This window comes from Tursiops truncatus, chromosome 2, assembly GCF_011762595.2.
Source record: "Tursiops truncatus isolate mTurTru1 chromosome 2, mTurTru1.mat.Y, whole genome shotgun sequence".
Taxonomy (NCBI): Eukaryota; Metazoa; Chordata; class Mammalia; order Artiodactyla; family Delphinidae; genus Tursiops; species Tursiops truncatus.
In genome coordinates, this window is record NC_047035.1 from 60,995,992 (window position 1) to 61,218,137 (window position 222,146).

Below are 222,146 nucleotides of genomic sequence, written 5' to 3' on the forward strand. Positions count from 1 at the left end.
AGGTGTCTCCTCATTAAATGATACATTAATATTCTCAGTGTGGGTCCCAGTGAGACCCAAAATGTCCCCAGGGCTCACCAACCTTTGGAAATAACTACATCAATAGCAATCATTCCGAGTTTCCTTGCCCATTGTCCCCACCTGGAGGGCCCTCCCCTCACCCCAGCCAGGTGCTCCTGAGATGCCCTGGACGTGTCTCACGTGCAGATGAGACGTCTGCACCTGCTCCCTCCACGTGAGCACAGGTGCTGCCCCACTACTGGCACGTTCTGAGGGGAAGCCATTCCCAAATGCCGTTCTTGTCCCAGGGCTATCCCCAGTCTCCCAGATCTGCAAGACACACCAGCTGCCGAAAGATGCACATCCCCTTCGGGCCTCTCAGAGCCACTCATGCCAGCTCCATGTCCCACTTCGTTTCTTGGGCCTTGAAACAGACTGACTTGTGCCCCACATGTCACAAAATCTTTCATGAAAACACCTTCATCACTTCTACCTTCTGCCTCTCTCTCCACCTGGCTCAGATATAGACCAAGGCCCTGGAAATGGAATAAATACCCCTCCTCCATCACCCAAAGGAGCACAGGTGTCCTCCTTCCAAGAAATATTAACATCCCCTATGCAAATTAACTCCTTCAGGGCCTTCCCTCCCATTTGACAAACGTGCCAAGATACACTTGAACCTTAACAGGAGAGTGTCTAATCCTGCCTGTCTCTCACACTCAGGCACCAGGTTCTATAAATGAATTTTTCCTTTGTAAAACTTCACACTGACCTTCCTTTCCTTCTCATCTGCCACCATCTTCATTCAAGCTTCTTATTTCTTTACCCCCGGCTGACCTCAGAAGTTCACTAATCGGAATCACTGCTAATTCATCCTAAAAGCCGCTTCCAAAACAAAAATCCTTAGACTCTGTCTTGAGAACATAAACTTCTTGCTGTAGTTTCTGACTTTCCATTGGCCGTATGAATCAGGTCTGTTACAGAAAGAGTGCTAGCCTTGGAATCAGTTACCATGGGTTCAAATCTTAGCTCTACGCTTGAATAACTTTTGTAACTTTAATTGCTTAAACCCTAAATGTCATCATCTATAAAATGTGATATTAATATCTGCTTCATAGGGTTATTGTAAGGAAAAATTAAATAATGAATGTAAAGTGTTTTTTTAATGTGAAAATACAAATGTGAAGAACAATGTTATGAAAATTCAAGCACTTCCCCTTGGAACTAAAGTCCTCCATAAGCTGGCCACCACCCACTTTTTCAATATTTTCTCCAATTAATCCCATTTCCAGCCCTCCTTCCAGGACTTATCAATTTGTTTCTTGCCCTTCAAACATGGGTTTCACTTCCAAATAATGCTACTTGTTATAACAGATAAACCAAATGTCAGTGGCTTAATACAAGAGAAGTTTATTGCTTGCTCACTTAAAATCCAAAACAGGTATTCCTACTTGGCAGGTGGTTCCCCTCCAAGTGATGATTCTGGGATTCAGGATCCTTCAATCTTGTGGCCCTACCATCCTTAACATGTGGTTTCCAGGGCCACTCCAAAAGGAGAGAGACCAGGGAGACTCACACAGGGAGCTTATTATGGGTCAGGCCCAGAGGAGGCACAAAGCAGAGCTGAGTCACATAACAGCATCTAATATAATCACATAGGGTGTCCAGAAAGAGAAGGACACAGGTTTGGTGAACAGCTGGCTACTCTGTGCTACCACCACAGACATATGTATTTCCCAGACTGTATTCCCCAGATACATCCTTCAAAAACCAGCTCAGGCCTCTCTTAATTCATGAAGTCCTTTTGGAGCAATCTGGCTGATGATCTTATCCTCTGAACTCAAACTCCCAGCATACATTGATTATACCAGCCTTTGACTCATTTGCCTCTTTTTTGTTAAATCACATAAACTTATATCAAGTCTCTTTCTTCTTAAACTTGGAGACATTTAAATCTGATAGCGCCCTCCTTGATGAAACATTTCCTACATCCATTGACATCCATCATTTCAGACCTTCTCCTACCTCCTGTGAGCTCTAGTCATGGTTCAGGGCTTTTTTCCACTGAATAATTGTGAGAGTCCCCCAAAGAATGATTCTTCTGGTGAAAGTGGCTGGGAGGCTGCAGTCAGGCCCCAAACCTCAACCTCAAATCCAGAAGGCATTGGCTGGGGAAAAAGCTGACTTCGGCTCAGAGATCTTCCAAAGTTTCTAAAGCCTCTTCAGCTGGTAAGTAGAGTTTTTCGATGTTAACAGTTCAGACAAAAAACATGACAGAGTAGAATTCATACTTGGTTTTAGCCAAGAATCCATGGTTAGAATTGGGTTGTACTGGCTATAGAGATGTAGTAAAAGTAGGAGTTAAGTATTTAAGTGACATTGGGAATAGTAGAAGATGAAAAAATGTCTCTCTTCACTTTTTATACTGTTCATTAGGCAGACATAGTCAGGCATGTAATCCATTTTCTCCCTCGAGACGGCAACATGTGTTCTGTTCACTCCTGTCTGTTCTTCATTGCTTTGGGGAACAAATAAGACTCTATGAGGTTAAAATATAGGTATAATTTGGAGATGGAAGAAAATTAAGATGCTGGATTCAACAGTAATTGCTTACAGACATTTAAAATATGAAAAACAATTTACCAGGATTCCAAAAACCCATTGCAATTATAAGATACTTTCAATTCCCTCTCCTCTCCTCCTCAGATGCCTGGCTCTCACAGGACAGTTTGGACATCACTAGATTCTGAAAGCTCTAGAGAAGTCCAAAAGGTAGAGAGCGATCACTGCTCTCCAACCGCTTCAGCAGCACAGTGTGAAGCCTGCATGCTCTGGGCAGAGAAGCTGGCTCAGTCCATCGTTTTGAACAGACAAACCTCGCTTCTCATTCCGCTGTTGACGGCAGGGAACGGTGTAAAGACTCCTTCACATTTATTCACGCAGCTCCTCTCCTGCTCCGTTGATGTTCTTAAGCAGATGTACAAGTGCCCGATGACAATTAACTGATGATTCATCCTTCAGGACGCCTGCTAAGGCAGGCTGCCTGGCTGTGAGTGAAAACATACGTTTGCAGTAGCTAATCTTTCCCTTTGGTCGAGGACCAAGTCAGCCAAGGCATGGCTTTGAAGTTATTTCTGTCTCAGTGGATTAGAGGTATCAAAAGAAGCAGCTCCACAAACCTTTAACAAATATTTACAGTTCTGCACTAAACAACCTCCACCGTACCTTAACCTTTACTGTCTTGTGAAATGCTTGCCAACTTCCCTGCCAAACACATACACTTGACAGAGTAGGAGAGAGGGCAGCAGCTCAAAGAAAATGAAGTGCAAAACGGTAAGGGATCCACTGTCTTTGCTGTGGAGGAGAACGAGGCCCTTTTGTGCTGACCTACCTGCAGAGAGGGACTCCCTTCCCCTGTCCCCTCCCCCATGAGGGGTACTCCTCCACCCCTGGTAGCTCACCTTCTCAACCAGGGTGTTGAAGAAGAGACACGTTCTGTATTCAGCTCACCGAAGTCGTGGGACTGCCCTGAACCCAAAGTTTCCAAATGTGCCAAAGGATGGCTGTAGCCAGTGCAGGAAGGACACAAAACAATAGGTTAAACCCCAAAGGAGGCTGGTTATGAGGCTGTTGGTGTTTTGGTCATTTAGAGGACTGCCACACTTCGCATAGTTTATAGTAAGCCTCCCTCCTCGGAGGATTTTCAATGAAACTGCTCATCATAGAATTCTCTAGTTGCTCCTAAAACGCTGTAGGGATTAGTTAAATAGATGACTGATGTGTTTTCTATTTTTAAGACTCCTTACTGTGAGCACAAAAATCTCATAACAAAAAGAGGTGGATAATTATTTTTAAAAAAGGATAAATGAAGGGAGCCGGCAGGCAGGATACCCTGTCGATGGGGTGGAGAAGAGCAGCAGGCCAGCCCCTGCCTCTTCTCTGTCCTGACTTCTCGGGGGGCCACTGCATCTTACCCCTGGAGTCAGGCCCATTATAAGATACATAAAGGAGACTCATAGCAGGGTCCAAATTGGTGAGGTCCCCCAAGGGGCTTCAATCAGCAACAGAGGCCCGTGGCAGAGAATCTACCAAAGGAAGCTTTAGCGGAACAGCAGCTGCCGACATAAGAGCTACTGAGGTTTGTTCATGAATCCCCCTGACATAGTACTCAGGGACCCCCCAGAACTTACTGTGAGACTCTGAGGGGACCTAAATGGAAGCCCACAGCAGTGATGGAGGCAAGGGTCAAAAGTATGTGCTATACGGTTAACAGGAGCACCAGCTGTTACCTCTGGCTAGATGCAGATGAACTCAGAGATATAGTGGCTAGGGTCGTGGTTAGGCATTTCATTCATTCGTTCACTCATTCGCTCATTCACTCATTCAACACATGTTTATATTTCAAGACACTGGGTTAAGTGCTTTGCAAAACAAAATTACACATTGGTTTTGCCATCTAAAAGCTTGCACTAATCGCTACTACAAGTACACAAATATCCGTAACACAGGTTAGGAGTGGGTCATTATATAGTCACAGATAAAGTCTGCACTGGCCAGGTGGAAGAAAGTGATGATTTCTGTGTTGGGAGAATTTGGAAAGATTTTGTATAAGAGCTAAGGGTTGAGGTAAAATTAGTGTGTGCAAAGGTGATGCAGAACGTATTCTCAAAGAGAAATAGTCTGAGTGATGGTATTGAGAAGGGCAAGGTTGCACATGCTTAAAAATAAAAGTAGGTCATTCCATTGTCTGGACAATAGTATACAGGAAAGGAAATAGTGGGAAACATGGTCAGAAAAGTGGGATAGTCAGGAAATGGAGGGCTGAGTGCACCAGGTCAAGGAGTCTGATTTTCTGTATTAAAGTGATGGGAAGTCATTCAAGATTCCTTGGCAGAGGAGAGACTTAATGAGTACTTCTGGAAAATTAATCTTTGTTTAACAGCCAAGAAAACTCTTGTATACAGGGACAGGTTTATGATCGAACTTTACAGTAACTCCTGTTACAATAAGACTCAGTATCATAAACAAGCAAGAAGATCGTTCATCAGTTTTCAATCCTAAACTTATGTTTTCCTACTGCCCAGAACACTGTTACAGGTTACCCACTTTCTGCATGCTCAGGGAGTGAAAACTCGTAAATAATAGCTTATGTCAATCATAATTAGGAAGGTCTGTCTGCTAGAGAGAGGGGCAGGGCAGACACAGTGAATAGCTAATTATTATATAAAAATGACTCTAACCCATGCTTACCAACAAGGGGCACATCCTCCAGGAAGTCTTTCTGGTTGCCCCACAATCTCTCCTCACCTCAGACAGATTTGGGGGGGGAGCTTCTTTCATAGTCCAGAATCCCCAGGCATGTATTCTTAATATCTCAAATAACTTACAAAGTCACTAATGCACAACTACATTCCTGAAAATTGGTGAAAACATCTTTTTTTCTACAGGGATATTTTCCTTGTTAATTATGTAAAAATAACAGGAATAGCCTGTTGAGAGTCTTATTTTGAGGCATTAAATATAGCATAAACTCAATATACTTTATTTCACACATTTTAAGAATACGAAATGGGAACAATGGTCATAACTCCATGAAATCTAGCCGACACCTGTTAGTTGGAATCAAAATAATCTCTATTTATAGAAAATGCTTTCATGACTCCTGCAGCAGTTCATGAATATTTGCTTTTAATTTCAGAATTGCTTTACAGTTTCAAAATTTAAAAGACTTAAACATTCAATGTAAAGTTTTCTCTCTTTTCAAAAAGGTAGAAAATACATCTTTATTAGCAAAATTAGAAAAATTATATAAGCAAATTAAAGAAAAATCTTTAGTCCCTTAATCTTACCATTCAAAGATAATGACTATTAGTACAATGTTGTACATATTCCTCTAGATAGCTATGTAAACAGGAGCACATTACCTTGTAGTTGTATATTGAACAATATATTGTGAGCATCTTTCTCTGGAAAAAAATTCAGCTATGATACACAGTAGTTTTTAATAGAGAAATAACATTTTATTGTATAAATAGACCATAATTCATTTAACCTATATGCTCTTGTAGATTTAGTGTTTTCAATTTTTTCATTTTAAAAGCAGAACTTTTATGAGCATGCTATCTAAATATTTGCTTACGTTTCTAATCACTTCTTATGACATGTTTATAGAAGTCTAATTTCTAGATCAAGGGATAGGTATATTTTAAAGGGTTTTGATGAGTATTGACAAATCATACAGAAAAGTTAGACCAATTTAATTTCCCTCCTGCAATGAATGAAAGTGGCCATTTTCTTGAACACTGGATATTATTATATTTTATTATTTGTGTATTTAAATATTTTATAATGCATATTACTCATGTGATTTCTTCCTTTTTGAGTTATGTTCTTTGTCCATTTTAAACTTCGTATGTTTGGGTTTTTTCTTTTTTCAGGGAAAGGGGGCTCATTCTTATGTTAAACAAGTATTTATATATGTTGCAAATATATTTCAATGTTTGTTTTATTATTTTTGTAGTATTTTTCATATAGAGTCATTTAAATTTGTACATGGTCATATCTATCCACCTTTCACTTTCATGATTTCTGGATTGTTGTCAGATATAGGAAATCTAGCACACTCAAGTTTATGTAAATATTTATCAAATTTTTATACTATTCTTATGAATTTATGTTTGATGTTTAAATATCTTTAATCCATTTGGAATTTATGTTGGAACGTGGTGGCAAAGCAGTGGTTTGTCGCTGTGTGTTTTGCAAGTAGCTAGCCAGTTGTCCGAACACTATTTGGTAAAAATTTCATTCCCCCGTTTAATTATATATCAAATTTTTATAGATGAATGGACCAGTTTGAGGACTTTCTATTTTTTCTTTTTCTTTTCAATTTTCTCTATTTTATTTTAGCTTTATAACACCTCGTAATATCTGGTATGGTATGGTGAAGGCCTCGTGATTGGTTTGTTTTTTTCAAATAGAAATTGTGCTAGTCTCACCTATTTATCCTTTAACAATTTTCAAGATGTTATGAAAATTTTAAACCATTTTAAAAGGCATATAGAATAATTAAATGAACACTCATGTACCTAACACACATCTTAAGGCTCTTTTGAGTTTACTTATATCCTTACTATGTATGTCAATACATATACTTCTTTAACATTGATAGTGTTCAATATTATGTTTGTGAAGTTTGTGCAACTGATATATGTAGCTCTAGTCTTTCATTTTCATTGTTTCCTAATATTCCATTGTACGAATGGGATGTATCATTTAAATTATTTATGCATTACCTTGTAAATAAAGTTTTATGTGGTTTCTTTTGCTATGAACAATTTTGTCCCTGTCTCCACATATATGTAGGTATTTCTTGACAATATATACTGATAAGTAGAATTGCTGAGTTGCGGCATGTATATTCTTCAATTTATACTCGGTGTTCTTCTGTTGCTGTCCAGAGTGGTTATACATTTACTTTGCTACTAGAAGTGTATAAGAGTTCCCATTGCTCCACAGCCTCACAGATTTTAGTGTTTTCAAGCTTTTAAACTTTCACCAACCTGATCAATTTATTTTTCCAGATGAACTTTAGAACTGTGTTGTTCTATGACAAAGGAGGCAAGAATATACAATGGAATGAGAACCTACTGGGTAGCTCAGGGAACTCTACTCAGTGCTCTGTGGTGACCTAAATGGGAGGGAAATCCAAAACAGAGGTGATATATGTATATGTATAGCTGATTCACTTTGCTGTACAGCAGAAACTAACACAACATTGTAAAGCAACTATAATCCAATAAAAATTAATTTTAAAAAAAGAAAAAAAAGGGCTTCCCTGGTGGCGCAGTGGTTAAGAGTCCGCCTGCCGATGCAGGGGACATGGGTTCGTGCCCCGGTCCGGGAAGATCCCACATGCCGCGGAGCAGCTGGGCCCGTGAGCCATGGCCGCTGAGCCTGCGCATCCGGAGCCTGTGCTCTGCAACGGGAGAGGCCACAACAGTGAGAGGCCCGCGTAACCCAAAAAAAAAAAGAATGTACAATGGAGAAAAGACAGTCTCTTTAATAAGTGGTGCTGGGAAAACTGGACAGCTACACGTAAAAGAATGAAATTACAACATTCTCTAGCACCATACACAAAAATAAACTGAAAATGGATTAAAGACCTAAATGTAAGACTGGATACTATAAAACTCTTAGAGGAAAACATAGGCAGAACACTCTCTGACATAAATCGCAGTAAGATTTTTTTGACCCACCTCCAAGAGTAATGAAAATAATAACAAAAATAAACAAATGGTACCTAATAAAACATAAGCTTTTGCACAGCAAAGAAACCATCAACAAAATGAAAAGAAAACCCACAGAATGGAAGAAAATATTTGCAAACAAAGTGACTGACAAGGGATTAATCTCCAAAATATACAAACAGCTCATGCAGCTCAATATCAAAAAAACAAACAACCCAATCCAAAAATGGGCAGAAAACCTAAATAGACATTTCTCCAAAGACGACATACAGATGGCCAACAGGCACATGAAAAGATGCTCAACATAGTGAGTTATTAGAGAAATGCAAGTCAAAGCTGCAATAAGTTATCACCTCACACCAGTCAGAAGGGCCATCATCAAAAAATCTACGAACAATATATGCTGGAGAGGATGTGGAGAAAAGGGAACCCACCTACACTGTTGGTGGGAATTTAAACTGGTACAGTCACTATGGAGGTTCCTTAAAAAACTAAAAATAGAGCTACCATATGATCCAGCAATCCCACTCCTGGGCATATATCAGGAGAAAATAATAATTCAAAAGGATACACGTGCCCCACTGTTCATTGCAGCACTATTTACAATAGCCAGAACATGGAAGCAACCTAAATGTCCATCGACAGAGAAATGGATAAAGAAGATGTGGTACATATATACAATGGAATATTACTCAACCATAAAAAAGAATGAAATAATGCCATTTGCAGCAACATGGATGGACCCAGAGATTGTCATACTGAGTGAAGTAAGTCAGACAAAGACAAATAGCATATGATATCGTTTTTATGTGGAATCTTAAAAAATGGTACAAATGAACCTATTTACAAAACAGAAATGGAGTCACAGATGTAGAAAACAAACTTATGGTTACCAAGGGGGAGGGGAGAAGGGATAAACTGGGAGACTGGGATTGACATATACACACCATTTTATATATATAAAATAGATAACTAACAAGCAGCTACTGTAAGAAACAGGGAACTCTATTCAGTACTCTGTAATGACCTATATGGGAATAGAATCTAAAAAAGAGTGGATATATGGATATGTATAAATGACTCACTTTGCTGTACAGCAGAAACTAACACAACATTGTAAATCTACACTTCAATAAAAAATTTAAAAATTAAGTTCTAATAGAATTTGTAACTTCATGTATTTGGAAAAATTAGCACACACACACATAATATATTATATGAACTCTGCTTACCTCAGAACATGATTTTTCTTTCCAATATTTTCTTTTGCCTCTGTAGTTTTACACTTTTTCATAGTCGTGAACATTGCTTAAGATAATTCATATGCATTGCATATTTTGTTGCTACTGTGAATGAACTTTTTTTCAAAAGTTGATTTTTTAAGCCCAAAATTTACTTTATTCTTTTATTGACTTTGAATATAAGTAGATTAGTGCCCCCCAAAAGATGGAAAATATGTTAAGAACAAATAACTGAGCATATCACAGCATTATCTAAAATGTCAAATAAAAGGTCAGCATTGAAATTAAATTTCAGTACCATTATAAACACTGCTGGTCCCCTCATTTGATCTGCACCACTCTCCAGACGCTTGATTTTTTTAAAAGTCACTTTCAATGACTCCTCCTCCTAACAGGCTGATACAATGAGGTGATCTAGAATTCATCACATGGAAGAGTGGGCAGAGGGTAGGCAATTCCTTTGGGATCCTCCTGCCCAGGACACTTTGCAACACCTTACTAAGTTTCACTAGCAGTTGTAAGGACAGTGCTTAACCATTAGCTTTAACCATATGCTCAAAACTCGATGACAGGGCTTCCCTGGTGGCGCAGTGGTTGAGAGTCCGCCTGCTGATGCAGGGGACACGGGTTCGTGCCTCGGTCCGGGAAGATCCCACATGCCGCGGAGCGCCTGGGCCCGTGAGCCATGGCCGCTGAGCCTGCGCGTCCGGAGCCTGTGCTCCGCAACGGGAGAGGCCACAACAGTGAGAGGCCCGCGTACCGCAAAAAAAAAACAAAAAAAAACTCAATGACATAAGAGAAGGTAGGCATAAGAATGGGGTCTCCTATCTCAATGCTCCTCCCTTGGTCTCTGAGCATCCATCTCTTCATCAGTAGAAGTTATCAAGTACCTACTATGGACCAAGGGGTGGGTCTGATGCTGTTAAGTTAGGGGGAGAGAATATGAAAAAGATCCCAAGACATGGTTTCTGGCCTCAAAGAGTATATCTAGATGAAAAGAGAACCAATGTGCATGCAGAATTCAGTTCAGTACCCCTAAAGAGTACTCTCATTTTTTTCTATAGTACTCTTAGCTGCATCCAAATATAGAGCTAGACAGACCATAGATAGATAGATAGATAGATAGATGAAGATAGACATATAAAATAGTTGGGGTATTTTAGTTTCTATGTCACCCTGTGAATTGGAACAATGGAAAATATTCTTTTAATATCACAACTGGAAAGATGACCTAATTTAATGCTGCTGCATCTCAACAGTCACAGCCAGGTACAAAGGATATCATTATTCCTCTTGGGGCTCTGAGTATGTCCCTCCTGCCATCACCACCCACTGGCCCCCAGCTGTGGGTTGTCCTGGACTACAGCATTTTTCTCCCCACCTGGGGGAGATATTATGCTGAGCGCCCAGCTCTGTTTAAGCAATCTCTGGTGTGAAACAGTAAACTCACCTACTTCTCAGAACTTTGAAAGGTGTGGAAAAAAAGTCCAGAACCCTGTGTACCTGGGATTAATTTTACCTGTCTTCAAAAAAAAATAGTTCCTCCCTCTAGTCTCTGCTTTAGAATGACTTGGCGTAACATCTAGTGGGAGAGAGATTATTCTGTTCATTTGTCTTGCATTAGGGTGCACATCATTAAAGACCTAAATACAAGATTAAAAGTAAATTGCAAGCTATTTTGATTCTTCAGAGGGAATTAATAGTATCACATTCCTTAATCTTTTGTAGAGGATTTACAAAGTAGTTTCATAAATATGATCTCTAATTCCCACAACAACCCAGTTGGGTAGGCTAAGCAGGTTAAATACTACCCCCATCAAATCCACAGAGCTTAAGGCTAGAAGAGACTTGAAGACCCTATCCTGAAAACAGGTTCAGAGAAGCTGAGTTGACACAACTAATAGAGATGGGACTAGAAAACCTAGTTCTGACAACCAGATGCATTGCCTTTTTACTACACCATGATGCCTCATCTATCTCAAGTAGAGAAGGATGAAAGTGGTCGCTTGGTCTGTAGATGACTGCAATGGAAGGAAGGAGGGCAAGGTGATCAAGAGTTTCAGTAGTAGAATGTCTCTATGACCACATCACCTGAGATCCCCACTTTCAAGATTATGGGAGTGTGAGGCATAGAACCCCTTAAACCTCCTGTGGTTTGTATTCCAATGTTACAACTGATGCAGAAGTGAAAAGCCCCACTTCAGCTTCTCCAACTCCAAGGGAACATTGCTTTCCAGTCAATTCATCCCACTCGGCTTTCTCAGGGATGTCTAGGTCTGGAATTTCAGAATCTCTGAGAAGGAAGGTAATTTCTAAGACTGACTATGATGCACAGGGCCCAAACTTGGTCCAAAATCTTGAAACCCCATTAGAACAAATTCCACCTAGAATGGAATCAAAGTTTACATTCCCCCCACCCCCCCAGAACCAAAGCCATGGAAGAATAACAAAGCCAGAGCAAGAATAACTTTCCAGCCCCTGCCTCCTTGAACTAACTCTTGTGTGAGCCCATAGATGTACTGACAAAACTAGACATGCTGGGAAGGAGGTGAGAGACCATTTATTTTATATGGGGACCCCTGTGTCTACCTTCATAGCAACCAGCTGACATGGGAGATGCAAAAGTGAGACAGGTTGCCCAAGGACTGTACGGCAACCTCCTTCCCCTAGTGAGGCGGGGTAGTATGTGGCCTCATAGCTAAGCTCTTTACTTGGCAAGCCACCAGGCATTTGGGACAGACAACTGGATCACCATGCCCCCATGACTGTTCAATACTGTTCAGACACTGGAGCGAGTAAGACAGGAATTTGATCCAAAGATTGGTTTTGGAGAACCATACTCAGACTAGAAGGCTGAGCCCCTGAAAAAGATCTGTCTCGCCAGCTGGCCAAAATAAATACGTGCAAAAATAAAAGAAAAGGGGAGAAAAGCAAATTATGAATAGTTTTTCCAGACATGCAATTCTAAACCTAAGTCCAGATATGCACTTTAGAAAAAAAAAGTGCCCTAGTCTTTTGAACTATTTCATCTCTGGGAACAAATTTATTTTACTTTAAATTTGCTTTGATTTAGAAAACAAACATAGAGTGAGATCAAGGAACTTCTATGCATTTATGCAGAAGTCTATTATTATGAATATTAAAGCATATTAATACAAGACTGAAATGCACATCACTTGATCACTACTGATATGAAACATATTAATACATGACTACCTCCTATATCCTGGCAGTAAACCCTGACTTTTTATTGTGAACACTGAAATCCATGTTCACATTTTAAATTCTATTTTTTGTTTTGAGAGGTCAAATTTCCCCCCAATATTAAGTTTACTTATTTCTACAAATATGCACCAAATGCCTTCTCCATGCTATGCAATTCACTACTGAATTCAGGACTTCTTGTCTTTAATATTGAGGAGAGGAAGGAGAGAAAGAAAGTGAAGTTTCCCACGGGAAAATATAACTTATTAGAGACTTGATAGTTTACATTGCTAATTTTCATGTAACTTAGAGAAGTACATATCAAATTTGGAGATGTTTTAATTCTCCCATAAGAAGAGATGGGTATCATTTTGTTCTGCTCATAATGACCTCGGTCATATTATATTTTGAAATGGTAGCACACATTTGTTGTTTTCAATCCCACAGTCTCAAGTAAAGACAACATCAGTGAAACAAAATTATTATGAATAATATATTAACTATTATGTGCTACAAGTTTAATGGCAGTAATATAACTAGTAAGTAGACCGTTTAAAAGTAAAGTCTTCAATGGTAAAGAAATAATTCATTCAAATACTATAATAGTACGTAAAATGGAAAAAGATATTTTTATAATTAACTGTTATATTCCCTTGTTCTAATATTCTCAGGCCTGGGAGAGCAGAATGTTTACAACTGGTATTACAATCCATATCCTAAATAGCTTTTTAATGACACTGCTCTTCTTTGGTTAAATTATGTCACATAAAACCTCCCAGAGAAATGAAAAAGAACACAATAATGAACAAGACATATAGAGTTCCCACACTTCTTCAACAGCCTTGCTGATCTGCTCATCCACTACTGAGCATGCTTTCAGAGCAGCCACTCTGACCCTACTAATAAACATCTTTTGAGAATCACAACTGTCATTAAAGGAAAGAGACCTTATTAACCAAGAAAGGTCATATCCCACGTAAGCCTCGCACATTAAATATTGCATAATCTGTTCACAAGGGAGCAGGAAAGATCAATATTTTAAGTACAATAATCTCAAATAAGCTTAAATGAATGTTTTTGTATTTGGATAATAGTGACATACTTTGAACCCTAAATTATGAGTAAACATTTTAATAAAAAGCACCTAAACACTTTCCATTACTTTTGACAATTTATTTAAAATTGTTTTTATGCCTTTGATGCCTGACCCATTTATACCTGAGTTATACTGTAAGGGAAAGTCAAAAAGAAGACACCTTTATTATTATGACAGGTTACTGCTTAATACCAAATTTCTGCATCTATATAGCTAAAAAACTCTTGTTCTGAAAACTCTCTAATCAAAGAAATGTGGATAATAGAAGATGAATAACAACAAAAACATTCAAAAGCAAATCCACTCATGTTGTATTGAGGTTGCATCTATATGCTTCATGTGCTTAATTACACCTTAATATATACTTACCCACATCAACGATGTGTAGTTTTGTGGTAAATCTCAGATTCATTACTTTTCTTTAATAGTGTCTAGCACAATACGAAGCCCATTTAATAAGAACCTTTGATGATGGTTACAAACCCACAGCAGAACTCCCAGTTACCACAAGGGTATCTTGTTAAAAAAAAAAACCCTTTTAAAACAAACTTATAATCACCAATAATGAAAATTCCAGCACTGACTTGTCACTATTTTTTAAGTACTCTTTTTTCAGTCAGAAGGAAATTATGTAATCCCGTGCTTCTCAAACTTGAATGCACAGACAAAACACCTATCTATTCTGATGCTTATTCTGATTCTGGGCTGAGGCCCAAGATTCTGTGTTTCTCACATCCTCCCAGGTGAGACCGATGTTGTTGGTCCAGGAACCACAGTTTGTGTAGCCAGAGTAGAGGATTATTTCTAGGAAACCAGTAAAAAGCTCAGCACCCTACTAGAGTTTTCCTTGGATTTTATTAAGTTTTACTATAAAGATGCTCATCCCCAACACGACCTACCTTCTCAGCTAAATGAAAGAATGATTGTCACTGCTGTGAAGACAGATACTTCAAATGGAAAATATAAACAGGCTAGCTCTGACTTAAAGGAATTAAATTTATCCCTCTCCCACTGAAACATTCATTCATTAATCAAACATCTGTTGCACATCAAGGAAGTACCCCCCTGTGAAGCAAATCAAAATAAGAAAGGTCACAAACCTCATATTTAAGGAGTTTACTGTATGGTAGGAAAGATGAAACATCTTCCCGCCAAACACAAATAAGCGTATCCCCAGGAGGAAACGAGTCAGTCAGTGTAGTGTCCTCGAACAGGTGAAAAGCAGGGGCTGGGGAGGGTCTGAAGAGAGAGATGATTCATAGTTGTGTGAATCAAGCCTTCCTGAAGGGAGTGGGAGTCACCCTCTGAAGCATGAGTTGGGTTGAACCTGCAGAGATGGAAAGTGAGCAACGGTCCCCACAGAAGTACAGAGAGAAATTTCAGGGCTTTTGCTAACATTTTAATTTCTACAACAAAATGCTTAATATTTAACATTTGAGAGCAAGTCATTAAGTTGGAAACCCACTGGACTAGACCTTCTTTGCTTCAGTATGGATAGGAATCTCTCAGGAGCTTACTGAAATGCAGAGTCCTTGGCTCCTTCCTAGAGAATCTGTTTTACTACAATTGAGATAAGGCCTGAAATATGCATTTTTAATAAGCATTCTAGCCTATTCTGACCCAGGTGGACCACAGACCCCACTTTGAGAAACCGTGAGTTCGAGTATGGTCTCAGGAGAGGAGATGAAAGAAAGAAGAAGGGATGTGAAGAGAGTCAACAAAAACAGTTAGGAAATGAAGAAAAAGAAAAGAAAACAGCTCTGTGTTTATCAGTATGAAAGCAGCCAGTAAGGAAAGGGTTTAATTCTGAATGCTCTGGAAAGAAAATGAGATCCAGAAAGCTGATACCTAAGTAACTCACACATTTCATAAAGTTTGATGGACAGTTCCACCAGGATTTTTCATTAGCCATAAACAATTCCTCTTTTATAACACAGGTCTCCGGGTATGACTCCTCTTGGCATTACAGGGGTAGAGAACTCACTTGAGTTCTCCCCTGCCTGATGCCCAAGAATTCGATAAGCCATTGCCATTTTTAAAAGACTGTCATTTATTGCTTGTGGGTCACTGGAGAGCTGAATGGCAGAAATTACTCTTAAAGCCCTGCCCTGTTTAGAGAGTTAGGTCACATTAGCCATTTCCTCTCAGAGGGTCCTTCCTTTATCCCGTAAACTTCCAGGGATAAATCTCAGAGAGTCTTAGTATCCAGAAAATAAAGTTCTGGCTCAGTAGAAACTACAACCCTATAGCATAGTGAGGAAAATTACTAGGTTTTAAGGTTAAATTTTATCCTTTAATCTTCCTCATTTTAAAACAAAATTGAATTGCTTACTTTGGGTCTAGGTTATTCCAAACAGAAGATAAAACGTGGAGTTCCTGAAGTCCTCAAGGAATCGCATAATTTCTGGGGTGCCAAGAGATTGAGTTTCCAGGGCATAGATCTCCCTGAAACCTGCAGGCGGCTGACAGGCAACTCCTTTGAAGATGACGGGGCCTCAGTACCTGTCCTCCCTCACACAGCTTAAAATCAGAGGAAAGAGCAAAAGCCCTGGAGTCAGATTGTTCAACCCCTTAATTGATGTGTGACTTTAAGCAAATTACCTAATCTCCCTCTGCTTCAGTTTTCTCATCTATACAATGGGCATGTTAATCATAATAACTGTATGGGGTGGTTGCAATAATTAAAGAGCTAATACATGTACAACATTTAGAAAAGATCTTGACACAGTAAGCACTTATGTGTTTTTATTATTCCACATATTTTACCTGGCACAGAATGGATCCAAGTAGATACGAAGATGGAACTTAAAATATTAAATAAAAACACATGCATCATTGAAAGTACTTTGAGAAATGGATTACTCTTCATCAGGTTAGTCAAACATGCATTAAACAAACAAACAAAACTCAAAAAAGAGGAGCTTCAGCCTTTTTTATCTGGCTTTCATAGGTATTTCCATTTCAAAGTATTCCACAAACACCGTTTCTCAAATTTCTCAGGTTGCCTGGGTTTGTATTATGGCTCCTCCCTGAACTGTGGGACCTCTGTAAGCCACCTAACCTTTCTGGACCCAAGTTTCCCCATCTATAAAATGGGCTCATGGGCAGCCACTGTGGAGGGAGCCTCAGGAGTAACGTTGCTGTGTTGCTGTGCTCTGGAGGCTGCTTCTGTGTCTCAGGTTCCAGCAACGGAGGAGGGTGAATGCTGACCCCTACTGGTCTGTGGCACATCCCAAAGCATCCAAAAGGAAGAAATGTCTCCAAAGTCTTATGTTTTACTGTTAAGATTCGTGTGAATTTTTAAAGTTCTATTCCATGACATTGCTGTATCTTTTCATGTCTAAATTGCTTTCCAGTTAAATTACTTAAATTTCTCCTTCCTCTCTCCCTCTGACACTCCTCCAGTAAAATTAATATGCATTGGCTACCCACTTATTTCCCTAGTGGTTAAGACATCCCAGGTTCAGAAACCCAAGAGGGAAGTTCTATTCAAAAACCACATTTCGAACTTCCAGGAGAGTGAACATAGGCAGATGCTGCAAGAGTGATGCCCTCAGAGCGAGATGGAAGCTTCCAGCCCTTTCCCTGCGTGCCTTGCCTTGTGCGTCTCTCCCATGTGGTTGTTCCCTGAGTTATATCCGTTGTAAGAAACAGCACACCGTGAATGGTGCTTTTGAGTGCCTTCTGTGATTACCTCTCACAACTTTTCCAGGGACACTTTCTTAAAAGATCCAGCAAGCATCCAGTTTACTGAGATATAATCCCAGATTCACGGAGTTGTTGCAGACCACATACCTCTTATATCACTAAGACTGGCCGTGTGGCTGACAGGGTCTCGCTGCTCTGGCCGGGTGTCAGGCCTGAGTCTCTGAGGTGGGAGAGCCGAGTTCAGTACATTGGTCCGCCAGAGACCTCCTGGTTCCATGTAATATCAAACTGCGAAAGCTCTCCCAGAGATCTCCATCTCAATGCTAAGACCCAGCTCCCCTCAACGACCAGCAAGCTACAGTGCTGGACACCATATGCCAAACAACTAGCAAGACAGGAACAGAACTGCACCCATTAGCAGAGAGGCTGCCTAAAACCATAATAAGGTCACAGACACCCCAGAACACACCACCGGACGCGGTCCTGCCCACAAGAAAGACAAGATCCAGCCTCATCACCAGAACACAGGCACTAGTCCCCTCCACCAGGAAGCCTACACAACCCACTGAACCAAATGAAGCAACTGACAATCTCCAAACTTTATAAGCAGCTCAATATCAAAAAAAAACAACCCAACAAAAATGGGCAGAAGACCTAAATAGACATTTCTCCAAAGAAGATATACAGATTGCTCAACATCATTAATCATTAGAGAAATGCAAATCAAAACTACAATGAGGTATCACCTCACACCAGTCAGAATGGCGATCATCAAAAAATCTACAAACAATAAATGCTGGAAAGGGTGTGGAGAAAAGGGAACCCTCTTGCACTGTTGGTGGTAATGTGAACTGATACAGCCACTATGGAGAACAGTATGGAGGTTCCTTGAAAAACTAAAAATAGAACTACCATACGACCCAGCAATCCCACTACTGGGCATATACCCTAAGAAAACCATAATTCAAAAAGAGTCATGTACAACAATGTTCATTGCAGCTCTATTTACAATAGCCAGGACATGGAAGCAACCTAAGTGTCCATCGACAGATGAATGGATAAAGAAGATGTGGCACATATATACAATGGAATATTACTCAGTCATAAAAAGAAACGAAATTGAGTTATTTGTAGTGAGGTGGATGGACCTAGAGTCTGTCATACAGAGTGAAGTAAGTCAGAAAGAGAAAAATAAATAACGTACACTAACACATATATATGGAATCTAAGAAAAAAAAAGTTCTATAGAACTTAGGGGCAGGACGGGAATAAAGACACAGATGTAGAGAATGGACTTGAGGACATGGGGAGGGGGAAGGGTAAGCTGGGACGAAGTGAGAGAGTGGCATGGACATATATACACTACCAAATGTAAACTAGATAGCTAGTGGGAAGCAGCCACATAGCACGGAGAGATCAGCTCATTGCTTTGTGACCAACTAGAGGGGTGGGATAGGGAAGGTGGGAGTGAGATGTAAGAGGGAGGAGATATGGGGATATATGTATATGTATAGCTGATTCACTTTGTTATAAAGCAGAGACTAACATACCATTGTAAAGCAATTATACTCCAATAAAGGTGTTAAAAAAAAAAAACATTTCCAAAACCAAACTATACTGAAAAGTTGAGCATATTAAGCTATTTTCTGGATTGCCAAGGACTTTCAAATATTTTTCCCCCATCTTGTCTACTCACCATCAAAGATCCAATATAGTAAACACACAGCATGGAAATTGAAAGCAGGAGATGCAATACTAGAGAAGCCAGCTTTTGGTGGAGATGAGAATACACTGCAGAGCTATTATACAGCTCATACATTATTCAGGGTAAATTACACCCTGAAAAAATTGTGTTGAGATGTCTCCCACATTTCAAAGGCATAGAGTGGTACCATAGAATTCGTAAATTTCCTGAATAGGGCTCCAAGACTTTAATAAACTCATTGCTCTATCATTTTTAGGAAAGAAGACCTCATCACTAGTTTTTGTGTAATAAATCACCTTAACTTAGACACTAAAATTCTTATCCTGGTCTTCAAATTCAAAAGAGAGATGCGTTCCTAGCTTATAAAGCAAACACACCTAAATGGCGGTCTCCCAGCCTGATAAATTCAGATTATTGCGATTTATAACAATTTTTTCAAAAACACTTACTACTGTGTAACAGTCATAATGCCGTAAAATATTAAGCTAAACTCCTAGTTACTTTTTCTTTTTTCAAATGTAAGTCAAGCTAAGTTGATTTATAGGTCTCCTATGGGAAGATTATAGAAAAAAAAGAAATGTTTCATGTAACATAACTAGGGATCTATTCCTTACGTCTTTGAACCACATAAGTAAAAATCATACTTTAAAGTGTCAAATAGGGGACTTCCCTGGTGGTGCAGTGGTTACGAATCCGCCTGCCAATGCAGGGGACACGGGTTCGAGCCCTGGTCCGGGAAGATCACACATGCCAAGGAGCAACTAAGTCCGTGAGCCACAACTACTGAGCCTGCGCTCTAGAGCCCGCGAGCCACAGCTACTGAGCCCGCGCACCACAACTACTGAAGCCTGCGCGCCTAGAGCCCACACCCCGCAACAAGTGAAGCCACTGCAATGAGAAGCCCGCGCACCGCAACGAAGAGTAGCCCCGCCGCAACTAGAGAAAGCCCGTGTGCAGCAATGAAGTCCCAAAGCAGCCAAAAATAAAGAAATAAATAAAATTTATATTAAAAAAGTGCCAAATAATTTTAAAAATATATGTAACAATAAATGGAATTGTCTAACCTATTAATCAATTGAAGTAAGATTAAGGAGCATTTTTATATTTGAAATGTAAATGATGCTTTTTCCACTTAGAGATTTATTTCTTTTAAGTTATAAAATTTATGGTTATAAAATTACAAGTATCATCAGAATAAACCACTGGTCTCTTAAGATTCCTTTCTCTATTAAAATTTGTGTCATGAAGTTGATACACATGTTGAAGCAAAGTTTTCAGTGGGTTTTTTTTCTTCTCATCAGAGGCTTTGGAGATGTTTCTACTTTCAGAGAAGAGATCTAAAGTAAAGCAAAATCACCACATGGGTACCTGCAAACTAATACCTTCTCCTTTTGCAAGTAAATTAAAGTTGCAGTGCTGAGAAGATAAACGACCTCAACTCACTCACACAGGTTTGGACAGCAAATTTTATATTTTCCTTGGAAATTTAAGTGACTATGACCTTACCATACATACTGTAGAAAAAGATTTTTTTTAAGACTAAGTTTTTCCAAAGAGATGGTGATGATGCAAACATGGACCTCAAATGCTTTGTGGGCAGGACCTGCCTGAACCAGCTGGACCTCTAAAGAGGGCCTGCAGGCCAGATCTAGTTTGAAGTTCGCTGTAGGCACCCAGGGAAGAAGGCAATGTGCATCTTTTACGGTCATAAATATTGCCTCAAATAAGCTATTTAAGAGGGTGAGGGAGATTATTTTATACTTTTCCTATTATAGAGCCAAGACACGTTCAATGATTTAAAAATGGAAAAATCAGAAAATGTAGAAGCGTCAAAACTAAAATATCAAACTGAGCTTCTCTTAAACCTCCCACACACCCTTTACCAACAAACCCTACACCAGCAATCACATTCTCCACAGGTACTAACTGTTAAAGTTTGGTGTATTAAAATCATTTAAGGCTTTTAAAAAAGATATAATGGGTATATTCTTTATATGTTTAATTTTACAATAAAGTGGAATTATACTATAAATATTGTTCTACATAATGAAAATCAAATTATCACTAAAGGTTTCCGGGCTAGCATAGAATCAGAAAGAAGAGAAGTAGCTGGATTACCTTAATGGTTTAGTGGATTAAAACTATGACAATGGTATGACCCATTTACTTTATGGGGATGAACTAACAAGAAGTCAAAAGATCAGAATGTTCCTATCCACTCTTTGGAACACCAGTTCAGCAGATAGAGCCCAGGAACATGCATATCAATGTTTGCACTCTGACCACTCCCTGCCCCAATTTTAGGTACAGTATACACCATGGCCCCTTGATTACTGCAAGATATCATTTTTTAAAGGGGAACAATTAAAAATTTGTTATAGTCTCTTATTCACTATACTTGATTGGGTTACAGCTTGATTATGTCATGGCATCATCCAATTATGAAAAATTACAATGATTAGCCTGAGATGTTAACACATCATGATTTCAGACATTTCACCCTCATCACCTTGACAGCTACCTACTTGTTATTTTTATAGCAGACTGACCTCATTCATTACATCTTGGTTTTTCCTAATTTCATTTTCTCAGGTATTCATCTTATAGTTCTAAGTGTGCCGTGTGTGTGTGTGTGTGTGTGTGTGTGTGTGTGTGTGTAAGTTAGACATTGTGAAAGCTATGTGGATGCTAAGAACCTCTCTACTCACAGGAGATATTAAGTAAGAATAGCACTGAGGATGAGTGCTGTCATTGCTTTGACCTTTGAAGAGTCTGTGCCTAGAATCTCACAGGATGCTCACTTTATCAGAGAAATGAATAGTAAAACACATATCTGTAGTGTGTTGGGTCATAATGTCCTGCATTATGAGTGTCCAGACCTGCATTTTGTTTAAGTAAATACATCAAATATTTATGAAGCACAAGCTATGTGCCAGGAACTATGACAAGCATTGGTGATACCATGGTGAACAGGATAGACCTAATCCTTGCCCTCGAAGTTTCTAGTCTAGTGCGGAAGACAGTCATTGAACAAGGATATACAGATTTGAAGGGTAATCCAAAAGCGTAGGTAGCAGTGCTGTGGAAGTATAGAGGGAAAAGACCTAAGCCACCCTCCTAGGGAGAGGAAGATATCTCTTCCTGAGAATAAATTAGCCAGGTAAAGATGGGTGAAGAGAAGACAAGTTGAACGTTGGGATCTCATAGTAGATGGTCAAAGTGCCTGTTATTTTTGGAAATCAGTGATTCTCAGGCATTGACAAACAAAACATTTTTATGCCACTGGAGAACCTCTAGGAGTGAGATCTTGTTACAACACGCTAAGAAGGTAGACCGAGACTCTCACAGCTCAAGGATATTGCTTCTAGCTCCGAGCTGCCTGTCCAGGCACAAATCAACTTCTCTTCTTTCTCACTGAGGAGGCATTATATGTTTTTCCCTCCCTCAATGTGATTTCTCTTCCAGCTACACCCATCTAGCAGTGACACTATACAGCACAATGTTTCCTAAAATGTGATATGAGGAACACTGGATAGTATAAAAAGGTTACTTTAGGTAGAACAAGGACAAACTTATTAATAGTTATGCATTTATTTTTACAAATTCCTTCTCTCTAAATAAATTCAATTAACACTAGCAAGTCAACTTAAAGAAATATATTGAATAAATAAAAATGAAACTACATTTGGATAACATCATTATACTCGAGGTGCTTTAAACCAATTATTTAACCTTTCTGTACCTGATATTTTTCTTCTGCGAAATGAGAATTATAAGACTGTCTCAAGTATAATGGTGAAATGAAAATGTCCTTAAGCCATAGGTGAGTTTCTGGTACTTAGTAGATTTTTAGCAAGTGAAATTTTCCTTTTCTTCCCTTTCTTGCTGCCAACATACTGACCTTTCTACTGTCATTCCTATCTGGTCTGTATTATTAAACATAAAATGTAAAATGCTGCCCATTGACTGTATTTCAAATTAAAAGCTCAAGATAATCTTACTACCATCACGCATTTATCTAAGGCTAGGCTAGATACATAGATACGTAGACATAGACATAAATAAATACACATATATGCCAGTACAAAAGAAGTGTTAAAGACTGGAAATCCCTTTTTTGCACTAATAATCATTAGGCAGACAGAGAGCTTTGATGCCATCACGATAAACGTTATTTAATAGACTATGAGTTCATCTTGTTTTATTTCTCTTTAGGTGAAAAGGAGCAGAGGCTTTTAAACTAGAATAGAGGTTGACTTTCAGTTCCACCATTTAAAAGCTGTGTGACACTGATCATATAACTGGACCCTTCTGAGCCTCAGTTTCCTCATCTAATGATACCTGCTACCTTACAAGACATGGGTAAAGAAGTAGAGACAATGAATGTGAGGCAGAGAACACTATACCTTGCCTGGTCTGGCTTAGCCTATGTGTGGACCAAGAGAAGGGCCTCAGGTGGAAAGTTGTAGATTCTTGCAAGAGGTTGGGGGTCAGTACAGACAGAAACTGTGGGTACCCAGGGGATGTGGACCCGGGGTCACCACGTAGCATTTTGGCATGTTAGATATGATTTGCTCCATTACGCTATCATGGCTCTTGGTTTGTATCATTCCTGCCTCTTGTTATAAGTAGTTGTATGTAATCAGGAAAAAAATATTAAATTACTAATTGTCTTAGCATGGGTTGTCCCAGAAAGCAGAGCCAGAGGAAAATGTTTCTGGGCAATGACTTTATCAAGAAGTGCAAACCCAAAAAAGCAGGAGCAGTAACAAAAGGAAGCAAAGCAGGGAAGCCAAAAGCCAAAAGCCAAAAGCCCCAGTACAAGATACATCTCGAAGCTGGCCGCTAGTACGTGTGAACTGATTGCTTAATTTCCAAGGACCATCCTCCGGGAGGCTGTATAAACCAAGTGTCTCAGGACACTCCACCAAGAGATGGATAAGAGCCTATCTACTAGTTCCTTTCTCTCATCATCAAAAGTTCATTTGACAGGGACTTGGGTCCCCTGCACATCTGCCAGGCATGTGGCTGGGCACTACCGCAGCAGGTGACACCTCAGCTTTAAAAGAGATGCCCAGCGCTGTAGGTGAGGGATGTGTGGCTGGAGCACAAGATGAGGGTCTGTCTGTGGGTGCATGAGGTTGGCCTGAATCTCATCTGTGGCCGGGCTGAGACTAAAGGTTCTGGAGACGAGTGAGAATGAGAGGATCTGAAGAGGCGTATTAAAGGTGTCTGAATCACCAACTGAAATAACTTACTAGGCACGACACAGTCCTCACATGGACCCACATATCATGCTAAGAAAACTATCCTGAAAGACTGTGACGAATCCCCACAGTGGCTTACGAATAAAAATCAGCTTTGTATTGTGAAAATCTGGTACATCAAACTGAAAACAAAGGAAACTGAGTAGATAGGGGTATTTTTTTCCACAATGCCTCATCTCAGTGAACACAGGTCTCTGAGGAGCTGGAGATGTACTGGAAGAATGAAACGAAGAAGGAAAATAAACTGAGTGAAGCAAATCTAAATGAGTTTACAAGTCAGGAAACCTTGTTATTATCAGTGAGATAAAGGGAAGGGGTTCTCTGGTTCACCAAAGAGATATCTTATTAAGAATTTTTACCATACGACCCAGCAATCCCACTACTGGGCATATACCCTGAGAAAACCATAGTTCAAAAAGAGTCAAGTACCACAATGTTCATTGCAGCTCTATTTACAATAGCCAGGGCATGGAAGCAACCTAAGTGTCCATCGACAGATGAATGGATAAAGAAGATGTGGCACATATATACAATGGAATATTACTCAGCCATAAAAAGAAAGGAAACTGAGTTATTTGTAGTGAGGTAGATGGACCTAGAGTCTGTCATACAGAGTGAAGTAAGTCAGAAAGAGAAAAACAAATACCGTATGCTAACACATATATATGGAATCTAAAAAAAAAAAAAGTGGTTCTGAAGAACCTAGGGGTAGGACAGGAATAAAGACTCAGACGTAGAAAATGGACTTGAGGACATGGGGAGGGGGAAGGGTAAGCTGGGACGAAGTGAGAGAGTGGCATGGACATATATACACTACCAAATGTAAAACAGATAGCTAGTGGGAAGCAGCGACATAGCACAGGGAGATCAGCTCAGTGCTTTGTGACCACCTAGAGGGGTGGGATAGGGAGGGTGGGAGGGAGACGCAAGAGGGAGGAGATATGGGGATATATGTATATGTATAGCTGATTCACTTTGTTATAAAGCAGAAACTAACACACCATTGTAAAGCAATTATACTCCAATAAAGATGTTAAAAAAAAAGAAATTTTAGCTGTTTTAATGTATTTCTACTTGTCAAGTTCTATGATGCACTAATTATAAGTGTATGCAGATTTTTTATATACTTTTATGACATATGCATTAAAGAGGCAGAGGCATGTCAAGGAAAGAGGACGCTCCAAATCTTTATAGGTGCTGTTCTGGAAGGGAGGCAACATGAAAAAGAGGAACGTTGGAAAAACATGAGTAGCGGGAAGAATGAAAAAGAGGAATGCTGGAAAAACATGAGTAGCGGGAAGAATACAGACCTGTGTAGATATTGTTCAAAGGAGGAGAGAGGATATGCGCTTGACTTCAATTTCTTTATAGTCATCAGCTCTCTTTTTTTTTTGATCTGGATACTGTTGATTACATTTAGGTATTGATGAAAATGTCAATGAGACATTTTCTAAAATCACACAGTATTATTTTAAAAGGAATTATTTTACTTTAAAGAAAATATTTTGTGTTAATATGTCCCTTGAGAAACATTCTCATTTAAATTCTACACCTTGTGAAGAAATTGAATTATTGAGTTGTTCCAAATCTGCAGAAAATGATCTGAAAGTTTTATAATTAATATATAACAAAAAGGCGTTGCTAAAATGCATTAAAGAATTATATAAAAGACTAAACATAAAGCACAAAACAATGAAGACAGTGCAAACTTTTTTTAAAGCAACAAATACTTTTCAATTTATGGAAGAACAGCTGTGTAGACTACTACAGAAGCCATGGTCTATGTAGTCATACCACTGAGGCATGTTCCTGAAGATAAAGTGCTTGGTTATAGTCAGCCACAGCTTCATCAATCAGACCTATTTTACCACGAACTTCTGCTCTAAGATTATATACTAGAGCATCATTAGGTTTCAAAGACAGAGCTGTAAAAGAAAAAAATTTCAAGATATGTTTTATGCTAGCATTCAAAAAGCTTCACTTTTTTAAATAAAAATTTTATAATATAAGAACTTTAGTATTATCTATTTGAAAACATTTTTCCTCATATGTACCTCATTATTTAGTTAAATTTAAAACACTGAATCTTTCTAAGAAAATTAACTTGGGAAAACACAGTACAATGTCTTTTTTGAAAGGCTGGCAATGTTTATGTATGGTTTCCCTAATAATTTTCTATGTCTTAGCTTACCAATGCTGTAAGTTATTACATAAAGGAATCCATACTGATTACATTAAAGATATGATATATAAAACCATTAATTCTAATGTTAGTTTATCTAGGCAAATCGACTTGATGATTTTCTTCTTTTGTCATCAAAAACCAACAAATCAACCATTATAATATTAATCAAAAAATTACAAAAAAATATACCTTTACTTAGGTCTTCTTCAGCTAGTTCATATTGCTTTAAACAACAGTAGAAGTATGCTCTGTTAAAATATACTGCAGCCCAAAATGGACAGCTTTCAACTACACGTGCAAAGTCTTCTTTTGCTTCTTCATATCTCTTTAATACTGTATTTGCAATAGCTCGATTCATGGTAGCACATTCATTTTCTGGATCAAACTTTAAAGCCTTTGAGAAGTAGTCAATAGCCTATAAAAGTGTGAAGATAATGATAATCTGAATATATTTTAATTGGCAGCTATACAGCAACTTGAAACACTTTTAATATAAAACTAAGGCCAGTGGCACACTGAGGAGATAGTGGAAGCATTTCATCCCAGATACAGATGATAAGGAGGTGCCAGCATCTGTAGAGAATGTAAAAGACAATAATAAAACCAACCAATAGTTGGTCTGCTTTTTGTTATCACCATGTGTCAGCAGTTTTAGATAGTGTCAGAGACAAAATACTCTCTGCTGAGGTGAAATGTTCCACTACCACCTCCACCTCCCCCACTACACACAAATCTCACATCCCTGTACAGCAGTAGAAAAAAGTAAAATATAAGTTAGAAAAGAAGGTCACACAGGAGGATAAATATAAGTTTGAAAATTAACATTTTTCATATAAAAGCAGAGTAAGGGCTAAAGAGAGAAGCAAATTTTGAAAATAAAGTTCTAAACCTTACCAAAAGAGATTAAAAACTCCGTTATACTATGAAAAGCTATAAAGGAAGAAAGACAGAAGATTAAAATCAGCTTGTCAAGAAGATCAAAAACTCTAGATGATTCACAAATCGTCATCAAGCCGGAAGAGACCCTCCAAATTGTGGTCCATCGACTGGTGTTGGGGTCTTGATCAACATTAAGTTAGAAAATTTTTAAAAACTGGTCCTTCATCACACATTGCTTGAGATGCCGATTAGACACCCTACTACTCAAGGTAGGAATCTCATCTCTAACTCTATGATGGATGGAAAATGTGCCTCCTACTTTAAAACTTCCCTAAAGGAAAAGTTGTTTTTAACAATATGGCTTGCTGTCTCCAATTCCTTACCACTCGACTTTTCCCCAGTACAGCACAGTCTGGGCTCTATCTACCTCCCCCTAGCCCATGAGGTCTGCTCTTGCTAAGGCTGAAGATGTCGTCAAGCCCAGTAAGCATTTTCTAGTCCTTTCTTTCCATGGCATTTCTGGGGCACAGATGCTCTTGGTCTCCCCTTCCCTCTTAAAACTCTCTCTGTCCTTGAGACAGGGTGTCTCCCTAGTTTTTCCCCTACCTCTCTGATCATTTTCTATCAGTCTTCTTCATGGAACTATTTTTCTCTATATTTCTCAGGGATGTGTCCTCAGTTCACTTCCATTGTGGGTGAAGTGAAACACTGAGAGCATGGTGGCCAGGAGCCCAGACCATGGGGCCAGATTTCTAGGTTCAAACCCTGGCTCTACCACTTATTAGCTCTTTGGTGAGTAACTAAAACACTCTGACTCGATTTTTCTCGTCTATAAAATGGAGGCAACAAATCGAACCCTACTTTCAGTGCTGCTATGAGGATTAAGTGAGCTGACAGGTAAAGTACTGAGAAAAATATGCAGAATATAGTAAGGACTCAGTCAATTATTATTGATACATCTGTTTTTTTTTTTTTTGCCAGTGTCTACAAATGGAGAGATGTCATAGCCCTCAGGTAATACTCCATGAATTTTACTGCCTGAGACTTTTGAGAAGCAATTAGATCAAGATTGTGTGACCCATCTCATCCCAGAATGGGAGCTATTCTATGCTGTAGTTAAGTGCAATTTAAGGATCCCTTAAGATGGCAGCAGAATTGACATCCCTCTGTGAAGAGCTTAAATTAAAGAGAATTCACTCCTGAACAGGAGGCTGGACTCACAGTCATTACAAATGAGGCAAGGGAATGACTCGAAGCAGAGCCAAGATTTCCTTCAAAAATTAATTTGTTTCATTTTAATTCACCAGTAAATGATCAATAAAGGCTACACAATTCTACATCACAAAAGCATGACTTGCAATCAGGTAGGAGCAAATGCCTACCTCAGCTAAAATAAATGAACTTAGTAAAACAAAATAGTATGGTTAACTCTGAACAATGTAACTTTCTGTTACAACTTTGAAAACATATTACTTAGAAAATGAAAGCCTATAAATTTAATGAGGTTACTTGAAGAACAGGAGCATTAACTATGAAGTAGTTAGAGGCCAAAGACGCCTACCACAATAGATGGCCTTGATTTAACAATTGGTCTAATGTCCTCATATCTGTAAGTAATTAGGAAGCAGATCCAGGTATTTTTTAAAAGTCACCTGTAATTCATGACACATGCATGTAGCTCATCCAATTGTGGTTTAAAACCATTAAGTCACTAACCAACCATAAAAGAAGCCAGAACACATACATGTTTTAATCCTTTAGAGATTATCTGGTCTGTTGAGGGACCCTTCCTCCTGGCCCTAAATCTTCTTTCCATACATCAGAAACAAAGCGGGAGGGGGAAGATGGACAGGAAATAGAAGAATTTGCTCCACAAAGAAGCATACAGCATACCAAAATAGCTGAACAGCTACTCTCAAAGTCTGCTTGTCTCTGAAGGGAGCACATACTGCAAAGCCCGAGTATCCAGTATATCAAGACAGAGAGCGGAATACATTTTAGATCAAATATTTGCCCAGCTGATGTGTCCCCAGCTTGGGGGAGCAAGAGCCATACTTAAAAAAAAAAAAAAAAATCAAAGATCAAACTACACTTTAGATCTAACCAAATAGTTTTATACATGATGTCCATAGAGTGATTAAGGACAAATAAGTTTAAATGTGAGGGTCTCCCTCTCATGTGGACCTTAAACACTGACAGAAACAGAAAATTGCCCTGGGCACCGTGTTTGTCTAATGCTCGTTAACTAACTCTACAATGCAGAGAAACATTGCCAAGACCCAGCCAGAGTGTGGTCTGAGCTTGAGGAAGTTTAAGGCAACTGACCCTGGCCTGTCAGCCTGGGAAAACATTAGCCTCCCAGCTGTCTGAGGTCTGAGCTATGACAATCTCATTCATGCCTTATATAATAATACCTTTGATAATTCTCTGTCCCAGCAGCTAGCTTCACCACTGAGGTCAACCAGCCTCATCACAGGGGTCAGCAAGCTAACTGATCTAACTTGGGAAACAGCTAAACTAAGGCAATGGCAGTAGAAACAGAATGGAAAGGGCATATCTGAGAAAAAAACTAAGAAGGAAATTTGACAGGATTAGATGACTGATTAGATGAAGAAGTTGAGGAAGAGAAAGTTGCAATTGATGCTAATATTTTTACTCAGGTGACTCCATGGAATGACATCTTGAACTGAGACAGGGTTATACAAAGAAGAGTTGGACGGGGCATAGAGGATAGAGAGATTAATTCAGTTTTGGCTCTCATGCACTTGTAAAACATCCAGTTTTAGCAACTGGCGATAAATATGGGTTAGGAGCTCAGAAGAAAGGTGGAGGCTGACATGTAGTATAAGCCATGGGTATAGATGGGCTTTCTGAGTAAGGAAATATGGAGAGAAGAGAAAGCAGTGTGATTCCTGGCATTAAAGAGCTTAACTGGAATGAGGAGATAAGAGACTAACACACAGAAACAATTGTGGGGTGACAGAAAGCTGTACTGAATCTGTATAGAAATAATTATATACAAAGCAGTATGGAGTCAAGATCTCACTTTAAATTTAACCACAACCTCAAATGAGAACTTGAAGTTGTCTGGTGGTTCTACTATACTTCCCTAGAACATGCACCCTACCGCTCTCTAAAATAATTATTTCACATTTTCTCTTTAAAACTCCTAGCCATACTCTCCCCCTTTATACCTGTCCATCCTCACTCTTAACTGGTAACTGGTACTCATAGTCCATGGAAAAAATGTAATCATTTCAGAGAAATACCTACTATCAAAATCTACCTAGCTACAGCCAGCTGTGCCCCAACTCTCTGCCTTCCCTCATAACATAATGGATAGTGTGTCCTGCTCCCTTCAAAGGCCACCCCTGGAACTTCCAAACTTTAGCCCCATCAAATCCTCAAAGATTTTGATCCTAATTATCCCTGCCACTCTCCCCTGCCCCAACAATTTCTCCCTTTCTACTAGATCCTTTCATTAACACAGGAGCATGAATCAGCATCCCTCATATTTTAAAAAATTAAAAATACGAACACCTTACTCCACTCTAGCCACCACCCCCATTTCACTACTTCTCTTCACAGAAGAATTTCTCCAACTCGTTGAACTGTCTCTAATTCTTCACCTCACATGTTCTCCACAACCCTTTCCGCTCAAGGCTCTGATGCCATTGCGACTCCAACAATGTTCTTGCCAAAGTCATCAATGATTTTCTCCATCCTGCCCTTCCTTGACTTCTCAGCAGCATTTGACACAGGACACATTTCCCTTCTTAAAGTACTTTATTCTTGAGGTGATATCATGCTCTCCTGCTTTCCTTCCCAACATCCTGACTGGATACTCCCCACTCGGTCTACACTCTGGAGTCTCCTCTCTACTTCACTTCCAAACACTGGTATTGCCCCAGGGCTTGCTCCTTAAACCCCTTCTCTCCATCTATACTATCCACCCAGGTAATCTCATATAGTCCCACACGTATGCTAGTACTGATATACTGATGCTTAAATAAGATGGTATTAAATGTTTATCACTACTAATATTGTTTATTTTCTATTTCTTCCTCCAATAAAATGTAAGGTACATCATAAAAGAAGTCTTCCTTATCTTGTTTAGCTCTGTATCCTCAGGATCTTAATTCCTAGCACATGGCAGGTACATTACAAATATAAGGAGATTGAAAGAATGAAGAACTAAGTGGAATCAGGAAATATCTGCTCAGCTTTTCCAGCAAAATACAGACAAGGACTTTAGCCTCTTGGTAGATAAAGGTGCCCCAAAGATCATTTTTAAGGGGTATGGTGACAGGATCAGGTGTTAGAGGAGAATACAGAGGTTACAGATCTCAGAAAATGCAAGCAATAAAAACAACTTTTTAAAATGAGAATGTTATCTTAGAAACAAGGCCTGTGGAAAGTTCTGAGAAACACAGAGCTTGTGGTAGAAGCCTTCCCAAACCAGGCTAGGCTAGAAAGGACATACTGTAAAGTCCTGTGCAATAGCATCAGTGGTAGCTCAACTCGGAAAGTTACCATGGCCTATCACCGTATCTCTCACAAGAAAATCTGCTATTAGTCCAGGAAAAAAAAAATTATCTCATTCAAATATAAGGAACAGAAAAGTAATTTGCATGCCTTCACTGTAAAAAACAAAGATAAAAAAGTAAGAGCTTAATTTTTGGAAAGATCATAAAAATTGCCCAGAAAAAAATGTATTCCTACAATGTAGATAAAAATTATAATGTAACATTATAAAATAAACTAGAAAAAAATTGTTAAGGAAGAAACTGCATTTAAGAAATAAATAAATAAATAATAAAGGATCTTAGAAAAAGGATCTTCCTGGCCAGGAAGATATGTCATGGAAATGGGACAGAACTAAAAAAAAAAGTTTTAAAGAAACCTGGATCATAAGGTCAACAACGGAATAATAGAAAACACAGTAAAAATTTAGGGGATGCAAAAGAAAATGAAACAGATGTTAAAAGATAAACATTTGAAAAAAATAATTGGCATATAGGAGTCAAAAGACGTCCTATTTATAATCATTGGTATTCATCCCCAATGAAGAAAATCAAAACAATGAAATAGAGAAAAATATTTACATTGAATTCAATAAAGATTTTCTGAAATCTACATATTGAAAATGCACACTCTGTACTTGATAACTTTGACCCCAAAAGCTTAACTCTAACACATACTTTTAAGTAAAAAAAATTTTCACTTATGGGCTTCCCTGGTGGTGCAGTGGTTGAGAGTCCGCCTGCCGATGCAGGGGACACGGGTTCGTGCCCCGGTCCGGGAGGATCCCACATGCCGCGGAGCGGCTAGGCCCATGAGCCATGGCCGCTGAGCCTGCGCGTCCGGAGCCTGTGCTCCACAACGGGAGAGGGCACAACAATGAGAGGCCCACGTACCGCAAAAAAAACCAAACCAAAACAAAAAACTTTTCACTTAAAAAAAATAAATAAAATAAAAACTTTGGTTATCCTGACAAAAAGAAGTCACCAATAACGAAAATCAGGTTTGCATCAGGCTTTTGACACCAACATATGCAACACCAAAAAAATAGTGAAACAGCACTTACAAAACACTCAAGGAAAGAAAAAATGAGTCAAGGACTCTAAACCCAGACATGCTGTCGTAAGATATAAAGGCTGCAGGCTAACAGCTGTGAACATGAAACAATTCAAGGAATATTGTTCTCATGAACCCTTTCTCAGGACTCTACTAGAAGACTAATTTCAGACCACCAAGAAATGATTGGTTAGGAGGTAAACTTTGGCAAAAAGCCTGGTGATGAGAATTAAATATATTTAACTGAAGAACTAAGACTAAACGTGAAATAAAGGTAACAAAATAGTATATGCAAATATTAAATCCTCTGGCAGTGTAGGAATGACGAAACACAACAAAACGGAAGAATACAGAGAGAGTGGAAAGCAAGCTGACATGACAAGCTAACAGAACAAGCTCAAGCAGATTTAAGGATATAAATATAAACATTTTTCAAAAGAGCATAATACTAACTAAAATTGACTAATAGATGAGAGGGAGAAATAAGGGAGGAAGAGATTAAAGGGTCATTTTATTGTTCTTCATAGAAGAGAACTAAAGAAATAAGGAAGCAAGGGTACAAGGGTATTTTTATAAAGGTCATCACTAAAGCAAACTGTAAACCTTCCTAAATATTAGAAAAACTCTGAAATTTTAAAATAAAACAGACCACAGAATAAAATATTTTAAATACATGTAAACAGAAAATATGATATAAAATAACAGAACTAAGACCAAACATATTGACCGTGCCAAAATGTCAATGGGATATAACCTACCTATTAAAAGATAAATATTTTCAAATTGTCATCTAAACCAAAATCCAGCTCTACGCTGTATAAAAGAGACACAGCTAAAACGAAAGATTCTAAACACTGAAAATAAAAGGAAGGGCAAAGGACTATCAGGCGAAAGCAAACCAAATGAAATCAGAGGTCAGGATCTTCACATCAGATAAAGGAGAATTTATTCCAGAGAGAAACAAAGAAGAGCATTTGTAATGCTGAAGACTACAATTCGCAATGCATATGTAATATGAACATCTATACATGAAATAGCATCAATTTTCATAAAGCAGAAATTACAAGAGATGTAAAGAAAACTATCTAGGGCCACACTAATTATAGGATACTTGAATAAACCTTTCTCTGTCCAAGATAAACCAAATTAAAAAAAAAAGGTATGGATATAGACTAATTATACTCCAATATTAGAAAATATAAAAGCCCTTCCTCTTGAACATTTTAAGTGCCCTATTAATTTATTCTTTAGTCAAAGGAGAAATAAAATTTCAAGTGCAATGTTTTGGGAAAACAAAAATAAAAGCATTAAAGAGCAAAATACAGGGGATACTGCTGAAAACAGTACTTGGGGAAAAAGCATAACCTTAACAATTTATCACAATATAAATGAAAGGGTGACAATAAATGGATTAAGCTTCTGACTCAAAAAGATAGACAAAGAACAAAATAAAATTGAAGATGAACAAAAGAGTGAATATAGATTTAAAAAAACAAAAAATAGCGTTTGAGTCATGCAATGCATTACAATTCAAATAAAATAAATTCAAAATATAAAACAGATCATCTAATAGCCCAACACTTTCATTTCAGCCGTTATGAATTAAGGTCCAAAAAGATTAAGTTGTCATGAAAACCAGAACTAACAGACATATCTCCTTACTCCAGTCAAGTGCTCATGTGACTGAAACTCAGCAAAGGTAGAAATTAAGACGAGTTAGATAATCACATCACGAAAGACAGTCTGGAAGGAAGTCTGACATTTGGCTAAGTGGGGGCAAAGAGCAGAGGATTCCAGGCTGGAAGCTGGTGACAATGGATAGCAAGGCGACGACTGCCGGCACTCAGAGAAGTCCAAAACAGTGTTTACTGGACAAGTGCTGAGTGGCTGATGATAATGAGGAGAAAAAATCCATAGAGGTGTAAACATTTAATAAGTAATTATAAACATTTTTATGAAAGAGAAAAAAATTTTTAAAGAGCTAATGAATAAATTAGCCTGACATATAAGGATTGCATTTTGAAACTATATGTAGCAGAGAAAGCGTTTATGGTCAAAAAGAAAATGTTAAGGAAAACTCATATTACCTGGGAAAACTGTCTGTGGTGAAAATAGATATTTCCTGCATTAAAGTAAGCCAGCGAGTACGTGGGGTTTAGAGAAATTGCTGCTTGATAGTCTCTCATTGCATTCTGTTGTTGACCCATAAACTCATGAATCACACCACGATTTGTTAAGAATTCTGCTCTAGTATTGATCTGCAATATAATAGTATGAGTATTTAGCATCTGGGAATAGTACTTATCTCCAATTTCATGTCTGCAAAAATGGACTTTATGAAATCTCTTTGTGGGAAACTAGTAATTTTACAGGGCAAGTGAAACCCCATTAGAGCAAATATTTTGAGAAACAACTCCGAATGAAGTTGGTTCAGTGTCAACACTTGGTTTATTTGGTTGCAATAAAACAAATAATCTTAGTGCTCTACTCAGTTCCTTTGCAAAGAATAGATGTAAGGGGGAAAAAGCTCATCTGTTTAGCTCTGTTAAAGATTACAACATCTACCTAAATTTACAAAAAAAGAATCCAAAATCTAGAAGAAAAAAGGCAGATTTTCTGTCACTGCATTTTTTATTTGCCATTTCACTACAGAAGAAGCTGCGGATTTACACTATTCTTTCTTTAGTTCCTTCAAACCCAGAACATTATTTTATTTTTTGCATTCATTTTTTATTACACAATAATATTGATGTATCATGAAACTATAAATTTGCATTTACTGAGAGGAATCAACATTTATTAGGGATTTGTTTTTAAATTTTTTAAATGCATTAGGTTATAAAACTGGTAAGCTATAATAACTCTTTAGGAATCTCCTAGGGAAAAAATACAAACATTATTTTCTCTACAAGTCACTTTTAGAGAACAACAGAGAACTTCTTATTTGATCTTACTCACTGATGATGTTAATTTAATGCTAATGATAATATAATCTGAGTGGATTTTTACCTTTATGGCAGCATTTATATCCTGAATTGCAGCAAAATTATCACCCATCTGAAGAGAGACCACAGCTCTTCCTTCATAGGCTAGGTAGCTCTTCGGATCAACTTCTATGGCAATGGTAAAGTGGTTCCAAGCTTTCTGGAATTTTCCTTGGGCCTAAAATAATTTTCCATTTACACCAAGTAGGAAATTGTCCATATCATGACAAATGTTTATGATTCTAACTTAATCAAATAAAGCCTTTAGTAAGGGTATATTTATATTGTGCTTAATCTAAGGTATTTTAAACAAGGAAGTAGGCTGTACTGTGAGTGCATTCAATTGACTGATTACCTCTGAGCATTTATGCTGAAATTTTAATTAACTGAAATAAATCTAATTGTCAGAGTCATCTCTTATACCAGTCCTGAACAACATAAAATCTTGACCACGACGGGAAACACCAATGCTTCTGACAATCACCACAAATTTTACACTGAGCTCTGCACACACAGGCAGGAATTGTCTATTTGTTTGGCATTGAATCTCCAGTTATACATACTATATACATAATAAAATAAATATGTGTTGAATAAGTAAATGAATAAACTGATGGTGTAAAACCTATTTGATAAGTTGTACCAGCATCACACATTCCATGAAAACTGCATGCAAATCTACCAAGCAGGTGTGTATACCAACCTTAGCGCCAACTGGAAAAAAAGAAAGAAGGTTAGGAGAGGACACTGGTAACAGAATGATGTCAGAGTATTTCCTAGATAAGGCCATTTGGCAACTAAATACCTCATCACAGGAAGGCAGTGAGCTGATAAATTCAGCACAGTCCAGGGACTGTCCTTTATTCCTGTGGGTTCAAAATCCCAACTTGCCAGAGCCTCAGAAGCAGACTCTCACATAAACCAAGCAAAGCCCAGTGACTCTTGCATAAAACTAACACGAAATATAACGAATAAGTTAACTAGACATTGTTCTCTAACCAGTAAAGCTTCTCCCTCACAGTAAATTATGGGGAAACCAACATCGAATTGAACAACGAATTGAACTTGTCTGTTCTGACAATTGTTTTGCTCACTTCCATAACTCTAGGGGTAGGCACATAGTAGGGGAATCTGTTTCATATTCGTCCAAGAAATGGTCACTCTTCCCCCGAACAGGATTTCATGGGCCTCTCTAACTCTCCTTTTTCAGTCCTTCCTTTCCTGATTCAAGTCTTCCTCACACTAATGTGTTTTTCAATCCTCCTTCAGGCTGATATATATCAGTGAGATCTTCACAAAACACAAATCTGATGTCACTGCTCTGGTGAGTGACATTCCCATTTTTCACTGACCTGGACCAGTTAAAAAGACCTTCACCTCCAGTCATTACTCAATTCAGTCTCATCCCATACCACTCTCCCCTTGTCCATAACATTCCATCCCCTTGAGCCCTCTGTCTCTTTCTCACAAGACTTTATAATGGGCTGTTCCCTCTCTCTGGAACACTGTGTTCTAAGCCCTAACTCCTAGTCCTAATTCTAGTCTTTCACACCTCAGTTTAAATGTTAATTTCTCAAAAAGCCTTCCCTCACCCCTAAAATGAAGCTAGGTTCCCTGGTTACAAGTTGTCCTAAAACCCATCCTTTTTCTTGGTTGCACTTATCCTGAATAGAATTAAATACTTATTAATAAGACTGCTTGGTGCTTCTCTCTCCAGTTGGTAGTAAACTCTACAAGAAGAACCAGTGTATTTGGGGCACTGCTGTATCACTAGGCCTAGATCAGTTCCTGTCCTATACTAGGTGCTCAGTAAATCCTTGTTGAATGCAATGAATGATGCTGTTAACACATTTCTTTTGATTACAGTAAGTTCTAGCTGTTTTAGGAGTCACCCTGTCTCTAAATTGACTTTGCGAATTTCTACTGTGATCAAATAATGGCTAATTTTATGTTTAACACTCAGAAGGCAATCTTACTTCCCTTATTAATCAGTTCTTGGGCATACCTCACTATAACCAAACCCACAACCACCTCCAATATTATTAATCTTAGGTCAGCCAAATTCACTTACTTCTAAATGAAAAAAATTCAACTTTAATGACAGATTATTAATAGGAATTTATGCAAATTACCATAATTTAAACATACTTTGGACAACTGTTTAAATTTCTTAATATTAAAAGGGATAAAAAGATTATTCCTTTCCTTTTCATGGAAAATATAACACATCTAGCACTTTATTCCACGAATACCACTACATCTTTTGTTAGTGCACATAGCTCGGTGAGTGCATGGGTCAGGTCAGAGTGTCCCAGAAATCACTCAGAGACCTGTGTGACAACACAACAGAGCAACACCCTTCCAACTTGCTGGCAGGACAAATGCCTGGTCTCTTGCCTTCCGGTATGTTCTAATTCACTGCCATTTGGAAGATGACCTGAATTCAGAAATGTCTATGCAGTGGTTGTCTGATCCATCGCATAGATCATACATTGTTTATTCCCTTTAGCTTTTCACTAATTTAATAGGCCAAAACCTATGGAGCCCAGGTATAAGTTAGTGAAACAAATTTTAGCCAGGTTGTTATATGTGAAACTCATCAGGCAAGTTTAAAAGTTGTCTATAAGTGTGGTAGGTATAAGGGGGTGAGGTAGAAAGGGGTGCAGGCGTTAAGGAAACTCAGGTTCAGAAGATCCTCATCTCACTATCACGCCAGGTCCCTGGGTATGCTCTCCAGGCAGGCTGCCTATAACTCATCAAACCCCTGCTTCTCACTGCTGCTCTGAATACGAATAAGAAAAGAAAGGTAAAATGTTCATAGCCAAAGAAATATCATGTATCCCCATCACCACTAACAGGCCAAATATATTCTTTTTCTTGCCCAAAAGGTGCTTCCGTGGTAAAATGTTGTTATACAGTATTACCTGCAAATTATAGCCTAAACAAATTCTGGCTTTTGTATAGACTGGATTAAAATGCAGTGCTTTCAGAAACTCCTTCTGTGCTTGTCTGATGGCCTCATCATGTCCATATTCCATGTAAGAATTTCCCCGTCCGATGTAAGCATCCAGGAAATAGGGATCAATTTTCACAGCCCAGGTAAAGAAATTGACAGCTTCTTCAAACTCTTTATTTCTGAAAACAAATTAAAATATTGACGCTTTCTGGTGAATAATCTAACTGCTTTCCTGTATATAACCTCTTCATAAAGAAATGCATTGACCCTTAAAAAACTTAATTTTTATTATTTTTTATTATCATAAGAACTAATTGTGTAAGTCCATATGACCTAAGGAAGCCTGATGGATTCTTTAAAGATATTGGTAAAAGGAAAGAGGGGAGGTAAGAGACATTTTTATAGCAGAATATGCTGGGATGACATGCTAGAGTTCTTTTTCAGAATTATAAAAATCTGAATGGCCTTCTTGAACCTGTTTTTAACAGTTATCAGTGGCCAGTATAGAAAGACATATGCTATTATTTATAAAATACACTATTTAAATCAGATTAAAATAAATCCATTGTTATTTATTTAATATGTCCTTTATAATGAAAGGAGCTAAATTTTTATCACATGGGAGTTCTTACTTCAGATCTTCTATAAAGGCAGCCCATTTCACCTTGGACACCAAGAGAGGAGGGGAGAAAAAGAAGTAAAATGCATTTTATTTATTAACTTGTGAATATATGTGACTAAATGATAACTCTGTCTCTCTATCTTCCTTAATTAGTCTCCTATGGTGAGGAGAGGGCTGTGGAAGGAACCGAATATTCCCATGTCCATGGGTATATAAAGTCACTTTTCCACTTCACGTGCATATCTAATAATTATTTTTAATCTCAATTAATATGGAGAGTCTAGAATTTTTTTTAATAGAATGAAGGCACTAACACTGAATAACTGCTTACTTACCAGGTACTGTGCTAAGTGCTTTACATATGTGATTTTACTTAATCCTTCCAACATTTCTGTAAGCTTGTTATAATTTTTTATATTTTATAGATTAAAAGAATATCATGGCTCAGAAAAGTTTGCACATAGTAAATAACATAGTAAATAGCATGCTAAGATTGCGCTGAGCAAACATCTGGGACTCAAACTCAGGTGAGCCAGACTCCAAAATCCATGCTTTCCCACAGTCATCTCTACCCACATTCTTCACCTTTAACATACTTGTAACTGGTGCACAAGAGCCAGTGAGCCGATATCTCAACAGTGTAGTCAGAATAAAGCCTTGCAGTTCAAACCTAAGCCCAAACATACAAATTAATAGTAATTTTTCAAAACTGTTAGAAGGATCAAATGACAGCATGTGAAAAACCCTTAGCACAGAGACCCTCACCCAATAAAGATTATTATCTTCCTTCCATTCTTTTCATTACTTCTCAAAAAGTTTTCAAATTTTTATGAGATGCATCATTACTTTGCTAACTTTTCCTTTGTAAAATACATGGAACACAGGGTAACCGTTCTAGAAACTACCGTCTCTTAGATATTACTCAGCATTATCTTTTAAAATACTGTTTCCCAAACCTCAGTCCCTCCTTTGTGACAGTTGCCCTATGTTCCACCTACACTATCGTTTACTTAGTATTTTTCTTTAAGTCAAGTTACTCTTTTACTTAAGTGAATCTATTTTTTAAAATAACTTAATTTCAATACCACAAATACAAAATCAGTATCTCATGCCATAAACAGAAGGCAACCATGAAAATAAATAAATATTGGTGTTGGATAGTGTAGTCTGCCGAAAACTAAACCTGAGAGCTGTACCGTCTATTACAAAGTGTGGGAAAGATGCTAAAGACTAACTCTTAGCTGACGCCTTCTCCTTGATGTATTCAGGAGGTTTGAGAAAGAATTCACTTTGAAACTGAAAAGCAATTCAGCTGCTCATAATGTGATTCAATGTTTTTTTAATGCTTGTGCACACCATGAAAAATAATGGAGTTACTCATGATATTTGCTCCATGTTTTGGCAAACACTACCCAAAAGCATTCACCAAGTATTGTGTCAGAAGATCACCCAAGAATCAACAGTGAAGCACCAGGAAAGCCTGGCCTCTGACGTTACAAACAGGGGAAGGTTAACATTCACATACGTAAGCCAACTGGTATCTTCTGAGTTCACTCTGTGGATTCTCACTAAGAAAACATGGGCTCCCTTCCCTCAAGTAGTTTACAATGAAACTATCCTCCTCCTTCCTCATAACTAGCACTATCTGAGAAGTAAAAGTTCACTGAATATAAGGTCACAATGCTTGTAGCCACTTTCTCACTGTAGTACAGAAAAAATTCTAGCATAAATAACAAATTTTTTATCAAGAATAATTACACAGTAGTATTTCTGTATAAAAATGCATTTAGTTGACAGGTTTTGTTATGCTCAGTATTTCTATCTATGGATAGTGAACTACTTACTTATGATGCATACCTATGGTGACCATGTAAACTGAAGTTTACAGGGCAACCCCAGCTCTCTCATATTTTTCCCACAAAACATTGAAATGCTTCTGGTATATTTACATCCAAATTGTATCATACACACTGCTCCCCTCTTACGCAGAGGGAGATTTAAAATCCTTGTGAGTACATATGCCGATATATGGTTTATAAAACATGATCTCACCCTTTGAATAGTCTAACCAATTTAAAAAGAAAAAGAACAAGCAATGAATTGAAGCTATTTTTCTATACATATCTAGTTATCAGCACTAATGTTTAACGAACATCTAGTCTGTTCTGACTAAGTAAATAATCATTAAACCTTAAACCTGGAAAGGGATCCCGAAAGCTACTTGGCAAGCTCTTCAAAGCTGATGATAACTAAATATCAAGTCCAGAGGAGGTGAGAGAGCCAAAGCCAGAGACTCCCAAACCCCTCCACCACTAGAAAAAAAAGAAAAACTCCATACACACAACAACTTCATTTTTCTGAAGATGTGTGTATCACACAGTGCCCTGCAGGTTGGAGCTCCTGTTAAATAATCACATGGTAGTTAGACAATGAAAAAATGTGGCAGTGTCTCTTATATCAGGATACAGGTTCACTGGCACATAAATTGCTAAACATCAATTACACAAATATAAAAGTATATTAAATTAGTTTTTCTAAAACAAAAAGTGTTTGTATAAATCTAAAATAGCGTGATCACCGACGGAAGGTGCGTGCCTCTCATTATGGTGTCTATTAACTAAGAATCGTGTGCTCAGCTTGAAGGCTGGGCCTCGGACACCAAGGCCCACCTCATTTTACAAATGAATCACAGAGGTGACCAGATGTTCCCTACTGAGTTGTACAAATAAATCATAAATACCTCCCAAAACTAAAGAATGTGGCTTGCAGAGTCGAAGATTCAGAAATATTTTATACAAATATAAGAATGGTAAAATAAATGTGCTGAAGTAAAAAATGGACAGAATATGTAACTCTGAGCCACCAGGCTCTCCCTCTGTGACTTTTTTTTTTTTAATCTTAAGGTAGCTTTCTCAAAGAGATCTAAAAATTAACTCTACCTTAACACCCTTAGTGATCAAATTGGGCAACAAGTAGGATATTCAGCCTAAGGAATGTTGTCTCCTAGCAACCACAAGAGTGAGAACCAGAGATATACAAAGGCACACTTCAAAAGTCTGCAACCCCACGAGTTCAAAGATCAAAGCCCTAAAATTTAAAGATTTATTACTTTTTAAAAATTTTCCAAATGGGAGAATTTTTACGTTCTCCACCATAAGACGCCAATAGTGAATCTCATTATTTACAATCCATGCTGCTGTGGTAATAGGTTATAGCTCACCTTGAAAAGCAAAAATATTTTTCCTGAAATAAATGTAACCAATCACTAAACACTCCGTATTGTTAAATTCAGTAAAACTGTTAAAACACATGGAATTGAGACTATGAGTTATCAGAGCTTTACTGTTGATTTAAATTCTACTTTTATTAAAGGACAATAGAGATTCTAGCGCGATGATGAAAGGTGGTTGTTTGGAATTGCAAAGCAGTTATCAGCTTAAGGAGGCTCCACCATATATACCCAGTGATTACATTTCATAAAAGAGATCAGGAACTGACACACAGAGAAATTTACTGACTCTAATAGTTGCAAAACATCGGAATGAGGTTGAGAAAAATTTTGGTGTCTATTTTTAGTTTTAAGAGAATTCAATGACCTCAGACATTTTTGGCCTGCACTCGCCTACCAAAACAAACACATCAGTCATCGTTATTCCATTTCTTTTTAAGAATGACAATTACTTAAAAAGATAAACTGTACAAAGGTTGCTGGATTAAAATAGACAATGGTGTGACTGTGTTTTGCTGTCTGTGTAAAATTAAAGGTCCGAGACCAGTTTAGGCCTTTTAACCAAAAACGCCTTCACAAGTTCCAGTTATTATACTACTATGTTCATAAAATTTTTAAAATCTAATTCTCATAGGGAAATGTACCTGTACTAGCTATGTAATAAAAGGGGAAAAAAAGAATTTCAATTTCCTAAATAATTCAAACTATGTTTTATTGTCTAAATTGTATATTTACACAGCCTAGTCTACTATCCTAATTTCCTCATCCAATTAACTGCTATTGTTTCTCTCATGAAAAATAATGCTGTAAACTATTACTTAACCAAATACACTTTATTTCACATTAAAATACTCATGTGCTGCATTTCTATGCTTTTAAAAGCAAAGTGTTAGAAATTAATTTTTAAATGTCAAATGTATGTGTAGAAATGTAAGTAGTATAATTAGCAAAATCAATCTACTATACTCTAATATTATCTCAGAGTAAATTTTAAACTGATCTTCTTCTGTATTATAGCCTCATATAACTGTTCTTTTCTCCCCTCTATAACTTACTTATTTTTACAATAATACCAGAAACAGGTAATAATGTTTTAAGTAATACATTTTTTGTAGATTTTATTATACCTTGTAGATACTTACTGGTATTATTTTAATCATTCTTAGATTTAGAAATGCTTTCTAAATGTAAAATTTTCTTGGAAATATAATACTTTTCTGAATCAACCTCTCTTCCAAGAAACAGGCTTTTTAAAAGTTAGTTCCATTTTATGAACAAAGTTAATAACTTTATTTTATTCTTAGACATTTCAAGTTACGCATGATTTCATTCTGTGTATTACCAAGGTCCTTTCCAATAAATGGGCTTGAATCAGATGGATACCCGCAATGCTCTGATGCAGGTATTTACTTGCTGACTTGGCTAAAATAGTTTATTAGTAGGTAGAAGAGTGCTGATACAGGGATTCTTTGTGCCTCTCTCCATTTTTGTACTCTGTCACTTCCACAATATTCTCCTCTGTTTCTTCTATTCTTCTATTATAATTATAAATCTGATGGTCTCACTTGCTCTCACCTCAACATAAATTGCACCCCATACCTGTGATAGCACATGGCAGTAGCCTGACAAAGGCTCACATTAGTCTTGCTTATCAGTGCAGCTTGTTTAAAATCCTGAAACAGTTTAACAAATTTTTGTTAATTTTACAGCATTATATTTTGTGCTTTCTTAAACTTCCTTCTAACATTGATTCTACCATGAATAAAATTTACACAAGCATTAAAATATACATCTTCTTAAAACCCTTATTTCTTCCTTTTAGTATCGCATATAGAGCGAGAACAGATGGAGCAGAGGAAACCCATAACCAAAAACTCACTCAGAATCTTGCGCTACTGTCCACTTTTCCTGTGATTTTGCCTGGTATTATAAGGAGGTATCAGGTTTACTTTCTTTTTATTGTTTTTTCCCAGTGGACACCACCAGAGACTTCCCTATCCAGACAGAGATAGAAACTTAACTGCAGAGAACCTGATGACTATAGGACAAACAGGCACTCAGGCCCAGGGAAAGGGCATAACTGAGCCTCTATGTGTATTAACTAAAGCAGCTGCTACCTTTGCAACCCACACTTCTAGGGGAAAATGTGTCATTTTATCCCGAGATCCTAGAGGCCTCCCAAGAGGAAGCAATGGAAACGCTAACCACAAGATTTGAAGTCAGGGCAGTCAGCTGGGGTGGACATGAATGGCACTGGGGAAGAGGTTAAGAGAACTAAAAGTGCTAAGTCTGCCAGAGACGCTGCCGCTGTGGCACCAGAGACACAGTGTGTGAAGCTCTTTAGCTTTTCAAAGCCCTACATAAACAACTGAAACCTGAAGCAAAATAAAAACATCACTAAACTGAAATAAATAAAATATCAAAAGATCATGTCAACTGCAATGAGATATATATGTATATTTGTGTGTGTACATATATACATAAATTATGTGAGACTGATTTCAATGTCTGCCATAAAATGGGAAGGAACCTTCCGAAAGTAAGAGTTCAAAGCCTAGGAAGGAATAAAGACGGCTCTGGTTTTCCCCAGAGGACTGCTTCAGCAAGAATCTTCTTGGGCAGTTTTGGTTGTGAGCTCACTTCACCAAGCTAGACTGTAGAGAGTACTCTATCGTCCCCTGGAGTGACTAAAAGAAACCCTTCCAGACTCCTTTCTCATTTCCAGGAGGCTGGGACGTGGGCATTCTACAATCTTAAAGGGCAAGTGTCAGAGTTCTGGTTTCTACCCAACAAGGGAGGACCCAACCATAATGACAGTCTCCCTCCTCCCTCCCCTCCTCCATCCCCTTCCCCTCCCCCTCATCCTTCCACAAACCTTCCTTGGCTGTACTAGAGAGAGGAAGATGGCTGTTTTATGGGGGTAGAATAAGTTTTCTGCTAATACTGGGGGTGGAAGACAGAGCAGCACAGAGCAGTACAGTCAAACTGAGCATTCCTGGATCCTACTGGAGGAGAAGTCACAGACCCATCTGAGAATATGGACTCCCCACTTAGATTCCCAGCATCTTTTGATACTAAATGGAATTATCTGTTAGAAAATAAGAAATGTATGGTCTAATCAAATATGCTACCAGATAACTCCCATAGGAGAATTTTTTTTTTTTCTGAAATGGGGGCAAACTTACAGTGTAACTGAGATTTATTACAAACATTCCCATTAATTTTGGGAGTTATGAGGAGTGACCACAAACTTAAAGGGCTGAGGATACCAAGTTTAGTTTTATAATCAGATAAAACTTACAAAAGTCAGCTTGACTCTATATATAAAATCATTGTGATGCTACATGGTAATTAGACATTATCAGCAACAGACACAAATGATGACTTAGGATTACTAAGAATAAAGCTAACTGCAGTTTTTATGATTTTCCTCTTCTGCACTAGTTTTATTTCTAATATGGATCATAAATAACAAACCACACAAAGTCACTCACATACAAAGCAAATTCCCTCCACTGCCTTCCTTCTGCTGATGAGTTTATTTGTAAGACTCTTCACCTGCACCGTCTTCCTGTGTGTCAGAGGATGCGCTCTTGACCTCATCCTTCCCATCTCTGGAAACTTGCTCCATCATCTTCTTCTGTCCTTTGTAACTTTAATCCTTTTCTCACCACCCTGACCTAGTATGCCTTCCCTCAAACCTGCCTGCCCGCAAGCTACACATGGCTTTGTCTTTCTAGTTCCTGTCACTACCAATCTCTGAAAGCAGAGTCAACACTCACCATCTCCATGTCCCCAAACGCCATCAACTTCTTGTTGTTTAGTAAGTCCAATTTCATTTCGTAATTTGAAAACTGCCTCTAAAGGCATTTTTAAATTTATTTTTATTTTTCTCAAAGTAACTCATGTATCCAGGGTAGGGTAGAGCGTCCAATGAAACTAGAAAACTCACAATGCTTACAGGGATGCCCTGCGCCACCTCTCCTTATCTCTGAGCCCCGCTCCCCAGAGTCAACCATTTTTACATCTTGCTGTTATTCCTTCTGCTATTGACCTCTAAATTTCTAAATAACATGAGTATTTTATCATGTTTAACTTCCAACACAGGATAGAACTTAGCTACCTTACACCATCACTCCACACACCTCCCCTTCTTCCACCATCTCCATATCCCTATGACAATGTGTTTATTTTACTGTTTATTTTACTTCCCTCAAGTGTAGAATCTTTGGCTACCCACTCATATTTAAGTTTTAAAATCGGGAATGGTAGTTTGGGGTGTCTGGGCACCTCTTCTCCACTATCTTTAACCTTGTGGGATTATGTCCTTTTTATTCCTTTACTGTCTTCCTGGTTTTCAAGAGGACAAAGAAATAAACAAATGTTCTCAATCCAACAAGCTTAACCATTAACTTCCTAAACAATTCCAGTTTAAATGCCGCATTCTACTTCCCGTGTTCTTATGAAGATCACACAACTATCAATTAACTAACATGTGTTCAGTGCTCATCCTACTTGACCTTTCTGTTAATCAATCATTCCCACTAAAAATGTTTCCCTGGTTAGGTTTTAAGACTCTGCTCTCTCTTGGTTCTGCATTTAGCCCTCTTATTATTCAGTCATATATTACTTCATTGGTCTACCTCAGCCAGCCTCTTTTTTTAAATTTTTCAAATTAATTTTTTAAATGTACAGAGGGGAGAAACATTTTTTTTGCTTTTAATTACAGGCATATCTTGTTTTATTGCACTTCGCAGATACTGCACTTTGTACAAATAGGAGATTTGTGGCAATCCTGCCTCAAGCAAGTCTATTGGCTCCATTTTCTCCAAAAGCATTTGCTCACTTCGTGTCTCTGTATCACATTCTGGTAATTCTCACAATATTTCAAACATTTTCATTATTATTGTATTTGTTATGGTAATCTGTGATCATCAGTAATCTTTGATGTCACTACTGCAAAAAAACTACAGCTCACTGAAGGCTCAGATGATGGTTAACATTTTTTATCAATAAAGTATTTTTTAATTAAGGCATGTACTATTTTTTAGATATAATGCTATTGCTTACTTAATAGACTACAGTATAAACATAACTTTTATATGCACTTTTATATGAAACAAAAATGTCACTTATTGCTATATTCACTTTATTGCTGTGGTCTGGAACCAAACCTGCCATAATTCCAAGGCAGGTCTGTAGTGTTTGCAGGGCATATTTTTTTTCCAGTTTTTTTACTTTTACATATCTATATCTTATATTTAAAGTGTGTTTCTTGCAGTCACAATATTGTTGGGACTTTTAAAACATTCTAATCTGTCATTTTCAATATTTCAATTGGTGTGTTTTGACAATTTCCATTTAATGTAACTACTGATAAGGTTGAATTTAGGTCTACCATTTTAGTATTTGTTTTCTGCTGGTCTCCTCTGTTTCTGTTCCTTTGTTTTCTCTTTTCAGACTTATTTGGGATTATTTTAATTTTTTAACATTCCGTTTTAATTAAAATACTCTTTTTGACTGAGGAGGTCACATTTGAGAAGAAACCTGAAATGAAAGGAGGGTGTGAACCAATAGGAGGAATATTCTACACATAGGGAACAGCTTGTGTGAGGACCCTGAGTCAGGAAGGGAGCCTGACATTTCCAAGGAATAGCAAAAGGCCAGAGTGGAGTAACCTGACTGGAGAAAAGAAGAACGCTGACAACAAAGTCAGATGAGTGAGCAGCAGTTAGGTCACTAGGGTCTTGGTTGGCCATAGTCAAGAGTTCAGATTTTATTCTAAGTGTGATGGGGAGTCACTGGAGGGTTCTGAGCAGATGAATAACTTGCTCTGCTTTATGTTTTGAAGAGGCCTCTTTGGCTGCTGTGTGGAGAACAGCATGTAGAGGGAAAAGAGCAGAAGCAGAGAGGCCAGTTGGAAAGCTACTGCAGTAATCCAGGGGAGAGAAGGTGGAGGCTGGAGGGAGGAGGAGAGCAGTGGCAAAAAATGAGAAATGACTGAATTTAAAATATGTTTTGATAGCAGAGCTGACCACACTTGCTCATGATTTAGATGTGGGATGTGAGGAAAGAGAGGGATCAAGAATGATTCCCACCAGACTATGAGTTCCTCAAGGACTGGAAATCTGTCTTACTGATATTCATCTCCGTATCTTCAATGCCAATGTCAGTACCATGTCTTGTCTGAAGGAACACAGGATTTGGAATCAAGTGAGACCTGAGTTCAAATCTTGCCCCAGTACTTCCTGGCTGACTAAGACTTGATTTAACCTCTTTTGAATATCAGCTTCCTCTTCCATAAGTTACAATGATAAATTGTGCAGCATTATTGAGAATCTGGCAGGTAGTAAGTGTGCGATAACTAGAGTTAATGTTGTTCTTAAGTACTAAGTAAATACTTGCTAGGTGGATAACACAGGCCCTGCATTTAATTCTCCAACAGCTGAGGTCTTTTGCTTCTAACTCCCATTTTCCTCACTTTCTCCACCCAACACTCTTGCCCAGAGTTCCGCAGATTTTTGCCTACACCAAACAAAGCTTCCCCTACCTGAGGGAATTCTGAATGGTATATCTCAAAACCAAAACCTAAGGGAGTTCAACTCTTGAAATTACATTTCACCATAGTGTAAATTGCCTAGAATACAGTTTCTCGGACACTTCCTTAATAATAAGTAATTTTGTGGGACAGAATCTCAAAAGATGACCCCAGAAGTTGAAAAATAATATCAATACAAGGAAAATTGTGAATGAGAAAGAGCACTAAGCAGCAAAGTAAATGATACATAAATCATTTTATTGTTTGTCTGTAGCTAAGACACTCCCTTAGGGGAGACGATAGTCTTGATATTTCATCAATTCGGAATTTTTTTTTTTTACATATTGGCTATTTATCTGTATTAAAAACAAAGTAAAAAAACACTTTTTTTGCAAAGATTCTATTACTCATTCAAAGTATTTCAACACAATTCTTGCTAAAGTTGAATTATTGCTCATTAATATTGCCATTTGTTATCAAGAAAAACTTTTTCACTGGTTTTCAGAAGTGAACATGCAAAATCAAGTGGGTTCATTTTTACAAGTAAACAGAAAGGTTTACCTCTAATGCAAAACTGAACTGCTCTAGTTCTGTGTAGATGAGTCCACGATTAATAAAGGCGTTTAACATCACAGTTTCTCCAGCATCAAGGAGAAGCACAATTCCATAATCTGTTAATGCCTAAAAATGAAATAATCACTTACAACCTAAAGTCAACTCTTTAGAGCATTACTGCATTGACCATGGACAAACTAGTACCTCATAATTAGTTCTTTAATGTGACAAAATTTATGGCCAAAAATAATCATTTGTTAGATTTAAAGGTTTCCCTTAATTAAATACTGTGGATGTTGCTCCCTCCTAATATAAGCGGCGTGCACTGCGCTTGCGCTTCACATGTTATCTGTGAATCATCTGTGAACTACTTTTATTGTGTATGGATTGAAGCGGGGATGCAACACCCTTCCCCATCTTAATAGTTTCACCAAATGACTGTTGACATTAAAGCAGAGCACTTGTTACCTTTTGAAATTTAATTTCTTTGTAGTGATTCATTGTTTTCTTCACTGAAACCTAAGTTTTATGGAGGCACAGATTATCCATTTTGTTCACCATTGTAAAGCCAGTAACTAGCATCATGCCTGCACATACTAGGCATGTGATAAATTTTTGTTGAATGAATAAATCATAAAGCAATGAAAACAGATCTTAATAAAACTAACAAATAAGGACTTGTTGGAATATTACTTCAATATTCTCGGTTTTTTTAAGATATTAGCCTAAGCTGAGAATCAACTCAGAGGACCTCTCTCCATTTTTTATCTTTTTTTTTTTTTTTCATTCAATGAACAGCCAAGTTTTTACTGGTCATCTACTCTGTACCAGGTACTAGGAACATCCCAAATTTGGGCTGGAGCTGAATCTCTTAATTCATTTTCCTTCTGAACATTTTGTCCAAAAGAGCCATATGGTTTCATCGGAAAAGGCCCAAATCATATCATATATGCCTGTAGCACATGCTAACTGAAAATGCAAATAAAATAGTATTTTACTATTTGCTTAGTGGTTCTCCTCTACTATTCCATGATTGAGCACTCAAGCATCTAAAAGAATTGTACAATTAAATATCCTATATGTATATTGTGGCATAACTATAAATAAACATTGACAAGGCTGTAAAAATCATTTGTAACACTTGTAAAACAAAACAGAACTAGAATGTTTGCCATTTTCCTTTCACAGAATCACAGAATTAAAACCTGTATATATATCAAGATGCCTTAGAAATCCACTAAGCAGCTGAATATGTGACACAAGAGGAAAAAAAATCTGGGAAATGAGATTTCGTGAAGGTCACAACGAGCACGCTTTGTGTTTTGCCTCTGCTATTATTACTAACCTTTCAGCCTTGGGAAAGTTACTTAACACTAAGCCTCAGTTTCCTCATCCACAAAAACAGGGTATTAATAACTCATCATATTGTTGTAGAAGTCCACTTTAAAATATGTAGATTATATGTTGGTAAAGCATTTAGCCCAGTGCCTGTCACATAATAAGCCCTAAATGAGTGGTAACTGTTACTGTTTTTATTAATATAAGGTGATAGGAACCAGAATTCACCTTTTCTAGTTTTTATGAAATCATATCTTGGGAGTGCATTTTCTGCACAAAGTACTTGGGTTTCCTCAGTCTTGTTATGGCAGGAATGCTGAGAAACGGGTGGAGGTAGACAAAAGGGAGGAGGTGACACTGTAAAATGACATCTGGTCCACATGCTGGAGGTCAGATGGTTTCACAAAGCCACCTAAAGACTGTTAACCAGAAGCAAACAAACCTGCAAACACCGATACAGGTCCCTCTTCCCTGTGTGACTTGGATGTGTTTCTAACCTCATCTGTAAAAGGAGCCCATTGGATGAAAAGCGTTGGGTACCTGGCAGCTCTAAAATAACCAATATGTTCTTATTCTAGTTAGGTTTCTATTTATGTACATAGTTTTTCGTTTTCTTTATTCATGGAGCACTAGCTCTGTTACACATAAGAGATAACAAAGATAGTAGTTCCCTGCCCCCACCCAGACCACTGTTTGCAGTTCAGGGTTACCCAGAAGAGGCAAGAGTCGGGGTGGGGAGGGAGCTGTCAAAGATACCTGCTGTGCAGGTTACTCTGATAAATGATCCTTTAATTAGCTCCTAGAATGGTTTACAACAGCCTGTGTTAAAAATTAGTTATTCATTTGTCAACATTTCTGGAGGAAACTTGATAATCCGGTTACCAGGAATTCTACATCCTCTTAGAAACAATGTTTCTCAACTTCTTCCTTCCATAGCAAATAAATTACTAAATTTCTAAATGTTTTAAACAGACTTAACTTTCCAAGTTTCCAGGAGATTGTGGGAGTGTGCCCACACACAGCAGCAGGTACATGATGCAATCTTTTAAAGAATGCTTCATTGACTATGGAAGTGGATAGAAACAAGGAGAGGGAAACAAGTGGACAGCAGAAAGGGAAGCAAGAGATTGGACAAAACACTAAGAAACTACTGACCTGCTCCCCAGTGAGGGATCTTGACTGAAAAAGAACCAAACCAACAAGGAGAGAGTGGAGAAGGGGTAAGATGAAAAAATATAAAAGAGGGCTTACACTGGTAGCATCTGCATCAGGACAAATAGAGAAAAAGGTTTGCTGCAGCCATCATTTAGGCCTTCAAAACGCACAGATAATCCTGGTCACTGGTCCCTGAGCTGGAAACCATCACTCAAAATTCCCTGCTGCATCTGTGGTCTGACCACTGTAAAAAAAATACCTCCACAAACTATTGTAGTTAATGTTGAGATTTTGAAGCAAGCGATATTGCTAGTGATCACTGCTTAAAAATTCTGCACACAAATTTATCAGTAGAAACATTTTCTCAAATGAAAATTATGTAATACATTTAAATTTACATGGCCTTTAAATGCTTATATAAAAGCATTGTAAAATTAATTTTTCATTTGACATTGCAGAAGTTGTATAAGAAAATTTGGTAAGCACTAAAAAAGAAAATAAATATTCTTTGAAATGGTTCTTTGGTTTCTCAAGTTTTATGTGTATTTCCACAGAATTATTTTTCTAAAATTGTAACAAAAATAATAAGAAAATACTTTACACATGCTTTAAATAAGTTTACAAATGCTTTAAAGTGTTGTTTACTAAGATGGTCATCTTACCATTTGAAGTTCATTTATCTTGGTGTAACATAATGCTCTGTTATAAAATGCTATATAACTGTTTTTATCCATGTTGATAGCTGTAGTTAAATCTGTAATCGCTAGTTTGTAAGTCTGTAAAGAAAAAATAATTAAGTGAGAAGGGTTAATCATAATGGACTGAAATTTAGTTGTTCAATAAATTCCTGATTCTATCAGAGTTTTGAGAATACTCATTTAACCATTCTGTGTATCATCCATGAAATTAAGACAATCAAGCTAATCTTTCACAGAATTAATTAAGTCCCTTGGTAGGAACTGCTATAGTTTCTCTCACCTGCAAATAAAATTCAATATATAAACAACTTAAATGATTATCTTATTTCCATTGTTGCTATATAGCAAGGAAAAAATTAAATTTCTTATGGATAAAAGAGAAGCAAGCCTTATTCATCCAGCAAACATTCACCAGAGCTTGCTTGCTTCTGTCACTCTCACCGTCATATCACATAATCGTCATGTTCTCTATCCATGTTCTCTTTTGCTTCTCTTTGATGCTTCTCTGATACCTTAGATCATCCATTTATATAGATAGTAATTTTCATGGAATTAACAGGTAATGCAAGGTCTTACCTTTGCTTTAAGGTATTATTTGCAAAATATTTCATATGAAATGGCTACAGAGAAAGTTCAAAAAAGAAACACAGGGAGAAAATAAGTATTCCTTGAAGCATCAGATATCGATAGTGTTGCTACACCCAGTAATTTCCATTTAGGAACCATAAACTCAAGTAATTATTTTGTTCTGTGTGTATAACTGTATTATTTAAAATAGTAAAATAATAAAAAATTTCAAACAATCCAAATGTCCAACAATAAAGTGGTTAAAAGTACACTATGGTGGAATATTATGCAGTCATTAAAAATGGTATCTTCAAAGATTAAATATAAGAAGCAGGGCACAAAACAGATTATGTAAGTAGCATAGTCACAATTTTGGAAAGTATATATTATATTTTATTAAGAAAAAAAGACAAAATTCAAATACATCAAAATGCTCTCAGGGGGCTTCCCTGGTGGCGCAGTGGTCAAGGGTCTGCCTGCTGATGCGCGGGACACGGGTTCGTGCCCCGGTCTGGGGGGAACCCACATGCCGCGGAGCGGCTGGGCCCGTGAGCCACGGCCGCTGGGCCTGCGCGTCCAGAGCCTGTGCTCCGCAACAGGAGAAGCCACAGCGGTGAGAGGCCCGTGTACCACAAAAAAAAAAAAAAAAAAAAAGCTCTCAGGAATTACCATTTGATGGTGGGAAAACAGGTGACTTTAATCTTCTCCTTTATTCCTCTCTGTATTTTCCAAATTCTCTACAATGAATATTACTTTCCTAATAAAAATACATAATCAGTGCTATTTAAAATGCAAATGTCAAAAATAAATATCACCATTTTATGAAAAATTATTAATTGAAATCCTTTTGATGTACTGTCAAAGTGTAACACCTTCTATGTAGTTCTGCCTTCATACCATGGCAATTCTCTCTCACAGACGATAAAAAGGAAGTGAGTTCCTCCTTGGCACCCGAACAGCCACCCACTCTAAAATACCACCAGAGAACAAGGTAGGAAACTGCCTTACCTTGTTGTAGTATTTCAGAACTCCTCTGTAGAGGTAGGCACGCACACTCTGAGGATAAATTTGGATGGCCTCATTACAACTCAAGATTGCTTTGGAGTATCTGCCTTTCAAACCATAGTAGGCTACTCGACTTAAATATGCCTTTTCAGAGAAAGAGAGGAGGAAAGCAGGAACAGATATTTTAGTAAAAGCATCAGTTCTACCAAAATACATGGTAGCTGGAACAAATTTATGCCACCCAAAGATGGTATAAAATATAGACTTTTTGTCACTCTCTTTTATTAGGAAAATTTCAAACATACAGAATAATTGAAAGAATACTACAGTAAACACCCATATGCCTACCACCTGGATTCAATAATTATTAACATTTTTCAATTTTGTTGTATCTATTTTTTTCTGAACTATTTGAAAATAAGTTGTAGACATCATAAAACTTCACCCCAAGTCTTCCAGTATGCATCTCCCATGAAGAAGACATTCTCCTACATAACCACACTACCACTGTATATCTAAGAAAATTAATAGTATTTCCCTAAAATCATCTAATATTTCATCCATATTCAAATTTCATATGCTTTTAAAATCAAGATCCAATAGAGTTTCACCTATTGGATTTTGTGTTGTCTCTAGTCTCTTAAGAGGTAGGAATCAATGTGACAGCAAAACAAGTAAAATTAATAACATAGTATATAAAATAATTATTAATAGGTACATTAAAATATTTATAATATTTGTATAACCACAATTCACGAAGCACTTTTACCTATATAATTTCCCTGTTGGAAATCATATTTTTAGTTCAAGGGGAAATACAGATATATGGATTATTAAAACTGCTGAAAAGTAAGTAAAACTAACTGTTGCTAACTAATAGCAATAACATTTAAAGATTTAATAGTTTTAGCAAATTTAACACACTTTCCAAACCACTGAAATTGTTCACTTAAATACCTGGTAATGTTTTGGATCAAGGGTAATTGCACGATTAAAATCCAGGATTGAACAGTCCTTGTGGAGTTTTACTTTACAAAGCCCACGTTGATAAAAGCCTTCTGCAAAATCAGGATCTGCTTTCACAGCTTTTGTAAAAGAATCAAAAGCCTAGAAGAGCAAATTGTGTAGTGAGTAGAATGTATTAATTTAAAATGTTAATACATTACAGTATATAACTATTGTTGAAAAGTTTTCATTTTAGTTTTTGGTCATTTTAAATATGTTTCTCCCAGCGAACCTTGTGGAGCAAAAAAAATTTATGAACAAGCTAGATTTATTATTATAATTTACAGGTTCCCTTACTCCCAGACTAATGTCTGCATAATCCATGTTGTTACAACACTTTCAGAGGTGTAACTTTAATCATTATTCTTCCTGTTGTGTTTCTTCAAAGAAATCACAATTAGTACATTTATTTTCCAGTGGGCCAGCAGATATATGGTTACAAAACTTCAAAGCAATGGAACTCCAAAATTTTTCCTAATATTGTAAAGCAAAGCTAGGTTTCCTCTGCTTGTCCAAAGCTAAAAACATGAAAAATATTTGTAATTAATCTTATATTTATTGTAATTTCTTACAATAAATGGAACAACTAATCAAGTGCAACTCTTTTTTAAAGTTATGAAGATGCAAGTTTCAGACACTGTCCACCCCTATGAATATAAGGACTGGAATGGGTGTGTGTGTGTGTGTGTGTGTGTGTGTGTGTGTAGTTGAGGAATATTCAAAAATAGCCAATGGAAAATACATATTTATCATATCATTGAAAATTTTGAAATGGAGAATTCTGTGAAATAGCCAAATACTGGATAAATACATAATAATTGAATCAACTGGTTTTCAATGAATCTGGTTTTATTCTGATTTGAATTGCTCAGCTGTCAATAACAGAAATCAAACAGTGTCCTAAACATTTTCCATTTATTCTACATTACACTGAAGCACTCAATATAAAGTACTTACAATTTAATAAGTAAATTTATACTAATGTGATGAAATTTTGATATAATAAATTCTTACAATTAAATTTGTTTAGTGGGAAACATGCATTAGTCTTCCGAATAGTGTTGACAAACAGGCATCAATAAAATGTTTGAATAAATAAAACAATGTAGTAGGTTTTGCAGGGTGCAGACTGCCTATAGTAAGCCAAGCTTTATAAGAAGCTTTGGTCTAGTCACTCACTGTGTAGGTAGCCTTCAGAAATGGAACTGAATGCAAGGAAACAATTTCTAAAACCATAAAATACCTATGCTCTTAAATACACAAAATACCAGTTGTAAGTTGCCTTCCTCCATGTAACAAAGACCCAAGTGAAACAGACAGTCTGATGAAGCTGCTACGGCATTTCGTCCTTTATCAGAATGAGAAAAGATATCCAACGCCTTTTTAAACATTCTCATGGCTTCCTATAATGATTTTTAAAAAAAAGAGAGGGAAGGGAATGTTTTTTTCTAATATTTATTTAACACAACAGCCTTAGATGTTAAAAGGAATCCTGAGCACACAGCCCTACTCTCATTTCACAAGAGGACACACAGACCTGGTAAAGACACAGATCTTGTCAGTGCACCAAGAGGGAGGACTTCTGACAGGCAGGAAATCTGACCCACCCAGGTGCCTATCCTACAGGCAGGTACGTAAGCAGGGTTACACAAGTGGACTTTTGGAACTATAATTTCTAAATTCTAAAGGGTATTTTCTCATAGTCTTAAATCAGACTAAAATTTATAGACCAATTTATGACCAATTTCCTAGTAATTCTCCTGAAGGGAATGCCAGGCAGCTATTAGGTAGTAAAAGTTCTCCACTGATAATATCTGAGGTTGTTGTAATCAACTTTTATTTTGTCCTGCTATGCTCTCAAGGGGGTTCCACTGACACCAGAAAATAAACTAACATCAAAAATTACCCATTTAAACTATTCTATCAAAATAGTTGAAATTCTTAATGAAAAAAATTCAACTTTCCAAATAGAAACGCGTTTTCATAACTAGCTACTCAATGTATTTACCTAATATATAGAAATACAGCTACTTGTGACTCTTTAGCCCACTTTCTTAATTATATTAAATTGCTAAAGAAACAATGAGGTTGGGCTTCCCTGGTGGCGCAGTGGTTGAGAGTCCGCCTGCCGATGAAGGGGACGCGGGTTCGTGGCCCGGTTGGGGAAGATCCCACATGCCGCGGTGCGGCTGGGCCCGTGAGCCATGGCCGCTGAGCCTGCACGTCCGGAGCCTGTGCTCCGCAACGGGAGAGGCCACAACAGTGAGAGGCTCGCGTATCACAAAAAAAAAAAAAAAAAAGAAACAATGAGGTTTAACTTGGATATGCTGTGTCCTTTGTGCCCACCCTTAGTTTACATCACATGTCTAAAGCTTACCTCAACATTCATCCTTCCAGCCTCACTCAGCACATGCCTTTGCAATAGAAAAAAATGCATCACCTTCTCAATTTCCCTCATTTTTACTATTCAAAGTCTCTACATCGTCTTCATTTCCATCTTTTTTTCTCCTGTCTTTGAATGGTTTCCTTTCCTCTTTTCAGAGCTAACTCCTCAAGCTGTGCCCTTGACCCCAACTCCTTCTGTCCCGCCTTCTGCTTTTGGATCTCTGCCCCTTCATTGCCTCCTGGAGTCCATAAAGTCTTCCATCACATTTAAATTAAAATGAACACATCTTCTCTTCCTCCTCTAGCTGATGTCCCACCTCTCTTTCCTTCACTACTCTAAAAAAGTAGTGGATGCTCTCATAGGGCAAATGTACATTCCGAACACAATACCATGGCAGCCGTGTGGAGAAAAGCTTGGAAGAGTTCAACACTATTATATAATTCAAACAAAATACAAATATGTTCTGGACTAGGATAATGACCAGAGAAATAGAGAAAGGAAGTGGATTTGAGAGACATTTAGAAAGTAGAACCAAGAGAGCATGACTATTGATTGGGTAGAAGAGGGACCCAATCAAAAGTGACTTCAGGTTTCAGGGAGGTTAAAGTAAATTTAAGATTATTCCAAAGAAGGAATTTGATATCATAAAGGTGTCAATTCTCCCTAAAATAATCTACAGATTCAATACAATTCAATCAAAATTCCAGCAGGGTTTTAAAATCTTGACCAGCTGGAAGAGTAAAGGCCCAAGAATAATCAGGAATTTCCTGGAGAAGAATATGGTGTGGCAACTTGCTCCACCAGATGTCAAGAATTACAATAAAGGAACAGTAGTTAAAACATTGTACTATTAGGCCAGGGATAGAAAAATTGACCAAAGGAATAGAATAGAGAGCCCAAAATCAGATCCACACATACATGAAAGGTTATAATAGGACAGATGTACCACTTCAGATCTTTGGTTTAGGAGAACATTTCAATAAATGATACTGGAACATTTGAGTATCCATATGGGGAAAACTGAAGTTTTATCACTATATCACATTCAAAAATATCAATTTAAGGTAGAGTGAGGTCTTAAATGCAAAAAGCAGAATTTTTAAACTTTTAGAAGAAAATATGGGAAAATATCTTTATGACCTTGGTGTAGGGAGGGAATTTTTAAACAAGAATTTTTTTTAAAGCTGTGACAATAAAACAAAAAAAGATATATTCAACTACATTAAAATTAAGACCCTCTGCTCATCAAAAGACATCATGAAGAAAATTTTAAAACCAGCCACAAATTGCAAGAGGATACATGACACACATGTAACCAACCAAGGACTAATACACAGGACTTATTTTTTTCAATGCCAAAAATCAATATGAACAGGACAAACAAAAATGTGTACAGCAAATTGATAGAACAGGAAGTATAAACATATAAAAAGATACCTCAACCTTTGCTCAAACTGAGAAATGTTAATTAAGACCATAATGAGACATTAGTTTTTATCCACCAAACTGATAAAAATAAAGTAGACAGCACCAGTTATTGTAGAGGATGGAGATCAACAGGAATACTCATACACTACAGGCAGGAGAATAAATTGGTACAACCCTATGGAACAATGTGCCATTTTCTTGAAAGTTAAACATTTACATTCTCTACATACCAACAATGTTAACAGAAGACATGAAAAAGAATATTACCCTTACTCTTAAGAGGAAAAAAAACAAAAGAAAACAACCCAAATATTAATTAACAGAAGAATCAATAAATAAATGGTATGGTTTAGTTTTGTAAAAAAAAAAAAAAAATATATATATATATATATGTAAGCAGTAATTCCAAGCACAATATAAAAATTACATTAATAGGTTTAGTAAACGTTACTCAAGACTTTTCACCTTGTTCCTCTTGGCCTTCATTTGAGCTTTTGCCAATAGAGCATACATGGTGGCCTCAGGCTTATTCAAAGTGATCCCATCTAAGACCTGAATGGCCTTGTCATGTTTCTCGCAAAATGAATAAATGAGTGCTTGCTGTATAGGACTCAACTCAATGAGACCTAAAGGGAAAGGAAAATTTATCAATAACTTTGCCAAGTATCTAGGACTTAGAATATAATTATTTTAAGACAGTCAAGCAATTCAATGATCTATTTTTACAATATGAATTAATAAATCAATATGATACTAAAATCTACTTACTGTCAACAAACAATAAGACATTCCAACTACAAATGAACAAACAAAAAATAACAGCATAAGCCTGGTATTTCCTATAATAATCTCTCTCACAAAATTCACTAGGCTATGAAGTATTTTACAAATTGGTTACATACATGTGAAACTGAAGTTTTAGTTTCAAAATCTAACTTTGACTTTCAAGTGAACCCTTCATGCTACCTATACAGAGCTACTGAAAATAGTATAAAAAATTTAAAGAAGTATTTCTTTTTAAATTAAGACAATATTAGGGAAGATGGCGGAAGAGTAAGACGCGGAGATCACCTTCCTCTCCACAGATACACCAGAAATACATCTACGCGTGGAACAACTCCTACGGAGCACCTACTGAACGCTGGCAGAAGACCTCAGACCTCCCAAAAGGCAAGAAACCCCCCACGTACCTGGTTAGGGCAAAAGAAAAAACTAAACAGAGACAAAAGGATAGGGACGGGTCCTGCACCAGCGGAAGAGAGCTGTGAAGGAGGAAAAGTGTCCACACACTAGGAAGCCCCTTCGCGGGTGGAGACTTCGGGAGGCGGAGTGGGGGAGCTTGGGAGCCGCGGGGGAGAACACAGCAACAGGGGTGCGGAGGGCAAAGCGGACAGATTCCAGCGCAGAGGATCGGGCCGACCGGCACTCACCAGCCGAGAGGCTTGTCTGCTCGCCCGCAGGGGCGGGCGGGACTGGGAGCTGAGGCTCCGGCTTTTGTCGGAGCGCCTGGAGAGGACTGGGGTTGGCGGCGTGAACACAGCCTGCAGGGCGTTGGTGCGCCGCGGCTGGCCGGGAGAGAGTCCGGGGAGGGGTCTGGACCTGCCGAAGAGGCAAGAGACTTTTACGTCCCTCTTTGTTTCCTGGTGCACGAGGAGAGGGGATTAAGAACGCTGCTTGAGAGAGCTCCAGGGACGGGCGCGAGCCGCGGCTAAGAGTGCGGAGCCCAGAGACGGACATGGGACGCTAAGGCCGCTGCTGCCGCTGCCAGGACGCCTGTGTGCGAACACAGGTCACTAGCCACACGCCCTTCCGGGGAGCCTGTGCAGCCCGCCACTGCCAGGGTCCCGGGATCCAGGGACGGCTCCCCCGGGAGAGCGCACGGCGCGCCTCAGGCTGCAGCGTCACGCCGGCCTCTGCCGCTGCAGGCCCGCCCCGCACTCCGTGACCCTCCCTACCCCCCGGCCTGGGTGAGCCAGAGCCTCCGAATCAGCGGCTCCTTTAACCCCGTCCTGTCTGAGCAAAGAACAGACGCCCTCCGGCGACCTACACGCACAGGCGGGGCCAAATCCAAAGCTGAGCCCCTGGGAACTGTGAGAACAAAGAAGAGAAAGGGAAATCTCTCCCAGCAGCCTCAGAAGCAGCGGATTAAAGCTCTACAATCAACTTGATATACCCTGCATCTGTGGAATACCTGAATAGACAACGAATCATCCCAAATTAAGGAGCCCTGTGGATGAAAGGCTCTTGGTGCTGCAGCCAGGACTCAGTGCTGTGCCTCTGAGGTGGGAGAGCCAACTTCAGGACACTGGCCCAAAAGAGGCCTCCCAGCTGCACATAATATCAAACAGCAAAAATCTCCGAGAGATCTCCATCTCAACGCCAGCACCCAGCTTCACTCAACGACCAGCAAGCTACAGTGCTGGACATCCTATGCCAAACAACTAGCAAGACAGGAACACAACCCCACCCATTAGCAGAGAGGCTGCCCAAAATCATAATAAGTCTACAGACACCCCAAAACACACCACCAGACGTGGACCTGCCCACCAGAAAGACAAGATCCAGCCTCATACACCAGAACACAGGCACTAGTACCCTCCACCAGGAAGCCTACACAACCCACTGAACCAACCTTAGCCACTGGGGACAGACACAAAAAACAACAGGAACTACGAACCTTCAGCCTGCAAAAAAAAAAAAAAGGAGACCCCAAACACAGTAAGATAAGCAAAATGAAAAGACAGAAAAACACACAGCAGATGAAGGAGCAAGATAAAAACCCACCAGACCTAACAAATGAAGAGGAAATAGGCAGTCTACCTGAAAAAGAATTCAGAATAATGGTAGTAAGGTTGATCCGAAATCTTGGAGATAGAATGGACAATAGAATGGACAAATTGCAAGAATCAGTTAACAAGGACCTAGAAGAACTAAAGATGAAACAAGCAACGATGAACAACACAATAAATGAAATTAAAAGTACTCTAGATGGGATCAATAGCAGAATAACTGAGGCAGAAGAATGGATAAGTGACCTGGAAGATAAAATAGTGGAAATAACTACTGCAGAGCAGAATAAAGAAAAAAGAATGAAAAGAACTGAGGACAGTCTCAGAGACCTCTGGGACAACATTAAACGCACCAACATTCGAATTATAGGGGTTCCAGAAGAAGAAGAGAAAAAGAAAGGGACTGAGAAAATATTTGAAGAGATTATAGTTGAAAACTTCCCTAATATGGGAAAGGAAATAGTTAATCAAGTCCAGGAAGCACAGAGAGTCCCATACAGGATAAATCCAAGGAGAAATACGCCAAGACACATATTAATCAAACTGTCAAAAATTAAATACAAAGAAAACATATTAAAAGCAGCAAGGGAAAAACAACAAATAACACACAAGGGAATCCCCATAAGGTTAACAGCTGATCTTTCAGCAGAAACTCTGCAAGCCAGAAGGGAGTGGCAGGACATATTGAAAGTGTTGAAGGAGAAAAACCTGCAACCAAGATTACTCTACCCAGCAAGGATCTCATTCAGATTTGATGGAGAAATTAAAACCTTTACAGACAAGCAAAAGCTGAGAGAGTTCAGCACCACCAAACCAGCTCTACAACAACTGCTAAAGGAACTTCTCTAGGCAAGAAACACAAAAGAAGGAAAGGACCTACAATAACGAACCCAAAACAATTAAGAAAATGGGAATAGGAACACACATATCGATAATTACCTTAAATGTAAATGGACTAAATGCTCCCACCAAAAGACACAGATTGGCTGAATGGATACAAAAACAAGACCCATATATTTGCTGTCTACAAGAGACCCACTTCAGACCTAGAGACACATACAGACTAAAAGTAAGGGGATGGAAAAAGGTATTTCATGCAAATGGAAACCAAAAGAAAGCTGGAGTAGCAATTCTCATATCAGACAAAATAGACTTTAAACCAAAGGCTATTAGAAGAGACAAAGAAGGACACTACATAATGATCAAGGGATCGATCCAAGAGGAAGATATAACAATTGTAAATATTTATTCACCCAACATAGGTGCACCTCAATACATAAGGCAAATACTGACAACCATAAAAGGGGACATCGACAGTAACACATTCATAGTAGGGGACTTTAACACCCCACTTTCACCAATGGACAGATCATCCAAAATGAAAATAAATAAGGAAACACAAGCTTTAAATGATACATTAAACGAGATGGAGTAAATTGATATTTATAGGACATTCCATCCAAAAACAACAGAATACACATTTTTCTCAAGTGCTCATGGAACATTCTCCAGGATAGATCATATCTTGGGTCACAAATCAAGCCTTGGTAAATTTAAGAAAATTGAAATTGTATCAAGTATCTTTTCTGACCACAACGCCATGAGACTAGATATCAATTACAGTAAAAGATCTGTAAAAAATACAAACACATGGAGGCTAAACAATACACTACTTAATAATGAAGTGATCACTGAAGAAATCAAAGAGGAAATCAAAAAATACCTAGAGACAAATGACAATGGAGACACAACGACCCAAAACCTGTGGGATGCAGCAAAAGCAGTTCTAAGGGGGAAGTTTATAGCAATACAAGCCCACCTTAAGAAGCAGGAAACATCTCGAATAAACAACCTAACCTTGCACCTCAAGCAATTAGAGAAAGAAGAACAAAAAAACCCCAAAGCTAGCAGAAGGAAAGAAATCATAAAAATCAGATCAGAAATAAATGAAAAAGAAATGAAGGAAACAATAGCAAAGATCAATAAAACTAAAAGCTGGTTCTTTGAGAAGATAAACAAAATAGATAAACCACTAGCGAGACTCATCAAGAAAAAAAGGGAGAAGACTCAAATCAACAGAATTAGAAATGAAAAAGGAGAGGTAACAACTGACACTGCAGAAATAAAAGAGATCATGAGAGATTACTACAAGCAACTCTATGCCAATAAAATGGACAATCTGGAAGAAATGGACAAATTCTTAGAAATGCACAACCTGCCAAGACTGAATCAGGAAGAAATAGAAAATATGAACAGACCAATCACAAGCACTGAAATTGAAACTGTGATTAAAAATCTTCCAACAAACAAAAGCCCAGGACCAGATGGCTTCACAGGCAAATTCTATCAAACATTTAGAGAAGAGCTAACACCTATCCTTCTCAAACTCTTCCAAAATATAGCAGAGGGAGGAACACTCCCAAACTCCTTCTACGAAGCTACCATCACCTTGATACCAAAAGCAGACAAGGATGTCACAAAGAAAGAAAACTACAGGCCAATATCACTGATGAACATAGATGAAAAAATCCTCAACAAAATACTAGCAAACAGAATCCAACAGCACATTAAAAGGATCATACACCATGATCAAGTGGGGTTTATTCCAGGAATGCAAGGATTCTTCAATATACGCAAATCTATCAATGTGATAAACCATATTAACAAACTGAAGGAGAAAAACCATATGATCATCTCAATAGATGGAGAGAAAGCTTTTGACAAAATTCAACACCCATTTATGATAAAAACCCTGCAGAAAGTAGGCATAGAGGGAACTTTCCTCAACATAATAAAGGCCATATATGACAAGCCCACAGCAAACATCATCCTCAATGGTGAAAAACTGAAAGCATTTCCACTAAGATCAGGAACAAGACAAGGTTGCCCACTCTCACCACTATTATTCAACATAGTTTTGGAAGTTTTAGCCACAGCAATCAGAGAAGAAAAGGAAATAAAAGGAATCCAAATCGGAAAAGAAGAAGTAAAGCTGTCACTGTTTGCAGATGACATGATCCTATACATAGAGAACCCTAAAGATGCTACCAGAAAACTACTAGAGCTAATCAATGAATTTGGTAAAGTGGCAGGATACAAAATTAATGCACAGAAATCTCTGGCATTCCTATATACTAATGATGAAAAATCTGAAAGTGAAATCAAGAAAACACTCCCATTTACCATTGCAACAAAAAGAATAAAATATCTAGGAATAAACCTACGTAAGGAGACAAAAGATCTGTATGCAGAAAATTATAAGACACTGATGAAAGAAATTAAAGATGATACAAATAGATGGAGAGATATACCATGTTCTTGGATTGGAAGAATCAACATTGTGAAAATGACTCTACTACCCAAAGCAATCTATAGATTCAATGCAATCCCTATCAAACTACCACTGGCATTTTTCACAGAACTAGAACAAAAAATTTTGCAATTTGTATGGAAACACAAAAGACCCCGAATAGCCAAAGCAATCTTGAGAACGAAAGAAGGAACTGGAGGAATCAGGCTCCCAGACTTCAGACTATACTACAAAGCTACAGTTATCAAGATGGTATGGTACTGGCACAAAAACAGAAAGATAGATCAATGGAACAGGATAGAAAGCCCAGAGATAAACCCACGCACATATGGTCACCTTATCTTTGACAAAGGAGGCAGAAATGTACAGTGGAGAAAGGACAGCCTATTCAATAAGTGGTGCTGGGAAAACTGGACAGCTACATGTAAAAGTATGAAATTAGATCACTCCCTAACACCATACACAAAAATAAGCTCAAAATGGATTAAAGACCTAAATGTAAGGCCAGAAACTATCAAACTCTTAGAGGAAAACATAGGCAGAACACTCTATGACATAAATCACAGCAAGGTCCTTTTTGACCCACCTCCTAGAGAAATGGAAATAAAAACAAGAGTAAACAAATGGGACCTAATGAAACTTAAAAGCTTTTGCGCAGCAAAGGAAACCATAAAGAAGACCAAAAGACAACCCTCAGAATGGGAGAAAATATTTGCAAATGAAGCAACTGACAAAGGATTGATCTCCAAAATTTATAAGCAGCTCATGCAGCTTAATAACAAAAAAACAAACAACCCAATCCAAAAATGGGCAGAAGACCTACATAGACATTTCTCCAAAGAAGATATACAGAGTGCCAACAAACACATGAAAGAATGCTCAACATCACTAATCATGAGAGAAATGCAAATCAAAACTACAATGAGATATCATCTCACACCAGTCAGAATGGCCATCATCAAAAAATCTAGAAACAATAAATGCTGGAGAGGGTGTGGAGAAAAGGGAACCCTCTTACACTGTTGGTGGGAATGTAAATTGATACAGCCACTGTGGAGAACAGTATGGAGGTTCCTTAAAAAGCTACAAATAGAACTATCATATGACCCAGCAATCCCACTACTGGGCATATACCCTGAGAAAACCATAATTCAAAAAGAGTCATGTACCAAAATGTTCATTGCAGCTCTATTTACAATAGCCCAGAGATGGAAACAACCTAAGTGTCCATCATCGGATGAATGGATAAAGAAGATGTGGCACATATATACAATGGAATATTACTCAGCCATAAAAAGAGACGAAATTGAGCTATTTGTAATGAGGTGGATAGACCTAGAGTCTGTCATACAGAGTGAAGTAAGTCAGAAAGAGAGAGACAAATACCGTATGCTAACACATATATATGGAATCTAAGAAAAAAAAATGTCATGAAAAACCTAGGGGTGAAACAGGAATAAAGACACAGACTTACTAGAGAATGGATTTGAGGCTATGGGGAGGGGGAAGGGTAAACGGTGACAAAGCGATAAAGAGGCATGGACATATATACATTACCAAACGTAAGGTAGATAGCTAGTGGGAAGCAGCCGCATAGCACAGGGAGATCAGCTCGGTGCTTTGTGACCGCCTGGAGGGGTGGGATAGGGAGGGTGGGAGGGAGGGAGACGCAAGCGGGAAGAGATATGGGAACATATGTATATATATAACTGATTCATTTTTTTGTGAAGCTGAAACTAACATACCATTGTAAAGCAATTATACTCCAATAAAGATGTTAAAAAAATAAAATAAAAATAAACTACATGAGTAAAAAAATAAATAAATAAAAATAAAAAAATAAATTAAGACAATATTATAATTTTACATTGATTATATTTACCTTTGGTCATTTCTGCTACTTGGTAAATAGTGAACTTTGCAAGACCATAGCACTTCATCCTAAGAAGATATTGTCCTCTGGAAGAAATAACAGCTTTTTAATTCTAAGCAGTTAAAAATAATTTTTCTAAAATAAAGTTTTTTATACTCAGTTACTTAAAATTTTAAATTATAATACATTTATTCATACTTATTATAATACATTTGAAATTATAAATATTTTATGTAAGTCTAAATAGGCCAATTAGCGTGGAGATGTGAGAAGAAAACAATTTAGTAAATGTGAAGCTGAAAGAAAAATAGTCAGATCTTTTTGTAATTATCAGCATTTGAAAAGTTATACTCTGTTGCTGAGAAATTTTAAAAGCTAAACACAGTTTAAGGGGCATACAAATGGAGAAGTATTTACATAAATTGTTAAAATGTGGTTCAAGAGTTAAAAGATGAAGCAAGACCTTATCAGAAAGCATTGTTCCAGTCCATTTTCCCATTTTCTGTAAATCCATTTCCCATGTTAGTAATTATAATATATTTTTGGTAGTGATAACTCATAATTTGCAATGGGTCCTTTTATAGCAAGCTCTACTGCATTTGAAATACAATTCAATGTATCTTTTTTTTCACTGAATTATCTGAGGTTTATACTTGGTACCTCTGGGTACACAATCAAAATATATTACCTTACTTTCATGAGATCTGTGATAACTATCTAACCAGTAATCTAGAGAGGCCTCAAAGAACTTAAACACAGACAGTTGTGTTTTGATGCAAGGACAGAACAAAGGGAAAGATCTGTTATCTTATATTATGAATTATCTTAAAGTTTAACAAAAACAACTATATCTGACTTGCTGATTTGGAGATGGCCATTTCTGGGAGATTAAATGTAAAACAAGGAGGCTGGAAGGATCAAGAAAGAACTAAGGATTCCAACAGCTAGCTCAGATACTAAGTTATCCCAAGAAGAATTCTATTTCTATACACATACCTTATTATATATAATTGGATTCCATCTGGCTGAAGGTGGATAGCACGAGATAACTCTCTTACTGCCTTTTTCAATTTGTGCAACTGTTGAGTGATAAATAGAAACTTAGCTCATAATAATACTGCTTCCTTTCTGATAGTTATTCCCTCCCACGCTTCAATACAGAAATTTTGCAGGAATCTCTCCTAATACATGTGTTTCTTAAGAATCATCAAAGCAAGTGGGATACAGAGAAGTTAAAAAAAAATTTATGAAGCAAAGTCTTTTTTTTAATTATCTTTAAATTTGAAGAATGATTACACAGATCCACAAATATATAGTTTTAAATAAATATGATTATATCATATATTCTAGTTTCTTTTTCTTTTTTGTTTAGCTTTTCAGTTTTCTCCCTCAACCATAACACCTTTTACACCAAACTTTACTCATGCTAATAAACTAGCTTGCAAAGGAATGTAAAATAAAAAGTAAAAGTCAATTCCACTTAAAATTAAGAGAGGAAAAACAAGCTTGCACTTAATGAGTAAAATGAATGAATAAAACAAAATACAACAATGATGAAAAAGATATCTGTTTAAAATCAATATACAATGAAAAGTAAACAACGATTCTTTCCTTAATACTGGTTACAGAGCATAATCTGAATTTATACAAATTTTTACAAACATTGGGGAAATTACAAAAGGGGGAACTAAACACATCCCAGCAAAATGAACCTGGGACAACCAACGACTCCTCTTACTATGCTGACATGGTGATCAAAACATTTGTGCATAGAAGTAGACAATACCTGTTAAAATGGTGCAAAGTGTTTGGAGGAAATAGTGGGTGGAGTCAAAAGAGGGAATTCAAAAGGAGGGAGTCTGAGATGTTTTTAAATAAATTTAAGAATTACTGTGGAACTTCAGGCCTGCTGCTTCTCAAGCTAACCCTGATCAGGTTGGTATAATTAATAAACCACCTTGTCATATGCCTGCATTGCTCCACCTGGTTCCAATCATACATAGCTATGCATTGAGGAAACCCTGACTGGGAATGATGGAGGCTCACTCTCTGGTCTTTGCAAGTTTTCCTGGGGCTGGACTTCTCCAGGTAGCATTAGATTGGATTTACCCTGGAGCCTAAACCCACACCGTAGGCATATGTATTCTTCTATATACATACACAGGGTTTGGTTTGTCATTGTTTTATCTACATGGGATCATACTGTATACACTTTAAAGTCTTCTAAATCTTGTTCTAGAATATCTCTTGGAAATCCCTCCAAATCACCTGGCATAATTCTAACTATTCTTTTTATTGACTATATAATACTCTATAGTGTGAATACAACATAATTTATTCAACCATTACTGTGAAGAGGTTTTTGTCTCCTCAGAACAATGAGTCTTTGAATATATGTCCTTACACCTTGATATTATGCTGGTGCTTTGGTTTCTAAATATGCTCGGAGGAAATTCCAACTTCCCCATAAGGCCTCAGCTCCATCAACAGGGAGTGAAGCAAAAGGGCCACACACACTCCCCACCCCTTCCCAACAGGGATCAAAAGCAAACCTGCCCTGGGGATAATACCAAAATGGCCCCAGGGTCTTCTGCTTCCATCATCAGGAAGGTAAGGACTTAGTCACACTGCATCCTGAGATGAAGACAATGAGAACAGAGCCCCTAGCAAACTCCCAATGGACATGCAGTGTGAGCAAGAAATGAACCTTTGTTACTTTAAGATGGTGATTTTGAACTTTTATTTGTTGTTGTTGTTTTCCACAGCATAACAGGCTATCCTGACTGAAACCAATGTGAGGAGAGGACTTGTAGGAGATGAGGGCAGAAAGGTAACAAGGAGCCAGTTCACATGAGCTCTTGTAGGCCTTTGGCTTTTGCAAGATTTGGCTTTTACTCTGAGCACAAAGGGAAGCTATTGAAGGGTTCCAGGCAAAGAAGTAAAATAATCTGATTTATGTTTTAACGGGATCACTATGCTGCTGTTTTGAAAACCCATCAAAAAGGAATAAAGAACAGAAGCAAAAACACCAGGAGGCTACTGCAATAACCCTGGCGAGAAATCAGTGTCTTGGACAGGACAGTTAATGATGGAGCAGTAGAAGGGAATATCTGTTTTGAAAGGTAGACGCAACAGCTAACAGTCTTTATCTCTGGGAAGTCCAAGTTGGTTGGAGTCAGAGAGAGCTCTTATTATTTACTATATTGTTTGAATTTTACACTAAGGATATATTATTTTTTTAATTTAAATAACTTGTAAATTTTAAAAAAAATTTAAAAGAAAGTGTGAATGATTTGGACCCCATTCTATGCACAGATCTCATTCTATGAACTCACCCATTCACTCACTCCTCATACACACACACACAAAACTGATGGACTCTAAAATGTTAACAGTAGTTATCTCTGGAGAATGAAATAATGGATGTTTTTTAATGTATTCTTATTTGCATACATATATTACATGTGGTAAATATACATTGCTTTTGTAATAAGAAAAAAAACAGGCATTATTTTAAAAAAAAAAGACAAAAATTCACACCTAATCAGGAGAGGATTTTTAAGTGGGTAATTATAGTTAACTATCAATATATCTACCTAATATGTATTGCTTATAAATGCGTTAGGCTCTGTAATTAGCTGAAAAAGAATACGTTGATATATTTGAAATTACATTGAACAAATATTCAAAAAATTGAAACATTTTTAAAAAATCAATGTTCTCAAACCTTAAATACCTTATGATAGGCTTCTGCTCGACAAATATAGCTTTGAATATACATAGGGTCAAGTCTAATAGCCTCAGAAAAATACCGAGTGGCTTCAATGTAGTTATCCAGGTGTAGTAGATATATGAGGCCAATATTTATATAAGGCAAAATAACGGTTCTAAAAAAAATGAGAAAGCAAAATATTCTTAGACATTTTAATTATTCCAGATATTCTCCAATTATAAATGAACCTAATGAAATACATACATCAATTTATACAAGGGTTCTTTCTCTTGGACAGGACAGTTTTCCTAAAGCAAAATAAATTAGTTAAATACTTTCTATTAAAAATTATAAACACCTTTATGAAATCCTTAGTTAGGAATAAACATTTGTAGAGCCTGTCCTAGGAACTGATTTCCTGAAGTCTCCTAGACTCTTAGCAATACTTCACTCTTCCCTGACTTATTCTTGACTTATCTTGGATAACAAGCTTAGTTTTCCTCAACTCAAAAGTTTTTGCCTCAAGCTATGTTATATTCGCCAAGAGAAAGGGTGAGGAACAGTGAGAAAGAGCAATATTCTCGAGGCTTAGGGTTAAAAATCCTCTCCACAGAGGTATTAACCCAGTTGCTTTTCTATATCAAATAAAAGTTGTTTTTCTCTCTTAGAATCAAACAATTTTCAATGTAGAAATAACCTTAGAAATTATTTGTTCCATGCCTCTATTTCAAAATGAGGAAACTACACATTCTGTATCCCAACTGCACAGAAGCCCTGACCCTTTTGCCAACTGCCCACTTTCTGGCTTTCTGCAACTGAAACTCATTTCTTTCTCTTCCTGACTCAAAAATATCCCAAAGAAAACCACTGTGGCCATTGTGGAGCCACAATGTTCCATGGGCCATGACTTTTCCCAAGTCAAGTTCAAAGTTGACCTTAAATAAGCTAAGTAAGCAGTCTGCCGGTTGGCACAGAACGGGCATGATTTGTTACTCTTTCTGACACCTTCCATTTTAAAGAATACTTCTTTGGAAAGAAGAGGAATTATTTAATTAACTTCTACTTTTTACAGCCTGGCTTTCTGACTAGTGTATGTAACTTTCAGTCTGTTCCTTCCTGAACCTGTGTTCTAATGGTATTTGCTTTTTTTATTTTGCTTTACTAAACAAAATGTAGTCAGAAGTCCTAAATAGAGGATTTCTTCCCACTGAGTCGTATATCGTGCCTAGCAACAATATAGCAAGCAAATATTTTGCCATTATTTTAAAACTTGATGACAATTTTCCATGAACTTAACTTCCAAAAGTTTTAACCTGGGCATGCCCAAACTGCTCTTAATTACTGGTTGATTTTGCTATCCTTGGATTTAAACTCCTCTCAAACCCATTCAATCTCTAAAGTTTGCAGAAGCATCTGAGGCAAACAGATATTGAGAACAGTTCTTATTTTAGAAGTAAGCTTATTTTCAGAGGTAGTATTCTAATTCTAGGATGGCTTCATAATTGTCTCATTTTTACAAGGTTATTAATGATGAGGGGAGAAAGCTTTTTCTTCCACCTATTTTATATAAAAGTGAAATCAATAAGAATCAAAGGGAAAACATACCTTTCTAGAGAAATAACAGCTTCAAAGTCACAAACTGCCAGCAACCAAAGTTTTAGATCCGTGTAGAGTGTGCCACGATGCAGGAAGCAGCTAAGATTCTCACAGCCGTCATTTATGAGAGCTTAAGAATAAAGGGATATATCGTATTCAGGTTCTGAACAAACATATCCGAGTTACATTTTAGCCTATGCCCCTTCCTACTGTTTATTCTTATTTTTTTTAACATTACATAAAATAAAACATATCTGTCATGAGTGTACTTATTTGGTGAGTAAAACACAGTACTCACATAAAAAAGTGTATTTGTTTATAAGGAACAATGTGACTGTTATGGTTCACAAACTCATTAGAGCTGGGAGAAATCCTGGTATTAATCTATGATAGTCCACTCACTTTACAGACGAAGAGATTAAGGTCCAAAGGGGCCAGGTACAGTGACCATGCAAATCAATGGCAAAGATGGGCCTAGAATCTAACCTCTGATCCCCTGCAGTGGATTGCAGTCAGAAAGGTGCCATTGCCCTTGATGGCTTGTTATTATTTGGAAGGTAGGAAGGCATCATTACTGGCCCAAGAACAGGTTCTGGTACAAACCCAGACTGGGGCAGACAGAAGAGGTCAGGCTTATACACATAAACCAGGAGGGACAGCTCAAAGAGGCTACTCCAATTGCAAGCAGACCTTGGAGTTAACGCAGGCAACTTGACTATGCGTATCCCAAAGAACAGAAGCATGGGGCAAAAATAACCTCCTCTCAGGACTCCAGGCATGTGGCTCTCATCAGTGACCAGTCTAGCAGTCTAGAGGTTATCTCGTGTCTCCTCACTTGCTGATTCCCCCTCAACTTTCAAAAACATGCAGTGAAGTAGATGAGATTTTTACATTTGATCCACATCGCCCAAGCTTCTCAAGCTAAAAAGGGAAAGTTCTGCAAAAAATGAACACACAGCCTGGGGCACAAATATGCACAATACTAGATTTGGGGAAGTATTCCTAGTGTAAGCAGTGATCATACAGATTAAGCAATCACTTGAAGGCCATTTGACTGCTCAGTTCACAGTATGACTGTCTAGCAAGGAGAAAAATAGCTGCAGTTGGTTAGTTGGTTGCTCTAGAAAAATAGAAACATTCTTCTTTTTTTTTTTTTGCGGTACACGGGCCTCTCACTGTTGTGGCCTCTCCCGTTGCGGAGCACAGGCTCCGGACGCGCAGGCTCAGCGGCTGTGGCTCACGGGCCCAGCCGCTCCGCGGCATGTGGGATCTTCCCGAACCGGGGCACGAACCCGTGTCCCCTGCATCGGCAGGCAGGCTCTCAACCACTGCGCCACCAGGGAAGCCCTCTTCTTTTTTTTTAATTTATCTTTTTTTAATTTTTGAATTTAATTTATTTTTTTATACAGCAGGTTCTTATTAGTCATCAGTTTTATACACATCAGTGTATACATGTCAATCCCAATCGCCCAATTCTTCACACCATCACCACCACCACCCCGCCGCTTTCCCCCCCTTGGTGTCCATATGAGAAACATTCTTCTTGAGGAAACAAAAATATTAGAATTACTTATCCTCTCTGTGCTTCGGTTTTCTCATCAGTAAAATGGGGATGATAATAGTACCTACCTCATAGCATTATTCTGAAGAGTAATTGAGACTCTCCATATATAGCATTCAGAATAGTGCTTGGCAAGTAGTGAAACGCCTAATGAATGTAAGATATTATTATTAGCTTAGAAAAATATATTGAGGGTCCTTTTTGATTGTGAAAGATAAAACTCCTTAGGCTATTCTATAGGAAAAGACTGAGGCTAAAATAAAGCTGGTCTGCTCTGAATAATTAAATAACAAGGATCTGTATTATTGTGATAGCCTAGAAAAGAGCAGGTGAAAAGCCCAAAACTTGGAGAAGAGGGAAATACGAGAAAGCAGCTCTTAGGAAGACCAGGAAGAAAGGGGTTTCGCCAGATGGCAGATGGACAGGGCTGACAGAGACCAATAAAAGATAAACTTACAGAAATAAGGGTGTTTAACCTTCAAATTTAAATTATCTGTGCTAACTTTATCCTCTGAACCCTAAAACATTTAGTAACAGATGGTAGCCGTGAGCAGTGAACGGGTGAACAAAAATGGAGACTCAATCAGACAGCAGAAATTAGGTACAAAGATTCCAAGAGAATTGAACAGGAATCCTCAGTTCTCTCTTCTAGGAATCCTTGGAAATAGAAGGGAGGGCACTAGACTCCTCTCAGCACATAGGATGGGCTTTGAGTTATTTTATTTGAATATTCATGGGAAGGGTGACCTCAGAAGGCAAATGGATTTAGAGAGATCAAGAAACAATCATCTTTTGGAGTTCCCTGGTGGTCTAGCGGTTAGGATTCGGCACTTTCACTGTTATGGCCCGGGTTCAATCCCTGGTCAGGGAACTGAAATCCCGCAAGATGCAAAGCACTGCCAAAGGAAAAAAAAGGAGAAACAATCATCTTAGATTGCCTCCCCTGAGGAGCTATGTATTCTCTTCCTAAGAGTCTAGTGGTCTCCTTAATCTCTAGATTCTGCCTCATCTAGGACGTTGGGATTCTAGCACTTTGCACCCAGGTGAACACAGCCATGTTTGGAGTGTTGGACTCTGGCTAGAATTTGCCAGTCAGGATGGGCTAATTTATTCAGCTGGACACTGTTTACTGAGCACTTATTCTATGCCCAAAATTGTGGACATATTCATATACCAAGAATGCACTGGTACAGGGTAAAGAGAAAATGGCCACTTTTTGCTGCTGCATCCTCTTACTGAGGATTCTCAAAGCCCATTTTTAGTCTAAGGGTTACAAAACTCTGAATTTGACTAATCCATGGGCTGGGTCTATGGAGTAGGACACAGCCCACTAGGAAAAATCACTACCATTTTATCAAGACGACTAAGAAATAGGCCTGGGGCTTCCCTGGTGGCGCAGTGGTTGGGGGTCCGCCTGCCGATGCAGGGGGCGCGGGTTCGTGCCCCGGTCCGGGAGGATCCCACGTGCCGCGGAGCAGCTGGGCCTGTGAGCCTGTGCTCCGCAACGGGAGAGGCCACAGCGGTGAGAGGCCCGCGCACCGCAAAAAAAAAAAAAAAAAAAAAGAAATGGCCCGGATTTCCATAAATAGCCTCAGAACTTCATATATAGAAAGAGATTTCTTTGATATGATGTTCTCTCTGTCACAGTTGTACACACGTAAACACACACACACTCATACACACTAAAAGGGAATATTAGAAACACTTTTAGCTAAATTATTGTAGCTTTAAGTATAAATAAATATATATGCTATATAAATATATAAGTATATATATATAAATGTATAACAATATACATATTACATTAGTCATCCCACATTAGTATTCTACTCCATGAAAGTGAGCTGCTGAACCTCAGATTAAATTCCCATGTATTTGCCATTAAAGGTGAAGTACCTGAAACACTGTAATCCTGCAGTGCTCTAAGAGGGTTACTCTTCCTAAATAAGCAGGCTCTGTAATACAATGCTAACCAGTTATTAGGATCTAAGTGAATTGCAGTAGAAAGATCTTGAGTTGCTTGCTTATAAAAGTGCTGTTTAAAATATACTCTCCCTCGGTATGTCCTAGAAAAAGTAAAAAATTCATTTTAACATGTACTGCAAAATATAAATTTTCTCTTTTGGGCAAACTTATACAACTACTTTTATATTTGAATAACAACTTGTGATTATTTCTCTTTGCTTCCCAGGAAAGTTTAGTCATAATGTTAATAGAAAAAGGATATGGACAATTTATAAATAAATATGTAAATATATAATAAAATACTTTATTATTATATGTATAAATAAATATATAAATATATAATAAAATACTTTATGCTTGTTGATAATATTATATATTAATTATATATATGCTTAATAATTATATTATATTTCTTACATTTATCAGAGAGGTGTGTCAATAAAATAAATGAGGCACCCAAGATACACTGAAGATACACCCCCAAAAATGGGAGGCAGCTCTATCTGCAAGGGTAAAAGCTATTGTATCAGTTTTATGAGTTGAATTCTATCTCCATTAACTTCTGACTTCAATTTCGAAATTTTCATTGACCTATATCAACTCTGAAAATCTCATCTTCGATCACTTAATAATGTAAAACAAGTCAGTCTTTACAGCTAAAATTAAAAAGACAATTAAGGAAAAACAGGAAGAAAGCTAGTAGGTTGCCTGCTCTGAAGAAGTTAAATCCAGGGGGAGGAAAATAGATGTTCAAGAAGGTTATAGTATGAAAACAATGGTAATTTGGAAAAAAGAGTACAGCAAGTAACAGAGGTCTTTCAAAAGCACTAAGCATCCTAAGACTTAGGATATTTTATCGTGGAACAAAATATTTTTTTACCCCACATATAAGAAATGTCGTATGTAGTTTCTAATGAATATAAGAATCTTACATTTATTTTTAATAATTTCTGATTGCTAAAGACTATTACTAATTATTTCTAAGTATATATATGATTCTGAACTTAAAATCTTACAGAATAAAGCATTACTAATATTTTTTGTAGGATTCCATTAAGTCATGTCAATTCCTCAAACACACTGACTTCTGCGTCCATTCCTTCTTTCATTTCTACCGCCTCAATACTGAAGACCCTCATCAGATCACATCTGGGCTACTACTTTATTCCATTCTTATCTCTAGCGTGATGAGATTTGATCATCAGCTAATAAAGATCACTTTTCTCAAAAACTTTCAACAGCCCCCTATTGACAATGGGATAAGGCTGAATTCTCTTAAAAAGGCATATAAGGCCTCCCATAAGATAACACCACATTATAACACCTTGAATTAACCTTCTGTTCTTCTCCAACTAATCTGATGCCTTCCTGCAAGTAATCCCCCTTTAAGTCAAGAAGTAGACAACCAGAATAGAACAATAACTAGGGATGAATTTTTAAAGAGCTTCAAAAAAGTTTGCCCTCTCTTCAAATGGCTGCAAGCTGAGATAATTCTAGAAGTAAGTTATTTCAAACTTTCAAAGAACAAAAATTATCCAATTCTAAAGACATGTTTCTAAGAAAAGAAAAAGATGAAAGACTTAATTCATTTTGAGAAAGTAGCCAAATCCTGAAATCAAAATCTGACTATGAAATTAGTGAACAATCTTACTATGAATATAGATGAAAAACTCTTGAAGAAAGTGAAGACAAAGCAAATTCAGTATTGTTTAATAATATTCTATCTAAAAATATATGACGGCCAAGAGGCATTTATCCTTCAAAATTAGAAAGCCTATTACCATGAAATTCTTATACATAGATCATAGGAAAAAAATTTAAACAGGAATAAAGAGATACTCCCTTGAAATAATTAAAGAATAAATGGCTCAAAAATTACAACTGTGATGTTTCTTGGTAAAAGTCAAAGGCATTTTCATTAAGTTCAAAAGATGAAGATTCTTATTATCACCAACATTATTGTTAAGTTAAAGTTGATGCAATGATAAAATGAGTTGGGAAATTAGAGTAGAGCAAAAGAGGTAGAACAGGGAACTCCGAAACTCCACCTTTCCACAAAAGCAATGAATAAGCGGGCAAACACTGTAAGAAGCAATTAAAGAATTAAGAATCTAATTAAAAACTTAGAATCACCAGGGTAATACTTAATAAAGGAGGAAAAGCTGCAGAATTTTGGTAAGAGAGCTCTGTGGTGTTCTAACTCACCCTATTTCCCTCCCCAACTTCCCAGACACATGGCGGCCTTGAAGAAAACAACCTGCATTCCTGATGCAGGTTACTAGTACCAGAGGGAACAATACAAATCTTATTCTCAAAGAACTGTAGCTGTGTAGTTTTGACCTGTCTGGTGGATCACTGAAAGACTGGCTCAAATGTTTCCCTTTGTTTTGACTGCCTTAGAGCTTTCCCAGGGCTGATGTGACTTCCTGGATGGTATTTATCAAAGTCATTTAAAGGCAAATGTATTAGCTGCTGCCACTTGGGGCAAGGGATAACAGCTGGGGCAGGCAATAATCAAACCAAAAACCCTTGTAAGAAAGAAGGTGGAGAAGGAGATACCAGGGGGATGAGGGCTTTAGAAAGTTTCCGCATATTTTAGGGAATCTAAAAGGCCACATGCAAACCCAAGGCTGAAAGCATGCACAGAAAAGACCTACGAAGACCCTTAGCTTTCACCTCTGGTTAATTAAGGCTCTGTGCAAGTAGGACATGAAAGCCAAGGCATTGAAGTTGTCTGGATAAGCATTCAGGGAGTGCCCCAAAAGAGAGTCAATCTGCAAAGACTGAGAGAGTTTTTTTGTTTGTTTCGTTGGTTGGTTTAGTTGGAATCTCAGTCAAATCACTAGCTAACCTCCAAGATAACAGAACACAGACTTCAGTGGCCACACATGACAAAGAATACAGACTTACAAAATCTGTTCAGAAAAGTCACTAAACAAACTACACGAACGACAAGAAGCAGCAACAAAAAACACTTAAAGAGGAGGAGGTGAATATGATATCCAAAGGTGCCACATAATAATATTCAAAGTGACTACTTTTCAACAAACAATTACAAGTAATGCAAAGGAAGAAGAAAATATGGCCCATTCACAGGATAAAAAGAAAAAAATAGAAACCATCCTTGAGGAAGCCCAGACATTGGACAAAGACTTAAAATCAACTGTCTTAAAATCAACTTAAAAACTTTAAATAAACTATCTTTGGGAAACCCATGGCGGTCCAGTGGTTAGGACTCGGCGCTTTCACTGCCAGGGCGCAGGTTTGATCCCTGGTCAGGGAACTAACATCCTGCAAGCCATTTGGCCCAGCCAAAAACAAAAAACAAAACAAAACAAAACAACCCACAAAACTATCTTAAATATGTTCATATAGCTAAAAGAAACCATAAAGAACTAAAGAAAACTAGGAGAATGATGTCTCAACACATAGAGAGTATCAATAAAGATACTGATAGATAGAACTAGATTGATAGATAGAGAAATTATTGAAAAAAAGGAACCAAATAGAAATTCTGGAGTTGAAAACTACAAAAACAAATGAAAATTCACTAGGTTTCAACAACAGATTTGAGAAGGCAAAAGAAAAATTCAGGAAACTTGAAGTAAGGTCAATTCAGATTATCCAGCCTGAGAAGCAGAAAGAAAAACAGAGTGAAAAAAAAAAACAAAAAAAGGCTAAGGGACCTCTGGAACACCATCAAGCATACCAACATATGCATACATTGCAAGTCACAAAAGGAAAGGAGATAGTAAAGGAGCAGAAATGACATTTGAAAAAGTAATGGTTGAAAGCTTCCCAAATTTGATGAAAGAAATGAGTCTATACAACCAAGAAGCTCAATGATTCCATAAATTCGAAGAAATGTAGAGGCACCTTATAATCAACCTGGTGAAAGCCACAGACAAAGAAAGAATCTTGAAAGCAGTATGAGAGAAGCAACTCATCATGTACTTGGAATACTTGGAATATTCATCAATAGATGAATAGCTGATTTCTCATTCAAAATCACGGCCAGAAAGATCATGACTCACTGAATAGTCTATGAATCATAAACACAATAAGTAAAAAGAAAACCACTCTTAGGCACAATATACCAAAACTGCTGAAATCCAAGGACAAGAAGGGCTTCCCTGGTGGCACAGTGGTTAAGAATCTGCCTGCCAATGCAGGGAACACAGGTTCGAGCCCTGGTCAGGGAAGATCCCACATGCCACAGCGCAACTAGGCCCGTGTGCCACGACTACTGAGCCTGCGCTCAGGAGCCTGTGAGCCACAACTACTGAGCCCGCATGCCACAACTACTGAAGCCCACACTCCTAGAGCCTGTGCTGCACAACAAGAGAAGCCACCGCAATGAGAAGCCCATGCACATCAACGAAGAGTAGCCCCCGATTGCCACAACTAGAGAAAAGCCCTCGCACTGCAATGAAGACCCAACACAGCCATAAATAAATAAATAAATAAATAAAAATTTTAAAAACAAAGACAATGAGAAAAGTTTAAAAGCAACCAAAGGAAAACGACACATTACTTTCAAAGGCATTGACTAACCACTGATTTTTTCACTTAAAAAAAAAAAAGGAATCTATATGACACTGCATTGCAATATGTTCAAAGTGCTAAAAGAAAATACATGACAAGAGAGGACCTTCAAGATGGCAGAGGAGTAAGACATAGAGATGACCTTCCTCCCCACAAATACATCAAAAATACATCTACATGTGGAACAACTCCTACAGAACACCTACTGGCAGAAGACCTCAGACTTCCCAAAAGGCAAGAAAATGCCTACGTACCTGCGTAGGGCAAAAGAAATAAGAAAAAACAGAGACAAAAGAATAGGGATGGGACCCACACCTCTCGGAGGGAGCTGTGAAGGAGGAGAAGGTTCCACACACTAGGAAGCCCCTTCACGGGCGGAGACAGGGTGTGCGCAGGGGGGAAGCTTTGGAGCCGCGGAGGAGAGCACAGCAACAGGGGTGCAGATGGCAAAGCAGAGAGATTCCCGCACAGAGGATTGGGGCTGACCAGCAGTCACCAGCCTGAAAGGCTTGTCTGCTCACCTGCTGGGATGGGTGAGGGCTGGGAGCTGAGGCTCGGGCGTCAGAGGGCAGATCCCAGGGAGAGGACTGGGGTTGGCTGCGTGAACACAGCCTGAAGGGGGCTAATGCACCACAGCTAGCTGGGAGAGAATCTGGGAGAAAGTCTGGAAATGCCTAAGAAGCAAGAGACAATTGTTTCAGGGTGCGCGAGGATTGGGGATTCAGAGCATCCCCTAAACGAGCTTCAGAGACAGGCGTGAGCCGCAGCTTTCAGCGCAGACACCAGAGACAGGCATGAAACGCTAAGGCTGCTGCTGCAGCCACCAAGAAGCCTGTGTGTAAGCACAGGTCACTATCCACACCTCTCCTCCCGGGAGCCTGTGCAGCCCATCACTGCCAGTGTCCCGGGACAATTTCCCTGGGAGAACACACACCACGCCTCAGGCTGTTGCAATGTCAGGCCAGCCTCTGTAGCTGCAGGCTCACCCTGCATTCTGTACCCCTCCCTCCCCACAGCCTGAGTGAGACAGAGCCTCCTAGTCAGCTGCTCCTTTAACCCCCTCCTGTCTGGGTGAAGAGAAGACGTCAGAGGGCAACCTACATGCAGGGGCAGGGCCAAATCCAAAGCTGAACCCCAGGAGCTGTGCAAACAAAGAAGAGAAAGGAAAATTTCTCCGTGCAGCCTCAGGAGCAGCGGATTAAATCTCCACAATCAACTTGATGTACCTGCACCTGTGAAATAACTGAATAGACAACAAATCCTCCCAACATTGAGGTGGTGGACTTTGGGAGCAACTGTGGACTTGAGGTTTGCTATATGTGACTGACTAGTTTCTGATATATAAGTTTATATCAGTTTAAATTTTAGATCTTTTTATCATTGTTGGATTTGTTTATTGGTTTGGTTGCTCTCTTCTTTTTTTATTACCTTTAAAATTTTTTATTCTAATATTTTAAATTTTTTAATTTTATTTATTTATTTATTTATTTTCTTCTCCCTTTTCTTCTGAGCTGTGTGGCTGACAGGGTCTTGGTGCTCTGGCCAGGTGTCAGGTCTGAGCTTCTGAGGTGGGAGAGCTGAGCTCAGAACATTGGACCACCAGAGCCCTCCTGGCTCCATGTAATATTGATCCGCAAGAGCTCTCCCAGAAATCTCCGTCACAACACTAAGACGCAGCTCCACTCAACAACCAGCAAGATACAGTGCTGGAGAACCCACAGCAAACAACTTGCAAGACAGGAAGACAAACCACCCATTTGCAGAGAGGCTGTGTAAAATCATACTAGGGGCACAGACACTCCAAAAGAGACCACAGGAGGCAGTCCTGCACACCAGAAAGACTAGATCCAGCCTCATCCACCAGAACACAGGCACCAGTCCCCTCCAAGAGGAAACCCACACAACCCACTGAACCAACCTTACCCACTGGGGGCAGACACCAAAAACAACGGGAATTACTAACATGCAGCCTGTGAAAAGGAGACCCCAAACACAGTAAGTCAAGCAAAATGAGAAGACAGAGAAATACACAGCAGATGAAGGAGCAAGGTAAAAACCCAACAAACCAAACAAATGAAGAGGAAATAGGCAGTCTACCTGAAAAACAATTCAGAGTAGTGATAGTAAAGATTATCCAAAATCCTGGAAATAGAATGGAGAAAATAAAAGAAACGTTTAACAAGGACCTAGAAGAACTAAAGAGCAAAGAAACAATGATGAACAACACAATAAATGAAATTAAAAATTCTCTAGAAGGAATCAGTAGCAGAATAACTGAGGCAGAAGAACACATAACTGACCTGGAAGATAAAATAGTGGAAATAACTACCACAGAGTAAAATAAAGAAAAAAGAATGAAAATAATTGAGGACAGTCTCACAGACTTCTGGGACAACATTAAACGCAACAACATTCAAATTATAGGGGTCCCAGAAAAGAAAGGAAAAGAAAGAGACTGAGGAAATATTTGAAGAAATTATACTTGAACACTTCCCTAATATGGGAAAGGAAATAGCCAATCAAGTCCAGAAAGGGCAGAGTCCCATACAGGATAAATCCAAGGAGAAACATGCCAAGACACATATTAATCAAACTATCAAAAATTAAATACAAAGAAAAAATATTAAAATCAGCAAGGGAAAAGCAACAAATACCATACAAGGGAATCTCCATAAGATTAACAGCTGATCTTTCTGCAGACACTCTGCAAGCCAGAAGGGAGTGGTGGGACATATTTAAAGTGGTGAAGGGGAAAAACCTACAACCAAGATTACTCTACCCAGCAAGGATCTCATTCAGATTTGATGGAGCAATTAAAACCTTTACAGACAAGCAAAAGCTAAGAGAATTCAGCACCACCAAACCAGCTTAACAACAAATGCTAAAGGAACTTCTCTAGGCAGGAAGCGCAAGAGAAGGAAAAGACCTACAATAACAAACCCAAAACAATTAAGAAAATGGTAATAGGGACATACATATCGATAATTAACTTAAATGTAAATGGATTAAATGCTCCAACTAAAAGACATAGACTGGCTGAATGGATACAAAAACAAGACCTTTATGTATGCTGTCTACAAGAGACCAACTTCAGACATAGGGACACATACAGACCGAAAGTGAGGGGATGGAAAAACATACTCCATGCAACTGGAAATCAAAAGAAAGCTGGAGAAGTAATTCTCATAGCAGACAAAATAGACTTTGAAATAAAGACTATTACAAGAGACAGAGAAGGACACTACATAATGATCAAGGGATCAATCGAAGAAGAAGATATAAAAATTGTAAATCTTTATGCACCCAACATAGGAGCACCTCAATACATAAGGCAAATGCTAACAGCCATAAAAGGGAAAATCGACAGTAACACAATCATAGTAGGGGACTTTAACACCACACATTCACCAATGGACAGATCAACCAAAATGAAAATGAATAAGGAAACACAAGCTTTAAATGACACATTAAACAAGATGGACTTAATTGATATTTATAGGACATTCCATCCAAAAAGAACAGAATACACTTTCTTCTCAAGTTCTCATGGAACATTCTCCAGGAGAGATCATATCTTGGGTCACAAATCAAGCCTTGGTAAATTTAATAAAACTAAAAACGTATCAAGTATCTTTTCTGACCGCAACGCTATGAGACTAGATATCAATTTCAGGAAAAAAAATCTGTAAAAAATACAAATACATGGAGGCTAAACAATACACTACTAAATAACCAAGAGATCACTGAAGAAATCAAAGAGAAAATCAAAAAATACCTAGAAACAAATGACAATGAAAATGCAATGGCCCAAAACCTATGGGATGCAGCAAAAGCAGTTCTAAGAGTGAAGTTTATAGCAATACAATCCTGCCTCAAGAAACAAGAAAAATCTCAAATAAACAACTATTCTTACACCTAAAGCAATTAGAGAAAGAAGAACAACAACAATAAAAAAAAAAACATAGTTAGCTGAAGGAAAGAAATCATAAAGTTCAGATCAGAAATAAATGAAAAAGATGAAGGAAATGATAGCAAAGATCAATAAACCTAAAAGCTGGTACTTTGAGAAGGTAAACAAAATTGATAAGCCATTAGCCGGACTCATCAAGAAACAAAGGGAGGGGCTTCCCTGGTGGCGCATTGGTTAAGAATCCGCCTGCCAATGCAGGGGACACGGGCTCGATCCTTAGTCCGGGAGGTTCCCACATGCCACAGAGCAGCTAAGCCTATGTGCCACAACTACTGAAGCCTGCACGCCTAGAGCCCATGCTCCACCACAAGAGAAGCCACCACAGTGAGAAGCCCATGTGCAGCAATGAAAACAAATGCAGCCAAAAATAAATAAATAAATATATTTTTTTAAAAAAAAGAAACAAAGGGAGAAAACTCAGATCAACAGAATGATAAATGCAAAAGGAGAACATCACATTGCAGAAATACAAACGATCATGAGAGATTACTATAAGTGACTATACGCCAATAAAATGGACAATGTGGAAGAAATGGACAAATTCTTAGAAAAGTACAACCTTCCAAGACTGAACCAGGAAGAAATAGAAAATATAAAGAGACCCATTACAGCACTGAAATTGAAGTTGTGATTAAATATCTTCCAACAAACAAAAGCCCAGGACCAGATGGCTTCACAGGCAAATTCTATCAAACATTTAGAGAAGAGCTAACACCTATCCTTCTCAAACCTTCCATAATATAGCAGAGGGAGAAACACTCCCAAACTCATTCTAAGAGGCCACCAACACCCTGATACCAAAACCAGACAAAGATGTCACAAAGAAAGAAAACTTCAGGCCAATATCACTGATGAACATAGATGAAAAAATCCTCAACAAAATACTAGCAGACAGAATCCAGCAGCAAATAAAAAGGATCATACATCAGGTTCAAGTGGGTTTATCCCAGGAATGCAAGGATTCTTCAATATATCCAAATCAATAAATGTGATGCACTATATTAATGAACTGCAGGATGAAAACCATATGATAATCTCAATAGATGCAGAAAAAGCTTTTGACAAAATTCAACACCCATTTATGATAAAAACTCTCCAGAAAGTAGGCATAGAGGGAACTTTCCTCAACATAATAAAGGCATATATGACAAACCCACAGCCAACATTGTTCTCAATGGTGAAAAACTGAAACCATTTCCACTAAGATCAGGAACAAGACAAGGTTGCCCACTCTCACCACTATTATTCAACATAGTTTTGGAAGTTTTAGCCACAGCAATCAGAGACAAAAAAGAAATAAAAGGAACCCAAATCAGAAAAGAAGAAATAAAACTGTCACTGTTTGCAGATGACATGATACTATACATAGAGAATCCTAAAGATGCTACCAGAAAACTACTAGAACTAATCAATGAATTTGGTAAAGTAGCAGGATACAAAATTAATGCACAGAAATCTCTTGCAGTCCTATACACTAATGATGAAAAATCTGAAAGAGAAATTATGGAAACACTCCCATTTACCATTGCAACAAAAAGAATAAAATACCTAGATATAAACCTACCTAAGGAGACAAAAGACCTGTATGCAGAAAATTATAAGACACTGATGAAAGAAATTAAAGATGATACAAACAGATGGAGAGATATACCATATTCTTGGATTGGAAGAATCAACATTGTGAAAATGACTCTACTACCCAAAGCATTCTACAGATTCAATACAATCCCTATCAGACTACCAATGAAATTTTTCACAGAACTAGAACAAAAAAATTCACAGTTTGTATGGAAACACAAAAGATCCTGAATACCCAAAGCAATCTTGAGAAAGAAAAACAGAGCTGGAGGAATCAGGCTCCTGGACTTCCGAGTACACTCCAAATCTACAATAATCAAGATAGTATGGTACTGGCACAAAAAGAGAAATACTGATTAATGGAACAGGATAGAAAGCCCAGAGATAAACCCAGGCATCTATGGTGAACTTATCTTTGATAAAGGAGGGAAAAATATACAATGGAGAAAAGACAGCCTCTTCAATAAGTGGTGCTGGGAAAGCTGGACAGCTACATGTTAAAGCATGAAATTAGAACACTCCCTAACACCATACACAAAAGTAAACTCAAAATGGATTAAAGACCTAAATGTAAGGCCAAACACTATAAAACTCTTGGAGGAAAACATAGGCAGAACACTCTATGACATAAATCACACCAAGATCCTTTTTGATCCACCTCCTAGAGAAATGGAAATTAAAACAAAAACAAACAAATGGGACTTAATTAAGCTTAAAAGCTTTTGCACAGCAAAGGAAATCATAAACAAGATGAAAAGACAACCCTCAGAATGGGAGAAAATATTTGCAAACACAGCAACTGACAAAGGATTAATCTCCAAAATATACAAGCAACTCATGCAGCTCAATATCAAAAAACAAACAACCCAATCCAAACATGGGCAGCAGACCTAAATAGACATTTCTCCAAAGAAGATATATAGATTGCCAACAAACACATGAAAGGATGCTCAACATCACTAATCAGTAGAGAAATGCAACTCAAAACTACAATGAAGTATCACATCACACCAGTCAGAATGGCCATCATCAAAAAATCTACAAACAATAAATGCTGGAGAGGGTGTGGAGAAAAGGGAACCCTCTTGCGCTGTTGGTGGGAATGTAAATTGATACAGCCACTATGTTGAATAGTATGGAGGTTCCTTAAAAAACTAAAAATAGAACTGTAATATGACCCAGCAATCCCACTACTGGGCATATACCCTGAGAGAACCATAATGCAAAAAGAGTCATGTACCAAAATGCTCATTGCAGCTCTATTTACAATAGCCAGGACATGGAAGCAACCTAAGTGTCCAACAGATGAATGGATAAAGAAGATGTGGCACATATACAATGGAATATTACTTAGCCATAAAAAGAAACGAAATTGATTTATTTGTAGTGAGGTGGATGGACCTAGAGTCTGTCATACAGAGTGAAGTAAGTCAGAAAGAGAAAAACAAATAACGTACGCTAACACATATATATGGAATCTAAAAAAAAAGAAAATGGTTATGAAGAACCTAGGGGCAGGATGGGAATAAAGACGCAGACCTACTAGAGAATGGACTTGAGGACACAGGGAAGGGGAAGGGTAAGCTGGGACAAAGTGAGAGAGTGGCATGGACATATATACACTACCAAACGTAAAATAGATAGCTAGTGGGAAGCAGCCACATAGCACAGGGAGATCAGCTCAGTGCTTTGTGACCACCTAGAGGGGTGGGATAGGGAGGGTAAGAGGGAGGGAGATGCAAGAGGGAGGAGACATGGGGATATATGTATATGTATAGCTGATTCACTTTGTTATAAAGCAGAAACTAACACACCATTGTAAAGCAATTATACTCGAATAAAGATGTTTTTAAAAATAATTAATTAATTAATTTTAAAAAAGAAAAAGATATGAAAAAGACTTCTTTACACAAACTATGAAACATTACTGACCTATTGGAATGAAGACCTAAAGAAACAGAATGTACCGTATGCATATATGAAAAGACTAAAAATTGTTAGGATGTCAATTTCCCCCTACCGCTCTATAAATTCATTGCAACCCCAATCAAAATACAAAGGAATTGCCACAGAAGTTGACCTGCTGATTCTGTTCGGTTAAACCGTATGAAATTTTGAAATTTTACTATTTTGATATATAAAGAAGTCAATTTTCATATAGTTTAACCCAACTCAATGTGTTTGGAAATGCAAAAAAGCCAAGGAATGCTCTGACAATTTTGACAGATCAAAAGAACTGTTCTACTGGATTTCAAGACTTATTATGAAACTATAGTATTTAAGGCAGCACAGTATTGGTGCAAAGATAGATTTTTTTTAAGACCCGCAAAATAGAAAAAGAGACTGAGAAATAGATCCACCCATACATGGATCTTCATTTCCTACAAAGCTAACACTGCAAAGCGATGGTAAAGGCACAGGGTTTTTATTAAATGTTGCTTGGAAAATTGAACATGCATGCAGAAAAAGTGGAATTTGTTTCCCTACTTCACATCATATACAAAAATTGATTCTAGGTGCACTGTAAATCTAACTTTAAAAGCAAAACAATAAACCTTCTAGAAGATCAGACAGGAGAATTCTACATGACACAAAAGTAGGAAAAACTTACTTATAGTACAAAAAAAGCACTAACCTTAAAGAAAAACGTTACTAAATCAGACTATGTTTCATTTTAAAACTTTGTTTACCAAAAGACAATTATTTAAGGAGTGCAGTGACAATCTGGAGGAGGAAAAAAATGTGCTGTAAATATAACCAACAAAGGGCCCATATCAAGAATATGTAATAGTTCATACAAATCAATAAGAAAAAAGACCAACAACCCAAAAGTCATCAATGACAAAAAAGAAAATCCAAATGGTTAAGAAAATTTTGAAAATGAATAATCATGTTGGTAATGAAGAAAATGAAAATTCAAACTAAATGAGATAATACTACACACCCACTAGGATGGCTACAACTTGAAAGTTATAATAGTACCCAGTACTGGTGTGGAGCCTGCATATACTGCTGGTAGTACAACCAGTTTGTAAAATTAGTTTGGCCCTACAGCTGAACAATTGCATACCCTATGTACCATATGTTCTACTCCTACTTGTGCATCCAACATAAATGAGTATATGTGTGTCATGTACAAGAAAGTTGAAGGAAACAGTATTTGTGATCATCAAAAATTAGAAACACTCAACTGTCCATCAACAGTAGGATGGATAAGTAAACTGCAATATATTCATGTAACTGAATACTATACAAAAATTAAAAGGAGAAAACTACAGCCACATGCAATAGTATATAATATTCAATGAAATAAGTTAGAATTGAAAGAAAACTACCTTATGATTCTCTTTATATAAAGTTCAAAAAAAACAGGCAAAACTAAACCAAGAATGTTTAGGGACACATACTTATGTGTTGAAACTATAAAGAAATACAAGTCAGGACAGTGGTTACCTTCTCAGGAAGGCAAAGGCACAAGAGGGTGCTAGTAAAGTTGTTTCTTGACCTGATAATGGTTACACGAGCATTTACATTGTGATAAGTCATTAAGCTGTATGTTTGTACTTTGTATACTTTTTTTGGATGCTTGCTGTATTTTTCTATAAAAATGTTAATGTTAAACAAAAACTGTGAGTGAAGAGATGAATAGGTATGGCTATGTACACATTTTAAGCCTCTTCAAAACAAAACTTAGATGAAAAGAAAAGCAACAAAATGGAAACTGTATTATGCACAATAAGGTTGGAAGAGCAAAGTTTAATATCCCAGTTACAATAAGATAGCACAGAAATCTATATGAACAGTTCTCTGTACTGAATGAATACAAAGTATATGAAAAGAAATCCAAAGAAACAAAATATAGGTCAATACTTCAAAAACTGATAATGTAACTAGTATTCAGGAAATGCAAATGAAACAATTCTAAATTATCATTTCATGCCATTTACGTTAAACTACCCACTACTCTTAGGGTATAGGTAAAGATTTTCCTTCACTAGTAGCACTAAAAATCGATTCACTACTTTTAAAGGGCTGTCTGATGTATTTCAAGAAATTTTCTTTCCTGAGAATGTATTTCAAAAAAAAAACATTCAAAAACCATATCTAAAATAATTCTCACCTTGCTTGAGAATTTTGGGGATCTATATTTAACAAGGTTGTAAAATCCTCTTCAGCTGCAATCCAGTTTTCATTTTCATAGTAGAACATCCCACGTTTAAATAATGCATCTGTTCTTCTGGGATCATAAAAGATACACTACACGGGGGTGTGGAGGGGAGGCACAAAAACATATCACATAATGAAAAAAAAAAACAAGAAAAGTATATAATCCTATAGCAAATTAAATGGACTAAAACCATGTTTTTAACTTCAGATTACATAAAAACAAACTACTTTAAGATGCCAGAACTTTCAGATTTGCATTTGAAGACCATGCCTTTAGGAAGTCCATTTGTCATCAAATTCTAGAAAGTGGAGGTTTTATTAAAAAAAAACAAAAACAAAACCCAGCACATACAAGAAGCCAAGGTTTCTGCCCACTAAAATTTTTATTAATAAAACCTCATAAGTAATTGTTCAGCTAGAGTAGGGTTATATTGGATCTATCATAGCATTTTATTCCAATTAAAGACAATATATGTTAGATCACATCAAGGCCGATTCAATGAAATTAAATATGGATTAATTTAGTCCCTAAAATGGTGAAAAGAAATGAATTGGTATTGGCATGGTTCATTCATTTCACATTGACATACAAGGCAACAGAGTAACGAGACTAAATCATTGTAAACTCAGTTGTGAAGTTCCTTGCCTATTGATAGTGGGGAGAAAAATGAAGCACAAAGATTATGAAGTATTTTTAAAACAGAGAAAAAAGAAACTCTAAAGATTCTGAAGTTTGTTTGACCTCAAGTTGCTGCATTAGTCAATCTTTAAACTATTGGTGCTACTATATAAAGGAAATGATCAGAAAAGATATTTTAATAATTTTAATATCTTCAAAAGAGATTTGTGGTAACTTCTAGACAAGAAGTTACCAAAACTTATAATATTCTCTTGAAGCAAAAGTCAAGTATGTGGCTAACCATCATAGATTAAGAAACAGGGCAGTTGGGAACATGAAAAGCTAAATTATTTCAATAACACCTAAGTTCTCAATTGTACTAAGAACTAATAATTTAAAGTCAGGAGTTCATGGTTACAATTCTGCCGCAATCAGTGGAATAGCTGCCTGATTCTAGCCTCAAAATACAGTTCAGCTAAAATTCACTTCCTCAAGGGAATTCTCTGATATCCCCCAACCAAACATAAATTGCCTCCCATAATCTTTATTTCCATCATAGCATTCATCGCAATTTGTAATTATATATTAGTGTATATATTTATTTCTTCAATATCTGTCCTTTAAATTATAGGCTCCATGTAAGCATGAAACATGTCTGTTTTATTCACCAAGATTTATCCACTACATTACACTACACAGTGCCTTAGCCAATAAATATTTGTGAGTAAATGAATGAATGAATGAATGAGCCAGTGAGCACAGCTTTCTTTTAAAGCAGATAGGTTTGCTGCAGAAGAGAATCAGCTACGTCTCAAGAGTTAAGAAGCAGAAAATGATTTTCTCCATTGTTTGAAAGAAAGAAGCAATCTTCAAAGGTTTCTTTATTCACTGCTTCATAGTCCAAGAGAAGAGAGCTGGAAAAGTCAAGTCCCCCTCAAAGTTGCCTCTTGCCTCAATGCTCCCACACCTGAATCAGATGTAAATCCATCCATTCAAAAAAATCATTGACATACTGTTAATATCAATCCCAGTAACGAATGTTCTAGGGCCTAATCTAAAATAAACTAATTTTGATTATATAACATATAAAAGAATTTCAACAATTTGCTGTAATATTAGGATGAGAATATCATGCTCTAAAATATATAAATGGCAGAATTATATGTGATACAGCTTACTTTAGTAAAGTCATCAATGGCCAGTACTTTGTTTTCTATTTCGTACATCTCACCCCTCCTGAAATATATATCAGCATCCATGGGCTTGCACTTAATTGCTTGAGTATAATTTACAATTGCCAAAGTACTGTCTTTTTTTCCTCTGAAAATTTCTGCCCTTGAAATATATGCCTCTAAAGAAAATTAAAAAGGTAAAATTTAGTGTTACAGTCCTAAATTTTTAAAGACGAATCCTTCACCCTCCAAAAATGTAGTCTTAGAATAATGTATCTCTATTATACTTTCTTTGCCATTTAACTTAAGATTTGTTTTTTATTTCAACAATGCAAAATTTGTTCTCAAAGCCTGGATAAATGTTTATGGGTAAAAGTGTTTTCAATTTCAATATGAAATAACAAAAATTAACTTTTCTTTTTTGTATATCTGAAATGTTTCATAATCCTTTAACGTTCATAGTAAAAAGTTATATTTTGATTGTACAAAATCTTATGGACTTTTAGCAGAGATCAGCATAGATTTAAAAAAAACACTTATTAAGCTCATGTTATATTCTAGGGGTATGTTGTGGGTGCTGGAGATACAAAGATGAATATGACATTTTCTCATTCCCCAAAAGTTCCATGTCTAGTCATTCAAGTTGGTTAGAGAATGGTACGTAAACACAAACGTAAATGTGAAGTCTTAAGAACGTTACAACTCTAATTCAGACTAAATTTGTAAATCACTTCTATAACTAAAAATTGTAAGTTCATATTCTTCTTACGGGATGAGCAGTAAGGAACCAATTTATTGTAATGTATACCAAGGACATTAACATTTCAAACCATGATAAGTATTTTTAAAACAATAGGATCACAAACAGTCCTAAATATATGCTATTGAGAGTAAATTTAACTTGGGAAGTCACAACCATTTGTGGAGATGTATATGTCTTGAATTATGTATCTTTATACCACTAAATGACCAAAGCTTAGGTAAAGATCTAAGTAATATAACTGCACAGACAACCCACCTGCATTATTTTTATTATATTTATTTATATAATTCAAGTCATCCAAAGCTTCATTAATTCTGCCTTGGAAAAGATAAATGAAATGTCGGTGCCAATAGGCATTGAGAAACAATGGCTCCAAGAGTATAGCCTAGAAAATAAATGTATAAATTCAATTTAAATTGATTTAGGGGAAGATATCCCATCAAGTAAATTTTCAAACATTATTGATCCCAATGGCTTTGTATGTGTATAGTATAAAATGATGCCTCCCAATCTGACAGACAAAATCAAGTGTTTTTAATGTTAATTATTTGAAAATGCCAATAATCATAATTTCACAATCCCACGTGTATAATACAAATATTCATTGTTCAAAATTCTAGTAAAAGTTAATATATAGTTATAAGCAAGGATAAATTGTTAATATTATTATTTTGATTAAATAAAAACTCACTTCCTGTAGATCATTCATGGCACTCTGGAGCTTTCCCAGTTTCCTATAAAGAGCTCCACGCCTACAATATAAAAATGCAGGATATTTCTTCTTACTATTTATTTCTTCAGTCAAGATCTCCACTTCGGATTCATAATGTCCAATGACCGCTGGAGGAAGACGAGACTCCAAAGAATCACTCAATTCTATTTCTGGTGTTTTTTCCACTCTTTCAGACGAGTCTTCATGAACAGATATTTTAACAACTTTCTCTCTTGGGGTTGTCTTCTTTTGTTTAGGCTTAGAGAACATGTCAAGAGCCCATGTTTGAGGACCACTATTTTCTGGGATTCTTCCTTTACTCTGGGCAAATTTGTCAAAATTTAAACACAAAGGTACACTGGGACACCGTAATAGACGTTCATATAGTGGAACTTTGAGCAAAAATTTCTTCTGTCCAGGAAGGATTCCGTGAGACTCTGATCTAGTATTCAAAAGAGTGATTTTTAAATTACAGAAATATAATTTTTATAATGAATAAATCAACTCCGCCACAGACAAAATTACTATTTCTCTGTCATCAAAATAAAATTACATGGTACTTTTATGCAAACCAAGTCCTCCTGTTCATTCATTGAGATCATATGAAGAATCTCTGTGAGTTTATAAAAGCAGAAGACTGTTATTAAAGATGCAGCCTTTGTAGAGAACTGAAATAAAGGGTCAGTGCTCCCTTCAGGCTTAATTTACACCCCTACCACCAACCGGAGGAAATACAATGGAGAATTGAGGAGTTAAAACTTGATGTGAGAAAAGAAATGACATCTAATGAACTTGAGGAAGAAGGAAAGATTTGCCTCCACAACAGGCTAACAAAAAAACATCCCAGACTTCATCCCAAACTTAGTAGGCTATCAAATTAGATGACATGTAATAAGCTTTCAAATGGTATGTTTCTTCTAGGATTATCCTCCTCAAACTCTCCATTTCCCACATAGTTTTCATTCAGTAGCATTTATGCATGCCGGTGCAGTACTAGGGAAGAAAAAAAAAATCACACCCCATCATTTCATTAATATTTACCGAGTGTGTACTATGAGAAAGACCCGTGCTAAAAGTAGGAGAATAAGAGTGAGAAAAATCAGTACCCTTTCCTTTCCTTACTCTGTGACACTCCCCACTCTTCTCTACACTCTAGTGCAAGCCACCATCATCTCTTCTGTCTAGAGTACAATAACTTCTTAGTTCCCTGCTTCTCCTCTTGGTCTCATCCATTCTCCACATGGCAGCTAGCATGTTTTTTTTTTTAAACAAATGTAAATCAGATCATGTCACTCCCTCCAAGAGTTTTCTCTAGTACCTAGAATACAAATCAAATTTTTCACCATAGTCTACAAGACTCTACATGATAAGACCCCAGCAAATGTCTCTAATAACACTACTTTCTCGCCTCCCACTGTTCCAGGCACAGAGCAAGCCTCAAGGGTATTGCATTTTCCAGTCCTTCTGAGTGGCTGACTCCTTCTCAATTACTATTTCTGGTCAAATGCCACCTTAGAAAGACCATCTGTGCCAAATAGGTTTTGTTTCTACCTGCACATTTATCTCTATCCTTCTCTACCTTGCTCTTTGCCCTGGAGTACTAGTCCGTACAGACTACAGACATAGGATCCCTTAATATCTTCTCATCAAATATGTCCAATTAGGAGCCCTGAAAAGGGAAAGAGTGAAGTCAAAGTATTTATTCCTCTGGTCCCCTCCTGAAGGGTTGCCTCACACTGGCCATGATCTTTGTCCAAAGTTCACTATTTATTTCAAGGAAATCCTTTCCTTACAATTTCTTTCTTCCAGGTTCCAGTAATCACTCCCTCTTTTTGTCCTCTCATACTTAGGGGTAGAGATTGGCTCTATTATTTCTAGTCCCAGGATACTACTCTATCATTTGTGGTTTCCCTATGCCCTGACATCTTTGTAAATTGCCCTTGTTATACCCCCCTAGAATTATTCTAAATTGAGAATGCTGTTTACTCCTGGGACCCTGACTGATAAATTAATTGGTACCAGAGATGGGCCCAGGAAATACACACACAAAAGGATCCTTCAATGACTGAATTAGAAAATTAAGGCCCAAACCATAATACATTTCTTAAACTATAACAATTGTTGATTAAACAGACCTTTTAAGAATTTTTGGAGGCTTGGATAACTCATCATACACAAGTGTAAGTTTACTGAGTCTTAATCCTTTCTTCAGTTTCATCTTCTTTTTCTTGGGATAAACAACGTTAGTAATGCCAGCTTGTCTAGATGCTTTAATGAGAGAGGGAGACAGGCCTCTCGAACTGTATCTGCCCTGCATGTTGTCTAAAATAGTATCTGTATTGTCTTTCACAGGGACGGGTTCCTCAGTTTCATTTTGCTCAGCCATCCAGTGCTCCAACTCCTTTGTTTTCTGAAACGTCACCTCTTTCATATTGCTTTGCATGTCATCCTTAATCTCTAATGGAGTTATGGTCTCCTTCTTCAAGTCAACTGCAGATTTTACTCTCTTATTTATAAGGAGACAAAGAAACAGAAAAAATCAATTTAGGTGCTGTACATTTAAAATTAATTCAGTTACAATTGCTATTAATGTAATTTGGTCACTATTGAAAAATTTAAAATCATCTGTTCTTGATGTTTTTCAAAAGTGAGCTTATAAGTTAACAGTGGGTTAGTTAAAGCAAAGTGCAATAATTTGGTCACATGACATTGCATTAGCTACATAAAAGTAACACTATAAAGTAGATATGAATTAATTGTGATTTTATATATTCTTAATTAAAAATGAATGCTCTTTACATATCCAAATAAAATGTGTGCTCTACTTTTAGTTTAATGCAAAAACAAGTGGTAGAATGGGCAAAAATTATTAAAATGCCTTACCTTATAAAATCAATTTGTGGGACTTCCCTGGTGGCACAATGGTTAAGAATCCGCCTGCCAATGCAGGGGACATGGCTTAGAGCCCTGGTCCGGGAAGATCCCACATGCTGCGGCGCAACTAAGCCCGTGCGCCACAACTACTGAGCCTGTGCTCTAGAGCCCACGAGCCACAACTACTGAGCCCATGTGCCACAACTACTGAAGCCTGTGTGCCTAGAGCCCGTGCTCCACAACAAGAGAAGCCACCGCAATAAGAAGCCCGTGCACCACAACGAAGAGTAGCCCCCGCTCACTGCAACTAGAGAAAGCCTGCACACAGCAATGAAGACCCAATGCAGCCAAAAATAAATAAATAAATAAAATCAATTTGTAAATCTATTTTCAAAAGCACCTTAACAATATTGAATTTCTATACATACTATTCAATTATTTTCAATTCAATACTTACAGGCTTAAATAACAGAATTTCAGCCTAATATTCATTTTATCTAATCATTAGAGAACCAACTTCATTTTTAATAATAATATTAATATAATACATTAATAAATAATTTACAAGAATTATGCATTAGTAACTTGAAACTCTAACAACACTCATTACTAATAAAAGAGATAGCAGTTCCAATCCTTTGATACAGCATTTCTTGCCTTTTGAGCTACTGTCACTAAATTAACTGCATTTAACTTTCCTAGTAAATAATAATTCGTTACAGAAATATTTTTCGTTATAGTGAATATAGGCCCAAATTCCAAATATAACAATTCCATACAAGCTGGTTATATACTTTAAGATGTACTAAAGTGCAATAGGGATATTGACCCTCTCTGTGACTTACTATATATACTTCCCCCATCTCAAGAAATTGTATTCAACTCAATATGTAATTAGAATAGAGAATAGAGACATACAGACTATAGAATATATGTATGTATATGTATATATCAAGAAAAATAAACACATATGTATGTACCAAGAAAAAGTAGAACAGCCTGAAAAAAAGTAGGATGTAAGATTTTCATATTCCCCACTTGCTGACTAGCTATGAATTATGCAGCTCTGTAGAACACTTAAGAAGGAATTACTGACAGAATCTATAACTATAAAGCAGAACTACCAGGTAGGTTTGGGTTTTTTGTTTGTTTTCCAGCTTCACTGAGATATTATTGACATATAACATATATAAACTCAAGGTATGCTGTGTAATGATATGATAAACATATATACTGTGAAATGATTACCACGATAAGGTTAGTTAACACCCCAATCCCCTCATATAATTACCATTGTTTTTGTGTGGTGATAACATTTAAGATCTACTCTTTTAACGACTTTCAAGTATATAATATAGTATTGTTAATTATAGTCACCATGCTGTACCTTAGAGCCCCAGAATTTATCTCATAAATGAAGGTTTACACCCATTGACAAACATCTCCCCATTCCTCTTCTCCTGCCCCAGCCCTTGCAACCACAAGTCTACTCTATGTTTCTATAAGTTATGCTTTTTAGATTCCACATATAAGAACAGTATTTATCATTATACTTTTTATTATGTAAGTTTCAGGTGTACAACACTCTCATTCAACATCTGTATATACTACAAAGTGACCACCCCCAAAGTCTACCATCCATCACCATTAAACTGACCCCCTTCACCCCTTTTCCTCACCCTGCAAGCCCCCTTCTCCTCTGGTAACAACAATCTGTTCTCTGTATCTATGAGTTTCTTTTGGTTTTGATTTGTTTATTTATTTATTTTGGTTTTGTTTCATTTTAAATTCCACACATTAGTGAAATCATATGACATTTGTCTTTTTCCTTCTGACTTATTTCACTTAGAATAATACCCTCAAAGTCCATCTATGTTGTCACAAGTGACAAGATTTCATTCTTTTTATGGATGAGTAGTAGTCCATTGTGTGTGTGCACGTATATGTATAAGACACACACACACACACAAACATACCACTATGTATGTGTGTGTGTGTGTGTGTGTGTGTGTGTGTATACATATATATATATATATATATATATATGCGCCACATCTTCTTTATTCATTCATCCATGGATGCACACTTAGGTTGTTTCCATATTTCAGCAATTATAAATAATGTTGCAATGAACATAGGAGTGCATATATCTTTTCCAATTATTGTTTTCATATTCTTTGGATAAACACCCAGAAGTGGAATACCCGGATCACATGATAATTCTATTCTTAATTTTTTGAGGAACCTCCATACTGTTTTCCATAGTGGCTGCACCAATTTACAATCTCACTAACAGTGTAAGAAGGTTCCCTTTTCTCCACATCCTCTCCAATACTTGTTATTTCTTGCCTTCTGGATAACAGCCATTCTAACAGGTGTGAGGTAATAGCTCACTGGTTTTGATTTGCATTTCCCTAATAATTAGTGATGTTGAACATCTTTTCATGTGCCTGTTGGGCTACCTGTATATCTTCTTTGGAAAAATGTCTATTAAGATCCTCTGCCCAGGGCTTCCCTGGTGGCGCAGTGGTTGAGAGTCTGCCTGATGATGCAGGGGACACGGGCTCGTGTCCCGGTCTAGGAAGATCTCACATGTCGTGGAGCAGCTAGGCCCGTGAGCCATGGCCGCTGAGCCTGCGCGTCTGGAGCCTGTGCTCCACAATGGGAGAGGCCAGAACAGTGAGAGGCCCGTGTACTGCCAAAAAACAAAAACAAAAACAAAAACAAAACAGACACAGAGACCAATGGAACAGAATCAGAATCTCAGAAATTATCCCATGCATATATAGTCAACTAATATTTGACAAGGGAGCCAACAATACTCAATGGTGAAAGTATAGGTTCTTCAATAAACTGTCCTGGGAAAATTGAATATTCACATGCTAAAGAATGAAATTGGACTCCTATCTTACACTACACACAAAAATTAACTCAAAATGAATTAAAAACTTAAATGTAAGACCTGAAACTGTAAAACTAGAAGAAACCACAGGGAAAAGTTCCTTGATCTTGGTCTTGGTGATGATTTTTTGGATATGACACCAAAAGCACAAGCAACAAAAGCAAAAATAAACAAGTGGGACTACATCAAACTTAAAAGCCTCTGCACAGCAAAATAAACAATCTGCAGAATGAAAAGGCAACCTACGAAATGGGAGAAAATATTTACAAACCATCTATCTCATAAGGAGTTAATTCCAAAATATGTAAGAAACTCTTCCAACTCGATAGCAAGAAAAACAAACAATCCAATTTAAAAATGGGCAAAGAAACTCAGTAGAGACTTTTCCCAAGAAGATATGCAAATGGCCAACTGGTTCATGAAAAGGTACTCAATGTCACTAATTATCAGGGAAATGCAAATAAAAATCACAGTGAGATATCACCTCGCACCTGTTAGAATAGCTATTATCAAAAAGACAAGAAAAAGACAAGAGACATCAAGTGTTGGTGAGGCTGTGTTGGAAGTGTGAGTTCAAGTGTTGGAACCCTTGTACACTATTGTGGGAAATGTAAATTGGTACAGCCACTATGGAAACAGCATAGAGACTCTTCAAAAAATTAAAAATAGAACTACCATATGATCCAGCAATCCCACTTCTGGGTATATAGCCAAAGGAAATGAAATCAGGATCTTGAAGAGATATCCACACTCCCACTTTCATAGCCACATCATTCATGATAGCCAAGATACGGAAACAATCTACCTATCAACAGATGAATGAATAAAGAAAATGTGATATAGATACAGATATAGGTATACACACACAATAGAATGTCATTCAGCCATAAAAAAGAAGGAAATCCTGCCACTGGCAATGACATGGATGGACCTTGAGGACATTCTGCTAAATGAAATAAGTCAGATAGAGAAAGAGAAATACTGTATGACCTCACTTATATGTAGAATCTAAAAACAAACAAACAACAGAAAAAAAACCCTCATAGATACAGAGAACAGATTCATGGTTGCCAGAGGCAGGGAGTAGGAGATGGGCAAACTGGGTGTGGTGGTCAAAAGGTACAAACTTTTAGTTATAAAATAAATAAGTCCTGGGGATGATTTAATGTACAGCATGGTGATTACAGTTAAAATACCGTATTGTATATTTGAAAGTTGCTAAGAAAGTAGCTCTTAGAAGTTCTCAGCACAAGAAAAATAGTGTAAATATGTGGGATGATGGATGTTAACTAGACTTACTGTGATGATCATTTCACAATAGACACAGGTACCAAATAATTATGTGGTACACCTGAAACTAATATAATGTTATATATTAATTATATGGCAATAGAAACGTCCTAAGGATGGTGTCAGTGTACAGGAATACAAGACAGAACAATCAAAAAGTTGGTAAGAAAGAAGAATGCCAGAAATGCAATAGGAAGCAGGCTAAAGTTAAGCAGGTTAAAAGCAAGTTAGAAGCAAGTAACATGGAGAATCAAGGAAGCTGAGTGTCAGATTTCAGAGAGAAAAACAAAAGCTGGGAGCTATTTGCCAATGCCACTAAACGTAAGATCAGCACTCAAAAACGCTTATGGATTCTTGTTGCAGAGGAAAGTCCATTGCGTTTGGTAAGAGAAGGTGTGGGTTTAAGTACTAGCTCTGCCACTTATCACTTTCTGACCTTTGCTTTTTCATGTATAAAACAAGGACAGTATCTATCTCATCTTCGCTCTTATCAGGATATTGTGTAGCTCAAGACCAAACTGGAATAGAGTCCATGAAAATGTATTAACACCATGAGCCCAATGCAAGTGTAGATCAATATTATAAGTGACTTGATTTATAATATACCAAGTAAAGTCAAAGTATGAATATGAGACACTTCCAAGAGATGTTGAAAATCTTCAATTGGCACTATGAACAACAATCTTACAGGTGCTACCAAATACACAGTTGAATCCAAAATTTCAGTCAACTCTGGATGAATCAGTGATCACACTATTTCAGGAAAGCCAACAAAAAGCATAGGTGGTGATTATTACTAGAAATGTAAACATTTCTTTTGAATGACAAAAACTGAAAAATTATCATACCTTTAATTGTGGAGATTGCATGCTGAAACATTTTTGGATATTTTCAAATGAGGCTGATTTTCTTAGGAAAAACATCTGTGAAATAATCAAATGATAAATATACACTGACTCTAGACACTATTTGGTAAACTAAAATATCATATGACAATCAGCTAATAATAACTGTTTAAGTAAATTAATGAAATGCAGAAACACTAATTAAAATACAGGTTCTTACTGATTTTGTAATCACTGACTTCACAGATGGGAACAGAGCTTAAAATCCATCAATTAATTTTGAAAAGTGTATAATAATGGAAGCTATCTTATTTTTTTAATTCAACATATATAACAAACACGCAAGTTTCCAGAAAGTAGCACAGGTGTGTGTAAATGTGCCATAGATATGCTGGGCCATTAATCCTCTTAGCCCTGGGGCTGCACTAGTGGGACCTGGAGTGGCTACTGTTCCTCCTACTTTTCAGTGGCTACTGAACAGTCTCCTTTAAATCATGAGCAACCTCAACCTTTTACCCCATAAGGCCACACAAATATTATTACTTGCTATGAGAACTATTATACTAAAAGAGTTGCGAAGTACTAACATACCAAATAGAGTAGAAAGTACAAAAAAAATGACATATTTCATGTATGATGGTGGAAACAGACATAAAGAAGTAACTATAATCCAAAGCAGCTGTAACAATGACTGTAAAGATAGCATGAATCAGGTGTAAAGAGAGCACAGGAGAGGTGGAGGTCAATTCAGAATGGAAAGGAACCTGGATTGACCAGCTTGAAGAGGTAGCATTAGGGCTGGCCTGTAAAAGGTAGTGACTTTTCCATAAACTGAGAAGGGGTTGAGAACATCCCAGGCCAACAGAATAGCCTAAACAAGCACAGAGAATTGTCAAGGTGCTGGGATTTTAGTCCCCAAGGACTCTGGTGCAGGCAGAGTACAGGGTACCTGGAGGTTACATGGAAGCAGGAGCATAATGGGAGGTAAGATAGAAAATATAGTCAAGGCCAGGTTACGAGGCTTAGTTAAGCACTCTGACTTTGATAGGTGGAGTTATTCAGTTTGTTGAGATTGAGTGTTGTAATTACACCTGTGTTTTAAGAACATTGCAGGGGACAATAGGGAGGATGGATTAGAAATAGCCGTTAAAAACAGTAATATCTGACAGGTAGGTGTAAGTAATGCTACTAGAGTAGTCTATGCATTCCAAACTAGAAAGTGTCATTTGTTGGTTCAATTAGGTTTTTAAGTGATGGTCACTGTTCTAGGTGCTGTGGATAAAACAACAATGATATGACCCCCATATCACTCAGACTAATGAAAAATAAAAAGATAAAACATATATGAGGGCAAACATTTAATAAGCAATAATGATATATGTTAAAAACAGCAAAAGTGATCTATATTAAATAGAAATATTACTCCAAAAATAAGTATTACCTGACTGTATGGGGAATACGGAAGGCGGCACAGACACATATTAAACCTAGTGTAACTGACCAGAATGGGGATTTGACTTGTCCTAGGTCAATAAGGCTCTCTACTATGTGACACTCATCATCCCAAGATATCACCAAGGGGAGTAAGGGCTGAAGGCCTTAAGGAAAGAAAAATAAAACCCTTTCTTGTTTGTCCCTCATAAAGTTCAAGATATTTATTAAACCACTAATATAAGTTTCATACCTTTCTTCTTCCCTCAATTGCTCTCTTTTCTCTCCAATTGTGTTTATTAATTAGTTTATTTAGATACACTGTAGGGATAATAATGTCATGGGCATGAGTCCAATCACCATTTAGAGAATTCAGTTTTACTCTGTTTCATAGCCATAAACAATTCCCTCCCTGCATTTGGTCAAAAGATTCATAAACATGTTCGTTTGATCATTTAAAACCTGGGCAAGCAGTGATAAATGAGTGCAAACCCAGACATTTTAGGAATTTTAGGAAAACTCACAGCAGATATCCTGCTATTGATTAGTAAATAACATCTTCTGAGTGTCATAAAGACCACAGATTTGAAAGAGGAAACATGTCCTCTGCAAAGACACTACTGAATATTCTGAGGCATTTCCCAGAATGAGGAAGCATCAAGAAATTATTTCTGAAATCGCTAGAAATAATATCTGAACTGTAGTCACATAAAGCCACCAACCCATAATTTAGAATAAAAATTATACTTACCCTAAAACTTCTATGTTGATTTAAAGTAATGACACGTTCCTTGCTTTCAGATGTAAATTTCTCAAATAAAATTCTGCTTGCTTGCACACTCTGTGATTAAAAAAAAAAAGACAACAGTTTTAAGCTATATAGTGGAATACTTTTAAAAGCCTATGATTACTGTTGCTTCATAGTACAACATTACCCAAAGAGCAATATACAGGAAAGGTAGAATTCTAGAAAACACCAGAGATGCATCAAAGTCTGGCTGCAGACTAGGTATTTGCAGTTAGGCTTTGGCATTGGACTTTAGCCAAATAGATACTTCTACATTATTTCTGACATCCCTGGTCTTAGGAGCAATCAATGATCCTGTGACCTCATAGGTTGGCATTGAATCTCTTTAGTACATCAACATCAGTATTATGAACAAAACATATCATTTGGAGTTACTGTCAATATGCAACTATTCACTGACAAATACAAGTAAGCATTCTAAATATTAATTGGAATGAAAATTTCCTTAAGTGCTTTATACTTTTAACTCAGTCAATTAAATTATACAAATATTTATTGTTGTAAGGGTTAACTGCTACAATAATTATGATTATTATTAAATGTGGTACTTCTCTATCTTGTAATCAGAGATTTGGATATATAGAAACAACTACAAGACCTAAGTTTCATAGCCTGGTGGATACATGATGAATAAAATCCTTCTATTGCTTTGTTTGCTGAAATTTTTAGGTCTCCACTAACATTTCAAAAATTCTAAATATTTATTCAATAGAAAATCGACTTTTAAAAGTATCATGTAGGGACTTCCTTTGCAGTCCAGGTGTTAAGACTCAGCGCTCCCAATGCAGGGGGCCTGGGTTCAGTCCCTGGTGGGAGAACTATGATCTCACATACCGCAACTAAGCCCGTGCGCTGCAACTAGAGAAGCCCGTGCACCACAGAGCCTGCGTGCCACAACAAAGACCCAGCGCAGCCAAAAAAATAAATGAATAAATAAATTTTTAAAAAGAGTATCATGCAGTTATCACTGAGAATGGAACAGATATGCAGAAGGCTATGAGTAATTTAGAAATCAACAGCATTGAATTTTTGCTCATCCTTTCTGTTGTATTTACGGAAAGTAGTTATAGCACAATATAAAAGAATTACTGGACATTGCAGAAAGATACCTGGTCACTTTCATCATTATTCTTCAAAGACAAACTATGTGACACACAAGAGATTTTGGAACTATTTTACCATATGCTTGCATAAAATATTCAAATATGTTGGAATAGCAGCTATTACATACTTAAAACAATGCTTTTAACAGTAACAAGGACAAAAATTTTAACACTGCACTTTATAGATATCAGAACAGCAGAACCTACTAACAATCAATGATTGCTTTTTAAAAAGAGAATGTGGAAGGAGACTTTCAAGATGGCGAAGGAGTAAGACGGGGAGATTATCTTCCTCCCCACAAATACATAAGAAATACATCAACATGTGGAACAACTACTACAGAACACCTACTGAATGCTGGCAGAAGACCTCAGACTTCCCAAAATCTGGGTGGCTGACAGGATCTTGGTTCTCCAGCCATGTGTCAGGCCAGTGCCTCTGAGGTGGGAGAGCTGAGATCAGGACATTGCTCCACCAGAGACCTTCCGGCTCCATGTAATATCAAATGGCAAAATCTCGCCCAGAGATCTCCATCTCAATACTAAGACCCAGCTCCCCTCAACTGTCTCCAGCACTGTAGCACCAGCAAGCTAAAGTGCTGGACCCCCTAGGCCAAACAACTGGCAAGACAGGAACACAATCCCACTCATTAGCATAAAGGTTGCCTAAAATCATAATAAGGTCACAGAAACCCTAAAACGCAGCACCGGATGCATTCCTGCCCATCAGAAAGACAAGATCCAGCCTCATCCACCAGAACACAGGCGCCAGTCCCCTCCACCAGGAAGCATACAAAACCCACTGACCAACATTAGCCACTGGAGGCAGACACCAAAAGCAACAGGAAGTACGAAACTGAAGCCTGCAAAAAGGAAACCCCAAACACAGTGGGTTAATCAAAATGAGAAGAGAGAGAAACACACACCAGATGGAGGAGCAAAATAAAAACCCATAAGACAAAACAAATGAAGAGGAAATAGGCAGTCTACCTGAAAAAGAATTCAGAGTAATGATAGTAAAGATATCCAAACTCTTCAAAACAAAATGCAGAAAATATAAGAAATGTTTAACAAGGACCCAGAAGAACTAAAGCACAAACAAACAATGATGAACAACACAACAAATGAAATTAAAAATTATCTAGAAGGACTCAACAGCAGAATAACTGAGGCAGAAGAATGGATAAGTGACCTAGAAGAAACAATACTGGAAATAACTACTGCAGGGCAGAATAAAGAAAAAAGAATGAAAAGAATAGAGGACAATCTCAGAAACCTCTGGGACAACATTAAATGCAACAACATTCAAATCATAGGGGTCTCAGAAGAAGAAGAGAAAAAAAAAGGGACTGAGAAAATATTTGAAGAGATTATAGTTCAAAACTACCTTAATAAGGGAAAGGAAATAGTCAATCAAGTTCAGGAAGTCCAGAGAGTCCCATAGAGGATAAATCCAAGGAGAAACATGCCAAGACACATATTAATCAAACTATCAAAAATTAAATGCAAAGAAAAAATATTAAAATCAGCAAAGGAAAAACAACAAATAACATACAAGAGAATCCCCATAAGGTTAACAGCTGATCTTTCAGCAGAAACTCTGCAAGCCAGAAAGGAGTGACAGGACATATTTAAAGAGATGAAAGGGAAAAACCTACAACCAAGATTACTCTACCCAGCAAGGATCACATTCAGATTCCATGGAGAAATTAAAACCTCTACAGACAAGCAAAAGCTAAGAGAATTCAGCACCACCAAACCAGCTTTACAACAAATGCTAAAGGAACTTCTCTAGGCAGGAAGCGCAAGAGAAGGAAAAGACCTACAATAACAAACCCAAAACAATTAAGAAAATGGTAACAGGAACATACATAGTGATAACTACCTTAAATGTAAATGGATTAAATGCTCCAACCAAAGGACATAGGCTGGCTGAATGGATACAAAAACAAGACCTGTATATATGCTGTCTACAAGAGACCCATTTCAGACCTAGGGACACATACAGAGTGAAAATGAGGGGATGGAAAAAGATATTCCATGCAAACGGAAATCAAAAGAAAGCTGGAGTAGCAATTCTCATTTCAGACAAAATAGACTTTAAAATAAAGACTATTACAAGTGACAAAGAAGGACACTACATAATGATCAAGGGATCAATCGAAGAAGAAGATATAAAAATTGTAAATATTTATGCACCCAACATAGGAGCACCTCAATACATAAGGCAAATGCTAACAGCCATAAAGGGGGAAATCGACAGTAACATAATCATAGTAGGGGACTTTAACACTCCACTTTCACCAATGCACAGATCATCCAAAATGAAAATATTTAAAGAAACACAAGCTTTAAATGATTCATTAAACAAGATGGACTTAATTGATATTTATAAGACATTCCATCCAAAAACAACAGAATACACTTTCTTCTCGAGTGCTCATGGAACATTCTCCAGGAGAGATCATATTTTGGGTCACAAATCAAGCCTTGGTAAATTTAACAAAATTAAAATCATGTCAAGTATCTTTTCCGACCACAACTCTATGAGACTAGATAACAATTACGGGAAAAAAATTTGTAAAAAATACAAACACATGGAGCTAAACAATACGCTACTAAATAACCAGGAGATCATTGAAGAAATCAAAGAGGAAATCAAAACATACCTAGAAACAAATGACAATGAAAACACGATGACCCAAAACCTATGGGATACAGCAAAAGCAGTCTAAGAGGGAAGTTTATAGCAATACAATCCTACCTTAAGAAACAAGAAACATCTCAAATAAACAACATAACCTTACACCTAAAGCAATTAGAGAAAGAAGAACAAAAAAACCCCAAAGTTAGCAGAAGGAAAGAAGTCATAAAAATAAGATCAGAAATAAAGGAAAAAGAAATGAAGGAAAAAATAGCAAAGATCAATAAAACTAAAAGCTGGTTCTTTGAGAAGATAAACAAAATTCACAAAGAATTAGCCAGATTCATCAAGAAGAAAAGGGAGAAGACTCAAATCAATAGAATTAGAAATGAAAAAGGAGAAGTAACAACTGACACTGGAGAAATACAAAGGATCATGAGAGATTACTACACACAACTATATGCCAATAAAATGGACAATGTGGAAGAAATGGACAAATTCTTAGAAAAGCACAAGCTTCTGAGACTGACCAGGAAGAAATAGAAAATATAAACAGACCAATCACAAGCACTGAAATGGAAACTGTGATTAAAAATCTTCCAACAAACAAATGTTCAGGACCAGATGGCTTCACAGGTGAATTCTATCAAACATTTAGAGAAGAGCTAACACCTATCATTCTCAAACTCTTCCAAAACATAACAGAGGAAGGAACACTCCAAAACTCATTCTATGAGGCCACTATCACCCTGATAACAAAACCAGACAAAGAGGTCACAAAAAAAGAAAACTACTGACCAATATCAATGATGAACGTAGATGCAAAAATCCTCAACAAAATACTAGCACACAGAATCCAGCAGCACATTAAAAGGATCATACACCACGATCAAGTGGGGTTTATCCCAGGAATGCAAGGATTCTTCAATATACACAAATCAATCAATGTGATACACTATATTAACAAACTGAAGGATAAAAACCACATGATAATCTCAATAGATACAGAAAAAGCTTTCAACGAAATTTAACACCCATTTATGATAAAAATCCGCCAGAAAGTAGGCATAGAGGGAACTTACCTCAACATAATAAAGGACATATATGACAAACCCACAGCCAACATCGTTCTCAATGATGAAAAACTGAAACCATTTCCTCTAACATCAGGAACAAGACAAGGGTGTCCACTCTCACCACTGTTATGCAACATAGTTTTGGAAGTTTTAGCCACAGCAATCAGAGAAGGAAAAGAAATAAAAGGAATCCAAATCGGAAAAGAAGCAGTAAAACTGTCACTGTTTGCAGATGACAAGTTACTCTTCATGGAGAATCCTAAAGATGCTACCAGAAAACTACTAGAGCTAATCAATGAATTTGGTAAAGTAGCAGGATACAAAATTAATGCACAGAAATCTCTTGCATTCCTATACACTAATGATGAAAAATCTGAAAGAGAAATTATGGAAACACTCCCATTTACCATTGCAACAAAAAGAATAAAATACCTAGGAACAAACCTACCTAAGGAGACAAAAGACCTGTATGCAGAAAACTATAAGACACTGATGAAAGAAATTAAAGATGATATAAATAGATGGAGAGATATACCATGTTCCTGGATTGGAAGAATCAGTATTGTGAAAATGACTATACTACCCAAAGCAATCTACAGATTCAATGCAATCCCTATCAGACTACCAATGGCATTTTTCACAGAACTAGTAAAAAAATTTCACAATTTGTATGGAAACACAAAAGACCCCAAATAGCCAAAGCAATCTTGAGAAAGAAAAAAGGAGCTGGAGGAATCAGGCTCCCTGACTTCAGACTATACTACAAACCTACAGTAATGAATACAGTATGGTACTGGCACAAAAACAGAAATATAGACCAATGGAACAGGATAGAAAGCCCAGAGAGAAACCCACATACATATGGTCACCTTATTTTTGATAACAGAAGCAAGAATATACAATGGAGAAAAAACAGCCTCCTCAATAAGTGGTGCTGGGAAAACTGGACAGCTACACGTAAAAGAATGAAATTAGAACACTCCCTAACACCATACACAAAAAGAAACTCAAAATGGATTAAAGACTTAAATGTAAGGCCAGACACTATAAAACTCTTAGAGGAAAACATAGGCGGAACACTCTATAACATAAATCACAGCAAGATCCTTTTTGACCCACCTCCTAGAGAAATAGGAATAAAAACAAAATAAACAAATGGGACCTAATGAAACTTAAAAGTTTTTGCACAGCAAAGGAAAACACAAACAAGACGAAGAGACAACCCTCAGAATGGGAGAAAATATTTGCAAACGAAGCAACTGACAAAGGATTAATCTCCAAAATTTACAAGCAGCTCATGCAGCTCAATATCAAAAAACAAACAACCAAACCCAAAACTGGGCAGAAGACCTAAATAGACATTTCTCCAAAGAAGGTATACAGATTGCCAACAAACACAGGAAAGGATACTCAACATCACTAATCATGAGAGAAATGCAACTCAAAACTACAATGAAGTATCACTTCACACCAGTCAGAATGGCCATCATAAAAAAATCAACAAATAATAAATGCTGGTGAGGGTGTGGAGAAAAGGGAACCCTCTTGCGCTGTTGGTGGGAATGTAAATTGATACAGCCACTATGGAGAACAGTATGGAATTTCTTTATAAAACTAAAAATGGAACTACCATATGACCCAGGAATCCCACTACTGGGCATATACCCTGAGAAAACCATAATTCAAAAAGAGTTGGGGCTTTCCTGGTGGCGCAGTGGTTGAGAGTCCGCCTGCCGATGCAGGGGACACGGGTTCATGCCCCGGTCTGGGAAGATCCCACATGCCGCGGAGCAGCTGGGCCCGTGAGTCATGGCCCCTGAGCCTGCGCATCCAGAGCCTGTGCTCCGCAACGGGAGAGGCCACAACAGTGAGAGGCCCGCGTACAGCCAAAAAAAGAAAAAAGAAAAAGAGTCATCTGCCACAATGTTCATTGCAGCACTATTCACAATAGCAGGACATGGAAGCAACCAAAGGGTCCATCGACAGATGAACTGATAAAGAAGATGTGGCACATATATACAATGGAATATTACTCAGCCATATAAAGAAACGAAATTGAGTTATTTGTAGTGAGGTGGATGGACCTAGAGTCTGTCATACAGACTGAAGTTAAGTCAGAAAGAGAAAAACAAATATCGTATGCTAACGCATATATACGGAATCTGAAAAAAAAAATGGTTCTGAAGAACCTTGGGGCAGGACAGGAATAATGATGGAGATGTAGAGAATGGACTTGAGGACACACGGGAGGGGGAAGGGTAAGCTGGGACGAGGTGAGAGAGTGGCATGTACTTATATATATTACCAAATGTAAAATAGATAGCTAGTGGGAAGCAGCCACATAGCACAGGGAGATCAGCTTGGTACTCTGTGAGCACTTAGAGGGGTGGGATATGGAGGGTGGGAGGGAGATGTAAAGGGGAGGAGATATGGGGATATATGTATATGTATAGCTGATTCACTTTGTTATAAAGCAGAAAGTAACACACCATTTTAAAGCAATTATACTCCAATAAAGATGTTAAGAAAAAAAAAGAGAGAGAGAGAATGTGGTCCATATCCTTGAACCTGTCAGGATATGGCCCAGCGCAATTACAGCATTGCTTACCTGATACATGATGTAAAAATTCTCCTCCTCTACTACAGGGATATTGCTAAAATTAGTATGCATGTAATAAAAGCTGGGATGCAGATGGAAAGGGAAACAGTTTTGCTGCCTTAAAAGTCAGTTATGACTTCTGCTTCCAATTATGACATGCTAGGTACTTCTACTGAGAACAACTGCTGAGAACAGCTAAGAAAGTATGTATTATGTCCAAGATAATCTTCAAAGCACCAAAAAGCTAACAAGATGATGAAGAAATACTGAGTAAAAATATAGGAAAAAGCAAAAACCTGAAAATGTAAACCCAGTTTTCAAAGATGATTTTGTTTGCAAGATATTTGCCAAAACCGTTGCAAAGCTGAGCTGCACATCTGCAACTTTTTAGGGCAAGAATGACAGAAATCCAAGCCCAGAATCTTCCTGAGGTTTGGAAACTGATTTTATATATATATAATATACAAGTATCCAAGGCTACAGGGATATTACAGGGCTATATCCTCAGATTAGGAGTGAATGGAAGTAAATCAACATTTGTGTATACTTTCAGCCTAGGTTCTGTCACAAGGTGTTCATAGAAACTCAAGCCTCAATCTTAAATTTAGGTTGAGTGGTACAGATCTCAGGTTCTGGAAAAAAATTTTTTTCTCTAGAGGAGGAACTGCCATTCCAGGTCTCAAATACTTACTAAAAATAATGTTTTAAATACAATGATAAATATTTAAAGACAGACAGGTACACAGAGAAACAAAACACCAGAACATAATAGGTTTGGAGGAAATATATAAATTCTAAAAAGAAAAATACAAAACCAAATTTAAAAATACAGAGAACAAGTTTAACAATATATTAGACATAACAGAAGAAAGAATTTATGAACCTGAACTAAAGACAGATTAGAAGAAATTGTCCAGGATCCAGTTTCAAGAGAAAAAAATGTAGCTAATACATGCGATTAAAGTCCCAGAAAATGAAAGAGAGAATGGACAGAGGCAAAATATGAAGAAATAGTGACTAAAAATTTGACATAGCTGATGAAAGATATCAAACCACAGATTCAAAAATCCCAATCTTTCCTAAATACAATAAATAAGAAGAAATGTACAACTAGACACATCATACTGAAACTGTATAGAAGAAAAGAGAATAACTAAAAAGTTAGGGGAGGATGCAGAGAATTGATTATCTTCAAAGGATTCATACTTAAGACTCAATTCTCAACAGCTATAGTGGACACCAGAAAATTGTGGAACATCATTAGTGTGCTAAAAGTAAATATTTGCAATAGTATTATCCCCAAGTAAAATATCCCACAAGCATGAATATAAAGACATTTGAAACAAAGAGAAAACAGGATTTTACCACTTCCCTTAAAGCAAGCTCTAAAAGATATACTTTAGCAGAGGGCAAAATGATTCCAGACAGGATGGTCTGAGATACTCAAAAAATAGAAAGGTTCATTTTTGTAGTATAATGTGATATAAGTAATTTAGTGTTGTAAGCAAAAGTGAATAGATGAAAATCTGTGTTAAAAAATAATTTTTGCCCACAAAAAAAAAAATAGAAAGGCAAAGACAGAGAGATAAATACATGGGTAAAACATAAGGAATATTGCATAAAATGATAAGAATAATGTCTCTGGAATTTTAAAAGATAAGGATCTAAAAATGTATCAGAGTTAGAGCATATTAAATCAAAAAGGAGTAAATGGAATAAAAGGTTTAAAGTCATTGTAGTTTCCTGGAAGAGGATAAAGGTATTGATTAATATTAGATATTGAGGGACTTCCCTGGTCTAGTGGTTAAGACTCCATGGTTCCACTGCAGGGAGCACAAGTTTAATCCCTGGTTGGGGAACTAAGATCCCATATGCTGCATGGTGCAGCCAAAAATTTAAAAAAACAACAACAACAAAAAAACATTAGCTACTGATAAGTTAAACATATATATTCTATGGAAACCATCATAGGAATAAGAAACAATATATATAACTTCCAAAGTAGGCATGATAAAACACAATTTACCCAAATAGTTAAAAAATGGAAATAAGGGCAGAAGACCTTAACAGACATTTCTCCAAAGACATACAGATGGCCAGTAGGCACGTGAAAAGATGCTCGGCATCACTAATTATTAGAGAAATGCAAATCAAAACTACAGTAAGGTACCATCTCACACCACTCAGAATGGCCATCATTAAAAAGTCTACAAATAACAAATGTTGGAGAGGGTGTGAAGAAAAGGGAACCCTCCTACACTGTTGGTGGGAATGTAAGTTGGTGCAGCCACTATGGAAAACATTATGGTATGGAGGTTCCTCAGAAAACTAAAAATAGAATTACCATATGATCCAGCAATCCCACTCCTGGGCATATACCCAGACAAAACTATAATTCAAAAAGATACATGCACCCCTGTGTTCATAGCAGCACTATTCACAATAGCCAAACATGGACACAACCTAAATGTCCATCGACAGATGAATGGTTAAAGAAGATGTGGTACATATACACAATGGAATACTACTCAGCCATAAAAAAGAATGAAATAATGCCATTTGAAGCAACATGGATGCAACTAGAGACTATCATACTAAGTGAAGTAAGTCAGAAAGAGAAAGACAAATACCATATGATATCACTTATATGTGGATTCTAAAATATGGCACAAATGAACCTATCTACAAAACAGACTCACAGGGCTTCCCTGGTGGCGCAATGGTTGAGAGTCCGCCTGCCGATGCAGAGGACACGGGTTCATGCCTTGGTCCGGGAAGATCCCACATGCTGCGGGGTGGCTAGGCCCGTGAGCCATGGCCACTGAGCCTGCACATCCGGAGCCTGTGCTCCACAATGGGAGAGGCCACAACAGTGAGAGGCCCGCGTACCGCAAAGAAAAAAAGAAAAAACAGACTCACAGACATAGAGAACAGACTCGTGGTTGCCAAGGGGGAGGGTGGTAGGGGAGCGAAGGACTGGGAGTGTGGGATGAGCAAATTTAAACTACATATATAGGATGGATAAACAACAAGGTCCTACTGTAGAGCACAGGGAAATATATTCAATATCCTGTGATAAACCATAATGGAAAAGAATTGTTTAAATGTCTGTATGTGTGTAACTGAGTCACTTTGCTGCACAGCAGAGATTGGCACAACATTGTAAATCAACTCTACTTCAATAAAAAATAAATAAATAAAAATTTTAAAAATTAAATCAGAATATATTATATGCAGACCACTGACATTTTTTAAAGGAATAATAAAAAAGATAAATTTAAGATAGGAAATAAAAGGAGAACATAAAACAAACAAAAGGCAGCATCTATGAAAACAAAAATCAAATGGCAGGATAAAACAAAAAATATCAGTAATCATAATATATATAAACAGGTAAAATTTGCTTTTAAAAGAAATGAGACACACAGATCTTTGTATCTAAATATCATTTCCCATTCAAAGAAACCAGGAGTCTCTGAACAAAGGTCTGATTACAGTTCTGGTGAATGGAAAGTGTTCTGGGCCCTCTTTTTGTACCAGAAAGTCCTGTTGGATCCTTTTCCTTCTGGTCATTGGGTGTGAACAACCACCAGTACCAATTTACTTCTGGACTACCTTTCTAATACATTAATCCATCATCACCAGTTCTAACCAACGCTTCTTATAATTGCTACAATTCCTACTTCTGTTCAGACAATTCTGCCTACTCTCAATTCCCTATATTCACACTTTTCTATATACAAAGACAGAAGAATACATGCTCATACTTTATAAACACACAGTTTAGACAACATTGTACTCATATTGCAGACCCCCCCTATTGTGTCAGTTCATTTAGAATCAGATGCTATCAGTGGAGGATAAAGAGAGAGGGAGCAACATGCAGGGGGAGCCTTCAGACCATGATGTAGATCTGACAACTGTGGAAGTGGAAAAGAGAGAAAGGACTGGGTAGGAAGAGCTTCAGATTATGGACCAGTTCTGAGAAAGAGTCAGCCAGGCAGATGGAAAGTCTCTGAGCCAAAGCACCTGATAAAACAGTCCCACACTGAACTGGAAAGGGTCAGCTTTAGAAAGCCCCTGTGCTTAGTCACTGTCTGGGAGCAGTCCAGAGGAAGAATGGCCCTGGAGTGAATGCCACGGTAGATCTACAGGACAGCAGCTGGAGGCTGGCCAAGTATGCTCTTCCATCAGATTCTCTTGAAGGAAATGTGAGCATCACATCTTTTTTTGTGAATGCCACACCTACTTACACAATTAATATTCACCCATCTTTTACATTAAAGAATCTTTTATATAATTTGTTATTAATCTTCTCTTTTTAGTTCATGGCATCGTTTCCCAAAAAAATATAATTATTATTTTCTTAAGTAAATGAAAAGTTTAGATTACACTTAAAAAAAGGAAGTGCAAATATACACAATAATCTTCCAATTTAAATTACACATACACTTTGGCCAGTAATTTCAAATAGAAAAAATACACATACGTATGCAAAGATACGTGCAAGTATGTTTTAAGAGAAAAAAAATCAAGATGCAGAACGATATAGATTACTTTATTCCACATATGTAAAAACATTAATCCGCACGAACCTGCATGACATAAATAAAAATGAAAATGTCCGAATAGATACATACAATGTATTTGACAATAGCTGATCTCAGGGAGAAGAGGACTGGGGAGGACAGCATTCAAGATGGGGCGTGCTCTTTATGCCATACACATCTTTGTATTTGAATTTTTTCTGCTACTTGTGCAAGTTCTTAAGTAATTTTAATAGGTCTTACCACTCTGAAAACAGCACAGACAACAATATTGCTAAAGAAAATAATGGTTTAACAAAAGACAAACTAGAAAGAAAATTTTGAAAAGAAACCACAAAATAGAATAATGTTAGTAACACCAAATTAACCACATGCCACTTATATGGCTCATATAAAACAAAACAAACAACAAAGAGATGATTAAAATGAAAATATTCCTGAACACAAACAGATAACAACACAGGGCTGGCCATATTAGAGTAGAATTGCAGCATTAAATAGGCCAAAGTAGGTCATTCAAAACTGATAAGAGACAGAATTCATAAGAAAGTAAAACACTGCCAAATTCATAATAAAGATAAACAGCTTCTACTCACATAAAGTAAAAGCTATTAGTAACATATGGAGAAATGGACAAAACACAGGTGCATTGAAAATCTCAAAAAGTATTTTTTAGATCAAGTGAAAGAACTATGCCACAGAAGAATGCAATAACAGAACAATATAACAGCCCTACCTATTATTAACTGAGCACTTACCATTCAACAGGCAACACACTATACAGTCTCTTATTAAATCCCCAGAACACCCAAATTACATACAAAACTCTGAGACTTCAAGAAGTTAAGACACTTATGAAAACAAAGTTAAGATACTTAAGAAAAACTTATGGTTACCAAAGAGGAAAGCGGAGAGAGATAAATTGGAAATTTGGAATTAACAGACACATACTACTATATATAAAATATTATAGATAAACAACAAGGACCTACTGTATAGCATAGGGAACTATATTCAATATCTTGTAATAACCTATAATGGAAAAGAATCTGGAAAAGCAAACACATATACATACATATGTGTGTGTGTGTGTGTGTGTGTGTGTGTGTGTGTGTGTGTGTGTGTGTGTATAACTGAATCACTTTGCTGTACACCTGAAACATGGTAAATCAACTATACTTCAATAAAAAAATAAAAATTTTTAAAAAGAAGTTAAGATACTAATACAAGGGTATCCAGAAAACAAGTGGGATTCAAATCCAAGATTGTCTGATTACAAAGCCTGCACACCACTTAGTGCGGCTACAATATAAGTCACTGCATATAATAGCACTGAATTAGTATTGTAGATACTATTGGGATATCTAGTAAACCACAAAGCAAATATCAATAAATTCCAAGAAACTGTTACTCTAAAGAACATATTTTCTTATGTTAATAAGGATAAACAATAAAAATTAAACAAAATAATTTCAACAAGTTAAAAAAACACTTTCCCCCATAAGTTGTGTATCAATAAGATAAAGAAAACTGCAATAGAAATTATTTAGAAAATAAATGAACACACCATAAATAAAAATGTATGAAATAAGGTCAAAATACTTATATTTGTTAAAAATATGAAAGGTAAAGAAATTAAATTTTCAACAAGAAATTAGGAAAATGCCCAAATAGAGATGTCAACCTTCTGTGGAAGCAGGAAACAAATAAACAAAACGTTTTGAAAAAAAGAAACAACAAAAACTCAGAGGGGCAAAAACTGAATTTATAACTAATCCAAAAGTTTTTTGGTCAAATATGGTAGGTTGGACTCATTTGTTTTTCTGGATGACTGGTCATGATATCTAATAGCTACGGAATCATACACCATAAACCTTGCTAAAAAAATTAAAGACATGGTTTTACACTAGTGTGGGTATAGTAATTTGACAAGTAGAGAATAAAGCACTTGTAATTGAAAATAAATGAGAAAAGACAAAAAAATATACTAATTTCTAGAAAATTCATTCTAGGGAAGAAAAAAATTCCCCAAATATCATTAGAAATGGGAAAGAAAACAATGCAACTTTAGAAATGGAGATTAAAACTAAAGAGAGAATATATACAAACTCTGCATATAAGCTTATAAATTTCAACTGAATACATGGCTTTCTGTAAGAATATGTTACCAATTGACTTCAGAAAAAATATTAAACATGAATAACCCAAGAATTAGAAAATAAAAAGTTTTAACTATCAAAAAATTACCTTCCCAAACAGTTCAAATGTTTCAAGACAGTGAATTCTTCCACATTTTCAAGGTTATTCCTAAGCTATTTTAATTCCAGAATATTAAAAAAGAAGAAATGCTACCCAATTAACTTTATAAAGCAAGAATGACTTTGATAACAGAGTCCAACAAAAAAAATACACTAAATACATATTTCACTCATGAGTATATATTTTAAAAATACAATAAAATATTGCCTAACAGAATTCAATACAATATTTAAAAATAATACATCATAATCAAGGAATATAAAGATGTTTCAATATCAACAATGATGTTGATGACCATTTCAAACAAGAGCACATATGGACAGAATTTCTTTGATTTAATCTTATCTCTGAATTTATTATGCTAATACCCTGGTATGCTTTCCCCATGATTAACTTTTTTGTCTTATTCTTTCCTGATATATGTGTTATCAGTAAGCTATCTAGGATCCTATGCAAATAACCTAATTCTAAATACCATTAAAAATGCATGCACCATGATGTCCATCACAGAATTATTTTAAGAGGAAAATATAAGTAGGAAGAAGAAAGGGGCAGGGGGAAGGAGAATAAAAGAAGAGGAGGAGGAAGAAAAAGAATTTTTAACAATGAAAGAAAATGGACGAGAAAGTGGGCAGTGATTGTCTTGAGGGAGAAAAATAACAGATGATTTTGGTTTTCTTCTCTTCATTTTTCTAATTTTTAAAATAAGCTGTATAACATAAAATGAGAACAAGCAAACACTTTAAGGGAAGAAGAAAATAGATTAATAATTGTATTGGGTAGTTTTAAACTTTCTTAAACATTAACTAAAAATGCACTTTTAAAAGCAAATGAAAATATCATAAAGATCTTCTAAACAACCCAAGAAGCTTTATATCTTGTCAGTCAAAAAAATGATTCATTCAGAAAGAAAAGAGAATACTCTTTTTGACTGGGTAAATTAACATGGATAAGTACAACATTTTTTTTTAGAAATATACATATAAGTGTATGTGCATAAGTGTACATATAGTTAGGAGTTATGTGTGTATATATGTATACACATATAACACATACATATAAAAATTATTTATTTTATATGTATAATTTTTATAGTGCCATCCAATCATTCAATTATGTCAATCTTTACCGACAATTTACATAACAACTATCCAGTAAAATTTAATGTCATAGTCAATTATACAGTCTAATTATTAAACAACAATAGAGAAAGGTCATTCAGTATTTTACCTCATATTTTGGATATACGGTTTCCTTTATGACAGATACTGGAACAGAGAATTTGGGTGAAGTCAGATTCCAAAACAACTTGGTAAATCCTGGATAAGCAGACACCTTTGAAAATAACATAAAAGGCTATTAGAAACTAACAAATGGTCCCTAGGGTAAATACCCAAGCTCCTATCAAAATTAGTTCTAGCTGCTGAGAAAATGAGGTGATTGGTTCCACAGTGTCTGCAAATCTGGGAAAGACAATTTATCATACCCATCAGATTAGCAAAAATATAGTCAGCAATTTCAAGTGATGCCAAGGATGTGGGAAATTAGTAGAACCACACTAGAGGCAAACTGGCCATTTCTAGTAAAATAGAAAATGTACATGCCGCATAATCCAATAATTTCACTTCCAGCTACATATTCTAAGGAAATTCTTCCACATATTCATGAAGAGATATGTACAAGGATGCTGATACAGCATACGAAATAGCAAAAAACAAAGCCCAATTTAAATGTCAATTAATAGAGAAACAGATGAATAAAATGTGGTGAATTCTAATAACTGAACACTGTAAAGCCATTCCAGCACAAAAATTACAAACCATAGATGGATCTTAGAAGCACAGTATTAACAGTAAAATAAGTAACTTTTAGAAAGATACATACAAAATCGTGTCATTTATATAAATGTACCTAGAACACACAGAACTATAGTATTTATTGTTTAGGGTCATAAGTACATCTAATAATGTATAAAATCATGGACTGGAAAAAAAGATAATTGTAACAATAACTGTCCTTGAGTAAAAAGGAAGAGAAATGGAATTACGAAGAAGTACAAGAGGACTTAATTTGTTTTTAAAATGTCTTTTAAAAAATCTGGAACAAGTATAACAAAATATTACTTACAAATTTTTGATAACATGTACCAATGTGTTTGTTAGTTTGGTTTCTGTATTTATTTGTTTCTTTAAACCTTTTCAAATAAAATTTAATCAGGCATAGAAGAATTTTTAGGGAGGTGAAACTATCCTGCATGATACTAGAATTGTGGCTAAATGACATTCAGTTCTCAAAACCACTGAACTTTACAGCACAAAGACTGACACAATGTATGCAAATTTTTAAAAAATCATTTAGGAGGTCAAGAGGAATCCCAGGATAGTAACCTTGGAAATGAGTAGGGTATATAAGACTAAAGGCAAAAGAAACTGTATGTAGCACTACACTTTAGTTGATAAAGTTGTTTCCCACAGGAATATGGGTTAATAATTCTGATACTTCTATACTGGAATTAAACAATTAAGTAAATGGATGGAGGATGGTGGGAGCCAGGTTTGTCACTCACTGTAGGGAGCTTAAAGATAAGTAAGGGAGGAGGTTAGAATGATACATGAGGTCATGAATTAGAGTTGTAGACATCAGTATGAACTCATGCTTAGCTTAAGTTAGACAAAGATGGTTACATATACGACAATCCAAAACCTGTGGGATGTGGCAAAAGCAGTTCTAAGAGAGAAGTTTATTGCTATACAAGCCTACCTCAAGAAACAAGAAAAATCTCAAATAAACAGTCTAACCTTACACCTAAAGGAACTAGAGAAAGAAGAAAAAACAAAACACAAAGTTAGCAGAAGGAAAGAAAGCATAAAGATCAGAGCAGAAATAAATGAAATAGAAACAAAGAAAACAATAGTAAAGATCAATAAAACTAAAAGCTGGTTCTTTGAGAAGATAATCAAAATTAATAAACCATTAGCCAGACTCATCAAGAAAAAGTGGGAGAGGACTCAAATCAATAAAATTAGAAATGACAAAGGAGAAGTTACAACAGACACCGCAGAAATACAAAGCACCCTAAGAGACTACTACAAGTAACTCTATACCAACAAAATAGACAACCTGGAAGAAATGGACAAATTCTTAGAAAGGTATAACCTTCCAAGACTGAACCAGGAAGAAATAGAAAATATGAACAGACCAATCACAAGTAATGAAAGTAAAACTGTGATTAAAAATCTTCCAACAAACAAAAGTCCAAGACCAGATGGCTTCACAGGTGAATTCTATCAAACATTTAGAGAAGAACTAACACCCATCCTTCTCAAACTCTTCCAAAAAATTGCAGAGGAAGGAACATTCCCAAACTCGTTCTATGAGGCCACCATCACCATGATACCAAAACCAGACAAAGACACTACAAAAAAAGAAAATTACAGACCAATATCACTGATGAAAATAGATGCAAAAATCCTCAACAAAATACTAGCAAACAGAATCCAACACCACATTAAAAGGATCTTACACCATGATCAAGTGGGATTTATCCCAGGGATGCAAGGATTCTTCAATATATGCAAATCAATCAATGTGATACACCATATTAACAAACTGAAGAATAAAAATCATATGATCATCTCAATAGATGCAGAAAAAGCTTTTGACAAAATTCAACACCCATTTATGATAAAAACTCTCCAGAAAGTGGGCATAGAGGGAACCTACCTCAACATAATAAAGGCCATATATGAAAAACCCACAGCAAACATCATTCTCGATGGTGAAAAATTGAAAGCATTTCCTCTAAGATCAGGAACAAGACAAGGATGTCCACTCTAACCACTATTATTCAACGTAGTTTTGGAAGTCCTAGCCACGGCAGTCAGAGAAGAAAAAGAAATAAAAGGAATACAAACTGGAAAAGAAGAAGTAAAACTGTCACTGTTTGCAGGTGATATGATACTATACACAGAGAATCCTAAAAATGCCACCAGAAAACTACTAGAGCTAATCAATGAATTTGGTGAAGTTGCAGGATACAAAATTAATGCACAGAAATCTCTTGAATTCCTATACACTAATGATGAAAAATCTGAAAGAGAAATGAAGGAAACACTCCCATTTACCATTGCAACAAAAAGAATAAAATACCTAGGAATAAACCTACCTAGGGAGACAAAAGACCTGCATGCAGAAAACTATAAGACACTGATGAAAGAAATTGAAGATGATACCAACAGATGGAGAGATATACCATGTTCTTGGATTGGAGGAATCAATATTGTGAAAATGACTATACTACCCAAAGCAATCTACAGATTCAATGCAATTCCTATCAAATTACCAATGGCATTTTTTATGGAACTAGAACAAAATAATCTTAAAATTTGTATGGAGACACAAAAGACCCCAAATAGCCAAAGTAGTCTTGAGGGAAAAAAACAGAGCTGGAGGAATCAGACTCCTGGGCTTCAGACTATACTACAAAGCTACAGTAATCAAGACAATATGGTACTGGCACAAAAACAGAAACATAGATCAATGGAACAAGATAGAAAGCCCAGAGATAAATCCATGCACCTATGGTCAACTAGTCTATGACAAAGGAGGCAAGGATATACAATGGAGAAAAGACAGTCTCTTCAATAAGTGGTGCTGGGAAAACTGGACAGCTACATGTAAAAGAATTAAATTAGAACACTCCCTAACACCATACATAAAAATAAACTAAAAATGGATTTGAGACCTAAATGTAAGACCAGAAAATATAAAACTCTTAGAGGAAAACATAGGAAGAACACTCTTTGACATAAATCACAGCAAGATCTTTTTTGATCCACCTCCTACAGTTATGGAAATAAAAACAAAAATAAATGGGACCTAATGAAACTTAAAAGTTTTTGCACAGCAAAGGAAACCATAAACAAGACGAAAAGACAATCCTCAGAATGGGAGAAAATATTTGCAAACGAATCAATGGACAAAGGATTAATCTCCAAAATATATAAACAGCTCATGCAGCTCAATGTTAAAGAAACAAACAACCCAATCCAAAAATGGGCAGAAAACCTAAATAGACATTTCTCCAAAGAGGACATACAGATGGCCAAGAAGCACATAAAAAGCTACTCAACATCACTAATTATTAGAGAAATGCAAATCAAAACTACAATGAGGTATCACCTCACACCAGTTAGAACGGGCTTCATCAGAAAATCTACAAACAACAAATGCTGGAGAGGGTATGGAGAAAAGGGAACCCTCTTGCACTGTTGGTGGGAATGTAAATTGATACAGCCACTATGGAGAACAGTATGGAGGTTCCTTAAAGAACTAAAAATAGAATTACCATATGATCCAGCAATCCCACTACTGGGCATATACCCTGAGAAAACCATAATTCAAAAAGACACATGCCCCCCAATGTTCACTGCATCACTATTTACAATAGCCAGGTCATGGAAGCAACCTAAATGCCCATCGACAGACAAATGGATAAAGAAGTTGTGGTACGTATATACAATGGAATATTACTCGGCCATAAAAAGGAACGAAATTGAGTCATTTGTTGAGACATGGATGGATCTAGAGACTGTCATACAGAGTGAAGTAAGTCAGAAAGAGAAAAACAAATATCATATATTATCACATGTATGTGGAACCTAGAAAAATGATACAGATGAACCGGTTTGCAGGGCAGAAGTTGATACACAGATGTAGAGAACAAATGTATGGGCACCAAGGGGGGAAAGTTGTGAGGGGGTGGGGATGGTGGTGTGCTGAACTGGGCGATTGGGATTGACATGTATACACTGATGTGTATAAAACTGATGACTAATAAGAACCTGTGGTATAAATAAATAAATAAAATTCAAAACTTAAAAAAAAGATGGTTACAGATAGAAATATTATGTATATTTATTATATTTATTATGTGTATTATAAATATGTGTATTTATAGGAAGGAGTTAGTATACAGACATATATTTGTGTGAGGTGAGAAGGCCTAGAAGCAACAAAGCCCCAGCAGCAACAAGCACATCCAATGCTCTGATCTTAGTTTCTAACTACATTCTCCAATAAAGGGAACTGAGGCTCCCTGTAGAAATGGCTGATTCTATGGACTGGGGCAGGAAATACGCAAGATAAACCTGGAGCATCTGTACTACCAGTAATTAAGTGTTAAAAAAAAAAATCCCACAGTGATGGGGTCTGTCAAAGGGACGTAGGAGACAACTGAAGGAGCTCTCAATGACCAAAGCTCAAACAATTTTAGCAAAATAATAACAATAATAATAAAGTAGTATTGTAATATAACTCAAAGTATAGCATAAACATCCATGGGTCATACTGATATAAGTAAATGACTGAATAAATAAATAAATGGGAAGAACAGACAAACATCCTGTCCAGATGAATTCAAATTAATCTTTGTAGATACTCTGCTCTGAAAGAGGTGGAGCATAGCTCCACATTCCTTAAGTGTGGGCTGCACATAGTGACTTCTTTCCAGAGTACAGAACGGAAAGGAGGCAAAAAGAGAAAATTGACAATAAAGAAAACCTGGCAGACACTACCTCAGCCAGGTGATTAAAGTTAACATCAACAATGATAAGTCATATTGATAATACGTACTCTAAATATGATATGATGAAAATGGCACCTTACCTCAGTGGTCTTCCTCCCAAAATCACATAACACAATCAAATCAAAAACACATCAGTCAATCCCGATTAGGGACAGTCTACAAAATACCTGACCAGTACTCTCCCAAACTGTCAAGGTCAACAAAAACAAGGAAAGTCTCAGAAACTGTCACAGCCAAGAGAAGCCTAAGGAAACATAACAACTAAATGTAATGTGGTATCCTGGAGGGAATCCTGGAACAGAAAATGGGCATTACATTAAAACTTAGGAAATCTGAATGAAGTATGGACCTTAGTTAATAATAACGTATAAATATCAGTTCACTGATTTTAACAAATGTACCATACTGCTCTAAGATGTATTGGTAGTTTCTTAGCGCTACTGTAGCAAATACAATTCGGTGGCTTAAAACAACAGAAATTTATTCTCTCAGAGTTCTGGAAACAAGAAGTCCATCAGGGTGTCAACAGGGCCATGCTCCCTCTGAATGCTATAGAGAATTCTCCTGTGCCTCTTCCTAGCTTCTAGTGGTTGCCAGCAACCCTTGGCATTCCTTGGCTTGCAGTGGCATCATTCCAATTTGCTTCCATCAGTTCGAGGCGTCTTCCCTGTGTGTCTGTGTGTTCACAGAGCATTCTCTTCTTATAAGGACACCAGTTATATTGGATTTAGGGCTTACCCTTGGGTTTAGGGCTAACCCTAAATCCAAGGTGATCTCATTCCAAGATTCTTAATTACATCTGTAAAGACCCTATTTCCAAATAAGGTCACATTCACAGGTACCATGGGTTAGGACTTGGATATATCTTCTGGGGGCCACTATTAACCCACCATTTTCATGTTAATAATAGGGGAAACAGTGTGGGAAATCTCCACACTGTCTTTGTAATTTTTCTGGAAGTCTAAGACTATTCTAAAAAATAAAGTTTACTATCAATAAAATGATAATAATAAAACAAACAGTAAAAGAAAAATAATTTTTAAAAATAGCTGGAAGTGAAAAACTTAATCAGGCATTCATGACAAGATTTGAAGAAAATGTGGCAAGATTTTTTAAAATAATAGCTATCTGAATCCACGGTATTATTGGTAATTGTGTTTTCCTTAACTTTCATTGACTTTGAATAATATTTAATTGGACCAAGCACTTTCCCCAACAAGATTTGTCTTTCACCAGAAAAAAATGAGCACAGATGATTTTAAAGCATCAACTTACAAGCATTACTCTAACATTAACTATGAAACCTTAAGAGTGACCATCTCCTGGAGCATGGTTGCTATACAGACTTCTGACAGTAATATCCAAAGACCCAAACACAGTAAATAAAGATTCACAATTATAAGCTGATACTGAGTCTTCAGCACTTTTATTTCTAGTCAACTATTCTTTGATCACATGTCCTCTCTACCAACAGAGTATTTATTTAGAGAAAGGTAGATTTTGCAGTTGCCACGTTAATTTGTCCACCACAGAAATTCAAAATTGTTTCCATCTCACTCATCCTCTATTTGGTGGGCACACTGCATCACTTTATGCTGTATAGACCTAGAGCCAGGAATTCCTTGACAAAAGATGAATAAACTCTTCCAAAATCAGCTGACAATTCTTTTTCCAAAGATCACCTAGAAATTAAGATTTCAGATATTCAAATGATATGTCACATACAATATGGTAACTCTTCCCTTGTAGTAGGTAGACTTTCAGCAGCTTAAGCATCCAGAATACAATTATTCCCCTAGAAGAAGGCAGAATACAAGCCTCTAAGTGGGAAGAGAGGAAAATCTATCACTAAACAGCACGATTTTGCTCTCAAGGAAAAACACAGATGCACTTTCAGGAGAGAATGTGTCAAATTAAACTAGCAAAGAAACACTCATCATGGTAAACTGGTTTCCCCAGCAATGCTCAGAACTTTCTAAGAGGAAATGAGGAAAATGGTTAAAAACAGCCAGGTTGGTGGCTGCTAGAACTTGACAGGAGGGTAAAGATTGCACTAACTATAAAGCAAGCTAGGTTAATTTAGTAAAACAGCACCTGCACAGCCCCTAAGGTTACTACATATGTTACAACCCAATACAATAACTCATGTTCATACTGAAGACTCAATGTCAGAATATTATATTCACTAAGGGAGAGAGACATGCAAATTAGCTTCAGGGGTAAGTTGAGCTTCATATAAATGAAATATAAGGATGAACAAGAGTTTCTAAAATGTGGTCTGAGCTCTGGAGAGCCTCAAGACCTTTCAGGGGTCTTTTCAAGACCTTTCCACACTAAAAATACAAAGAGGTCATTTGCCTTTTTCACTGTGTTGAAATTTGCACTTTGTGTTAAAAAAAAAAAAAAGAGAGTAAAATTGGTGGACCTTAGTGTGAATTAAGGCAGCAGGATCTTAAAAATACCCCCACAAAGCAGGAAAAAAATGTTCATTTTATTAAATCTCAACTTTTAAGTGAATATCTTTTTAATATTCAGTGTAACAAAATGATAAGTACACATGAAGTTCCTCTGTGGCCATAGTGCAGTAGGATGGTGGTTTTGAGGAAAAACATGTGTGCTATTGTTTGAGTTCTGAACTGAACTAGCTACCATTTTTACTTGAGAGGACAAATATCAAACAACCTTTATTCAGACTTCGGTTTGTGGTAAGCATTTTCTTGAAAATGAGAAAATCAGTCATTTCAAATAAAATAATTGAGAATATTTGTGTCAAGAGAAAAAATTTAAGCTTTTAGCAATAATTAGAATTTTGGAAAAATTGTGTCCCTCACCATGAGCTTGCCAGGTTCCCAGTGCTAAAAGACTTTTCTGATAATATTAAAATTGAGATATTTTGACATTATATATTAGTGAAATGTGTCAACATTTGAAGATCTACATAACTTGATGAATAGTACTTTCTAAATGACCAATGCAAAATGTTACAAAATCATGCATGGGTAAAAGAGCCATTCAAAGTACAAAATGAGGCAATAGATTTTCATGTAATAAGGTATAAAAAAGTCATTGACATGGTTTCAGATTTCAATTGCAACAAACTTTTTTACCTGTACAAATTATCATTTAATACATTTTCTTTTCAGCTAAGTTTAATTTTTTTTTTTTTGGTACTGGTCCAACAACCACAATTCTTATATTAAACTTTTAACTTTGAGATAATTATAGATTCACAGACAGTTTTAAGAAATAATACAGAGAGACCCTATCTATCCTTTACTCAGTTTACCTCAAAGGTAACATCTTGCAAAACTGTAGTACAGAATAACAAAATATTGACATTCATATAGTTAAGATGCAGAACATTTCCATCACTGTAAGTGATCCCTCATATTGTCCTGTATAGACACACTCCTCCCATTCCCACCCACCCTCATTCTGAAACCCTGAAAACCACTAATCTGTTCTCCATTTCTGTAATTTTGTCACTTCATGAATGTTATATAATAAAATCAGCCAGTGTGTAGTGTTTTGGAATTGGTTTTTACCAGCATAATTCTCTGAAGACTTATCCTTATAGAGTTTATGTATTCATTCTGCAACATGCTTAATAGTAGTTGCATGTTTATTTTGGTTTTTTAACTGCCAAACTATTTTTCAGGGTTCTGAGAAAGGAGTTTTGTTAATTAAGCATACACTTTCCTTAACATTATAGAGCTATTCAAAGTATTTATTTCATATTGAGTGAGTTGTGGTAGTTTGTGTTTTTTGAGGAACTGCTCTGTTTTGTCTAAGTTGTCAAATTTATGTGTGTAGAGTTGTTTATAGTATTCCCTTATTATTATTTTGATGTCTGGAGGGTCTGCAGTGATATCTCCTGTTTCACTTCTAATATTGGTAATTTGTGTATTTTCTGGTTTTTCCGTATCAGTCTTGCTAGAGGTCAATTTTTTCTAAGAACTACCTCTTTGTTTCATGGATTTTCTCTATTGTTTTCATGTTTTCAACCTTATTGATTTCTGCTCTTCATTATTCCTTCCCACTGCTTGCTTTGGGTTTATTTTGCTCTTCTTTTTCTAGGCTCTTGAGGTGGGACCTTAAATTATTGATTTGAGACTTTCTCTTTTTTACTATAAGCATTTAGTGCTATAATTTTCCCTCTCGGCACTGCATTATCTGTGTTCCACAAATTTTGATGTGTTGTATTTTCATTTTAATTCAGTTCAATTGATTTTCAATGTATTTTTTAAATCCCTTGAGACTCCCTGGATTAACACATGGATTACTTATACCTGTATTGTTTAGATTCCAACAGTTTGGAGATTTTTCTGTTACCTTTGTTATTAATCTCTAGTTTGATTTCATTATGGATTTGTTTTATCTTGGTATGTGTCCTGCAGGAACGTGAAAAGAATATGTATTCTGCTCTTGTTGGGTGTATTGTTCTGTACACTTCAATTAGATCCTGTTGGTTGATGGAGTTATTGATTTTTCTCCATCCTTGCTGATTTTCTAAGTGTTCTACCAACTATTTAGAGAGGGGTGTTGAAGTCTCCAAGTATAATTGTGGAATGGCCTATTTGTCCTTTTAGTTCTACCAGTTTTTGCTTCACATATTTTGCAGCTGTTTTGTGCACACACTCTTTAAGACTACTATGTCTTCCTGGCGGATTGACCTTTTTATCATAATATAATGCCTCTCTCTGTCTCTGATAACTTTCTTTGCTGGGAAGTCTACTTTATCTGATATTAATATAGCCACTCCTGCCTTTCTTTGATTAGTGTTTGCACGACTTATCTTTTTTTACCCTTTTACTTTCAACTTCTCTAAGTCATTATATTTGAAGTCAGTTTCTTGTGGACACTAAATAGTTGGTCATGTCTTTTAACCCACTCTGCAAGCTCTGTAACTTAACTGGTGTATTTAGATCATATATATATATTTTTTATATCTTTATTGGAGTATAATTGCTTTACAATGTTGTGTCAGTTTCTGCTGTATAACAAAGTGAATCAGTTATATGTATACATATATCCCCATATCCCCTCCCTCTTGAGCCTCCCTCCCACCTTCCCTATCCCACCCCTCTAGGTGGTCACAAAGCACTGAGTTGATCTCCCTGTGCTATCTCCCCATGCTATGATCTCCCTAGCTATCTATTTTATATTTGGTAGTGTATATACGTCAATGCTACTCTCTCACTTCGTCCCAGCTTCCCCTTCCCCACAACACGGTGTCCTCAAGTCCATTCTATACATCTGCATCTTTGTTCCTGTCCTACTGCTAGGTTCAGTAACATTTTTTTTTTTAGATTCCATATATATGTATTAGTGTATGGTATTTGTTTTTCTCTTTCTGACTTACTTCATTCTGTATGACAGACTCTAGGTCCATCCACCTCACTACAAATAACTCAATTTCATTTCTTTTTATGGCTGAGTAATATTCCATTGTATATATGTGCCACATCTTCTTTTTCCATTCATCTGTTGATGGACACTTAGGTTGCTTCCATGTCCTGGCTATTGTAAATAGTACTGCAATGAACATTGTGGTACATGTCTCTTTTTGAATTATGGTTTCCTCAGGGTATATGCCCAGTAGTGGAATTGCTGGGTCATATGGTATTTCTATTTTTAGTTTTTTAAGGAACCTCCATACTGTTCTCCATAGTGGCTGATGTATTTAAGTTAGGGATTTTGTCTGCCATTTCATTTTTGTTTTCTCCTTGTTTTCTCTGGTTTCTTTTGTTTCTCTGTTTTCTATTTCCTGCTTTCCTGTTACATGGACATATTTTAGAATTCCACTTTTATTTATCTATGGTATTTTTGAGTATATATTTCTTTGTATAGCTTTTTAGTTTTGCTCTAGGTATTACATTATATAAACATAATAAACATAACTTATCAAAGTCTACTGATGTCTCCAATTTACCAGTTCAGGTGGTGTGTAGAAACCTTACCTCCCTTTATGTCTCTTTATTCTTCTCCATTTATAATACAGTTGTCTTAAACATTTCCTCTATATACATTCAACAGTATAATTTTTTTTCAACTGACAGACATAATTTAGATAACTCAAAAGGAGAAGGAAACTCTATTGCATTTACCTGTGTTTTTGTTTTACACGTTTTTGTTCCTTTTAGATATTCCGAGATTTTTTCTTTCATCATTTTTTTTTTCCTGTTTAGAGAACATCTTCTAGTCTTTCTTGTAGTGTAAGTCTGCTGGGTGACAAATTCTCTTAGTTTCCTTTCATCTGAAAATGTCTTGATTCCCTTTCATCCCCGAAGGATATCTTCTCTGGATATAGGACTCAGGGCTTACAGTTCTTTCCTTTCAGCATTTGAAAAATGTTCCATCACTTACTTCTGGCCTCCATGGTTTCTGATGAGAAATCCACTGCCATTAAAATTGTTTTTCTCCTGTAGGTAACATATTACTTCTCTCTTGATGCTTTCAAGATTTTTTTCTTTGTTATTAGTTTTCATAAGTTTCACTAGTAAGTGACTTGGTACAGATTTCTTTGGATTTTTCTTACTTGGAGTTTGCTCAGCTTCCTGAATATGTAGGTTTAAGTCTTTTGCTAAACTGGGGAAGTTTCCAGTCATTATTTCTTCCTATGCGTTTTCAGTCACCCCTCTTCCTCTTCTCCTTCCAGGACTGTGATAACACAAATGTTAGATCTTTTGTTTTACTCCCACAAGTCCCTGAGGGTCTGTTAATTTTTTTTTTCAGTCTGTTTCTCTTTGTTGCTCAAACTGGATAAATTCTATTGTTTTATCTTCAAGTTCATTTCCTGTTTCATCCATGCTACTTTTGAGCCCACCTGCTGAGCATTTTATTTTAGTTACTATATTTTTTCAATTCTAAAATGTCTTCAATTTCTTTACTATGTATCTTCAATGTCTATACTAAGACTTTCTATTTCTTTTCTGAATCTTTCTATTTTTTAAAAATTTGTTTCAGGTGTGTTCATAATTATCACTGAAGCATTTTTAGGATGGTAGCTTTAAAATCATTGTCAGATAATTCTAACATCTCTGTTATCTAAGCAATAGCATCTATTGATTATCTTCTTACGTTCAGTTTGAGACTTTCCTGGTTCTTGGTATGATTAGTGATTTTCAGTTGAAATTTGGATATCTGGGGTATTTTGCTCTGAGGCTCTGGATCTTATTTAAACCTTCTGTTTTAACTGACACTCTGCTAGGCTTCCTCTGGTACCACCACAGTGGGGAGGGAGAGGAGTGGCTCATTACTACTAGGTGGGGATGCAAGTCCAGGATCCCCATGTGGTCTCAACTAACACAGTAAGAGGGGAAACCTCATTACCACTTTATTAAGCTGAAAGTTCCAGCCCCAAACAGCCTTCATTGATACCACCCTGGCAGGGCTATTATAGTGCCTTCTTATACTCTGGGCAAGAGCAAAAGTCTAGTTTTCCTTCTAGGCCTTTGCTGGCAGAGGTGAGGAAAGGACCAGGGCCACCATTTTTTCTGTGGTGTTTGGCTAGGGTAGAGTAGTTATTGTTGAAAAGTTTTGTCTTGCTAGGCTGTCCCTTTCCTGGTTCTTTGGCTAGAGGGAGTAGGCTTTTGTTTGGACTTTTTTTTTTTCTTCTGTCTTTACCTAGTTTTCTTTCTAGGTTACCAATTTTTCAACTCTAAGTCTAGAATATGTGAAGCAAAAAAGAAAACCCAAGGAACTAACTCGCCACTGTGCCATTTGTTGGGTCCCAAAGTTCCTAGTTAGTGCCTTAGTCTCTCCACCTTTTAGATCTGTCCTGTTTGTAACACGCAGGTTTTTACCTGTACTTAGCAGGAGGAATAGGAAAAAGTACTTCTACTGCATCATCCCCAGAAGTGGAAGTCTCACAACTAAGTTTCAAGAAACTACCACTTGTAAAGTTTTGGTATATTAATAAAGGAGAATATCCATAATTATGTTAAAAGTCTATTAAAATAATCTCTTCCTTTCCAACTATATATCTTCATGAAGCCAGAATTTTCCTCATATATTTCAACCAAAACAACCTACCACAAAATTGAATGCAGAAGCAAACGTAAGAACCCAGCTGTCATCTATTAAGCCAGACATTAAAGAAATTTGCAAAAAAAAATATAATCCTAGTTTTACACTACTTTTCTGTTTTAAAAAATATAACTATTTTTCATAAAAATACATTATGTTAACATATATGACTTTATTACTGTTATTTTTAATTTTAAAAAATAAACATTTAAGCATTTTCCCAGTTTTAATTTCCAACACTGTAAATGTCAATAGATATAACCCACATAAATAATTATTGAAGTCCTCAAAACTTTTTAAAAGTATAAAAAGGGTCCTGAAACCAAAAAGTCTGACAGCTTGAAAGATAGAGAAAACTAATATTAAAGGAACTTCTTACTTCCTCTCCCGAGAGTTGTAGGTGTGGTTTGTGAGCACTCCGTCCAGTTCCTGGTGCCAATTCAGGTGGTATCCCTGGTCTTGTTGGAAGGACGGCAACATATTCTTCATTGTCACCCATAACAGGAATTCCTTGCAGTATTCTACAGGGTTTTTAATAACAAAAAAAAATTGTTCTTTAAGCCATTGATAAGTCAAAGGGTGTTTTCTCTCATTTTATATCTCTACCGAAATAAACGTTTGATATTTGTACTAAATAGATATTGTGCAGAAGTCAGATAATCCAAAATGGGAAATAATTCAAGAATAATTGTTGGCTTCTGAATGCATTTTAGTAGTAATCTTTCGGTGGTTTTGTTTTATAATATTGGAATAATAAATTCACTCTATGAAAGCCTCATGATAAGAGAGGTAAAAAGTTCTCTGCCTTCTGATCCCTAACCTGCTCCTCACTCCAAGTCACAGGAAATGGTTTCATTTCTTAGACTGAGGCAAAGCATCAGCCTAAGCAGAACTGCCTTCTCACATTAAGGTTTTCCCTTCCTGATTAGTATCTTGCCAAGATGAACAGAAAACTGTTACGGCATTAGGTCTTTATTTCTAGGCTACAAACTACATATACATAACAATATACACAGGAGGTTTAAAACTTATCAACGGGGGGCTTCCCTGGTGGCGCAGTGGTTGAGAGTCTGCCTGCCAATGGAGGGGACACGGGTTCGTGTCCCGGTCCGGGAAGATCCCACATGCCGCGGGGCGGCTGGGCCCGTAAGCCATGGCCGCTGAGCCTGTGCGTCCGGAGCCTGTACTCCACAACGGGAGAGGCCACAACAGTGAGAGGCCCACGTACCACAAAAAACAAAACAAAACAAAACAAAAAAACTTATCAACAAAAACCTAAATTAAACCAAGAGATGAGGTAACTCAAAATCTGAAGGCAAAATGTGTCATTAATGGCTGACTTACAGACTCCTTGAAAAGACATTAGCTTTTGTATTGCAGCACTTAACTGTAAAAGAAATATAAAATGAGTATAAAGTAGACCTACACAGACTATAGCCATATTTCAATTTCGCTTGGAAGTAGAGCCACTGTTCCCTCTAACTTTTTGTTATACCATTATATGAATAGACAATCAGTTTATGAGCCACCAAATGTGAAGGCAAAGCACACACATATCAAACTGACTACTTAACGATATGCTGAAATCCCTAGATTCCATCAAACCACCTCTTAAAAATCAGGCCCACCCAAAGCTAGGCTGGAGAAGACAGGGCTTTGCCAAAGTAGGTTCACAGGGAAAAGCTTCCTATCTCATCCAGTCCAATATTTGAATTCAAAGAGAAGATAAAGCTCAACTCCCAGCACAGTGGACATAACAGATTGCCATTCGACATCCAGTCCATCCTCCCTCCAATACACTTTCTCCAACTGCTGAGGATGGGGAGGTGAAGACCCTCCTGCAGCCAGTGTCCTGGATGTGTTTTAGGATCTACTAACCACGTGCACTCACGTACAATTTGGAACGAAGAAGGTTCTGATGTTCCTGCTGGCAAGCAGTCATGGTGACGTTGAGTTCTTCTGTGGCAGGGTTCCAGTTACTTCTTTTGTGGGTAGACTTTTTTGCCAGTGAGCATTCAAACAGACACAGCAAGGCTCCAGAGTCAAAAGCTGTGACACTAGAGGCCACACGATCCCTGAATTTCAGGTGGTTTGTTGCCAGTGTTGGCCTCCAGATTTCCCACCTTCCTGACTGTGCCAGAAGGAGCAGCAGCTTTGGCAGCCAGTTAAACGTGCTGTATGAGTCAGCTCTGGAAAACCCTCCTGCCTAGAGCCCATTCTTCCAATCTTTCCATTGATTTTAAAAGCATCACATTCCCATTATTATAGACCCCTTTATGCTTAAAATAGCTAAAACTATTTCTGTTTTCTGCAACTGAATCCTGACTGATATATCCAGGAAAAACAAAAGAGCAGGGTATTCTGTTGTCTAGAATAATGAGCGAGAGAATACAGATATCAAGATCAAGGAGGAGAGGGGTGACTTAAGAAGCTATCTTGAGGCACTGCTATATTTTTATCTGTTCAGAAGCCAAAAACAAAGTAGTCAGAGTCATTCACATATTACTGTCTTTTCACATCCCAAATGTGCATCAAAGAAATAGAAATTCTATTTGGTTGGAAGGAAAGTGAAAGAAGTCACTGGCCACTTTAGAGTGCATAGCTCTGGTAGACATAAACTGGGGGCCTTAGTGGAAAGGCTACCCAAGGTTAGCAACTGTTCCTGTCTGACAAAGATGAATCACTTGCTTGAAATTTTTGTCCAGATTTTCCCTGCTTCCTTCTTTATTTCCAGAGAAAAGAACCAATCCTTTTTAGAGATCTCCCCTTTGGAGACCACCACCATCTCAGTGGTTCAGAATGAAAATCTCTTCATCTCCAACTTCTCCCTCACCCCCAACAGTAATCACTTGTCCTGATCCTTCTCCCTCCAGTGTTTCTCCATCCTGTTGCATTTCCTCTCAGCTAAGTCCTATGATAACATCTTTGCTGTCCCTCACCTCCAGACTTTCCCACCTCCAATCCATGTTACAGATCCCTGACAGAGTTCTCATCAGCTACCCCCTTCCAAATACTTTAGTGACTACACACACAGGGTAAAACCCAAGCTCCTAAGCCTGGCCATCAGGGTCCTCCACAGTCTGGGAACCATCTACCTTACCAATCCTACTTCCCTCCCCAACACCTGGCCCAACCTATATTCACTGCACAAAAGATGCTCTAGGTGCTGAGATTACTATAGGTGCAATAGGGGAGACAGGCAAACCGAACTACAAGGCAGTGTGGCTATGAAAGTGTTGAAAATAAGACTTTCAGACCTCAACTGTTCCACGAAGCCTTTACAAATGTCCCTCTGGCCAGCCAAAATTCATCTTTGCCTCCCTAGTTTCTCTGGTGCATTTGATCTGCATGTTCATTATAGAATATATTACATTTTATTCTGTATATTTTTCATAGTAGATTACAGGCTGGTTGCGGTGGGAGAGGCGTGATTCTTATTCATTTTCTGTCTCCCTTGAATGTGAATATAGTAGATACTGAATATGTATTGTTTAACACTGTGCTTGAAAAATCCCACAGCCAAAGTTAGCCCAGACCCTGTCCTGAGAAACTAGATTCATGGGTTAGCAGGATGTACTGCACTGCTTCTCAAAGTGGGTTTCCTAACCAGCATCATTAGTATCACATAGGAACTTGCTAGAAATAAAAATTCTTGAGCCCCATCACACTTAATGAATCAGAAGCTCTGGGGAGGAACCCAGCCTTCTGTGTTTTAACCAGCCTTACCGTTAATTCTGATGCACAATGAAGTTTGAGAACCACTGATGTGCTGCAATCTTTTCTAAAAGAGCCTGATCATAAGAATATCCTGGGATACTTATCAAATCTATAGCTTCCCAGATATCTCCTCTGGAGATTCTAGTTCAGTTGGTTTGGGATAAAGCCTAAGAACTGATACACTTAAACAATCCAGATGGCCCTTATACTCAGGGGAAGCCTATAAAGCACTGCTCTAGTGAGAAGAGCTAGCCTTTGGAATGAGGTTAAAAACCAGGATTTTACCCTTAGTTTGGCCACTTGATGTGCTGTGTTGGATACGTCACTTTTCCTTCTCAAGTCTCAGTTTCCTCATCTATGAATAGCAACAGCAATGGGAGTTTTCAGGGTCTAACGCTTAGAAATAATATATGTGAAGAGTTTGCACAAATTACAAAAAAAACCAGTAAGTGGTTGATATTACAGTCATTTTTGTTATTATGACTGAAGAGACTGAATGAAGTTAACAAGCCCATCTCTCTCAGAGTGAGTTAAACCGCCTTCCCAGTCAACACTGGTCTCCCATGGGGCCAGAGATATAAAATGTTCTTCTTATTATAGGTTGTGTCAAAGAAGATTGGAGAACATTTGCTCCAGGCTGTGAGCACTCTTAAAAATCTCCGCCCACATCTTTTATGAGTTACACAAATGTGACTGTGGGCTCCATCCTGTGAGGCGTAGGGAAGGGTTCTTCCTCCTGCAACCCTCTCCCCTCCCTGGTGTGACTCTAACAGAGAAGTTCCCCCACCACACCTTCCCTATCCCTTCCTTAGAAAATGTACTGTGCTCCTTGGGGTACTAAACCTGAGGGAGCCTTGGCAGGATAAAGCTCACAGTCACTTTTACGCAACTCAGAAAAGATGTGTTCAGGGATATTTTAAGAGTGTTCAGGGACTTCCCTGGTGGTCCAGTGGTTGAAAATCCGTCTTGCAATGCAGGGGACGCTGGTTTGATCCCTGGTCAGGAAACTAAGATCCCACATGCCGTGGGGCAACTAAGCCCCTGCGCACCACAACTAGAGAGCCCACAGGCCGCAACCAATAAGCCCGCATGCTCTGGAGCCCTCACGCCACAACTAGAGAGAAGCCCACACACCACAACAAAGAGCCGGCGCGCTGCAACGAAAGATCCCGCATGCTGCAGCTAAGACCCAATGCAGCCAATAAATAAATAAATAAATATAAAAAAAAATTTTAAAGTGTTCATGTAAAAAGCTTTGCCAAAGTAATACTTACATGCAATATTCTATCCCAGACATCATTTCTTTAAGGAACTCATAGCAAGCCATTACATTGAGTGCACAATCCACTTATTGGGTCACAATTGACAATTTAGAAAACAGTAACTTAAAAGCACGTTGTTTGAAAAGCAAACTCCTAGGCCTAGAAAAGACTTTAGGAGTTCATCTTCTTGAAGATGCTAATCTACAAATAATTTTTTTTAGTAAAGTCTTTAAAATCTACAGCAGAAGTAATGAATACTTTCAATACTTGAAAAAATTCAGGGAATATAGTCTTAATAAATAATAAATCTAAAGAAGAATAAGAATGCAATTATACAGAATTTTTTTTTTACAAAATATGAATAGAGAGGGGGTGATTTTATTTTTAATCATTGTAACTTCATTGCTACATGCAAACAGTGACATCTGGTGGAATGACATTGCTTTGCTTAAAAAAATATATTCCAACTTTCAGATATTGGCAGTTATGAAATCAAACAAATTTCCAAATAATTCCTTTTTTTTTGGTGTTTCCATATAAAACAAAAATATACTAATCTAATATCTTATCAAATACTGATAGTACATACTAATATAAATTTGTCATCCCAATTTGTATTTTTTAAAGTATGCTTAAGGCTTACTTAGGTATGGGGCTATTTGTTGAAAATGAATATAAAAATAATCTAATTGAGGTTACCGTTGATTCTAGTCCTAACTCTGCCAAAACTGACGTGAGGTGCATAGTTTTGCCTCTGTTTCTTCATAATATGAGATGGTTAGGCTAGGGGAAGGCTAAGATCTCTTACAGCTCTGATATATGTGCTCTGTCACACGTATCAGCAGCTAGACCTCAAACAGGGATTAAGTCCTATACTCATTGGTATCATTGTCAGGATCATGCAGCAAGGAACAAGGCCAAGTAAGGGGTGGGGGTGTGCTGGGGCTAGGATTAGACCTGACCATTAAGCAACGGCAGACAATGCAGGAAACAGGGACAGTGGGGGAAAGTCAGTCCCAGATACCCACAGTGGAAGGAAATGTGAAGCAGAAGACAGAACACACTATTCCAAAGACAGAGCTACAGAACATGGGTGGTGGTGCACTGCAAGCAGCATCAGAAAGGGCTAACATGGGATGATGGCACATTCTAGTGGGGAGCGACCAGTGACAGGGAATGCAAATAAAGGCAGTAGTCAGTGAGAGCTTTTAATAATTAAGTAATTGATGTCAGGACAGTCTCCCTCGGTTTGCAAGGCCCCAGCCCTGGCCCAGGACTCAGAAACAAGATTTCAGTTCCTAACAGGGAACAAACAATACAAGATAAAACCCTCACCCAAATAAGCAGAAACCTTGCTTCCAAAATTGGGTCACAATAGACAAAATACAAAACATCAACGGTGAGTAAAATATGATTCTTCCTAGTTTGTATCAGCATTGGTTCTGAAAACAAGATGAGAATGAGTATTTGGAATGAAACATAAAGAGAAAAAAATAGGAGGCACTTTCACAAGTTCACAAAACAGTGGGATATAATGGAAATCACATTTAGAAACAGAGAGACCTGGGTCTGAATTCCAGCTTTTACCAGCTATATAAATATGAACTAGTCAACCTCTGAACCACATTTTCTACATTTGGGAAATAGAATGATTTTATCTATTAGATAGAGTTGTTGTTAACACTAGATTATGCAATAAATACACAACAATATATTTTCTATTAGATAATTTTCTGCTTTCCTATTCAAATATTTCTATTTGGGATGGGAGCCAGATAAAATCTTTCTAATGGAAGCTCATTTTATATAGTTGATTTGTAAACTATAAATAGTAAAGATAATAAGTCAAAATAATTACCCGTATGTCTGGCCTTCACTTTTAACATAAAAATCCTCAAAGGATTATAACCTGTCAAAACAACATCTTTAATGTCATTTTTGTAAAATGTATGTATATGTAATATATGTACATGCACAGGAAAAAAACCTAGAATAATCTTTACCATAGTAATATAAACCTGCATCTCCTGGTTCTCCTACTTAAGATCTAAAAGTAATACTCTAATGCTTCCAAAATGAACAACCAAGAATTGCCAGGTAGGCAGGCCTCACCCCTCGTGGAAGATTTGCTTCTCTCCCTGCTCAGAGGCACACTGGAACAGTGCCTTGCCCCAGGGGCCATCTAAGAGGCCAAAGGCTTACATGCAGCGAAGTGGCCTTCTGGAGGTGAACCTGGGACCCCAATCTGACATCTGCCAAGGGAGTTTTCCTGGCTTGTTCAGCACTTCAGACAGGTCACTGCAAAAAGAATCCCTGAGAATTGCTGGACAACCTACTTGATCAAATAGCACTTCCGATACTTGCAGTTGCTCATGAGCCATGTGACTGACAGGGTCTTGGTGCTCCAGCCGGGTGTCAGGCCTGAGCCACTGAGGTGGGAGAGCCAACATTGAGGACATTGCTCCACCAGAGACCTCCTGGCTCCATGTAATGTCGAACGGTAAAAGCTCTCCCAGAGTTCTCCATCTCAATACTAAGACCCAGCTCCACTCAATGACCAGCAAGTGACAGTGCTGGACACCCCATGCCAAACAACTAGCAAGATAGGAACACAACCCCACCCACTAGCAGAGAGGCTGCCTAAAATCTTAACTTCACAGACACCCCAAAACACACCACTGGATGCAGTCCTGCCCACCAGAAAGACTAGATCCAGCCTCATCCACCAGAACATAGGCACCAGGCCCCTCCACCAAGAGGCCTACCGAACTAACCTTGCCAACTGGGGGCAGACACCAAAAACAACGGGAATTACAAACCTGAAGCCTGCGAACAGGAGACCCCAAACACAGTAAGTTAAGCAAAATAAGAAGACAGAGAAATACACAGCAGATGAAGGAGCAAGGTAAAAACCCACCAGACCAAACAAATGAAGAGGAAATAGGCAGTCTACCTGAAAAAGAATTCAGAGTAATGATAGTAAAGATGATCCAAAATCTTGGAAATAGAATAGAGAAAATACAAGAAACATTTAACAAGGACCTAGAAGAACTAAAGAGCAAACCAACAATGATGAACAACACAATAAATGAAATTAAAAATTCTCTAGAAGGAATCAATAGCAGAATAACTGAGGCAGAAGAACAGATAAGTGACCTGGAAGACAAAATAGTGTAAATAACTACCACAGAGCAGAATAAAGAAAAAAGAATGAAAAGAATTGAGGACAGTCTCAGAGACCTCTGGGACAACATTAAACGCACCAACACGTGAATTATAGGAGTCTCAGAAGAAGAAGAGAAAAAGAAAGGGACTGAGAAAATATTTGAAAAGATTATAGTTGAAAACTTCCCTAATATGGGGAAGGAAACAGTCAATCAAGTCCAGGAAGCACAGACAGTCCCATACAGGATAAATCCAAGGAGAAACACACCAAGACACAGATTAATCAAACTATCAAAAACTAAATACAAAGAAAAAATATTAAAAGCAGCAAGGGAAAAGGAACAAATAACATACAAGAGAAGCCACATTGGGTTAACAGCTGATCTTTCAGCAGAAACTCTGCAAGCCAGAAGGGAGTGGCAGGACATATTGAAAGTGATGAAGGGGAAAAACCTACTACCAAGATTACTCTACCCAGCAAAGATCTGATTTAGATTCAACAGAGAAATTAAAATCTTTACAGACAAGCAAAAGCTAAGAGAATTCAGCACCACCAAACCAGCTTTACAACAAATTCTAAAGGAACTTCTCTAGGCAGGAAAGCCAAGAGAAGGATAAGACCTAAAAAAACAAACCCAAAACAATTAAGAAAATGGTAATAAGAACATACATATCGATAACTACCTTAAACGTAAATGGATTAAATGCTCCAACCAAAAGACACAGACTGGCTGAATGGATACAAAAACAAGACCTGTATATATGCTGTCTACAAGAGATCCATTTCAGATCTAGGGACACATACAGACTGAAAGTGAGAGGATGGAAAAAGATATTCCATGTAAATGGAAATCAAAAGAAAGGTGGAGTAGCAATTCTCATATCAGATGAAATAGACTTTGAAAAAAAGACTATTACAAGAGACAAATAAGGACACTACATAATGATCAAGGGATCAATCCAAGAAGAAGATATAATGATTGTAAATATTTATGCACCCAACATAACAGCACCTCAATACATAAGGTAAATGCTAACAGCCATAAAAGGGTAAATCGACAGTAACACAATCATAGTAGGGGACTTTAACACCTCACTTTCACCAATAGACAGATCATCCAAAATGAAAATAAATAAGGAAACACAAGCTTTAAATGATACATTAAACAAGATGGACTTAATTGATATTTACAGAACTTTCCATCCAAACACAACAGAATACACTTTCTTCTCAAGTGCTCATGGAACATTCTCCAGGGTAAATCATATCTTGGGTCACAAATCAAGCCTTGGTAAATTTAAGAAAACTGAAATCGTATCAAGTATCTTTTCTGACCACAATGCTATGAGACTAGATATCAATTACAGGAAAAAACCTGTAAAAAATACAAACACATAGAGGCTAAACAATACACTACTAAACAACCAAAAGATCACTGAAGAAATCAAAGAGGAGGTCAAAAAATACCTAGAAAAAAATGACAATGTAAACACGACGACCCAAAACCTATGGGATGCAGCAAAAGCAGTTCCAAGAGGGTTTACAGCAATACAATCTTACCTTAAGAAACCATAAAAATCTCAAATAAACAACATAACCTTACACCTAAAGCAATAAGAGAAAGAAGAGCAAAAAATCCCAAAGTTAGCAAAAGGAAAGGAATCATGAAGATCAGATCAGAAATAAATGAAAAAGAAATGAAGGAAACGATAGCAAAGATCAATACAACTAAAAGCTGGTTCTTTGAGAATTGATAAACCATTATCCAGACTCATCACGAAAAGAAGTGAGAAGACTCAAATCAATAGAATTAGAAATGAAAAAGAACAACTGACAATGCAGAAATACAAAGGATCATGAGAGATTACTACAGGCAACTATACGCCAATAAAATGGACAACCTGGAAGAAATAAACAAATTCTTAGAAAAGCACAACATTCTGAGACTAAACCAGGAAGAAATAGAAAATATAAACAGACCAATCACGAGCACTGAAATTGAAACTGTGATTAAAACTCCTCCAGCAAACAAAAGCCCAGGACCTGATGGCTTCACAGGCGAATTCTATGAAACATTTAGACAAGAGCTAACACCTATCCCTCTAAACTCTTCCAAAACATAGCAGAGGGAGGAACAATCCCAAACTCATTCTACGAGGCCACCATCACCCTGATACCAAAACCAGACAAAGATGTCACAAAGAAAGATAACTACAGGCCAATATCACAGATGCAAAAATCCTCAACAAAACACTAGCAAACAGAATCCAGCAGCACATTAAAAGGATCATACACCATGATCAAGTGGGATTTATCCCAGGAATGCAAGGATTCTTCAGTATATGCAAATCAATCAATGTGATAAACCATATTAACAAATTGAAGGAGAAAAACCATATGATCGTCTCAATAAATGCAGAAAAAGCTTTCAACAAAATTCAACATCCATTTATGATAAAAGCTCTCCAGAAAGTAGGCATAGAGGGAACTTAACCTCAACAAAATAAAGGCCATATATGACAAAGCCACAGCCAACATTGTTCTCAATGGTGAAAACTGAAACCATTTCCACTAAGGATCAGGAACAAGACAAGGTTGCCCACTCTCACCACTAGTATTCAACATAGTTTTGGAAGTTTTAGCCACAGCAATCAAAGAAGAAAAAGGAATAAAAGGAATCCAAATCAGAAAAGAAGTAAAACTGTCACTGTTTGCAGATGACATGATACTATACATAGAGAATCTTAAAGATGCTACCAGAAAATGACTAGAGCTAATCAATGAATTTGGTAAAGTTGCAGGATACAAAATTAATGCACAGAACTCTTGCATTCCTATACACTAGTGATGGAAAATATGAAAGAGAAATTGAGGAAACACTCCCATATACGATTGCAACAAAAGAACAAAGTACCTGGGAATAAACCTACCTAAGGAGACAAAAGACCTGTATGCAGAAAACTATAAGACAATGATGAAAGAAATTAAAGATGATACAAATAGACGGAGAGATATACCATGTTCTTGGATTGGAAGAATCAACATTGTGAAATTGACTCTACCACCCAAAGCAATCTACAGATTCAGTGCAATCCCTATCAAACTACCACTGGCATTTTTCACAGAACTAGAACAAAAAAATTTCACAATTTGTATGGAAACACAAAAGACCACGAAGAGCCAAAACAATCTTGAGAAAGTAGAACGGAGCTGGAGGAATCAGGCTCCCTGACTTCAGACTATATAGAGAGCTACAGTCATCAACACAGTATGTTACTGGCACAAAAACAGAAATATATACCAATGGAACAGGATAGAAAGCCCAGAGATAAACCCACACACATATGGTCACCTTATTTTTTATAAAGGAGGCAAGAATATACAATGGAGAAAAGACAGCCTCTTCAATAAGCAGTGCTGAGAAAACAGCTACATGTAAAAGAATGAAATTAGAACACTCCCTAACACCATACACAAAAATAAACTCAAAACGGATTAAAGACCTAAAAGTAAGTCCAGACACTATAAAACTCTTAGAGGAAAACATAGGAAGAACACTCTGTGACATAAATCACAGCAAGATCCTTTTTGAGCAACCTCCTAGAGAAACGGAAATAAAAACAAAAATAAACAAATGAGACCTAATGAAACTTAAAAGCATTTGCACAGCAAAGGAAAACCTAAACAAGGTGAAAAGACAATCCTCAGAATGGGAGAAAATATTTGCAAATGAAGCAACTGACAAAGAATTAATCTCCAAAATATACAAGCAGCTCATGCAGCTCAATATCAAAAAAACAAACAAGCCAACCCAACCCAAAAATGGGCAGAAGACCTAAATAGACATTTCTCCAAAGAAGATATACAGATTGCCAACAAACACATGAAAGGATGCTCAATATCACTAATCATTAGAGAAATGCAAATCAAAACTACAATGAGGTATCACCTCACACCAGTCAGAATGGCCATCATCAAAAAATCTACGAACAATAAATGCTGGAGAGGGTGTGGAGAAAAGGGAACCCTCCTGCTCTGTTGGTGGGAATGTAAATTGATACAGCTACTATGGAGAACAGTATAGAGGTTCCTTAAGAAACTAAAAATAGAACTACCATATGACCCAGCAATCCCACTATTAGGCATATACCCTGAGAAAACCATAATTCAAAAAGAGAAATGTACCACAATGTTCACTGCAGTACTATTTACAATAGCCAGGACATGGAAGCAACCTAAGTGTCCATCAACAGATGAATGGATAAAGAAGATGTGGCACATAAATATTACTCAGCCATATAAAGAAACGAAATTGAGTTATTTGTAGTGAGGTGGATGGACCTAGAGTCTGTCATACAGAGTGAAGTAAGTCAGAAAGAGAAAAATAAATGACGTACGCTAACGCATATATACGGAATCTAAAAAAAAAAAAAAGGTCATGAAGATCCTAGGGGCAGGACAGGAATAAAGATGCAGATATAGAGAATGGACTTGAGGACACAGGGAGGGGGAAGGGGAAGCTGGGACGAAGTGAGAGATTGGCATGGACATATATACACTACCAAATGTAAAATAGATAGCTAGTGGGAAGCAGCCACATAGCACAGGGAGATCAGCTTGGTGCTTTGTGTCCACCTAGATGGGTGGGATAGGGAGGGTGGGAGGGAGACACAAGAGGGAGGAGATATGGGGATATATGTATATGTATAGCTGATTCACTTTGTTACACAGCAGAAACTAACACACAACTGTAAAGCAACTATACTCCAATACAGATGTCAAAAAATAATTAATTTAAAAAGAAAAGAATTGCCAGGTAAAGCTATCTGATATTAACTTTGGGCAGCCAGAAATGGCCTATCTTCATTCAAAGATGAGTACACTGGAAAATTCAATATCAGTTCTATGAAGAGAGTCTGCAAAGCATAGGAAAGAAATATAGTATTCAAAAAGTTATATGAAGAACATTCTTTTAGAAGAGTTTTATTATACAAATCAAAAAATATTTTGAAAGGGTCTGCTCTGTGCTGTGAAAATAAATTTTTTTAATGCTTTCATAAAACAGGTAAAAGTTCAGATAAAACAAAAGACTTGGATTTTTCTTAAGAGTCTGATAGAATTAAGAACAAATAAGAAAAATGCTATAGTGATAAAAAGTGGTAATTAGAACAAATTTTTAAAATTTACATCTCAGAAAATGAAACCATTGATATAGAACATAGGTTTGAGAGATGAATGTAGGCAAGGAGATGATAAATGTAGGTGACAGGTAGTGTAGATGCAACATATAGCTAATTGATACTCCTGAAGAAATGTACCAAATAAACAGAATGAAAACACTACTTGAAATAAAACAGGAAAATGCCCTAAACTGAAGAGCTGTATTTGCATATCAAAAGGGCTTTCCATGTACCAGGAAAAAGTAATTAGAAAACAATCCACTCCCAAACATATGCTAGTGAAATTATTTAATTTAAAGCAAAATTTAAACCCTATAAGCATCTAGGAGTGGAGAAGAAATAAATTATATGCTAAGATTAAGCTAAGATTTAAATTTCAGATTTCTGTCTCACAACATTAGATATAAGACAATGATACAAACAAAAAACACATAGACAAATGTTGACAAATATGTCAGACTATAGGAAAGAGCAAAGAAGCAAAAGAGAAAGAGAGAGACTACAAAATAAGATGACAAGAATAATACCAAATGCATCTGATATGACAATAAATGAATATGGGGTGATCCAACCTACTATAAGAGAATTCATTTCTGATTGGCTTAAAAAAATGTTCAATACTATGCAATCTACAAGGGACACAACTAAGAAAAATTAAAATAAAAGAAAGGGCAAACATATACCATATAAATAAAGCAAAAAATAAGTTGAGTTTCACTTTTCATCCATTTGGTGTACAATCTACAAGGAAAACAGAAGGATCACAGTTAACAGTTTCCCGAATTTTCTTCCATGTAAAAAATTTGTTGTACATAATCACATATCTGTTTATATACTTAGTTCTAACTCATTTCAGCACACTCTACCTTATTCTTTACTGCAATTCCAATACATCCCATCATTGGATGCACTATAAAATGTCTTCCATTGATGGACACTTAAGTTGTTTTCAGTTTTTAGTTATTATAAGGACAATTACAGTCCTTAATCATTTATCTTAGTTAATAACAGTTATCAGTATATAGATCATATTTAAAGCCATGGTCCTGAATAAGATCACCTTGAGAGTATAGTTAGAGGAGAAAATCCGAGGTCCAAGGATAAGCTTTGGGCACTCCAATATTTTGAAGTCAAGAGATGAGGAGATACCAGCAAGAGAGACTAAGAAGACATAGCAAAGGAGGCAGGAATAGAACCAAGAGAGAATGCAGTCCTGAGGCCAAGGGATAAAGGCGTTGTATGGAAAAGCAAGTGATTAACTGTGTTAAGTGTTACTGAGAAGTCACAATGAGGACTGTGATATCTTAAAGCAAATTTGATCATGTCATTCTTCCTCAAAAAATCCTATCAGCGGTGTCTCCATATACTGTGAATAAAAATCTCTCCCCCAAGTCCTCACAGACATGCTCTCACATACACAAAGAGAGCATCTATAAATCCTACATAATCTGACTCTTGTGACCTCTCCAGCATCAACTGCATCACTGCTCTTCCTATTCACTACTGCTTGACATCTTTCCAATTCTCAAATGGGTTCCAACTGTCCACAGCACGGACTCTCAAACTTCAATGTGCATACGAATCACCTGTATTTTTAACAAGCTTCCAGGTGATGGTGATGCTGCTGGTCTGTGAACTATACTTTTGAGCAGCAAGAAACTAAAAAACTTCTTTCCCCTCTTCCTAGCTATCTTCTATTTATTCCTCAGATTTCAATTTAAGTATCATTTCCTCAATCTCCCCCAGATAACTGGGAACTCTCCTTACATGCTTCCATACACTGCACATCTGCATATTAATTGTCACATTCACAATAATTAATTCACCACCTTTCTTCTCTGCTAATCTCCAAATTCCCTGAGGGCAGGGATTATGTTTCTCTTGTTTGCAGATGCTTACCTAGTGCCTAACTCAATGCCTGCCACACAGTAGGTACACAAAAAATATTTACTGATCAATTTAAATGATTATTCAGATCTGTACTTCGTGACATAGAAAGATAATTACAACATAATAAGTTTTAAAAATCAGGTTACAAAACATTTTTTACATAGCATTATCCAAGTTTTGTTCCATATGATTTATTTGCATACAGATAAGTCTGGAATCATATACTTAAGAATAGTATTATCTCTGGATGGCAGGATTTTGAGTAACTGTTTTCCTTTTTTGTATTTTCTTGCATATTTGTATTACTATTATTATTTTGTAGCAAAATAATAAATGAAATTAAGCTTTGAATTCTGACATTTAACTTTTGCTTTTCTAATTTTTGTTGTTGTAGTCACTGCTGTTTTAATGTATGAAACTAACAGTCTGTACATGTTTTTCTAAAATGTGACTAGGAATTTCCCTTGTAATTTGAAGTTGAGTTGAGGGCTAAATCTGGGATCTATGGTCTAAGCACTGCTTACCACCAGAAGCTGGCTATAAGGGTACCTGGCTTGAGAAGGTCAGCCATTTTTGCCAAGACAGCATTTTTGCCACCAGCTCGCTCTTTCTTGATGGTGGATCAACAAAATACACAAGCCATTTTACATAGAAAAATCAGTGAAATAGAACGTAAGTCCATAAATAGTCTTGATAACACATTCAAATTTAAGGTATGAAAAGTTGGCATTTCAAATTAGTGAGAAAAAGAGGGTTTATTGAATAAACGATATTGTGCAATTGGCTAGTCATTTGGGAAAGAAACATTAATGCTTATTCTTCTTATCAAACTAATTAAAGATGAATCAAAGATTTATTTTTTTAAAAGAAAGCCATAAAATTACTAGAAGAAAATATGACAGAATATATTTATTTAAATTTATTTGTTTTTATTTTTGGCTGTGTTGGGTCTTCGTTGCTGTGTGCTGGCTTTCTCTAGTTGCGGTGAGCAGGGGCTACTCTTCATTACAGTGCGCAGGCTTCTCATTGTCGTGGCTTCTTTTGTTGCGAAGCATGGGCTCTAGGCGCACAGGCTTTAGTAGTTGTGTCACGTGGGCTCAGTAGTTGTGGCTTGCGGGCTTAGTTGCTCCGCAGCATGTGGGATCTTCCCGGACCAGGTATCAAACCCGTGTACCTCACATTGGCAGGCAGATTCTTAACCACTGTGCCACCAGGGAAGCCCCAACAGAATATATTTAAATTGAAGTGTAGAAAAGCCTTTTCTAAGAATGACTAGAAGACTAGAGACACCAAGAATGACACCAAGACTAGAACACATAAAGGAAACTATTGCCAGTTTTCACTACTTCTGTATTAGCATACAACTTCCGGATAGCATAAAACAACATAACAAAACTGAAAAGCAAGCAAAACAATTTTTTAAAGTCTACATTATATATGATAAAAATCTTTAATATAAAAAGATCACTTATAAATCAATAAGAAAAAGATGAATGATAACAGAATATGAATTGGTAATTCTCAAAAGGAGAAAAACAAATAACCAAGAGACATCCAAAAATATGCTCAATCTTATTAGAAATGAATAAAACAATAAATAAAGAGATATTTTTCTTCATCAGATTAGGAAAAGATCCAGAAGACTGACAGTTAGTGGTTTGGCCAGGTTGAAAGGAAATGAACAATATCATAAATTGTTGGTAAGCATATAAACTGGTGTGATTTTTCTGGAGAGAAGTTCAGCAATGTGCATCAAAATTTTTAAACCAAAAATTTTAATAAATAATTCCACACCTAGGAATTTTCTTACACTGCAGCATGGTTAAGTTAGCAAATATTATGAAGTAATTTAAATGTTCACACATAACCTTGAGTGGAAAATATAAGTCTATAGAATGCCATCTATGGTTTAAACACATGTTTACACAGAGATGTTCAGAAGGCTACTCACCAAACTGTTAACACTAATCTAAGTGTTTAAACACTTTTAATAATTTCCCTTATTTTAAAACCCAAAATCTAAAATTCCATGGTAAGAGTTCTAATTCTTAGATGTCTATAAACTGCTCTTTACAATGCAGAAACTTTAAAAACAAAAATATGATCAATATGGAATATTTTATAGTTCTAATCAAAACTGCTATTTAGCAAAATAAACATGTTTGAACAGTACATTGCTATTTTAAATAAACTTATGTACCCACACTATCCCATTAAAATATCCTTGGTGTTTCCCACAAATAACAGTTTCTATGTGCAAAATTAGGAAAGCATTAAAACTATGTAACCACAAGTATTATGCTTTGTGGAACTGTTCATTGCACAGAAAAACCAAAAAGCCACCAAGTGAAAGGGTATTCATTTTTTATTCACAGTTACCTTTCTTGAGACAACTTATTAGTGCAGAAAAAATTATACATTTCTCTGAACTTGTAGGCTCAGCAGACAGATATATTTTTGAAAAGGTTAAGCTATGTTTAGCAAGGTAATCCTCAAGAGATGGATGCCAGAGAATTAAATATTCAGTACTTAAATTAACTTCTTATTTGGTACTTAGGAACAAATTGCCAAGAATTATCATCATCAAATAGAACATTTATTGACTCTCTTGGAAAAAGAAAGTGAGACCTACTTGAAAAAAAAATTTAGAATTGGAAAGAAATCAGTATTTTTAACACTTTGCCTGAATAATAGAAGCTGTAAGCCAAGGATGCTTGGCTTGCACAGTGCTAACAGAAATGACTCAATATAGTAGTTTCATAACTACTGGATTATGTTTATGTCTTTATGTCCACTCTCAGCTTTAGGCTTTTCAAAGACATTCCAAATAAGTCATATGGAACTTCTATAATCTACCAGAGATACTGGAGCAATTCTGAAATTTCTAAAATTCTTCACATATAATTTTATTCATAAAATTATGAATAACACATAAATCCCTTAAAAAAATCTTTTTGCCTAACAGAAAATAAACATGAGAATGAACTTCTTTTGGGGATTCATACTGAATGGCATTGTGATTACTAAACACAGGGAAACCATGACTTTAAGCCTTAAAAGAACGCAGTAAGGTGCTACAATTTTTACTAAAAGTAAAGTTGGAGGAAATGGGATCAGAATGTAGCATGAAAAGTGTGGGTCAGTTACTTACAATTTTTTGATAGTGTTAATTAAAAGTGATCTTTTAAAATATTATTCTTATATATCTAGAATAGTTCAAATATAACACTAAACATACATCTACTTAAATTTAACTTAACATTTAATATTGGAGTATTTTAAAAACCTGTTATAGATGATTTTTCAGGATTCCTACCAGGTCTTCTGAAAGACAAGAAACTTTAGAGTATGCATTCTCTATGTGCAGGTGATATCACCCCCAAGGGAGTGAAAATTAGTGGCTGGGGAGGGCAGGGGGTGAAAAAGCTTACTCTTTTTATGTATAAGTAAGGCACAGATATACATACAGTACCATAAACAGATATACAGTATATCTAGAGCACTACAATATAATGGAGAGGGGAAGTTGGGTGGGGGAGTCTAAAAAGCCTTCTTACTGGGGTGATAATGAAAAAAAAAGTTTGAGAAAAGTTAAGTTAGGGGCTTCCCTGGTGGCGCAGTGGTTGAGAGTCCGCCTGCCGATGCAGGGGACATGGGTTTGTGCCCCGGTCTGGGAAGATCCCACATGCCGCAGAGCGGCTGGGCCCGTGAGCCATGGCCGCTGAGCCTGCGCGTCCGGAGCCTGTGCTCTGCATCGGGAGAGGCCACAGCAGTGAGAGGCCCGCGTACCGCAAAAAAAAAAAAAAAAGTTAAGTTAAACAAATCTGGATTCTTCTTTTTTTTTTTTTTTTTGGCTGTGTCAGGTCTTAGTTGCGGCATGCGGGATCTTCGTTGAGACATGCAGGATCTTTCGTTGTAGCTCGCGGGCTTCTCTCTCGCGTGCAGGTTTTCTCTCTCTAGTTGCGGCGCACAGGCTCCAACACACATGCGCTCTGTAGTTTGCGGCACACGGGCTCTCCAGTTGAGGTGCATGAGCTCAGTAGTTGTGGCATGTGGGCTTAGTTGCCCCGCGGCATGTGGGATCTTAATTCCCGACCAGGGATCGAACCCGCATCCCCTGCATTGGAAGGCGGATTCTCTACCACTAGACCACCAGGGAAGTCCCACAAATCTGGATTCTAATCACTATCTAGAGATAAAACTTGGGCAGGTTACCCGATATTATAAAGCCTAAGTTTCTCCATGAATAAAATGGAAATTATGACTTCTCCCTTACGATTGAAGATTTAAACAGGAAAGATGCAAAGCACACAGCACAGTGCAAGGAATACAGTTCCTGTTAAATAAACGTTAGCCCCCTTCCCTTTTCTCCTCTCATTTGAGGATGCTATAAATTATATACTCTCCATAAAAGAATACTCACATTCTGAAGGGAAGTGAGACACAAGGAGAAATGGAAAAAGGTCCAGAGGAAATGACACTTATACATGATCCCTGGACCCAAGCATGCCCAATGATGCTGAAATCTAAAAACTGGCTTCAACTCCCAAATCTGTGATGTTCTTAGTTGTATAAGCCTGGCAAAGTTGCTTGGTTCTTATAAGATTCAATTTCCACATCTGTACTCCACAGAGTTGTTACAAAGAACAAATGAGATCATGTATGTGACACTCTTTGGGAACCATAAACCACTAAACTAAAGTTAACCTTATACGATAGGGCATGGTTCATGTCAATAATGGCAGGAAATGAAGACACTGACCTAGACCGTGTATGTACCCGGAAGGAATGGAAAGGACCAAAACTGCTCCTTTCAGAAGCAAGTCTTCAAAATCTAAGCCTCAAAGGCAGAAATTCTTTGGCAGTTTAAATCTAGTTTAAAACAAAATTATCAGTGGAACTCTTACCTATCTCTTTGCTCTTCGTCTGTATAGCGATCATCTAAGAAAGAGGTTCCACATACTCCAAGTACAGTATTGTGGCCTTTCTTGTCGGCTGTATGATACACTCGAGAAGCCAGGCGCAAGTCAACGGGCAGCTCTTGGGCTGGGATAGTGGCGCACAGATCGTGAAGGGTCCGAGTGGAGTAGTCTCGTGGAATTCTGCCACAGAGATAAGAAAGCGGGCCTCTTTTTATCATTTTGTGCTCTTTAGACGCACAATGCATTCACAATGACACTTTAGTTCAGGCTCTAAAAAAAGAGGTCTAAATGTTGGAGAGATCACATTTAAAACTAGTACAGTAGTTTCTAAAAAATCTAATATTACAATCTCAGGCCATTGACCAGATCTTCAGCCATATATACAATTGCCTGCTGAAGATCTCAACCTATGTATCCTACAGATATCTCAGAATCAACAGGTCTAAAAGCAAACTCATTATCATCCCACCCCACCCAAACCTCTTCTCTCCGGAACTCTGTAACTCAGTCAGTGACACCATAACCAGCAATCATTCATTACTTCTTTGCTACTCTGCACAAATGCTCGTGTCCCTGAAGAAGCACAACAATACAGTACATTATCCATTAACTAGCATCAGTGGAAACCTGGGTCTCTCTAAGTTAACGTAGCACCTTCCTGCCCACCATGCTAGAACTTGCCTCTTTCCTGCCTTTCCAAAATAGAGAAGAGGGCATGACGATCTGCTTTCTTAATCCCCACTGTCACACTTGTCATGCCATCCAATCAACAAATACTTTTTGAGCATATATTATGTACCAGACTTTGTGCTAGGCAATCCACACACATGGTCTCTAACTTCCACAAGGAAACTACCTGGGAGGTGTTATTATCCTTACTTTGGAGCAGGCTTATTTTACATAGGGCACAAAATTAGGGAGTGGCTACTAGGATCTACACACAATGCTGCTAACTCTAAGTCAAATGTCTTTCCTATTAATGTCTATTAATGACCCCTGAGGAGAAAGTGGCCCTTAGCCAGTACTACTCCATCCCCACCTCCCTACTAAAGCTATATTCTTACATTAACCAAATGACCTTTTCATCAAATCGAATCAAATGAACTTTAGATCTTTAGATCGTGGTCTCTGTGACCTCCAAGCCACAGCTGGCAATACTGTTGACCCTTCTTGAAATTGCTCTTCCTCCACGAGCTTTTGTCAGCCTGCACTATCCCAGCTCTCCATCTACCTTTCAAGGTCATCATAATTTGACTTAGTCACCGGTTTTTCTTTCACCATCTTCCCAACTGGTATGGGGCTTCCAAGGTTGAGCTACTCTTTCCACATTAGAAAAATCATCTTCAGTGTTTCAGCTCTTTCCTCTGTGCTGAGGGCTCCCAAATCCCACGTCTGGTATCACTATCTCACCTAGATGCCTCATCTTCCAGATACAAAACATTGGGGTCATCTTTGTCTCCTCTGTCCTTCGCCTGCTTATCCAATGAAAAGCTGAGCTTCTCCCTTGGACAGAGCTGTTCAGGTGTGCTCCTTCTCCCCGCTCACTTCTACCACACGCCAGTCAGAGTCCTCATCACCTCAGCTTGCAGAGCAAAGGTCTTCCAGTCGGATTGAGCACTGCACCCTGTCTCTTCCCCCTTCCATACATCCTGCAAAATTCTATCACACCGATCTTCAAATACTCCTCTCTCCAGCACAATGTTTTTTTGTTGCTTGCTGCATGCATCTAACTTCCTCTTTCTAAGCTTCAAGGCTCTTAGCATCTGGCCCTACTTCTAGCATAGAGTTTAAGAATGTAGACTCTGCAGTCAGACTTCCTCTGTTCAAATCCTGTTTAAAATTATCACTTGGCAATAAGCAAGTAATTAATTTCTTTATACCTCAGTAAGTTAAGAATAACAACGTTTGGTAAGCTGGGAATTACAACATTAGTGCATCCTGGGTAAAGTTGCTTTAAGAAAGAAAGGAATGAATGCATTTAAAACGGTGTCTCTGACATGGCAGGTGCTGTCTGCAGGACAATTCACAGGGCCAGAAAGACCTCTCAGTTCTTTAAGTTATGGATATGTTGCTTATCTTTTTGTCCATGTCCAAACACTCTCCGAACAATAACTCAAGGACAAACTTCTCTGCAAACTTTACTTTTTTTTCTTTCTTACAAATCTCTTTTCATACATTCCCCTATTCTTGTCCCACCCATTCTGACCCTTTATCTAATGGGTTAATGCAGATCCGTCCACTGACCACTCCACGTACCTGGATAGAAGCCTAGTATAAGTATGCTAGTATAAAGTAAAGTATAAATATAGACTTTGCATAGTATAAATATAGACTTTGGAGTTAGCTGGGCCTGGATCAGAATCCTAATTCTAACACTTGCAAACTCTATTACTGGTCTCTCTGAAGGTCTTCTGCAAAATGAGAACAAAAATTCTTAACCCTTGCCTTATAAAAATTGATAACAATAACAGTTCCTGGTCTCTGGAACTCTCAAGAAATGCCTGTTTATTTTTATTGCTGTTGTTATTTATTTGCACTGCATAACATCTAACCCATTGCTAGGCACAATATGTACATCATTGAATCACTAATAGAGAGTGGTTTATGTCATTTCCAAAACAGCATAGGGCCCCCAAAAAATACAGGACAGGAAATTTGAACATGTTTAAGTGGAGGAGGAGAAGAGAGGTAAATCTAAAGCGTTTGAAAATGTCTGAGACAAAGAGACATAACTCGGGGAGTGAAAATGGGTCTCCAGGAAGCCAAAGACCCCAGGCACTCAGGGTTCCTAAGAACGGACTGGGAAGAAAAAGAGGAGAGAAAAAGGTGAGTTCTGATGTCAAGCTCACCTACATCTTCATTCTATCTGGGACAGGTCCTGGCTAGTGGAATGTTCTTGAGATTACACTACAGATTTTCTTTTTTCCTTAAAAAAGCATCAGAACCAATCTGAATTCCTATGTTCCCATCATACTCTAATAATATAGATCTGCAAGTGAATCTCCCTTGGTTGAGCTAAATAACACTGTGTTTTCAAGGGATGGCTGAATTCCTAAGGAAACAATTTAATTTGGAAGCTAGTCACTGGTGAGAAAAGCTAGGTTAAAAATTGATTAAGAAAAAGGAGAAGTGAATAAAAGATTTTCCAAAATTCTCTTTTATCATATAAACTTTTTAAATATCAGATTTTTATTCCTCTGCACCTCATTCTTATTTCTTTATAATGGTGATTTCTGATTTCAGTTTTAATGAATTAACACAGTAAATGAATTAACACAGTACTATATATATCAAGAAGATCTACAAATATTTTTGGCATGCTTAAGAAAGGCTGTGTGTTTTTATAGCACACTCTCCTTAAACAGGACTATTTGTCATTCTTTGAAACACTAAGACATAAAAAAGAAAAGACTCTCTCTGTGTGTGGCCACACTACTTTGCCTAATGCACTAAATGCAAGGTTTTTTAGGGAAAAAAAATCAAGAAGTTTCTGCTTCATTGATAATCTGACAGTAACTATTTATTGAAGGTAAAATACTTGTTGTCTGCTGTCACTATTTGTTTTAATACATAATCTTGCTAACTAAATGAGCTTAAAGCAATGCAGATAAGCAATGGCATGTACAGGGTCACTTAAATGCCAATTTGACTCTTTCATAAACTTTGGCATTCTTTTCCCATGAGTCTACTCTCAGCTACTAAATTGTGAGTCATATCCATTTACAAAGTTTAGGCTGGCCATAAAAAGGTTGCCTTCCATGTCCTGCACACTTTTCAGTGCCCTAAGCAACAACAAAAGCTAATAATTAAAGCTTCTTTAAGCCCCCATAAAGAGTTAAATGAAGAAGAATCTAGAATAAACCAACCCATAAAAACCTAGTGGAAAAATAAGGAGAAAATAAGTTTCAGCAAGATGACTGGCAAAAGATAGACCATAAACCTAAACTGCATTTACACAGTATTATTCAAAATTATGTTTGCACCCCTGTGTAAAAAGAAACCCTACTGAAAATACGTGGGGGGATGGGAATGAAACATGAAATGATAGTAGAGAAAAATAAGGCCGTCTAAATTTCCAAATCGACTGGCCTATGGACATTTTGTGCTGGGTTGTCTTTTATTTTATCATAACAAAATTAACGAATATAATGAGCAGTTAATCCAAATCAGGCACTTCAGTGACCAAAAATATCAAATCTAACATGTTAATATTTTTATTCTAGCTATTGCTACGTCATTAAACTAAGTATATTGGTCAAAAAAAAAAAAAAAGAAAAGAGTAGAAAGAAGTGTGGAGGACTTCCCTGGGGGTCCAGTGGTTAAGACTCCACACTTCCAATGCAGGGGGCGCGGGTTCCATCCCCAGTCAGGAAACTAAGATCCCACGTGCCACGTGGCGTGGCCAGAAAAATAAAAAAGTGTGGAGTACAACATACATATCCCTAACTGTACTATCTGCCACCAACTCTTCCTGTGAGAAGGTTTAAGTTGGATCTCAGACACGAATTCCTGAAACATTTAGTTTTCCTTTAAAAACACTCTTTCAGGTACCAATGCTACTACTGAATAACTTCTCTTCAGACACTTAAATTTGTAAAGTTAAGGAAGTTACTTTTTTTTAGGTAGGTTTTGATCACACAGGGGCTTGGAAACCTTTCTTTGTCTCTGTTGTGTAATTCCTAATTTACTTTTCCGCCTTCGCTTAACTTCTTTTCCTTTGATTTGCAACAATTCTGATGATTTCACCTTGGAAAAAACATAAAATGCGCCATTAAGGAAAGCTGTAGCCAAGCGTTAGATCTTTCTCTCTATTTAATGGTGCACGGTATTTTTAAACTCCTAATTTCTATGTGTATTTTATAACAGAATATAAATCCTAAAGGTGGAGTTGATATGTTCTTCTAAATTTTTTCCTAAATTCTACCATATACACCTTCATAGCAATAAAAATATTAGTACCATATTTATTCATAATATTCTATTTACTGCCTTAAAACTATTAAAGAAAAATATAAGATTTTTTTCCCTCCATAAATCTACTATTCTTGATTGGTATTTCTAATAGAACTTACCTTTAGCTACTTAAAGTCTGGCATGACTGCTGGTTGCAAGCGCAAGCCAAAATGAACTTTAACGCTTTACAGAACTATTTTGAACAATGTTTACCAATTTATGCCTCTTACAGTTTTACTGTTTTCTATTTCCACTGCTTGGGAAAAACCAAATGCATTTTTGTCTCTTAAATAATTGCCTTTTAATCATTATAGGTATTAGGAGTATTGTTTTCCTAGATTCCTTAGGAAATTTGCAGAATTCATGGCAATAGTTCATCCAAAGATATTTTTCTCTGTGGGTTGCTCTGTCCTGTTTTGAGACTAGATTTAAGGAAGAAAGCAGGGAGGTGTTCCTTGGGGAAAGCAGAGAATGACTGAGTAAACAGAAGGAGGCCAGATAAAGGGAGGTTCTTCTAAATTAGGTAGAGGGTTTGGGCTCGATGCAGCTGTAAGCAGAGAGCTATTGCAATGTCTTCGGTAAGGAAGTGATGATGAATAAGGAAAGCTCAGAGTATGAGTATTCCGTCTCACCATCCAGTTCATGTCTGAATTTCCTCTATATTATCTCCACCAAAGGCCATCCATCCCGACTTGAACATGATCAGAAACAGAGGACCTGGATAAATCCAAAGGTAGCCACTTTCTCTTTGAAATCTTTCCAGTTGTTAGAATTTTTGTTTGTTTATTACTGAGCCTAACAACTTTCATCCACCAGTCTCAATTCAAACATCAGGATCATACAGGAATGATCTGGTTCTCTTCCATTTGACAGACAAATATTCGAATACAGTTGACTCCCCTGGGCGTTCTTTTCCCCCACATAAGCATCCCCAGTCCTTTCAACTCTACCTTACATGACATGGTTTTGAAATACTCTTGTCATCCTGAGCACTCTCTTCCAGTCTCCAATTTGTCAGTGTCTCTCCTGGGGTTGGACACCCATATCTGAACACAATATTTGAGGTGTGATGTGATCAGATCCACCAGGAGAAAGATGATCCTCTTTTATGGTAATCATCAATCAATGCAAATTATGATTGCACATATCTTCCTATCACAAACCTAAATTATAACTTAAAACCGTGAAGTCTTGTCCACATTTGCTCTAAGTCATGCCATCCCATATCTGTGCACTTAGTTTGTGGAACCAAAGAAAGAACCATACATACATATATCCCAATTAAATTTCATCTGAGGTCTGACCAAGCAAATCTTACCAGTCACATTTTGGACATTACCTGCAAATCCAATCAGTAAATCTTCCATATTCTCAACCAAATTATCAGAAAATAAGCTGAATTGGACACAGCCCTATAACAGTCCACTAGGGACTTTCATGACTAATTGTCCTTTGCATAACTAGTTATAAATCCACCTGGCAGTTCACCCGATTGTAATCTTGTCTACAAAACTGTCATCAGGAGGCTTTCATAAATGGATTGCTGAAATCCAAAAGATAATAACAATAACTAATATTTATTAAGTTTTCTGGTATGCCAGGTTCTTCCCCATGATACTCATGTGTTGACCCCCAGGTCTGACACTCTTCTTATGTTCCTTCTAGTAATTCTCAAAAAAGTAAATAAATAATAAGGTTGGTCTTCCATGGCTTGCCCTTAGGGAACCCATGCTGGCTCCAGGTGATTACTCCTTCCTTTTATAAGGGTTCAAACACAATTACTTTAATGATTCATTTAATCATTCCAGAGTTTTGTCCAAGGTCAGTGCACACATTACAGAAACCATAACTCTTACTCTTAAAAGAAAAAATAAAACTCAGATTTGCAGGGCTTCCCTGGTGGCGCAGTGGTTGAGAGTCCGCCTGCCGATGCAGGGGACGTGGGTTCGTGCCCCGGTCCGGGAAGATCCCACATGCCGCGGAGTGGCTGGGCCCGTGAGCCATGGCCGCTGGGCCTGCGCGTCCGGAGCCTGTGCTCCGCAACAGGAGAGGCCACAATGGTGAGAGGCCTGCGTACCGCAAAAAAAAAAAAAAAAAAAAAAACCAACTCAGATTTGCAGTTGCCAGTCTCCAGGCTCCTAGCACCTCTCCCATGGCAGCAGCTCCTCAAAGCCGCTGCTGACAGGGGCACAGCAGGCTTAAACCTATCTATCTGAGCCAACAGGATCAGATATCTAAGTTAACTCTTAAAATCTTTTACCAATCTCGGGCTTCAAGTTTCTTTTTTCACTTCTTTTCTCTTCTTTCTAAACTAAGGATCATCCTCCTTGTCAGATTTAAGAGAAGCAAAGTACCATTTTATCAGCTTCCCTTTCTCTTTGTCATAGTTCTGTTTATTTAAAACCTCAACCTTTCTCCAAAAATAAATTAAGACCATTCTGTCATCCGTTGTCATCACACTATTCATCCATAATGACAGGGTTATCCTTCCTTTTTTCTCTCTTTGCTCCAAAACTAACACCAAAAAATACTTTCTTATTCTGAGCATTATTCACAGGCCTCAACCCATTTTGGATCTTAGCTCTCCTGATATAATTGTTATAGCCACATGCCACTTTTATGTTTATCTATGGATATGTGTTTCTTCTTTCATCTTCTGTATACTTTTAAAACTCTGAATGCAATAGATCACTCAAAATTGTTTTATGAAAATTTGCGGGGTTGGGGGGGTTTGGGGTATCCCACATCTCTGAAACTTCCTTCTACTTAGAATCTCAGAACATGTGCTAGCTATATATATTTTTTTACAGACTTTTTCCCTCCTAAAATGCTCAACAATCCTCTCATCAGTTCTTCTGTCAGTCATTTCTTCACAGAGTCGCTATTATCTAATTTCTCCTTTTGTTGGTCATGACTTAGACCAGAGACCTAATAACCTTTATCATACTAATGAGCTTCTAAGGATAGAAATGGTCAATAAAGTAACAACTGATTAAATTCTCTACTCTTTTTGCTGAATGAGACTGTCTGGCATGTATCTGAGCAGTGAAAGTCCTGCATTTCTCCTTTATCACACCTCTGTGACACTTCTCTGAGTAATGTCAGAAGAAGTTTTCTTGTCCCCCCAGTCTGGCCTGGCTTGCTGGAGTATACTGTTCCTCATTCCTGTGCCAGAGATGCTAGAGACTAACGTTATGGCCTCAAATGTCCAAACAGGGTAAAACTCACGGATAATGACTGATTTTGAGATGTTACCACAAATAAAAGAAATCCAAGGTGAAGATTTGGTGGGATGAGTCAGAAAACTTCCAGCACTATTTTCTCTGGCATTTCTGATGTGTCCCACAATATCCCACAACTATAAACCATAAAGTCTTATCAGACATTCTCTTCTCCTCCTTTTGAAACGCTTCTGGTTTCAGTTTAGAATCCTCTTAATCTGTTCTCTAAGTCTCTCTCATCAAACCATTCCCCCTAGTTAAGTGAGGAACACTCCATCCATAGTCATTTTTGCCACTGTGAGTCTTGTACTTAACCAGATACCTGTTCATTGTTGTTATAAAAGGGCAGTGCTGCAAAGCGGCAAAGAGTGAAGGATCCAGAATTAGACCACCTCAGTTCAAGTCCTGACTCTACAACTTAGCCATACGGTTGTACCTGTGCAAATTAGTTATCTTCTTCATGACTCATATTTTTTAACTATAAAATGAAAGTAATAATAGGGCTGTTATCAGGGGGAAAAAAAAGATAACATATGTGAAATACTTAGCAAAGTGGCTGAAACGTGGTAAGCACTCAATAAATTCTAGTTGCCTTAGGAAATGACTGTTTTTAGCAAAAATAAATAATTTTGCATATTTCTTAATAATATTTAATATCAGCCACAGCAAGCCAAAAGAATGAACACTACGGGACTTTTTCAATGAGGGATTCAAATTCCTGACAGGCCATTGTGGTTAAATCACTGTCCAGAAAATCCATTTTCTTCTTTGACACATTTAGCAGCTAACCATTTGCCCCTCATTTTATTTCCAAAGTCCCAATGCTCAGGTAGGAGAACAGATAAAAAAACTACCTGTACCCACAAACCTAACACTCTTTCAAGATGCCATTGCTTTAAAAGATGCCTTCTAAGTTCTCCACACCTAGAAGGTATCAGCCTAACACACAGGCTGCACCTGCAGTAGTTAGCAATGAGTGGGGTTACTCAGCCTTGGCAAGCTTCACTTCACACCCCAAATGTGAGCTTTAGGAAGACAGCATGACTTCTGATGAAGTCATTCACCAATCACAGCATAAGTCCCTTCCCCCGACAGCAGTGGTGTCACCTGTTACTTGTGGATCTTCCTTATGATCTATTATTGCAGGAAGATCCGTATGCTAGTGTCATGCAGGATGAACCTAAGAAAGTAGGACTTGAGAAATGAATAAAAACCAGGAGGCAACTGTACTAATCCAGACATAAGGTCAACTGTAAAATGAAGAAAAAAATTATAAGCAATAATATTTAGGAGGAATCTAGGCCTTGGAGGCTGATTATTTTGTGAGAGGCAAGAAAACAATAAGGTCAGGGATAAATCTAAGGTTTCAGGGATAAATCTAAGGTTGGGATTTTGGGGCAAAAGTTGAAGAACTGTTAATGGCTAGTTCACTTGGGCGAAGCACAGTAGTAGGATCATGGTCGTTGGTGGGGAGAGGGAAACCCAGAAGGAGAGGGACTGACTAGAAAAGTTGTTTATGCAAGAAGGGGTATCCATCTAAATCTGTCAGAATAGGCTGCTGGAGATAATACCAAGATAGTAAGCTGTGGTTCAGGAAAAAGTGGCTTTTTAAAAAATCCTAATAATAATGTATCTATTTTTAAATAAACTCATTTATTCAAGTCAAAAAGTGACTCAAATTAAAGAAATGTACTAAGTAAATAATAGTAAGGCAATATACAAATATGGTAAAATTATGAAAATTATGCATAAATAAAGTGGAATAAAATTATAAATAAAATAAAATTCTCACAGTAGGAAAAAACTCAGGGAGTAGGATAAACCTAAATGGGGCAAAGGCTACAAAGTTCACCCAGTCCAGGTCCCTGCACTACAGGTTCCTGACTCTCTCAAGATGGTAACAGGAAGAGTCTTGGTCAATTTCTGAAAGCCCTGAGGTTCCCTCACTCCTTAAAAATCTTTATTCTCTCCCCGGAGTTGCAATTAGGTTTGAGACTAAAAGCTCTGAGAAAACAGAAGTCCCCTTTTCCCAAATGAGCAGCTTTCACATATAAGGCCCTTTTTTCAGGGTGAACCCTCCCACAGGCCTTGGCCCTTTCTGGACCATATCTTCACACCTACACATCCTCATCTCTCATAACTCTATTTCCAACATAAGTAGTGTTTTACCTTTAAAGACAGCCGCTTGGTTGTCTTTGAATCACCAGTGGGCTGTTCACCTTCCAAAGGTGTACTTGATTCATCTGCTGACTGAACTTCCAAAGTTTCCTGAGGCTTAAATAATATGCTTTCTGCATCTGAGACTCCCCGTTCCGATACGTCCTCTTGTTCAATCTGGAAAGTACTTGATACAGCTTCAGGAAGCTTCTCAAGCACATTCTGTTGGGAAATGTAAATGTACAAATACGCTCTTTTTATTGGTCCTTCCAAAGTTTTAAGTTATGCAATGTTTTCTCTCTGACAACAAATGACTATGAAAATGCGTGACTGGGGCTTCCCTGGTGGCGCAGTGGTTGAGAATCTGCCTGCTAATGCAGGGGACGCAGGTTCGAGCCCTGGTCTGGGAGGATCCCACATGCCGCGGAGCTGCTAAGCCCGTGAGCCACAACTACTGAGCCTGCGCGTCTGGAGCCTGTGCTCTGCAACAGAAGAGGCTGCGATAGTGAGAGGCCCACGCACCGCAATGAAGAGTGGCCCCTGCTCGCCACAACTAGAGAAAGCCCTCACACAGAAATGAAGACCCAACACAGCAAAAATAAATTAATTAATTAATAAACTCCTACCCCCAACATCTTAAAAAAAAACAATAAAAAAAAATTAAAAAAAAAATGCGTGACTGAAATTAAGCAGAGGTAGTAAGTGAAGATTTAGAAAAAGAAACTCAAATTGACTTAAGAAAAATATGAAGCATGGCAAATTATTTTCCTTGGCCCTTGTCTCAGAAAATACTGCTACCCCCCTGTATTATGCAACAACTCTAAGGAAATAACAAGACTCCAATCTTACCCTGATTCTCACCCACACTCACACAGAATCAAGGCCCACTGAAATATATGACCTCTGCCCAACCTGAGGTTCTTTGGTCCTAAGCAATGAGATGCCTGCTAGCCAAATGCTCTTCCAGAAGCATGACTTCAGTCCCTCAGAGAAGAGCTGACACAGAGGCCCCAAGAAGACCACCCAGACACCCCAGCTCTGTGCCAAGCCCTAATGAAAAATTCTCACAAAATATCACTCCTACACCTGTTTTGTGTTTCTTAAAAAGGTCTCACTGACGGGCTTCCCTGGTGGCACAGTGGTTGACAGTCCGCCTGCCGATGCAGGGGACACGGGTTCGTGCCCCGGTCCGGGAAGATCCCACATGCCGCGGAGCGGCTGGGCCCGTGAGCCATGGCCGCTGAGCCTGCGCATCCGGAGCCTGTGCTCAGCAATGGGAGAGGAGCATCTCACAAGAGTGAGAGGCCCACATACCGCAAAAAAAAAAAAAAAAAGGCCTCACTGACTTAATGTGCATCTCACCAAGCCTTTAAGAAAGTATCTTTATAGACATATTTTGGGTAGTACCCAATTTTAAACCAAGATTATTTGGGATTATGAGCACTGCCTCAAATTAAGAGATGAGAAAACCAGTCTGATTTACATAGAATCTGAATTTTATAGAATGACTTGAAAATGCAATTGTATCACTTTGCTCTCTGGCACACTCATTTGCTAATAAGTAAAATAAAGGGTAAAGATGGCATATAGTAGTTCCAAATACTATTTAAGTTTCTTTCTTATGTAGGAAAGCATGGCTAAACCAAGAAATATACTTTTGTAAAACATAACTTTAATCTAGAGCTCGTGTTTTTATAAAGCTACTCAATGGTGCTGGGGAAAGAGTAAGAGCTTTGTAACTAGACAGGACTTAATACAAATCCTGGATGCGTCTTATCAATAGATGTGTAATCTTGGTCAAGTTACTTTAAACCCTTTTTAGTCTCATTTTCCTCATTGGTAAAAAGGGGGTTAAAAAAAGTCCTTCCATAAAATGGCAGAATAGCTACACAAGGGTAACATGTGTTATGAGCCTATATTGTCTACCTATGACAAACTCATTCATTTTATGTTCCATAGCTTTTGGAACTGTTCATCACTCCCTTTCTTTTGACCCCGTCTGCTCCTGGCTTCCTCAACACACTCTACCAGGGTCTAGCCGGGGAGACTGAATAGATGAAGGTTCCACCCTTCAAAAACTTGAGAGGGAAAGGGTAATCCTCCAGCTTCAACTGACCCTCTCAGAACTCTGCCAGCCTTGCCTACCCAGAAAGCCATTAGTGATCTTATCACTACCCTGTGGCCTGCTCTATTTTAGCATATATCACACTATATTACATTCGTCTAAGTAATCATCACTGTAATTGTCAACATATATGAGCATTATCTCATTTAATTTTAATCTTCACCACTACTCCATGAAGTAGAGGAACTCTTTGTAATCCCATTTTATGGATGAAGAAACTGAGGCTTAGTTAAGTAACCTGCCCAAGGTCATACTGAGACTAAGTAGCAGGACAGTGTTTGAACCTAAACAACCTGAATCCAAATTGTACTCTCTTACCCTTTTTTTAGCCCACACAGTAGACTACTGGTTCTCAAAATGTGCTCCACAGACTCCTGACAGTTTAGGCCCTTTCAGGGAATCTACAATGTCAGAACTATTTTCATAACAATATTAATTCCTTTTTCACTGTGTTGACATTTACATTGATGATGAAAAAGTACTGAGGAGTAAAACAGTGAGTCAATACTTTTCAAGTAATTAACACATGAGGTACAAAATCACGCAGGGAGTTAAAGGTCTGTTCAAGGAGCAAGGTAGATCAATTAATTTTAAAGTAATGATACACAATAAGTTCATTTATCTGGTTTCAGATTCTCCACTGCAACTAATCTTTAAGAAACTATCACTTGTGGAGTTTTGGTGTATTAACAAAGACGACCATCCGTAACTATGTAAGAAAAAGGTTATTAAAATGAGTCCCTTCTAATCTGTATCAGACTAGACTTACTTAATATACTTCAACCAAAAGAACACATACAACAGATTGAATGCAAAAGCAGATATGAGAATCTAGCTCTCTATTAAACCAGATATTAAAGACATTTGCAAAAAGTGTGAGACAATCCTACTCTTCTCACTGAATTGTTTTGTTTTGCACATTATCTTTTCCTAAAAATATGTTTTATGTTAATGCGTAACAGGCTGGTTATTATTTTAAATGAATGAATAAATAATTTCTGTTTTTCTCAGTTTCAGTTTCTAGTATGGTAAATATTGGTTGATTGAATCCACACAAACAAAAACTCCTTTGGGTCCTTAAAATATTTTTTAAGGGTTTAAAGCCATCCTGAGACCAAAAATTTTGAGTACTTCAAAACCTTCAAGTTTGAGAATTTCTTAAGAAAGAAATTGTGTCTCACCTGTCTTTTATACCTCAAGCACTTAGAACATTGTAGAACTTGTGCAATTATTTGTGAATGAATGAAAGGAAATTATATACATTTTTTCTCTACTATGTAATTAGTCTCTATTTAGAATATTTATTAAACAGTATTGTACTTTGTTTCTTTATATACTGGTCTACTCTATACAATGAGTTCCTCAAGTGCAAGAGCTGTATTTTCTATCTTTGTATCAACCATGTCTAAAACAATGCTCACCACATCACAGGAAAAGGAATGAATGAATTCCTTGATTTTTTTGGTAAGTGTGAGAGGAAATCATTCTCCATGGTGATTCAAAAACAATTAGATTTAAAATGGTGGGTACTTGGAAAGATATTGCATTAAGAATGTTCTTTTTTAAAAGAAAATAAATGACATCAAAGAACTAAGAGCACTCTGGCCTGTGGCACTGAGATGCTCACAGCTGAGGCTGCCATGCTGTAACGGTAGGGTGCCTGGTACCACTTAGAAAGAGCAGGCCCTCTCCAGATGGGTGCTTGCTGGCCAGTGCTGCACAGACAAATCTCAGTCCAGGAAGCATCTAAGGGATAGGTACGATGAACAGGTAGAGTTCTGTTCTCTGGCACAGAGCAGGTACCCAAAACATGTGTTTGGAATTAAAGATACCACAGAGGAGCTTTTTTACCATGGCCAGGTATCAGCTTAAAAAGTATTATACATGTACAGAAGTGGGAAGCTTCCTCTTAAAAAGCCAGTGACCAGAAGAGGTCCAGTAATTGCTTGTAAATGTCAAAGCTGAGGGTATGGTTCCTACAGAATTACAAAGCAATTAATATTTTGGCTTAAATGTTTATTCTAAATAATCAAGATGATGTATAAGCTAGGTACCTGATAATTGGCCTTTTCATAGTTTCCTTCAAAATGGAATAATCTTTTCTTAATACTTCATATGAATATTCAGTGAATGGTATTAAGTCAAGTTTATCCTAGTAATGAAGATTTCTATTTTTCTGAACCTAACTGATCTTGTATTATCAGTTTACTATACCTATTAGAAACTTACAGTTCAGAGGCTTTGATATCTACTTGTAAATGGTGTCACCTAGAGGCAGCTACCCTAGATATCAGTTTTAAACCCATAGCATATGTGGTAAGGCTTCAAAATTGATTTATCCACATGTTGTACCATATATCCTGGGTCTTGAGACAGATGATGAGAATACAGAGGAGAAAAATACATGATCTCAACCCAGAAGCATCTCAAACTCTAGTAGTCAACCATTTGTAGCAACTCTAACATTACAGGATCCATGATTTTTGTGAAAAGAAAAGATTCAATACATTTTCTAAACATGATATATTATCCTAAAACTGAATTGTGATCTGAATTTTTATGTGTGTGGAATCATATTTTCAGGAAATAAAGGAGCTTGTTATTTAATGATACCATTTTACAAATCCTTTGTAAAAGACGGATCATCGTGCCATCATTTGTTTTATGTAAATGTGGATTTCTACGCACAGGGAGGCACTTCCCATTCACAAGGAATGTGTTCCAGATTGCTTTGAATCCCATAAGTATTTTGCCAATGATGGATGAAAAGGAAGTTCTATTTCTGAAACAAACTTCTGTCACCAAGTGTCCACATCTCTCTACAAAATATGCCCCTTGTCAATGCTTTTCACAATTCTTCTAGGTAAATAAAGAATAAGGTGATGCTTTCTTAGAAGCTAATAATTTTTAATTAATTCTCCAGCTACCTTCTAGATCTAAATGTCTTTAGACGAGAAGAATTGTTAAAATCTTTTCCTTCTGAAATGAGTTTGGGGCCCTAGCTCCGAAGGTCTATGATAGGCAGCACTGGTGAGCCATAATAGCCAAGACTCTCAATGTGGTATTAGGTTAGATGTGCTTACAGTTAAACACGCCTCTAAAATAAGTCAGAGGAGAATCTTTTTAACTCTCTAGATAAACATTCAAGCAACAGAAGCAGACTATTACTTCAATATAGGCAAGGAGGATTTTTTATTAAAGACTTTACCATTTGAGGTTCCTTAATACTTACCTGCAGTCCTTGCTCTGCTTGCACTTGCGGTGTTTTTGGCCAGCACACTTTTCCCATTAAAGAAATATCCTTGAAGGAGAAAAAGAAAACAATTAAAATAATGTCAATTTTAAAAATCACTGAGACATATTCTTCAATGCAGTAAAATGCTAGTCAATATGATGCAGTAAATGAGAAATATAGAACAAAAGATACAATAAAAATATTGTGCCTATTGTTCCAATTTTAAGGCTTTTTAAATTACTGGGCTCTATAGCTATATCATCAGATTTAATAAGACAATTAGGTAATATTAAATCAGATACCATAAAATACTGCTTTTAAATGGCTGCGCAAGAAAGATAAAATCTAAAGTAAAATTTAATCTAACCAAGAGCGAGAAGGAATATAAATATACTTTAAATGTTAATGGAGGGGACTTCCCTGGTGGTCCAGTGGTTAAGACTCCATGCTCCCAGTGCAGGGGGCCTGGGTTCGATCCCTGGTCAGGGAACTAGATCGCACATGCCACAACTAACAGCCTGCATGCCACAACTAAAGGAGCCCACGTGCCACAACTAAAGCTGCCACACGCCAAAAGGAAGATCCCGCACGCGGCAAGAAACTGCATGCCACAACTAGACCCGGCGCACCCAAATAAATAAATATTTTTAAAAAATGTTAATGGGTAGAACTGTTAGTGTCATTTTTATCATTACTAATGCTAATTGCTATGATATATCCTCAACTCAGTTGCAGTGGTAAAAAGATAGTGCACTACAGTGTCCAACAATGAATAGGAATAGAGAGACCCAGCTCCTGCCCAAATTGTAATGTCACAGACCAGACAGCAACAGGCAAGTTATCTTGCTTCCCTTTACCTCAGTTTTATCATCCTTAAAATGGATGCTCATGACTTTTCAAGGTCCCTTTCTCCTCTAGCCTTTTAGTAATGTCAGTAGCAAAATATAAGCATTCCTTGTACTTTAAAATACTGCTTTTCTAACTTTGCTTAATAAAAAGGTTCAACTGAGGTTACTAGCTTCTACTTCTGCTCACTTGTCAAAAATAACTATAAAACTAGACAAAATATAAGGAAAACTCTTTTAGGGTTGGACAACAGGCAGTGCAAGACTATAATGACTAAGAGAATGGAAACAAAAAAGGCTAAGAGCTAAATCACCCCAGATTTCTGCCTTACACAGTTTCCAGACCACAGCACAAGGAGAGAGAAATCACACAGAGCACAGGTATCTCACTGAGTTAAAGAGACAGAAATTAGAGTAAGGAAAAGACAAAGAGGGTAGAATTTGTAGGGCACATTATGGGGAGGAGGGAGCTGCATAGAGACAGAGCTCCAGAAATCTGCATAGAATCCTTGAGTCTTTGGCTGAACACCAATCTGCTTGTACAATGGTGAAACCCATGAGGTCAGACAAAGAAAAACTGCCGGGGGAAAAGAAGCAATTACCAAAGAGCTGAAGCCACGATTCCCAGAGCTCACACAGTGCTAGGAGTCATTAGATCTCCCACCAGACATTCTTAATACATGGTATTGGGTTGGCCAAAAAGTTTGTTTGAGTTTTTCCATAAGATCTTATGGAAAAAACCGAATGAACTTTTTGGCCAACCCAATACATTCATTACAAACCTCAGATGGATCATACATTAGTCCTAGAGTAATAGCTTCTCTGGACATTGACAATACTTTAAAATAATACTTAAAAAGATCAAGCTGATCTTCAAGTAGCTTAACTGCCTAACAGAACAAACTGACCCTTTGTAAAGGAAGACAACAAAATCCAGTACTCTACAATGTAAAATTCACAATGTTCAGCACCTAATCAAAGTTACCAGTCATATGAAGAGGCATGAGTATGTAACACATAACCAGAAGAAAAAAACAGAAAAGGACCCAGAAATAGCAGAGACATTGGAATTAAGAAATAAGGATCTTGAAACTTCTAACATAAATATTATAAATTTCAAAGATGTAAACATAATGAGGAGCAAATGTAAGATAAAAAACAGAATCAAATGGAATGTCCAGATAAAATGTCCACTATCTGAAATAAAAATTTCACTGAGTGGCATAAATATCAGAGAAAACACTGCAGAAGAAAAGATCATTTAAAGACATAGCAATAGAAACCATACAAAATAAATCACCTAGAGAAATAAAAATTGAAACAAAATTAACAGTCAAACTGACATATATTGAATTAGAGTCACAGAAAGGAGGGTGTGAAGAGAGCAGAAAATATTTGTACAAAAAATAGCCAACATTTTTCTAAATTTGATAACAACTATAAACCCCTGGTGCAAAAAGCTCCATGAACCACAAGCAAAAACACACAAAGAACACTGCATCAAGCACATTATAATCAAAATGAAAAGAAAAAACAACAGTAATACAGGAAAAAGTCTTAGTAGCATCCAGAGAAACAATAAGTACAAAGACATAAAGAATTACTGGCAACTAATTACCACAAATTAATACTGCAGGTTTCGTGTCAGAACAGTGCAAGACAGAAGACAATAAAGCAACATATTTAGAGTACCTGTACTGAAAGAAAACAACTGTCCACATAGAATACCATATCCAGAAAAAATATCTTTTAAAACTGAAGGTGAAATACTTTTGTAGCAAACACGAGGTGAAAAATTTATTGCCATCAAACTTGGCCTACAAAAAATGTTAAAGGAAATTCTTCAAGCAGAAGGAGTAAAACTTGAATGCACACAATGAAAATAAATGATAAAATGATTTTAAAAGTGGGTAAATAAAAAAGACTTTTTCCCTTTTTGAAGTTTTTGAAAATATAACAGACTGTTTAAATTAAAAATGATGTATTTTGAGATTTATAACTTGTATAGATATGAAGTATACACAAATGAGATCACAATAACAGAAGAAGGGAAAAAGAAGTATACGGCTATAAGTTTCTTATACTATATATGATTTACTGGGATAAGTTAAAATATGCATATTGTAAACCCCATAGCACTCACTAAAACAATAAAACAAAAAGGTAAATAAGCTAACAGTATGAAATAGTATGAAATGCTAAAAATTAATCAAAAGAAGGCAGGTAGAGAGGAAAAAGGGGGCAAAGAACAAATGTGACAAATAGAAAGCAAATAGCAAGATATAAATACAAACCCAACCATATCAATACTTGCATGTAAATGGTGCTAACCACTCCAATTAAAAGACAAAGATTGTCACACTGCAGAAAAAAACAAGATCCTACTATATGATTGCTATGGGAAACCTACTTTAAGTATAAAGACACAAATAGGTTAAAAGTAAAAGGATGAAGGAAAATATAACATGCAAACACTAGCATAAGAAAACTGGCATGGCTATATTAACATCAGACAAGGCAGACTCCAAAACATGAAGTATTAGAAGGAAAAATCGGCTCACTGCATAATAAAAAAAAAGAGTCAAGTGCCTCAGAAGACATATAGTATGCACTGATGACAAAGCTACAAAGGGCATAAAACAAAAACTAAAAGAACTGAAAACAGAAGCAGAAAAATTCACTAGTATAGTTAGATATTTCAAACAAAGACTATCTGGCTCCAGAGACTACACTTTTTACAAATATAAAAACTAAACAGCTAATTTTAAATGTGAAATCCTACAAAAAATTCTTCACCACCTTTTAGCTTTATAAATACATCATTAAAGTATAAAAACATGACAACAATGAACACCAAATTCAGGATATTGTTCACATCTGAGGTGGAAGAGAATTACTGGAAAGAGGTACAAAGGAAGGGGGCCTCTACTTTACTTGTAATTTTCTATTTATTTAAACAATCTGAAGTGAATATGGTAAAAAAAAGAAATAAATTTTGAAAAATCTGAGTGAAGAGTATGTGTTCTACAATTGAAATATATCATGATTAAAAAAAGATATTTCTCCACATATTAATGTAGGTAACATAAAAATGTCAAAAATGGATAAAAACATCTTAATAAAGAAACCTACAGCTTACATCACTTGTAAACATAAATGCAAAAATCCCCAATTAAAATATTTGCAAATCTAACTAATCAGCATATTTAGAAACAATGCATCTTGACAAAGGAAATTTTTCCCCAGAATGGATGGATAACTCATTGCCAATTTATGAGATTAACAGATTAACATGGAAATTCATATGATCCTTTCAATAATTGCTTACAAAAATCATCAATAAAATTCAACCTATTTCTGAGTTAAAAGTAACTAGAAATATATTAATTAGACCATATATTTGGTGGAAAAAAGAAAATCAATTGAAAAACTATCAGACCAGAGTAGAGGTAAAAGGCACATCTAACAAATTCAACAAATGAAATTTCATACCAGCAATAACCAGTTAAGATCCCTTTCTCAAAATAAAAGTTAGCTATTAATATAAGCAATGAAATGAATGAATCTCAAAATCATTGTGTTGAGCACAAAAGGCCAGGTTAAATGGGCATCAAAATGGCCAAAAATAGCCTCTCCAAACTACCCAATAAAATAAGTATGAAGACAAAAGTATATGAAAATTTAAAGTATTTGTCTAATAAGTCCAATGTCCTTCTTCAACGACAGTTTTTATTAATTTTTTTCTGTGTCTGGGCCATATTTTCTTGTTTATCTCTGTGCCTCATAATTTATTGTTGAAAGACTTATAGTAACCTAAGGAGCACTTGTTCATCAAAGACTAATGAATCTCAGTAAGAACAATTAGTTTTTTACTGTTGTAACTTTCTATTCCCATACTCTTCTGTCCAGCTCAGCTGTAGCCTTGAAAAAGAAAGATAACAATAAAATAAATGTTTGAGTGACTAGGCCATATAAATGTGTAGTTTGATTGTTCTGAGTCAGTCTCAGCCTATCAGTAGTGATGCTATCACCTAGAAATGCTTGTGAGCACTCAACTGGGCTCATACTATTTGTGTCAAGGCCCCACAGACATTCCTCTGACTGGAGGCACCATTATGATTGCAAGGTATACCTCAGCAAAACCATCTGGGAACTTTGAAAAGTCAGGCTTATTATTTATGAGTCCTGAAAGATACACAGCATACCTGGGGCCACACAGTGAGATCACAGGCAGATAGAGAGAAGGGGGTGGAGGGAGAATGGACCTGGGGTTCTGACTTTATTAGTATAAAGGGTGGGGTGCCCAGGGTTTTACAGGTTCACTCGCTATTGATGAATTTAAAACATAAGGGTGGGAATCGAAGTGTTCAGTCAAGCAGTCAGTTATCTAGATCAACCAGAGATTTCCAAAAGGGGGAACTTCATGGGTGAGGTGGTCTGGCTCTTAATCTAGTTGTGTAGCTGGCAATGTGTTTATTCAAGATGGATGTCTTTGAATTGGATGCCTCAGAAATCAAAAGTTTAATGTTAGACAATTACATTAAAACCAAAAAAGCTAATTGTCAGGCGCTTACACTGCACTGAAGTACATACCAAGGGCTGTGCACATGCTCAGAAAAGACCTAGAAGCCCTAAGTTTTCACATCTGACTGACCTTGAGGCTCTAGCTAAGCTGGAAGTGAGGGCTAGTGCAGAGTTCTAAACTGCCTACCTGGGCACTGAAGGTGTGTCCCAACACACAAAAGAGCCCCTTAGCAAAAACTGAAAGACATTGGTTCCAGGCATTCAAGGAAATCTATATTCAGTCATCACCTGATCACTAAGCTTAGCAAGCAGAGACTTCAGTGGCCATACATGACTAAAAATACAGACTTTACAAAATTAGTTCAAGAAAGCCACTAAAATTTTTTAAATGATAACAATAAGAACTACAACAGCAAAACAACAACAAACCCTGGTGGGGGAGAAGGAGGACCTTATTTCCACAATTATCACATTATATTATTTTAAATGACCGATTTATAACAAAAAATATGAGATATGCAAAGAACAAAGAAAGTATGGCTCAACACAGGAAACAAGACAATCAAAAGAACCATCCTTGGGGAAGCGCAGATGTTGGACAAAGACTTTAAATCACCATGTCTAAACAACTGAAGGCAAGTATGACAATAATGTCTCATCAAACAGACAATATCAATAAAGAAATAGAAGTTATAAAAATGAACCAAATAGAAATTCTGAAAAGCTCACTAACTGAAATGAAAAATTCAATAGAGGTGCTCAGTAGAAATTTGAGCAGACTGAGAAGAAAAATTGGTGAACATGAAAATAGGTCAGTTGAGGTTATTCAGTCTGAGGAAAAAAAAGAAAAAGAAAAAGTAATGAAGAAAACTGAACAGAGCCCTAGAGACCTGTGGGTCACCATCAAGCAAAATGGGAGTTCCAAAAGAAGAGGGGAAGGCAGAAAGGATATTGGAAGAAATAATGGCAGAAAATTTCCCTTGTGAAATCATCTACATATCAAAGAAGCTAAACACACCATAACCAAACTGTCAAACTATTCAAAAACAAAGAGAAAATCTTGAAAGCAGCAAGAGAAAAGCAACTCAACACCTATAAGGAATCCTCAGTAAGATCAACAACTGATTTCTCATCAGAAACCATGGTGGTTAAAAGGCAGTGGGATGACATATTCAGAGTGCTAAAAGAAAAAAAAAGTCAACCAAGAATTCTAAATCCAACAAAACTATCCTTCAAAAATGAAGGAGGAATGAAGATATTCCCAAATAAACAAAACTAAGAGAGTTTGTCAATAATATAATCGCCCTACAAGAAACACTAAAGTGAGTCTTCAGGCTGAAATGAAAAGACACTAGACAATAACTCAAATACACATGAAAAATAAAGAGCACTGGTAAAAGTAAATAGGTAAATCTATAAGACAACACAAATAAAATTTTTGTTTGTAACTTTTCTCTCCTCCTATCTGATTTAAAAGAAAAATGAATAAAACAATAATTATAAATATGTGTTGATGGACACATATTGCATTAAAAATATAATTTACATGACAACAGCATCACAAAGAGTGGGGAACAGAGCTATACAGGAGCAAATTTTTTATATTATTGAAATTAAGTTGTATAAACCTGAATCAGATTATTATGTTGGGATGTTAATTATAATTTCAAAGGTAACCATTAAGAAAATAAGTTAAAAATATAAAGTAGGGGCTTCCCTGGTGGCACAGTGGTTGAGAGTCCGCCTGCCAATGCAGGGGACACGGGTTCGTGCCCCGGTCCGGGAAGATCCCACATGCCGCGGAGCGGCTGGGCCCGTGAGCCATGGTTGCTGAGCCTGCATGTCCGGAGCCTGTGCTCTGCAATGGGAGAGGCCACAACAGTGAGAGGCCCGCGTACCACAAAAAAAAATAAATAAATAAATAAATATATATATATATATATATATATATATATATATATATATAAAGTAAAATAAATAGGGGATAAAAACAGTACAAAAAGAAACCTACAGCTTTTCACACTTTTCATTAGTTCAACATTTTAGAAAACCATACCATGGGTACTGAAGAAGATTACACTACAGTGAAATAGAGATTCCATAGTGAAAGCTTACTAGAACCAGGAAGTGAGACTCAGAGCTTGGCAAGTCAACCTACTCCATAGATAGGGCTCTGGAAAACAGTGCAGGGTAAAAGAAGCCCACAAATGCATTCAGTTCATAAACTTCTAGACTTTTTTTTTAAGGTCATATAATTTTAATGATTTTTTAAATTTTTTTATTTTATATTAGAATAAACTTCTAGATTTAAAGAACATATTCATTTCATGAATAAAGAGAAAAAGGCAACTTAAGGCCTATGGAAAACCATTGCAGGATAAGGGAAAAGAGACAACACTCTAAAATACCAAAGGAATAATTTTTTTTAAATTGTGTAATGTGCTCAAAAGATGCAAGAAGATATGAATTCTGCCAAAAAATATAGAAATTCATGCAGAGTAAAGATACTGAGTTGAAACCTGCAAGATAAAAATGAAACAAACTGAATCAACTAAGAAGGTTTGAAGAAAAATAAAATGCAATAATAGTATTAAAATATTTAAACACATCTTAAAAAGCAGATTTTAAAATATATTAATGAAAAAAATCAAATCAGATGGTAGAGGACAAATTATAAGGTCTTCCAAAATATAGAGGAAAATGACCAAAGGGCGATGGGGGGATGGAGGTGGAAGCAATGGGAAGATAGTAATAAAATCAGAGAAAATGAAGAGACAATGTGAGGATAAATGATGTTTTTTTAATGTAAAAGTAAATAAAAGCAAAAATGAGTAGCTGGATACAAAATGATTTAACTGATTTTTTAAAAAGGTATAGGTAAGTTAAAAGGGTTTGTGTTGTCATGTTCCAGGGAAAAAAAATCAGTGAAAATAAAAGCACACCTAAACATATGCTATAAAATATTTAATTAGAAATGTAGCAGATGTGTAAGTTTGTGCCCAGAAAAAGATATTCTGACAGATTCTGGAAGCAAATGCTGACCTGTCGGCAGAGTTCCTAATGGTCAATTTGGGCAGGAAATGCAGAGAGGGTTTAAGGCAGACAACAGTGGGAAGGTTGGATGATTAGGAAAACAGTGGAATCTGTCTCAGACACTGGTGCCTGGTCCTTAGAAGCTTCTACAGACAGAAGCTAAAGGAACACTTCACAGGTGATTCCATGAACCTAAGAGACACACAAAGAACTCCTTGACAATGAGCCTACACAAGAGAGAACAGAGACATCCTCTCCTTTTGGCTCAGAACTCTGCATGTCTCCTTTGCAGTGGGGATCACAGATATACTCAGCTCAGAAAACCCACCATACATGAAATAACCTTCTAGAAAAATTATTTGAAGATGCAATTAAGTGCTCCAAAATAAAAAGTTAAAGTATAAAAATAGATGAGTAAAAGTGGTATGCAATGAAACTTTAAACATAAATAATAGTCTAAAGTTTTAAATGGCTAACAAAACTGAGTGTAAATGTCAAGAATTACATTTTAAAATACAAGAAAACTACTAAAACCGACCTAAGAGAAAGCAGAAAATTTGATCAGACCTATAGCAAGAGATTGAATCAGTAATCAAAAACCTTCCAACAGGGCTTCCCTGGTGGCGCAGTGGTTGAGAGTCCACCTGCCGATGCAGGGGACACAGGTTCGTGCCCCGGTCCGGGAAGATCCCATGTGCCGCGGAGCAGCTAGGCCCGTGAGCCATGGCTGCTGAGCCTGCGTGTCTGGAGCCTGTGCTCCGCAACAGGAGAGGCCGCAACAGTGAGAGGCCCACGTACCGCAAAAAAATAAATAAATAAAATAAAAAAATAAAAACCTTCCAACAAATTAAAGTCCAGGACCAGATGGTTTCACTGGTGAATTCTACCAAACAACCTTTCTCAAACTTTTCAAAAAATAGAAGAAGAGGAAACACTTCCTGACTCATTCTGTGAGGCCAGCATAACTCTGATACCAAAGCCAGATAGAGACATTACAAGAAAACTATAGACAATTTTTCTTATGAATATAGATGCAAAAATCCTCAACAAATTACTGGCAAACTGAACCAGCAGCAAATTTTAATGATCATAAGACATGACCAAGTGGGGTATATCCCAAGTGTGCAAGAATGGGTCAACATAAAAAGCAATCAATGTAATACACCCCATTAATAGAATGAAGGGGAAAAAAAAAAAAAACATGATCACCTCAATTGTTACAGAAAAAGGATCTGACAAAGTCCAAAACCCTTTTGTGGTTAGGACAAAAACAAAAAACACTCAAAAAACTGGGAATAGAATGGAACTTCCTCAACTTGACAAAGGATATTTATGAAAAACCGAGAGCTAACATTATACTCAATGGTAAAAGACTGAAAGTTTTCCCCCTAATATCAGGAACAATGATGCTCAATTTCACCACTTCTATTCAACATAGTACTGGAAACTCTAGTTGAAGGAATTAGGCAAGAAAAAGAAATAAAAGGCATCCAAATTGCACAAGAAGAAGTAAAATTATCTTTATTCACAGATGATATGATCTTATATATAGAAAACCATAAATAGTACCAAAAAACTATTAGAGCTAATAAATAAATTCATTAAAGTTGCAGGTACAATATAAAAATATTTTAAAGTATTAAATTTCTATACACTAACAATGAACAATCTAAAAATGAAATTAAGAAAACTTTCCATTTACAATAGCGTCGATGAGAATAAAATACTTAGGAATAAATTTAACCAAGTAGACACAAGACTTCTATAAAACATTGCTGAAAGAAATTAAAGAAGACCTAAATAAAAGAAAAGACATCACAGGTTCATGGATGGGAAGACTTAATATTAAGATGGCAAGATTCCCCATAGCAATCTACAGATTCAATGCAATCTGTAACAAAATCCTAAAGGCCTGTTTTTGCAGAAATAGAAAAGCTGATCCAAAAATTCAAATTGAATTGAAAAGGACCCTGAATTGGCAAAACAATCTTGAAAAAGAAAAATAAAGTTGGTGCACTCACACTTCCCTATTTCAAAACTTACTATCAAGCTATGGTAATTAAAAACTGTGGTGCTAGCATAAGGACAGACATCTAAATCAATGGAATAGGACTGAAAGTCCTGAAATAATCTTATCCAACTGTTAATGTTTACAAGGGTCCCAAGATCATTCAAAGGGGTATAAATCATCTCTTCAGATAGTGCCAGGACAGCTGGATATCAACATGGCTCCCCATCTCACATGTTATACAAAAATTAACTCAAAATAGATCAAATACCTAAGTGTAAGAACTGTAAAATTATTAGAAGAAAACGTAAGGGTAAATCTTCATGACCTTGGATTTAGTAATAGATTTTCAGAAATGACACCAAAAGCATAAGAAAATAAATTTGGACTTCATCAAAATCAAAAATTTTCATGCATCAAAAAGTGAAAAGAGGGCTTCCCTGATGGCGCAGTGGTTGAGGGTCCTCCTGCTGATGCAGGGGACACGGGTTAGTGCCCCGGTCCAGGAAGATCCCACGTGCCACGGAGCAGCTGGGCCCATGAGCCATGGCCGCTGAGCCTGCCTGTCCAGAGCCTGTGCTCCGTGACAGGAGAGGCCACAAAAGTGAGAGGCCCTATAGAATGGGAGAAGAACCTATTTACAAATCATTTATCTGATAAGGGTATGTATCCAGAATATAAAAAGAACTCTTAGAACTCAACAAAAACAAAAAAAAATCCCAATTAAAAAATGGGCAAACAATCTCAGCTTTGAAGTTAATAATACTCTTTGGCAATAACACTAGTAATTTTAAAGTTGGGGAAAAGCAAAAGGAGGGAATCAAAGGAGCTGTCCTGATTATTTAGCTTAAGAATTTCCCTCCCTCCCTCTTCCTACCCGTTGTAACTCTCCTGACCACCCCACTCTCTCTGACCTTAATCCTAATACTAATCATTCTTTAGTGTCAACGACTTCAGCATTTCTCACACAAGTATGCTTTTCCTCTCAGAATCACTTGTTCATCATTAATATTATAATATTACCATGCAACAGAAAACCGTCTAGTGTTCTTTCCTTTGGCACAATCTTGACACTAATATGCAATAAAAATATTCCGGGAGTTGAAGCACTAACTCTCTGATTTACAAAACCCTGTGATTTATTTAGTGAAAGTGAGAAGGAAATCACAGGAGAGAAAATAGCCAATAAATTTTCATTTTTATACAGTCAAAAAAAAATGTGCAAAGGACTTGAATAGACATTCCTCCAAAGAAGATATACAAACAGCCAACAAGCATATGAAAAGATATTCATTAGGGAAACACAAATCAAAATCACAGTGAAATACAGGGACTTCCCTGGCAGGCCAGTGGTTAAGATTCTGCAAGGTGCGGGTTTGATCCCTGGTTGGGGGACTAAGATGCTGCATGCTACGCAGTGCAGCCAAAAAAAAAAAAAAAAAAATCACAATGAAACAGCACTTCACACCAGATAGGATGCTATAATAGGAAGAAAAAAACAGACAACAACAAAAGTTGGTGAGGATGTGGAGAAATTAGAACCCTTATACATTGCTGGTGGGAACTTAAAGGGTACAACCACAATAAAAAAGTTTGGTGGTTACTCAAAAACTTAAACATAGAATTACCATACGATCCAGCATTTCCACTTTTAGAAAAATGTCCAAAAGAATTGAAAGCAGGTATTCAAACAAACATTTGTACATCAGTGTTCTTAGTAACACTATTCACAATTGCCAAAGCGTGGAAATAACCTGAATACCCATCAACTGACAATGGAATATTATTCAGCAAAAAAAAAAAAGAAGTGAAGTACTAATACATGCTAAAACATAAATGAACCTCAAAATTATTATGTTAATTGAGACACCAGACACAAGAGGTCATATATTGCATGATTCCATTTATATGAAACATCCAGAAGAGGTAAATCCCTTGAGACAGAAAACCAACTTGTGGTTGCCAGGGGCTGGAGAGGGGCAGTAGATGGAGAGTGATGCATGTGGGATATCCTTTGGGGATGATGAAATCATTTTGGAACCAGATGGAGGTGATAGTTGCTCAACATCGTGAATGTACTAGATGCCACTAAATTGTGAACTTTAAGGTGGTTAATTTTATGTTATGTGAATTTCACCTCAATGTGAAAAAAAAAGTGATTGGGTTTGATGAGCACCTGAAAATATTCCCTGCTCCTTCAACACTTCCTTATATAGCAATAAAATTTATACTTGATAATTCTAAGACATTGTCCAATAACAAAAGAACTTATTTTGGTCTGTATTATAGTAAATTTATAGAAATAAAATTCACGTTTGACGTTTTTAAAAGACATGTAATGTAAAAAATAATGATTTATTGATAACAATTTAGTTACTGTTAGATCGAAATTTTAACATAAATTTAGTAACATACATGAATGTGGAGGTATCAGGTAAGAGTTACTACCATGGTAGTCTCAAGTGAGAATCACATGGGAAGGCACTGTGATAAGATGATTGAGTACACATGCTACTTGTAGTCAAACTGCTTCAATTCAAACCTTCACTCAGTCACTTTAGGGCAGACTTGAACAAGTTACTTAATCTCTCTGGGCCTTGGTTTCGTAAAATGGAGATAATAATAGTACGTATCTCTTATGCTTATTGTGAGGAATAAATAATACATGAAAACAAAAAATCTTACATGTAATAATAGCTATTACTGTTCACATTGGAATAAAAAAAAATAAGGATGCCTATTGTCACCATCACCATTTGTTATTATACTGGAAATTCTAGATATGAAATAAATAAAACATAAGATTATAAGAATAATTTAACCAAATTACTGTGATTTAAAGAGGCTATGACTATATGCCTAGAACCCCCAAAAGAATCTATTTCAAAAGTATTAGAAATAGTGTTATTTAGACATAAAATCAATTCACAAAAACCAAATTTAGAAAACGAGAAAAGGAACAAAAGTCACAAAAAGCAACAAAAAATATAAACTACCAAAACAGTGCCTTAACAAATGTGAGGAAAACTAAAAAACTTTACTGAGATATAAAAATTGCCTTGAATCAGAAATCTTGGATTTAGGACTCAGAATAAAAGCAAAGATAATTCTTTAAAGAAACGCAATTAGTATTTTGCCTAACATGTATTAATTCTATTTTGTCTCCCCAACTGAGTCAGAAACTATAACGAGTAGCATTGTTCTGCATCTTTCACAGGGTCTGGCACAGTGTTGAACAAATGTTTTAAAATTTGAAAATGTATACAGCCATGAGCAGTCCAGCTTCACAATCCTAGATACATTTTTCATGTGTTTCTCAGGGAAGTTTCAAACTGTTGTGTCTAACTTAGAATCCAAAATGTCAGAGCTGGAAGGAACTTGAAAGATTAGGAAAGTCTGAAGGAAGCCCAAATTTCACAGACATTGAAACCAGAGCTTTAAGCCCCAAAGCGTGCTGGGTAGTATTCAAAACAAACAGAGTCCGTGGTCTTTCCCCTAAACTGCTTCCAGCAGATGGACCAGCAACAGAAGCAGCAGTGTTCCGCTGGCCTGTTAGGCAGGGCCAGGATTTTTTCAATCATCTTTTAAAAGTGATGGGGAGGGCTTCCCTGGTGGCGCAGTGGTTGAGAGTCCGCCTGCCGATGCAGGGCACACGGGTTCGTGCCCCGGTCCGCGAAGATCCCACATGCCGCGGAGTGGCTGGGCCCGTGAGCCATGGCAGGTGAGCCTGCGCGTCCGGGGCCTGTGCTCCACAACGGGAGAGGCCACAACAGTGAGAGGCCCGCGTACCGCAAAAAAAAAAAAAAGTGATGGGGAGAGCAACTTCCCCCTACTCTTCCTCAAGCAATCCAGTTCTCCCCAAGTGACGCTTGCTGCTAAGATAGAAGCCAAAGTGTATTTCTACCACATACTCTTTTATGGTTTCGTCAGCACTTATTCAAGGTGCACGGCCTTTAAATAACTCACTATGAAGTTCAAGTTTCAGAAAGAAGGAAAGAAAAGACATTTTTATGGCCCTAAGCAAATACTTGTCCACACAGGTTATTTTCTTGAGAAACTGCCCTGATTTGCATTGACTTTCTCTTGCTTCCCGCAGGCAAAACCCTGCCGGCATTGGCCTGTAGAATCCTGCTTACAGGCACAAGAATGTGTCAGAGCTGCTTTGCATTCATTCTTAACCACATTTGACTTTTTTTTTAATTAAACATTTTATATGATTGTTCTGGATGGCTGGCCCCTGTATTCAGTAAACTGTCAGTTCTAAAAATTTGATTTAAAAAAACTGAACGAGAATGGCAGCCATATAAATGTAAACATCAAAATTGCTACAGACACTATCTATAACTAAATATGTACGGTAGCTTTTCCACAAAGTCCTAACAGAATAATGTCCATTACCTAAGCCTGTTCAAAAATATATATTTCCAGAATACAGTGTTTCAAGTGGATTTTCACTTCTTATATCACATTTCTGATAGGTGCTATAAAATTATATAGTGTTTTTAGAAAAAAAATATTGAAGTATTCATAAAAGGCTTGTTTAATCCAGGTCATCTAAAACAGAGGCAATCAATAAAATATCTTCAGAATATGATAAAGCCTACAGTCAAGTAACACACTACCCTTTACTCCCTGACATTCTTACTAGGGAAGACAACACAAAATCTGGGCTTTTCCTTTCAGAAGCCTATAAATAAATTTTAGTTAATATGCCTGCTTCTAGCTTATAGTATCTGCTGTATCAGATATGACATTCCTTTGAATTAAGCACCAACTATTTAGTGAGTTACAGCCAGCTATGTGACAGCTATATGCTACAGAGCATCAAGGCTAGGAATCGCTGAGAAATATGAGGCAAGATGCTTTTCTTCAAGAAGTTTACAGTCTAGGGACTTCCCTGGTGGCACAGTAGTTAAGAATCCACCTGCCAATGCAGGGGACATGGCTTCGAGCCCCAGTCCAGGAAGATCCCACATGCCACAGAGCAACTAAGCCCGTGCGCCACAGTTGCTGAGCCTGCTCTCTAGAGCCCGCAAGCCACAACTACTGAGCCCACATGCCACAACTACTGAAGCCTGTACACCTAGAGCCTGTGCTCTGCAACAAAGAGAAGCCACCACAATGAGAAGCCCGCGCACCACAAGTGAAGAGTAGCCCCTGCTCCCCGCAACTAGAGAAAGCCCGCACGCAGTAGTGAAGACACAACCCAGCCAAAAATTAATTAATTAATTTTTTTTAAGTTTACAATCTAGTTAGAGAGCTGAAAATAATAGACTAGAAACAATGTTTTTTAAAATGCAAAGCAATGTATTCAATCAAGCATAATTATTATGCACAGGCTCCAAGTTCAATAGGGATTCAGTTTATATAGAGAGATGAGGATAAGTGTATAAATACAAGAAAATGCACCAGTTCCAATTATGCCATTGGGAAATAAAACTGGGGAAGAGCTGGGTTCTTGGGTTGGAAGGGCAGAGGAAGAGGGAAGTGACAATGGCGGTTCTCATTTCATGTCTTAATATAAAACCGCCTGAAGATATGTGCTTGTGTCAATTCGTTTTGAAAGTTCCTATATCCCTCTTTTGTTTACTTAGTCAACAGGAATCTATAAACCTGGAACTTTCAAGACACAAACTGAAGAAGGATGAAAACATATTTGTTATGGTTTCTTTCAGTTTTCACTGTTCTAAATCAAATAAGTTCAATTAATTTTCTTTAATGTTTTCTATTATAAAATCATTCAAAAATTTTTAACTAAAATAAAACTCAGCAAGTTACTACACAGCTAACCTATCTCTAATGTTCAGCAAAAACATTCGTAGTACCATTTGCAGATCTTATTACAAAAACGCTCTGATAGCCAGTGTCCCAGATGGTCCCCAGTGATTTCCATCTGGTGGTAATCATGCCCTTCAGTAGTCCCCTACTCAGTGAATACGGCAGACCTGTGTCATTAGTAAACTAGAGGGGAAATGACAGTGTGTAGCTTTATCATGTAAGATACGGCAGCTCCAACCTTGCTCTCTCTTAGAACACTAGCTCTAGGGGAAGCCAGCTGCCATGTCATGAGGACACTCACGCAATCCTATGGAGAGGTCCACATGATAAGGAATTGAGGTCTCCTGGAAACAGCCAGCACCTAACAGCTAGTCTTGTGATTGAGGTACCCTGAAAGTGGATCCTCCAGACTCAATCAAGTCTTCAAATAATGGCAGCCCCCAACAAGATCTTGACCACAATCCCATGACCTTGAGCCAGAATCATCCAGCTAAGCTGCACCTGAAGTCCTGACCCACAGAAACTATGTGAAATAATACATATTCATTGTTTTAAGCTGCTAAGCTTTGGGGTGATTTGTTACAAAGAAATAAACAACTTAAAAAGGCACTAAAGGTAAAACTCTAGCTCTTCAGATATTTCATGGCATTTCCTAGAGAACCTAAGATCTCAAGATCTCAAAACAATTACAATTCTTTATTTAGGTAATTATGTGTTTTCTTCCTTATTACCTATAATTACATAATTTTTCTTAGCCCTTTTAGAAGATATATATTGTTTAAGAAAGTCCATTAAAAAGTTAAGTATTTTGTGCTAGATCTTTAAGCAATACAAAAAGTATGTGCATTAGCAATAAATACTGGGTGATATTTAACACGCTGTTCTTTGTCCCACATAATTATCCTGTACATCACGAAACATTATCATCTAACATTTCATTACATATGTCAGCAACTTTAAAAGACACATGCTATGCACCATTACTATAGTATTTGTGAAAACCACAGAATTAGAGAGAATAAAAGAGCTTACACACCAACACCAAGAACACTAAGAACATGGTCCTTTGTCCTATTACTAGGTAAAGTCAATGAAGGAAATTCTGTAACTCCCCTGAGAAACACAAATCTATAAATAATATCCAACCTATGTTTATATTTTAGGCAATGTATACACCTTCCTTAGTTAAGATGAAGAATGACTAATGTCATCCATAAAGGAGAACTAATAATCAGATTTCATTTATCTCTTCCCCATACTAAACTCCAGCTCCTGCAAACTTTTCTCATATGGATCTGGGAGTGGAAATGGTAAGTTTTCAGAAGAATCCATAAGAATATTCTTGAAGCCTCCTCATCTCACACATGATTTAATAACATAAACACTTCAATAATAAAATTCGGGTCTCCAAGAGTAAGCTTATTTTTATTTACAACATACGACAAATATGTATTTATAATGACTACTAAGTATGAGGAATTATGTGGGGTGATGTGAGGGATAAAAAGACAAAAGATAAATAATGTTGCCTCCAGGTCATTTACAGTCTTAAAAGACAGATTTGGCGTTCATTCGATCCATCCTACTAAAAATAGAAAGACAAGTAAGACTCGATTCTGACCACTTGGGTATTCACAGCCTAGACAAACACATATATTGGTGTGTATGTAAATAACAATAATACGTGTCATAAGAGAGGCAGAAAGTAAATTTGAACCACGGAGTTAGGGCAAGGAGGGGGCAAATTAAATATTTTTAGAATAGAAGGCAGTATTTTCCTAAAATGGGCTATGAGAGAAAGGTAGGGTCTAAATGTGTCTGGGGCATACAAAGGGCATTTCATGTGGAGAAGGACTCTTTGGGCAAATTTTTAGGTCCTTTCTCTTCCTCGGGGGCAGGCACACACATGTCACTTACTGAAGATAAGCAGGGTGAGGACGGAAAAGATCTTCATATTGGCTCCCTCACTTCCCCCACATCTATTTCCAAGGAATGGTAATGAGTCTTTTGGCTGTGTGTGCTCACCTGATTCTCTAAAATGGCTTTTCTGACAAGCAGGATCCAATTCAAAAGGGAAATCACTCTATTCATCTGGTTTATATGAAGTTGTAAGAACTTGTACCAGATTATCTATATCCTTCATTTCCCTCCTCCTACTTTGCAAATTTCTGAAGCAAGAAAGTTCATCTCTGGGGGGAAGCAAGGAGCTTACTCAAGTCATCAAGTGACTCAATCAACATTCTTAGTCGGGAGCATCAGAAACAAACTCTTGTCATACAGGAGGCATTGAAAGACTGGCAAGAGTCACAGAATCAATGGGAGAAGGACCAAAGAGTCACAGAATCAAGAAGACAGAAGCATCATAATACTGTTTCAGCAAGAATAGACTTGCCAGGCTTCCTCATGACACAATGGCTCTGAATGAAACCTTACCAATTGTGCCATTACTTGGCACAAGTAATGATGTGCCAATTCCAAGCCTAGGGTTCAAGGGGTCTTGCATGTTGCTCTCTTGAGCTTCTGCTGTCACCATGAGAAAGGCATGCTTGGTCAAATCAATGGCTCCAGGGTAAAAACATGCATGGATGTGCCTGCTCTAGATGTTGGTCCCAGAGGGGAGACACAGGGCAGAATTGCCCCAGCTGAAGTCTCCAGCTGACCCACTGATACATGAAAAAGCCGAATAACTCACAGACACATGTGCAAGTCCAGCCTAGATCAACTGACTTGAGCCAATTCACAGATGTGAGAACTATAATAATACTGTCTTAAGCCACTAGATTTGGGGAGCTGTTTGTTACACAGCATTAGCTGACTGATACATCTGGTGATTGAAATTAGATTGCAAGAGAAAAGTATGAGGCTAGCAAGGTTAACTCATGAAGGATGCTCTATGCTATCTATGCTTTGGAATTGGAGTCTATTCTGTGGTCAGCAGGTATCCAGCCAAATTTTTAGTCAGAAATAACATAATAACAAGTTTCTGGTAAATAAACTTAGTGGGGGGGTAAGAACTAGCAGTTGGTACTGAAGATCTTGAAAGGATCCATGTGAAAGCTGATGAGGGTCTAATTTAAGACACAGTCAGTGGAAATAAGGAGAAGGTTTAAAAGAATATTCTCTTTAAATTCTCATTCTCCGTTCCTTAAGGATATCCTTACAGATCAAAAGTAAAGATTAATAAAAAAATAACCTTCAAGGTTTTGAAATATAGGGAGGCTCTCTTGAGTCTAAATGGAATTCACATATGTTTGGACAGTCTGGCAAAGTCTGACGGGACAGACTTCCCAAAATCTAATCTGCATGAATATGGAGTCACTTGTGGAAAAAAACCCAAAGAATAAAAAACCTAGCCATGATGAGCAGAACCCCACAAGAAAGCCTTGATCTGAGAGAGGTGACAATTCTCTCAAATTTGTCTCCTCGTCCAGCCCATCAGGACTCATGTCTGATTCATAGTAAGTATGTGTTTGGGGGGATGAGTGTTATAAATAAACAGTGAAACAGTTAATTAACTTAACACATCTCGCTAAGGGATGAAGAGTGCTTCTCCCCAACCCAATCCCCCTGCTCTAACCAGGGATAACTTGTTTAAAAAGCAAGATCTTTTTTTGTCGAATTCATGCTTGAAGGTCCAGCATGTAAAGTAGATCAAAAGGGAATCCTGGGACTTCCCTGGTGGTCCAGTGGTAAAGAATCCACCTTCCAATGCAGGGGACATGGGTTCGATCCCTGGTCAGGGGACTAAGATCCCACAAGCTGCGGGCAACTAAGCCGGCACACCACGTCTACTGAGTTTGCGTGCCTCAACTGGAGAGCCTGCATGCCACAAACTACGGAGCCCACACACCCTGGAGCCCGCGCACCACAACTAGAGAAGAGAAAACCCACACGCCGCAACTAGGGAGAAGCCCACGAGCTGCAACGAAAGTCCCGCATGCCTCAACGAAGATCCTGCGTGCCGCAACTAAGACCCAACGCAGCCAAAAATAAATAAAATAAATAAATAATAAATAAATCTTAAAAAAAAAATCTATCTATATACAAGGGAATCCTGCACTTAGGTGAGGGCTGATGGAGAGTGTTGGGAGGGCCAGTGCCCTGTCCACTCATTCCTCCTGCCCACCTCCACAGGATCCCAGGACTCCCTGGGACACTAGAAATCACTGTTCTTACTAAGTTACAACATAATATAGGTGGGCCGATCGAAGAACAAATTTACATTTAGAACTCGTTTCGTTTGTAAATTGCTTTATAATTACATATTCATTTGGTTCCAACATATTTAACTATATATGCTGGAGTAGGGTAAGAAAAAGAAGTAAGCTATTTAAATCAAGGCTCTTGCACGTGCGTGAGATGACAAGCTTGACTCAGCTGCTGCCTTAGTTGCCGGTACAGCCTCAGAGTACGAACATCACATCTAAGGAGTATGATTCCGGTTTTAAGGACATGTACAGCCCCAAAACATAACCAGCCAGGTCATCTTGGGCTCAGCCTAGCTCCCCTGAACTTACTTGGAGACTGTGTGGCTGTCTCATATGGCCCCTTTTCCTTCAAGATATTCAAGGGTAGTTAGGACTGTTCATCGTTTTCAACTTAAGTGTTGATTTGGGAAACTGACCCCCTCATAAGATAAAACTCCACATTAACTTTCATCATGGCAATTCTGTGATTTTTTCAAACAGTCAACAGTGGTACAAATGACACTGTTTTCTCAAAATTTTATGTATGTTAATACCATGAACTCACGTCTGAAGCAATTGGCATAACTAATAAAAAAGTTTCAATTTGATAACGTAAGAGAACTGATGATTTAGACTAACACTTGAAATCAACATGTAAATCTTGGTAATTAATCATCATATAATTTATATTTCAAAAGAAAAAATCATATACTTCAACGATTACAGTTTTGTGAGACCAAGATCTAAATTTTAGAGTGGAAGCATAGATATATTCTGAAAAATGTCATGAGTTTCCATAATCATTTCACTTCACATCCATTTCTAAAGTGAAGGTGAAAGACTTTTTCAGATATTTTACTTATCCAGGGCTTTTCTAAAAACAGAAAGCCAAGATTAGCCAAACCAAGAATAACCCCAACCGCAAGTCCCACCAGCTCACACGCACTTTTAAATAACAACGGCCAAGGGACTTCCCTGGTGGTCCAGTGGTAAAGCATCTGCCTTACAATGCAAGGGATGCAGGTTCGATTCCTGGCCAGGAAACTAAGATCCCCCATGCTGCGGGGCAACTAAGCCTGTGAGCCACAACTACTGAGCTCACGTGCCTCAACGAGAGAGCCTGCATGCCTCAATGGTGACCCAACGCAACCAAAAAAAAAAGAAAGAAAATAAATTAATTAAAAAAAAAACAATGGCCAAGGTCCTTGCAGTCTCTCTTTTGTTCAAAAGAGGAAAACTTGATCACATAAAATGACAGTCTTTCATAATACAATGTAAGTCAAGATTTGGCAAAGGATGGCCCACCTACCAAATCTGGCCAGCCACCTGTTTTTGTTTGGTCCATGAGCTAAGAATGTTTTTTACATTTTTAAGTGGCTTTTAAAAATCAAAAGAAAAATATTTCATGACGTGAAAATTATGTGAAATTCAAATTTCAATGGCCATTAATAACATTTTTAATTTCATCAATAAATATTTTTGGAAATTTGTATTCTCTCATTATATAAGTACCTACATAGTATTCCTGATTTTGCCTCTTGGCGCACAAAGCTTAAACTATTTACTACCTAGTACTTTACAGAGACGTTTGGTGACCCCTGATGTAAATGACTGATAAGTAATAAGAAATCACCACTCCGTGGGAAAAATGCATCTCTAAAGAGGACCAAAGGAATGAATTTTTCACTCTGAAATTTCAGACAAAACAAATACTTTTAAGAGTTGGTACATATCAACAAAAGAAATCAAACTATCTCCTTATGTAGAGTTACATGGGTTAAACTGATTTTATCACCTCACTACATACTGTATTGTGTGACAAACAACAGAAATTGGGATCTCCTCTCAGAATTAACTTTACTGGGAGTTTAAGTCAAAGAATTAAGCAACCACTCTACTTTTCCCTTTTGCTTTAAACTTGACAAGATTTTTATTAATCAAAATGATACTTTATAAAATTGATATCTGTGAAAAAATCTACTTAATGACAAGCAATGTATTAAATAATTTTCAATTCATGAAGCATATACCAATACAGGTATGCCTTGTTTTATTGCACTTGGCTTTAGTGCACTTTGTAGATAATGCATTTTTTACAAATTGAAGGTTTGTGGCAACCCTGAATCAAGCAAGTCTATCGGTGCCATTTTTTCCAACAGCATTTGCTCACCTGGCGTCTCTGTGTCATATTTTGGTAATTCTTGCAATATTTCCAACTATTTTCATTATTATATTTCTTACCGTGATCTGTGATCAGTGATCTTTGATATTACTATTGCAAAAAAGATTACAACTCGCTGAAGACTCAGATGATGGTTAGCATTTTTTAGCAATAAAATATTTTTCAATTAAGCTGTGTACCTTTTTTAGACATAATGCTACTGCACACTTAATAGACTACATTATAGGGTAAACATAACTTTTATACTCACTGGGAAACTCAAAAATTTGTGTGACTCACTTCATTGCAATGGTCTGGAACGAACCCGCAATATCTCCAAGGTATGACTGTAAATGTTTTATTTTTCTTTATAGATTGTTCAAATCATTCATACTGATATAGTTTCCCAAATACACTGGGTCCTTTCCTGGTTCAGTGCCCTTGCTTATGTTTGTCCCTCTGTTAGGAATTTTCTTTCTGAATACCCTCTTACAGTGGTTCTTTCCATGTAGCATATGTAGATAAATAAGACATTTGGGAGGTTTGGGGGAGGAGGAGGTTTTCTTTTTTTTTTACTGGAAAGTTTCCAAACCTTCAAAAACTTTTGAAAACAATTTTTTATTGAAATATCTCTCCTCCTTGAATGTTCACTCAGAATTCATTGTTCCCACAATGCATTACTTATACTTCTATTTTGCATTTATGCCATTCTATCTGATTAGAATGTGATTTTAGAATCATCCACCTCTACGTCTTTACAGATTTCAAGAAGCTGGTTGTTTTCTGGTGTTCCTCATCTCCAGAGTCGCATCCCCAAAGTGCATATGCAGAAAGGAGGAGCTATCTTTGACATCTCTCCCCTCCCTCACCTCCCAAATCCAGTTCATCACCAAATCCTTAAATTGCTGCATAAATATTTCTGGAACCCCTACCATAGCATCTTAACTGTTACAACCCACAACCAATCTAACCACCTCCTACCACAGCCATTCATTCCCCACACTACAGTCAGGATAATCCTCTTAAATCAAACTCTCATCCATATACACACACACTGACATCCCTGACTATTTCATCTACCCATATCACAAGGGATCCTAGCACCATGTGGCTTGCAAAGTTGTGCTGGAGTTTGAAGCCTGTATCTTCCACTAGATCATAAGGGTGTGATCTGTTTACAGTGGCCGCTCAAAGACGTTTCATGATTGGATTAATGCTCGGCAACACCTCATTCTTTGCATTCTCAAGGTTGCCAACTACTTTAAAGGAGTCCATTTTGGAAGTTCCACACTTAATTCTATAATTTTTGGAATATCTTTTGAAACTGCCTTCAAAGACAGTTTGCCATCCACAAAAGAAAAATTGTCTTTGTTTTCATTGCTACACCTGGATTTTTGACCCAGAAAGGTTTTACTCCAAAGTGTTCACCCATTTTATTTGAAACACATTGCTTTAAATGACATTTGCTTGTTTCCAAAATATCTAACCCACCTTCAAAAGCTAGATACTTGACAAGAGATAGGCAAAAGAATGTGCCATGAACTATGAAAGCTAAGAATTACTGAGCGCTTAGCGTGCTCCAGGCATCACTGAACTCTTGACAAACATATTCAACAAACCCAGGTGATAATGACATTTATCATTCCAACAGTTTTCATATTAAAAGAAAACAACAACAAACTGAAGTTAAGAGCAGTGGTTAAGACTTTGTAGGAAAGTAGCTTATGAATACCTGCAAATATTGGGTAATGGTAGGTATTGGGTAGTGGTAGTATCAGATTAATATTTATCTTTGCATTTCCTGGGAATCTATAGCCTTATTTCATTATTGTTTGTTGATTCCTGTTCAAAGTATTTTGGGTCCCTGCATGATACTGAGTCATGCTGAATAAGCCTGGGAGGAGCTGTTAGAAAAATAAAAATCTAGAACAGGGATATGATATGCCTACATTATAGATACAGCAAAAAGTTGAAAGAAAAGGAAGGTTACTTCAAATTGACACAAAGGTAGTTCTAGAATAAAAGAGTAATCCTGGTTGGCTGTTCGTACTCTATAAATTCAAGATAACATAACTCATATTAATAGTGTGGTAGCAAAGTAGCAATATAGAAATTAAAACACAAGGTTTTATTTTTAAACTGCTGGAAATAGCTTAAAATGCAGAAGTTAAATGGAAAATAGAAGAATTAATGTGAGAAGCTATCCACTTTATACATAAGAGTATTTTTTCTTTTTTAGTCTTTGCTCTTCTGGGTACCATTCAGTTTCTCAATTTAGATAAACATATTTGTCATTTAGGTTTTATCATAAATATTCATCTTTACAGTATCAAAATTCAAGGGTGGTATTTGGCCATGATTCTTATTTTTCCAGTCTTTATGTCAAAACCTCTAGGCCTGCTACACTAGACATGAAAGTGGTTTAAACAGCTAGGGTGTGAGGTGGGGGTGGGGGTGATAGGTGTCAGTGGCACACCCTACGAGCAGCCAAAACAACTCACTCACAGAGTTTCCAAACCCATCCACAGGGTAATGAAATCACACACTTAGTATGGATTTAAAAATTATTTAAGGAACAAGTTGATAAATGGAAAAGCATAATCTCCAGATTAGCATTAATAGATTATAATCAACTATAAAATCTAGCCTTATTCTCTATAAATTAGAAAACAAAAAATTTTAATGACTCAAATACCTGACTTACCCATATTTCTGAGAGTGCTAAAATACAACCATACAAAAATCTATAGGATGCAGCAAAAGTAGTCCTAAGAAGGAAGTTCATAGCAATAAGGCCTTCCTCAAACAACAAGAAAAATCTCAAATAACAACCTAAACTACCACTTAAAAGAATTAGAAAAAGAACAAACAAAACCTAAAGTCAGCAGAAGGAAGGAAATAATAAAGATCAGAGAGGAAATAGATAGAGATCGAAAAAAATCAATAAAACCAAGAGCTCATTTTTTGAAAGGGTAAACAAAATCAACAAACCTCTGGCCAGGCCACCAAGAAAAGAGAGATGATCTAAATAAACAAAATAAGAAATGAAAGAGGAGAAATAACATCTGATACTGCTGAAATACAAAAAACCATAAGAGAGTACTATGAACCATTATATGTCAACAAATTGGACAACCTAGAAGAAGTGGACAAGTTTCTAGAAACATATAGCCCACCAAAACTGAATCAAGAAGAAATAGATAATTTGAACAGAGCAATCACTAGAAGTGAAATAGAAAATGTAATTAAAAACAAACAGACAAATGAACAAACAAAAATCTCCTTGCAAACAACAGTCCAGGACTGGATGGCTTCACTGGGGAATTCTACCAAATATACAAGGAAGAACTTATACCAATTCTTCTCAAACTCCTCCAAAAGACTGAAGAGGAGGGAACACAACCAAAGTTATTCTATGAAGCCACCAACACCCTGATACTAAAATCAGACAAAGAAACTACCAAAAAAGAAAATTACAGGCCAATATTTTTGATGAATATACATGCAAAAATTCTCAACAAAATACTAGCAAACAGAATCCAACAACACGTAAAAAAGATCATACACCATGATCAAGTTGGATTCATCCCAAGGTCACAAGGATGGTTCAAGATATGCAGATCAGTGTGATATAACACATCAATAAAAGAAAAGACAAAAACCACATGATTATTTCAATAGATGCAGAAAAAGCATTTGGTAAAATTCAACATCCATTCATGAAAAAAACTCTTAGCAAAGTGGGTATAGACGGAACATATCAACATAACAAAAGCCATTTATGACAAACCCACAGCCAACACAATACTCAACGGTGAAAAGCTGAAAGCCTTCCCACTAAAATCTGGAAAAAGACAAAGATGCCCACTCTCACCTCTTCTATTCAACATAGTATTGAAAGTCTTAGCCACAGCAATCAGACAAGAAAAAGAAATAAAAGGTATCCACATTGGAAGGGACAAGGTCATTATATCCAAATGATACGATACTATAGAGAAAGAGAATCCTAAAGACTCCACACAAAAACTACTGGAACTGATAAATGAATTCAGCAAGGTAGGAGGACACAAGATTAACAGACAGATATCTGTTGCGTTTCTAATAGAAAGGGAAAGTTTAAAAAATCCCTTTTAAAATAGCATCAAAAAATAAAATATTTAGGAATAAATTTGACCAAGGAGGTGAAAGACTTATATGCTGAGAACTATTAAACACTGATAAAGGAAACTGAAGATGATTCAAAGAAATGGAAAGATATCCTATGCTCTTGGATTGGAATAATTAATATTGTTAAAAGTAATCTACAGATTTAATGCAATCCCTATCAAATTACCTGTGACATTTTTCACAGAACTAGAACAAATAATCCTAAACTTTATATGGAACCATAAAAGACCCAGAACTGCCAAAGCACTCCTGAGGATAAAGAACAAAGCGGGAGGCAGAACCCTCCCAGACTTCAGACAATACTATGAAGCTACAGCAATCAAAACAGCGTGGTAGGGGACTTCCTTCGTGGCACAGTGATTAAGAATCTGCCTGCCAATGCAGGGGATGTGGGTTCGATGCCTGGTCCAGGGGGATCCCACATGCCACGGAGCAACTGAGCCCGTGTGCCACAACTACTGAGCCTGCACTCTAGAGCCCACATGCCTCAACTACTAAACCCTGTGTGCCTAGAGCCCGTGCTCCGCAACAAGAGAAGCCACCACAGTGAGAAGCATGTGCACCACAACAAAGAGTAGCCTCCAGTTGCTGCAACTAGAGAAAGCCCATGTACAGCAACGAAGACCCAATGCAGCCAAAAATAATCAATAAGTAAAATAAATACATTTATATAAAAAAAAAGGTATGGTATTGGCACAAAAACAGACATGGGGATCAGTGCAACAGAATAGAGAGCCCAGAAATAAATCCACACATCTATAGTCAATTAATCTTTAACAAAGGAGGCAAGAATACACAATGGAGAAAAGACAGGCTCTTCAGCAAGTGGTGCTGGAAAACTTGGACAGCCACATGTAAATCAATGAAGTTAGACCACACCCCCACACCATATATAAAAATTAACTTAAAACCGCTTAAAGACTTCAATATAAGACCTGACACCATAAAACTCCTAAAAGAGAACATAGGCAAAACATTTTCTGACATAAATCCTAGCAATGTTTTCTTAAGTCAGTCTCCCAAGGCAATAGAAATAAAAGCAAAAATAAACAAATGGGACCTAATTAAACTTACAAGCTTTTGCACAGGTAAGGAAACCATAAACAAAATGGAAAAATAACCCACATAATGGGAGACAATATTTACAAACAATGCTACCAACAAGGGATTAATTTCCAAAACATACAAACAGCTTATACAACTCAATAACAAAAAACAAACAACCCAATTAACAAAGGGGCAAAAAACGTAAATAGACATTTCTCCAAAGAAGACATACAGGTGGCCAACAGGTACATGAAAAGATGCTCAACATAGCTAGTTGAGAAATGCAAATCAAAACCACAATGAGGTATCACCTCACACCAGTCAGAATTGCCATCATTAAAAAGTCTACAAATAATAATTGCTGGAGAGGGTGCAGAGAAAAGGAAACCCTCCTACACTGTTGGTGGAAATGTAAATTGGTGCAGCCACTATGGAGAACAGTACGGAGGTTCCTTAAAAAACTAAAATTAGTGTTACCACATGATCCAGCAATCGCACTCCTGGGCATATATCCAGAGAAAACTCTAATTCGCAAAGATACGTGCACCCCAGTGCTCATAAAAGCACTATTTGCAACAGCGAAGACATGGAAGCAACCTAAATGTCCATTGACAGATAAATGGATATGAAGATGTGGTGTGTGTGTGTGTGTGTGTGTGTGTGTGTGTGTGTGTGTATCACAATAGAATATTACGCAGCCATAAAAAAGAATGAAATAATGCCATCTGCAACAACATGGATGGACCTAGAGATTATCATACTAATTGAAGTAAGCCAGACAGACAAAGACAAATATCACTTATATGTAGAATCTAAAAAAAAAAATGATACAATTGAACTTATATAAAAAACAGACATAGACCCACAGACATAGAAAACAAACTTATGGTTACCAAGGGGGAAAGGGGCGGAGGGATAAATTAGGAGTTTGGGATTAGCAGATACAAACTACTACGTATAAAACAGATAGACAACATGGTCCTACTGTATAGCACAGGGAACTATATTCAATATCTTGTAATAAACTATAATGGAAAAGAATATGAAAAAGAATGTATAACAATCACTTTGTTGTACACCAGAAACTAACATAACATTGTAAATTAACCAGACTTCAATTTTAAAAAAAGAGTAAGGGACTTCCCTGGTGTTCCAGTGGTTAAGACTCGGCTCTTACAATTCAGGGGGTCTGGGTTCGATCCCTGATCAGGGAACTAGATCTCACATGCTGCAACTAAAAGATTCCCACATGCCACAACGAATCCCTCATGTGGCAACGAAGATCCCATGTGCCACAACTAAGACCGGGTGCAGCCAAATAAATAAATAAGAGTAAAAAACAATAAAACAATTATCTCAGACAAGCTTTAACTATAAGAAGACATTGCTTTAAATAAACACTCTTCTAATTGGGAGCAAATATATTAAAGGAAGTTTACTTTGGACATGACTCAAAAGACAGTAAGAACCTCAAAATGTATTCTGCAAGACTTATTTATTCTTGTGTCTTGCTATTGTAATGCGTATACTAAGTTGCAAATAAAGGCATACAATAAAAACAACAATAAACATTGATAAGCTGACCTAAGAATATCTTGTAAATATTTTATTATTTTATCAGAAATGCTCTATGAAATGTAACCTCATTTTACAAAAATGAAAGCCCAGAAGCAAAAGAAGTCAAACTGCAGAACCTCAGAAAGATTTAGGAATTGGAGGCAACAATCTCCAAACGTGAAGGTGCAAGTGAGGCTGAAGACAGCCTCCCTAGACACCCCTTCATACAGCCAAATAACTGTCTCTCCCACACCAGAGCAGAGGACAGAAAGGGTTGAAAATAAAATACGCCAGCAAGAATGAATACATCAATACAAAAAAAGAAAAATTGAGAAAATTCTCCCAGAACAAAGAGGCGACAAGAAGGAGGAAAATAGTAGGGAAATATATAAAAATAAAAGAATCACTCCACGGCTTCCCTGGTGGCGCAGTGGTTGAGAGTCCGCCTGCCGATGCAGGGGACACGGGTTCATGCCCCAGTCCGGGAGGATCCCACATGCTGTGAAGCGGCTAGGCTCGTGAGCCGTGGCCAATGAGGCTGTGCGTCCGGAGCACAGGCTCCGCAGCGGGAGAGGCCACAACAGCGAGAGGCTCGCATACTGAAAAAAAAAAAAAAAAAAAAAAAAGAATCACTCCAAATAATAGGAGAACAAACACCCAAATAATAGCAGTTCCAGAGAACCAACATTCAAATAATATGAGTTCCAGAGAGAATTGAGAAAACACAGATGAAGACTTTTCTAAATAATAAAAGGAAATTCCCCAGAACTGAAGGGTATGAGTTATTAGAATGAAAGGGCTATGGAGGGCCCTTAAATGATAAATGAATGATAAAGGATCCACATCATGTCATTGTGAAATTGAAGAAAACCTGGGGTAAAAAGCTTTTGGAGAGGGGAGAAAAGGTCACTAAAAAGGAATAGAAATGAGAACATCATTGAAGTTCTCACCTACAACCACAGATGTTAGAAGAAGATGGAACAACACTTCCAAAATTTTGAGTAAAACAACTTGCAACCTAGCATTCTGTGACCAAACCATTAAGTGAAGGTAGAATAATGAAATTTTCACAAGTGAGATCTTTTATAAAAGGTACCTCCCATGTATCCTTTCTTGGTAGTTAGTAAATCAAGAAAGGGGAAAATATGGGATTCAATCAACGGATGTTGAAGGCAAATGCCACAGCTAAGTAGCAGCCCAGAGAGCAATTAATCCTGATCTTACCAGGAAATCAAAGAACTCCAAAAGGAATGTCTCAAAGAAAGAACACGAGAGATTGTATGACGTATCAAAGAGCTCAGGAATAAATTAGTGATGTTTACATAAAAAACTAAGAAATTTGGGAAAGAAAGAAAACCTTTGCAATCGTCAATTCTAGGAAAAAGTAGTTACTCAATAAAGAAAATGTTAGTTGTGATATCTTCCTAAATAATATATTTCAAATACCAAAAATTATGATTAACTATATTGAGAAAATAGGAAAGTGTATGTGCCATGGGGTGGGGGTAAGTGGTAGTAAAAGCACTAAATTGTCATATTCCATAAAGGAAATCAATAGATGCTATCTAATATAAAAAAATCAGAAATAGCAGCATTAAAATATTATTTAGAAATACAAAGATACATGTAAGATGAAATAGCTAAAAGGTTGAATAGTAATTTTCTATGGGGAGTAGAAATGGGAGGTATGGAACTGTTGTTATAAACCAAGTAGTAATATACGACTTTTTAAACTATATGTATTATTTTGACCAAAATTAAAAGTAAATTAAAAATAAAACAATAAATAAAGCAATAAAACAACAACAACATTAAATCCATTTCTTCTTACGTCTTCACTCTCTCTCTCTCCCCACCAGGTCTTTCCCCTTAGCATATAAACATCCTTTCAAAGAAAATCCTTATATAACCTCTTCCAGCCATAGTCCAGATTCTTTTCTTTCCATCACAGCCGATTTTCCTGCAAATTATCCTCTAATCTGCTGCAACAGATTAAGTTGAACCATGTGGAAAAGTGTTGATCTCATCATTTTTTACCTATAAAAAGAGGATTTCATATGGTTCAACCTAATGGCTTACTCTTATTACCACCAAATTCTGAGTCCATCACCTGAATATGTCCTGTCGTCTGTTTCATTTCTACCCTGCTCTCCAGCCACACTGCCCCGCCTTAATTCAGACATTCTTCATTTCTTTCTGGATTAAGGCTTTAACCTCCTAATGCTTGCTTCCCACCAGGCCATGTTGGCACTGCTGCCGGAATGGTCTTTCTAAACACTCACTGTATCATGTCATTCCCCTACTTAAAATGTATCCCAATACCATCAGAATCAAACCTAAACTCTCTCACAGCGAAACGCTGACCACTGTCTACCTCTCTTGCTTATCCTCCTCCATTCTCTGTACCCATCCTAGACAGACCACAGCTTTGCATTCTATACTTGAGTCATACTAAACATTCAGTGTTTTCTTAAATGATCCCAAAAGTAATCACGGATGAAAAATATATAAAAATTCAATTTCTTCTATGGGCCAAGTCAATACTGAAAAGGCTAATTATGTTCACTAAAATATTCAAACGCATAGTGACAGGGAACTAAGAACAAGTCGTATTGAAAGAAGAAGAGAGAGAGAAGGAAAGAATGAGAGAAAGAAAAAGAGGAGTGGAAAAGGCAGGGAGGAGAGGAATCTGGAAGAAAACAGCTTCACCTCAATTTTACTGTGTAACAACTATGCGAAGAAAATTTGCAAACACTACAACTAATCTGTGTTCAGGAAATTGTTCTCCATTTTCCAAAAAATGATAAAACTAAGACCAACTTATGGTTAGCCTTAAGGAATATATGTACCAAGTATTAGTACTTCTATTTATCTTTTGGTGAAGAACTGCGTCATTAAATTTTAAAAGCCGTCCAACCAGTTCTCAAACTAGCACCTCATCCAACAAAAGCTTAATTGGGTTTGGAGTTTTGTTTAAACTGACAGCTGTGGTTCAAAAAGCCCCCAAGGTCAGCAATATAGTTTACATCAAATGGCCCAAAGGTATCCTGTGGTTCTGTGGTGGTTATTTTTTATTCTGATTTGCAACTATCTAGTTAATAGCTCTCTGCTAAGAATGTGGCATATTCAAATGCAAAATATTTTTACAGTATCTCTGAATCAATTAAAAAAAAAGGAAAAAAAAACAATTGTTCCTCACCTGTTCACTGTGCAGACATCCTGCACCCTCACAGATCTAGCCAAGACAGGAAGCAGGATGTAAGCAAAAAAGGCCTTTGAGCAGGTAAAGAGATGTCAGCAAAGGCTTGTGCAGAGGAAACTCACAAACTTTCCCATAGGAAAGCTTGGGAGGCCCTCCCTCAGAGGCTATTTACTCTCACTTTACAAACAATATTACCAGGCTTATTTACCTAGTTTCAAAGCCTAAGGCAGAATAGAAATAACATATTAGGAAGAGAGCTATGGGAGAGGAGCTACTTACAGCATACTGAAATACCGACTGCAAAACAGAGACAGTTGTCAGCCTAATGGGAAGGAGGAAACAAAAATGATAAAAAGAAAACAAGAGAACTCAAAACACAGTTGGATATAGGGTGTGGGGGACAAACACCCCATTCACCCAATAAGACCATGGCATCACTTTATTACTGCATAGGATAAGGAACAACTTCCAAAATGGCATCCTTTGTCCTCAAGAAGAGGATCAACTTAGCACCTCTGCTAGGGCATACCTGAGCTAGGTAATGGGAATGCAAGGGGGGACAAGTCCCGCCCACTTTTACAAAGGGGAAGAAGTATAACAGATTTTAGAATATGTTCCTACTGGAAGAGTAAACATTTTAAAAGGGCATATTTTTCTTGAATCCAAATTATTAAGAAAATTCAGCATCTACAATGGTTCATTTGCTAAGGGACCCTTATGATGACAGTTACAAAGTATCTGAAATCTAGGTGAAATATATATTGAGTTGTAGAATCTAAACTCCACACATGTTTCAAATAACTGTTAAGATAATATGTAACATCAAAGAACACAAAAGTAGTAGTTAGAGGATCTGGAGTTTGCTCCCTTTGCTCCACCACTAACTGTATATGACCTTGCCAAGTCAGCTGAGACTCTGTCTCCTCATCTGTCAAATGAGGGTCTGAAGAGATAGTTTTCAAGAATCCACTGACATTTCCCCCCATCCCACATACCCAATATTCTCCCTTTATTCAACTTGGCAATTCTGGGCCCATGGCCCTAAGCAAAAGGTGCTATTGCAGAACATAAAATGATAAAGGAAGAGTCCTTTTCTGGCTTTCGGGTTTCAAAATCCAGGGAGCCTTGTGGAAAAGAAGAACATAGGACAATAACAATGGATTTGGGAGAAAACAAGACGTATTTATCTGAGTAATATGTCCCTCCTTCACAGATAGAAAAGAACTGAATTCCTGGACCAGAAGAAGTTTGTGGGGAGGTGATGAAAACATAGATGCTGGTGGATCCCTGGGATAGGGACGAATACCCAGCTCCCCAGGGCTAAGCCCAAAGAAAACAAGAGGGAGATGTGTTCGTAGGAATGGAGAGCAGAAAACATCTGAGATCACGTCCCATGGAGAATCCAAGAAGCAGCAAGATCCCTGAGAAGACATGACCATGTGGGAGCATCAAGGCAGATGGAGCATTGTATAATCTTACAGAGTTTACCAGGCCCCAGCGTGTCTTGAGAACAGCAAAATGACTTCTGTATACCCAAGAGTGGCAAACACAGATGGGAAATCTGGGGAAACTGAAGGCGCCATAGAGATGGGAACAAGGGGCAACTCAACAGGGAGCTCTGTAGACTGATGATGGAGGGGAGATCTGTCAAGCAAGTGGCATCTGTTGCCCATCACCAGGAGTAGAAGTCCAAACACTTCTGCCCACTGCATCTTGGTACTGGAGGAAAGCACAACACAGTCAAGCGCTGGAGGGAGGGAACAATGTTACATACAGAAGAGACAGAGTAAGATCAGCTTCACCAGTGGCCGGAGGTCCGCCATGGCCAGCAAGTCCCTCCCGACGGCCAATGCAGGACCATAGGCCTTCCTACACCCCTCTTGTGCTGTACAACAAAGGGCCCCGTCCCCTCCCTGCAGTGGGCAGATAAAGTAGTGGGGCTGGCCACATGCCATATAAAACACACACTTAAGCAGAACAAAGACATACATTTTGAGTCTGAAACAAGAAAAGATATTCCCACACAAGGATGCAAGTCCAACACAAGCTGTGAGGACTCTATCTTTTGGTAGGGAAGTATTCCAAGCCCAAGGCCCATTCTTATGTGGCTGAGTTGGAGGGTCAAGAGACTTCATGTATGACACTCCCTTTCTCAACATGACCCAAGTGGACCACCAGATGGAAGTATGTCCCAACAAAGATCAGAATGGGATGTAATCTTAAGGGACTCTGTAACTATCCCTATCCCAGAGATAGGGAATCCCCAAATTGCCTAAGACCAAATTTCTGTGGTCCTGATGGAATAAGAACTCCAAATAAAGACTAAATTGAGTTCTAGAGAATAAACATATTTCTTGCGCATCTGTGTTTGGAGACTGAGATTCATACCCACTACATGCTGAGACAGACTCCACAACTATAAAATCAAAAGACTAAACCACAGAATAAGAAATAATCTATGAATAACTCCATGCCAATAAATGCAGCAAAATTTAATTTAAAAAATTATTGTCTAGAAATACATGTCACAAAATTGACCTAGGGGGAGGGAGGGAATTGAAAGTCTGAATAAACTAATAATCATTAAAGAAACAAATAATTTTTAAAAATCTCTCTTTACCCAAGACACAAGCCACAACATTACAAGTGAAAACCACCAAAGTTTCAAGGAACAAACAACCCCTCTCTCAAACAAACTGTTTTGAGAAAATAGAAAAAGATAGAAAGCATCCAACTTATTGGCTAGTACAACCTTAATACCAAAAATGGACAAGGACTGTACAAGAAAAAAGTATACACCAATCTCACATATGAACATAAATGCAAACACCCCAATAGAAATTCTCAGTGTATGAAAACATACTGTAACATAAACAAGAACTTTCTCTCAGAATGCAAGAACAGTTCAGATGCACTACCACATAACAACAACAGAATAAAGAGGAAAAAAGAATTCAATAAAATTCAGCACCTGTTAATGATAAAAATTTTTAGCAAGCTGATAAAGGAAGCGAAAATAAAGAGCATCTATCAACAAGCTATAGTAAACATCATACTTAGTGGTGAAATTAAAAACCAAGCCTTTGTTTTAAAGTCAGATAAAAAACAAGGAGGCTCACTATCACCACTTTTATTCAACACAAATTTTAGTAAACAAGAAGTTCTACAGGCTAACTATTGGAACAAATAAGAGTTAAGAGAGGTTATGGGATACATGAGCAACACATTAAAACCAATATGGTAATAAACAATTCGAAAATGTAAATAGAAAACAATCTCATTCACAAGAGCAATAAAATCTATAAGGTAGATATAGTTACGTGTGTATAGCTAAATGTTATAGTTAAAACTTTATGGTTAAACCTTACAGCGCTCATCTAACTTGACCCAGGAGGATCTGACACAGTTATCACATCCTTCTGAAAATACTTCCTTCACTTGGTTTCTAAGACCCCATATACCTTCTCTTGGTTTTCCTCCCATACCTGGCTTTCCTTCTCAGTTTTTTTTGTTCATTCTACCTCTTCTCCAGCCTCTAAACGTTGGTGGGCCCCCGGGCTCTTAGTCCTTAGATTTCTTCTCCTTTCCAACTATACTCTTCCCTTTGGTCATCTCTTCCAGTTTAATAAATTCAAATACCACCTAATCCCTGATGAGTCCCAATCTTTCTAGCCCTAACATTTCCTCTGACCTCTAGAATTTAAGTAATTACCTATTCAACATCTCCACTTGGAATTACATTAGGCACCTCAAACTTAAGCCAACCCCACAACCTAGCTCACCCTTGGTCTTCTCCATCTCAGAAAATGAAAACTATATTCTATCAGTTAGCTTCACCCACCAAAAACCATGGAGTCATCCTTTACCCTTCTCCCTCCACATATTCAACCCATAAGTGACCTTCAGAATGCATGCTTAGACCATTTCTCACCTCCTTTCCACCACTATCACCATAGTTGGACAAAGCCACCATCATCTCTAATGTGGATTACTGCAGTAGGCACCTAACTGGTCTTCCTCCACCACTCTTTCCCCTGTAATTTACTGTCCACACAGTAGTCAGTTGATCATTTTAAAACAAGGTCAGATCATGTCATGCCTCTGCTCAAAACCCTCCAAAGTCTTCCCACGTCACTCAGAGTGAAATCCAAAGTTTTTATGAAGACTACCGCACTCTACGCATCAGTGATTCTCAGCAGGGATGATACTGTTTCCTAGGGAACATTTATAAATTGCCTGAGGGTGGGGGCAGCATTTTTGATTTTTACAACAGGAAAGTTCTACTGGCATTTAATGTACAAGGAAGGACTAGGGATGCACCAGACATCCTGCAGTTCACAGGACAGTCCCATAAAACAGAAAATGTCCCTCATCGTGTATAAATTTTTCAAATGTCTGGGAAGGCTTTCTTGTGGGTGAAGAGCATTTTATAAATATCTGAGACCAGACTCTAACACCATTTTAAATATTAAAGCACAAAATATTCCCCTTATTTAACCCACACTATGTTTTCCAGGAATACAACTACTATGTAAACCAAAGAAAGATTGTACCTTATTTTCTTGGGAACTTCAACAAGAGTTTCTTACCATTTTAGAGTATCAGGTCAACCAAAGGCAACTCTGCTAATAGTCTGTTCACCAGAACAACACACCTGTTTCATTATGCATCGTTAGCAGTTGCATACAAATATATACAAGAGGATAAATGAATTTCATTTTGTAAACTTAGAACTGAACATAATTAATTTAGCAAAGACATGTGAAACACAGAAATAATATTTAATTAATAAAGGGACTAACTATATATCATTACCAATCTATGTAATTCTTAAGTGCTTTTAGCAAAGGATAATAAATTTGTCATAAAAATTACATGTTGAAGTTATTTTTTAAATTTTGAATGGCCTCGTTTGGTTTTTTTGTTTGTTTGTTTTACTCTCAAACTGTCCACAATGGTCCATTTCTCCATGTCTTCTTGTATTACTCCTTTTTTTTCCAGTCTATCCTGTAGTCTCATCATCTATCAAAAGATATGGATTGCAAGCTCTAAGTTCCGGACTCTGAATGTGTCCTGACATCTGTTAAAATTTCAAGTTGGGAGATATGGGGCTTTTTTTTTGATGCTTTTTCACTTTGTCGCATGTCACAAAAGAAATTTATTTTGACAGTACACTTATAAAGAGGCCTAGCTCATTCTCTCCATTTCAAAAGTCTTTAATTGTTCGTAGCATACTTCCCCACTTCACTTAAAGTTATTTCCCATTTTCTCTTATCATACACACATTAAGTCTAGTTTGCTATTATTTATCTTAATGTGTATTCTAGTGCCACCTGTACTGCTTTTTCATTTTTTGGTCTTTCTTATAAATTATGACCACTTATATTCCTACACAAATCACATTCATTATCAGTAGATACAAGCAGCTAACAACTTTATTATGTCTTCTAGTGTAGTCATTTATAATTATAATTTAATTATTCATCACTCATTTTTTCTTTACGTTACAAATAGGGCATTATATTGAGTTTTGACATTACATAGGTAGGTAGATGATAATTATCTATTAATTTCACTTCAGGTTAGTAAAAGGGGTAAAATTATATGCAAAGTACATGCAATAAGAAGGCAGTGCTAAGTCTGATAGTATTGAGAACAACTGCCTTGGCTGATCTGGCTCTTGGCTTCCTCTCTGACTTTTCTCCTATCATAGCCCCCATTCAAAGCCCCCCACCTTGCTGTTCCTCAAACACCACAGAAATATTTCTGCCTTGAAGATTTACAGTGTTTCTTCCCTTTGCCTGGAATGATCTTCCCCTATATATGGCCTGCTCCATTACTTCCTTCAGACCTCTGCTCAAACGCCATGTTCTCTTATAGCCCTTTCCTGACCATCCAATTGAAACATCTCTCCATTATTCTTCTTTATGTCACTTATTGCCACCTGACACATTACTGATTTGTTTACTCTCTGCCTCATGTCTCTAGAATGCAAAGTGGCCCAAGAAAGGGGCTTCATTTGTTCATTGCTGCTTCCCAGTGTCTAGTATGGTGCCAGATATGATAGGTACCCGATAAAACTGAATGGATAGGCGAATGTCTTAAAGGCCAAAGAATGTGCTGGTAGGAGCCTGAACCTAGCAGGTTGGTTCCAGGTCCTTCATCCCCAATTGACACAATGCTGCCATGCTATTAAATGTTTGGGATATTGAACATCTGTTGAATATTTCATCTGAAGAAAGCTTCCACAACTGAAAAGTATTGGAAAGCCATTGGCCTTTCAAGTTAGCAAAAATGCAAAAGCACAGTAATACACAATGCTGGTGAGGATGTAGAGAAACAGACTGGTATTCATTATTTGTGGTAATGTAGGTGGTTCACTGTTACTGGGAGGAAATATGTACTGAGAGCCCTTAAAAACTGCAGTATATTTAACACGTGCTGTTTTATTTAAAATTGTTTTACTCTCACAGTATTGTAAAATAAGCATTATTAACTCCACTGCACAGATGAGAAAACTGAGGCACCAATAAGTTTAAGTAACAAATAAATTACAAGCCAAGGATCTCTACCTAGGTCATCAAACTGCAATTCCAGGGCTTTCTCCACCAGTTTCCATTGTTTGTGAGTTCTCTTGTTAGGTTACCTAACTCTTTAAAGCTAAAAGTTGTGTCACATAAAAAATGTTTCAACACTTAGTACCTAGTACACAATGCTAAACATTGCAGGTGCTCAATAAACCTTTGCTGGAAGAGGGAATAACTCTTTCAACCACAAAAGTCTCCATAGACAGTGCAAGACCCATAGAGACAATAACAGAAACTGACCCACTATCTCTCCTACCCTCATACTAACAGAATGTTAACCCTGCCACACAGCTGCCCAGAACAGTGACTTCATTTTCATCATCTTTTGTAGGTAAATGTGGTCATGTAGATAAGTTCTGGCTAATGAAATATAAGCAGAAGTGGTGGACAACTTCAGGCACATGATCTTCTTGCTTAAAGGCTTCCTGCTGGCTGGAATGCAGATGTGATGGCCAGAGCAGCCAGACTGGACCTTGAGATGACCTTGGTAATGAGGGGTATACTCAGAGAAGCAATAAGAAGGCAGGATCCCTGACTCTACAAAACACCGTATCAGTTCAACATTACCTTTCATATGACTTTTCTATAAGAGAGAAATAAACTTCTACCTTGTCTAAGTCACTATTATTTGGGGTTTCCTGATTATCTTGCACCCATTAGCTGCCCTGAACTAGTTCTATTACGACTGCCACTTACTCCCATTTCCTTGATACTTGATATTGGGCTAAACTGATTTGGCATTGTACTAGTGACAACCTATATGAATTATGCATTCCATTTAGCATTTTCAAAGATTCCATTGTAAATGGATATTTAATAAGCTTTTTCACTTAACCCTAAAGAGCAACAGAACAGAGTCATGCATAAAAAGCCATAATTCAGTGAACTGTTTAATAATCACTTTCCAGAGTAATAATTGATTGTCAAAGACTGTACATCTAGGCAGGTCTCAACAGCGTAATGAAATCAGAACAATGAAAAGTGTCCCAGCTGTCTCAATCTTTCATTTCTTCAAAACCCTATTTCCAATGATTAAGAGATGAAGAGCTTGATACTAGAGATGTTCTTGAGGGGAAATCTGGCTGAAATGATGAGGTCTGGCTTTATTATAATCTTCTCCTGTGTGCCTAATAAATTTGTAGTAAGCCAAGCAAAGGACAGGAATTTTATTTACTGTATTATCTGTGAGATCTAAAAAGAAGATAGACTACCAATTTAAAAGGTGGGAAAGGGGTGGAGGATGCAGGGGATTTTACTCATTATCAAGACTGGCCAAATCTGATGACCAGAATGCCAATTAACAGTTAACCATGTGGTCATGGCAATCCTGCAGCCTTGCTCAGATAATATCCAGAGCGTTGACTCTTCCTCCTAGCTGTTGGGAGTTCTCGGTAAAGCCACTGACACACTCCATTCTCTCAAGTCGAGGAGTCTCAGCAAGACCCCAATCCATCACAGATAAGATTTCAACTATGTCAAAAGAAGCTCTCCTTCCCCAAAAGAATGGGGACTCATAGCCTATACCACTGGGCTAGAAAGAAAAAGTACATGCAGGCATTTCTTCACCTTGAGAATAGCTAAAAGATTTTAAAATAAAATAAAGCTAATAAGATGAAGTAGACATGGGTCAGACTGTTATTCTGCCATGAGAGATGGCAGATAATGGCAATTTCATCTTTTATTCATATTAACAGCAACCTAAGTTGGCAGAATCAGTGGTACTTGATTACGTATAACTGGTTAGTGATCACATAATCAACTGCTAAAGCCATCACTACCTATAATTCATCCCACCTGTATTCTTTCCCTTTATGACACAATCTTAGCCCAAGTCCCATTCCACACACACCATCTCTACCACCACCACACTACTCTGTGAGCAGCAAATCCTTGCTTCTTGCTGACCTCCCAGGCCCAAGTGTGTTGGGTTTAGAAGTCACCAGCAAGAGGCTATGGGTGGCCATCTCAGGACAGGAGAGTGTGATGGGCCTCTCACTAAATGTAGAGTCATCACAGGGATCTGAGAGGGGAAAACTCATAATGAGAAGTAATTCTGGTTACCTGGGGTCTGAGTCTTAAGACAGTAAGGAGGGAAAAAAGAAAGGAAGATGGAGCAAAAGAGGAAAAGGAAGTGCCATCAACATGATGTAGTAAAAGAATAAAACCAATTCTGGTCTCGTTGTCAAAGGAACTAAGTTGGCTCTGATCCCAACTATGCTAATTGCCTGTATGGCCTTGCAAAAGTCACTTTCTCCCATTGGGTCTCAGTTTTGTTATCTAATGTATAATACAAAGTTAATTAGGTTATCTTCCAGCTCCAGACACTATTTTAATGAAAAATGAAGGTAAGAAAACACTACGGAAAAATTTATCACAGGACTCTGAAAGTCCTTTTCCATATAAGAACACAAAGTAAAATATGTAAAAGAAAATTTATTAAATGAGAATGTATTATTTTTAGTTTCAATGCAATAGACTAAGAATTTAACCTCTTTCCTACTATGTTCAAAAAAACTTGTACAGATAATAAATATGGCTGATGTGTCAAGCCATCCTTCTCTATAGTGAGACCAAGATGCAGTGCAGCCCTCTGTGGGCTCCCAGATCCCGGGAGAACCCCTCCGCGCTGGGGCCTGAGCAGAGCTCTCCTTTGCAGATGGCCGCCGCCGGCTTTGTCCACTGTCCCACTGAGAAGGAGCCCGACCTGGCTCAGTGTTTCTTATGCTTCAAGGAGTTAGAAGGCTGGGAGCCAGATGACGACCCTATAGAATAACATAAAAAGCATTCATCTGGTTGTGCTTTCCTTTCTGTCAAGAAGCAGTTTGAAGAATTAACCCTCAGCGAATTTTTGAAACAGGATAAAGAAAGAGCCAAGAACAAAATTGCAAAGGGAGCCAACAATAAGCAGAAAGAATTTGAAGAAACTGCAAAGAAAGTCCACTGTGCCATTGAGCAGCTGGCTGCCTCGGAGCAACGCCACCCACCGTCACTGCCCCACAGAGACACAGACACATCGTTTCCAAGGCACAGCCCTCAGGGTTACCAGCTTTACTCTGGGGCCTCTTAACTGTGCCTTAGGGAAGGAGAACATCAACATTTTGAAATTAGAATATTTAAACAGTATTTTTGGTTTTTTTCTTGAAGGTGGTGCCGGGAGCTATTTCTGTTGTACAGCTGGTGCTAAGTACAGTGAGGGATTCTCTCTTTTCAAAAAAAAAAAAAAAAAAGATGCAGTGCACTTTACAGTGGACTAAGGAAACCAGGTACTTGTAAAAGAATATTCTCCCCAAAATGACATACATATTGGATAATGTGCTGGATAGTGTGCTGGATACTATCATACATACTGGATAATGTACTGCACAGTCTATTAGATTATTTCCATTTGGGTTGAAAGATGCTTAAACATGATTGTAGTTGGCTAATTCTCAAGATTTTGATTTTCCTGTCAAAACTATTTATCTACCCATCCTTAAAATCCACGTTTACCTATTATGCTTTAAAACAAGCACTGTAAAGAGTACAGCTGCCTAGCTGCAGGCTGTTTACAGCTACAGAATGACTGACTTAAATCACAACCAAATACTGTAGTTTTCAGTAATAAAAAATAAACAACTTACTGTGTACAATAAGTCAACATGTAACCTAACTGGGACATTCAGTTGGTTCACTCTGCTGTCAAGGTAGCCATATTATTCTAAGCCCTAATATCAACTTTATGTTTTTTAAAACTGCTTTGAATTGCATTAACTCTTTCCTCTCACTTTACACAGAATAGGTCAAAATCATGACTTGAAGGTATCACAAATGAACCCAAACTCTACAATGTTAAGGTGGCAATTAGTGCTATATTTTAAACATGCAGTTTATCAGCTGTACCCACCTCACCACCCACTGGAGGAGATTCTAAGCCCTTGGACTAGTCCTTAGAATTTTAAAGCATTAAAAAGGTCTATATTAGGAAATCAAAGTTAAAATTGAGATGTGTATTGAAATAACAGTCCACAGAGGGGAAATGTCTTAATCCTAACTACCCAAATATCCAGTGAAAAACAATTTTAATAAGGTAAATAAAGAACTGTATCTGCAGATGGAGAGGGTAAACTGAAAGTTAATGAAAACATACCAATACTCAAGCCAAGGATTCTTAACTTGATGTTCTCCGTGGATGAGTTTCTGGTTGTTAATGAAATTTTTAAATTAGAGCAAAAAGAATGTATGATCATATTTTATCTACCACATCTTTACACTAAAAATTTTATTGAGATATATTAAGATCAAGGGTTCTTAATCTTTTTTGTAGGCCTTATATCCTTATAAGGATTTAATTACAGTTATTGATCCTCTCCCCAGGAAACTGTACATATATTTACTATTTACCAAATGCCACATGATTTTGTTACAACAGCACCCCACTTCCAGGTACCAATTTTTCTTTCAGTTAAATATCACCATATAAGAACTGTAACAAAATTTTTTAAGATTTATATGGAAACACAAAAGATCCTGAATAGCCAAATCAATCTTGCGAAAGAAGAATGGAACTGGAGGAATCACGCTCCCTGATCTCAGACTATACTACAAAGCTAGAGTTGTCAGAACAGTATGGTACTGGCACAAAAACAGAAATATAGATCAGTGGTACAGGATAGAATGCCCAGAGATAAACCCATGCACATATGGTCACCTAATTTATGACAAAGGAGCCAAGAACATACAATGGAGAAAAGACAGCCTCTTCAATAAGTGGTGCTGGGAAAACTGGACAACTACATGTAAAAGAATGAAATTAGAATACTCCCTAACACCATACACAAAAATAAACTCCAAATGGATTAAAGACCTAAATGTAAGACCGGACACTACAAAACTCTTAGAGGAAAACATAGGAAAAACACGCTTTGACATAAACCACAGTAAGATCTTTTTTGACCCACCTCCTAGAGTAATGGAAATAAAAACAAAAATAAACAAATGGGACTTAATTAAACTTAAAAGGCTTTGCACAGCAAAGGAAACCATAAACAAGATGAAAAGACAACCATCAGAATGGGAGAAAATATTTGCAAATGAAACAACAGACAAAGGATTAATCTCCACAATATACAAACAGCTCATGGAGCTCAATATCAAAAAAAACAAACAATCCAAGTAAAAAATGGGCAGAAAACCTAAATAGACATTTCACCAAGGAAGACATACAGGTGGCCAAGAGGCACATGAAAAAATGCTCAACATCTAATTATTAGAGAAATGAAAATCAAAATGCAATGAGGTATCACCTCACACCAGTCAGAATGGCCATCAACAAAAAATCTACAAATAATAAATCCTGGAAAGGGTGTGGTAAAAAGGGAACCCTCCTGCACTGTTGGTGGGAATGTAAATTGAAACAACCACTATAGAAAACAGTATGGAGGTTCCTTAAAAAACTAAAAATGGAACTACCATATGACCCAGCAATCCCACTACCGGTCATATATCCTGAGAAAACCATAATTCAAAAAGAGACATGTACCACAATGTTCATTGCAGCACTATTTACAATAGCCAGGACATGGAACAAACCTAAGTGTCCACCGACAGATAAATGGATAAAGAAGATGTGGCACATATATACAACGGAATATTACTCAGCCATAAAAAAAAAACGAAATTGAGTTATGTGCAGTGAGGTGGATGGACCCAGATTCTGTCATACAGAGTGAAGTAAGTCAGAAAGAGAAAACAAATACCATATGCTAACGCATATATATGGAATCTAAAAAAAAAAAGAAATGTTACTGATGAACCTAGTTGCAGGGCAGGAATAAAAATGTACACATAGAGAATGGACTTGAGGATACAGGGTGGGAGGGGTATGCTGGGGTGAAGTGAGAGTAGCATCAACATGTATACACTACCGAAAGTAAAATAGTTAGCTAGTGGGAAGCAGCAGCATAACACAGGGAGGTCAGCTCGGTGCTTTGCGATGACCTAGAGGGGTGGGATTAGGAGGATGGGAGGGAGGCTCAAGAGGGAGGGGATATGGGGACATGTGTATGCATATGGCTGATCCACTTTGGTGTACAACAGAAACTAACACAGTACTGTGAAGCAATTATACTCCAATAAAGATCTATTAAAAAAAAGTCTACATTAGGAAATCAAAGTTAAAACTGAGTTATGTATTGAAATAACAATCCATAGAGGGGAAACGTCTTTATCCGAACTATACAAATAACTGTACCCAAAGTAACCAGAAAAAAGCAATTATTTCGCTAACATTTAAAAATTCTTGGGGATTCCCTGGCTGCCCAGTGGTTAGGACTTGATGCTCTCACTGCCAGGGGCCGAGGTTCGATCCCTGGTCAAGGAACTAAGATCCTGCAATTTATGTGGCACAGCCAAACAAATAAAAATTAAAAACCTCATGTGTACTCAAACCGTGGCATATGTGAAAATGGATTACTTTCAAGATTCCAATTCATTTCTCCTTTATAGTCTAAATTAAGAGACTTTATTACACAAACAGGCAAAAGAAAAAAATCATTGCTGGGCAGTATCTGTACTAACAATCAGGAAAAAGGTACACCTGAATTCTATAATAAATTAGCATTTCATTTTTCAAGTAACTCTGTATTTCAATCTTGAAAAAATATCCTCATGGAAAATAAAATGTGCTTGTATCCAACCAAGAATAAGTTTATTTTAAAGGAGCAACTCCTAGCTTGGTTCAAAATTATTATTACAACCAACCCAGCTAAAGGAATAGGAATTTTCTCTCAAAAACTAATAAAAATAATATTTTCCACCCTTTAAAAATGAATGAAATTAAACACATAAGCATTTTGTATTTACTGAAGGCATCTAAATGTTATCTGAAAGACTTTAAAACTTCACAGGGAAAAAAAAACTGTAAATCAAGAAACTTCTTAATCATTACATCATTTGTACTACTTTAAGCTATTAACATCTATGAAAACAAAAAAGTACTGCACAAAGGGAATGTGTAAAAGAAAAGTGTAATAAATGCATCTGTCACTCTGAAGAGAAAAGATTTGTCCAAACTAGTCCCTCCCAATTGCACTGGTGACATTCAAACAATAGATTGCTTTTCTTTGCCCAGATCCTGGTAGGTTCCCTGATTTATACCTCCAATGAGCAAAACTTTGTTCCTAGGATAGGGAAACATAAAATTTGAAAAGCAAAGGGCCAAGGAAATGTTTAAATACTATTTAAAATGTTTAAATACTATACAGCTATTTAAAAGAATAAATTAAAAATCAATCTCCATTGATGTGTGTCAAAAAATAAGCTGCAGAATAATGTGTACCATATGTTCTTATTTTTATAAGAAAAAACCCTATATATGTATGTATGTGTACACATTTGTACTAAAGACTTAAGATAAATAGAAGGATAAACAACAAGTATCGGTTACTGTTGGTGAGTTAAAGGGGATTTAGAAGAGAATTTATTACTGTTTCCTTATGTTTCTTCTTAAAACTTGTAAAAATAAATTTTATAAAGAATCTGGTAACATTTTAATTAAAGTTTCTGTTTTGAAGTAATTGTAGATTCATATTCACTTGTAGCAAATAATACAGAGATATCCCATGTACCCTTTATCAGCTTTCCCCAATGGGAATATCATGCAAAACTACAATACAAAATCACAGGCAGGATACTGACACAATCAAGATACAAAACATCTCCATCACCATGAGGCTTTCCCATGTCGCCTTTCTAAAGCTATACATACTTCCCTCTCACCCTCCCCTACTCCAAGCCTGTCCTCAACCCCTGGCAGCCACAAATCTGTTCTCCATTCCTAGAATTTAGTCATTTTAAGAATGTTGTATAAATGGAATTATACAGTATGTAACATGTTGAGATTGGATTTTTTGCTTCAGCATAATTTTCTGGGGATTCATCCAAATTGTTGCACCTATCAATACCTTATTTCTTTTTATTACTGAGTAATATATGACCATTTACCCCTTGAAGGACATCTGGGTTATTTCTAGTTTTTGGTTATTAAGTACTACAAGCGTTTATGAACATTCATCTCAGGTTTTTGTTTGAATATAAATTTTCATTTCTCTAGGAAAAATGCACTGCTTTACCTCTGTTCCATAAATTTTGATATTTTGTACTTTTATTTTAATTTAGTTCAATTTTTTAAAATTCTCTGAGGCTTCCCCATTGACCCACGGATTATTTAGAACTCTAATGTTTAGTTCCCAAGTGTTTGGAGATTTTCTTTTTAACAGTCTGTTATTAATTTCTAGTTTGATTCCATTATGAGCAGAGAACACACTCTATATGAGTCAATTCTTTTTTTTTAAACATCTTTATTGGAGTACAATTGCTTTGTAATGCTGTGTTAGTTTCAGCTGTATAACGAAGTGAGTCAGCTTCACATATACATATATCCCCACATCTCCCTCTTGTGTCTCCCTCCCACCTTCCCTACCCCACCCCTCTAGGTGGTCACAAAGCACTGAGCTGATCTCCCTGTGCTATGTGGCTGCTTCCCGCTAGCTATCTATTTTATATTTGGTAGTGTACATACGTCCATGCCAATCTCTCACTTCGTCACAGCTTCCCCTTCCTCCTCCCCGTGTCCTCATGTCCATTCTCTACATCTGTGTCTTTATTCCTGTCCTGCCCCTAGGTTCTTCAGAACCATTTTTTTTAATTCCATATATATGTTAGCATATGGTATTTGTTTTTCTCCTTCTGACTTACGTCACTCTGTATGACAGACTCTAGGTCCATCCACCTCACTACAAATAAATCAATTTCGTTTCCTTTTATGGCTGAGTAATATTCCATTCTATATATGTGCCCCATCTTATTGATCCATTCATCTGTCAATGGACACTTAGGTTGCTTCCATGTCCTGGCTATTGTAAATAGAGCTGCAATGAACATTGTGGTACATGACTCTCTTTGAATTACGGTTTTCTCAGGGTATATGCCAGTAGTGGGATTTCTGGGTTGTATTATAGTTCTATTTTTAGTTTTTTAAGGAACCTCCATACTGTTCAACATAGTGGCTGTATCAATTTCCTTTCCAACCAACAGTGCAAGAGGGTTCCCTTTTCTCCACACCCTCTCCAGCATTTATTGTTTGTAGATTTTTTCATGATGGCCATTCTGACTGGTGTGAGGTGACACCTCATTGTAGTTTTGATTTGCATTTCTCTAATGATTAATGTTGTTGAGCATCCTTTCATGTGTTTGTTGGCAACCTGTATATCTTCTTTGGAGAAATGTCTATTTAGGTCTTTTGCCCATTTTTGGATTGGGTTGGTTTTTTGATATTAAGCTGCTTGTAAATTTTGGAGATTAATCCTTTGTCAGTTGCTTCATTTGCAAATATTTTCTCCCATTCTGAGGGTGGTCTTTTCAACTTGTTTATGGTTTCTTTTGCTGTGAAAAAGCTTTTAAGTTTATTTAAGTCCCATTTGTTTGTTTTTGTTTTTATTTCCGTATCTCTAGGAGGTGGGTCAAAAAGGATCTTACAGTGATTTATGTCATAGAGTGTTCTGCCTATGTTTTCCTCTAGGAGTTTTATAGTGTCCGGCCTTACATTTAGGTCTTTAATCCATTTTGAGGTTATTTTTGTGTATGATGTTAGGGAGTGTTCCAATTTCATTCTTTTACATGTAGCTATCCAGTTTTCCCAGCACCACTTATTGAAGAGGCTGTCTTTTCTCCATTGTATATTCTTACCTATTTTATCAAAGATAAGGTGACCATATGTGCATGCGTTTATCTCTGGGCTTTCTATCCTGCTCCATTGATCTATATTTCTGTTTTTGTGCCAGTGCCATACTGTCTTGATTACTGTAGCTTTGTAGTATAGTCTGAAGTCAGGGAGCCTGATTCCTCCAGCTCCGTTTTCTTTCTCAAGATTGCTTTGGCTATTATGGGCCTTTTATGTTTCCAGAAAAATTGTGAAATTTTTTGTTCTAGTTCTGTGAAAAATGCCACTGGTAGTTTGATAGGGATTGCATTGAATCTGTAGATTGCTTTGGGTACTATAGTCATTTTCACAATGTTGATTCTTCCAATCTAAGAACCTGGTATATCTCTCCATCTGTTTGTATCATCTTTAATTTTTTTCATCAGTGTCATAGCTTTCTGCACACAGGTCTTTTGTCTCCTTAGGTAGGTTTACATCTAGGTATTTTATTCTTATTGTTGCAATGGTAAATGGGAGTGTTTCCTTTATTTCTCTTACAGATTTTTCATCATTAGTGTATAGGAATGCAAGAGATTTCTGTGCATTAATTTTGTATCCTCCTACTTAACCAAATTCATCGATTAGCTCTAGTGGTTTTCTGGTAGCATCTTTAGGATTCTCCATGAAGAGCATCATGTCTTCTGCAAACAGTGACATCTTTACTTCTTCTTTTCCGATTTGGATTCCTTATATTACTTTTTCTCTGATTGCTGTGGCTAAAACTTCCAAAACTACGTTGAATAGTAGTGGTGAGCGTGGACAACTTTGTCTTGTTCTTGACCTTAGAGGAAATGGTTTCAGTTTTTCACCATTGAGAACAATGTTGGCTGTGGGTTTGTCATATATCACCTTTATTATGTTGAGGTAAGTTCCCTCTGTGCCTACTTTCTGGAAGGTTTTTATCATAAATGGGTGTTAAATTTTGTCAAAAGCATTTTCTGCATCTATGGAGATGATCATATGGTTTTTATCCTTCAATTTGTTAATATGGTTTATCACATTGATTGATTTGCATATACAGAAGAATCCTTGCATTCCTGGGATAAACCCCACTTGATCATGGTGTATGATCCTTTTAATGTGCTGTTGGATTCTGTTTGCTAGTATTTTGTTGAGGATTTTTTCATCTATGTTCATCAGGGATATTGGCCTGTAGTTTTCTTTCTTTGTGACACCTTTGTCTGGTATTGGTATCAGGATGATGGTGGCCTCGTAGAATGAGCTTGGGAGTGTTCTTCCCTCTGCTATATTTTGGAAGAGCTTGAGGAGGATAGGTATTAGCTCTTCTCTAAATGTTTGATAGAATTTGCCTGTGAAGCCATCTGGTCCTGGGCTTTTGTTTGTTGGAAGATTTTTAATCACAGCTGCAATTTCAGTGCTTGTGATTGGTCTGTTTATATTTTCTATTTCTTCCTGGTTCAGTCTCAGAAGGTTGTGTTTTTCTAAGAATTTGTCCATTTCTTCCAGGGTGTCCATTTTATTGGCATATAGTTGCTTGTAGTAATCTCTCATGATCCTTTGTATTTCTGCAGTGTCAGTTGTTACTTCTCCTTGTTCATTCCTAATTCTATTGAGTCTTCTCCCTTTTTTTCTTGACGTGTCTGGCTAAAGGTTTATCAATTTTGTTTATCTTCTCAAAGAACCAGGTTTAGTTTTACTGATCTTTGCTATTGTTTCCTTCATTTCTTCTTCCTTTACTTCTGATCTGATCTTTATGATTTCTTTCCTTCTGCTAACTTTGGGGTTTTTTTAATCGTCTTTCTCTAACTGCTTTAGGTGTAAGGTTAGGTTGTTTATTTGAGATGTTTCTTGTTTCTTGAGGTAGGATTGTATTGCTATAAGCGTCCCTCTTAGAACTGCCTCTGCGGCATCCCATAGGTTTTGGGTCGTTGTGTTTTCATTGTCATTTTTTTCTAGGTATTTTTTGACCTCCTCTTTGATTTCTTCAGCGATCTTTTGGTTGTTTAGTAGTGTATTGTTTAGCCTCCATGTGTTTGTATTTCTTACAGATTTTTTCCTGTAATTGATATCTAGTCTCATAGCGTTGTTGTCAGAAAAGATAACCTGATACGATTTCAATTTTCTTATATCTACCAAGGTTTGATTTGTGACCCAAGATATGATCTATCCTGGAGAATGTTCCATGAGCACTTGAGAAGAAAGTGTATTCTGTTGTTTCTGGATGGAATGTCCTATAAATATCAATTAAGTCCATCTTGTTTAATGTATCATTTAAAGCTTGTGTTTCCTTATTTATTTTCATTTTGGTTGATCTGTCCATTGGTGAATGTGGGATGTTAAAGTCCCCTACTATTATTGTGTTACTGTCAATTTCCCCTTTTACGGCTGTTAGCATTTGCCTTATGTATTGAAGTGCTCCTATGTTGGGTGCATAATATTTACAACTGTTATATCTTCTTCTTGGATTGAGCCCTTGGGCATTATGTAGTGTCCTTCTTTGTCTCTTATAATAGTCTTTATTTTAAAGTCTATTTTGTCTGATATGGGAATTGCTACTCCAGCTTTCTTTTGATTTCTATTTGCATGGAATATCTCTTTCCATCCCTTCACTTTCAGTCTGTATGTGTCCCTAGGTCTGAAGTGGGTTTCTTGTACACAGCATATATATGGGTCTTGGTTTTGTATCCACTCAGCCAGTCTGTGTCTTTTGGTTGGAGCATTTAATCCATTTACATTTAAGGTAGTTACCGATATGTATGTGCCTATTCGCATTTTCTTAATTGTTTTCGATTTGTTATTGTAGGTCTTTTCCTTCTCTTGTGTTTCCTGCCTACAGAAGTTCCTTTAGCATTTGTTGTAAAGCTGGTTTGGTGGTGCTGAATTCTCTTAGCTTTTGCTTGTCTGTAAAGCTTTTGATTTCTCTGACGAATCTGAATGAGATCCTTGCTGGGTAGAGTAATCTTGGTTGTAGGTTTTTCCCTTCATCACTTTAAATATGTTCTGCCACTCCCTTCTGGCTTGCAGAGTTTCTGCTGAAAGATCAGCTCTTAACATTATGGGGATTCCCTTGTATGTTATTTGTTGTTTTTCCCTTCCTTTTTCTTTTTTTTTTTTTTTTTTTTTTTTGCTGTATGTGGGCTTCTCACTGTTGTGGCCTCTCCCGTTGCAGAGCACAAGCTCCGGACGTGCAGGCTCAGCAGCCATGGCTCACAGGCGCAGCCGCTCCACAGCACGTGGGACCTTCCCAGACCGGGACACGAACCTGTGTCCCCTGCATTGGCAGGCGGACTCTCAACTACTGCGTCACCAGGGAAGCCTCTCCCTTGCTGTTTTCAATATTTTTCTTTGTATTTAATTTTTGATAGTTTGATTAATATGTGTCTTGGTGTGTTTCTCCTCGGATTTATCCTGTATGGGCCTCTCTGCGTTTCCTGGACTTGATTGACTATTTCCTTTCCCATATTAGGGAAGTTTTCAACTATAATCTCTTCAAATATTTTCTCAGTCCCTTTCCTTCTCTCTTCTTCTGAGACCTCTATGAATTGAATGTTGGTGCATTTAATGTTGTCCCAGAGGTCTCTGAGTCTGTCCTCAATTCTTTTCATTCTTTTTTCTTTAATCTGCTCAGTGGTAGTTATTTCCACTATTTTATCTTCCAGGTCACTTATCTGTTCTTCTGCCTCAGTTTTTCTGCTATTGATTCCTTCTAGAGAATCTTTCATTTCATTTATTGTGTTGTTCATCATTTTCTGTTTGCTCTTTAGCTCTTCTAGGTCCTTGTTAAACGTTTCTTGTATTTTCTCCATTCTATTTCTAAGATTTTGGATCATCTTTACTATCATTACTCTGAATCCTTTTTCAGGTAGACTGCCTACTTCCTCTTCACTTGTTTGGGCTGGTGGGTTTTTACCTTGCTCCTACATCTGCTGTGTGTTTCTCTGTCTTCTCATTTTGCTTAACTTACTGTGTTTGGGGTCTCCTTTTCACAGGCTGCAGGTTTGTAGTTCCCTGTGTTTTTGGTGTCTGCCCCCAGTGGCTAAGATTGGTTCAGTGGGTTGTGTAGGCTTCCTGGTGGAGGGGACTGGTGCCCATGTTCTGGTGGATGAGGCTGGATCTTATCTTTCTGGTGGGCAGGACCACATCCGGTGGTGTGTTTTGGGGTGTCTGTGAGCTTATTATGATGTTAGGCAGCCTCTCTGCTAATAGGTGTGGTTGTGTTCCTGCCTTGCTAGTTGTTTGGTCTAGGGTTTCCAGCACTGTAGCTTGCTGGTCTTTGAGTGGAGGTGGGTCTTAGTGTTGAGATGGAGATCTCTGGGAGAGCTTTCGCCATTTGATATTATGTGGAGCCGGGAGGTCTCTGGTTGACCAATGTCCTGAACTCAGCTCTCCCACCTCAGAGGCACAGGCCTGATACCTGGCCAGAGCACCAAGACCCTGTCAGCCACACAGGTTTTGGGAAGTCTGAGCAACCAAACCAAAAAACAAATCCACCAATGATAACAAGCGCTAGAAACCATACTAAAAAAAAAAAAGACAGACAGAACCCTAGGACAAATGGTAAAAGCAAAGCTATACAGACAAAATCACACAGAGAAGCATAGGCATACACACTCACAAAAAGGAGAAAAAGGAAAAAATATATATATATCTATATATAAAAAAAAGAAAGAGGGTAACCAAATCAATA

The 222,146-nt window shown here is 37.2% G+C and overlaps 2 protein-coding genes across 2 annotated transcripts; both read right to left on the bottom strand.

The window, feature by feature from the left end:
- Positions 1–26,050: 26,050 nt before the first annotated feature.
- Positions 26,051–67,568, bottom strand: LOC101321155 (tetratricopeptide repeat protein 6). The gene is made up of 11 exons (XM_033852591.2): positions 67,496–67,568; positions 59,980–60,140; positions 56,969–57,103; positions 53,088–53,201; positions 49,939–50,058; positions 44,439–44,512; positions 38,957–39,167; positions 36,058–36,210; positions 35,136–35,306; positions 26,782–27,007; positions 26,051–26,332 (listed from the first exon to the last, which is right to left on the bottom strand). Exons 1-11 carry the CDS (start codon positions 67,551–67,553, stop codon positions 26,196–26,198), a joined length of 1,560 nt encoding a protein of 519 aa, XP_033708482.1. The 5' UTR covers positions 67,554–67,568; the 3' UTR covers positions 26,051–26,195.
- Positions 67,569–95,971: 28,403 nt separating this feature from the next.
- Positions 95,972–205,148, bottom strand: LOC141277805 (uncharacterized). Its single transcript, XM_073799896.1, has 9 exons — positions 205,107–205,148; positions 168,664–168,732; positions 163,319–163,528; positions 157,588–157,721; positions 152,961–153,155; positions 133,218–133,359; positions 119,455–119,559; positions 103,940–104,029; positions 95,972–96,352 (listed from the first exon to the last, which is right to left on the bottom strand). Exons 1-9 carry the CDS (start codon positions 205,146–205,148, stop codon positions 95,972–95,974), a joined length of 1,368 nt encoding a protein of 455 aa, XP_073655997.1.
- Positions 205,149–222,146: the final 16,998 nt, after the last annotated feature.

What these genes read in the sequence shown, in the direction of transcription:
- LOC141277805 (XM_073799896.1), bottom strand. Translation starts at nt 205,148, where the DNA reads ATGGTGGCTTTGTCCAACTATGGTGATAGTGGTGGAAAGGAG. An exon ending in AAGCAGAGCAAGGACTGCAG is followed by an intron (nt 163,529 to 168,663) that starts GTAAGTATTAAG and finishes ATTTCCCAACAG; the next exon opens with AATGTGCTTGAGAAGCTTCC. An exon ending in CCAAGCGGCTGTCTTTAAAG is followed by an intron (nt 157,722 to 163,318) that starts GTAAAACACTAC and finishes GTTTTTTCCAAG; the next exon opens with GTGAAATCATCAGAATTGTT.
- LOC101321155 (XM_033852591.2), bottom strand. Translation starts at nt 67,553, where the DNA reads ATGAAGTGCTATGGTCTTGCAAAGTTCACTATTTACCAAGTAGCAGAA. An exon ending in GTTTAGGCTATAATTTGCAG is followed by an intron (nt 36,211 to 38,956) that starts GTAATACTGTAT and finishes AAATTATTTTAG; the next exon opens with GCCCAAGGAAAATTCCAGAA. An exon ending in ACCACAGACAGTTTTCCCAG is followed by an intron (nt 27,008 to 35,135) that starts GTAATATGAGTT and finishes ACACTTTTATAG; the next exon opens with GCTATTGACTACTTCTCAAA.